Source organism: Scyliorhinus torazame, chromosome 17 (assembly GCF_047496885.1).
Source record: "Scyliorhinus torazame isolate Kashiwa2021f chromosome 17, sScyTor2.1, whole genome shotgun sequence".
Taxonomy (NCBI): Eukaryota; Metazoa; Chordata; class Chondrichthyes; order Carcharhiniformes; family Scyliorhinidae; genus Scyliorhinus; species Scyliorhinus torazame.
The window spans coordinates 43,034,054-43,322,411 of record NC_092723.1 but is presented as its reverse complement, the minus strand read 5'-3'; the positions used below and the strand labels follow the sequence as shown (position 1 = coordinate 43,322,411).

General features: G+C 45.6%; 2 protein-coding genes across 8 annotated transcripts; one reads left to right on the top strand and one right to left on the bottom strand.

Annotated features, from left to right (window-relative positions):
- Positions 1-17,995: 17,995 nt before the first annotated feature.
- smim29 (small integral membrane protein 29) lies at positions 17,996-44,572 on the top strand. Its single transcript, XM_072480381.1, has 5 exons — positions 17,996-18,088; positions 32,632-32,957; positions 35,896-35,921; positions 37,614-37,719; positions 43,755-44,572. The coding sequence occupies exons 2-5, from the start codon at positions 32,847-32,849 to the stop codon at positions 43,821-43,823; spliced, it is 312 nt and encodes a 103-aa protein (XP_072336482.1). The 5' UTR covers positions 17,996-18,088; positions 32,632-32,846; the 3' UTR covers positions 43,824-44,572.
- A 26,395-nt stretch (positions 44,573-70,967) lies between these two features.
- hmga1a (high mobility group AT-hook 1a) lies at positions 70,968-253,200 on the bottom strand. Of its 7 annotated transcripts, XM_072480379.1 has the most exons (6): positions 252,359-252,398; positions 252,098-252,206; positions 248,573-248,656; positions 205,175-205,225; positions 141,244-141,294; positions 70,968-81,795 (listed from the first exon to the last, which is right to left on the bottom strand). In XM_072480379.1, exons 1-6 carry the CDS (start codon positions 252,364-252,366, stop codon positions 81,733-81,735), a joined length of 366 nt encoding a protein of 121 aa, XP_072336480.1. In that variant the 5' UTR covers positions 252,367-252,398; the 3' UTR covers positions 70,968-81,732. The 7 variants fall into 7 exon arrangements, with proteins under 7 accessions (XP_072336480.1, XP_072336481.1, XP_072336479.1 ...); XM_072480380.1 differs by lacking the exon at positions 141,244-141,294; XM_072480378.1 differs by lacking the exons at positions 70,968-81,795; positions 141,244-141,294; positions 252,359-252,398 and adding exons at positions 178,901-179,567; positions 253,040-253,200.
- Between the last annotated feature and the right edge of the window lie 35,158 nt (positions 253,201-288,358).

Here is a 288,358-nt window from a genome sequence, read left to right as displayed (position 1 = left end):
AAATGTCTCCTCATCTCTGTCGTAAATGGTGTAACCCGAATCGTCAGTCTGAGACCACTGGTTCTGGACACACCCACCATCGGGAGCATCCTCCCTGCATCCACTCTATCTAGTCCTGTTAGAATTTTATAAGTCTCTATGAGATCCCCCCTCATTCGTCTGAACTCCAGCAAAAATAATCCTAACCCAGTTAAACTCGCCTCATAAGTCAGTCCCACCATTCCCGGAATCAACTTGGTAAACCTTCGCTGCACACCTTCGAGAGCAAGAACATCCTTCCTCAGAAAAGGAGATCAAAACTGCACACACTATTCTAGGCGTAGCCTCACCAAGGCCCTGTATAATTGCAACAACACATCCCTGCTCCTGTACTCGAAATCTCTCGCAATGAAAGCCAACATACCATTTACCTTCTTTACCGCTTGCCAATGGCATGACACCCACCCACTCGGATCAAGGAAGAATCCAACCACAAGTGAGTGATGGTAGGAGGGTACATGAAAGGGGTCGCTGAAAATAAGCATGCATGCTTACTTTCAGCGACTGATGCACAAGGACACCCAGGTCCCGCTGGATACTCCACTCTCCCAATTTATAGCCATTCAGGTAGTAATCTAGCTTCTTGATTTTGCTCTTTTCTCTTGGTTTCTGTGGCCATTAGCACCTGGTTTCCCTGGGTTTCTGTGGCTATGATTCATCTTTTATTCTCACTCCACAGTATAAATATTTCCCACTTTCTCTGTCTTTTAGATTTGACAAAGGGTCACCTGGACTCGAAACGTTAGCTCTTTTCTCTCCCTATAGATGCTGCCAGACCTGCTGAGAATTTCCAGCATTTTTTCTTTGGAGAACCACACCCCTGCCCTTATTGCCCACCCCCTCCCTCACCCTCCCACGATCCCTTTCATGTACCTCCTAACTACCATCACCCACTTGTGCTTGGATCCGACCTTGATCCGAGGCCTCGGGTGGGTGTCATGCCAGCAGTAGTCACTATATCCCCAGTGGTGATGTTGTGGAGGCATGCAAGTCAAGGCCTCCCTGTACATGGACGACGTTGCCGTCTTCTGCTCGGATCCTGCATCTGTACGCAGGCTCTTGGCCACCTGCGACCAGTTTGAACTGGCCTCGGGAGCCAAGGTAAACCGTGGCAAGAGCGAGGCCATGTTCTTTGGGAACTGGGCCGACCGGTCCTTTGTCCCGTTCACTGTGAGGTCAGATTACCTGATGGTGCTGGGGATATGGTTCGGAGCTGCTGGGGCGTGCACCAAAAGCTGGGAGGAGCGCATAGCAAACGTAAGGCAGAAACTGGGCTGGTGGGAGCAACGCTCCCTCTCCATTGCGGGCAAAACCCTGGTCATCAGGTGTGAGGTACTCTCGGTGCTACTGCACGTGGCAAAGGTCTGGCCCATAACCCGACCCTACGCCACAGCAGTCACCTGGGCCATCTTCAAATTCATCTGGAGATCCAAGATGGACCGTGTCCGAAGGGACACCATGTACAAACCTCTGGAGAAGGGAGGGCGGAACGTACCCAACGCCTCCCTCATCCTGTTGGCCACCTTTGTGTCCAGCTGCATCAAGCTGTGCGTGGACCCCCAGTATGCAAACACCAAGTGTCACTACATACTGAGGTTCTACCTGTCCCCGGTGTTACGAAGGATGGGCCTGGCCTCATTGCCGCGGAACGTTCCAAGTAGTTGGACCGTACCGTACCACCTGTCCTTCGTGGAAAGGTTTTTGAAGAAAAACACCTTTGACCACAAGGCAATGAAGCAGTGGTCAGCACGTAATGTCCTCGAGGCCCTCAGGGAAAAGGAGACCGTGGAGGACGTTGGATGGTTCCCTGAGCAGACTGCCAGAGTCATCTGGCAGAACGCCTCATCACCAGAACTTTCAAACAAGCACCAAGACCTAGCTTGGCTGGTGGTGAGAAGGGCCCTCCTTGTCAGATTCTTCATGCACACCCGAAGGCTCTGCGTCAATGCACGCTGCCCTCGGAGTGGCTGTGGGGGAAATGAGACGGTCACACACCTCCTTGTGGAATGTGCCTTTGCAAAGAAGGTCTGGAGATAGATGCAGTGGTATTTGTCAAGATTTATCCCGAACAGATCTGTGACACAGGACTCTGTGCTCTACGGACTGTTTCCAGGGGGGGACACCGAGACAAATATCAACTGCTGCTGGAAGGTCATCAACTCGGTGAAAGACGCTCTTTGGTCTGCCCGAAACTTGCTGATCTTCCAGTGCAAAGAATTGTCCTCGACCGAGTGTTGCAGACTGGCACATTCCAAGGCCCAGGACTACGTGCTGAGGGACGCACTCAAGCTTGGGGCAGCTGCCGCCAAGGCGCAATGGGGAAAGACCACTGTGTAAGGTCTTTCCAGCAAATGTACACCGAGGGGCGGGTAACAGTGTAAACCCCCCTCGGTCTGGGCCACCAACACTCCAATGTATAAAACAACCATGACAATGTAAATATTTAAGAAGGAATTGAAACGTAAAGAGTGACATGTGTATAATATTATCAAAATTGAATGGAAGAAAGTCAAGGCAATGTGTAACTCTGACGGAAATGTACAGTCAAGACAATTCGAAATGCTCTGTAATGCTTATGATAAATTTTATGAATAAAGTATATTTTTTTGAATAAAAAAAAAAGTAAGGAAGAGATGTGGTTCCTTGAAGAGCGAGACTTCCGCAAGGCCCGCTATTGGCCTTTAAGTGCCGGAGTGGCACAAAATGAGATGGGCTTTCCCAAAAGGAGGTTCTCTCTGGCTCTCCAGCTGGCGTCCGTGACCCCCATCACCATACAAGATTACATCTGATATCGCACCTATCCCTCATAGCGACCCTCAACAACTTTTGTTCATCTATCTACTCAGTACAATCCTTTCGCTCACGAGTCTCCTCTTTTCTTCCTTGGTGAAGAAGCGAAAGCAGAACACCAGGGTGAGACAGTGAACTGGAGGTGGTGATCCAGTCATTTCCATTCTGATAGTTGTCGAGGAGAAGGTGTTGGAGAGAAACTGAGTCTGGTCATGAATCAATTGTTGTACAAACCCATCTGGTTTACTAACACTCTTTAAAGAAGCAAACCTGTTGGGCGGGATTCTCCGATAATGGGGCTAAGCGTTGACACGTCGTAAACGCCGGAGCATTTTACGATGGCATCATCTAGCCACTAGGAGGAGCTATCCTGCGCCACACAGGGGCCAGCATGGCTCTGGAGCACTTCGCGCAGCTCCAGCTGCTGATACGGGTGCCAGCACGGGCGACGAGGGTCTGTGCATGCGCTCCATGGCCGGTGTTGGTCTGCACATGCGCGTGGGTTGCCGTCTCCTCGCCGGCCCCCGGGCAACATGGCGGAGCCTTACAGGGGCCCAGCGTGGAGGAACATAGGCCCTCCGGAATTAGCCTGCCAGCCGATCGGTAGCCCCTGATCGCAGGCCTGGCCACCGTGGAGACCCCCCCCCCCCAGATTCGGATCCCACCTTCCCCCCACCTCTCCCCCACCAGGACGGCCCCCGCAGCCAGAACGCCAAGGTCACGCCGGGTAGGACCACACTCGAACGACGCCTGCTGGACTCAGTGGGCATTCGGCCCGTCGAGTGCAAAGAATCACCGGGCAGGGCCGTGTTGAGCGGGCCCCGACTGGCGCCACGGTGACCGAGCTGGCGCCATTGGCGCCAATTCTCTCTTCGCTGGAGAATCGGCTGCCCGGCATCAGAGAGGCGTCGCGGAATTCGCGCCCTCCCCCCAGCGATTCTTCAACCCGGCGTGGGATCGGAGAATCCCACCGGTTATCCCTACCCTCGCACTTGATTCCAGCAACTCCAGATCTACAGATATGTGGTTGACTCTTGAATTCCCTCTGAATAAAGCACTCAGTTCAAGGGCAATGAGAGATGGGTTGACCCAGCCTGTGATGCCCACATCTCATAAATGCATTAAAAGCAATAAAACACTCACTTGGCATGATGTCACACATATGAACATAAGAACGAGGAGCAGGAGTAGGCCATATGGCCCCTCGAGCCTGCTCCGCCATTCAATGAGATCATGGCTGATCTTTTGTGGACTCAGCTCCACTTTCCGGCCCGAACACCATAACCCTTAATCCCATTATTCTTCAAAAAACTATCTATCTTTATCTTAAAAACATTTAATGATGGAGCCTCAACTGCTTTACTGGGCAAGAAATTCCATAGATTCACAACCCTTTGGGTGAAGAAGTTCCTCTTAAACTCAGTCCTAAATCTACTTCCCCTTATTTTGAGGCTATGCCCCCTAGTTCTGCTTTCATCTGCCAGTGGAAACAACCTGCCCCGCATCTATCCTATCTATTCGATTCACAATTTTATATGTTTCTATACGATCCCCCCCCGCATCCTTCTAAATTCCAACGAGTACAGTCCCAGTCTACTCAACCTCTCCTCGTAATCCAACCCTTTTAGCTCTGGGATTAACCTAGTGAATCTCCTCTGCACACCCTTCAGCGCCGGTACATCCTTTTTCAGGTAAGGAGACCAAAACTGAACACAATACTCCAGGTGTGGCCTCACTAACACCTTATACAATTGCTGCATAACCTCCCTCATCTTAAACTCCATCCCTCTAGCAATGAAGGACAAAACTCCATTTGCCTTCTTAATCACCTGTTGCACCTGTACACCAACTTTTTGCAACTCATGCACTAGCACACCCAGGTCTCTCTGCACAGCAGCATGTTTTAATATTTTATCATTTAAATAATAATCCCTTTTGCTGTTATTCCTACCAAAATGGATAACCTCACATTTGTCAACATTGTATTCCACCTGCCAGACCCTAGCCCACTCACTTAACCGATCCAAATCCCTCTGCAGACTTCCAGTATCCTCTGCACTTTTTACTTTACCACTCATCTTAGTGTCATCTGCAAACTTGGACACATTGCACTTGGTCCCCAACTCCAAATCATCTATGTAAATTGTGAACAATTGTGGGCCCAACACTGATCCCTGAGGGACACCACTAGCTACTGATTGTCAACCAGAGAAACACCCATTAATCCCACTCTTTGCTTTCTATTAATTAACCAATCCTCTATCCATGCTACTACTTTACCCTTAATGCCATGCATCTTTTTCTTATGCAGCAACCTTTTGTGTGGCACCCTGTCAAAAGCTTTCTGGAAATCCAGATGTACCACATCCATTGGCTCCCCGTTATCTACCGCATTGGTAATGTCCTCAAAAAATTCCACTAAATTAGTTAAGCACGACCTGCCCTTTATGAACCCATGCTGCATCTGCCCAATGGGACAATTTCCATCCAGATGCCTCACTATTTCTTCCTTGATGATAGATTCCAGCATCTTCCCTACTACCGAAGTTAAGCTAACTGGCCTATAATTACCCGCTTTCTGCCGACCTCCTTTTTTAAACAGTGGTGTCACGTTTGCTAATTTCCAATCTGCCGGGACCACCACAGAGTCTCGTGAATTTTGGTAAATTAGCACTGGTGCATTTGCAATTTCCCTAGCCATCTCTTTTAGCACTCTGGGATGCATTCCATCAGGGCCAGGAGACTTGTCTACCTTTAGCTTGCCCATCACTACCTCCTTAGTAATAACAATCATCTCAAGATCCTTACCTGTCATAGCCTCATTTCCATCAGTCACTGGTATGTTATTTGTGTCTTCCACTGTGAAGACCATTTCCTCATCTCCCATTATTGAACCTCCCTTCTCATCCTCTAAAGGACCAATATTTACCTTAGCCACTCTTTTTTGTTTTATATATTTGTAGAAACTTTTACTATCTGTTTTTATATTCTGAGCAAGTTTACTCTCATATTCTGTCTTACTCTTCCTTGTAGCTTTTTCAGTAGCTTTCTGTTGCCCCCTAAAGATGTTAGCAACCACTTGATGTGATGTTTCAACATGTTCAGGAAGCTGATCCTCTACGTGTCAATGCTGTGTTGTGGGTATTGCCTCCCGCAAGATGCAACTCTCTGCTCATCCCCTCAGCGCAGTGGAGAAGCAAGTGGGCAAGGATAAGGCTGGTGCTGTTGCTGCTCATTTTGCTCCTCATCTAAGGCCCAAGATCCAACTACATAAGCAGCAGCTGAGAGACAGAAAGTGTAGATCAGAGACACAAAACTCCCAAATGCTGGAAGTCCTCTCCAATCTAGCGAAAGAATGCTCTCATGGGGACAGGCGTTCAGATTCCACCATGGCAGCTGGTGGAATTTAAATTCAATTAATATAAATCTGGAATTTAAAAAAAGCTGGTCTCAATAATACTGACCAAGAAACTATTGTCAATTGTTGTAAAAACCCAATCTGGTTCAGTAATGCCCTTTAGCGAATCTGCTATCCTGACCTGGCCTGGACTACATGTGACCCCAGACTCACGGCAATATGATTGATTCTTAAATGGCCTAGCAAGCTGCTCTGTTATATCAGATCACTGCAAAGTCCAAAAGGAGTGAAACCAGATGGCCCACCCAGCACCAACCTAGGCACCAGAAAGAACAATGGCAAACCCAGCCGGTCAACTCTGCAAAGTCACCCTTACTAACATCTAGAGGCTTTGCCCAAATTGGGACAGCAATTTCACAAACACCCTGACATAGTCATACTCACGGAATCACACCTTTGCAGATAATCTGCCAGATACCATCATCCCTGTGCAGGTCCTGTCCCACTGGCAGGATAGACCCACTAGAATTGGCAGGCGGCACAATGGTATAGAATCGGGAGGGAGCTGCTCTGGGAGTCCTCAACATCAACTCTGGACCATATGAAATCTCATGACATCAGTTTAAACAAATGGACAAGGAAACCTGGTAATTACCACCTTCATCCCTCAATTGATGAATCAGTACTCCTCCATGTGGAACACCAATTGGTTAAAGCACTGAGTGTCACAAAGACAGATAATGAGCTCTGGTTGGGGAACTTCGATGTCCATTATAAAAAGTGGCTCAGTAGCACCACCATTAACCACCATTAACCGGACTGGCCGAGTCCTAAAGGAAATAATTACTGGACTTGGCCTGCGGCAGATGGTGAAGGAACTAACAAGAGGGAAAACCTACTTGACCTCATGATCACAAATCTACCTGTCGCAGACGCATCTGTCTGTGACAGTATTGGTAGAAGTGACCACTGCCATGTCCTTGTGGAGACAAAGACTGTGTTCACATTGAGGATAGCTTCCATCGTGTTGTGTGGCACTACCACCATGCTAAATGGGATAGGTTTTGTACAGATCTAGCAACTCAAAACTGGACATTCATGAGGTGCTGTAGGCCATCCACAGCAGCAGAATTGTACTCAACCACAATCCGTACCCTGATGGCCCAGCGAATTCCCCACTCTATCATCATCATCATCAAACTAGGGAGCAACACTAGTTCAATGAAGTGTGCAGGAGAGCATGCCAGGAACAGCACCAGGCATAGCTAAAAGTGAGATATCAATCTCGAGAAGCTACAGCACACGACTACTTACACATCAAACAGTGGAAACAGCAAGTGACAGACAGAGCCAAGTGATTCCACAACCAAAGGATAAGATTTAAGCTCCACATCCTACCATATTGAGTCGTGAATGGTGGTGGACAATTAAACAACTCACTGGAGGAGGCAGCTCAACAAGTATCCCCATCAACAATAATGGGGGACTCCAGCAATCAGTGCAAAAGACAAGGCTGAAGCATTTGCAGTCATCTCCAGCCAGCGGTGCTGAGTGGATGATCCATCTCGATCACAAATGCCAGTTTTCAGTCAATTCAATTAACTTCACTTGGTATCAAGAAATCACCGAAGCTACTGGATATTGCAAAGACTATGGGCCCTGACAGCATTCAGGCAATAGTACTGAAGGTTTGTGCTCCAGAGCTCGCCACACCCATTGCCAAACTGTTGCAATACAGCTACAACACTGGCATCTACCTGACAATGCTGGACATTGTCCGGGTCATAGAATCATAGAATCATAGAATTTATAGTGCAGAAGGAGGCCAAATCGAGTCTGCACCGACCCGTACAAAGAGCACCCTACTGAAGCCCACATATCTACCTTATCCCTGTAACCCAGTAACCCCCACTTAACATTTTTAGGACACTAAGGGCAATTTAGCATGGCCAATCCACCTAACCCACACATCTTTGGACTGTGGGAGGAAATCCACTGCCGGGAGGTGGGCAAGTGGTTTAAGTCCTAATGGGTGGGGTTAGAATGCACGAAGCTCATTCGGTAATCTTCCTTATTGTGGCATATTTTTATCTCCTCCTTTTTGAGGGGAATGACTCCTGGGTATAACGATGGAAAGGAATACCCCCTCAGAACTAACGACTTCTCAATTTAAAAAAAAATGTTGGTGTTAAAGAATCCTTAACTGGCTCCTGTAAAGATACAGACAGGTCTCATATCCAAGGAAATAAATGTTATAATGTGTCATTGGTGCCTCTAGTATAATTTGAGTTGGGGATGTATGTTTGGCACATGATTGAAAGGGGCACGAAAATCTTATCCCATTTTCTTTTAGCTGAATCAGCAATGGCAGTGGCTGCTTTAAAAACTTGCTCCTAGAATGTGCGGGAAGTCCATCATCCTATTAAGAGAAAAAAGATTTTGTCTTTCCTTAAAAAAGAGAAAATTGGCACAGCTTTGTTGCAAAAAAACTCATTTAGATGATAAGGCGCACCTCAGGTTGGAGAGGAACTGGGTGGGGCAGGTGACTTTTGCCTCATTCTCGACTAGTTGTCAAGATGTCGCAGTGTTAGTCAATAAAGATGTGCATTTCAAAATGGAGGACTGTGTGAAGGACAAGGGTGGTAGGTATGTGAGTGTCGTGGGACATTTATATGGGGAAATTGTCTCAATAATGAATGTATATGGTCAACCAAATCATTCCCCTGATTTTGTTACTAATGTTTTCAAGGATCTTTCTGAATTGGCACCTGCTAATTCCTTTATCAGTGGAGACTTTAACTGTCATCTTAACCCTTTGGTGGACAAACGCCCAGTGACCAGAAATCCCCTCACTAACCAGGCAAGGGCGTTAGCAATGGGCTGAGAGGAGGAAGAGGGGTATTTGGATGTGTGGCGAACACTGCATCCTCAGGATTAAGAGTTCACTTTCTTTTCTGCTCCCCATCAATGTTATACTAGAAAAGCAATAGGTAGAATTGTAACTCCCATATGCACCTGTTTTCCTGGGATTTAGCCCTCGATTTATGTGTCTTTGCTCGGGGATTATACCGTTACCTCGTATTGTATGACTGTATTTGATCTCTTCCACTCCTTCAATTCTCTCTCTGATGTAAGCCCCTCTATTCTATGGGAAACCTGTAAGACTTATACTAGGGATTTGGTCATTTCAAACGGCCAACAAAAGGCATAAAATACTGGAGCGACAACATCAGTTGGTGGTAAAATTGGCTGAAACAGAGAGGGAGTATGGCAGGAATCCTAGCCATTCTTTGCTGAAAGAAATTAATGCATCTCCAATGGCTCTGGACTCCTTGGAGTGAATATTTCCTTAATTCTGAAGACAGGCAAGAATCCTTTCGACCAATTTCGCTCCTGAATGTAGATTTGAAATTGTTGTCTAAGGCATTGGTGCAGCACCCAGAAGGAATTCTCCCCATGATCATTCAGGACGATCACACTGGGTTCTTAAAGGGCAAAAATTCATGTGACAATGTCAGGAGATTACCAAATGTCATTCAGGTCTTTCTAAAACGGGCACTAGATGGGTTGCTGATCTCCTTGGAAACAGAGAAAACATTTGATCGGGTGGAATACAATTATTTATTTCATACACTGCAGAGGAGGAGAGTTTGTTAAGTGGATACAAGTGCTTTATAAAAGTCCACTGGTAGCAGTTAATACTTATGGTTATCGGACTGATAATATTGGTCACCAACGAGGGACTAGGCAGGGTTGCACATTATCCCTGTTATTGTTACCATACCTTTTAAGCCTCTAGTGGAGACAATTAGACAGGATCCTTCAGGTTATGGCATATAATGGAGGGAAGCAACATAAGATTATGCTATTGCGGATGATGTGTTGCTATTTGTATCTAAGCCGGACATTCCTGTTCCCACCATTATTGACGTGGTGGGTAGATTTAGCCTTTTCTCGGGTTATAAAATCAATTTTATGAAGTCTGAAGCTATGTCATGGGAAGGCTTAGCGGGAGATCGCCCCTTCTTTGCTAATTTCCCATTTAGCTGGTCCCTTTCAGGGTTTACATATTTGGGTATTGGGTTACTCCCTCCTTTAAACATTAGTATGGGACAAATCTATGCCATTTACTCGTGTCTATTAAGTGGGACCTGAAACTGTCATGGGCCCTTTCCCCCAGTGACTAAAAGCAACGGAAGACCATTGAACAATCAAAGGTTCAGAGCTCACCTTGGACAGGCAAAACGTACATGGAAAAGACAAACCAATGGACACCCTCAAGACTCAGTGTTGGCTCCAACCCTGTTTAACTTGTAAACAAGTGATCTTCAAAAGCTACCTCCCAAAAATTCATATGTGCCGATGACATCTGCCACGCAACTCAAGCCCCTGGCTTCGACACCTTGGACTGAATCTAAACTTGTCAAATCTTGAACAATACGGCAACACGTGATAACTCAAGCCAGCCCTGCAAAAATAGTGTCCAGTTTATTCTATCTTTACAATGCTAAAGCCAACAAAGAGTTTAACATCCAAATTAATGGCTACAAGTTAAAGCACCACCCAACTCCAACATATCTTGGAGTGACTTTAGATAGGACATTGGCCTTTCAGCAACATCTAAAAACAACTGCAGCCAAGATCAACTCCTGAAACAAACTTGATTGCCAAACTAGCTGGCTGAATGTAGGGTGCTACTACCACCCTCAGAACTCGCTCTCTCATAGTCAGTTTGGTCATGATCATCACACACAGAGTCGACACCCAACTATAGTATCATTACTAGCTCACTATGTTCAACACCACTCCCTTGGCTCTCTGTCCTGGCAACGTCACTCCTCCACATATCTGCTGACTTGCAACAACCCACAAAATGATACAAAAGATTCGCAATGCCCCCCACCTGTCACTTCATGCTGATCTATTCAGCCCACCCAAGGTACGACTCCCATAAAGAAGGTTGATCTGGAAAAACCCTCCCACACAGGACTTCAACACAAATTCCACCTGGACAAATGAATAGGAATCATTAGACATGACAAAGCAGTACCTGGTCTCAAACCCAACCCTACAACAACCTGGTTTTAACCGTCCAAGGAACGAGTAAGTCCACCCTTAACAGGTTCAGGACTGACCATGGCCCCTGCTTGGCCAACCTCCACAGCTGGGGCATTAGTGTCAGCCCCCTATGAGCTTGTGGGAGAAAGCAAACTGGTTCAAAGGGGGAGGTTAGGGTAGGTGAATATTAAAATGGATCAGTTAGCTTCTCATCTCAGATGCATTCGGGAATGGGTCAGCGAGGACCCCTCCTCCACTTGGCTTGATTTTTAAAAATAATTTTAAAGTACCCAATTATTTTTTTCCCAATTAAACGTAGCCAATCCACCCACCCTGCACATCTTTGGGTTGTAGGGGTGAGACCCACGCGGGCACGAGGAGAATGTGGAACTCCACATGGACAGTAACCCGGGGATGGATCGAACCCGGGTCCTCAGCGCCGTGAAGCAGCAGTACTAGCCATTGCACCACCGTGCAGCCAAAACTCCACTTGGGCTTGATATTGAAGAAGATCAGGCTGTATTCATCTTACATACCCTGTTGTTTTACAGGAGTTTCAAGGCTGGGCCTGTCAAGTGTGAAAATTCTATTATCAATGCTCTAAAAGCATGGAGGATGGAAGGGAGATCAAAATTAACTTCTGCTCTCTCACCCACTCAGGGTAACCCGGATTTCCCACCAGCTCTAATGGACAATGGATTCAATATCTGGATGGATATAGGCACTTGGAGGTTGGGCAACATGTTGAGTGGTGCCCTAGACATCTTTTGAACAGCTATGTCAACAATTTGATTCCCCTTTTTCAAATATCTGCAACTCAGTGACTTTATCCTTAATAAGACAACTATGCATCTCAACGCTGGTGGAAAAATTCCTGATATCAATGGAACCTTTGCTATTCATCAGCTAATTTAATGACACTTTATGTTCTGGAACATGTGTGAGTATATTAGAAAGCCTGTGGTCTTGGGAAAAAGACTTTGCTGTGAATATTGATGAGGAGACTGGGGCAATATGTGGAAAAATGCCAATGTAATTTGTCTGTAATAGAAAAAAATAAACTCAGTTAAAAATACTGCACAGTCTACATATCACATCAAGCTTGAGACATGGTTGGACCCATCTATATCCTTGCTGTGTCCAAGGGAGACTATATACGTTGTGTGTGGTCCTGTCAAAATTAAATTCTACTGGTCTAATAAATTCTACTGGTCTGTGTACTTAAGAACTTGAGAAAATATTTGGTTCAGACTTAGAATTTGATCCTGTGTTCCTAAATCTGGAGCTCCCAAATAGGGGAAGTATTTACGCTAATGAAAAAAGGCTATGTAACATCCTTACCTTTGCCATACGAAAGAACATCCACTTCTCCTGGAACACGGGTGGCATGGTAGCACAGTAGTTAGCACTGTTGCTTCATAGCGCCAGAATCCCAAGTTAAATTCCCAGCTTGGGTCACTGTCTGTGCGGAATATGCACATTCTCCCCGCATCTGCGTGGGTTTCGTCCGGGTGCTCCGGTTTCCTCCCATGAGTCCCGAAAGACGTGCTGTTAGATGAATTGGACATTCTGAATTCTCCCTCTGTGTACCGAACAGGCGCCGGAATGTGGCAACTCGGGGCTTTTCACAGCAACTTCATTGCCGTGTTAATGTAAGCCTACTTGTGACAATAAAGATTATTATTATTAGCGATAGACCTCCTTCAATTCACAATTGACATAAAATTATCATGGAATGTATCCCAATAGAGTTCCTAACTTTCATACTCCGTTCAAAATCGGGTGCATTCCGAAAATTATGGGATCCCCTATCTCAAATATATAGGTTCCGTAACGTCTGACCTGGTCCTGCAAGGTTTTCCATAAATTATCTAGCACCACCTTGAACTCGCTACGCGTGAAGGTGTGCACCAATTTACTGTGTTTTCATGGCTTTATTCTCTTCTCCTCCATCCTCTGGCTTTTTGTTCATTGTTATTCCTTGTATAAACGGAGGCATTGTGTTTAATGGTTAAGTTAAACCAACCGTGTTGTTGTCTTGTCTTTTTCTGTATCCATGGAGAAGCATACATGCTGCACTGTACCAATTTTGAGAGTTTGTTGCCTTATTTGTAAAAATGTAAAAACTCTATCAAAAATATATTTAAAAAAAAACATGTTACCCTTGAGTTCAACCCGGAAATCTTCTCCCTCTCCAATTCAGATCAGGCTGGTACTCTTCCTCCACTCGGTTCGCCCCCCCCCCCCCCCCCCACCCCTACCCACCCCCTCACCCTCCATTTAGCATTGCTGAAAAATGAACAGAGGCACTGTGAAAGAATGCCCGACATCCTACCCCATCTGGATATGAACAACTGGTCGGAATTGGAACGCTTCTGGAAGCATTGCTGTTGAGGTACATACTTCTTGAGTGACAATTAAGCCCGTCATCCTACCCCCACAAATTGGCAGAATGAAGATTTCAAAGCCATTAACAGTGGATTAAGAGAGAAAAATGTCACAATATTGTATCATGAAGTAGATATAGATTTAAGTGTTGTGGTGGGCTGATTCTTCTCTCGGTGTATGAGTCAGTTGACATTTCTAATGCCTACAGTACAGGTCTCTCTGGTACCCTCTACCTCACAAGACCTTGCCCTTTGTCAGAGAAAGAAATATGCAGTTGACAATATAGGCACTGAAAAGATTACTTTATTGCATCCGAATTTGAATTAAGGTTATGCCCTTCATAATCCGGAAGCAAGAGAAGGCACAGTGTTTCTTTTGTATGCAATGAGTAAAATCTGAGAGTTAAAACATTGTGTTCTTGTCTTCACTTGTTACATGAAACTGGAGGCAAGAATAGCAGTGCCATGCAGAAAAGAACCAGGTTCACCTTCGTCCTGAACAAATCAATGGGATTGAGAAAATGTTTTTCACTGTAACAGTTATCCAGAGGAACAATGACTGAGAAGGATCATTAAGTTGGTTGGTTTGTCTAACCCATTTCCAAAATAAAAAGCAGAGTGCTTTATTTGTAAGGATTTACAGTCATTCATTTTGTTTAACAGTGTATTGTTTCTGATGTCCATCACTTACAATAGAAAATAAACATATATATAAATATTGGCATTCATAAAATAAGCATATAATTTTGGAAATACACAGCAAAGCAGCCAGCATCCAATAAGCAATGTTAACATTGATGCTTTGGCTTTACCTCTGTTTGACGCGTTCAGCACTTTCTATTTTCTTTCTGCTGACCCATCTGCAGTACACTTCCAATATTTCCCTTGTTTCCCTTGTCGTGTTGTTGCTGGTGAGTGGGACTTCACCTTTATGGTGCTGTGTGCATTGTGATGATGGCTGCCATTGAGGATCCTGTCCTAGATGAGGATCATGGCTCCAGTCCCTGGTAAAAAGTAGGAGGTGAGTTTCCGATCTGTTTGAAAATTGGCTGCCATGCTTTAGTAATCTTGATCTGGAGACTGGGCCTTTCAGGTTCGAGAGAGCACAGTATCCAATCTTCGAGGCCTGGAGTCGGTTGGGCCCCCGACCTCGGTCTCTATATTATCCTGCTTTCGATGGTCATCATGAAGAGTTGGAGGTGGCCGATAATGTTGCGTCACTCCAGCCCGCTCCCACTCCCAAGCCAGTCTAGGCTGTGGATCGCTTGGATGTCAGGGTGGCAGCATGGTGAAAGCGAAGGTGCTTCATTTGTTGGTATCCTCAAGAGATCCTGAGGAGTGTTCGATGATATTGTCATGGCTTTGGCCTTTTCGAGCAACATAGATGGTGTTATTATCCTGCAATTCTTCAATAATCCTCGATGTTACTCCTTTGTGATTATGTTATCGATTATTTATTGTTGTCTTTTCTCCTGCAAGGGCATGCGAGGTGTGAGCACGAGTGCGAGTGTTGCGTGTTTTCCTGTTCTAGCAAAAGCCATATTGAGTCGATTATACAAAATGTGGCCTGTGCACAGTTTTACTCCTTTTTATTACGTGCTGTAATTCTTGTGGTTATGGGAAGTACTTTTGGACACCTCGGGCTGGATTCTCCGCCGGCGGGTTGCTCCCTTTTGCCGGCAGCCTGGGGGTTTCCCGACGGCATGGAGCTGCCCCACAATGGGAAACCCCATTGACCAGCCGGCGTAACGGGGCACCTCGCCGGCGGGGTGAGCCTGAAATGTGGCACGGCGGGACGGAGAATCCAGCCCCCTTTATCTCATTTATAATGATGATGAGTGGAGCCATGGTGGGGTGATGGGTGTTTGGTTGGTGTGGAGTTAGGTGGTCGGGTTAGTTGAGTCCTCACTGAGATTGAGGATAGCCCTCCACTTAGAGCTAACAGTATTGGGTCTTTATTTTGTTTTCTGTTATTTTGAATTTAAGAGTCCACGCTTGTATCCTTCGATGGCCCAGGCAGATTATGCAATTTGGATGGACAGGGTTTCTTCTGACCTGTTCTTGAGATTAAAGTTTTTTATAATTCTTTTTGATTTTGAGTTTTTAGAATAGGAGGAATTGAATGGCAGTGCATGCTGAGGTGGATTTGATCAATCCTTGGCTGATTTGTTGAAGAGGGAAACCTATTACCATGTCTCTACATTATTGGAATCCTTTCTTTGTGTGGTGGTAGGTTTGATAAGGAAGTTAGATGCCCTCCTCCAAGTGGTCTTATATGGAAGTTTTCTGCACGTTCTCCTAGTTGTGGTTGGGTTTACCTTGTGGAAGCAGTGTTTGTGTCTCTGTTGAGGCAGCGCTGTTCTTTCCCTTAATATCTTTTTTGATATTGTGATGGAGTGAGGTGCAGGACGGTATTCTTCGCATAGGTCAGGCATTCTTTCCTTAGGGCCACTTTTTCTTTTTCTCTTCACCTGGGTGAGAAATGTACTGTTAGAAATCCTGGTCTGGTCCAGTGGTCGAAGGGAAGTTCCCCTATTGTACCGGGGGGTGAGGGATTTGCCCCTCCCCTGCCCAAGGCGCCCAAATATTGGGTGTCCTGATGATGCTTCTTCCCTTCACAGATGGGATCCCCCCAGCTGGAGCTGGCGTAACTTTTTTATTGTAAATGTGGGTGGTGCACCGCCCTGGGTGTGGTTGGTGGGGTGCAGGATTGGCTGGGGTGTAGGTTTTGGGGTGTGCTTGGAGGCCCTGGGGGTACTGATTCCTGTGTGTCACAATGTGCTGGGCTAGGCCAGGTCCGTGCTTGGCACTCTGTTGCTCCCCAGAGCTTTGGATGTTCCTTCTCGAAGGTACTTGTTAGGGACATGCTGAGAGGCTAGGTTTTGCTTCTTCTGTGCACAGAAGCCTGGGGTTGAGCCGTGTCCTGCACTTTGGTTGATATCCTGTTACCTCCCCGCCACCCCCCCCCCCCCACCCCCCGGCCTCCCCCGCCAACCCTAATGGTCAGGATGCTTTCTTGTTTGAATGAGCAGCTTGTTCTCTTCTTCATTAATGGGCATGTGCCAAGGCAATGTGGACCCAGGGCCTGGATTCTTTGTTATCCTGTGATCCACTCCCAGTAGTTCTAGTCCTCTTACCTTTTTGTTTTTTCTCGCAAGGTGTTGATGGCACTGATCATAATCCGAACATGTTGCTGCTAGCTCGCCCTGTATAACCGGGTGCCCCGGTTTCCTCCCACAAGACCCAGTAGCACAAGTGGATAGCACTGTGGCTTCACAGCGCCAGGGTCCCAGGTTAGATTCCCCGCTGGGTCACAGTCTGTGCGGAGTCTGCACGTTCTCCCCGTGCCTGCGTGGGTTTCCCCTGGGTGCTCCGGTTTCCTCCCACAGTCCAAAGACTTGCAGGTTAGGTGGACTGGCCATGATAAATTGCCCGTAGTGACCAAAACGGATAGGCGGGGTTATTGGGTTATGCGGATAGGGTGGAAGTGAGGGTTTAAGTGGGTCAGTGCAGACTCGATGGGCCGAATGGCCTCCTTCTGCACTGTATGTCCTATGTTCTAAGACGTGCTGTTAGGTGAATTGGACATTCTGAATTCTCCCTCTGTGTACCCAAACAAGCACCCGAGTGTGGCGACTAGGGGCTTTTCACAGTGACTTCATTGTAGATATACATTGAACACCCTTTTAGAACAGGGATCCTCATATATTTTCATTGTATGTTTCCTTTTTTTAAAGAATCCATGATTGGTCCCTGCATGGGTGCAGATCGGTCTGATATCCGAGGAGAGGAGGCTGAGGTGTCATTGGTGCCTTTGGCTCTAGATTTGAGGGGGATATATATTGGTGCCCGCCCGAACATGGTGCAAAAAATGTATCTGTGGGGAGGTGTGCACCATTTTATCATGTTTTCATGGTCTCATCCTGTTTCTCCCCTATTCTCTGGTTGGGCTAATAGGGGCACCAAGTTATGTCTAAAGATTTTATCGAGCTAATTATACTGCTTTTCTCCTGTCCCTTTCTGTATTCCATGTAGTTGAGCCTTTTTGCTTGCTTGCTGTGCGGTATCATTCTTGTGGTTGCGTTATTTGTCAAAATGCAAAACCTTAATAAACATACTTTAAAAATGAATAAACCGAACCACAATCGTTTAAATACATTATCTTCCTGTTTGCGTTTATAAATCTCGCTCCTAATTCTTGGATGCTGACAACGCTGTTAATTGGACCCTTCCTGCCATTTACTGCTGCCCTCCCCCTCTTGCCCAGCACAGTCGCTGCAACTCTTCCGGGCATCTCAGGAGCACCGCCTTTGATTTGTTCCGATTGGTGCACAACTCGTCTCCCATGCCCGGTGTCTCAGTGGGTGGACTGACCTGTCAATCAGATGAGAGGCAGTGGTGCGGTGGAAGGGGTGATCTTGTTTCCGCTGTGGAGCAGGGAAGATCAGAGGTGGAGGTAAGAGAGGGTTGGGATGAGTTTGCGCTGCACTCTGCCGGGGAATGCGGGTGAAGGGGCTGTTTGACTTTGCAGAGCTCCGTGAAGCGCAGTGTCCTGGGTGTTGTTCTGTCATCCCGCCGAGGGTGCACTGACTTCCTGCTCTTGGCAGCCAGCTAACCCCCTCGGTGAAGGAGAACGCTGTTAACAGCCCTTAAATCTGTTGCATTAAAAGCAACCTGACTGCAGTCTAATTGGGGCCCCCGAGAAGCATGTAACTGAGCTGCTTACCAGGAACAACTCTCTCGCAATTAATTCGGTGATTATATGGCAGGACCTCATTTGATCAGAACCACACATAATTTTAATGGACCAAAATAGGAAGAGCACCCTGAAGTGTGCTAGACCTTCTACCAGGAAATTTAAGGCAGAAAATGGTACCTGGAAGGAATGCAGGTATCATGCCATGTTAAATTAGGTCGTCAGTAATGCTTGTAGGGCCCCTCCTTGAGATTATTGGGAGAAGCCACTTCTTTAGTGGCTTAGTTTTTCGTGATATCCATGGAGCTCTTTACAGGACTACGAAAAGTTTCATGGTTCTTTTCGAGAATGTTAATGGTAGGTAGGCGATGAAGGACTGATCCGTGATGTGTGCCTAGTAAGTAGGTTCGGAATATTTTTAAATGTAAGATTAGTGCCATAGCTATTACTCCTCTGTAAACCAGGTGATATCATGCCCACCAGTAATGTGCTCCTGACCTACGTCTTCAACTTCACATTTATATGGCCAGAGATTACGAATCTGCCTGACTGCATATAGAAGACTTTGGGATTCCCTTTCCTGACAGTCTCTTTTCAGACTCCCTTTTTCCTTCTCTTATTTGCTTTTTCACCTTTCCTTGAAACCTTCTATATTCATAGAATCATAGAATCTCCACCAGGCCGAACATTGGATCTGCACCGACCCTTGGAAAGAGTACCCTGCCCACACCCTGACCCGATCCCAGTAGCCCCACCTAATATTTTGGACACTTAAGGGGCAATTTAGCATAGCCAATCCAATAAACAATTGAAAATGCTAGAAATATAAAATGGAAGCCAGAAAATGCTGGAAATGCATAGCACATTAGATGTGAAAACTACTTTTTTAATATCCATCTCAAAGCATTCCCATTCCTATTACATAGCTCCTGAGGACTGTATGTAGTGGATTCTGGGTGAGGGCTGTGCAGGATATTAGGGGGCATGGGGGGGGGGGGGTGGATGAGGAGACATGGAGGAGCCATGGGGAATATGAGGGGGCATGGGGGAATGAGGGGACCTGAAGTATGGGAGAGGGGTGAGGGCTAGGGGGCATAAAAATGAAGTGGAGAGCTGGACCAATGTCCCAGTGAACTGAGGTGGGCCTAACCAGCCCACCTTGGCACCCACACTCCAACCTTGCCTGGGGAGTCGCACCCTGCCTGCCGATGTATCAAGACGACAAAACATGGCTGAAACGGGCAGAGGTGATGGGCTTGGGATTCCATTGCTGGGAAATGGCCCAGTTTGCATTTTCAGGGCCGAACCCAAAAATCCAGACCTTTGCATTCAAATGCTGAAAGGATGTTAAATTGCTGGACTTGCGTGGTAGATTACCACGAAATACAAAATCATTAGGTATTATCCATTCTCATGTAAGTAATTTTTAATGGTGTGATAATTACATTTTAAAATCCTCTCTGGCACTGAGAATTAGATATTAGAAGTGTTGAGAAATCCTTCCTTCAAATTTAATTAACGTTGGAGATTTGGAACAAATTAGAATTTAAGTACTTTTTAAAAGTTTATTTCTGGTTCTCTTTATTCTTTCTTAATCCCATCTATCTCCCCCCTCCCCTTTATATTTTGCTCTCCACACATGATTTGGCATTTAATTAACTTGTCTAACTTGCACTTCTGTGTTCAGACTCTGCATGTCTCAATATGGATCCTTCAATCTGATTATTGAAGGAGATGCACAGTTGCTTGCCATTTTCACAATGGTTCCATATTTCCTGTAGATGTTGCCACACTGAAACAGATTTCTGATCTTCCCAAGTTCCAGTGCCAAAGCCCAGAAAAAGCCAATGTAGGTTCAAATTAACAGCCAGTGCTGCATTTTCACTGCACCACAAATTTCGGGAGCTGGATTCTCCATCCCGCCAGTCCCGTTTTCTTGCACGCCAGCGGGATTCTCCGTTCATGCAGCCGGCCAATGGGATTTTCCATTGTGGCCACCCCACGCCCTTGGAAACCCATGGACGTGGGTGCGTTGCCGTGGAGCGGAAGATCCCGTCGACAGAGAAGTGTAAAAGTAGGGAAAGGTTGCTGCAACTGTACAAGGCATTGGTGAGACCTCAACTGAAGTACTGTGTACAGTTTTGGTCCCCTTATTTGAGGAGGAATGTAGTTTCATTAGAGGTAGTTCAGAGAGGATTCACTAGATTGATTCCAGAGATGAGGGGTTTGTCTTATGAAGAGACATTGAGTAATTTAGGCCAATACTCTCAAAGTGTCATGAATCTCTGGAATTCACCACCCCAGAGCACAGCAGATGCCAGGCCATCAGAGTAAATTTAAGGGGGAGAAAGACGGATTTTTAATTAATGGGTCGAAGGGTTATGAAGAACTGGCAGGAAAGTGGAATTGAGGCCAAGATGAGATCAGCCACGAATCGTATTGAATGGTAGAGCAGGCTCGAGGGGCCTACTCCTGCTCCTAGTTCTTATGTTCTTATGTGTGTTGCTACTGGTCACAGTCAATAGCAAACCAATCCTTGACATAAATTAGATTTTATTTTTAATCTCACTTTTCTTTTTGTAATTTTTGTTCTTAAGTTACTACATCAAGGAAGGTCATTTCTTAGGAAACCTTCCCATTGTTTGATGAAATTTGAGCAATGTTGTTTGGCAAGATTTCAGGAAGTTGTATAGCTTATTCCAGTAAACTGCTGAAAGGTATTGATGACGAAAGTAGTGATAACTATGCAGAGCATTGTGGCCATTGAAACCTTGCCAATTACAATAACTTGCCTTTATATTGCACCTTAACATAGAATTGCATCCCAAAGTGTTTCACAGAAGCACAATTTTAAAAAAACATGGATCATGAAGCAAAGAAGGTGCCAATAGCAGGGATAAACAGAAGCTTTGTCAGAGATAGTTTTTTTAAAAATATATATTTTATTAAATTTTTCAAACAAAATGTTTCTGTTTTTACAAATCAACATAAAAAATAATACAATAACTAGTAAATAACATTATTTAAATAATATAGTGAACTAACAAAGTAACAAAAAATAGTGCTCCCCACCCCCTGGGTTGCTGCTGCTGTCACTCTATCTTCCCTTAACATTCCGCGAGATAGTCAAGGAACGGTTGCCACCGCCTGGAGAACCCCTGAGCCGATCCTCTCAACGCAAATTTTATTTGTTCCAGCTTTATGAACCCTGCCATGTCATTTATCTAGGCCTCCACGCCGGTGGGTTTTGCTTCCTTCCACATGAGTAAAATCCTACACCGGGCTACTAAGGACGGAAAGGCCAGAATATCGGCCTCTTTTGCCTCCTGCACTCCCGGCTCTTCCACTACCCCAAATATCGCTAACCCCCAGCTTGACTTGACCCGGACCTTCACCACCTTTGAAATCACCCTTGCCACGCCCCCCCCAGTACTCATCCAATGCCGGACACGACCAGAACATGTGTGTGTGGTTCGCCGGGCTTCCTGAGCACCTCCCACACCTGTCCTCCATTCCGAAGAACCTGCTCAGTCTTGCTCCCGTCATATGTGCTCTGTGTAGAACCATAAATTGAATCAGGCTAAGCCTGGCACACGAAGACGAGGAATTTACCCTGCTTAGGGCATCAGCCCATAGCCCCTCCTCAATCTCCTCCCCCAGCTCTTCTTCTCATTTTCCCTTCAGCTCCTCTAACATCGCCTCCCCCTCATCTCTCATCTCCTGATATATTTTGGACACTTTGCCCTCCCCGACCCATACCCCAGAAATCACTCTATCTTGGATCCCTTGTGTCGGGAGCAGCGGAAATTCCCTCACCTGTTGCCTCGTAAACGCCCTTACTTGCATATATCTGAAGATGTTCCCCGGGGGCAACTCATATTTTTCCTCCAGCGCTCCCAGACTTGCAAACGTCCCGTCTATAAACAGGTCCCTCAGTTTCCTAATTCCTACTCGTTGCCAACACTGGAACCCCCCGTCCATCCTTCCTGGGACAAACCTGTGGTTATTCCTAATCGGGGACCACATCAAGGCATCCGTCACCCCCCTGTGTCACCTCCACTGCCCCCAGATCCTCAAGGTTGCCACCACCACTGGGTTTGTGGTATACCTTTTCGGGGAGAACGGCAGCGGCGCCGTCACCAGCGCCTTTAGGCTTGTTCCTTTACAGGACGCCATCTCCAGCCTCTTCCACGCCGCCCCCTCTCCCTCCCCCATCCACTTACAAACCATCGCCACATTGGTGGCCCAGTAGTAGTCGTTCAGGCTTGGCAGCGCCAGTCCCCCTCTATCCCTACTGCGCTGCAGGAACCCCCTCTTTACCCTCGGGGTCTTCCCTGCCCACACAAAGCTCATAATGCTTCTGTCTATTTTTTTGAAAAAGGCCTTTGTGATCAGAATGGGGAGACACTGAAACACGAAAAGAAACCTCGGGAAGACCATCATTTTAACTGCCTGCACTCTGCCCGCCAATGAGAGCGGCAACATATCCCACCTCTTGAAGTCCTCCTCCATCTGCTCCACCAGTCACGTCAGATTAAGTCTGTGTAGAGTTCCCCAGTTCCTGGCTATCTGGATCCCCAGATATCGGAAGTTCCTTTCCACTCTCCTTAACGGCAGAGTCTATTCCTCTTTCCTGGTCCCCGGGGTGTATTACAAAAATCTCGCTCTTCCCCATATTTAGCCTGTATCCCGAGAAATCTCCAAACTCCCTCAGTATCTGCATAACCTCTGGCATCCCCTCTACAGGGTCCGCAACGTATAACAGTAAGTCATCAGCGTAGAGCGACACTCGATGCTCCTCTCCCCCTCTAACCGCCCCCCTCCACTTCTTAGAGTCCCTCAACGCTATGGCCAGTGGTTCAATTGCCAACGCGAACAGTAACGGGGACAGGGGACACCCCTGTCTTGTTCCCCTGTGTAGCCGAAAATACCCTGATCTTTGCCGGTTTGTGACTACACTTGCCACTGGGGCCCCATATAAGAGTCTGACCCATCTAACAAACCCCTCCCCGAACCCAAACCTCCTCAGCACCTCCCACAAATAGTCCCACTCCACCCTATCGAATGCCTTCTCCGCATCCATCGCCGCCACTATCTCTGCCTCCCCCTCCGGTGGGGGCGTCATCATCACCCCCAGCAGCCGTTGCATGTTAACATTCAGTTGTGTCCCCTTTACAAACCCTGTCTGGTCTTCATGCGCCTGGGACGCAATCCTCTATCCTTGTCGCCAGCACTTTTAGAGATAGGTTTTAAGCACAGGGACTACGCAGCTTAAAGGCAGAGCTGCCAATGATGGTGCAAAGCAAAAATCAGGTGAATAATGGACGGGCGACCGGAGAATCCTGCCCGCCGGAGGTCAATGGACTTCTCCATTGTCTGCAGCTCTCCCATGGCGTTCTTGCGGCGGGCGAGGTGGAAGAATCCAGCCCAGAGAGTTCAGAGTGTCGGGTTGTAGGACTGGAGGAAGTTACAGACATTGAACACATAAACGGATTTAAACAAGACAATTTTAAATTTGAGGCATTGCGGACAGGGAGCCAGTGTGGGTCAACAAGGAGGGGACTCTCTGTCGCTCACTGTCACACACTGTCACTCACTTTAAGTTAAGGGCAGCAGTATTTTGAGCATCACACTTAATTAGTTAGCAGTAGAACTCGCCTTTGCATCAGGAAGTTGTGGGTTAAATCACTCGAGACTTGAGCATATTTGGGCTGTTAACTGTTGTACAGTACAGAGGGCATGCTGCACTGTGGGAGGTGCTACCTTTCAGATGAGGTGTGAAACTAATACCAGACTGTCCTTTCAAATGGACATAACATTTTGTTGATGCCATAGGAAGATGAGCAGGGAAATTGTTCTGTTGTCTTGGCTAACCTGTATCCCTCAGCCAACATCATTAAAACAGAAATAAAAACAGAAAATGCTGGAAAGACAGGTCCGGCAGCGTCTGTGGAGAGACAAAGAGTGTTAAAGGTTTGAGTCCATACAACTCTTCTTCAGAGCTTTTTGCTTTTGTCATTAAAACAGATTTATTTTTCAAGTAACTATTTGTGTGGCATGACATTGTATTTGTCATTTATCTCATTGTTTGTGGGACCTTGTTGCGGGCAAATTGGCTGCCATGTTTACTTGCATTACAATGGTGTCCAACCATTTGGGTGCCCTGAAGAAATTAAAGATGCTTTGTAAATTCAAGTTTTTTTTTTTCTGGATTGCATCCTAATACTTTTTCCATACTTTGAAGCTCTTCTGTGGTTGTTAGATCTTTGGGGGCCGTATCAGCTTTTCTTTTGATGTTGGTAAGATCTTGCCAGCTTCTTCGGTTGACATGCTTGTTATTGTGAGATTCAGTGGCAGGCCGCTGGTCAAGATAATGTTTATGTAATTAGGAGGGTCAGCTAAATTGTGAAATCTTCTGCTTTTTCGATGAAGTCTAAGCTCACTTCATTGTATTTTCCTGCGATTAAAATTATGCACCAACTGTTTTCACATACTTTTAAATATGGAAAGCACTGGACATTTAGCAAGTAACCATTTTGCATAGCATCGCATTGAATGTATTTGTGCTTTCAATGGTGCAATTCAGCACTCTTATTAATGCTCAGCATTAGGAACTTGGCAGAGCTTCTTGGTAAATACTCTTAATCAAAGTGGTCAGGTCATATGTTCTCAGTGCAGTGACTTGCCGCAGCAAAGAATGGGAGCCATACAGCTTCACATGCACTATTCCCATGTAAAGGCAAAATCTGAAGGGGATCCCGGGTCATATTGCCAGGAAACTCCCATTTGAATGCTTTTATATGGCACTGTAAGTGAACTGAGAACAAATCTTTATTGATATAAAGCAGAAAAAACACATTAATTACATTAAAATCCCTAAATAATAACTGTTATTCACAAAGGCCTCGTCTTCCCAACCTTGCCCTTCGCTTGAGGTGTGGTGATCCTTGGGTTAATCACCACCAGTCCGCTCTCCTACTCAAAGGGAAAGCAGCCTATGGTCGTCTGGGCGACTTTACCTTTATCCTAAATATCAAAATAATGCTAGATTGAAAATATTTTAAGTACACAGTGTGTTCATTGTCAAAACACAAATAGGAGCAGGAGTAGGCCATTTGGCCCTGGGAGCCTGCTCTGCTATTCAGTAAGATTGTGACTGATCTTCTGCCTCAACTTAATTTCCCTGCCCCAAACCTATATTCCTTAATTCCCGTAATACCCAAAAGTCTGTTGACCCCTGTCTTGAATATACTTCAGATTGAGCATTCACAGCTCTTGGGTAGAGAATTCCAAAGATTCATAACTCTTCGAGTGAAGAAATTCTCCTCATCTCTGGCCTAAAAGGCCAAGCGCTTATTCTGAGATTATGGCCAGGATTTTCTGGCCCTCACACCAACGGGCAACATCGCAGGCCAGGCAGGGACATCTGGAGAGCCGCTAAAGGTTTAATGGTTCTCCAAATGTTCCCATCATGCCTGCTGGTGGCTGGGCCAGAAAATCCCAGCCTGTGACCCTGTGTTCTTTTCTCCAGCCGGGCGGAAAATTTCCTCAGCATCTATCCTGACAAATCACTTAAGAATTCCACGTGTTTCAATGAGATCACCTTTCATTATTCTAATCTCCAAGGATTATAGGCCAAGTCTACTCTGGCAGTGGGGAGGCAATGGTGTGTTGGTATTGTCACTGGACTAATAATCCAGAAACCCAGGATAATGCTCTGGGGACCCGGGTTCAAACCCTGCCAGGTCAGATGGTGGAATTTGAATTCAATAAAAATCTTGAATTAAAATGTCAAATGGTGACCATGAAACAAACCATTGTTGATTGTCTGGTTCACTAGGGAAGGAAATCTGTTCTCCTCACCTGGTCTGGCCTACATGTGACTCCAGACTCTCAGCAATGTGGTTGACTCTTAAATGCCCTCGGGGATAGGTAATAAATGCTTGCCGGCCAACGATGCCCATATCCCATGAGCAAATTTTTAAAAAATAAATGAGTACCCAATTAATTTTTTTCCAATTAAGGGGCAATTTAGCGTAGCCAATCCACCCAGAGCCGGGATTGAACCTGGGACCACGGCGCCGTGAGGCAGCAATGCTAACCACTGCGCCACCGTGCTACCCCTCCATGAACAAATTTTAAAAATACTCTATCTCCTCGTAGGACAATTCCCTCTTCCAGGAACCAGTTTAGTGAATCTGCATTGCACTCCATGGAAGGGAAGTCCTGTCTTGGATAAGGAAACTTTTTTATTCTTATACTCCAATCCCTTTATAACAAAAACAAACATGCCATGTGCTTTCCTAATTGTTTGCTGTATCTGCATGTTCACTTTCTGCAATTTTGTGTACTGGTCCCTCTGAATGAAAACATTTTCCATCTCTCACTATTCACAAAACATTCTGCTTTTTTATTTTACCTACTAAAGTGGATAAATGCCCACATGATCATGTTATATGTCAACCTTCCCCACTAACACAACCTGGATGTATGTATAATCCTCTGCAGTCTTTTTCTCCTCTTCATCACTTGCTTTCCCACCTAACTTTGCATCATCAGCCAACCTGGATGCATTACACTCAGTCCCTCATCCAAGTCATTAACAAAGACTGGAAATATCTGGGGCTCAATTATTAAGCCTTACCACCTGACAATTTGAAAATGCCGTGCTTATTCCCACTCTTATTTTCTGCCAATTAAACAATCCTTAATTCATACTCGTATGAAAGTAGCAGAAGTGCTAATTTTGTGTAACAAATGCACAGCCCGCTGACTTTCCCATTATATGCCCTATTAGTTGGATCCTCAAAAATCCTAACAAATCTGTCAGTACAATCTTCAGTCCATAAATCTCTGTCGACTCTGCTTAATTCTGTTGTGATTTTCGAAGTGCCCTGCTACCGCATCCCTTGCTCTCCTCATTATTGAAAAGTTCCTATCTGATGGTGATTTCCCCCCCCCACACCTCCCCATTTGTAGAAGGTTTGTAGATGAAGACCTTCATTTTCAAGGAAGTGAAGGAGCGTCTTCATTGGAAAGTAAATTTTTCATTTAAAATCATGCAGAGGCTTATGCCCGATCTGTGATACAAATGATCCCGCATGCATTACCGAGGGCTTAAGCAGCCTAATCAGCAGTAGTTAAAGGGATCCATGGATGCTGCTCACACAGGCCCCAAAATTTAGAAAACTAATTTTATAGAGTTACACATTCACGTCTTTCTGATTGCCATCCCCTCACTATCCTGATTTACTTTTGGGCCGTGATGTTGGCCAAAATTCATAAGGCTCGTGGTTTGGGCTTGTAGTTCACTTAATTTATTCTGATAAGGCCAGAAGATGACCGCTTTTGTTTCCAGTATTTTTAAAAATCTCTTCCAATTGCCACGATAGAATTTAATCTGTCGCTCGTCAGATTATTGAGCCAGGTCACAGTAACAGCACCAGTATGCCATCATACCTGTGTTATCATTTCCACTTGCTGCCTCCTGACCATCCAGTGGTCTGGACACCAGAACGTTACTGACATCTAGGTGGTGGCTTCCATTTGGGGTCTGGATCTTTGCCTCAAATGCTCCAAGTATACAAGTGCCATGAGATTGATTGTCTCCTAAAGAAATAAGGCCAACATTCATGTAGTACTTTTCTCAACAATTGGACACATCTAAATGCTTTGCAGCCAATGAACTTTTTAAAATGAAGTCACCTGTAGGAAACCTGGCAACCAATATGCGCTCAGCAGTGTGACAATTACCAGATAATGATTTTAGAGATGTTGGAGTGAGGGATAAATATTGGCCAGAACGCCAGGGAGAATTCCCCTGCTCTTCTGCGAAATATTGAGCACGATTCTCTGGAAACATTTCTAAATGTAGTAGCGAGCAGGAATTGCTGTGAGCTTCCCCATGCTCGGCCGGCAACACTCTTCAACGTTAATTGGTCCACTTAACGAGGCCGCACGGGTTTCTCGACGCAAATGAAGGCTCGCCAGCTGATTCACCGGGACCGCACTCACAAGCCCCCCGCTAACAAGTCGAGCAGAACTAAGGCTGCACTTGCTCAGCCAATTCTAGCCAGCTCGCAATAATGGCGCCGAGGAGACCGGCCACAAGATTCGGGGATGCAGACCTGGGGAGGATGCTGGACGCTGTGGAGGTCAGGAGGGATTTCCTGTTTCCTCAAAGGTCCAGGAGAGTTGACTACAGCTCAGCTACTGCTGTCTGGGTGAGGTGGCGGCAACTGTTAGCTCGGGGGAGTGTGACCCGGAGGATTGGCCTTCAGTGCTGAAAAAAGATCAACAACCTACACCGGGCAGCACAAGTGAGACACCAATGCGCGCCCCCCCTCCCACAAGGGAGCATACACCCGCCACCCCCACCCCTCTTCCCACCACTGTGAACCACGTGTGTGGCTACTGATGCCCCCTCTGTGACTCTGCAGGAAAAGCTCTCCACAATCAGTGGGAGAGGGCCCAGACTGGCGGAGATATGCCGGACTTAAGAATCCTCACCTCCTTTTGAGGAGCATAGTCTGGAGGTGACTGCTGTGGCTGAGGACAGGGCGGTCACCCCAGCAGAGGTGAGGAACCACTGGGATCCACCTGGAGGACCTGTCAAACGTCAGTTGTTATTGCTTTACTGACTGACCCATCCATCCCACTGACAACATGTCCATTCTCCTGCAGGTCCTACAGCCAACGGCACCTGCCCACCCTGGGCGGCCCCCTCTCCAGCCTCCCAGGAAAACACCTCGGAGAGCTCAAAGGATGCAACCATTGTACGGCACAGCTGTCTTCCCCACTCTCCACCAGTGCAGGTACACACACCTTGGTGGGACATGTTAATAGTCAGGCTTCTGGGGCACAATCTGGTGAGCACCACACTGCTGATAATGTGCATCAGGTGAGACAGCAGTTTGAGGTCTGTTGGATCCCTGGACCCAGCTGGGTCCCAACCTGATGCTGAGCCTATGGTACAGAGGTACCCAGAGCTGATTGAGACGATATGGACATTCAGAGGGAGATGTCAGCGTTACTCCGGTAGATCCAGAGCCGCTTGGAGGAGTCCCAGAGACTACGGGCACTGGAGATGTCGCCGATGATGCGTGGCACCGAGGCCAACAATGTTAGAGTGGCGACCGCAGTGGAAAGCCTGGCCATGACTCTGGTACCATTGTGAAGGTGCCCAAGGTGTCGCGCAGTCGCTGATAGCCATGGCTGAGTGTCTCGGTAGAATGCCCGCCTTGCTGGGGATGTCACCCAGGCCGACCTTGATGAGGTTAAACGTGACATGTCCCACTCTCCGATGGGAATGGCCGAGGTGCTGCGGAGCTTGTCTCAGTCACTGAGGAGCATCGCCAAGGGTGCCGACACGATGATGCACACCATGAGGAACCGCCAGAGTTGGCACATGATACAGAGACAGTGGGTGTCGAACCAGCTGCCCCTCCGTCCCAAGGGGAACCCCAGCACCCTATGGGCACCAAGTAGGAGGGTGCCGAGTGTCAACCCGAAACCATCCCATGGAGTGGTGACAGTTCCCCCGAGTTCCACCCCTCTGCTGAGGTCGCGTCTCAAAGTCAGCACATGGGACAGGGTGGCACGGCTGTGCAGGCACCATCGGGAGAGTGGGGAAGAGTAAAACACATTAAACATCCTTGTGCGCAACCAGTATGATGCCTCTGTCACTTTCTTCCGCAATGTGGGCCGACCTCCGATCCCTTGACCCATCTCTCCTGGCATCCCCATCCCCGTGGCACCCACCCACCCTCCAGCCGTGGACATGTCCCTGGAGCTGTGTCCCATCCCCTGTGTGTTCGGATGTTGGCTGCTGTGTGTCTGGTGTTGCCTCCCGCAGTATTCAAGCATACGTTCCATGCATCAAGGTGTGATTGGGAGACTAGGCAATGTTCCCATATGCTGGGCAATGACTCCCACATGCTACATGGCTCGGCCACCCACGGGAATCCACTTGGGATGTGTGAAGTGCTCACTTAACCATGATTGCCAATTCCCTATTAGCAATAGCCTTCAGCCGCATGACCAGAGGCCTCGGCAGTCGATGGGGGTTATGGGTGGTCACTGGGGCAGATGGGCAGGGACAAGGGTTGCCCCCAGAACGGGTAAATGATAAAGGGGTTGGCATGGTAGTGCCGCAAGCGGTTGTCCAGTGGTTACCTCACCCACCCTCTTGTGGCAGCCCACCCCTGCGAAGGACCCCCATCCTCAGTCAAGGGTCCCCCACTCCTCACTGGGCACTGGGGTGGCAAGCCAAGCGCCCTTGGGCTCTTTGCCTGCGAGAAGAGATGGCTACTCACCTCCTCGGCTCCCTACAGAAGCCATTCCGCCAGGTACAAAAGGAATGCTAATCGGCAGCTCAATCTTGTTAGCGGGGGCTTGCGAGTGCGGTCCTGTCATGACCACTTGCTGGGAAGGCCACTGAATGATGGGAGGCCGTTGGATGTGGGGTGGCTCTCGTTAATTGTACGGAAATTGGGCTTAAGTGATGATAATTGGTTTCTTTCCTCACTACAGCGAGATCCCGATATCGCCTATGGGAACGGGCCGGTTGCATCGCAAACTGTTTGCCGCCTGGCCCGGTTCTCGTTTTTGGCCTGTCCTGCTATTCACTGGCCTCGTTTCACTGGAGCGAGAGCATAACGAGGCCGGAAGATCGCGCTCAGTGTCACAGGATCTTTTACATCTGTCTGAGTGGGCAGACGAGGCTCTAGTTGAAAGCCTCATCTGAAAACCAGCATCTTAGACAATGCAGTGCTCCCCTGGAGTGTCAGCCTTGATTTTTGTGCCCAAGCCCTGGAGTGGAATTTAAACACTAAACCTTCAGAGGTGAGAGCGCTCCCAATCAAGCCACTGCTGACACACAAATAAAGGGACCAACATTAGCACCATTTTCAGATGGTAGCTCTGATTTCTTCTGCACACTTGCCTCTCCATGTTGTATCTTCCTCGTTACTCCTGCCTAGCTGGAATTATTTAAATTATCTGACACTTTGGGGATAGGAGAGGAGGTGCTTTAGGATTCTGTCCTGCTGCATAAGGCATTGGAGAAGGATTGAAGAATTTTGACTTCTGTTTATCTTGAAAAAGAAACTCCCCTTCGGCTCCTTCCAATCCAAATCTATTTGTCTGTTTGTAGCTGTAAATCAAAAGGACTGCTCGAGCATAGTTGATCTACTTGACTGTATTGTCACCTCCTACTTTTATATTTGCTCCCGGCAAATATGTCACTGTTTTCCACCGCTATTAGTCTACAAATATAGCTCCCGCCTTTGCTCCTTCAAATCTCCAGGATATAAATTTAAGAATACCTAGTCTGCCACTGGCCAAGTCGTACATCAGCAGGTTTGGCTTGAACGCGGGGCCAACCTGGATGGCGAGGTTAACCCTCGGATAACCCTCGGGTTAATCATCCACCTTGTTTGTTATTCATCCACCTCCTCTGCACAAACACTTGAAAAATCAAGTGCAAGGAGTTTCCAAATTGCTCCATCATCAGGATTGAGACCTTGTGTGTCACCCCCACCCCACCCCCGCCACTCTTTCTCCCCCCCCCCCCCCCCCCCCCATGGTTTTAAGTCAACCTAGGGCTGATGTTTCCGGCCCTTCCCACCGGAAGGATCTTCCAGTCCTACAAATGGTGACCCCTCTCCCGGTGGCAGGTCCCCCAGCGGCAGAGGGTATGAGCCACACACAACCCCAGAGACGTCCTTTGGCATTGAAAAACACTCTGCTGGAGGGGGTGGGGAGAGGGGGGTGCTCTGCTTTCTTAAAATTCACCTCATTTTGAGGCTCCACTCCATCTCCTTTCCACTCGATCCCAAATCAGCAAACTTTTCTTCCTGGCCCTATACTAGCTGATCATCCCTCCCTCAATAGTGAGCATTTTCTATATCTATATAACTATGTTCAAAACACCACAGGACAATGTACGCACTATATAAACATACACTGTTGCTGATATTGCAAACCAGCTTGTTAAGAGTTAGAGTAACTAAATGTATTTTTATACCTCATTGTTTTTCTCCTTCCCTCCTAGTTTTATTTACTGCATCCACATTATTTGATGTTGCAGACGCTGGATCCAAATATTTGCCTGCGTTACAGGGTAGAGATTTGTACCTGGAATTTATTAATGTTTCAATTTGAATTCCCTTTGCAGCAACACAGTGGATCCTATTACTCTAGATTCTAAACGGCTGCATTACAAATTGGGTGCCACTTTCTTCCAGGTGTTTCTGGAAACTCTAATTTCTCGGCCCTTTAATCTGTTTTGTCTTTTATTTTAGACATACGGGACACAGGTGGAAAACTTCCAAGTATGGCTATAAACAGAGAAACGAAGCCTAACTAGAATGACTTAGCTGTGAGTTTTGATGCATCATCTTAGTGAAACCAAAAAGTTGCACCACTCCAGTAAGACTCCATTCTCAAAAATCTTATGAATGAACACCCATGGTTCTACTGCAGATGAACATTATTCCAGTGAAAGACACATTTGGCAATGAATAACTCTTCAACGACTGTTCCTCCTGCTGTCAAAAGTAATACAGTTGCAGGATCTGTTCTCGTGCCTTTCTTCCTTCTGACGTTAATTGGTATCGCTGTTGCCATGGTAAAGCACATTTCCTATCTGCTTATAGTTTTGGCTTTGTAAGATTTCTTTTTTAAAAATAAATTTAGAATATCCAATTCATTTTGACCAATTAAGGGACAATTTGGCGTGGCCAATCCACCTAGCCTGCACATCTTTGTGTTGTGGGGGCGAAACCCACGCAAACATGGGGAGAATGTGCAAACTCCACACGGGCAGTGACCCAGAGCCGGGATCGAACCTGGGACCTCGGCGCCATGAGGCAGCAGTGCTAAACTTTGTAAGATTTCTGAGTGTGTACCACAATGTGTGACTTAAGCCCACCCCTCCACCCTATCCCCGTAATCCCACCTAACCTTTTATGTACACTTAGGGCAATTTATCATGGCCAATCTACCTAACCTGCACACCTTTGGACTGCGGGAGGAAACCGGAGCACCCGGAGGAAACCCACGCAGACACGGGGAGAACGTGCAGACTCCGCACAGACTGTGACCCAAGCCGTGAATCGAACCTGGGACCCTGGGGCTGTGAAGAAACTGTGCTAACCACTGTGCTACCGTGCTGTTGTCACAAAGGAGGACACAAATAATGTACCAGAAATGTGAAACTCGGGGTTTAGTGAGAGAGAGGGACTGAAGGAAATCAGTATTAGTAGAGAAATGGCATTGGGGAAATTGATTATATTGAAGGCTGATAAATCCCCAGGACTTGATCATCTATATCCTGTAGTACTTAAGAAAGTGGCCCGAGAAATAATGTATGCATTGGTGGTCATCTTCGCAAACTCTATAGACTCTGGAACAATTCCTACATATTGGAGGGTAGCTAAGGTAACCACACTAACATCTTAAAATATTTAATAGCAGAGCCCTTAGAAAACAGTGGCAGGATTGGACAGAGACAGCATGGATTTATGAAATGGAAATAATGTTTGACAAATCTATTGGATTTCTTTGAGGATGTAACTAGTAGATTTGACGAGGAGCTAGTGGATGTGGTTTATTTGGACTTTCAGAAAGTTTTTGACAAGGACCCACATATTAGCACGTAAAATGAAAGTGTATTGAGATGGATAGAAAGCTAGTTGGCAGACAGGAAACAAAGATTAGGAATAAATGTTTTCTTTCTAAAAGGCGAGCAGTGACTAGTGAGGTGGAACGGTGGCACAGTGATTAACGCTGCTGCCTCACAGAGCCTGGATTCGATTCCGACCTTGGGTGACTGTGCAGAGTTTGCAAATGCTCGCCGTGTGTGGATGGGTTTCCTCTGGGTGCTCCATTTCCTCCCATAGTACAAAAGTGTGCAAGTTAGGTGGATTGACCATTCTAAATTGTCCCTTAGCGTCCAACAATGTGTAAGTTAGGTTATGGAGTTTCGGGGATAGGGTGGGGGAGTGGGACAATGTAGGGTGCTCTTTCAATGGGTTGGTGCAGACTCGATGGGTCAAACGGCCTCCTTCCGCACTGTATGAATTCTACTGGAGGGGTTAGTGCTGGACCCTAGCTATTCACAATATATATTCATGATTTAGATAAGGGAACTAAATGTAATATATTCAAATTTAGAGATGACACGAAGCTGGGTGGGACGGTGAGCTGTGAGGAGAATGCAGAGATGCTTAATTGTGATGTGGACAAGTTGAATAAGTGGGAAAATGGACTATCATGTGGATAAATGTGAAGTTTTCCACTTAGGTAGCAAAAAACAAGAAGGCGGATTATTATCTGAATGGCAATAGATGGAGAGAGTGGGGAATGTGCAAAAAGACCTGGGTGTTCTTGTTACACCAGTCGCTGGTGTAAGCATGCAGTTGCAGTAGGCGCCAAAGAAAGAAAATGCTATGTTGGCCTTCATAGCAAGAGGATTAGAGCACAGAAGCAGGGATGTCCTGCTGCAATTATAAAGGACCTTGCTGAGACCACACCTAGAATATTGTGTGCAGTTTTGGTCTCATGTGAGGAAGGATGTTCTTGCTATAGAGGGAGTGCAACAAAGGTTTACCAGGCTGATTCATGGAATTGCGGGACTGACGTAAGAGGAGAGATTGAGGTGGTTAAGATTATATTCGCTGGAGTTCATAAGAATGAGGGGGGATCTCATAGAACCCTATGAAATTCTAACCGGATAAGACCGGATAGATACAGGAGGATGTTCTCGATAGTGGGGGAGTCCAGAATCCGGGGTCAGTGAGGATACAGGTTAAGCCATTTAGGACCGAGATGAGGAGAAATGTATTCACCTAGAGAGTGGTGGCCTGTGGAATTTCTTATCTCCAAAAGCTGTTGAGGCCAAAACATTGTATGTTTTCAAGGAGTTAGATATAGCTCTTGGGGCGAAAGGAATCAAAGGATATGGGGGAGGGGGGGAAGAGAGACAGAAGTGGGAACAGATTACTGAGTTGGATGATCAGCCAAAATAATAAATGGTGGAGCAGGCTCAAAGGACTGAAAGGCCTACTTTTATTTTCTCCATAACATCCCAGACTCTTGCACAAAAGCCCTTGGATTTCAACGGATTTATCGTATTTCCTTTGCTTTTCTCTCTTAACCATAAAAGATTCTTTATATACCTCAGCGGATTATTGAGGATATTCTAGTATAATTGTTATTTGAGGATTTGAGTGTTACGGATACTTCGCTTGAAAATAAAGAGGAGTCATAAATGTGTATAAATATGAAAAATCAGAAAGTGAACCAGGCTATTGGGCCCTTCTAGTGTAGACTGTGCCTGAGTCTCCTCCCATTCCACCTGTCTCATCTCCGTCTTTTCGCTCAGTACACAGGTATATGATTAGTAAAAATGAAACAGCAGTATTTCTACTGAAGCTATACATATAGCAGACTTGCTTGTGTCTATGATTGTTTATACATTATCTTTTGTGCTCTGTTGCATATATTTGTTGGACAAATTTAGAAAAAAATATTAACCATTGTCTTTACTTTTTTTGTTTAATCAGGTGATGTATCTTCGGAAGAGACGCAGGTAATTAATAACCATCTTATGTAATTAAAAAGCTGAACTTTTCTGTTTGGTATCTCAATATAGTTTAGACCATGATTTATATGACTTCTGTATCTAGTAAATGCATGCGATTTTAAAAAAAAATATCTTGATATAGTTCAAAGGATGCAGCAGTTTATAAATTCTTCCTAAATAGGATGTTTCCAGGAAATCTGAAATCTGATATGAATGCACTAGTTAAAAACATAAGCTTGCCACCTGAAGATAAAGTTGGTCTATTTGAGACCCAAATCCATTTGCTAGTCAGTGAGCATACTGCTGAGTACCGTAATGGTGTATATCCTGTAAAGTGTAAAAGTGTATCATTTTGGGAATCGGAGTACTTTCATATGCACATCAAATTTAATTCCCAATATTCTTTTAATCAGAATTTATGGTGAATGGTATTCAGGAGGGCTGACACATGGCGAACACTCCACTCAATTGAATCAGCACCTTTGGAAGAGCAGGGGGAAATATTGTGAGGGACAAGAAGTGTGGGGAAAGAAATGCAAAATGAAAGATGCCAATGACCACGGTTTAAAGATAGGAACAGGAGTAGGCCATTTAACCCATCAATTGCAACTTAACTCCATAAACCCACCTTTGCCCCACATCCCAACATCTTTGGTTATCAAAATTCCATCAATCTCCTATTTAAAATGAGCAAAATTACCATTGACTGCCTTTTACAAAGGTGTTTCAAATTTCTACCACACATTGAATGTAAATGCATTTCCTAACTTCACTCCTGAACGATCAGGCTCTAATCTTTAGGCTGTGTCCCCTAATCCTAGACTCCTGAATCAACAGAAGTAGTTTCTTGCTGTTAAGAGAACTGCAACCGAGATGCTGCAGATCAAGTGACTTAAACAAATTACATTGAATGACCTTATGATTCAGCTGCAGACAATCCCATCCATTTGTACTGTGTTGTTCCCAGGGGGGGGGGGGGGGGGGGGGGGAATTGTTCAAGTTTGATAGTTCACTGAGAAAATTAAATAAAGCAGCTGTTGATTTTTAAGTCATAAGGAACTCATCTTTAGTTTCCTGCCAGGATATCTTTGAAAACTAAGTGATGAAGGGGAGAGGGAAAAGCTTGCAGCCTATGTTATGCTATCATAGATTATCCCATATGTAACAACGTTAATCCCATCACTGCATTTATATTGCATAATGCATTGTATTCTTTAGCAATTGGAAGAGGCAGGGAACATTGGCTGCATTTTCATTTAGTGAGGCAAGCAGATGTGTTGGCCCAATGTAATCTTTAGCCACACCAGTGTAATGCTTTCCATCTCTCCAAACATCTTCCCTTTACCTCTCCTGAGTGAATTGCATCAGGTTGAAAGACATTATGCTTCTCAGTCTCTGATAAAGCAGCCAAGTGACATTGATGTGTGAGCAGGGCGAGTTGAGCCAGCAGGTTTTATTGTCACTGAGAGGGAGGCATGTGAGAACATCCTGGGGAAAAAAATGGGTTTTTAACATTGTTATTGTATTATTAATCAATTAATACAATTGACTTTTCTTGCATTTGACTGGATAATTATAAATACGTCTCGTTGTTACTTATTGCTTTTTCGTAAGAATGCGTAACCAACAACAGCAACAGAAAAATCTCCCTGGGTTTGATTATGAATTCTTCTGTTTCTTGCCTCATCCCATTCTAAGGTTGGACAAGTTGCGACATCAGCTACTGCCTGTTTACACCTATGACCCCTCTGAGGAGGTGAATGAAGCTGAGGAAGAGCTTCTCCTGGACAGTGATGAACCACAAGTGAGTACAGAGTTGTGTGTGAGGGAAATGGGTCAGTTAATTTCTGTTCTGGCTTTATTATTTTTTTAAAAACATTGAATTTGTGTCAATGTAGTGTCGAAGAAACCATCTAAAGATTCCCTCAAAGATTCAGTAGAGAACTGAACCACGCTGACAGGGGTGTCCCAGGTTTGACTCTTACTGCGAGTAGAATAGAATCATGCAGTACAGGAGACCATTCAGTCCATCATGTAAGTGCCCAATCTTTCAAAGAGCTGCCTAATTTTCCCCAATTCCACATGGCCCTGCAAATGCCTCTTTTTAAATATATATCCAGCCATTTGGAAAGGTACAACTGAATCGATTTCCATCACTCTGTCACACTACAAAATACAGGAGATATTATAAATACATGGAAGGTGTAACATTGAAAAGGCACATTTGGTGTTTTGGGATCAGTCTGTTTTTCACTGAGACATTTTTAAACTTATAAAGCCTCACATTTATAACACGCCATATTGTTGATGAACTAGTTCACAAATTTTGAATTGTCAGTACTGTATTCAAAATACACAATCTGAGCAAATTTGCAAAGCTTTTCATTGATGTGCATTTCACAAAATACACTTACTGAAAATTGGAAGCGTCTAATCTTGTCTGTTTGCCCTTTTTCACTGGAGGAGATTGGTGATCAGGGATGAAGGGTATAGAAGAAAAGCAACGTGGTGAAAATATAGCTAAAATAAATTATATGGAAAATGATTTTTCTTTCTCACACGCACACTTTCTCTCCTCTCCCTTCATCACACCTTCCTCCCTTCCCTCCTCCCTCTAGTTTTCTCCTCATTTCCCCACGAGATAAGTAACTCATAACGTGACCAGATTGAATTGACTTCTGGGACCTGGATTTTCCCAAGGATAGCAGAAGAGGCCAAAATTCAAGTCCCGCCCCTGAGCCACCCATTTCCGCAGAAATAGGCCCAGGGCAGGATTTGTGCATGCACATTTTGTGGAGGGAACTGCCCATATAAAACAATAGCTTCTTCCACTCGAGTCTACTTTTGGTGACCAACGTGTATGAAACATGCTGGGCCCGATTTAACTGCCTCGTGCCTCGTCGCGCCTGAGTTGGTGACGCGATGAGGTAATCGAATCTCGTGAGATGCCTCTTGAAAGATTTGCGACCCTCAATGTCGCGAGATGTCGTGATCTGGATCCCATCCTCGCTGGGCGAGATCCAGGTTAGCATATTTAAGTGAGCCATGAGGCTCATTTAAAAATGTTTGCGCCGGATTCTCCCGCCGCCCGGGACCTTACGGCCTTGCCTGGGAGACCTCACCAGGGCGCTGTTCCTGATTTCTGCATATGTGGACCAGGTGTAACGACACCTGAGGTGGGTCACCCAGGCCATTAGAGACCCCTGGATGGTCAGCCACTGGGCAAGGTGATACCCTGGCAATCCTGCTGGCAGTTGGACACCATGACACTGCCACCTGGGGCACCCTGGCAATGCCACCCAGGGTGCCAAGCCAGCAGTTCCAAGGTGCCCAGGTGCCAGGTTTCCCATGATGGGGATCAGGTCCAGGGGTGCCTTGCACTTAAAGAGTTGGGGTGAAGGGGGCTCGAGAACTCCGGAAGAGATAGGTTGGGTGCAGGGAGGGTGAGTGGTCCGGAGGCTGCAGTGGAGTAGCTGAGGGGAGTCGAAAGATCGGGGCAGAATTTAAAAATTAAGCCCCAATATGCGAGTCATCCTGCAGGAAATGATGTCAGTGCAGCCTTGACGGGGCGTTCCCCGCCAAGGCCAAAAATAAACAAAGGTTAAGTGCAGTTATATAGTGGGAATGCCGAGAAAAACCCTGCTAAACGCGCCCGAAAAGTGACCCATTAAATCGTGCCTGCTGTATGCAGTTTAGACCTGATAGGAGCAGGTCTGAATTTTATGGAGTCCTTTGGAGAGAGAGGGACCAATTTGCATATGATCCTGTAACACCTTTGGGGGAGGACAGTGCCCTTCTGGGGAGGTTAGGTGCCCCTTGGGATTGTTAAACTTAGGTATGAATGTGCATAAAAAGTCCATAAAATCATTAATTGTCAAGCACATTAGAAATGTCAAAATGAAATGTAAAAGACAACTGTCAAGCTGTCGAGGCTTTTAAAACTTCTACCCTTTAAATCTTAAAAGTGTCTGGAGTGATTTTTAAGAAATACATTGCTTGCTATTTCACCCTGTCCATTGGCATAAGCCTGGAGGACGCGGTGGCGTGGCATAGTGGTTTTGTTGCTGGACTATTAACCCAGAGACCCAAGATAATGATCTGGGGACCCGAGTTCGAATCCCATCACAGTGGTGGTGGCATTTTAAAAACTCAATACAATATCTGGAATAAATATGATGATGGATTAATATAATGAAACGATTATCAATTGTAAAAACCCATCTGGTTCACGAATGTCCTTTAGGGAAGGAAATCCTTACCTGGTCTGGCTGACATGTGACTCCAGACCCACAGCAATATGGTTGACTTATAATGTCTTCTGAAATGGTCTAGCAAACCACTCAGTTGTATTGAACCACTACGAAAAAGAAACAAAAAAGGAATAAAACCAGACAAACCACCGAGCATTGGACCAGGCACTGGTAACGACAGCAGCAAACCCCAGCCATGTCAACCCTGCAAAATCCTCCTTATTAACATCTGGGGGCTTGCACCAAATTTGGGAGAGCTTTCTCACAGTCTAGTCAAGCAACAGCCTGACAGTCAAACTCACAGAATCATACCTTAAAGGCAATGTCCCAGACACCATTAGCACCATGCCATGTATGTCCTGTCTTACCAGCAGGACAGACAGCAGAGGTGGTGGCGGCACAGTGATATACAGTCAGGAGTGATTTGCCCTGGGTGTCCTCTGATGCTTCAGGTTAAACGTGGGCAATGAAACCACCTGCTGATTACCACGGGCCGGCCATGTTGAACACCACTCCTCCATGTTGGGCAGCACGGTAGCACAAGTGATTAGCACTGTGGCTTCACAGCGCCAGGGTCCCAGGTTCGATTCCCTGCTGGGTCACTGTCTGCAGAGTCAGCACGTTCTCCCCGTGTCTGCGTGAGTTTCCTCTGGGTGCTCCGGTTTCCTCCCACAGCCCAAAGACATACATGATAGTTGGATTGGCCTTAGTGACCAAAAAAGGTTAGGAGGGGTTATTGGGTTACGGGGATTGGGTGGAAGTGAGGGCTTAAGTGGGTCGGTGCAGACTCGATGGGCCGAATGGCCTCCTTCTGCACTGTATGTTCTATGTTGAACACCACTATTCGGAAGCACTATTCGGAGGGTGGCAAGGGCGCAGAATATGCTCTGGGTGGGGGACATCAGTGTCTGTCATCAAGAGTGGCTCGGTGGTACCACCCCAGACCAAGATGTCCGGGTCCTAAAGGACATAGTTGCTAGACTGGGGTTTCAGCAGATGGTGAGGGAACCAACAGGAGGGAAAAATATACTTGACATCATCCTCACCAACCTGCCTTCTGCCAATGCATATGTCCATGACAGTATCGGTAGAAGTGACCACTGCACAGTGCTTGTGTAGAGAAAAATTCCATCTTCACATTGAGGATACCCTCCTTCGTGTTGTGTGGAACTACCACTGTGCTAAATAGGATAGACTTCGAACAGATCTAGCAACTCAAGACTGGGCACCCATGAGGCACTGTGGGCCATTAGCAGCAGAAACAGAATTGTATTCAACCACAATCTGCAACCTCATGGTCCGGCATATCCCCCACTCTACCAGGACCACCAAGCCAGGGAATCACCCCTGGTTCAATGAAGAATGCAGGAGAGCATGCCAGGAGCAACTCCAGGCACACTGAAAAATGAGGTGTTAGCCTGGTGAAGCTATAACACAGGACTAGTGTGCCAAGCAGCAAGTAATAGACAGAGCTAAGCCATTCTACAACAAACGCATCAGATCTTGAGCTCTGCAGTCCTGCCACAGCCAGCCGTGAATGGTGGTGGACAATTAAACAACTCACTGGATGAGGAGGCACCACAAATATCCCCATTCTCAGTGATGAAGGAGCCCAGGACATCTGTGCATAATAATAATAATTGCCCCGGAGGTCATCAGCATCACAGATGTCAGTCTTCAGCTAATACGATTCACTCCACGTGATATCAAGAAATGGCTGAAGGTACTGGATACTGCAAAGGCTATAGGCCCTGATAGTATTCTGGCAATAGTACTGAAGACTTGTGCTCCAGAACTTGCCGCATCCCTAGCCAAGCTGTTCCAGTACAGCTACAACACTGGCATCTACCCGGCAATGTGGAAAATCTCCCAGGTGTGCCCTATACACAAGAAACAGGACAAACCCAACCCAGACAGGCACATCCAACCCAGCCAATAATTGCCCGATCAGTCTACTGTCCATCATCAAAGTGATGGAAGGAGTCATCAACAGTGCTACTTACTCAGCAATAACCTGCTCATGTACACTCAGTTTGGGTTCCGCCAGGATTACTCAGCTACTGACCTCATTGCAGCCTTGGTTCAAACTTGGCCCAAAGAGCTGAATGGCATGAGGTGAGGTGAGAGTGGCTGCCCTTGATATCAAGGCAGCATTTGACCGAGTATGGTATTAAGGAGTCCTGGCAAATCTGGAGTCATTGGGAATCAGGGGGGGAAAATTCTCTGCTGGCACAAAGGAAGATGGTTGTGGTGGTTGGAGGTCAATCATCTCCGCTCCAGGACATCACTGCAGGAATTCCTCTGGGCTGTGTCCTAGACCCAACCATCTTCAGCTGCTTCAACGATGACCTCCCTCCATCATAAGGTTAGAAGTGGGGATGTTCGCCGATGACTGCACAATGTTCAGCACCATTCGCGACATCTCAGATAATGAAGCAGTCCATGTCCAAATGCAGCAAGACCTGGACAATATCCAGGCTTGGGCTGACAAATGGCAAGTTAAATTCATGCCAAACAAATGCCGGGCAATAACCATCTCCTACAAGAGAGGATCTAACCACTGCTCCATGACATTCAACGAAATTCATCGCTGAATCTCCCACTACCAACATCCTGGGGGTTACCATTGATCAGAAACTGAACTGGACTTGCTATATTAATACTGTGGTCAAAAGCCAGGAAACCTACAGCAAGTAACTCCCCTCCTGACCACCCAAAGACTGTCCACCAACTACAAGGCACAAGTGATGAGTGTAATGGAATACTCTCAACTTGCCTGGATAAGTGCAGCTCCAACAAAGAAGCCCAGCACCATCCAGGACAAAGCAGCCAGCTTGATTGCTCCCCCTTCCACAAACATTCAAACCCTCCACCACCGACTAACAGTGGCACCCATGTGTACCATCTAACTCACCAAGGTTCCTTCGTCAGCACCTTCCAAACACACGACCACTACCATCAGAAACTGAACTGGACTAGCCATATTAATACTGTGGCTACCAGGGCAGGTCAAAAGCTTGGAAACTTCTGGTGAGTAACTCCCCTGCTGACTCCTCAACAAGAGCAGCAGATACCTGGTAACCCCACCGTCGCTCATCACCCTGACTTGGAAATATATCGCTGTTTCTTCACTTGTCGCTGGGGCAACACCCTGGAACTCCCTCCCTAACAGCACTGTGGACATACCTACACCTTAGGGGCTGCAGCAGTTCAAGAAGGCAGCCCACTACCACCTTCTGAAGGGCAACTAGGGATGGGTAATAAATGCAGGCCGAACCAGCAATGCCTACATCCCATAAATGAATTTTACAAAATGACTGGATTAGTGCTGTGTGACTTGAGTTGAGTAGATGGATGTGAGTGCCAATGGCAGAACAAAGGGTGAGCTGGCAAAATGTGCTTTTGTTTGGCATGTTGTGAGGTAAGTCCTTTGGGTTCCGAACTAAATTCAAACATCAAATGTTTCTATAAACCGACTACAAATTGCTGAAGTACTCAGCTCAAAGAAGTGGTATTTCTGTCCTAACCCACAGGTTCCAATTCTGTGTGAAAAGTGGAACTAGTGTTTTTATGCTTCTTGTTTTGACAGGTTATGCAAGGCTGGGGGACATCACAACAATATAGAAGAGCATTTTTCACAAAGGACATGAAAGCCTGATCTTTTCAGTTCCATTTTTTACTTGACGAGTTCAAAGGCACCTGGCGATTGCAGGTCCATATGTTTTCACAGAAGGATGTCTCCAAAGTACTGTTTATAAAAAATAGTGTGCAGAAGTGAAACTTGCATATCGCCAGATGGCCTTACATACAAGTGAAATATTTAATGGATGGCATGTTTGATGCAAATCAGCCTCCCCAAACAGGCGCTGGAATGTGGCGACTAGGGGCTTTACACAGTAACTTCATTTGAAGCCTACTAGTGACAAGCGATTTTCATTTTGTTTCAAATGTGGAGACCGCAGTGTATATTTCATTTGCCTTGCAGAGGGATAGCTGTGGTACGATTATGCTGTGATGTATGTAGTAGAGGCAGTATTGATCTCTGGCAAATTTGCAGTAACTGTATCAATGTACAATATCATTAAAAGAGATATATTTTTCATTTAAGATTTTTGTTTTAAACTTTAATTTGTGTATAATTATGAGAGAATTGAGTATTTTAGCCCCTAATGCTGGCTGCAGGATTTGTGGGTTATTTGGTCTGTTGGGTATTGTTTTGTTTTGAGAACCTTACTCAGATTCTGTATACCGAAAGTGATTTGACACAAAAAATTGTTTTCATGGAATGCATACATTTTTGAGTGGTCAGTACAGTGCTCGAAAATGAGCTGCCAGCTTGAGGGCATATGCGTTGAGGTTTATACTGATGTGTATTTTACGTAATAAACCACATTCTGCCTTGAACAATTATTGATTTACCGAAATTTTGAATTAAATGTACATTGGAGAGCCCTCGGGCAGCCCAGAAGCACAATTTTCTGCACTCCTCTGGTCTGTTGCACTGAAGGATGCTCTGTTATGCATCTATATAGATCGGGGCTGCTGGCTTTGTACTTCTCCCGGGTGAGATCAGATTTCCTTATGCGGGTTTTTCAGTGCTTCATTAATATCCGCTTATCAGCATCCAAAAAGGTATTCATTTTTAACATTATCAGTAATGATTGGTATCGGCCAATTTTGATGTTGTAGCTGATAATTGTATGAAGAGCTGACCGAATCGTTGACGCTTGGGTAGCCAGTTATTTTAGAAAAATATTAAATAGAGCTTAAAGTCTTTATAGCTATTTATGGTGAGCATTATTCACTGTCTTCTCTAGACTTTCCAATAAAGATTCATCATTCAAGCGATACATTTGTATCTGTAACATGAGCGATTCAGAGGAATAGTTGAACAACACTCCATCTAGACTGCAATTACATGTAAAAGCTGAACAGAAACGGCTCTTTAGCAGCTTATTTAGAAATAACACCATTAATCGTAGTGATTAGAATGATTGTGTGAGGTATTGGTAGAAAGTATTCTAAACTGGTCTTTATTAATTTAATAATGATTGTCAGTTTTGTCCCAGCACAAACATCCACATTCTTTCTCTCTTAAATACTTTAATTGTGCATGGTCATGTCAGGAGAGCAAAGAGAGAGGTTACTGTGGCATCAATTCTGAAGCTCAAACAGAATATTTTTCATTTCATCCTGTTTGCAAAGAGCTGAATTTTTCAGGCTGGGAGGCGGGAGCACAAGCAACATGGCAGATGATGGGGAAGGTATTAGGAGCTTGTGGGGGGAGCCCAAGCCCTTCCTGCTGCCATGTCATATTCCCAGCAGCAGGAAGGTTGCTGACTTGGGCGCCTGCTGTGAGACCAATTAAGCCACTTGAAAGACTTCCTGTCCACATGGCCATTTTTGCCTGTGTCACAGGAGGTTGCTGTCATATGATGGCAGCTTTCCACCAGTTTCTGGGGGGGGGGGGGGGGCCTCCTTGCTGGGCACTCCATGGTTCCACAGAGGGGCCGCCAAGCCAATGATCACTTTACAGCAAAGCCTCTGCTGGTGCTCCAAGAAACTGCACCTCTTCTGCCCAGCCATTTCACTTTGGGCCTGGCTGGCATTCCCTGACCTTACCTGGCTTTGAGAGTGCCAGACCATCAAAGCCGCTGCCTCAGCAATGGCCAATACCAGTGATAGTGCTAAGCAGCTGGCAGCTTGTAAGGGAAGGTTGCCATCCTTAATTTGCCACCACTGGCAATATGCCACCCGAGGCCCTGCCACTTGCTGAAGTGAGGTTGCATCACACTTTCAACCCCAGTGTGGGACTTGCCCGTAATATGAAGTGACAATTGAGTTGGAGTATGTGGATTTTATAACCAACCCATCAATTTTCCCCTGCTGATCAAGTTTTTGACAATGAGTGTTTATTCCCACTGTTTATTTTCACACTTGCATCTAACACCAGCAATCATCAATTCTTGAGGCTGTCAGGTAATTTTGCCCTCGTAGCTGATAATTGTATGCCTGGCCTTCCTGAGTCTCCCAGCTTGCTGGCCCATACATTACTAGTAATTCATTTTTGTCTAAATTATTTTGGAATGGACCTGGACCATAGAGATCCAACCTTGTCTGTGTGGAGTTTGCACATTCTCCCGTGTCTGCGTGGGTTTCTACTGGGTGCTTCAGTTTCCTCCCAGAGTCCAAAGATGTGCAGGTTAGGTGGATTGGCCATACTAAATTTCCCTTAGTGTCCAGGGATGTGCAGGTTAGGTTTCGGGGTTATGGGGATAGGGTGGGTGGGTGGGTGGGGTACTGGGTCCTTTCAGAGCGCCAAATGGCCTCCTGCACTGTAGAAATTTTATGATCTTTATTTGTGTCACAAATAGGCTTACATTAACCCTGCAATGATACTGTGAAAAGCCCCTAGTCGCCACATTCCAGCGCCTGTTCGGGTATATAAGAACTAGGAACAGGAGTAGGCCATCTGGCCCCTCGAGCCTGCTCCGCCATTCAATGAGATCATGGCTGATCTTTGTGGACTCGGCTTCACTCTCCGGCCCATACACCATATCCCCGAATCCCTTTATTCTTTAGAAAGGTATCTATCTTTTTCTTAAAAACATTTAAAGAAGGAGCCTCAACTGCTTCACTGGGCAAGGAATTCCAGAGATTCACAACCCTTTGGGTGAAGAAGTTCCTCCTAAACTCGGTCCTAAATCTACTTCCCCTTATTTTGAGGCTATGCCCCCTAGTTCTGCTTTCCCCGACCAGTGGAAACAACCTGCTCGCATCCATCCTATCTATTCCCTTCATAATTTTATATGTTTCAATAAGATCCCCCCGCATCCTTCTAAACTCCAATGAGTACAGTCCCAGTCTACTCAACCTCTCGTCATAATCTAATCCCCTCAACTCTGGGATCAACCTAGTGAATCTCCTCTGCACTCCTCCAGTGCCAATATGTCCTTTCTCAGGTAAGGAGACCAAAACTGAACACAATACTCCAGATGTGACCTCACCAACACCTTATACAATTGCAGCATAACCTCCCTAGTCTTGAACTCCATCCCTCTAGCAATGAAAGACAAAACTCGATTAGCCTTCTTAATCACCTGTTGCACCTGCACACCAACTTTTTGCGACTCGTGCACCAGCACACCCACGTCCCACTGCACAGCAGCATGTTTTAACATCTTACCGTTTAAATAATAATCCATTCTGCTGTTATTCCTCCCAAAATGGATAGCCTCACACTTGAATTCCATCTGCCAGACCCTAGCCCATTCACCTAACCTATCCAAATCCTTCTGCAGACTTCCGGTATCCTCTGCACTTTTTGCTTTACCACTCATCTTAGTGTCGTCTGCAAACTTTGACGCATTGCACTTGGTCCCTAACTCCAAATCATCTATGTAGATTGTGAACAACTGCGGGCCCAACACTGATCCTTGAGGGACCCCACTAGTTACAGGTTGCCAACCAGAGAAACACCCATTTATCCCCACTCTCTGCTTTCTGTTAGTTAACCAATCCTCTACCCATGCTACCACTTTACCCTCAATGCCATGCATCTTTAGTTTATGCAGCAACCTTTTGTGTGGCACCTTGTCAAAAGCTTTCTGGAAATCCAGATATACCACATCCATTGGCGCACCGTTATCTACTGCACTGGTAACGTTCTCAAAAAATTCTACCAAATTTGTCAGACACGACCTACCCTTTGTGAACCCATGCTGCGTCTGCCCAATGGGACAATTTCCCTCCAGGTGCCCCGCTAGTTCCTCCTTAATGATAGATTCCAGCATTTTCCCTACAACCGAAGTTAAGCTTACCGGCCTATAATTACCCGCTTTCTGCCGACCTTTTTTAAACCGTGGTGTCACGTTTGCTACTTTCTAATCCTCTGGGACCACCCCAGAGTCTAGTGAATTTTGATAAATTATCACTAGTGCGTTTACAATTTCCCTAGCCATCTCTTTTAACACTCTGGGATGCATCCCATCAGGGCCAGGAGACTTGTCTACCTTTAGCCCATTAGCTTGCCCAATACTGCCTCCTTAGTGATTACAATCATCTCTAGGTCCTCACCTATCATATCTTTATTTCCATCAGTCACTGGCATGTTATTTGTGTCTTCCGCTGTGAAGGCTGACCCAAAAAACCTGTTCAGCTCCTCAGCCATTTCCCCGTCTCCTATTATTAAATCTCCCTTCTCATCTTCCAAAGGACCAATATTTACCTTTGCCACTCTTTTTTGTCTTATATATTTGTAGAAGCTTTTACTATCTGCTTTTATGTTCTGACCAAGTTTACTTTCATAGTCTACCTTGCTCTTCTTTATACCTTTTTTAGTAGCTTTCTGTTGTCCCCTAAAGACTTCCCAGTCCTCTAGTCTCCCACTAATTTTTGCCACTTTGTATGTTTTTTCCTTCAATTTGATACTCTCCCTCACCTCCTTAGATATCCACGGTCGATTTTTTTCTCTTACTACCGTCTTTCTTTTTTGTCGGTATGAACCTTTCCTGAACACTGTGAAAGATCGCTCAGAGGGTTCTCCACTGTTCCTCAACTGCTTCACCATGAAGTCTTTGCTCCCAGTCTACCTTAGCTAGTTCTTCTCTCATCCCATTGTAATCACCTTTGTTTAAGCACAAAACACTAGTGTTTGACTTTACCTTGTCATCCTCCAACTGTATTTTAAATTCCACCATATTGTGGTCGCTCCTTCCAAGAGGATCCCGAACTATGAGATCATTAATCAATCCTGCCTCATTACACAGGACCAGATCTAGGACCGCTTGTTCCCTTGTAGGTTCCATTACATACTGTTCCAGGAAATTATCGCGGATACATTCTATAAACTCCTCCTACAAGGCTGCCTTTACCAACCTGGTTAAACCAATCGACATGCAGATTAAAATCTCCCATGATAACCGCTGTACCATTTCTACATGCATCCGTTATTTCTTTGCTTATTGCCTGCCCTACCATCCTGTTACTATTTGGTGGCCTATAGACTACTCCTATCAGTGACCTTTTCGCCTTACTATTCCTGATTTCCACCCAAATTGATTCAACCTTGTCCTCCATAGCACCAATATCATCCCTTACTATTGCCCAGATGCCATCCTTAAACAACAAAGCTACACCACCACCCTTGCCGTCCATTCTATCCTTTCGTATAGTCTGATACCCTTGGATATTTAACTCCCAGTCGTGACCATGTTTCAGTAATGGCCACTAAATCATAGTCATTCACGATGATTTGCGCCATCAACTCATTCACCTTATTCCGAATACTGCGAGCATTCAGGTAAAGTACACTTATGCTGTTTTTTATGTCTTTGTTATGAATCCTAACACCTTGATCAGTAACTTTTCGCAATTTATTTTTCCTCTTACCCTTTCTCCTAATTTTCCTTGTCTTTGAACCCATATCTCTACATAATAACCTGTCACGTAACCTGCTGCCTTGCTCTCCATTAACCATTATACTGTCCATAGCTTTACCCTTCCCTTCCCCCCAACTTGCTAGTTTCAAGTCCTTGTGACCAACCTATTTATCCTATTCGCTAGAACACTGGTCTCAGAATGGTTCAGGTGAAGACCGTCCCAACGGTACAGGTCCCTCCTGCCCCAGTACTGATGGCAATGCCCCATGAAATGGAATCCCTCTTTCCCGCACCACTCCTTTAGCCACGTGTTAACTTCCCTAATTTTCTCAACCCTATGCCAATTGGGACATGGCTCGGGTAGTAATCCAGAGATTATAACCCTGGAGGACCTGTTCTTTAATTTAGTCCCTAGTGTTTGATAATCCCGAAACAGGTCCTCTTTCCTAGTCTTACCTATGTTGTTAGTCCCAACGTGGACCACAACAACTGGATCCTCCCCCTCCCCCTCCAAAATCCTTTCAAGCCGATCAGAGATGTCCCTCACCCTGGCACCGGGCAGGCAACATACCATGTGGGACTCACTATCTGGCTTACAAAGGATGCCATCAATCCCCCTAATTATAGAATTCCCTACAACTAGCACTTGTCTGTTTGCTCCCCCCTCTTGAATGGCTTCCTGTACCACGGTGCAGTGGTCAGTCAACGCATCCTCCCTACAGCCCTCTTCCTCATCCACACAGGGAGCAAGTACCTCATACCTGTTGGACAAGGTCAAGGGCTGAGGCTCCTCAACTCCTAAACTCAGGATCCCCCTACCTGCCTCTTTTGCAGTCACACCACTCTGTCCCTGACTACTGACCGAATTAACAGTACTTATTCTACCGGGTGTGACTGCCTCCTGAAACAAAGCGTCCAGGTAATTTTCCCCCTCCCTGATGTGCCGCAGTGTGTGCAGCTCGGTCTCCAGCTCATCAATTCTGAGCCGAAGTTCCTCGAGCAGCCAACATTTGCTGCAGATGTGGTCTTGACGGTCTCAATGGGATCCACCAGTTCCATCATCATACAGCAACAGCACATCACCTGTCCAGCGATATTCAACTAGTTAATTAATGTAAATAATTTTTAAAAAAAATTTTAATAGAACCTCAAGGATAAACCCGAACACCAACAAAAACACAGCCCTCTCTCGCCACTCACCCAAACTCAGTCACTCACCTAAACTCAGATGCACTCTGTTCCAATCAGCAATCCATGTCTAAAGGCACCCCTGCCACACCTTTTGTACCCTGCCTGATTCCCAGTGAGCCAAAAGGCCCGCTCCAGGAACTGAAGTCTCCAACTGCCACTCGACCTGTAAACTAAGCACTTTTAAATATGCACTCACCTCTCCCAGCAACCCTGCAGCCTGTGGCCTGCTCCAGGAACTGAAGTCTCTTTTAAATATGCACTCACCTCTCCCAGCAACCCTGCAGCCTGTGGCCTGCTCCAGGAACTGAAGTCTCTTTTAAATATGCACTCACCTCTCCCAGCAACCATGCAGCCTGTGGCCTGCTCCAGGAACTGAAGTCTCTTTTAAATATGCACTCACCTCTCCCAGCAACCCTGCAGCCTGTGGCCTGCTCCAGGAACTGAAGTCTCTTTTAAATATGCACTCACCTCTCCCAGCAACCCTGCAGCCTGTGGCCTGCTCCAGGAACTGAAGTCTCTTTTAAATATGCACTCACCTCTCCCAGCAACCCTGCAGCCTGTGGCCTGCTCCAGGAACACAGTGAGAGAATTCAGAATGTCCAAATTACCTAACAGCACGTCTTTCGGGAATTTTGGGAGGAAACCGGAGCACCCATGCAGACACGGGAAGAATGTGTAGACTCCGCACAGACAGTGACCCAAGCTGGGAATCCACTCTGGCGCTGTGATTTGTCTTCTCTGAGTCGATGAACATAATCATCTGATCCGAGACTAAATCTCAATAAAGCCAGATCAGAGTGGTCTTCATTCAGATATTGAAGAACTAGGAGCAGGAATAGGCAGTTCAGCCCCTCGAGCCTGATCCGCTATTCAGTACAATCATTGCTGATCTTATCTCGGCTTTGACTCCATTTTTCCTGCCCATTCGCCATAGCCCATCAACCCATTACTAATTAAAAATCTGTCTGTCCCATCTTTAAATTTACTCAGTGTTACCAGCATCCAATGCACTCTGGGATAGTGAATTCCAAATTCACAACCCTTTGAGAGAAATAATTTCTCCTCATCTCTGTTTTACGTTTTCTCCCCTTATCCTAAAACTATGACCTCTCATTCTAGATTGCCCAACATCAGGAAGCATCCGCTCTATGCCTACTTTGTCAATTCCTTTTATCATATTATATACCTCAATTAGATCTCCTCTCATTCTTCAAAACTCAAGAGAGTATAGGCCTAAACTGCTCAAACTCTCTTCATAAGACAAACCCCTCATCTCCTTATCTGTGGAATCAATCTAGTGAACCTCCCCTAAACTGCATCCTAGCAACTGCATCCCTTCTCAAGTAAGGTGACAAAATCTGTACATAGTATTCAAGAGACCCCTCCCACCCAGGCTTTGCCTTCTTCCAGGCGCTTCCATCAGGCAGAAGATACAGAAGTCTGAAGACCCGCACATTCAGACATAGGAACAGCTTCTTCCCCACAGCTACTAGACTCCTCAACGACTCTCCTTCGGACTGATCTGTTACCTGTAAGAACACTATATACGACACCCTATGCTGCTCTTGCTCACGTATTTGCTTTGTTTGGTCCCTTGTTCCGACTGTAACCAATCACTGTTTGTCGATGTACCATTTGTCAATGTACTCAGTCGATTATTCTTTTTTTGTTTACAATGTACGTACTGTGTACATTCCCTTGGCTGCAGAAAAATACTTTTCACTGTACTTCGGTACATGTGACAATAAATCAAATCAATATCAATCAGGTGAGGTCTCACCAATACCTTGTTGCAGGAACAATATACTATATTATATTAGTTATGGTATAGAACAAAGAAAATCTGTAATATTGCCTGTAATATTCAATGTTGAAATTACTGATGGTGATAACTGTCGGTGGGGCAAGATTAGTAAATAAAAATACAAAATACAAATAGCAGATGATTTTTGCCATTCGTGTATACTTTCTCATATACATTTGAACAGTTCAGGGCATATATGAAAATAAGACATTAGAAATAAAATAATTTTTGAATTGGAACTCATCATTCGACATGCATTCAATAAAGATTTCCTGAGATCACAAAGATGTGCCATGTGTAATGTGGAATATTAATTGTTCAGTTCATTGGCTGATGTAATGCCTTGAATTGGTTTTAAAAAGGAAGGAAACAGCTAGAACTGTGATACTGTGCTTTAAAATGGCTACAGAAGTTATCTGACTTACAAATTTGCCATATTTCTAGAAGCCTTTAAACATGGGTTACCAGGGGACATGGTTAGATAGTTTGCTTGATGGACTTCACACCTGACATTGTTTGAACTCTCTGCAAAGTGCAAGGACAAGATGCCAGCAGACGTCTGACTTCAGAAACTGCCAGGAACAAAGAAGGACTAATGCAACTTGTTATGCAAGGAGGGTGTGAAGGGCCCCCCTATCTGTTTCGATTGACAATGGGAGATTGAAGCTTCTTTGATAATATGAATTGGCCTCTATTGTGTGCCCATGGCCAGAACCCCACTTGTGAAATTCGATGAGTTTAAGCTTGGTCAGTTTGTTACTGCAAAAATCGGAGCCTATAGAAGGCACCAATAACATCCAGAAAAAGACTAGAATGTAACATCGGCGGTGGGTTACATCCTGCGATCACCATCAGAGAGAACAGCGACGCGGTTCCCCGACATTCCACATTCCTTGTCAACGATGTCACGAGTTTAAAGCCCAAAAAGGGCAGGAAACTAATTGAAATAGATTTTAATGAATTTAAATATTATTAATGAGCCCCTGCATTATGATTCCCCCCTCACTAACTTGCCGACATTTTGATGTACCGTCAATTACCACGAGACGAGAATGGTGAAACAATCGAGGCTTTGTTGCACAAGATGTTGTGCCTCCTGCAGCTGGAACCAGAATGGGAGCAGCGCAGGAAAGCAGACACTTTTATATGCCGCCTGCTGGGAGGAGCCAGCAAGCGGGGATTTACTGTTGTACCTGTAATACAGGGCCAGTACCGTAATACATGCAATGTTACTAGTAGTGTTTACCACACGTTTACAGCATGTTTGACCAAATAAAAATTAGTCAAGGGATCCCTCCAGAGGTGCAGAGGTACGCTTTGCCCCTAGGGGGACAGGGTGGCACAGGCTGGCACTTTGCCAACCTGTGCTGGGGTGGGCCCTAGTGATAGCTCCATGGGAGGGGGGTTCATTTATGTTGGATGGTAGTGCAAGAGTGGGCACTGAGGGTGTTTCTGGTGGTGATACTTCTGCGATGGTGAGGGGGTTGGAATGCCGGTAATGATTCTTGCGGTGGGGGGCGGGGGGGGGGGGGGGGGGTTGTGAAGCTGCTGTCGATGATTGTCGGTGGGGGGAGCGAGAGCTCCCGATACTTCTGTGGTGGGAGCTGTTAGGTTTCAGTGCTGTTACAAACCCCTGGGTTAGTGCGCGGTCAATTCCAGGCCCACTTGACCTGGGGTCGCAACACAATTGAAATTAATAAATAAATTCTTTAGTCTTTGGCCCTTAGCTGCCCAATAACCACAGTGACCAGATTTGTAAATTTAAACAATTAAGTTTATTAATAACTAACTATAATTAAATACGCAGCAAATACAACAAGTTAACTCTGATCTAATTCCTAACTCCCCCTTCACCCCACTTAACTCGCCTCATCCTCTGCACACACAAGACAGACAAACACAGAGTGGAGAAGAGATGTGCAAAAGTAATGAAAGTAAAAAAAAAGCCTTAGTTCCAGATGGTTGTTGCTAGCACACCTTTCCACAATCTAGGTTTTCCGTTCACGATTTCTATTTCTAGTCTGCAATGATTTTCACTGTAGATTCATTAAGGTCTCTGCAGTTTCAGAAATACAGCAACTTTTCTGGAGAAAGTACAAGGAGAGAAAGAGCAGGTCCTTTCTTCTGGGCGTCCAAGTCTCCACTGCCTTTCCCCTTCTCTGAAAATCACCCCACTCAGGCAGGACTCAATCATCGCATGTTACTGGGCAGAATACGGCCCTTTGGCCAATTCATTGGCTCCGGCCCACCAACCGAATCAAGTCCTACCGATCTCTCGGGTGCCGAAAAGTCTGAGTTCTGCTGTCCGAAGGCTAGCACAGTGTTCTGTTTTGTAACTTTTTAATTCCTTTCTTCCCCTGCTCGACTTAAAGTCCATTAAGCATCCATAGATCAAAGTGATAACAGCACAAATAAAGAAAGGGAAAATAAGAGGATCAACAAGAAGGGCCCTTCTGGTTCTGATCAAGGTGTTCTTTAAAGATGGCGCCCTGATCTCTATGGAGTCGGTTGCTGGCTCTGGGCACCACGGTAGCATAGTGGTTAGCATTTCTCAGCTCCAGGGTCCCAGATTCGATTCCTGTTTGGGTCACTGTCTGTGTGGAGTCTGCACATTCTCCCCGTGTCTACATGGGTTTCCTCCACATGCTCCAGTTTCCTCCCACAGTCCAAAGACATGCAGGTTCAGTTTATTGGCTATGCTAAATTGTCCTTAGTGTCCAAAAAGGTTAGGTGGGGTCACTGGGTTATGGGATTAGTGTGGAGGTGTGGGCTTAAGTAGGGTGCTCTTTCCATGAGCTGGTGCAGACTCGATGGGTGGAATGGCCTCCTTCTGCACTAAATTCTTTAATCCAACAGGCCCCCCCCCCCCACCAGAGTGACAGCATAAGCTATTCCCCTCATTTGTTTATTTAAAGAGGCTCAAATTCTGGAGAGAACTTGTCTGTGTAACTGGAGAGTTACACGCCAGTTTTGTCTAAGCCTGACACTTTGCCAAATTCTGATAAGATTCTGACACCATCTCTGCCTCCCTGTTATTCTCAAATTCTAGACCCTCTGTTACCTTTTGAAGTACATCATAGAGATAAAGAATTTTAATCAAAAGGAACTTCAAGTGCCTAAGCATTGGAAAAAGACAGATTATACAGTTTCAAAGAGGTTATCTCCAGAAACACAATCATCTTACTTTGGCAGCAACATCACTGGAATTTCTAGATGACCAAAAGGAATATTAGAACATTTTTTTTCTCTTACAGATATTAACACTGATCAATTCCACCTCCTCCACCCTCTAACTTTTCTGTTTTGTATGTCTGTGAGTGTGTATGTTGTGAGATTTGGGATGTATTTTTAATAAATCTTATATTTTTACCTGAGTGAGTTTTAACAATAAAACAACCTCCTTACTTGTTAACTCAAGATCTCGGGCTGGCTTATTTTTTCATATAGTTTTACATACGGTCAAGTAAACACTGAACTGAAAAATTCAAACCAAGTTCGAGCCAAATTCAGGAGCGGGAAATAGAAATGTATTCACCCATCTGGACTTGGTCGCAACAAGAGTTATAAAGGTAAGAAAACTAGGTTTAGCCCAGAAGTATAAACACTGCCTGTCTGAAATGCATATGGTATCACTCTCAGAACTAGGAATGGTAGTATAAAAGGACAGCATCTGTGAGGGATGCATGAATCTCTTGATTTTACCCTGCACTATGATGTACCTGAAAGCTGAGGATTCAAATACTAAACTGTCAAGAAAACCCTGTTCATCAAGCAAGCAATACCAGTGCTTCCAGTTCCCAGCCTTACACCAACTGTTAAAAGGAAGCCCTTGAGAAACAGCTGCAGGACCTGGATGAGAAACAAAACAATGTGAGTTTAGTCTTCTTAGACAGCCCCTTTAGATCGAAGGTGACTTGCTTCCACTGCAGTTCGATGGGTTCTGAAATGGTTGATTTGTGATTTGAAGACTGACTTGCGGAAGGAGGTGTGGGTTGTAATGCCCACAACCCAAGAATGAATGAAATAAGCTAATTGTAGAAGCACGGGACTTCACAGCCAGAATGCTTCAGGTGCAGCCATCTTCAGTTATCAACCTAGAGGTGGACTAAAAGTACATTTTGCCTTAGGATGAGAAAAGGCAATTAATTATAGTACCACCCTGAACCAGCAACCAACCACATCATCAAAATAACAAGGAGGGTGTGTTTCTCCTCTTGGAGATGAGATGTTTACGAGGTGCCATTTATTGCCCAATCCCCAGTGGCAAAGTGAATTTGTCAACATCATCTAATCCTTCTGCGGTTGCGCGTCTGTTTCCACGCAAGTGAATAGGGGTTATTCTGGCGCGCCGTGCATTCTGGGTAGCCGCATCCTCCATTAGCTACATGAATAACCGATCATCCCAATTCAAATTGAGGCCGGGGAGAAGCAGGAAACGAGTGACTGATCCCGAAATAAAGAAAATAAAAAGAAACCTGAATACCTTTGGTACGGCGCAGGGCACCAAAAACCCATGTATAACGGCACAGCTACTCGACCACTTTGGTAACTGTCCGAGGGGTTTTTAATTTAAATGTTATAATTTTCTTTCCACTTTTGCAATCGATCTCGGAGTTCCTTGATATCAGTGCAAGCCTGTCTCTGACCCGCGAGCAGTGAAAGCATGCAGACAGTCACTGCCATCGCAAAGATTCACCCAGTTTGTCAGCTGCAGTGTCTGGAAGACCAACAGTTAATTCCAGGAGTTTTCCAAATAATCGGGGGGGGGGGGGGGGGGGAACGCTTGGTAGGTGAGGATTGGCTCGGTCTCATTTACAGTTCTAAAAATTTGGGGTGGGATTCTAACGCCCCCATTGCGCCCAGTGCACCTCCTGCTGTTCGCGGAGAATACGGGGAGAGTCCCTAAACGGGTTTCGTGCCGGGTTTCCAATATTTCAACGAGTCACCCTCCCCCGCCCGATCCCCCGGTGCAGGCGCAGCGTGAGGACAGCAGGAATTAGCACTGGTTTCCAAAAACGGGGCTCGGAGACAATTGGAGCACCTGGCTGGGGACAGGGCAGGGCAGTGCACCCTGGCACCCTACTACTGCCAGGGGGCATGCGGTGGGGGGGGGGGGGGGGGGAGGGGGAGGGGGGGAGATTGGGAGAGGCCCTGAAGACAGCGCATGGAGGAGAGGGCTGAAAGGAGATTGGCCTTAAAGGGGTTGGAGGCTCTGCGACCTCAGAACGGGGTATCACTCACCTGGGGAGGACCGAAGCACCAATGGTGGCAAGGATTGATTGGGGGGATGGGGGGGGGGGAGTGGAGGTTGCCCCTCCGGGGTCAAGGGTTGGGGCTGTTGCCTATATCTGCGGGAAGTCACAATGTCTGTATGTGGGGGACCTTCAACTTAACTTTGAGATTGGGGCACCTTTTAAAAATGGTGCTGTGATGTGTGAGGAGCCGAACCTGCCAGTGTCTTTAGGTCCCGACTCCAGAAAAAAATCTGTGTGGGAGAATTCAGTGAGAATTCACAGGGTTGTCCCCCAACTGAGACCACCATCAAATACCCTGAACAAAGACCCTCTAACAAAAAACGCCATCAGAGACCCCGCTCAGACTCCCAAGGGAGACCCCAACAGGGCGTCTATCAGAGCCCCCCATCGGACCCCCAAAGGAGATTCCCAATAGAGATCCCTGCCTGAAAGCTGAAGAACAGTCTAGGCAGTAGGATGGAAAATAATTGTATTTTCAGTCACCCTTTCCTAACATCTGTTGCCTCAGACAAATATGTTTAAAGCAGCAGCTGTCACAAGTGACAGAGGCTTCCTCGAAAGCCCAGTATGCTTTAAAGGGCTTGAAATCCCTTGCCAGCCTTTGAAATGCAAATCCTCTATTCAATTTCACACAGCAAAACACAGCATTAGTCAGTGATTTACTCCAGAGACAGCTGTTTGCTGGGTTGTTGATCTATCTTTCCCTTCACGCTTGAATATATCTCCATTACCATGTTTTGATGCTAACCACAATGTTTAGAAACATTTGCTATGATTGACAGCTCTTCACCACATCAAAAGCAGCAAAGTGCTTTCTGCTATGAAAGGGGTGGGCCGAGGGGGGGGAGACATTGGAGGGTGGAGTGGGGCAGGGCGCCCATGACACATGAAGGTCCCACTTAGTTACACCCTCACCGAGAAGTGTGTTATTGAAAATATGGAAAGATGTGTCATTTGAAACATGGAAGTCTGGCAATATCTGGTCTGAGAGAAACATGAGAGGATACAGAGAAAGATTCCACAAAGGGTTAACAGCAGCTGCAAAGAGCAGGATTGTAAAATGCAGATATCCTTGGTCAAGCAGGCTGAGCAAACAAGACAAACAGGATTTTGAATGAAGCCAAAAACAATGGCTCACACCTTCATTGAAAGTAACTATCTTAGTAAGCATCTGGAAAAGCATGGATGAGGTTCAGTTGAATTTGGTGGCAATTCTAAGTGTGAGATTTTGCTAATACCAGGTAAATCAAAGAAAACTGGAGACTATCAGTCTACGAGAAACATAATTCAAAGCCAAAATCAAAGTCAAAATTATGAGCCGAGGACACAATTGGTAAATAAAACTATAGAAATGACAGGAATTAAAAGTAACATCTCTTGAAGTCAAAGCATTTTTGAACATCACAAAGGAAACAATGTAATCAGATCTATGAGGTGAAGTCATATCAAAATGAATACTTAGTTGGATTAGAATGTTTAGATCAAAGATACTTTTTACAATCAAAGTGAAAAATGTTACTTTTTCATAAAGTCATAAAAACTAGATAACTGTTAGAAAAATATATAAACCCGAAGAAAGGGAACAGCAATCAGAACCAGAACTGAGAGAGAGGCAGAGAAGCAGAGTCAGATTACAGTCAGCTCGGCCATGGGAAAGAGACAGGGCAAAGCAGCCGAGCTAAAACAGCTAATACATCTAAGGAAGACTAGAATTTAAAGAAGAGGCAGAGTCAGCTCAGAGTCAGCTCAGAGATAGCCAGCAGAGCCAGCTCTCATAGCTCGGTACATGGGAAAGATAGGACATAGCAACCGAGCAGAACAGTGAATACATCGAAAGAAGATCAGACTTTAAAGAAGATTGATTGTTAAGTTGGGCCTGAAGGTCCCTTCAACCAACCAGAAGGATCCAGAAGCAAGATCTTTTTCCTTTCTGTAATGAAAGTAATTGCAGCTTTTAAAAGAAAAAATATAATAATAAAATAACTTAATTTAACCTGAAATAGTGGTTATTCCAAAGTCTACTTTACTTACTTAGCAATGCGGGACTCAGGATCGATGCCACTAAGTGGTAAGTCGATGAAATCTTCGGTGAAGGTATGGGTTATACCGGGGATAACTTGAAAATATAGTTTGACCTGAATAGCACCCACTGAAGCCTGCATCGGAGTCGGGGAGTGAGAATTCCTGTTCACCATTCGGAATATCGACCCTTTTTTTGGTATAGGGGGAATTCTAAGAATAGTGGTGAGTTTTTAAAAACAAGTGGCAGGGCATGGGGGCAGCAGTGTGAACCCACCTTATATAACAGCATCCCCAGTGACTGAGCCCTAACCGTTCACCATCTCCCGCAACCCGTCCCCCAACATTTTAGGGCCAGTGAGGAGGAATGGCCAGCACACATGCAGGGATCATCCGGCCGGACTGTGGTATGTTATCTTTAAGACAGGAGTCAGACTTTGTCAGACAATGAGGAGCAGCTGAGCTCATCTCAGAGCGAGTCGTCAAAACCCATTCTCCGTCCCGCAGACAAGACCACAGGGTCAACACTCTGTGGTGATGCGCGTAGGAATCATAGCATTTACAGTGCAGAAGGAGGCCATTTGGCCCATCGAGACATCACCAGCCCTTGGAAAGAGCACGCTACCCAAAACCACATCTCCACCCTATCCCCATAACTCAGTAACCCCACCTAACCTTTTTGGACACTAAGGGCAATTTAGCATGGCAAATCCACCTAACCTGCACATCTTTGGACTGTGGGAGGAAACCGGAGGAAACCCACGCAAACATAGTGAGAACGTGCAGACTCCGCACAGTGACCCAAGTGGGAATCGAACCTGGGACCCTGGAGCTGTGAGGCAACAGTGCTAACCACTGTGCTACTGTGCCGCCCACCCTTGGAGGGGAGAGATAGAGAATGTTAGCAAAATGAGGATTCCCATGACCATCCAATGCCACCAGGTTACAGGGTCACTGAGTTGTACTGCTGTGCCACCCTCAACATGTCCCCCATCTCCTTCCCACGGCCCTTTGAGATGATGTAGTCTGCACAGCACCACTGTCCCCATCAGTGACTGGCAGCCAGCCTGTGATGTGGGGAGCCTCTATCCTCACCACCCTGCCAACCAGCATTAGCGATAGGCTCTGTGGCCTCTATTCTGTTTCGTATAGTGTGCTCTACTGTGGATCTCTTCACTGGGTGGACCTTGTACTATTACAACAGCAGGGTGGCAACTGGTTGTATGTTGGAGACGTTTGTACTGTGCAGTCATTCATCTTCATGTTAAGAGCCTGGTTTGCGGGCAGTTCCTAGAAATGAGGGTGGTTTGTTGGGACCATAGCTGCAGTGTTGTGTAGTCTGGGTTTTACATACAGATTGTGACGGAGCTGGTCAGGCTTTCTGGCACGGGGAAGCATGGATGGGATCAGGGCCCGGTTGACAGGCAGGGCTTGGAAACACCTTGTGATCCTTAGGGTGGTCTAGCTGATAGTGTCACTGGTGAGGCTGTTACTTTGAGAGGGACCGTGTGCCAGGTGGCATTCAGCGGCAATGGTGCATGTGTCCTTTGTTTCAGGTAAGGTCTGCTAATCCTCTGCTTCCTCTGCTACGGGGCTGCATTTCTGAGGAATACACTAAGGAGTGCCAACAGCTGGTGGGCCGGCGATTGAGCATGGCCATCCCCATCCCCTTGATAATACTGCTGGGATATGAGGGTTTCCAGATGCGTGGGATGAGTGGGTTTCCACATGACCAGAAGCCCTCAGAGCACTTGCAGGATACTGTCAGCAGTCAACAGTGTGAACGGCCAGGTACCTGGAAGTTGCAGATAAGGGGTGGGTTTAAATGAATATATGCAGCAATGGGGGTCTCAGCCAGGTCACTCCGATCCCGAAGGGATAATCCGAGCCCATGTAGTTGGCACCAAGTTGCTCCCCCAAATCCCCGAGGTCCAGGCATGCACCACCCAGCAATCCGAAAAGTTCAAGATGTTAGCTTACCTCCTTACTTCCTCCCAACTGCCATGGCACACAGGCCCTGCTTGTAAATACTTGCACCAATTCACGCCCACGTAACTCCTGGCTGAAAGGCTGTAGCACCACAGGGGCTGGAGAATTGAGCTTCCAGCCGTTAGTCAAATGCCGTTAGTGTAAATGAGCAATTTAGTGGGGCAGGGCCTCTTAGAGACGGCAAGCCCGGCTACATAGAGATCGGGGCACCATCTTTAATGGGCGCCCTGATCAGCGAAAACACTGAGCGCCCTCCCAACACCCCCCCTCAACCGGGAACCTGGGTCCCTGGAGCTGTGAAGCAACTGTGCTAACCACTATGCTACCGTGCTGCCCAAAATAATAAAACCTCAGAGTTAAGGACTATGTTCTTATTTTTAATTTATTCCTCAAATAAATAAGGTTCATAAACACTGAATTTATTACAAATTTCTTAAGTATGCCCCACATTTAATAGCACTTAAACATAAACAACTAGACTTAATGGCTGGTTGAGTGGAGGATCTCAAACCAATCACATTTTCGAGCTCCTTTCACAGAATCACATAGTAGTTACATAGCAGAAGGAGGTCATTCGGCCCATCGTGTCTGCATCAGCCCTCTGAATGAACATTATGGTTTAGTGCCATTCCCCTGTTCATTCCCCATACCCTTGCGCATTGTTTCTATTCAAATAATCATCTAATGCTGTCTTGAATGCCTTGACTGAACCTGCCTCCACCATCCAGGCAGAACATTCCAGACCCGAACCACTCGCTGTGTGAAAATGTTTTTTTTTCTCACATTGCATTTGCTTTGTTTGCAAAATCTGTTGTCAGAACTCAGTCTAATCCAGATACTGATTTGGAACGGAGAATTGTTAAACATTTCTCGCCTTCCATCCCGGTGCTTACCCATACAATTCTGTTACATGATTATATAAAAGTTAAAATACAACTTCTCATAAGGAGAATTTAGTTGACTTATCCCTTTATAGCTTTTATACTTCTGTTGACTTCACAAACTATTTTCCTGCACACGTTCCCAAAGTACAGCTTTCTTACTTTACCAGCTCACCACCATGGCGTGTAAGGAAGTCATTCGGGCCATCGGCCTGTGCCTGCATTATGGCTAGTTTCACTCTTGTCAGATATAATTGTGATTTCATTAAGCCAAATTTTTAATTATAACCCAGTCTTTGATTTGATGCCATTTTGTACCTGATAATCTTCCTCCTGCAAAAACCTCCAAATTACAACTGCTTGAAAATATGGATCATCATGTAATAGCGTAGCTTTTCATTGAATTTACTGACCTTGACTGAACTGAACATTGCTTTAAAGTCAGCCTTAAGTCAACAGCGTATCAAAATTGATTTCTACTCCCCAGTTTAATAGGGTTAGGGTTAGGGTTTAAATGTGAATTTACTGCAATATGAATGTGAGTTAATGGTAGTACAGAATGCACAGACTTTAGGCCCCTGTGATTAACCCTTACCTTAGAAAAAATAATATAGTTTTATTTAAATATTGCAGGGCCCCCGAATAGCAGAAGTCTCTCATCTAAATTGCTCACAAACTTTAAAAAAAATACTACCTGTGCAGTTGTGACAAATATATATTTATATAGTTAGATCAGGAAGACATTTTTCCTATTGCAACTTGAATTAAGCATGGAAACCTTAGGATAAATATTCAAAAGTATGTATGATTGGCTAATGGTATTGATACGTCCTCTGGAAATATTTTGGGAGGGACTTTTCAGCTGCTCCCGAGGAGGATTATCAGGTACAAAATAGCATCAAATCAAAGCCCGGCAACCAGAAAATTGCACCCGAGGTTAACAGACCTTTACATGATCCCTGTCCCGTCCATGGCGATCTCGTGGTGGGTGTGACTGAAAAATCCAGCCCATTGTCTTCAGGAGGTAGGTACTTATTAGGGCTGCCTGCTCAACCTAGCCCTCGCCTGAGGTGTGGTGATCCTCAATTAAGTCACCACCAGTCAGCTCTCCCCCTCAGAGGGTAAAGCAGCCTTTGGTCATCTGGGACTATGGTGACTTTACTTACTTATTAGGGTCAGGACCCTGGACTGGTGAGCTGGGATGTTGTGGGCCCTAAATGACACTGAAAAAAACATTAACTTCATTATCACTTAATTGGCACCCCACAAAATAGTGTACAGGATATTTTAGATATAAAATGTTTGATATAAAAGTGCAAAACTGCTGATGAATCCTGGAAGTGTGATAACCAAAATGGATTTCTGCTGGAGGCTTTTATTTAATATGTCACCTGACATTTGGAAATTGTAAGAGGTTCACGGAGGCAGAAGTCCCGACACCAGAATTCCTTTTATTTACAAATCCAACAGCTGAACAACCATGACCATTCAGTCTGCTGTCTACACCGGGAGTGCAGAGGATCTGACACTCCCTGTTATATACACAAAAAGGGGTTCCCTGATTGGGCCACTAATCAGGGAACTTGTATTCTAATTGCCATTCTCAAAGGCTTGGCCTAAGTCATTACACCCCTCCCCCCCACAAAGTCTGAAGAGCCCCCATGGTCCTCGTGACTCATGGGTCCCCTGCTTCGGTTTTGCACCGGGTTCGGCTCCTCCAGTTCGGCCTCCGACGTATGGGGGGTATAACGGCTAGGCGCCCGTCTTTTCCGATGTGAGTGCCTGAGGGGCAGTTCGCCCCTTTCCTCCGGTGGCAGGGGTACAGCTGTGGCATCATCCACGGTGTCCATATCCAAGTCCGATGTTCTCACCCGATGTGTCGGAGGGGCATGAATAGTTTGTCGGGGAGGACTCTCCACTTCCTTGGTATGCTGGTCTGAGTCAGCTCCGGAGGAGGGAATGAATCTGAGGCCCACACCTGGTCCACGTGTTTCTTTATGACATGTTTTCCCACACGTATCTCATTCGTCACAGGTCCTATCCTGGCCTTGACTGTTCCTGCTACCATGTGGGGCCATTCGCATAATTTCTGACACATACATTTTCACCTGTGTTGAACTGCCTTTCTCGGCGAGTGTTGTCGTGGCCCCTGTATTGGGCCTCTTGGTGTCGCTCTATTCTGCCACCTAAATTCGGGAATAGTAGACGCAGCGGGGTTCAGAGCCGTCTGCCCATGAGTAGCTCCGCTGGTGCTATTCCCATTGTGTGTGGGGTTGTTCTGTAGTCAAATAGCCAACGCGACAGTTTGGTGTCCAATGATGCTGGGGACTGTTTCTTCAACCCGACTTTTAAAGTCTGGACGGCTCTCTCTGCCAAACCATTCGATGCCGGGTGGTATAGTGCCGTCCTTATGTGCCGAATGCCATTCAACTTCATAAATTTTGTTAAGTCCTAGCTGGTGAAAACCGAACCATTATCTGAAACTACCACCTCCGGGATACCATGAGTTGCGAATGATGTGCGGAGTATTTCAATGGTAGTTGTTGAATTTGCAGAGCTCATTTTGTAGACGTTCAGCCATTTGGAATGGGAGTCTACTATTATAAAAAACATTGAACCCATGAACGGACCCGCAAAATCGACATGAAGTCGAGACCATGGTCTACCTGGCCATTCCCATGGGTGCAGCGGGGCTGCAGGTGGCACCTTCTGCACTGTTGGCATTCTTGGCACCGACCTACCAATGCTGCTATGTCTGTGACCAGGCCTGGCCACCAGACATAACTTCTGGCCAGCATCTTCATTTTGAGACTCAAGGGTGCCCATGATGTAGTTCAGCAGTATGGCTCGACGGCCTTGACTTCAAACTATTACTCGAGCCCCCCATAGCAGGATCCTGTCCTCCACGGTGATCTGGTCTCTTCTGCTCCAGTAAGGGTGGAATTCCGCCTGGACCAGTCTTTCCATCTCCCCAGTTAGCACCATATGTTTTATTTTTGATGAAACCGGGTCCCTTTGGGTGCATAAACAAATGTTTTGTGTGGCCACTGGAAGGGTGTCCAGGAAATGTAACATCATTGCCGTTTCCTCTATTTTGGGTACTAATGGCGGGGGGCCCGGTAATAGCAGCCTACTTAGAGCATCGGTGTTTGCCACCCGGGTTCCTGGCCGATGCTCCAGTTGATACTGGTACGCCGCCAGTAGGAGGGCCCAGCGTTGGAACTGGGCCAAAGCTATAGGTGGTATTGCTTTGTCTTCTTTCAACAAACCCAGCAATGGCTTGTGGTCTGTAATTATAGTGAATTTCCGCCCGTACAAGTACTGGTGAAATGTCTTCACCATGAAGATCACAGCCCATCCTTCCTTTTCGATTTGGACTTTCGTTCTGCTGCTGCCAGCATCCTGGAAGGAAACGTTATAGGTCGTTCCTGTCCGTTTTGCCCTCTGTGTGCCAAAACTGCACCAACTGCATATGAAGACGCGTCGCAGGTGAGCACCAACTCTTTCCTGGGGTCGAAGTGTGCCAAGAAGTTCTCTGAAGAAAGCTGTTGTTTTATCTTCTTGAAAACCCTGTCTTGGCGGGCGGACCACTCTCAGGCTTTCCCCTTTATTAGTAATTGGTGTAGGGCGTCCAAGATGGAAGCTCTGTTCTGTATGAACTTTCCATAATATGTCAGCAGTCATAAAAAAGACCCTAATTCCTGGATTGTGTTGGGGGCTGGGGCATCTTTAATTGCCCTCACCAGATCCTCTAAAGGGCGTAGCCCTGATTTGTAAACCTTATACCCCAGATAGGTTACTTGAGGTGCTAGGAAAACACATTTCTCTCTCTTTAGGCACACGCCTGCTGCTGAAAACCTCCTAAGGACATCCTCCAGGTTTTGCAGGTGTTCTGCCTTTGTTTTTCCTGTAATGAGGACATCGTCCAGGTAAATGGCAACTTGTGGTAGCCCTTGCCATATATTCTCCATTGTCCTTTGGAATATCGCACAAGCTGACGATACCCGAAGGGTAATCTTGTATACTGAAAAAGGCCCTTCAGGGTGTTTATCGTTGAGAATTCAGCTGTAGATATGCGTGGCTCATATCCAGCTTTGAGAATAGAGTCCTCCAGCCAGCTTTGAATACAAATCCTCAATCCGGGGAATTGGGTATTTGTCCAGTTGTGAGTAGCAATTAATTGTTTGTTTGAAATCTCCACAAAGGCTGTCCGGCTTAAGGATAGGCACCACAGGTGCCACCCACTCTGCAAACTGGACCGGTTTTATTATTCCCTCACGCTCTAAACGTTTTATTTCCATAACGACTTTCTGCCTTAATGCGAAGAGTACCCTTGTATAATTTTGGGACAGCCTCTGGATCTGCATGCAATGTCACCTTTGCTCCCTTTATTGTTCCAAGCCCTTCTTGGAAAACCTCTGGGTATTTGCACAGGAGTTCGCTCAGGTGGTCATTTTCTAGCTGGAAAATGTTTACCCAATCCAGCTCGGTCTCTTTTAGTCAGTTTCGTTCCAATAAGCTTGGCCCCCACACCTTTCACTACCATTAAAGGCAGCCTAACCAGTTGCTCTACATAAGGCACAGTTACATGCGTTCACTCCCTGTTATATACACAGAAAGAGGATCCCTGATTGGGCCACTAATCAGGGAACTCGTATTCTAATTGGCTAATCTCAAAGGCTTGGCCTAAATCATTACAGAAATCTTGTAAGGGAGTAGGGTGTTAACTATTGGCAATTTCAGTGAGTTAAAAGCTCACTCATTGGTTTTGGCAAAGCAATTCAATAGTTGACATCGTGCCATCTTTAAACTGAGAGATTCCAGCTCTACAAACACTACTGCACGGAGATTTCGGTTCCTGTACATATATCTTTGTGAAAGAATGCTGTGCAGTTACTGCAGTGAGACCTTCACCTCCAAAACCTACATTCACATCCGTTCTAGATCATTGGGATGAAGTTCGGACAGCTAATGAGGCCTGGGCTCATAGTCTAATTTGCAATCTCACTCAGAGGCAAAAATGACAGAATGAGTGGAGATTTTATGCCTCATCATTGCCTTGCTGGTGCAGAGAGAATTTACTCAGGTGTGAGGCTGGGGTTGCTGGGTCCCGTCACCTTCCAAAGTCCATCCCAATTAAATCCAGGACAGGAAGGCCATGGACAGCCCCTCTGCCAACTGATGCTCTTGAGTGGTAATTAATGCCAAAAGGCTTAATTTTGCCGCTGTTAGTATTAACCCAGTGAGGTTGGGCCTGTTGCTGTGCAAGGCCCATGAAAAGAAAATCTTCTCGGGATTGCTTGCAGTCTCTGGGGTGTTGGGACATGTCCTTGTTCAAATTCATTCAGTGCCTGAGATTGAGGGACCCAGAAGTAGGAAGGGACACAAGAGTCAGGGCTCATCTCTGCCACCCCTCGCTGTGACAACCCTGCTGCCATCACTTAGTCCTGGCCTAGGTCTTTTCTCGAAGCTGGACCTTGGGCGGCATCATTCTGGCAGCAGCCACCGCCTCCCCGATGACGCTGCTGAGCAAAAGAGCCAGCATCTCCCAGTGCACAGAATCTCCTGCCCCCAACCCTGGGAAATGATCACACAAAAGGCCCACTGCAGACTCTTAGCTGCCTGGTTGGCTCATGATTCTGAAGTGGGCCTTCCCTAAAAGAGGTGGCAGACAAGATCACCCCATCGCCTTCATTAAAGGCCCCCGCTCCCTATCGAACCTCTCACCCCACTCCACCGCACCACCCCACGCGTAACGCCACACGAGATTCAACGCAATCTCGTGAGACGTTGCAATGTGAAACCCGTCCACAATGGGTGGGATCACTTTTTAGCAAATCTGCATATTAGAGTGAAACAGCTTTGGATTCAATCTCTTTGCCTCAGAGACCTTGGGCAAACAGGACCAGACGGGACGGCATTCATGGCGATCTGACGCCACCAGCTGCATGCCTCTCACTACAATGGGAGGAGTTCCTCACAGTTCAAAACAGGTGCTATGTGCGGTCTCGGCCCCTTATTCAACGTGAGTCGCGTTCGGAGTGCCGAGAAACACACGGCTAAACGCGCTCGCTAGGCAACTTTGTTCCCCTTTGGGAAGATCGCACCCTGTATATAATCACACCATATCTAACCTAGAAATGCTCAAGGTTTTGAATGGAGTTGGGGGCGATGGATCAGGCGTTACGGGAGAAGGCAAGAGAATGGGGATGAGAAACATAGCAGCCGTGATCGAATGGTGGAGCACAGTCGATGGGCCGAATGGCCTAATTCTGCTCCTACATTTTATTGGGGGAGGGTTGGGTGGCGGACAGGTGAAAATATCAGCCCTGGCAGTAGAGGGGTGCCCACCATCAGCACCACACTACCCACAACAGTGGCAACCTGGCTGCCTTTCCTGTTTTTGTAAAAGATGACTGAAAGTGCACCTTCCTGTGGCGGCGACCCCCCCCCCCCCCCGCCAGTTGGGTGCTCATCTAAATCTTGAAGCCCTCCAGCTTCCACGAGCCCACCATCCCTCCAGGTATCCCCACCTATATGCTGTTGCACGACCCTGGGCAAGTGTACAGTCAATTCCAGCTCCTTTCGCCCTGGAGTCACAGCACAAGTGAATTAACCAATAATTCTTATTAAAAAATCCATAAGTGTTTCGCCCTTAGCTGCCCAATAATTACAGTCACCAGGTTGGTAAGTCGAAACACAATTACTATTTATTTATAACAAGAATGATGAAATATGCAGTTAACAGAATGGATAATGACAAGCTAATCTACCATCCCTTTTAACTGTCCCACCCTCTAACCCCCCCCCCCCCCCCCATACACACACACACACACACACACACACACACAGAGGGGGCGAGGGGTAAAAATATTAAGGATGAAGGTCAAAAGATAAAAATCTTTGCTCCCAAAGGCAGTTCTCTAGCACTTTCCTCACAGCACGCCCACTGATTAAAGTCTCTCGTTTACAGCTGGGAATGGTCTTCCTTGCAGAGTCATTCATTTAGGGTCGCAACAGGTTAGAAAATACTAGCAGCAGGCTTTCTGGGGAGACATCTTATTTCTTATCAGACTGGGTCTTCAGCTTGAGGCTCAGGCCTACTTCTTTCTTGAGTCACTTTATTTCACATCAAACCTTGCTTCCAATTCGCGGTTTGACTTCATGGGCGAAATTCTCCTACCCGCCCCGCCACATTTCTGCCCCGACCGGCCGGTGGGAGTCTCCGTAACACCGGCCGGTCAATGGGGTTTCCCATTGTGGGGCAGCCCCATGCCGTCAGGAAACCCCCGGGCGCCAGCAAAACGGAGACTCCCGCCGGCGGAGAATGACGCCCCAAGTCCCTGCAGTCCCAAGGGAATGACACCCAGTCTTACTGGAGGGAGAATCAGCCCTCACAGTTACCTTTTGGAGAGGATTAGTCAGATAATGTTGGAGATAATTAATTAGAACCCTTCATCCAAGCTGCAGAATCAAAAGTGAAGCCAGGCTGGAACCTTTTGATTCCAGTGGGATCAAATCTGATCACCTCCTGTTACCGGGCAGGGCACAGCCTCTGGGGCCCATTCATCAGCCATCGGCCAAATCAATCCAACCGAGTCATCACCAACACTGGTCAATCAGCAATCACCAGTCTAATTTAGCACAGCCTTCTGGATCCTGCTGTTTGAATTAAAGGCACAGGCTGCCTTAAAGACACATGTCCATGAATCAAAAATAAAAGAAAGGGGAAATACGGGAATAAATAGGGAATAAACAGGAACAGACAGGAAGGATCCTTACAATGCCAATTAAGAGTTCATCCATGTGAGGGCAGCATGGTGGCGTAGTGGGTTAGCCCTGCTGCCTCATGGTGCTGAGGTCCCAGGTTCGATCTCGGCTCTGGGTCACTGTCCGTGTGGAGTTTGCACATTCTCCCCGTGTTTCTGTGTGTTTCGCCCCCACAACCCAAAGATGTGCAGGCTAGGTGGATTGGCCGTGCTAAATTGCTCCTTAATTGGAAAAAATGAATTGGGTACTCTAAATTTAAAAGGAGAGAAAGAGTTCATCCATGTGAAACCTTTAACTATCAGTTTCTCACCAGAGGCTCCTGTTGCTGCAGTGCAAATTCAGCCTTAAATGGCCAATGGGGTACATGTTTCACTCCACAGCACTAACATTCCTCCCCTTGAGCACAAAATTCACACGTGCAAAAAATAAATCCCCCTACTTGAATTGGGTTGGCTAATACCCAACCATGGAGCTCGAAAATTTGAGAAGCTTTGAAAAATAAAACTGACAAGCTGGAGAGCAAAAACATATTTATTTGTAACCTTCCATTCACAGCACATAATCAATCATTTTGGAGACAAACAAAAAGATTGTTCACAGACTGTATGGATATATTTTCAAAGCTCAATATATTCTTTTAAAAAGAAACATGCAACCTAAAAAGGAAAAGCTTTATGTCAAGAGCCAACTTGATGAACTGAATTGTTTTAAAATACTTTTTCTTTTCTTTCAAACACAGGAGAAACCAGCCTGTGAGATACCAAAGAGTATGTTACATGATCCATTTGAATTTGTCACAGCAATGATAATGCGGCAGGCCAGCTTGTTTAAGAGACTGACCATATTTGCTTTCGATAACTCAAATGTGCAGTCCAATAATTAGGAAAACATTGGAAAACTAAATATTTATACTTATAAACACTACTTAAAATAAGTGACAGATTTTGAGCGTTTACATTTATCTTTTGCCCTATCCTCAACTAGTACATGAGACAAAGTCCAAGCCAAAGAGAGCGTCACAATCATCACTGAAGTACTGCCATATTACTATTTTATCGATTATCGGTTTCAGAACTTGATTGTGAGGACTCTGCTTTATTAGACTTCTCTATCCATTTATCTGGTCAGAAGTGTCATTTAAAGGTTTTCAATGAAGTTACACTGAATCCTGCATCAAAAGGTTATATCCAAATGTCGAATTGTCACAAAATATTTTGTAATTGCCTGCTTCTCAGTGAAAGAAGGAAGGAAGAAGGGAAATTATGAAAGGGTGCTTACTTTAAAATCTGACTTTATAAACAGGACCATTTAATTCAAAGTGGCTTGGTACAGATTTTCACCGTACCCAGTAAAGAAGAATAGGATTTTAGCAGGGAAACAGCATGGCAAAACACTGCCCTTCAATCTTGACAATTGACATTACACTATTAACAAGAGCAGGGAACAGCTACTGAAGTGTGATTCGTTTTAAACTGCTACTTTAAAATCGCAGGCAAGAACATGCTCTTAAGAGTATTAGCAGCCTTATGGGGAGATGGTACCGTGGTGGTAATGTCACTGGACTAATGATCCAGTAAAAGCTCAGAGGACATGGGTTCAAATCCCATCATGGCAGCTGGTGGAATTTAAATTCAATCTGGAATTGAAAACTGGGCAGCAAATGCTGGCCTTGCCAGTGATGCTCATGTCCCATGAATAAACAAAGAAAACCCTTGTAAATATTGGTGAGATTTTACTGGTTTAATAGTTTATATTCACGGTAAAGTTTGGTTGTGGAATGGTCTTGTGAGCCGAGTTTCATTGACTTAAAACTAGGTTTTGCACTATATGAATCAAATGTGTTTTTTTCTCTCTGCTCTTGGTATAACAGAATTGTCTGTCCATTTCAGTCCACTTTGAAGCGGTCACATTTTCTGGCAGGACAAGCTTGCGATGACAATTTTAAAAGTAGGTATATTAAAGTTTGTCCTCTGCATGTTAAGCTAAAAAGATTTCTGGTTAATGATAACACCTTTCCTAAATAAATCATTTTTAATTGATTTAGCTACAAAACTGACTAATGTTCGCTGTCGAAGAACTATTTAAAAAGTTCAGCTTTAGCACTTATTCCTAAATAGCTCTGTGCAAAGAATACTCGAAACATTAACTCTGTTTCTTTATCCACAGATGCTGTCAGATCTGCCGAGTTTATCCAGCATTTTCTGTTTTTATATTATATATAAAGGATACTTTGCTGGCCTACTCTTGTTGCTGTGTTAATGTAATTTCTACTTTCAAGAAAAGCTATGGCATTTTCAGATCATGATCGTGAATAATATTTGTAACAAAACGAAGATGCAATACCAGAGACTCAGCAGTTGTACATACAAATAAACCTATTACATACACTTTTACAGCAGCTGTTATTAATAACAGTTAAGGGACAATTCATTTACAGTATAAAAAATTAGTCAGCCACGTTATTCAGCCAAGCACTGCGGCAGTGACTTAGACACACATAAGTCTGTTTTGGTCGACAACTTTTGGTCATCAGTTATGCTGTGATCAGTGATTGTGGCTGTAACGGAACTTCCAGAGAATCAGATGTTTCAACTGGTGTAAACATTATGGCAAATGAAACTGTGCAAATGAGGTGGAAAACACATAATCGCAACAAAGACATAAAATTCAAGGTAGCTGCTGAACCAAATTATCAAACATGTAATGCTATTAAGGATACAATTATACAATGACTGTAGAGAACATGGCAGTGAAGGACATTTTTTGTTTCCTGGGATGGGGGTAATGAAATATTTTAATTAATAAATTGCACCAAAGAGGTATTGAAGGAATGTTCATTCATGTACAATCACACCTCATACCTATCAAGTGGTGAATAATTGTCAAAGTTCAAAGTTATTCCTCAAATATGCCTGCACCGGAATTATCCCCTGGCGGGATACTCTGGTCCACCGGCAGCGCAACTATGCCTGTGGGTTTCCCGAAGGCGTGGGGTGTCCACAATGGGAAACCCCAGTGGCCGGCTGCGGGAAAGGAGAATCCCGCTGCCGGCGGGTGCGCGCTGCACAGGAAAACGCGGCTGGCGGAACAAAGAATCCCGCCCCAATGTATTATTGGTTAAAGTTTTGTGTAACACTGCTATCCATGTATTTCCAGTATGTTTTTTGTTCTTTTAAAAATGAACTGAAAAAGTGAACAACAACTGCTTATATAGATATAGCGCTTTTTAATGTAATAAAAGATCCCAAGGTGCTTCAGAAGTATTTTGAAACAAAATATGCCATTGAGCCACATAAGCAGATATTAGGACAGATGACCAAAAGCTTAATCAAAGAGGTAGGTTGAAAGGAGTATCTTAAAGGACAGAAGTGAAAGAGAGAAGTCTTGGGAGGGACGTCCAGAGCTTGGGGCTAGGTAGCTGAAGGCATGGCCTTCAGTAAGGAGTGATTCAAATTGGAACTGTTTTTAGAAACTGGAATTAGATACCTCAAGAGAGTTGAAAGGCTGGAGGAGGTTACAGAGATAGGGAGGGGCCAAGACATGGAGAACTTTGAAAACAAGATGGAGATCTTTAAAACTGAGGCAAGAACACAGGATGCTTGAAAAACTCAGCAGACCAGGCAGCAACTGTGAGGAGCGAAAGCAAGAGTTAACGGAGAGCCAGTGTAGGTCAGCGAAGATAGGAGTGATGGCTGAGCAGGATTTGGTACGGGTTTGACATGGGCAGCAAGGTTTGGATGACCTCAAGTTTACGGAGAGTAGAATGTGAGAGGCCAACCTTGACTGCATTAGATTAGTCAAATCTTGGAGATAACAAAAGCATGGATGAGGGTTTCAACTGTAGAATAGTGAGGTTGATAAGGGATAAAGTGGAAAACCTATTTATGGAGGCAGAAAACGTGACTGAGGCACCGAATGAGTACTTTACATTTGTCTATCATAAATGAGGATGAAGTTAAAATGGGAGTAAAGGAGAATAGATTAAGAGATATTAGATAGGATTAAAAAAAGAATAGAAAGGAAAGACTGACCAGGTTGGCATCACTCAAAGTTAACAAGGGAGAACCATCACCTGCTACCTGATATCAGTGGTGGGAAAACTACAAGATCATTGTCAAAGACAAAAGTTATTCCATGGAACCAAAAATAGGACAGTGGGTACTTGACCATGTAATTGGCTACTAATAGGAGGGCGAGATTAGTGGTGAGCGCATGGTTTTCTGACTGGACAGTAGTATGCAGTGGGGTCCTGTAAAGTTATTGCTTTCTTTTTTATATAAAAATAATCCGAGCTTTTATCGAGGGTATTAAAATTTCAAAGTTTGTAGATGATACAAAACTTCACACAGTAAATAGTAAGCAGGATAGCAGCAGGCCTCAGGTGGAGATAGAATCATTACAGTGCAGAAGAAGACCATTCAGCCTATTGAGTCTGCGCCGATCTGAAAGAGCGCCTACCCAGGCCCACTCCCCCCTCCCCCATAACCCCAGAATTCCACCTAACCTGCACACCTTTGGACTTTGGGAGGGAACCGGAGCACCTGGAGGAAATGCACAGATACGGGGAGAAAGCAGGAAGTCATGCTGAACCTTTATCACTGAGCTGGAATATCGTGTATAATTCTGGGCAAGATCGGAAGGATATTAAGTCCTTGGGAAATAAGTTTACTATGATAAGACTGGAGGTGAGGCACTTGCGTTATGTACAGCTTGGTGAAGCTAGGATTGCGGTTCGCATAGAACAAAGAACGGTAAGGGGAGAAATGATAGAGGAAGTCAAAATTTTTGATAGAAAAAGTAGAGAGAAAATATTTTCTCTGGTAAATGGTTGATAACTAGAGGTCACAGATTTAAAATAATTGGCAACAGGACAAAACGGGAAAGGAGGAGAAGTTATTCCCATGCAGGAGGATGTTATGATTTAGAATGCACTGCCTGAAAGGTTGATGGAATCAGATTGCATAGGAACTTTAGAAAGTTGATTAAACATTTATATCATACAACTAATTTGCGAGATTATGGGGAGAAAGTTAGGATGAGGGACTAAATTGTATAACTTTTCAAAGAGCTAGCACAGGCACAATAAACTGGAAGATTTTAGAATACACTGCGTTAAGTAAATGGCCAACACCAGGTCATATTGAAGAAAGAATTCTAATTCTGTAGTTCTAAGGATGACATAACACTAACAATTAAATTTGAGTAGTTCATGTGATTGTCTGAGCTAGAGAAAGCCTGCTTCTTTGAGGTAGCGATTGAGTATTTATTACATGGTTGCAATTTCAAAGGGGATTTAATTAATTTTGCTAGATGTTCTGTCAATAATGAATAATGAGTATAAATTAGTGACTTGTGTCACCAAAGAAGACAATCAAAACATGATTGCCACAAGTAATTCATTATGTAAAGTGCTGTGAAGTATTTTAAGGTGCTATTTAAGTGCTTTCAAGGGATAATGTGTTTGATTGACCAGAAAGTCAAAGTAAACACATTGTATAAACCATCATTTGTCAGTTTGTTTGTCCTTATTGAAATTCTAGGCCGCTCAGTTCTACAACATTTTGTACCACTTATGAAGCTCTTCAGGTAAATTTTCAAGCATCTGTTTTGGCAACAGCTTGTAATATCATGAATATTCCAGCAGATGGTGCTCCAGAGGTGTGATTTTGGTTTAAAAGTGCACACAAGTCCATAGGGGTTTGTCTAAATTTTAAACTTTATTATTGCACCAAACATCATTCAAATAAAAATCTTATTGGACCAAGAACTTTAGCAATTAAACACAATTAGGGGATTCATGTATAAATCATCTGCCACATTTTATTGATCAGTATATGTTAAAGTACCAATCTCCCACAAGAATGCCAGAGATTAGATTTAAAAATGACTGGAATGCATATTTCTGATGGGAAAACATTCAACCGATAACATTGTATAATTGTTGAGTCCTTAATTGCACACATTTATCTTGAATCTCCATTTTTCACAAGCAATGCTTCAAGTTTTTATGAATATAAAATGTTTCTATGACAATTGCCCTTTGCTTCAATCAGTAAAAATGAGTTTTCAGTAAAACTTTCTAAACTTTGTGTTAAGTCAGCAGGATCACCAAAATTTCTCTTGAGGTAGGTTTACTTAAATGTGTGATTTGCCTTAAATGTAACCACGATTTGTATTTAACTGAAGTACAATACAAATCTGTGCCATATCCCCTTTGGATAACAAGTGATTTGGGGGGGAAAAAAATCTGTGATACCCTGCAGGAACTTTCTTTCATTTTAATATAACAATTAGCACCTCACTGACATTCAAATATCCATCAACTTAGAAGATGCTCAACATCATTAAATTCCACAAATTCAAACAGTAAGTTGGTAAAATCATACAACATGTATATCGTCTCATTCACTCTCGTGTATATTACCGTGCCTTTTGGCAGAGGAGGGTGATGCACAAGAACAAATTCTAAGCAAGCATCAGAACAGATGCTATATATCTTGAAACCGAACCTACTGATTTTGACATGGTGGGCAAGAGAGAAAGATATTTTCAGAATGTTATATGCAACTAAACTATAGGCCTTTATAAAAGTGCTTGCATTTTAATTCTCCAGGCTGCACACACAAAAAATCTTCCTCCAGGGTTACAGGTTTTAAATGAAAATTCCATTCATCTAGCATGTTTTGCATGCATTTTGTATCATGGCAGTTTCAGTGGTTGTGAAGCACTAGTAATTTCCCACCACTACATTGATAGGGCTTGGGGCTGTAATTACTGCCAGAAGCACCTTTGTGGTGACTGTCATCAGAATTCAACTGTTCCCCGAGTGCCAGAATGCCAACGTGGATGTAAGGTTCACAAAACATGCCATCAGTAACAATAATCTTACACCACCAAACAACTTCCTCTTTTTACCTATCTTTCAGTCCTACCTCTGCTGTAACAAAACTCGCTGGCTCCCATTGTTGAACTGGATACAAGGCTCTCCTCATCATTCAAATGCATCACACGATTTGGCAGTGAGCTACCTGGAGCCACAATGTCCCTGTTTGATCCCTGTTCAATGTCGAGTTGGTTGGAGGAGGAACATTGGGACAAGAAAATCAGCCAGAACTTGCAATCCTTAATGCAGTCCAGTGGTCCTTGATTAGAATTACATTTGTAATATGAAACCAGTGACACTCGCTGAAGTCAAAAAGGTTGGCAACACTTAACTGACTGAGCTTACACGTGGCGTGTTCGATTGTCATTCAGAGAAGGAATTAGAGAACTACTGGCAGCTGGACAACATATCTACCACTAGTCTTCCAGACCGGAGGGGAGAACATTCAGGTTTAGGAAGAAACCCGGATGCAATAATTTAGATTTATGATTTGTTTTTCCAGAAAGTATTTTTAAAGTTTCTATTTGGGAATTCACTTTGTCATATTTGTCAAATTCCCATCCATGATGTCGCAAATCTCCAGAATTAAGGAGAACATGGGGAAATTTGCCTGACTAACGTATATGAGCATCCACCAGCCACTAACTGCCCTGGGAATGCCACAGCCCAAACACTACCATTAGTTTGTAATAAGAGGTTCCATCTTTTGTTTTAACTACACACCTGAATTTCTAGACACTTGAAATTCGAGCATTTAGGAACCTCTCTTGATGCCAGTTCTTAATACGCCTCCAGTGTCCTTCATGTTAACTACAGATGGACATCTAAAATATTTTCTTCACATTAACTCAAAATTTACATCGTAAATCCCCCTTCTTTCCCTCCCTCCTTTTACCAACTTACGGTTTGTTTTTGCAATGTGGTAAGCAGCAAATTCAGTACTGTTTTAACAATTACTTTTTCCTCTCAATCATGAATTGTGCATGTAACCTGTAGACAATAATTCAGAAATAACATTATTCACTGTAGTTGAGGAGAAGCACAAATGAATTGTATTTTCTGTACAGCAGCAACCAACCGAGAGACTATGAAACTAAGAGAGGTAGTTGTGATTAAGGAAACCAAGGAATTTCCAACTGTACAGTACTAGTACTGCAAAATTATATGAAAACTGAGTAATGAACTGACTCCTGCTGAACAACCTATTAGGCAGATTTCACTAAGGAGTAAAGAAAGTTGTACTTTGCCAATATTTTTATAATCAGCAACATGGTATGTTATGTTGCCATTTCATTTGCCTCTTTACATCTATTATCACTTAAGTAGAAATATCCCATTTGCTTGTCCTTAGACTGGATATTTAATCACTTCCAAATAGTACCAATTTGTTTCAATGCCAAACTCCTATTTAATTCAAGTGTGTTTTTTTCATTAAGAACCGAGAAAAAAACCACACCACAATTAATAGTAACAGGACTACAATCTGGTGGTCGTTTTTATTTATTGCAAAAGTTCTCAGTATTTGTTCAAACTTTATGAAAGGGCACAGAGCCCAAATTGTTCAATTCAACAGTCTGAAAATTTTGTAGAAGAGAATTTCATGGACTCAAAATTCTGATGGTTGGAAGTCACAGCAGATTATGAAAAAATACTTTATCATAGAACAACTGTTTGTTGATCAGTACTGGCTTGTATGTTAAGCGACATTTATAAGTGCACAATATTGTAAATTGTCATAATAGTAATTAATTATAAATTAAATAAACAATCATGGGACATGGAATAATCTGCTATGAAATGTTGACAAAGCATATCTAATGAAGCTATCACCAATTGTCCATAATGTTTAGTTTTTAAAAAGGACTTAAAGAAAATAAGCATTCCTTTCCTTGCTTCTGTTCTATTCTATTACAATGCTTTAAATCCGTATGCAGTGAGAATCTGTCCCTCAGCAATATGTGATGAGTGGGTTGATGTTTGCAAATATTTAAATGTATGTATTTGTTCAATGATGACCAAAGATTTGTTTCCAGTATTCGTGATGCAGAAAAATAGATGATAACAACAAATAACTTGATCCTCTTTAGGTCCAACTGTGAGTTCTGTCTATGTAATGTTTGAATAAATTGATTAAACAAGCACAACTTGGTCCTCTTTAGGTCCAACTGTGAGTTCTGTCTATGTAATGTTTGAATAAATTGATTAAACAAGCACAATTTGCCATGTCCGACCATGGATGAAGTAGAATCACATCTTGGGTGGGATTCTCCGGTCCCCCAGCCACGTGTTTTTTGGCCGTGTCTCATTCACTGACAGGGGATTCTCTACACCTGCTGCTCGTCAATGGGATTTTCCATTGAAGCCACCTCACGCCGCTGAAAAGCCCATGGGCGGGGGTGTGCTGACGGCGGGAAAAGAGAATCCCAAAGGCCAGAGAATTCCGGCTCTTATCTCTAGTCTTTGGTGTTTGTTACATTAAAGCAATATTTAGTTGGCGACAGGTATTACAAATCTATATCAGAAGGTACTTTATAAAGCACTTTATTTTCAATTAATACTTCAAGAGCTGTATTCCAGATGCAGTTATTAATGCCATTTTACCACCAGTCCCATTTTCTTCAGCATGTCATAAATTAGGAGCCTAAAACCCAGACATGCAAGAGTAGCAAAAATTGAAGTAGAACTTTTAATGCACGTTTACCCCTTTATTAAACCAGAACCCAATATCTACTACAACGTGGCTAAATTTTCAGCATCTTACAATCTTTCTACTTGAGTATTCAATGAATTTCAAGGGATTTTGCATCTGGTCCAGTATACCCAATTTGTTAAAGACAGCCTATATGATCCAGCAAAAGGGATACTTTATCTTACTTGAATAATAATAAAAAACATTAAACTGTGTTGTCAGAGTATAAATCTTTATATTACTGTAAATGGGCGAGAAGCAATGCAGCAATTATAGTCTTCCATGAGGGGGGCCAATAAACCCACTGTAGCTTTTGTGTGTTTGAATACATATTAGTTAATCAAGCTGAGGAAAATCACAAACCAACAGTCGGGCACAATGTTGTTCTGGGCCAGGCAAAAGTGTGTAATTACCATCAGAACTTGTTTATAAAACTAACATTACTTTCGACATAGGAGTTTTAGATAATGGAGAAATGGATTGGTCTCCATAAGCAAATTCTTTTATTTTGCTGGTTTTACTTGAGGCTCTCAAACTATTATTGTTTAGAGTGAAACAATTTTCTTATTGACGTTGTGCCTCATGAAGTTCTTTTGGACTAAAGATCACTACAGAGGAGGGAAAATAATATTTGCCTGCATGGCCACTGTTGACGGCACATTACTGCACTACAAGCGTGTTTAGCGACAGACCTAATCCTAATCCACTTGCTTGCAGTTCAGAGATTCTCTGGTCAAATGCCTTTCTTTGGATAGAAGAGATTTTGCTGCTTCATATTACGGAAAATCAAACATGCATTCAAATACGAAAACAATGGAATAGGGAAAGGTCCTTGCTGAAAAGAAGTTGCTCTTTTAAGTTTTGCGCTCACTTAAAGTGTATTTGCATGTCACAAAGAATGGTATATATTAACATAAAAGTTGATCGGTAATATAGTATAAAAATTACTAGCTCCAGGCTAACTTACCTACTATATAGAGCCTAGAGAAATGCCTAGTCCTCTTAAATTCAGAAAGACAATTAGTATAAAATAAGAGATCATAATCTATTTCAAAGGTTAACATAGGTTTACCTCCACTCTCCAAAGCCATGCCAAAAAACACGGCATTCTAAGCCATGTCTTAAACAAAAATAAGGTTTGTGAAAGAAAAGCAAATACACAAGTGGATAGTTTTGTGGCTGTGAATGTAGCAGCCATTTGGATTTTGTGGGCAAAGATCATTCTACAAGCTAGTATGGAATTTCAATGCAAAGCTTGGGTTGGCATTCTATTAAAATGTGGCAAGTTTGAAGAGTTGCAATTTGGAAGTACCATTGTAATAGCCACTACAATTATCTTCATGTAAGCCAAGGTCATCACCTCCAATATGTGATGAATATTTCTATGTGAACCATCAGCAACTGAACAATTGTACACTATTTTTGTGGAATAGAGATGTTGATCGGCATGGTCCTATCAGCTGGTTTAACTTGAAGATTAATGCTGAGAAGCTTGAATGAAAAACGTGTGATGTGAGTCTGAAGATTTAGACTTCACCCTTTATTGACTGTCAATTTCTTTGAAATATTTTGAACTGTACTAAAAGAAAAAAGTCCTGTAGTGTTCCAGTGCTGTTAAGACTATGATGAAAACAGTGTGAAAGGGTTTTTAGTCCAGCTATTGACAGGAGCCATCTGTTGAATGAGGTAGTGGCAGTCTTGCAGATTTATTGATCATCTTCTGAGGACTCTGGTGAAGCGTGTTCCTCTTCTTCTTGCTCCACCTTTTCCTGCAAAAATAAAAATGAGAATTGCCATCAAAGCACTTGGATAGAGAATTTGTAGAAATAAAATCCCCGTAAATCGGTTTGATTTTGGCTTCCAATGCATTTTCTCGTCGTTTGCACTACAGAATCCAGGCCAATTTACAGGACTGTGATGTAATTGTGAAATGAAAGTGAAAGAGTGCAAGACTGATCAGTAAGAAGGAAGAAAGAGAAATACAAATACGCAAGAAAATTGAATGGCGATCTCTGAATTGGAATGAGCTGGGGGGCATGGAAAGGAAAGTTAATGTTAAATGCCATAAAAGATAAGGCCAGGAAATGCCCTAGTCAGTTGGGAATACTTTGTGCTCATTTACTTAAAAAAAATACCCTAGTGCATATTTTTCAAGGTATTCTCTTTGTCTTCATGAATTGCAAACTTCCAAATTTAAAACAAAAGCTAAGTGAATAATTACATTGTACTATTACTAAACAGCAAAATCTCCATGAAGAAACAATTCAACTGTAAAACGTCACCTGAAGGATTAGGCATTCCGGGTGGGATATCAAGAAGACAACAGGAGTCAATCCTACCGCTGACAACATACATTTATCCAAATGTTCTTCTATTATACCAGACTAAGCTTGCATCACAGACGAACGTGACGGACTCTAGTCGGTTGTGGCAAGGCTTAAACAACATAATTGGCTACAAAGCAAAGCCGAGTAGAATCTCTGGCAGTAGCACATCCCTCCCTGATGAACTCAATGCATTCTATGCACGGTTCGAGCAGGAAACCATCAAACCACAGTCAACTGCCCCAGCAGCCTCAGACACATCCATACCTACCATCACAGCTTCCAAAGTCAGATCGGCCCTCTTGAAAGTGAATCCTCGGAAAGCGACTGGTCCTGACAGGGTCCCTGGTCGTGCATTCAGATCCTGCGTGGACCAACTGGCGGATGTGTTTACGGACATCTTCAACCTCTCTCTACTCCGTTCCAAGGTTCCCACCTGCTTCAAGAAGACCACCATCACACCGGTGCCAAAGAAGAGCCAGGCATTGTGCCTCAACGATTACCATCTGGTGGCCCTGAGATCGATCATTATGAAGTGTTCGAGAGGCTGGTCATGAGACACATCAACTCCATACTTCCAGAATGCCTTGATCCACTGCAATTCGCATACGGCCACAACCGGTCCACAGCAGACACCATCTCCCTGGTCCTACACTCATCCGTGGACCATCTCGACAATAAGGACACCTACGTCAGACTGTTATTCATTGACTACAGCTCATAATCCCAGCCAAGTTCATATCAAAGCTTCAAAACCTAGGACTTGGCTCCTCCCTCTGCAACTGGATCCTCGACTTCCTGACCCATAGACCACAATCAGCAAGGATAAACAACAATACCTCCTCCAAAATAGTCCTCATACTGGGGCCCTGCAAAGCTGCGTACTTAGCCCCCTACTGTTCTGCCTATGCACACACAACCATGTGGCAAAATTTGTCTCCAACTCCATCTATAGGTTTGCTATTGACACGACCACCGTAGTGGGGTGGATCTCGAACAACGACGAGTCAGAAGACAGGAGGGAGATACAGAACCTAGCGGAGTGATGCAACAACAACAATCTCTTCCTCAATGTCAGCAAAACTAAAAAGCTGGTCATCGACTTCAGGAGGCAAAGTATTGTGCACACCCCTGTCAGCATCAATGGTGCTGAGGTGGAGATGGTGGACAGCTTCTAATAATTCCTAGGTGTGCACATCACCTACAATCTGTCCTGGTCCACCCACACCAACGCTATGACCAAGAAATTACAACTGCGCTTATAGGAAACCCTCAGGAAACTAAGGGAATTTGGCATGTCCACATTGAATCTTACCAATTATTACAGATGCAACACAGAAAGCATCCTATCTGGCTGCATCACAGCCTGGTATGGCAACTGCTCAGCTCAAGACCTTAAGAAACTACAGAGAGCCGTGAACACAGCCCAGTCCATCATGTGAACCTGCCTCCCATCCACTGACTCTGTCTACACCTCATGCTGCCTTGGGGAAGTAATTAAAGACCCCTCCCACTCGACTTACTCACTTTTCCAATTTCTTCCATCGGGCAGGAGATACAAAAGTTTGAGAACACACACTACCAGATTCAAAAACAGCTTCTTCCCCACTGTTACCAGACTCCTGAATGACCCTCTTTCGGACCGACCTGATCACTTCACACATCTTCTCTACTGAGTAGTACTACACTCCTGTATGCTTCACCCGAAGACTGTGTCTATGTATTTAATTGTATATTTTATGTTTGCCCTATTATGTATTTTCTTTCCATGTACAGAATGATCTGTCTGAGTTGCATGCAGAACACCTCTTTTCACTGTACCTCTGTACACGTGACAATAAACAAATCTAATCCAATCCACCCAGGTTTATCACTCTTCCAACTTTTTCCATCTGGCAGGAGATACAAAAGTCTGAGAACATGCACAAACTGCCTCAAAAACAGCTTCTTCCCAGCTGTTACCAGACTCTTGAATGACTCTCTTATGGACTGATCTGACCTCTTCAAATATCTTCTCTACTGAGTAGTACTGCACCCAGTATGCTTCACCCGACAGCTGTGCCTATGTATTTACATTGTGTATTTATGTATGTCCTATGTTTTTTCATGTATGGAATGATCTGTCTGGACTGTACGCAGAACAATACTTTTCACTGTACCTCGGTACACGTGACAATAACGCAACTCCAAATCCAATAATAATTGATTACGAAGACGACGGGCGGAATACTCCCTTTATTGGACGGGGTGGGAACAATTGCCATATTTTCTGGGCCCCGGCCTAATTAATTATGCAACTGGGAGTTTAGCGCCATATTCCGTGAAGGGGCAGGTCTGATGCCGCAGAGTCCACCATCGTATCTGGGCGCCATATTGAAAATGTGCCCGACATCACTGACCCACTGTTGAAGAAAGAAAATGGACCTCCTGGAAATGAAGATGAATCCCCAGGAACATTTTGAGGATGGAAGATGAACACTCTCCTGAATCAGGAAGGTCCACCTGCAGATGCTTCCCCCAACTACTGCTATGCCGTTCTGGGCTTCAGGGTTGAGGGCGGCATCCATCCTATGCTCCAGAGGCAGTCCAGGCATTGCTCCTGACATCTGCACTGCCAGGTTGTTCAAACATATTCCGCATCAGCGGGAACATCACAGAGAATCAGGTGTGGGTGGAATATTCTGGTTGGGCCTTCATCTGCATCCCATTAGCAGGACACAAATTAGTTTCACGCAGGTTTCCAGTGGGTTTTCCAACCGGCCAAGGCAGGCACCACCGGGAGATCTGGCAGGAAATTCATGCTGGCGTGAAACTGATTCCTGGACCTGCCACCACATTCTTTCCCATGCCCGGCATCAAACCTACCAGCAGGGGTTTGAGAGAATTCTAACCAATATTTTGAAGAAATAACGTGGCCATTGTGTTAACTGAAGAGTCATCATGACAAATCTGGCATACATAACAAATTATGGCCACTGCCTTTGGCCCAAAGGTTCTAAGCTAGACTTGATTTGTAAACTGTTGAATAGCCTGAAGGACGTTAAACTCTGAATATCAAGAGATATGGTCCGGGATACTCCGCTGCCGCCCACTGTCGGTAGTAGAGTTCCCGATGCGGCAGAGAATCTCAATGCATGTTGGAGTTAACAACTAGGAATTAAGTGCTTAACTTCCTCTGTTCCTCAACAGAAAACATTTAACTGGTTTTTATGTGGTCATGAGCTGCCAATCAAAGCTAGATAGTTTTATAAATTGTGATTAGGTTTACAGCAGGGTACTTGAGATGCATTCAAGTATGAAGGGAAATAAAACCAATCAATCCAGACATCTGGGGCGGAATTCTCCGAGATGGAGGCAGTGTGTTCACGCCATCGTGAACGGCGTCGAGGTTCACACCGGCGCAAAACGGCCCCTATCCCGACCGATTCAGGGCCCGATAATGGGCGAGATGCGGCGCCACGTCATTTACGCGCGCCAGGCCTTGGTGCCACGTAAAAGCGGCGCCGCATACATGACGCGGCTGGCGCCGCATAACTGGTGTCACCCTCGCATGCGCGGGTTGGCCAGCGCCAACCCGCGCATGCGTGGTTGCCGTCCTCTCCGCGTCCACCCTGCAAGAAGATGGCTGACGGTTCTTGCGGGGCTGCGGAAGATGGGAGGTCCTCCTTCAGAGAGGCAGGCCTGACGATCGGTGGGTACCAATCTCGGGCCAGACCCCATTTGAGGCCCCCCCCGGTGCATGATCCGCCCCCCCCCCCCCGCAGGCCGCCCCCCCCTTAGCATTCCCGCACTGTTCCCACCGGCAGCAACCAGGTGTGGACGGCGCCGGGGGGAACCCGCCGTTTTGGGCAGGCCGCTCAGCCCATCTGGCACTGAGAATCGCGGGGGTACCGGTGAATCGCCATTTTGGCTGTCTCGGGCGATTCACTGGACCGCGCCGCGCAAAACGCGATTGTGCCGATCTGGCCGCTTTAGTGAATCGTGGGAGGGCGTCGGACCGGCGTGGCGGGAAAATTTGGCGACCCAGGCAATTTTTCAAACCGGCGCGGGAGCGGAGAATCGCCGACCCTGGCCTTCTGGAAGCTATTCCCCTGAAATTGCAGCCTACTAAAAGCTATTTCTCTTTGAAAGTGAATAGAAACCTCTCAGCTAAGAGGAAATGAGGGGGTTTAAAGCTTTCTGATGTGGTTTTGGCTTTCTAAAAAGCAGCAGTTGCTGTTTTCATACCTCTATCTGAAGCAGGAGGTGCAAGGGGCAGGTAAGTGGAAAAACTGTGATCGTTCACTGTTTCTGCCTGGACTGGACTTCCAGACAGGGGTGACTAATGAGGGGGGGGGGGTGCTTTGATATTGGTCTCCGATATGGGGCGTCGTCTCCGGTATGGGGCGTCGTTTCCGGTATGAGGGAGGTCATCTCCGGTATGGGGGGGGGCGGGTCGTCTCCGGTATGGGGGCACGTCTCCGGTATGGGGGAGGTTGTCTCCGGTATGGGGGGGGGTCGTCTCCGGTATGGGGGAGGTCGTCTCCGGTGTGGGGGAGGTCGTCTCCGGTATGGGGGGGGTCGTCTCCGGTATGGGGGGGTCGTCTCCGGTATGGGGGAGGTCATCTCCGGTGTGGGGGAGGTCGTCTCCGGTATGGGGGGTCGTCTCCGGTATGGGAGGGGTCGTCTCCGGTATGGGGGGGGTCGTCTCCGGTATGGGGGGGTCGTCTCCGGTATGGAGAGGTCGTCTTATGTATGGAGGGTCGTCTCATGTATGGAGGGTCGTCTCCGGTATGGGGGGTCGTCTCTGGTATGGGGGGGGGTCGTCTCCGGTATGGGGGTAGTGTCTGCTATTGTGGGTTGGTCTCTGGTATGGGGGGAGGTCTCAGATAGTTGGGGTGATCTCTGATAGTGGGGGGGTCTCTGATAGTGGGGGGTTTCTCTGATGGGGTGGGGATTCTCTGATAGTGGGGGGAATGTCTGATACGGGGGGAATGTCTGATACGGGGGGAATCTCTGATACGGGGGGAATCTCTGATACGGGGGGAATCTCTGATACGGGGGGAATCTCTGATATGCGGGGAATCTCTGATATGCGGGGAATCTCTGATACGGGGGAATGTCTGATACGGGGGGAATGTCTGAAACGGGGGGAATGTCTGATATGGGGGGGGGATCTCTGATACGGGGGGGGATCTCTGATACGGGGGGGGGATCTCTGATACGGGGGGGGATCTCTGATACGGGGGGGGGATCTCTGATACGGGGGGAATCTCCGATATGCGGGGAATCTCTGATATGCGGGGAGTCTCTGATATGGGGGGAATCTCTGATATGGGGGGTATCTCTGATATGGGGGGAATCTCTGATATGGGGGGAATCTCTGATATGGGGGGGGTTCTGGTGGAAGTCTTGTGTCACCATCATGCATGCGTGCTGTGTGGAGGAGGGTGACCGAGCAATTCCCTTGGTAGGGGAGGATGCCGCTACTTGTCAGCTTGGGGGGGGGGGGGGGGCAGGATTTGCATTCGGGGGGGCAGTCACTGGACCGTGGTATCGGGCCGTCCTCTTTTGAATAGCGGCCAAATAGAGGGATTGGGAACGGAATCCTTTAAGCTCCCTGCATAAATCTGCATCGCAATGGCAAGGGAATCATTCTGGGTGTTGTTCCTAGGGCCAGTATAAACCAGAAGCGATTCACTTCCGGCAGCGAACATGGGGCTGGATTCACCACCAGCGGGATACTCTGTTTCGCTGGCAGCGCACTCGCGCCCAAAGATTTCCCAACAGCGTGAGGGTGCCCACAATGGGAAACTTCAATGGCTGGCTGCCGGAACAGAGAACCCCGTTGCCACTGGGGGTGTGCCACACTAGAAAACGGGTAAGGCGGGACGGAATATCCCGCGCATAATCTCCCAAGCGGAGAATCCTGCCCATGTTTCCATTCTGATAGGAAGCTGGGATTCCCATTAACAACTTCAAAAGTTCACGTGTAAGTGGTTAACGAATGTGGAACATATCCCTCAATCTGTCTGGAAATATGATCTTACAAGAAAGCTGCCCAGATGTGGGTGAAGGGTAAGCTCTTGAGACGCAGACATGTGGTTATCATAAACAGACTTAAACGTCAAGCTGCAATACTAGAAAAAAGACCAATCTTGTAAGTAACATATCCTCTCTGTGCGGTGCTGGTGAATAGTAGGATCTGTTTTGAAGAAGGTTTTTCTGGTTTGCAAAATTGTAATAGGTCTGAAGTCTTTTCCTTTGCTCTCCCCTCCCCCTCCCACAGCCTAACTACCATATTGTGCTTAAATATGCAAATCAATGAACATGGCACCATCTCCTTTCCTGGTGGAGAATCTTCCCATTTTTTTTTTTTAAATTTAGAATACCCAATTAATTTTTTCCAATTAAGGGGCAATTTAGCGTGGCCAATGCACCTAGCCTGCACATCTTTTGGGTTGTGGGGCGAAACCCACGCAAACACGGGGAGAATGTACAAACTCCACACAGACAGTGACCCAGAGCCGGGATCGAACCTGGGACCTCGGCGCCGTGAGGCAGCAGGGCTAACCCACTGCGCCACCATGCTGCCCTCTTCCCATATTCTTAACAGGAATATTAGAACATAGGAACATGGAAACAGGATTAGGCCAAGCAATACCCTCAAGTGTTCTATCATCCAGAGAGATCGTGGCTAAAAATGCCAAGTCTTTAATCCTCATCCAACAAGTGTCCATGGATCTCAGTCTTGAATATTTCAACTGACCCAGTATGCAACCTTTCAGAGAACGAGCGCTAGATTTCCACTATTGCTTCCTGATTTCACTCCGGAATAGCCTGCCTCTAATAAATCTACTCTGAATGAAAATATTTATCCTTTTCCAACCTTGTGCTGAGCTAGCTGATTTCAATAAGGGTGGCAGCAGAGGTACAACAAATCTAGAATTATAGAATGTTGAGAGCATAAAAGCAGTCACCTGATCAGCTAAATCTGCACTCTTATTCATGTTAGCTACAGCATTTGATCCCATGCTCTTATTTACTTGCAATAGCCCTTAATATTTCCCTTTTTGATGCAACTAATTCCTCTTCAAGAGCACTTATGGACTCTGAATCACTAATTGTTTGTGGCAGAGAGTTCCACATCCTAACCACCCGCTGAGTTCAGACGTTTTTTTTCTAACCCCCCCACCCCACCCCGGCTCTTGTGCTGCGGTTTACATATCGTCACGGATCAGCTTGCATATTTTCAGTGAGTCACAGCCCATTTGGATAATTAGGCCCTGCTGATGTTGAAAATGCCTCTGGTTGGGAGCTTGCCCACTGGGGGACAGGAAATAGTGTGGCCATGCAGGATTTGAGAACTGTAGCTGCTTCCAGAGTCATTTTGGTGTGTATACGCACCCCTCCCCTCCCCCACCCCCAATTTATCATCCAAATATCAACGCGGCCTGTTATAGGGTACAGAAACCCTAAGATTGCAGCTTCAGATGGGTATAAGTGGAAGTTATCCCAAGAAAGACAGTTCTTTGCAGAACAGATAAAAATGAAAGTTGTTCAGGACAGTAGAGGGGAATGGCAGCTGTAAGCTGTAAGGAGTGTAAGCACAATCACTCATTCATGACCATAGAGTGCAAGGGCAAGTTTAACTTTCTTACCAGATCAGGCAAGCTGAGATTCAGTCACATCTGCCTAATTTACATTCTACGAAGACATGTGCACTGACCTTCCCCCTCATACTGTGTTAAAATATTTCAATTGTTTATCATCCGTGACTGAAATAGGAAGGTCCTCTTTCTTTAAAAAATCATTTACGGGATGTAGGTGTCACTGTCTAGACCAACATTTATTGACCATCCCCAGTTTCTCTTGAGAAGATGGTGGTGAGCTGCCTTCTTGAACTACTGACGTCTATGCGGTGTAGGCGTACCCACAGTACTGTTAGGGGGGGGGGAATTTCATGATTTTGACCCAGTAAAGTGGAGGAACGCCGAAATATTTCCAAGCCAGGATCGTAGAATCATAGAATTTACAGTGCAGAAGGAGGCCTTTCGGCCCATCGAGTCGGCACCAGCCCTTGGAAAGAGCACCTTACTTAAGCTCATAACTCCACCCTATCCCTGTAACCTAGTAACCCCACCTAACCTTTTTTTTGGGACTTGAAAGGCAATTTAGCATGGCCAATCCACCTAACCTGCACATCTTTGGACTGTGGGAGGAAACAGGAGGACTGAAGGAAACCCACGCAGACACGCGGAGAACGTGCAGACTTCGCACACACAGTGACCCAAGCTGGGTTTGGGTTGGGTCGGGTGTCAGGTGGTGTGGTAGGTCTCCTTCGAGGGGAATCTCCAGGTGGTGGTATTCCCAGGTATCTGCTTCCCTTCTCCTTCTAGATGGTACCGGTCGTGAGTTTGGAAGGAACCTTGGTTACTTCCTGCAGTGCATCTTATAGATGGTCCACACTCTGCTATTGTTCATTGGTGGTAGAGGGAATGATTGTTTGTGGAACGGGTAGCAATCAAGGAAGCTGCTTTGAACTGGATGGTTGAGATTCTTGAGTGTTGTTGGAGCTGCATTCATCCAGGCAAGTGAAGAGTATTCCATCACATTCTGGACTTGTGCCTTGTAAATGAAGAAGATGTTTTGGGGAGGCAGGAGGTGAGTTACTCACCACAGGATTCCTAGCCTTTGACCTGCTCTTGTAGCCACAGTATTCAAATGGCCAGTCCAGTTCAATTTCTGGTTAATGGTAACTCCCAGGCTATTGATAGTGAGGGGATCCAACGATAGTAATGCCATTGAGTGTCAAAAGGGCAATGGTTAGATCCTCTCTTCTTGGAGATGGTTATTGCCTGGCACTTGTGTGGAGCAGATGTTATTTTCACTTGTCAGCCCAAAGCTGGATATTGTCCCTGTCTTTGCTGCATGTGAACATGGACTGCTTCAGTGTTTGAGAAGTCGCAAATGCTGCTGAACATTGTTCAGTCGTTAGCGAATATCCCCACTTCTGGCTTTACGGCCAAAGAAAGGTCATTGATGGAGCAGCTGAAGATGGTTGGGCCGAGGTTGTTGGGGGGGTGGGAGGGGAGCGAGTTTAGTCTGGGAGGGGAGGTGTAAGATGGAAAGGGAGGGTGTCAGTCCATGGGGGGGGGGGGGGGGGGGGGGCGAGGGGGAAATGGGACCGGGTCGCACCAGGAGGTTGTTTTTTGGCGGAATCAGGCCTGGTGGGGGTGGTCGGGTTGGGTCTGGTCAGGGGTGATGTGGTGGGTCCCCTGGGGTTCTGTGTGTGTGAGGGCTGTCCCGTGCGAAGCCAGGCCTGGGTTTTACTAAATAGTAATGATTCTTTTCCTCTAACTCTTTCAGAATAACTATCAGCATAAAACTTGCAGAACCATCCAAAGTTGGCAATTTAAATCCTTTCTGTCAGATGGTTCTCCCAGCCCAGCACAATTGTCTAGAAGTTACCACTTATGGGCAATTGCTAGATAGACACTTACGTGGGAAATTCTTAGAGGATTCCCCAGTGCATCATTGGCGTACCCGCTAATGCGATACTGGGGAACCAGGACATTATGGGCCATCCTGTACTCGCAACTGTTTTGTGGTACATCTACCAGTTTCCACTCTTCCCTCCTGGATCCTCTCCCGGTTAAGAATCCACTCGCCTAGAATTATAGAATGCTTAAATGCAGAAGCAGGCCATTCGGCCCATTGAGTCTGCACCAACCCTTCGAAAGAACAGTCTCCCTTTGTCCACTTTCCCATGCACCCCGCCCTCTCCCTGTAACTTAACCTGCACATCGCTGGACACTAAGGGCCAGGAACATATGCTCTGCTCAGTCCTTCTAAGACATAGTGGTGTCTCACCACACTGTCCCATGCCTGACTGGGCAGAGAAAAAACATTTGCTTTTAATATGTAAAAGACTCCAGTTAGTACTTGAGCCACCTTGATGTATACAAGGGATTGATTTTCTATTACAGTTTTAGGACCTTCAGGGCAGTGGTTCCCAACCTTTTACATGTCATGGCGCACCGCTATGCTATAAAAAAAACTTTTGAGGCACACCTTCTACTTTCTCTGTCTTCTCTTATTGGGAAGTTTGTTTTTAACTTCTCCCTGTGCTCTCTCCTATTTGTCCCTACCTCTCCCTGTCTGCTTTTGCGCTCTTTTTTGAGTTATCGCTTTTTGTGTCGGTGCATGGGACCTTCTCGGCACATCAGCTGGGAACCACTGCTTTACAGGATTAGGTTTGAACTGATGTGTGTACTGCTGAAGAGTTTGAGAGTTGCTGTACTGAATTTGCGTAGAACTATGGGTAGAATTATGAATGGCACGGTGGCATAGTGGTTAGCATTGTTGCTTCACAGTGCCAGGGACCCGGATTCAATTCTGGCCTGGTGTGACTGTGTGGAGTTGCACTTCCTCCTAGTAATTGCGTAGGTTTCCTCCGGGTGCTGTGGTTTCCTCCCAAAGTTCAAAGATGTGCAGGTTAGGTGGATTGTCCATACTAAATTGCACCTTCCAAAGGTGTGCAGGTTAGGTGGGGTTATGGGGTAAGAGGAATAGGGCGGGGGAGTGGGCCTAGTTGTGGTGCTCTTTCAGTGGGTCGGTGCAGACGCAATGGGCCAAAAGCCTTCCATCCTTCTATGGGCCTGGTTACCGCCCTAAAAAGAGTCCCATTTTGGCTGGGTATAGTGGAGTCTTTCTCGGCGCGCTATCAATCTAGACTCTTGTTTTTTTGGCTTCTGCGGGGAACGCCCCACCGAGGCTGTGCTTACCTCATTTCCTGCACTGACAAACTCAGCTCGGTGGATGTTGTCGATTAACAGCAAGCTTGAATGCAAGTACCTTGGTGTACATACATAAAGACTGGGGCCAGAAAATCCCACCCATGGGCTGCATTTTAACCAAAAAAGAAAAAGACGTTTTGACTCAGATGGGTGAATAAAGCTGGTAAACATACATAAAGATTGGATAGTCCTTTGCAACTGTTTCTAGAAGTGTGTTTTATTTTAATCTGTGTTAAAGCCCCATAACTATAACTCTGCTTCTCTTCTGCTTTGTATAATGTTCTCTGTATCCTTCTCTGTATGCCACACTCCGCGTTATGTCTTTTGGATCTCACTGTTTTTCCTCATTGACGCCTCTGATTTCTATCGGCACATCATAATCTGGATTGCAGCAAAACTTCCTGAAACACTGTAGGTACTTTACTTTAATTTCCATCAACTTGCCTTTCTATAGGTTCAATGATGTAGCACATATTTTTTAAAAATCTTCCGATGCTCAATATTTAAATAGCTAAGCTAAAAAAAAGATTGGTGAGGACAAGTGTAGGTCCCTTACAGTCAGAAACAGGGGAATTTATAATGGTGAACAAAGAAATGGCTGACCAACTAAATGCATACTTTGTTTCTTCACAAAGGAGGAGAAAAGTAAGAAACCAGAAATGTTGGGGAACACAGGTTTAATGAGGGAGGAAAGAGAAATGGTATTGGGGAAATTGATGGGACTGAAGGCCTATAAGTTCCCAAGACCTGAATAATCTACATCCCAGAGTACTTCCCAGAAGGAAGTGGCCGCATTGGCAGTCAACATCCAAGATTCTAGACTCAGGAATTTTATAGACTCTAGAACAGTTCCTACAGATTGGAGGGCAGCTCATGTAACCCCGCCATTTAAAAAGGAAAGTAGAGGGAATTACAGACCAGTAAGCCTGATGTTGGTAGTGGGGAAAATTGTAGAATCCATTGTCAAAGGTTAAATAGTGCAGAGCACTTGTTAAATAGTGGCAGGATCGGACAGAGTCAGCATGGCTTTCTGAAAGGAAAATCATGCTCGAATCTACTGGAATTCTTTGAGGATGTAACTAGTAGAGTTGATGAGGGGGAGCCAGTGGATGTGGTTTATATGGATTTTCAAAAAGCCTTTGACAAAGTCCCAGTTAAGAGATTAGCATTTAAAATTAAAGTGCATGGGATTAGGGGTAATGGAGATGGATAGAAAACTGTTTGGCAGACAGGAGATGAAGAGCAGGAGTAAACAAGTATTTTTCAAATGGCAGACAGTGACTAGTGGGGTACCGCAGGCATGAATGCTAGGACCCCAATTATTCACTCTATATGTTAATGATTTAATAAGCTGGATGGGAGGGTGAGCTGTGAGGAGGATGCAGAGATCCTACAGAATGATTCGGACAGGTTGAGTGAGTGGGCAAATAAATGGCAAATGCAGTTTAATGTAGATAAATGTGAGGTTATCCACTTTGGTCGCAAAAACAGGAAGTCGGACTATTATTTGAATGGCATATATGAGGAAGGGGGATGTACAACAAGACCTGGCTGTCCTCTTGCACCAGTCATTGAAGATAAGCATGCAGGTGCAGCAGGCAATAAAGAAGGCAAATGGTATGTTGGCCTTCATAGTGAGAGGACCTGAATACAGAAGCAGGGATGTCTTTTTGCAATAATACAATACCTTGGAATATTGCAAGCAGATTTGCTCTCCTTATCTGAGGAAGGATGTTCTTGCTCTAGAGGGACATAGAACATACAATGCAGAAGGAGGCCATTCGGCCCATTGAGTATGCACCGACCCACTTAAGCCCTCACTTCTACCCTATCCCCGTAACCCAATAACCCCTCCTAACCTTTTTGGTCACCAAGGGCAATTTATCATGGCCAATCCACCTAACCTGCACTTCTTTAGACTGTGGGAGGAAACCGGAGCACCCGGAGGAAACCCACGCAAACACGGGGAGAACGTGCAGACTCTGCACAGACAGTGATCCAGTGGGGAATCAACCCTGGGACCCTGGCGCTGTGAAGCCACAGTGCTATCCACTTACGCTACCGTGCTGCCCACAAAGGGAGTATATTGAAGGTTCACTAGACTGATTCCTGGGATTATAGGACTGAGGTAAGAGGAGAGATTGAATTGGTTAGGATTGTATTCACAGGAGTTCAAAAGAATGAGGGGGAATCTCTTAGAAACCTATAAAATTCTAATAGGGCTAGACAGGGTAGATGCAGGAAGGATGTTCCCAATGGTTGAGGTGTCCAGAACCAGGGGTCACAGTCTGAGGATACGAGATAGACCGTGTCACCCAGAGAATGGTCGGCCTATGGAATTCACTCCCACATCAAGTAGTTGAGACCAAAATGTTGTTTGTTTTCAAGAAGCAGTTACATGTAGCACTTGACTCGAAGGGAATCAAAGGATATGGGGGGGGGAAGGCGGGATCAGGCTATTAAGTTGGATGATCAGCCATGATCATAATGAATGGCGGAGTAGGCTCAAAGGGTTGCAGGGCCTCCTTCCTGCTTCTATTTTCAATGTTTCAATGTAAAGAAAGGCATGAAAAGATGCGGAGACAGCAGAGATACGCCTATGTCTTAGATGAATTGCATGTGGTCTACAAATATGCTTGTCATTGCGATTTGCAACCTCCGAGCATCCACACTATGCCCCCAATATAGTTAAAGAGTTAGGCGTGTGGGATCATCAGCAGAGCTGTTGCAGCACACATACAACACTGGAACTGCAACTGTTGCTTTTTAAAATTTTGTCTGAGACCCTACTTCAGCAAAGACTATTTCCAGCATTCCCTCATGTCCAGTTCACTGCGATGATTAATTTCAGGCTTTAGTGGGACAGGAAATTACTCTTGAACCACGGTTGCTCATGTGCAAGGATTTCCAATATCAATCAATAGGTGATACAAGTTCTATCCAGACTTACAAATATACTCGGTCCATAAAGAGGTGTGGATATATAATGGGATTTAATCATTCATTGCAAAAGCAAGGAAAAAAAATACTGCTTGGATAATCTAAGCACTTTAGAATTCCAGATTTCAGTTCATGACACTTAAAACTGAAGGGAAGCCTACATGTGATCATTGGCTCCTCATAATATTTCCCATGCCAGAAAGATATATTAAGTGGATTTCTATAGTAAAACATTGCGGTGCTTGACAAGGCTGCTTGCTCCAAACTACAGCTATGTGGAAAACAGATGAGTCAGTTTGAAATGTGACTCTGAGTCAGTGTGGCCACTTCCTCCTTGGCACAATAGTTAAGAGAATCAGCTGAAGAAAATTCACTGTGTAAAAACAGGACCTATAGTAGGCCAACTCTTCAGTCTTCATTGACATACACAAGCCTAACAGAAAACTTCAGCCGGGTGCCAACTATTAATCCTTCTTCGTTCATGCCAGAAAGAATGTGAATTCCTCAGTCCCATTCCTTACCTTTCTGCATTTTGATATATTTTTCCACTATCTCACCAAAGTTAGGTTTTTATTATTATTTAACAAAATTCCTCTCTACTTTTTACCTCCGCCTGCCTGCTGAACCATTTTGATGTGAGACCACAGTGTACAAAATCCAATATAATTATTTGTTAAAATGAAGACACCACAACAAAGACCCAAAACTGAACTTTCTACATAAACGTACCCCATCACTCTGGTTTCAAACTGTGCATGACATGCACTGCAATTTAGAAGCATGTTTAGAAACACTTCAGGTATTTTATATTTTCCCCACCATCACACATATTTTGCTCTTGATGAGGGTCTGTTACAGTCAGAGTTTGTGTTATTAATCAGGTGCGGACGGAAATTTGAGAAAACATCTATCTTCTTCCGGTCTTGCCGATAGCGAATCCTGCCGCAGGTTCCCCGGTCACGTGGCGCAGATTCATGGAAAATCCCATTGACAGTGGGACAAGGCAAACCCACCGCCGGCCAACAGCGGGCCACCTCCAGCCACACTTGGTTGAGGAAAGTTCCCCCCCCCCCCCTGCCAATTGGGTCCGATTTTAAATTGCCTGTGGAGGCGGGAAAGTGATTTGAAAATTGCATTACTGGAGGGTGGCACTGGATCGCAGTGCCTCAGGAACAATATGCAATTTTCAAAGAGCCTGTAGGAAGGAGAGAACAGGAAACGAGCTGGCAACCAATTAATGGCCCCGGTTAAGGAGCCTGCCTGGAACAGAATGGGATGTTTGATCCTTTTCTCAGATGAAGCTGACTATTCCGATGCACATTAGTTTCCAGCAGTTGGGTTTTCCACAGGCAAAAAGCTTATTTGAGGCCAGGTTGAATGTTGCATATCGACTTTATGTTTTCTGGTCCAGCTCACCTGAACAAGGCAGAGGCGGCCCCCAACATAGCTGCTGGCTGCCTTTGATGCTGGCATCAGGCAAGCAGTTCCCACCTCCCAGGAGAACTCGGTGCCTAGACTCCAAGCTCACCTCCTGCCCAATCAATCCATTTACATTTAAAAATGGCATCATGCGAGCTGGACCCATATCATTATCACGCAACGGAGCATAATGACCCCGATCAACCACTTTCCCCAATACCAACCATCGGCCATGTGATATCCTGGATGAGTCAAAACAAGAGAAAGGAATGGAAAACCCAAGGTTGATTCAGGGAACAATATCTGAGATATCGCACCCCTGAAGGTGAGAAAAACTATTCCAGGAGATCATAATGACCATGAGACACTCTGCCCCTTACCTTACTTATATTTTAAATAGTCTATCAGCCACTGTTAGAAACCCATCCTGTTCCCTTTGTAAACAAGTGGCACAGTGGTTAGCACTGCTGCCTCACAGCGCCAGAAACCTGGGTTCAATTCCGACCTTACGTGGCTTTCTGTGTGAAGTTTGCACATTCTCCCTGTTTCTGCGTGGGTTTCCTCCAGGTGCTCCGGTTTCCTCCCACAGTACAAAGGTGTGCAGGTTAGGTGGATTGGCCATGCTAAATTGTCCCTCAGAGTCCAAAGGTTAGCTAGGGTTATGGGGCTGGGGGGAGGGAGTGGGCCTGGCTAAGTGCAGACTTGATGGGCCAAATGGCCTCCTTCTGCACAGTAGGTATTCTATGATTCTGTACAGATGGACATCATCGGAGCCCTATATGCATATTTCAATGGGATCTCGCCCATTTAAGTGCTACAGCCAATCAAAACAAGGTGGGAAAGATGTACGTGTGTTCCCCACTCCATTGTGACTTCCCACTGCCCAGTGTTCCCCAGGAAATCATAGAAATTCCCTATTCTCATCAGTTGCTCTTTTTAAATACTGGCACACACAGGCTCGCTTCCATTTGAGCAATCCCACACCCTAGTAAGCTGGAAAAGCTATGAGCAAGGAGCTTATGAAACAGTTTCCATTGCTTTGAGCATGCCCAGGTGAATGTCATCTGGACCAGCAGGCTGATCCATTCTTTCAAGTCAGCTCCACACTGATAGCTGGGAATCGTCTGCTGGATTGAGGACTGATACAAAGATGCCATTTAAAACTTCTGCCAAATCATGGGGTTTTGTCTTACCACATGCCTTTCTTTTAACTATGAGCGCAAGCATAGTTTTGGATAAGGATGATTTTAATATTCCCTCCTAGTATTCGTTTTTCAATCCACCCTACACAACTCCACCTGACATTCAGAGAAATACTCATATTTTACTTTGAATTTACTAATCTTCTGGTTACTGTTGCTTTATATCTGGGGGTGAACATCACGGGGGCAGTGCAGGGGGGCGGGGGTCAGCAAAGTGGCCGCAGGGCCAAACCATTCTATGCTGGCCCACCCCGCAGCCATAACGCACTGTGCGAGGGCTAAATAAGGACCGCAAGAGACTTCTGCCCCTCACTGGGGAGCAGGGCCCGCCCTTGGGTGCGGCCAGCCAATCGCTCCCGGCAGTGGTAAGAGTGCTTTAGTGGGCGCTGCAAGGGCTGCAAGAGGAGGGGAAAGAACGCCCAGGGATGCTCATCCTGAGTCTTGGGAAGGGAGGGTATGGCAGGTCAGGGAGGGGGACAAGGTGAGTGGGTGTGTGGGTGTAAGGTTGCAGGCAGTTAGGAAGAAGGTGGGGGGGGGGGGGGTAGGATAGTGCCCCCTGATAAGCAAAGGGCAACCGCTGAAAATAGTGCCTCCTCTTCCTTCCCTTCAAAGAGATTGTTTAAAAGATTGTGCTGCCCACTATCACCCGACTGCCCTCCCAAACATTTTATGGCGCGGGCAGCACATTATTGGATACAGTTGGTCAGGTAACAAGCTTAATTAACCGTGATCATCTGTTTAAATATGGCAGGCGGGCATCTGACTTCAGTGTCTGCTCACCTCCTGTATTACGGGGGTGAGCAGAATGGTTATGGGATGGTTGCCATCCTATTTTATGTGCCCCCCCTCCCCCCACTAGCCGATAAAATGCCTGGCATGGACACATTAAATGTAGCCCCTGGATACAAGACTCTGCCAGGTGAGTTTTTTTTGTGTGTGTTTTAATTAATCCACAAACTTATTGAATGGAGATTTATAAACATACATACTGCTCCTCGCTTCCCAGACCTATATTGGCCCCCGGTTCTAAAAAATCTCAAATTTCAAAGTTTCATCCCCATGTTTATGTATCTTCAGGGCCTCTTCCTTCCTCATCTCTGTAATCTTCTCCCCCAAAACTCTCTCTGCCTCCAAATTCAACCTTTGCTGCAGTGCTCCCTTCCTCATCCCCTCCACTGCAAGGCATGTCTTTGGCCATTTTGGTTCCACGCTCTGATGTTGCTTGCAAAGTCCTGTACCTCTCCACCCCCTTCTCTCCTGCTTTAATGGTCCTCACTATAACATACCTCTGCGTTGAAAGTTCAGACATCTCCCACCTTATCTCCTTCATTAACCTGATATCTGTTTATTTCTGCCTTGGTGAAGTACGAGAATTTTATTTTACTTTGAGGGTGCTATATAAATGCAAATTGTTGTCATCCTTGTAATGCAGAGAAGTGTGTCTAAAAACAAGCTTGTATTAAAAAATACTCAAAACCAATTTATTCCAGGAGTTTATGTACTTTCTGCAGATGAATTGGTGTTTCCTGCCAGTAGTGGGGAACGTGCTCATAGCAATTCGCAACATATTTGGCACACTTTCTGACTTGTTTCGATTAGAAGTAAACGGAAACAAAAATCAGCAGTAAAGTGAGCTGCTGATTCACTCCGAACCAGCTTCAAGGCACCGCTAAAGTCCAATTTCACCCCCTCCATTTTCCCATTCACAGAGTTATGCTCAGCATTGACATTTTAGAATTGTCCAACAATAACAATAACTTGTATTTACATACTGGGCGAGATCTTCCGGCTGTTCACACCGGCAGGATCTTCCCGTTCCGCCGATGGCACAAACCCACCGTAGGCGGCGTGGAGTGAATTCAATGGGAAATCCAATTGATAGCGGGTTGACCAAATGATCCCGCTGGATCCCGCCGTCGGCCAACAGTAGGTTGCCTCTCGCTGCCAAGAAACATGCAGGACAGAGAATTTTGCTCACTGCCTTTAAATGTCGTAAAATGTCCCACCACGCCTCATAGAATCATTATCAAACAACATTACTAAAGGAGGTATTGGGGCAGATGACCAAAAGCTTTAAAGAAATAGATTTCGCAGAGCATTTTAAAAGAGGGGCGAGAGAGCTAGAGGGAAGGAGGTTTAGGAATGAAATTTCAGAGTTTCGGACTTGGTAGCTAAAGGCACGGCCACCAGTGATTGAGCAATTTAAATCAGCAATAACAACAATAATTAAAACAATAATAATAACAATAACAACAACAATAATCTTTATTGGTGCTCAAGAGGCCAGAATCGCAGGAGAGCAGATATCTTGGAGGGATGGGGGAGATTAAGAAATAGGGAGGAACAAGGATATGCAAGGGAGGAACAAGGATATGCAGAGATTCGAAATAAGAATAAGAGTTTTAAAATCAAAGCATTGCTTAACTGGGAGCCAGTTGGCATGATGGGTGAATGAAAGTTTGCGCGAGTTCAACACGCGTTTTGGACAACCTCAAGTGTGTGGAGGGTAGAATGTGAGAGGCTAGCCAGGAGTGCATTGGAATAGTCAAGATATAGGTAACAAATGCACGGATCAGGGTTTCAACAGCAGATGAGCTGAACGAGACAAAGTCAGCAATGCTATAGAGATGGAAACAGGCAGTTTCAGTAATGGCACAGATATGCAGTCGAAGCACATCTCAGTTTCAAATATGGAATTAAATTTAGAGAACAGTCAGTTCAGCCATAGACAGTTATCCGGGGGAAGGGGTGGAGTTGCGAGGGAACAGAATTTGTTGTCAGGACTGAAGACAATGCTTTTGATTTTCTCAATATTTCTTTCGAAGAAATTTCTGCTCATCCAAAACTGGATGTCGCGCAAGCAAGGATGGATCCTTGAGGAACTCCAATGGTAACGGTGAAGCAGCGGGAAGGTGATTCTCTGACTATGTTTGGATAGGTCAGAATGGATTCAGGTGGCTGCAATCCCACCCAATCAGACAATGGTGGAGAGGCATTAGAGGAGGAAGGCGGAGTCAATCATGTCAAAGCTTACAGGCAGTTCTAGAAGGACAAGGAGGGATAGTCTACCTTTGTCCCAGTATAGGGCATATCATATGTTTCGTTATTGAGGCGGAAATCTGATTGGACAAACTGACAAAAATTGTTGCTTTAGGCAAGCATCCTAATATTAGGTTTTTACATATATGATTCAAGTAACAATATTAGTGCTAACCTTTGTCAAACCATATAAACAGTAAGTTATCATATCTTTGGTTATTCCACTTAGTAACAATATCTATGGACAATGCAAACCCCAAAATGCAGTGAACCATTTATTCTTACAGCGGTTGGACAATCTATTTCTACTAACCAATGGGGCTCCTGAAGGGAGACAGTGGAAGAATGGAGATAGAAACATAGAAAATAGGAGCAGGAGGAGGCCATTCGGCCCTTCGAGCCTGCTCCGCTATTCATGATGATCATAGCTGATGAGCCAACTCAATAGACGAATACCACTTTACCCCCCTATCCCTTGATCCGCTTCGTCCTAATTGCTATATATAACTGCTTCTTGAAACTATGCAATGTTTTGGCCTCAACTACTTCCTGAGTTAACGAATTCCACAGGCTGATAACAGAGCACAATAATCTATGGGCAGAGCAAAATAATCCATAGGCAGATCAAAATAATCCACAAAGACACAAGACAGGGATGGAGAATGAAGGGTAGAAATCCGTCTTGAACGATAGCACAGACTGCTTCTCTACAAATGAAAATCAACCCGGAAGGAGCGAAGAACTGGATATGAATTAGTACTGGAAATGTAGCAATAATGCTACTCAGCAAAATAATCCATTTTCATCACTCGTTGATGGAATTAACGACTGAGAGATGTGGGTTGGGAGGTATTGTGTATTTATCGTATGTCCTTTATTTTTCCATGTATGGAGCGATCTGTCTGGACTGTACGCAGAACAATACTTTTCACTGTACCTCGGTACACATGACAATAAAGCCAAATCAAATCTTAATTCTGTTACCAGACAGCGGTGAAATCCCGGTCCTTCAACCATTGGTCAAGGACATAGAGATGCCACTGATCTCCATTGACCTCATTCTCTTCTGCTGTCAGTTGTACAACCTGTGCCAGGTCAACTCCGAGTCCTCATCCTCTCTCTTGTGTCCAATGCAGCGGTGGAATAGAGCTATGAGTGACTGTAAGGGCACGTGTTCTCCTGAGGGATGCTGTGCATTTGTGAAGGTGGCTGTCAGGCAGATGAATCAGATTACAGAAGGATTAAGTTGAGAGGCAGTGGTGGATGTTTAAATGGGGGTTCTGGCAGGAACTGCATAGAAAATGAACGATGGAAGCCATTTAAAACATGTGTGAGTGTGAGGACTGATTATATGCTTGACAAAACCCCACCCTATATTCAGTTAATTGACATCAATGAAACTGACTATCGAGTGGGAGAATATAAGGGGCAGTTAATCCAATGCCACCCGAGACGAACTTCGACCCTGACATTTTCCCTAAAAGAAAGGCCTTGCGGAACGAAAGAGCCGCATACTTTAAAATTTACCCAGCACAAACTGAGTTTTAACCCCAATAAAGAGCTAACAATAAAACTTTACATCTTTGTGGCATGTTAAGAATGAGGTCCAAATGAAACAAAACACAACTGGGTCATGTTGTAACAAATGATTAGGCCAATCCATGTACCACCTCACCCTGTTAGACCTCTCTGCTTTGCACTTCTGTCTCAATTCATCTGTCTTCACTGGAGATTTACTGGTTTTGAAACACAGCTTCACTGAATATATTACCATCTAAAATCAAACACCTCTAGCTCTAGCTGTTTGGCTCTAGCTGCATTTCACTAATAAACTCCTATGTTGCCAGAAAAAAGCCCAGTCCTGAAGTCTTTAGAAAATTAGGTCAACATCCAAAAGTATCAACAAAAATAAATATGTGTCCCTGGGAGAATAAACGCACAATCTGAGTGACACATCCCCATCCCCAAATAGGTGCAGCTTTTGCTGAGGAACGTTTCTAAATTGTAAATTAGAAGAAATCGGCAAAAATTAATGGCTTTCCTTTTTTGATACCCCCAATATATTATTTGCATGTTATAATCCCGGAGTGGGATCTTTTGTGGATGAGACTAAGCCTGAGGCAGAGTATTTGTCACATTAAAACCACCAAAAACAGATTGTGCGACATACCCCACCATTTAGTGGAAATTTGGTTAAATCCACATCAGTCATTCATTCTCTAAGTCAACAAACTTTGTTAAATTGGTTAAACCATCACAGTGAACTAACGGAGTTACAGATGACTATTTTCAAAGTGATTTACTTTACTAGTAATGAGAGAGGTGTGAAATCTATTTCATCTCAAGTAAGAAATGCTCTTCTACAGGGTGAACAAATAAAAAGATGAGATGTATTTATTAATACATGGAGATGTGTAGACAGTTTGGCACAATTGGAAGTTGTTCTATAAAAGGACAGAAACAGGATCGCTGTTTGTCCAGTGTTCGAGGCTGAGTGAGAGCAGGTGGAATAAAGGCATTTTATCTATTAGGTCCATGCAATGTATTCCTTCTCCTATGTAGATTAAGGACAGTGATGGTGGTGATGGTTGGAAAGGGGGCCCGTGTTGAAAGAGGGACCAATAGGGTGAAATCAGTGTTCAGCAAGGGTAGTAAGGCAAAGATTTGGAAAACCTGACTGTCCTTTCCTCAGAGAGGAAAAAGGGAATTCACGATGTAACAATCTTATGTGAAAATATCAACATCCAAAAGATCCCAAATTCTTTCAGAATGGATCAATGGGACAGCTGTTTAGAAGTATCATTTTGTTTGCTTAGCACTAGTGAAACTGTGACTGGTGGGTGGTATAAGATTCTGGACTAATGAAAACATACTTGGCATTCTGTGGAAATTCCTGCATTAAAAAAGTCTCTATTCAAGTCAGCATTAGTTCACGTCACCTTGTAACACTGGATAAGATGTAGATCTGTTGTGACATATGTCAACTCCAAGGAAAAGTACAATTGCTATGTGTAAGAAAACAAAATTTCTTTCACAAAAGCTCTGCATAGAATGAATGTACAATTCAACAAAGAAGAGATTACAGTTGTATAACACTGTGCCCATGGAACCTTAACACAGAGCATAATAATGAGCGCAGTTTTCATTTAACAACGCTGGTGATGGCATTTGGCGACACTGTTACAAAGTGCATTCAAAGGGTTTGTGGGAGTAATTTTGGAATTGACTTCTAATGCATAGCATTTTAGTCATTTCATCCTCCTGACCCTCTTCTCAAATAATCTGCCCTCTTCTCATTTGATTGGTCGTACTGGGGCACAACTAGATGGGGAATGGGAAGCATTCTCCATGTGAGAGTCTTGACACAGCCAAGCCTAATCCTCTCCCAATATTCACCAGTGCGCTTTTCAGCAGTGAATAATAATAATCAGGGATGCGAATATAGAACATAGAACATATACAGTGCAGTACAGGCCCTTCGGCCCACGATGTTGCACTGAAACAAAAGCCATCTAACCTACACTATGCCATTATCATCCATATGTTTATCCAATAAACTTTTAAATGCCCTCAATGTTGGCGAGTTCACTACTGTAGCAGGTAGGGCATTCCACGGCCTCACTACTTGAGCAATATCTTGCTCATTCTTCCCTCCCTAAGCTGACGATCACCATTTTATCCAGTGTTATAAGTGGGCATGCCAAGAATTTTACTGTCAGGTTTTCAATTATGGCAAATACTGTGGAGCTAGTGCTCTACCTTGAAAATCAAACTGTATTAGAAGTAAGGATAAAATTGTGAATCATAGAGTGGGGGTGGGGGGGTGCGGAGAAGCTTGTTCCTTCTGGCTCCACATTAATTAAGAATAAATTTATTTCTGAATCTGATAAGCAGGGCAGCAGCAACTCCCACCACCATTTGTCAGTAACACATTTTTAGAGAGGTCATTTAACAGGGTAGGCCCCTAATTAAATTTAATATGCAAGAGGCCTAATGCCCATTTAAGATGGTTTCCTGAAGTGAGTAAAATAATGGGCTAACAATTTAGAAGGGAGCCCAATGCTTGCACAGAATGGGCACAGGCATTTCCGCTGCTAAATTTGTAAATCTTGTGTCTGTTTTGTGCCCTTAAAATGGTTTGAACACATATCTATTTCTAACCCGATATCTAGTTCTGGAACATAGCCGTATTATAGTTGGCCTATTTATATGCTGCTTAGAAAATGTCCAGTTTTTCCAATGCTGGATTTTAAATGTAAACCACAAAATGGGGCCCATTGTACACGTGTAAAACAGGACACTCATGTTTTGTGCAAATATGAAACAAGCCCAGTTAGTACCGACATAAGTTTGATCAGTCCCATTTCATGAAGTTGTTTTTTTTCGAAGTACTTATTCTGCTTTTGCGTAGACTGAAAGGTTGGTCAGCACCGTCGCTTCAAAGCCCTACAATAATTCACGTGGAATTTGTGACTTGCAAGTGAATAAATCTGGACAATGACCCTTTTAATGCAAGTCTCATCTGGATAACATAGATTTGTCTGAAGATTAGTTTGCCAAAGGAAAAAAAATGTATTAGATCTTGACTAAGAAGTGGAACGCTCAAATGTGGTTGACACCATTGTATGCATGTGAAAACTAGACCCTGAACACTAAACTAAAAAGACTGGAAGCAGTTGAATTGCAGAGTTACAACCTATGCAGAAAATTATTTAAACAAGATAAACTAAAATTAGTTAAACTAGGACAGCATGGTAGCACGAGGGCAGCACGGTAGCACAAGTGGATAGCACTGTGGCTTCACAGCGCCAGGGTCCCAGGTTCGATTCCCAGCTTGGGTCGCTGTCTGTGCAGAGTCTGCACGTTCTCTCCGTGTCTGCGTGGGTTTCCTCCGGGTGCTCCGGTTTCCTCCCACAGTCCAAAGACGTGCAGGTTAGGTGGATTGGCCATGATAAATTGCCCTTAGTGACCAAAAAAGTTAGGAGGGGTTACTGGGTTACGGGGATAGGGTGGAAGTGAGGGCTTAAGTGGGTCGGTGCAAACTCGATGGGCCGAATGGCCTCCTTCTGCACTGTATGTATGTTCTGTTCTGTTCTAAGATGAATTACTCTTGAGAGATCCTTGAATTAGCATGAAGTAAGTGAAGTGATGGACACATTATTGTGGACTGACAGGAAAATTGTTGAGGTTACTTCTGTCTGGGGAATTGCTGGGTGATAGATCAAAAGGCAGGAAAAGAAAAATTAGATAGATACCAGTTAGTATGGACTGCATTGACACCAACCTCCAGAGCAGAAAGGGAAGAGAGACATTACATGATTGTATACTGCAAACTGGACAATTAAATCATGGATGCTTTTGGTTAATATATTCTAATTATTCAACAGAAACTACCAACCAGCGATCTGGGGCCCCAGTAATCTAACTGTAAAAAGCATATTGACAAGTTTAGGGCAGGATTTACTGATCACCCCGCCGCGTGATTTACGGCGGCGGAGGCGGCCCACCAGCGGGATCTACCGACCCTGCCGCTGTCAACGGGATTTCCCGGTGACAACACCCCTCGTCGCCGAGAAACCCGAGTGCCAACGTGGGACCGGAATTGCCCACCGGCGTGAACAGCCGGTAAATCCCGCCCATAATTTGCAACAATGTCAAAGTGCAATCAAAACACAAAGCAAGACCACTGAAAACATGATTTTTCTTATTCAGAACACTACTGGTGTTTAATAGGTCAAAACACAATTGTAAAAAATATTTGACAACAGAAGCAGTGCAGGAATTAATCTTGTGCCACAGCCAGTCTCTGAGAAGGAACCATGCTGCTCGCTTGGCATTGAATTTGTATAATTCTCTAGGTACAAAACAAGACCACAATCAATTTCCTTGCCATCAAAACACAGCAGCTCAAGAGCACTAAACCACATGAAAATTAAAGTAAAACCCTAATGTCTAAAATATAATTTTATCTTTCACTCAGCCTATTCATGTTATTTCCCCTATCCTTTCCTCAGAAAGAGACACATTTAAAAATCTCTCACAAATATCTCATTATCTTCCCCTCCTACTGCTCCATTTGTACATTCCTACGAGAATTTAATTACATTTTATTTCATGATTGCAATTATAATATTTGCGACTTCTGCTGCCGATTTTCCTACATGTACCCTTCATCACACTCAACCAGGACCAACTGTCAGTTCACAGAGCTCTGCTCCTCATGCCTACTGAGTATACTGTATTATAATCTTAAAATCTTCCAATCAGCTATTACAACAATGCTAAAAGTCTCCTGCTTCTCCAGTTCATCATTGCAACAATGCAATCATATTAGGCGTCCACGGTGCACTGTTACCAAAAATACAGCAGGCCTTTAGTGCATCAAGAGACCAGTATGTTATGGGTCTAGACCAGAACACTAATTTTGGTTAAGATCCCAGACTAGAACCCAACAACTTGCATTTGGTAAAACTGTGAGGATATGTTACTGCGCCACAGAAATGATAACACTGACCAAACTTTGATTCAAACACTGAATTAAGCACATAAGCAACAAGGAAACATAGAAAATCAGAGCATGAGAGGAGGGGCCCATTCGGCCCTTCGAGCCTGCTCTGCCATTCTTTATGACCATGAGATAGCTTTACAGTTAACAGTCACAACATCTTGGGCGTCATTCTCCAACCCCCCGCCAGGTTGGAAGCAGTGCAGGAATTAATCTTGTGCCACAGCCAGTCTCTGAGAAGGAACCATGGGCTCCGGGGTCCTGGGGGGGGCGCGGGGAGATCTGGCCCCGGGGGGTGCCCCCACGATGGCCTGGCCCGCGATCGGGGCCCACCGATCCGCGGGCGGGCCTGTGCCATGGGGGCACTCTTTCCCTTCCGCCACGGTCTCCACCATGGCGGAGGCGGAAGAGACTCCCTCCACTGCGCATGCGTGGGAAGCTGTCAGCGGCCGCTGATGCTCCCGCGCATGCGCCGCCCGGGGATGTAATTTCCGCGCCAGCTGGTGGGGCACCAAAGGCCGTTTCCGCAGCTGGCGGGGCGGTAAATTCCTCTGGCGTCGGCCTAGCCCCTCAATGTTGGAGCTCGGCCCCCAAAGATGCGGAGCATTCCGCACCTTTGGGGCGGCGCGATGCCCGTCTGATTGGCGCCATTCTGGGCGCCAGTTGGCGGACATCGTGCCGTTTCGGGAGAATTTCGCCCCTTATCTTGCTTCCTGAAACCTGCCTCTACATTCCAATTAAGCAAATCCATATATTTCAAATACCGCTTTGTGTATAAACTTGATAACCATGTTTTATTTGCTTATCTTGGTGCAGAGTCCTTGGATTGAGAAAACCTTTTTAGGACTAAGCTGAAAGCCTTCTGCTCAGCTTCGAGCTCTGGAAGCATCTCCGTTTTCCAGACAGACCTGGCCCCTCCCATTAGCTATATCAGCTGCACCCAAGCACCCAGCATCATTTTGTCTCTGGTTACAAGATGTGCCTTGATTTGCTTCCCAAACCAAACTGTTAGGACATTACATTAGCTCTCTATCTGCTAACAGGTAAAATGGCTTTTAATATCTATTAAGAAAACCCCTGCAGAAATCACTGATTACTTCACTTTTAATATGCTCTAGCATGTATACTGTCTGTAAGCATTTTAATCTACTTTATTGCAAAAACACAAACTAAAATATGACAATTTCTTATATTCATCAGAAATGCAATAATTTCCCCAGGATACTATTCTAAAACTGTTATCCATCTAGAGACAATGGGCGTCATTCTCCGCCGGCGGGAGTCTCCGTTTTGCCGGCGCCCGGGGGTTTCCCGACGGCGTGGGGCTGCCCCACAATGGGAAACCCCATTGACCGGCCGGTGTTACGGAGACTCCCGCCGGCCGGTCGGGGCAGAAATGTGGCGGGGCGGGATGGAGAATTTCGCCCAATAAGTGTGACGGCGAATTTGGGCACATATGTGGCACGATTTTCCGACAATTCATTTTATAGCTGAGGTTCTATTCCGGAAGCATACTTTCATGAATTTGTATTATCTCCCCTTTATACAAAACCAACAAACTGCATCAATCCATGCCATCTTTTAGGGCAGGCATTGTCAAACTCAGGGGCGCGACCCACGGGTGGGTCACGGGTGGGTGTTGGGAGGGTCGCTGAGCCGTCCGTCGCGGTGCTCCCGATCGTGCAAATCCGCGCGCAACAGCTGCAGCAGTTGGCTTTTAATAATGCCGGCTGCGAACGGCCTTCAAAATGGTCAGGAACAGATTTTAAAAATTTGACCGCACTGCGCATGTGCATAATTTTGCGCATGCGCACCGATGATCGGGCACGCATGCGCAGTGCGGCCACATTTTTGTTATATGGTCGCAGCCTTTTTTTTCAAGTTCGGGGGACCAAAGCGACCTTTAGGGCCAAAGGGACACAAAACCATTTCCTCCATTTTTGTCAGCAACAACAAGGTAAGAGAAAATGGTGGGTCGCGCAGATCGGCCGGCGTGGGCCGCGGAGATCGGCCGGCATGGGTCGTGAAGGTCGGCTGGTGTGGGCCGTGGAGGTCGGCTGGCGTGGGCCGCGGAGGTCAGCCAGGTTGGGTCCCGAAGGCTGGCCGGTTGGTAAAAATGGGTCCCCGGAAAAAAAGTTTGAAAAACACTGTTTTAGGGGATAGTTTTTTGAAAATTATTTATACAACCATTTCAACAGTTGAAAAATACCCATGAACAAGAGTGGAAACGTTGTTTCCCCTTCTCAATTCAATGCACTGAATGCTAAGCCTTCAAAAAATGTGCAGTCTATTGGCTCAACATCATCAGCACCAGAGCACACTGGAAAAATGCCTAGGGTGCTTCAGACACATCTGTTCACCAGTGAAGTTCTACATCTGTAGGAACATTTTTCTCCCAACAGCTTATCACTGTTATGTAGCAGGAAGTTATGCAAAGGGGCCTTAAGCATTAAACATTGTGCCCATTGAATTTCTTTCGTAGTTTCAAATGAGTGTGTTATTAATCACATAACATCTGTAAGAATGGCTCCATGCCTTTTAATGATAACAACACACAGTGCAAGGTAAGGTTGAAGGACTGGGACTATAGAGTAACAGGATTACTCACCGCTTGGTTGCTTTTCCTTCCCCTGGCATTTTGTCCACAGAAAGGGCAACTGCAGGGCATCAACCAGGTGTTGCCTTCAACAGATTTCCTTCCTGGTAAAGAACTGCTTTAGCATATCCCAGAAGGGGTATCAATTGTGGCACTTTGTGTGGGAATTTAAAAAAAATTGTAACATACAGAATGGCAAGACATAAAAAATATTATGGCATATTATTCCAAATTTTAGATCATATGAATGCAGGAACAGGAGTTGCCCATTTAGCCCCTCCACCCTGTCCCATTATTCAATGAGGGTCATGACTGATTAATGACCAATCTCCATAAGTCATTGCCTTACATCCTTAGTACTCCTCGGTATCAGGCAGCTAACAATCTCCAGGTAAAGAACTGAACCACTCCAGTAAATGGCACCACAAAGTAATTGCTCACCATTGGCAACATTTTCCTTATTTTAATTTTAGCTATATTACTGGACTAGCTTCCAGAGGTCTGAACTAATGGTCTAGAAACAGGAGTTCAAATCCCACCACAACAGAGAAAAGTTTAAATTCAATGAATTAAATAAATCTGGAATGGTGACAACAAAACTCATTTGGATGACAAATGTCTATTAAGAGCCCAATTATTCTTACCCACCCTCTTTCTTCGCCAACATTGGGCAGCACGGTTGCACACGTGGCTAGCACTGTGGCATCACAGCGCCAGGGTCCCAGGTTCAATTCCCTGCTGGGTCACTGTCTGTGCGGAATCTGCACGTTCTCCCCGTGTCTGCGTGGGTTTCCACCGAGTGCTCCGGTTTCCTCCCACAGTCCAAAGACGTGCAGGTTAGGTGGATTGGCCATGCTAAATTGCCATTAAGTGTCCAAAAAGGTTAGGAGGGGTTATTGGGTTATGGAGACAGGATGGAAGTGAGGACTTAAGTGGGTCGGTGCAGACTCGATGGGCCGAATGGCCTCCTTCTGCACTGTCTGTTCTATGTATCTATGTACCTAACATAATTGTCTCACAAAGTTAAGAACTTGGGCATTTTGAAACTAGTAGAACCAATGTATTTTTGTTTTATCTTAAAATACAGTTGACACAGAAGCAGTAAATCCTCCCTCGAGATCCATTTAAAGATCAGTTTGCTGCACTGCTGTTTAATCAACTTACTTCAGTCAATCAGAGGTTGGTGTAGATTAGAGTATTGGTGTCAGTAATGTACAATAATGATTGACATTTAAACCAATAACTGCACATAAACAGTGCGTCATAAATACAAAACCACCTCTTCAACTGTCAGTGAGAAAGCCTTTTGGCTTTCATTGAGCAGTAAAGTGGTTACAGAGCAATTAAATTCTCTTTGATCTATGGGGTATATTCTGCTTCCATTAAGGTGATAGAAAGTCTCGCCAGGCTGTGCCAAAGACACATTAGATGAACAAAAGCAGCAATACGAAAAATTTAATTTAATGAAAAAGAGTAAAGCCAAAGAGAGGCTAGAATTGACATGCCAGCCTCTGGCCTCAGACTTTCTGCGGACACTGTGGTGTGGTTATGAGTTGGCTGAGGAGGTAAAAAGCAGCAGGATTGTAGCCAATCCCTCAGATCCAAGAACAATTTAATGACCTAATGAAGGTAGGATTGGTGAGTAGAATTGCAGACTCACACCCACTTAAGTTTAAAATGTCTTCCATCGCTCATTTCGATGCACTCCCTCACAGCCCCATTTATCCATCCCCCACTACCGCTCAACATAATCCTTCTGCAATGTGATGATTTGTTTGACCTGTTTGCAATCTGTTTGACCGCCACTTTCACAATGCACTGCATCACTCAGGAGAACACGGGCCCTTACAGTCACTCACGGCTCTGTTCTTTCCCCAAGTGAGAGGGAGCAGACTAGGAGCTGGCCTGCCACAGGTTGTGCAACTGACAAGAGAAGAGATCAGTGGCATCTCTACACCCCTCACCAGTGACCGAGGAACTGGGATTTCACAGCTGCCTGGTAACAGAATTAACTCCCAATCCACATCCCATACAAGACACAGTAATTAATTTTCATCAGCGAGTGGAAAGGAAGAATAAACGTTATTATTACTATTCAGAATGACGAGGAATTCTTCTGTCTTTCAGCAACTATCCTAAGGTTGCAACCAAAACTGGCACGGCTCCTCACCCGGACAGACGTTCTTCCATCTCGTGAATTGTAGCAGTAGAGATAATGGTGTGAAATGCACAAAGGTGCAATGTACATACATGCCATCCAACAAATATGAAATGGGGCAAAGGTTTTGGAAAACAGTACCATGAACTGTCAACACTTGAAAAAAAAAAAGGAACTGCATTTCCTGGGGCTGAAGAATGGAGTTCTGTTTGAGGCGTACATACCCACAGTGTTCCAGAGAGAAGTTGCTCTTTCTATCTACAGAAGAGAATCTGGAGAGGCTGACAACTATCTGGAATCTTTCGAAGATCAGTGAATTTGAGAGTGGTTCTTTGCATTGTTGAGGCCAGATGGGTCACAAGGCACAAAGGAAACCCACTTTGGTTGTGTGCATTGATTTTTCCACGGTTTTTAATCCAGTGTGTTTATGCTCATGGAATACCTGTGCAGAACATGGACTAATCTTGGATTTGGATCTCAATGAGTGTTCCACATCCAGGATCCACATCCGGTTTGTTGGGCATTCACTGAAACTACCCCTCCTACTGAAAGAGCAAAGCAAGGTTTTTCACTTTCAGCCATCATATTTGAGGTTGTCGGATTGCTTATTTAACATCCAGTAGTAGAGGAGCAGAAATTTCCTCCCATATAATATTTGGCGCCCGAGCAACTGTCTGAGATAAAACCAGACTGTTTACATGTCTGTGTCATATTTGACCCTGAGATGAGCAATGATATATTTGCACCACCATATAGGCCACCTATTTCCACCTCTGCAACATCATTTAACTTCACCCCTCTTTTCATCTGCTGCTGAAACCCTCATTCATGCTTTTTCTATCTCTGGACTTAACTATTCCATATTCGACCCAGAGGGAAGTAGGGAAACCCTACTTCCCATGTCCTTAATTGCACCAGGTCCCATTCACCAATACTGCTGTGCTAGCCTACATTAGCTGTCCCTCAAGCAATATCTACATTTTTAAATTCTTCTCTCTAGTTTTCAAATCCCTCCATGAACTCACCTTTCTTTCCCTATATCTGCAATCTCCTCCAGCCACAGGTTGGGTATTGTGTTGTGTTATGATGGCTGGAGATTAATGACAGAATCGTCAACTTTCTTTTTAAAATGAGAAAACCGCTTTATTTTGCTTAAAATAATTCCAGCCTATCTTCTGTAAACACGGGTTAACAGAAAATAACGGTAGTTACCGTGGGCAGCACGGTAGTACAGTGGTTAGCACAGTTGATTCCCAGCTCCAGGGTCTGCACGTTCTCTCAGTGTGTGCGTGAGCTTCCTCCGGGTGCTCCGGTTTCCTCCCACAGTCTAAAAATGTGCAGGTTAGATGGTTGGCTATGCTAAATTGCCCTTAGTGTCCAAAAAGGTTAGGTGGGGTTACTGGGTTACAGGGATAGGGTGGAGGCGTGGGCTTAAGTGGGGTACTCTTTCCAAGGGCTGGTACAGACTCGATGGGCCAAATGGCCTCCTTCTGCACTGTAAATTCTGTAAATACTATGATTTGTACAGTCTCCTTTTATGAAGGCACTTTTCAAAAAATGATTCTGTTGATTAAACCAGCGGAGAAAAAGATACGTTCTGTGCCAAAAGTGGGAAGCAATTCTGTCGCTAGAGCGAGCAAAAGAAATTCTGGCTCACTGCCCATTCAGTGTGAGTAAGACACCCTGTTTATTTTGTGGTGAGTTTGAGGAAATGGGAACCCTTATGACTAATGGCTGACTCTCACAGGAAACAGGAAGAAATGCTGATTGAGATCAGACTCACACCACATCGTTGACTACCAACTTAAAAATCCTTTAACCCTGATGAGCAAGAGTGAGCAGCAGATCATGAACTACGAATGCAAGCTTTCAGACAGGAACAAATATCCCTGTTCTATTGCTGAATAAAATATCCTTTTACTTCTCCGGCATAAAGCATTTTCTAAAAATGCCTAAAACGCAACCAAAAATAAAAAAATGTGGGTCTACTGTGGTATTCTGGGAGGCAGATTAGTGTGTATGTGAGACTGACTGATTTAATTAAACTTAAGACAAAGGGCCTGATCCAAACAAATGGGAACAGAGCCCCATAGCCCCGGCACTCGCAACGGCGAGAAGCACAACGCTATCCAACGTGACTCCAGTTAGACACGGGGCCTCAGTGAGGAATGCGCAGCCGAGTCTGCACTCAGTCCCGTTACCTGCACTGAGGAGCCCCTCTCGCCGAAACTCCTCAGTGCAGGGAGATTGGGACGCCATTTTTAAATGCAAGCCCCCGACATGACACCTGAACCCCCCCCCCCCCCCCCCAAAGCCCCGATTCACCTATAAGGGGCTCCTCGGGGCCACCTTGCATCCCACCTCACATGCACATGGCATTCCAGGCCAGGTCCCAGTCAGTAAAAAAATGCCAGCTAGGCACCTTGGCAGTGCCTGCCGGGCACCCTGGCAGTGCCCTGCCATTTGGCAGTGCCACCTGGGCACCTTGGTAGTTCCAGCCTAGCACCCAGTTAGAAGTCGCGAGGTGTAGTGAGCCGGGAGGTCCCGGGAGTGGAGTCTTCCGGCCACGTTGTGTCTCGGCGCGCTGACGTTCAGACGCAACACGGCCAGTAGATTGTGCCCAGAGCATCTACAGAACTGAAAACATCACAGAAGTTAGGTGTGAAAAGCAGGCACCTGAAATGAATAGGGCCAAGTTGGATATTCTACAGGTAAACACACTATGCACTGGAGCATGGCGACTCTGTGCGAGCTCTCTCCTACAGGTCCTCCTTCCTACATCTCTTATAACCGTACTAAACTTTTAAACCAGGTTTTGTTCTAAAGAATTTAGAATTTTCCACAGCGGAGTGAGGGAGAGGGAGAGAGATAATCCCTGTGACAAATCTCCCTCTACCAACAGTGGGTGCTTTGTGACAATATCACTAGAAATTTTATAGATTAACTATCTGTTGCAGAAAGGGAGAGTTTATTTGTGAGTCTAACCAAGTAGAAATCTCTTTGGGGGAAATGTTTTGCAAGACTGTGCAAATAAATCCTGTGTATGTTTAAGTTTTATTTTCTTTTGATGATAAATGTCTCAATTTACTATTTTAAATTTCCAAAAGTATTGTTACAATCTGTGACTCCTGACTTCAGCACACCTGTCTTCTTGTAGTAAAATACAAATTGAAAATTGTTGTGATAGCTCGTCTAGTTTCCCCTTGGGATATGGTTAGCATGACAATTACTACCTGCCAGATCATAACACTACTCCTGTTTGTCTTGAAGGGATTAATATCAAGGGCATAATTTCCTCATGATTTTCTTCATTGACATTTCAATATTAAGCACGAAGGAAAAAAGTTCACAAAAGCCCATATAAATAAAATCATGATCCCATACATTGAAAGAAAAGTTGTATTTTTACACAGTAATTCTCACTTTCTATATTACTTATATCCTTTACGATGGTTTGTTAATGCCTGCAATTGCTGTAAACGTAGGGTGGAAAATCTGGGGCAAAATTCTCCGGAAACGGCACGATGTCCGCCGACTGGCGCCCAAAACGGCGCATATCGGTCGGGCATCGCGCCGCCCCAAAGGTGCGGAATGCTCCGCATCTTTGGGGGCTGAGCCCCAACCTTAAGGGGCTAGGCCCACGCCGGATGAATTTCCGCCCCACCAGCTGGCGGAAAAGGCCTTTGGTGGCCCGCCAGCTGGCGCAGAAATGACATCTCCGGGAGGCGCATGCGCGGGAGCATTAGCGGCCGCTGACGGCATTCCCGCGCATGCGCATTGGAGGGAGTCTCTTCTGCCTCCGCCATGGTGGAGACCGTGGTGGAGGCAGAAGGGAAAGAGTGCCCCCACGGCACAGGCCCGCCCGCGGATCGGTGGGCCCCGATCGCGGGCCAGGCCACCGTGGGGGCACCCACCAGGACCAGATCGCCCCGCGCGCCCCCCCCCACAGGACCCCGGAGCCCGCCCGTGCCGCCTTGTCCCGCCGGTAAGGTAGGTGGTTTAATCTACGCCGGCGGGACAGGCATTTTAGCGGCAGGACTTCGGCCCATCCGGGCCAGAGAATCGCGTGGGGGGGGGGGCCGCCAACCGGCGCGGCGCGATTCCCGCCACTGCCGAATATCCGGTGCCAGAGACTTCGGCAACCAGCGGGGGTGGGATTCACGCCAGCCCCCGCCGATTCTCCGACCCGGCAGGGGGTCGGAGAATCTCGCCCCCGGTTTGCACTAACGGCAACACAGTTTTCCTCAGCAACATCAGTTGATAGAAGAGATCGTGAGATTTCAAAATCAGTACACTGGAGCTGTTGGACACCACAACAGGTAGTAAACGATTCTGTTCAATTCCACAGAGACCAGGTAACCAGATAGAATGATAAACTCATTCATGATGCTTTGCATTATCATCTTTATTCTGGACTAATCTCTGGACTCCAGTCAAACAACAATGCCCAAGTGTTTATAACGCCGTGAACATTTTTAGCATGCTTTTAACATAATGAAATGGTGCAAAACATTTTATGTAGATTAGCGTGACACGGAACCGTAATTGTACAGTGGGATGGAATGATTGACAGCGCAACTGGAAAATTAGTTTTAAGGAATTACTAGGGGGCATAGGTTTAAGGTGAGAGGGGCAAGGTTTAGAGTAGATGTACGAGGCAAGTTTTTTTACGCAGAGGGTAGTGGGTGCCTGGAACTCGCTACCGGAGGAGGTGGTGGAAGCAGGGACGATAGTGACATTTAACGAGCATCTTGACAAATACATGAATAGGATGGGAATAGAGGGATACGGACCCAGGAAGTGTAGAAGATTGTAGTTTAGTCGGGCAGCATGGTCGACATGGGCTTGGAGGGCCGAAGGGCCTGTTCCTGTGCTGTACATTTCTTTGTTCTTTGTTGTTCTTTGAAGCTTAAAACACTTGGGAGTAAAGCAGCAATGTGAAGAGGTGGACGTCCGGTGGCGGCCATGGACTGAGCGGTCGCACATTTGGTAGCTCCTGCTCAAGGTGGATTTTCTGGACCATTCACCGTTCGTAGGGTGGAAGTTTAGACAGAAAAAAGGTGCAGGAGGGATAGGAGAAAGTGAAACTCCACTGCTGTGGCTGGTGGATGGATCCATGGACTAAAAGTGGGTCGAGAAGGGAGCTGGTGGAGCAGGAGAATCTTTGTGTGCCACAGGTCAAGATGGCGGAGGGTGACACGGTAGCACAGTGATTAGCACTGTTGCTTCACAGCACCAGGGACCCTGGTTCGATTCCCATCTTGGGTCACTGTCTGTGCGGAGTCTACATGTTCTCCCAGTGTCTGCGTGGGTTTCCATATGGGTGCACCGGTTTCCTCCCTTAGTCCAAAGATTTTCAGGTTAGGTAGTTTGGTCATACCAAATTGCCCTGTAGTATCCAAAGTTTAGATGGGATTGCTGGGTTTCGGGGATAGGGTGGTCTTTCAGGCGTTGGTGTAGATTTGATGGGCCGAATGGCCTCCTTCTACACTGTAAATTCTTATGATTCTACAATAAAGGGCTTGCTCTGCCCGCCCAGTGGTCAACGGAGCAGCTGGTAGACGTCTGAATTGAGAAGTTCAGCCAGCAGAGAAGTCCATGAGAACCTAGCCGTGGTGGTAGAACCGCTGAAAGAAGGGATTGACCGTGTGGAGCAGAGGCTGGAGTCCCAGGGCCAGGCAATCCAAAATGTGGAGGAGACGGTGGGGAAGTACGAGGTGCAGCTCGCCTCATTGGTGGCCGAGATGGGAGTGATGCGGGTGACCCAAAAGCGGCTGAAGGAGAAGGAGAAGGTGGAGGATCTGGAGATCGTGGGGATGACCGAAGGCATTGAAGGAGCGGACGCCGGCACGTATGTGGCCAAAATGTTGGAAAAGTTGATGGGGGAGGGGGCCTCCGACTGGTCTCTGCAGGTCGCTAAGCGCACAGGGCGCGAATGGGGAGGCCGCAGGTTGGTGAGCCGCTGAGGGCAATGATGGTGTGGCTGGACCGTTTCCTGGACAAGGAAAAGATTTTGCAGTGGGCGAGGCAGATGAGGAGGCTTTAAGAAGGGGGCGAAGTTTGGAATGATGTACCTGGCCCGCCTCAGGATGACCTTCCAGAATCGAGAATATTATTTTGGAACGCCAGAGGAGGCGATGGAATTTTTGAGAGACAATGGACTGGCAGGAGAAGGAGGACATTGAACTTTTAGGAGATGCTTTCTTTTGATGGTTGGAGAGCTTTTCTCCTTTGAGACGTGTTGTTGTGCTTGGTGCTGGGATGTTTGGGGAGCATCAAGGGTGAGTGCATCTTTTTTATGTTTCGTGGGGGAGCGCGAGCGGGGGGGAAGAGGGGAATCAATGGTGGGTAGGAGGCTGACAGGCCTTGGATGGGGGCTGCCAGGCTAGCTGGGCGGGCTAGTTAATGGGAGCACAGGGGAGCGGTCAGGTAGTCGGTGCAGGGGAAGGGGATGGGGTTGTTCTTTTGTTTGTGGGGGGAGGGGGGCTGCTGACAAGGATGTGGTGGCGCAACAGGAAAGGGAGTGATGATGGTGGACATCCAAGGATGGGCCTTGTGGGTCGCGTGACATTGGCTGGGGGCTGGCCCAAAAAGGGATATGGTTCATCGGCAGGGGAGGGGGGGGGGGGGGGGGTGGAACCCCCCAACCAGGCTGGTCACATGGAATGTGAGGGGGCTGAATGGGCCGGTCACACAGTCATGTGTGTTCGCGCACCTGAGGAGTCTGAAGGTGGATGTGGCTTTTTTATGAGAGAAGAATTTAAAGATAGGGGATCAGTCAAGACTGAGGAAAGGATGGGTGGGGCAGGTGTTTCATTCGGGACTGGACATGAAGACGAGGGGGGTGGCGGTGCTGGTAAGCAAGCTGGAGGTGTTCGAGGTGGAGAACATTGTGACAGATTGCATGGGGGAAAAGAGGTTCATGATGATTAGTGGGTAGCTGGAGGGGATGCCGGTGGCGTTGGTAAATGTTTATGCCCCAAACCGGGATGATGTGCAGTTTATGAGGTGGTTGCTGGGGTATTTCCCGACCTGGTCTTGCACCGGTTGATCATGGAGGGTGGGGAACTTAACACGGTCATTGAACCAAGCTTGGACTACTCGAGCCAGAGATCGGGGAAGGTGGTGGAGTGGCGGAGGAGCTGAAGGGGTTTGTGGAGCACATGGGAGGGGTAGACCCGTAGAGGATTGTGTGGCTGAGGCAGCAGGAGTTTTTGTACTTTTCTCATGTGCCCCGGGTGTACTCCCGGATTGATTTCTTTGTGGTGGACAAGGCATTGCTGGCGGGGGTGGTCGATTCGGGGTATTCAATGATTTTGGTTTCAGACAATGCGCCGACTGGGTGGATTTGCGAGTGACGGGGGGGGAGGCAGCACCCGCAGTGGAGGCTAGACGTAGGGTTGTTGGCGGACGAAGAGGTGCACGAGTGGGTGAGGGCTGCCATCTGGGATATGTGGAACTCAACGATATGGGGAGGTTACGGCCGCCACAATCTGGGGGGCACTCAAGGCGGTGGTTAGGGAGGAGTTCATGTTGATTCAGGCGCACAGGGCTCAGGTGGAACGAGCAGAGATGGCAAGGTTGGTGGCTCAATGAGAGGTACTCGGATGCCACCAGAGGTAGGGTTGTTGAAGGAGAGGCAGAAGCTCCAGATAGAGTTTGGGCTGGTGTCTACAGAAAAGGCAGTAGGGCACTAGCAGAGGGCCGGGGGAAGTTGGGGGGGGGGCAATGTACGAGTACGGAGATAAGGTGAGTAGGATGCTAGCCCACCAACTTAGAACATAGAACATAGAAAAATACAGCACAGAACAGGCCCTTCGGCCCATGATGTTGTGCCGAACCTTTGTCCTAGATTAATCATAGATTAGGAAGCAGGAGTGAGATTGGAAGAGTGAAGGACGGGACGGAGTTCCAGGAGTTTTGTAGGAAATGATATGAGTTGGAGCCCCCGGCCGGAGGGTGTGGGGGGTGGATTCGGCAGTTTCTGGATGTGTTGGAGTTTCCCAAGGTGGATGAGGACCTGGTGGAGGGGCTGGGGGCACCCATTTGAGTTGATGGAGGTGATGGAGAGTATGGGGGCAATGTAGACAGGGAAGGCGGCGGGCCCAGTTGGGTTCACGGTGGAGTTTGGGAGGGATTTGGGGCCTCTGCTGGTGAGGGCACATAACGAGACCAGGGAGAGGGGGGAGCTTCCCCCTACACCATCGCAGGCATCTATTTCCCTGATACTGAAGAAAGATAAGGCTCCAGAGCAGTGCTGGTCCTATCGTCCGATATCGTTGCTAAATGTTTCTGGCGAAGGTACTGGCCTCGCGAATCGAGGACTGTGTTCTGGGGGTGGCAGGTGAGGATCAAACGGGGTTTGTGAACGGGAGGCAGTTGTCGCCAAATGTAAGGAGGTTGCTTAATGTGATTATGCAGGAGGTGGAGGTGGCATTGGATGCAGAGAAGGCTGTCGACTGGATGGAGTGGGAATATCTGTGGGAGGTGTTGGGACAGTTTGGTTTCAGGCAGGGCTTTGTGGATTGAGTCCAGTTGCTGTATAAGGCGCCGGTAGCAAGCATGCGGTCGAATCGGGTGAGCTCGGGATATTTGGGTTTGCGCTGTGGGTCAAGGCAGAGGTGCCCGCTCTCCCCGTTGCTTTTTGCCTTGGCTATAGAGCCATTGGCTATGGCGCTTAGAGCATTGAGGGAAGAGCCATTGGCAATGCTGCTTAGAGCATTGAGGGATTGGAAAGGGTTTGTGGGGGGTGGGAAAGGGATTGTGTGAGGTGGGAAAGGGATTGTGTGGGGTGGAAGGTGGGGGTCAAGCACAGGATTTTGCTGTGGGAGGGGGGGGCATCAGCAGAATTATGCGGAATTTTGGAGGACTTTGGTAATTTCTCCGGATACAAGCCGAACATGGGAAAGAGCCCGGTGTTCCCGATTGAGGTTAGAGGGGAGCTGCCATTCAAGGTGGTGGGGGCTAGTTTCAGGTACATAGACATCTAGGTGGTGCAGGGGGCACAGCTGCATAAGTTGAATTTGACTCAGCTGGTGCAGTAGATGAAGGGGGATTTTAAGAGGTGGGATGTGGTTCCATTGTCATTGGCAGGATGGGTGAAGACAGTGAAGATGACGGTGCTGAAAAGGCTCTTGTTTGTATTTCAGAACCTCCTGATATTCGTTCCGAAGTCATTTTTTAAAAAAACGTCAACGCGCTGATCTCGGGGTTTGTGTGAGCGGGGAAGACCCCGCAGGTCAAGAGGCTGTTTTGGGAACGGAGGCGAGGAGTGGGAGGGCTAGCGCTGCAGAATATAATGAATTATTACTGGATGGCTAAGAGCACTACGGTTAGGGAATGGTTAGTGAGGGTGGGGTCGGTAGGTTCTGAGAAGGAGTAGAGGATAGGTGTGGATGATGCGCGGGGAGGCCTGAAAACCATGCCCACATGTTTTGGGCATGTCCGAACTGAAGGGTTTCTGGCAGGGGTTTGCGGACATAATGTCAGAGGTGTTGGGGGTAAAGGTGGTCCCAGCCCAGAGGTAACGATATTTGCAATGTCGGAAGATCTGGGAGCCCAGGGGGCGAGAGAGGTCGATCCTTTACCTCACTGATAGCCCGCAGACAGAATTTGCTTGGATGGAGGGACTCGGAGCCACCGAAAGCGGTGAGTGACCTGGCAGGATTTCCGAGGTTGGAAAAGATTAAGTTCGGCCCACCCCATAACCCTATCTAACCTGCACATCGTTTGGACACTAAGGGGCAATATTAGCATGGCTAATCCACCTAACCGGCATATCTTTGGGTATGATTTAATTGCCATTACTGAGAAGTGGCTACAGGGTGACCAATCTTGAGAACTGAATGACCAAGGATATTCAGCATTTACGACCATGAGGCGAAAAAGAAAAGGGGGGTAGGGTAGCACTCTTAATAAGGGGCGCATTCAGTACATTGGTAAGAGAGGATCTTAGATCAAAGAATCAAAATGTAGAATCAGTTTGAGTGCAGCTAAGAATCAGCAAGGGACAGCGAACATTGGTGGGAGTTGTTCATAGGCACCAAACTGTAGCGGCAATGTTGGGCATGATACAAATCAGGAAATTGTTGATGCATGTAACATGGGTAGTGCAGCAATAGTGGACAACTTTGATTTACACATAGAAAGGGTTAACCAAATCAGCTCTAATGCTCTGGAAGAGGAATTCCTAGAGTGTGTATGAGATGGGTTTCTCGAGCAGAACATTCAAGGAGCCAACTAGGGATCGAGCTATTTTGGATTTAGGTGTTGTGTAATGAGAAAGGGCTAATTAATAATTTTGCTGTAAAGGAGCCTTTGAGAAGTAGTGCCCATATTATGATAGTTTGAATGCGATATAGTTCATTCGGAAACTAGGATCTTAAATTTGAAGAAAGGAAATAATCAAGGTATGAGTTGGCTATGGTGGGTTGGGAAAACATACTAAAAGATCTGACAGTAGACAGGCAATTGCTAGCATTTAAAGAAATTCTACGCAGTCTGCAATAGATATACTTTCCTCTAAGGCACAAACACACAAAGCTAGGAATCCTGCAGTGAGTAACTGACCTCCTGACTCCACAAAGCCCGTCAACCATCTACAAGGCACAGGGAAGGAGTGCGATGGAATACTCTCCACTTGCCTGTGCACCTCTAACAATACTCAAGAAGCTTGACACCATCCAAGACACAGCATGCCCGCTTGATTGGCACACTTCCACAAATATTCACTCCCTCCACCACCCCGACAATGCCCAGTAGCAGCAGTGTGCACCATCTACAAGATGCACTACATGAACTCACCAACACTCCTTTGATAGCACATTCCAAACCCACAGTACTACCACCTATTAGGACAAGGACATCAGACACATTGAAGCACCAACACCTGGAAGCTCCACCCCCCCCCCCCCTCCCCCACCCCCCCTGACTTGGAAATAGATCACCATTCCTTCACTGTCAAAATTCTGGACCTCCCAACAGTACTGTGGGTATATCTACACCACATGGACTGCAGCGATTCAAGGCAGCAGCTCAACACCACCTTCTCAAGGGCAATTAGGGGTGGGCAACAATTGCTGGCGTAGCAATTGTGAATGAATTTAAAAAATAATCTATTATTAAGGATGTGATAACTGGACATTTAGAAAGGGGTGATAAAATTGGGCAGAGCCAACATGGATTTATGAAAATGAAATCATGTTGGAGCTTTTCCAATGATTTGGATGTGGGGACCAATTGTAATATATCCATATTTGCTGATGACACCAAAGTGGGAGGGAATGCAGGTTGCGAGGAGTCTTGGGCAGGCTAAGTGAATGGGCTAACATGGCAGATGAAATATAACATGAATAAATGTGAAGTTATTCACTTTGGTGGAAGAAAAACAAGAAGGCAGAGTATTTCTTTGCCCATCTCTAATTGTCTTTGAGAGGCTGGGAAGTGCGGGTGTCCTATGGGACCTGGGTGCTCTTGTTCAGGAGTCACTAAAAGCCAGCATGCAGATGCAGCAAGCAATTAAGAAGGCAAGTGGCACATTGGTCTTCATCGTGAGAGGATTTGAGTATGGAGTAAGGGTGCTCTGTTGCAGTTAGAAAGAGCCCTGATGAGATCTCACCTAGCATATTGTGAAGTTTTGATCTCCTTCTCGAAGGAAGGATATATTTGCCATAGAAGGAGTGCAACGGAGGTTCACCAGATTAATCTCTGGGTTGGTGGGATTTTCTAATGAGAAGAGAATGAGGAGACTCTAGGGGCGCGATTCTCCGACCCCCGCCAGGTCGGAGAATCGCCGGGGGCTGGCGTGAATCTCGCCCCCGCAGTGTCCCGAACTCTCCGCCACCAGAGAATCGGCGGGGGGCAGGAATTGCGTTGCGCAGGTCGGCGGGCTCCCCCTGGCGATTCCCCAGCCGGCATGGATTTAACCACCTACCTTACCGGCGGGGGCAGACGGCGGGGGCGGGCTCCGGGGTCCTGGGGGGGGCGCGGGGCGATCTGGCATCGGGGGGTGCCCCCAGGGTGGCCTGGCCCGCGATCGGGGCCCACCGATCGGCGGGCAGGCCTGTGCCGTGGGAACACTCTTTTTCTTCCGCCTTCGCCATGGTCTCCACTATGGCGGAGGTGGAAGAGACCCCCTCCACTGCGCATGCGCGGGGATGCCGCGAGCGTCCGCTGACTCTCCCGCGCATGCGTCGCCCGGCGAAGTCCTTTCGCCGCCGGCTGGCGTGGCGCCAAAGGCATTTCCCGCCAGCCGGCGGAGCGGAAACCACTCCGGCGCGGGCCTAGCCCCTCAAGGTGAGGGCTTGGCCCCTAAAGGTACGGAGAATTCTGCACCTTTGGGGCGGCATGACACCGGAGTGGTTCCCGCCACTCCAGTACGCCGGATTCCCCCACCCCTCCGGGTAGGGGAGAATCCCAGCCCAGGTCCGTATTCCCTAAAGTTTCGAAGAATGAGGGGTGACCTCATTGACACATACAAAATTCTTACAGGGCATGACAGGAAGGATGTAGATAAGGGGTGGGATTCTCTGTGAATCGGCGTGATGGCCCGAACCCGGCGCCAAAATCGGCACGAATAACTCCGGCGTCGGGCCCCTGAAACGTCATGAATTGTCCGGTCCGGAATGGGCTAGTAGCGGCCTGACGCCATTCGCGACGGCGTCACTGCACAAAAGACCCCCTCAACCCCGAGACCTGGCAAAATGGCCGCCCGCCGCACAGCACCAAGTGAGACCCCCCACTGCCTGCCCCCCTTTCCGCCTTATCCCCCCTTCCCAATATCCTCCCTTCCCCCATATCCCCCTTCCCCATATCCCCCCTTCCCCATGTTCCTGCATATCCCTCTTCCCCCATATCCCTTCATCCCCCATATCCCCCCCTTCCCCCATATTCCCCCTTCCCCCATGTCCCTGCATATCGCCCTTCCCCCATGTCACTGCATATCCCTCATCCCCCATATCCCCCCTTCCCCCATATCCCCCCTTCCCCCATATCCCCCTTCCCCCATATCCCCCTTCCCCATATTCTCCCTTCCCCCATATCCCCCCATAGCCACCCTTCCCCAGATCCATCCTTCCCCCATATCCCCCTTCCCAGTATTCCCCACTATCCACCTTTCCCCATATCCCCCTTCCCCATATCCTCCTATATCCGCGCTGCCCCATATCGCCCCTCCCCATATCCCCACTTCCCCATGTCCCCCCATCCCCTGTATCCCACCTATCCCCCTTCCCCATAACCCCTTCACCTAATTCCCCATATCCCCTTCCCCCACTGCTGCACCTTTCCCCCTTCCCCCATATCCCCCTTCCCCATATCCCCCCTTACCCCATATCCCTCCTTCCCCGTAGCCCTGTTCCCCCATATCCCCCCTTCCCCAATATCCCCCTTCCACCATATTCTCACTCCCCGTATCCCTGTTCCCTCCTTCCCCCATATCCCCTTCCCCATATCCCCATCCCCATATCCACCCTATATCCCCCATATCCCCCTTCCCCCATATCCCCTTCCCCCATATCCCCTTCCCCATATCCCCTTCCCCATATCCCCCTTCCCCATATCCCCCCTTCCCCCATATCTACCCTTCCCAATATTCCCCAATATCCACGCTTCCCCATATCCCCCTCCCCCAATGTCCCCATCCCCCAATATTCCCCTCCCCCATGTCCCACCTATCCACCTTCCCCATATCCCCCCTTCCCCATACCCCCCTTTCCCATATCCCCTTCCCCTATATCCCCTTCACCCATATGCCCCAATATCCCTCCTTCCCCATATCCCCCCTTACCCCATATCCTCCCTTCCTCCTTCCCCTATATCCCCCCCATATCCCCCTTCCCCATCTCCCCCATATTCCCACTCCCCATATCCCTGTTCCCCCATATCCCCCCTTCAACCCACATCTCCCTTCCCCCATATCCTCCCTTCCCCCATATCCAGCCTATATCCCCCTTCCCCCATATCCCCCTTCCCCATGTCACCCCTTCCCCCATATCCACCCTTCGCCCATATTCCCCCATATCCATCCTTCCCCCATATCCACCCTTCCCAGTATTCCCCAATATCCACCCTCCCCCATATCCCCCTTCCCCATATCCCCCATCCCCCCATATTCTCCCTCCCCATATCCCCCTTCCCCCATATCCAGCCTATATCCCCCTTCCCCCATTTCCCCCTACGGCCCATATCCCCCCTTCCCCCATATCACCCCTTCCCCCATATCCCCCAATATCCACTCTTCCCCCATATCCACCCTTCTCAGTATTCCCCAATATCCACCCTTCCCCATATACACCTTCCCCATATCCCCCTTCCCCCATATCCCCCTCCCCATATCCCCACTTCCCCATGCCCCCTATATTCCACCTATCCCCGTATCCCACCTATCCCCCTTGCCCCATATCCCTTCACCCAATTCCCCATATCCCCCCTTCCCCCACTGCTGCCCCCCTTTCCCCCTTACCCCATATTCTCCTTCCCCCATATCCCCCTTCCCCATAGTCCTGTTCCCCCATATCCCCTTCCCCCATATCCCACCTTCCCCTTAGCCCTGTTCCCCCATATCCCCCTTCCCCATATCCACCCTATACCCCCTTCCCCCATATCCACCCTTCCCCCATATCCCCCCATATCCACCCTTCCCACATATCCACCCATCCCACATATTCCCCAATATCCACGCTTCTCCATATCCCCCCTTCCCCATATCCCCATCCCCCCTTTCCCCAATATCCCCCTTCCCCCATGTCCCACATATCCCCCCCTATCCCCTTCCCCACATATCCACCCTTCCCCCATATCCCCTGCCCCATATGCCCCCTTACCCCATATCCCCCCTTCCCCCATATCCCTCCTTCCCCCCATGTCCCCCATATCCCCCTCCCCCCATGTCCCCCCTTCCCCCATATCCCCCCATGTCCCCCCTTGCCCCATGTCCACCCATATCCCACATGTCCTCCCTTCCCCCCATGTCCCTGCATATCGCCCTTCCCCCATGCCCCCCCTTCCCCCATGTCCCTGCATATCCCTCTTCCCCCATATCCCCTCATCCCCCATATCCCCCCTTCCCCCATATCCCCCCCTTCACCCATATTCCCCCCTTCCCCCATATCCCCCCGTATGGGAAGGGGGCTGGGGACGGTGCGTGCCGGGGAGGGGGGGAGGTCCGCCTGGCCATGTGCCAGCTGGCAACAGTCGCGACCATGCAGCCCATGGTACCTGGCTGCAGGGTGGGGGGGGGTGTATGGGCAATGGTGACATGTCATCTATCCCCCTCACCCCCACCCCACCCCGTGAGGCACCAAACTGACAAGTGGCAAGTAACATCCGTACCACACAAATGACAGGCAATGACCATCTCCAACATGAGAGAATCTAACCATCGTCCCTTGACATTCAATGGCATCTTGATCGCTGAATTCCCCACTATCAACATCCTGGGGTTACCATTGATCAGAAACTAAACTGAGCTAGTCATACAAATACTGTGGCCACAAGAGTAGGTCAGAAGCTAGGAATCTTGATGACCTACTCATCTTCTGACTCCCCCAAAATGTCCATCATCTACAGGGTACAAGTCAAGAGTGTAATAGAATACTCTCCATTTGCCTTGATGAGTACAGCTCCAAACAACACTCAAGCAGCTTGATACCATCCAGGACACAGCAGCCCGCTTGATTGGTACCCCCCATCCACAAACATTCTCTCCCTCCACCACCAATGCACAGTGCCAGCAGTGTGCACCATCTGCAAGATGCATTACAGGAACTCACCCACAGCTCCTCGTGCATCACCTTCCAAACCCACAACCACCGCCATATAAAAGGACGCACGCAGGCAGACACAGACCACAGCAGGCGCCTCCAAACCCACAACCACTGCCATCTAAAAGGACACGGGCAGCAGACACAGGACCACAGCAGCGCCTGTAAGTTCCCCTCCAAGCCATTCACCATCCTGACTTGGAAATATATCGCCATTCCTTCACTGTCGCTAGATCATGATCCTGGAACTCCCAGCCAATGACAGGCCTAACAGCACTGTGGATGTTCCTGCACCATAGGGATGCACCAGTTCCAGAAGGCAGCTCACCACCGCATTCTCAAGGGCAGTAAATTCTGGCCTAACCAGCAATGCCCACATCCTGTACATTCATGAAAAATTGTTTGGGATTTCAGCAGCAGTAGAGATGAATTATGTGGGCAATGTTATGGAGATGGAAGTAAGCAGTCCTGGAAGTGGCTAGGATGTGGGATTCGAAACTTTGGCTGATGGTCATTATCTGGTTCTGCCTGATGAGCAGCTGGTGAAGGGGTGGATTTGAGAAAAGGTCTGGACTTATTGGTGCTCTCATTTATGGAGAGAGAGACTAAGGTTTCTTAAATCAGCTTAGAGACAATTGAGATCTGAAAAAAATGCAGTAAATAAGGAAAAGCTATTTCTGCTGCTTGGTGTATGAGCATCTAGAAGACAAGTGTATGACCATCAGTAAAATAATGCCGGGACAGGTTAGGAGAACACTCATGGAAAGAGAATTCATGATCATATTTAAAGAGAAGGAAATAAATATTCATAAAAATAAAATAAAACGTCAGAGGGAATAGGGCAGGAAATGGGAGCAAAATGTGCTGGAAAATTCTATAATCCCATGAGTCATTGAAGCCCTATATCTTTTCCCTGACCCAACACAAGGAATTTAAATTCCTTGATGGGAGATCCTCATAATTTTGTATGCAGTTCCATCATATAAATTACAATTGCAACATCAAACAATTGGTAAGAACAATTTCACATTTACTCATAGGACATGCAGCTAAACTGTTTCCTTTGTATTCAGAGGACTCCTGGTTGTTTCAGAGTCTGAACATGTCTTCCGAATTATGGCTCCTTATACTCTGCAGGTGTACTCATCCTGAAACTATGAAGACTACCAGCTAAGATTTAACAAAGGATGTACAACTCAGTTGCTTCCCACAAACATTCCAGACAATTTTGTGGTCATTGATTAGTTCAAAAGTGCGTGAAAACTTTACATTAGGCACCAAGACTATGTTGATTTATAAACACTAGCAGAACAAGAATTTGATATTTTTTGAATTGCGAGGAATGTTGTTTGCAAAGAGCATTCATGAATGAGGAAAGCATATTTCGTCTTTGGTCTGATTCAAAGTCTCCCCAAATTTTTCTTCTCTTCCTTCAAAAATGGATGGCGCTTCCCGCCACTCCGCCTCCCCTTTTCTGAGACAATATTTTTGCATAGCTAATGATCATGTAAATATAGCTGGTAACCCAAAATACTTCAACAGTTTTATCAGTTTAGCTACTTTGTTTCTACGTGCTAACACCTCGTTATGCTTTTGGGGGTTTGATTAGGTCCAATCGTGTCATTAGAATTCACTGGCCAGGAGATTGCTTCCACTTCACTTTGTAAGAAATGCAGGGGTTCTCCTGGAAGCAGATCGAAGGAATGTCCTGATTACTATGACCCGGTAGAGTTAGAAACAGTGGTAGTATGATTAATATACAGCTGGATTCCATTTAGCCACTTACATCTCCTCATACTCTAAACCAACAAAAATCTATCAATATCTGCCAACTACAATCTTGCAAGCTCCAATTGTCCCAGCACTCACAGCATTGTTGGGGGGGGGGGGGGCGGGGGGGGTTCCAAATGTCTTCTTCAAAGACCCTTAAGAGATTGCTATGATTTCACCCGTAGCTTGTCTCAAATTTTTTTATTTTGTCCCTTTGTTCTTGATTCCCCATCAGAGGCAATGGTTTTCCTGTATCTAAGCTATTAGATCATTTTAATATTTTACGCACCTCAAATCAGATTGGCCCTCAATGTTTTAAATTCAAGAGAATTTAAGCCACATTTAGACTACTGGTCCTCACAAGCCACATCATTATTCTGATATAATCTGCGTTTTGCATGTGCTGAGAGATTAATCTCTCCTTCCCAAGGTGATGTGGGTAAAGCTGAGTATGGTACTCCAGATGGGTCCAACCATGAACCTGCAGAACCGGAGCATTTGAAACTTAGAAAATCTGCCATAACCCCAAAAAGTCTGACAACTCAAAACACAACAAACAAAAACAGCCCTGAATAAAAACTTGTGGACAAGGTCACTCTATCGGGTAATTGAATCACTTGAATTTCGTTGTCACTTGGATTTCAGGACTCATGGGCGCGATTCTCCGACCCCCCACCGGGTCGGAGAATCGCAGGGGGCTGGCATGAATCCCACCCCCGCCGTGTCCCAAATTCTCCGCCACCAGAGATTCGGCGGGGGCAGGAATCGCGCCACGCCGGTCGCCGTCCCACCCCCGGCGATTCTCCGGCCCACGATGGGCCGAAGTCCCGCCACTGTCAACCCTCTCCCTCCGGCGTGAATTAAACCACCTTTTGAACGGCAGGACAAGGATGCGCAGGCGGGCTCCGGGGTCCTGGGGGGGGGGCGCGGGGCGATCTGGCCCCGGGGGGTGCCCCCACGGTGGCCTGGTCCACGATCGGGCCCCACCGATCCGCCGGCGGGCCTGTGCCATGATGGCACTCTTTTTCTTCCAGCTTCGCCATGGTCTTCACTATGGCAGAGGCGGAAGAGACCCCCTCCCCGGGCATGCGCGGGGATGACGTCAGCAGCCGCTGACACTCCCACGCATGCGTCACCCGGCAAAGACCTTTCAGCCCTGGCTGGTGTGGCGCCAAAGGCCTTTCCCGCCAGCCGGCGGAGCGGAAGCCACTCCGGCGCGGGCCTAGCCCCTCAAGGTGAGGGCTTGGCCCTTAAAGGTGCGGAGACTTCCGCACCTTTGGGGAGGCCCGACGCCGGAGTGGTTCCCGCCACTCCATTACACCGGAACCCCCTGCCCCGCAGTGTAGGGGAGAATCCCGCCCCATATTAGTGTTTTGGGATCACATTTCACGATTCAGTTTGTTTCTCCGTGAAATATCTTGTTCATTTATGCACATCCTAAAATATCAGCTCCCTCCATTACTCAGTTTCCGCTAAATCTTCCTCATCACTTTGGATGATCGATAATTTAAAGTTGATGGGATAAATCCTGATCAGGCAGTAAGCAGTGAGAGGTGCAAATACATAAGTCCTGGGGCGGGATTCTCCCCTACCCGACGGGGCGGGGGGTCCAGGCGTGATGGACTGGCGGGAACCACTCTGGCGTCGGGCCGCCCCAAAGGTGCGGAGGTCTCCGCACCTTTAGGGTCAAACCCTCACCTTGAGGGGCTAGGCCCGCACCGGAGTGGTATCCGCTCTACCGGCTGGCATTTTCCAGCCAGGGCCGAAAGGTCTTCGCCGAGTGACGCGGGTCCGCGCATGCGCGGGAGCGTCAGCGGCTGCGCATCCCCGCGCATGCTCAGGGGAGGGGTTCTCTTCCGCCTCTGCCATAGTGAAGACCATGGCGAAGGTGGAAGAAAAAGAGTGCCCCCACGGCACAGGCCCGCCCGCAGATCGGTGGGCCCCGATCGCGGGCCAGGCCACCCCAGGACCCCGGAGCCCGCCCGCGCCGCCTTGTCCCGCCGTTCAAAAGGTGGTTTGATTCACGCCGGCGGGACAGGCATTCCAGCAGCGGGACTTCGGCCCATCGCGGGCCGGAGAATCGGCGGGGGTGGGCTCGCAGACCGGCGCGGCACGATTCCCGCCCCCGCCGACCGGCGCGGCGCGATTCCCGCCCCTGCCGAATCTCTGGTGGCGAAGACTTCGGGACACGGCGGGGGCGGGATTCATACCAGCCCCCGGCGATTCTTCGACCCGGCGGAGAATCCCGCCCCTTGTTACCAATTTCTGACTTCTTGTGTGGCTCTTAGCTTTTCCGGACCCTGCCCGCAGTGTCCATTCAGAGGTCTGGAAAGCAGCTTGACTATGGGTTGGAAAATTTGACTGTCCATTTGAGAAGGAGTTTCTTGGCAATTACAACTATATAAAAGAAACTAAAAACAGCTTATATTCATAATGTCCCTTGAATGTACAAAAACATCTCAAGGTGACTCATAGATTCATAAAGTGAAAAAGATATTGAGTCATAAAGTTAATCACATAGATAAATATTAACCAGGATCGGGATTTGATGGATGGAATGTGGGCAACTGCATGGACAATTGTTCACAGTAGGGTAAAAGATGGGTGAGTAGAACTTGGTGCAGGATAGAATACATCAACAGAGTTTTGGATGAACTGGAACCTTTGAAGGTTGAAGATGACAGCAATGGAGTAATTGAGTCGAGAGATGGAAAAAGAATGGATGAGAGTTTCAGCAAAGGACGGGCTGAGGTAAAGGTCAAGTTATGCAATGATTCAGCAGTAAAAGTAGCAGGTACGGCGATGAAACAGGATGCTGAGGTTGCAAACTTGTGGTTGACACTGACGTGGTCAGGAAGAGTGGACGGAATTGATTGCAAGATTGTGGAGTTTGCAGCAGACACTGAAGCCATCGATCATCCCAATGCTTAGCTGCTGTAAGTCGTAAACCTTTCAACACTGGATGTCAGAAGTCTTGAGAAAGCAGAGGTGCAGGGGTGGATTTGAGAGATGTGGTGAAAAGGTCAAACTGGGTATCTGTGCATACATGCAGAGGCTGACCTCGCGTTTGCAGAAAAAGTCATCAAATGACAGCAGAATATGGGGTGGGAAGCGAAACAATTACTAGAGATGCTCGGAGTAATAAAATGTGCATGTCTGACTGAGCTGAACAACAGAAGATAGGTACTAGTAGGAGGACGGTATGGCCCACCTCCGTAACAAAATCAAAGAGGTTAAAGATGGTCACATTCACAGAGTTTGTCACACTGATGTTGTTTGGGTGGTATCGCTGTTGGGGGAAGTGTAGCGATTTAATTATTAGGAGTCGCACAGGAGGTTATGGGAGCACATATCTGGGAGGTGACAACACATTCAAGGACAAAAGGAAACATATTGGAGATGGAGAGATAGTTTAGAAGGGCACACAGGCACAGGGCTGTATTTCTGAGAGGGGAGATGGACAGCTGGAGTCAATGCCCAAGAAGGGGGAATCATAACCATTTACCTAAAAAGGGAGACAGAAAAGGGTGTGTGGGCATTGGCTGATTCATGGGAATGAGCCAAGAGGGCAGGAATTAGGTCTCATGCTTGAGGTGAACTTGGAGACAGCTGAGAGGAAAGATGGGGGTGGAAAAATCGAGAAAGAACAGGGGTAGGGAGAGAGCAAGTGTTCTTAACAAACAATGGGGAAGAGAGAAGGAGCAGATTAATTTGTATGTTGGTGACAAAAGTGTCCATGGCTTTTATTACCTCTTAAAACTGAGGGAAGTTATTCTTAACGAAGACATATGGAGGTGAATTTTCAATAGCTCGAAGCGGCTGCTCAAAGGTGCCTCCAACAGCTGATTGCCACTTGAAATGCTTACAAGCACTTATTAATGAGGTTTCACAACATTTTGGGGCTTAACCCTCCAACTGGCACACTCTCTCCTAACAGTGACCCCTGGGTCACTATCCGTGTGGAGTTTGCACATTCTCCCCATGTCTGCGTGGGTTTCACCCCAACCCAAAGATGAGCAGGTAGGTGGATTGGCCACACTAAATTGCCACTTAACTGAAAAAAAAAACAGTGACCAGCTGTTTGGGAGTAAACACAGTGCTGGCTTTGATTGCAAGCGCTACTTCAAGAGATATTCACCATTTCATGTTTGTTACAGCTGGAGGTGTGAAGAGGACCTCTGCGACATGTTGAGAGACTGTCTGTAACACTTCATCAAGACTTCACCAACCGTTCAGCAACATATGTTCTGGAACTTCTCGGAGGACCCCACCTAAAATCATCAAGTCCTCTGCTGCTTCACCTTATAGGAGACCAGGAAAAATTTGGATCTGAAGTTTTGCTTTCACGGAGTACTGACCCTTGTACTGCCATTATCACATTCTGCTATCTTATCTTTACGCAACTATCAGCACCTCCTTTAGGCTTCAATGCTACCATTAACATTCCTTTTGACTTGTGTTGCACGACACCATTGTCAAATTTCACCTCAACTCCCACCTAACCCTGACCGTTTTTGCTCCAACTGTTCCAGCCCATCTTGAACCTATTAACTTTCTCCCACTCTTTAGCTCTGAAGAAGTCATACAAACTCAAAATGTTATCTCTGATTCTCTCTCCACAGATGATACCATTATGGCACAGAAGTAGACCCTATGACCGAGCATATCTGTTCTGGATCTCCTAACGAGCATTCCCCTGCCTTTTTTCCCGTACCCTTGCACATGTTTTTATTCAAGTAATGCCCTCTTTAATGCCTCAATTGAACCTGCCTCCTCCACATTTCCAGATAGAGCATTCCAGACCTGAACCACGGGTTTTCTCTCATGCCACATTTGTTTCTTTGGCAAATCACTTTAAATCTGTGCCCTCTTGTTCTTGATCCTTTTACGAGTGGGAAAAGTTTCTCCCTCTCTACTCTGCCCAGCCTCCTCATGATTTTGAACATCTCTATCGGATCTCCTCTCAGCCTTCTTCTCCCTGAGGAGAACTTTCCAACATCTACAATCTATTGTCATAACTGAAGTTTCTCACACCTGAAACCATTTGTGGAATCGTTTTTGGCACTCACTCCAATGCACTCACATCCTCCCAAAGCAGGATGCGCAGAACTGTACACAATCAGGTCAAACTGGTGTTTTGTATAAATTCATGATAACCTCCTTTTGTACGATATGCCCCTATTAATAAAGCCCAGGATACTATATGCTGTATAACTGCTCTCTCCACCCGTCCTGCTACCTTCAATGCTCTATGCACATATACACCCAGTCCCACTGCTCCTACACCCCCTTAAGAATCTTACCTCTTATTTTATATTGTATTTCCATGTTATTCTTACCAAAATGCATCACCTCCCACTTCTCTGCATTGAACTTCATCTGCCACTTATCTGCACACTCCTATTGAAGTTCTACACTGTTCACATCACATTTTACAATACTTCCAAGTTTTATATCATCTTCAAAGTTTGAAATGTGTTTAAAACCAAGACCTAGATCATTAATATATATCAGAAGTATAGGTCCAAATGCTGACCCTTGGAGAACACCACTAAAAACCTTCCTCCATTAGCTGTCGCTCTCTGCTTCCTATTATTCAGCCAGTTTTGTATCCACTTTTCTGAACCTCCTCCATAAGGACCTTCATTGCCGCATTTGAGAACCAACGCCACTCTGCAGCATGCTGGTGTGTGCCAGCCAGATCAGGTCACAACCTTCAGTAGAAGTGAGTGTGAGGAACCTACATAGACTCCCCCGCAAACATTGCATCGAATCAGTACTTAGTGCTAAACCTGCAATTTTCTGGTTTAGCACCTTCTCGCAAATTCAAATTATGGCAATAAGGATTTGGAAAGAAAATTAGTTGCTAAATCCATAACTTATAAAGGTTTAATTTACCGGCAATACACCCATTTAGCACCTGTTTTCACATTTTTGTTAAATTGCAGTTGCATCAAAATGAAGTCTTCTCCGAGTCACTCATTAATTTATTTTATTCGTCAAATCTTAGTTTTCCTTTTCCTGTCTCTCCTTCTGTAATTGAAACGTTCAGCTGTATTAAACTGTTTCACCTTAATCACATACATTAATGGTCAAAAGGTTCCTTGACATCCTCTCGAAGAAGGGGCCACTGCATAAAGTGAGGGAGGAAGTTTACCGATGACCCTAACTCCTTGTCTTCAAAGTCAACAGGGTTCGTCATCGAGTCAGTTCAGTGCAGGTGCTTTTCCAATAGGCACTGCCCGACAATCAATATTACTGGTAGTCGGCACTCTTTCATCTTCAAGGCTTTTGCATTCCACGTTAGAGAAAAAAATCCTGAAATTCATGACAAAGAGGCTGGACCTCAACATTGAAACAGACTTGCATTTCAATTTTGAAGCCAATGCAAGATAAATCAGGTGGGATGTGAAAAACTGACACATAGCAAATCTACCATCTGCTTGTCAGCATCTGTTTTTAGATCACTGCTGGGCGAGATAGAATTTTTTTTCTACCCTCTTCTAGTTTTTTAATCTCTCCTTGGCCACGCCCCCTCCCTACCTCTATAATCTCCTCTCCTCCAACCCTCCGAAATATCTGTACTCCTCTAACTCTGGTCTCCTGAGCATCCCCAATTTTAATCGCACCACCATTGGTGGCTGTGCCTTCAGTTGCCTAAACTCTCAGCTCTGGGATATTTTTCTTACATGTCTCCTATCACCCTCACTTTACATCTCTAAGACACTCCTTCAAAGTTGCTGCTTTGATTGAAGTTTTGGTCACCTTACCTAATGCCTCCTGATGTGGATTGATGTCACATTTTGTTTTATCATGCTCCTATGAAGCATCTTGCATGTGACATTTTATTACATAACGGCTCCATTTGAATTACTGTTGTTGTGAGCTCATCTGCTTTGTGTGATGAATGTCGAAATTTCAGCTTTATTAGGCAGGATTCTCCGCCCCGCGATGCCGGCAAGGCTGACACCAGTGTTTCTAGAAGCTGTCAATCAGAGCACACAGGAGAAATGAATGAATGGCTTGCAGCTAAAGGATCCGAGGGTTTTAAACACAAGTCACTGCTTTTCACAGTCCAGGAATAGACACGTGGTGCTTTCTCTGTCTGAGCCAGCATGTACTATGCCCAGGTGAGTGTTGCAACAGTAGTTTTTTTCACTGCCCCTGTCTGGACTGCTCTCTAACATCAAGACAGGGGGCTCTTTTCTGAGGGTCTGTGGGGGAGGGGTTCCTTTAGTTAGCGGGTCTGTGAAGGGGGGTTGCTTTAGATAGCAGGTCTCGGTGGGGGGGGGGGGGGGGGGGGGGAGTCCCATTGGGAGTCTTCGGGGAGGTTCATTTATTCAGGAGGTCTTTGGAGGTCTCTGTGGGGGGTCCCATTGGATAGGGGGTCCCTTGGGGGGGGTCCCTTTGGGAGTCACCGGGAGAGGTTCATTTATTCAGGGGGTCTTTGGGGGGTCCCTTTAGTTAGGGGGTATCTGTGGAGGGGGGGTCCCTTTATTAAGGGGATCTATGTGAGGGTCCCTTTATTAAGGGGGTCTCTGTGAGGGTCCCTTTGTAAAGACTATCGGGGGCCCACTAATTAGGAAGTCTCTGTGGGGATACCCCTAATCAGGGGGCCTTAGGGTGGATCCCCCTATCCAGGGGGTCTATGGGGGGGTTTCCCTATCTAGGGGGTATCTGTGGGGGAATCTCCCTATCATGAGGGTCTCTGTGGGGGTCTCCCTATCCACGGGACAGCTGTGGGGGATATCTCCCAATCTATGCATCTGTGGGGGAGGGGGTGGCCTTCCGACCTAGGGGATCCCTGTTGGGGTGGTCTCCCTATCTAGGGATCTCTGTGAGGGTGAAGGGTCTTCCTATCTTGGGGATCAAGGGGTCTCTGTGAGGGGGGGGGGGAAGTGACCAGCCGAGGGGCCTTGTTATCGGGCCGCCACTCAAAATGGCAGCTCGATAGCGGGATTCCCTTGTATTCCTTGCCATGCATAAAATTGCACGCCGAGGAATACTGAATTGCTTCCTGATTTCAGTTCCAATTCACCTCCGACGAGAGAACACAGGGCGCGATTCTCCCAAAAGGGAACAAAGTTTCCTAGTTTGTGTGTTTAGCTGCATGTTTCCCAGCACTCGCGGTGCCCAGAAACACTTTGCTGTTCAACACGACTCGCATTGAGAAAGGGGCCCTTAACGGGGAACAAGAACGGGGAACAGGCAGCCAAGGCCGCACATAGCTCAATTTTGTATTGTGGGGAGCTCCGCTCGTCAGAACTCCCCATTTTAGCAAGAGCTAGGGGATGCCATTTTAAAATGGCATCCTGATCTCAGGGCCCCCCGAAACCAATCCCCGACTCCACCCCCCCCCCAACCACCCCCCCCCCCCCCCCCCCCCCCCCCCCCCCCCCACCCACCTCCCCACAACACCAACACCCACACCGGGAAACCTGCTTGGCACCTTCGCAGTGCTGTGCCAACACTGTCAGGGTGCCCAGGTGGCACCAGCATTGCCAGGGCAGCATGTAGCACAGTGGTTAGCACAGTTGCTTCACAGTTCCAGGGTCCCAGGTTCGATTCCCGGCTTGGGTCACCGTCTGTGCGGAGTCTGCACGTTCTCTCCATGTCTGTATGGGTTTCTTCTGGTTGCTCTGGTGCTTTGCTTTTCTCCCACAGTCCAAAGATGTGCAGGTTAGGTGGACTGGCCATGTTAAATTGTCCTGAAGTGTCCATGAAAGGTTAGGTGGGGTTACTGGATTACGGGGTCAGAGTGGAGGTGTGGGCTTAATTAGGGTGCCCTTTCCAAGGGCCGTTGCAGACTCGATGGGCCGAATGGCCTCCTTCTGCACTGTAAATTCTATGATTCTATGGCATGCAGCTGGGGGCCCCGGTCCCCTGGGAAACCCCAATGAGTCTGGCCCGGGACCGTGATATTTACTAAATACTTGGTAACAATACATTGGCCGGGATTCTCCGCTGACATGATTCTCCGTTATGCCTGCGCCCGGGGGTTTCTCGACGGCGTGGGGCTGCCCCACAATGGGAAACCCCATTGACCGGCTGACATAACGGAGAATCCCTCCGGTCGGTCGGGACAGAAATATGGCACGGCGGGGCGGAGAATCCCGCTCATTGTGTCCTCAATCATTAAATTTTGAATCAATCCTCACTTCCGTGTCTTTGAAACCCACCATGGTTCAGAGTGGAAGCAACTGATTTGGCAGCTATGTAGGCTGCATATTCATTGAAAGAAGAAAAAAAACCATCTTCATCTAATATTTAATTTCAACTGGTGGAAGTTACTATGGTAGCGATAATAACTTGGTAAAATTTGCAAAAGGCACCAAACCGAGAATGTAGATAAACTATGTCCCAGTGGCTCTTAGTTTCCATTCAGCGTTGGCATTAAAATTAATTTATTTGCAGGGAGTTTAACATCCATTAGATTTGGGTTGATGGGATTAATCTGTCCAGCTTCTGAAAACATGCACTGGTATCATGGTGCAGAATTTGCCTCTGATGAAGTCAGCCCTGCAACATCATGCTGCCTGCTAATTTGCACAATAACTGCACGCAGACCGCAATGAACATGCTGATGAGTAGCTGCATGCCTCAGCGGGGGATTAAGTTTGTGCAAGTTTAGTGTCAGTTCCGTTAACTTTGTCATCAAAACATAGCCCTCACCATCCAGTAACCACCTGGCTCAATACAAATGACAATGTGGAATGTCGCAGAATAAAGGCATCATGAATCTGCCAGGATACCAGGCATTATCTGGCATGATACACTGTTCATCGTCATACACCCGCTGGACATTGAGGGAGTGGAATCCTTTCTGGTTGTGGCTCCTCTCAGTGTTGACATGCAGCGTCCACAAAGTGTAGTCAGTGGCACCCTCTACCATGGACTGATGTATTCACCCTCATGACGTGATGTACTCATTCTGCCTGCTTCTCTCTGGCAAGAGAGAATGAAATATATTCTGCACATTTGAAATACAGAACCTCGATGATCTTCCTTATGCAACAGTGGACAATGAACTGGGAGATGTTGGAAACGTCGCAGATTGCAATGTCGATCAGCATGTAATTCTGATTGGATGCCTGCATTGCACTGGCACCCACACCTGAACCTGCATTCAGCAGCAGGAAGGACTGGCATTGCAATCTGCTTACTCTGCACACTTCCAGCAGGTCCTTCCTGCACACTGTTAACGGCATCACCAACGGCTCACTCCAGAAGTGTGAGCACGTGTCACAGACTCGTAATTGACACTGGTAGCCATAATTCCTTCATACAAAAATCAGTGCACTCAAAAAGCAAATGGTTACATTTAACATAAAAGCAACAGGTTAGTAGATATAAAAAAAAGAACAAAATAAATCAGAAGAAAGATTGGGCAATTGAATCAGTTGCTTTAAATGCATTGCTAGTTATTGCTTCCATATTTTCTTTGGGTTAAGCAAAGCAGACATGACATAACACACAAAGTTTCATATCAAAAGAAATCTGGCTTTGTACGATAGGTAGCGTCTTACAATGTGTATTTTGTTTATGCAGAATACTGGAGTGAATGGGAAATAAATGTTTTGGAGCTGCAATAGTGATTTGCAAGTCTTTGAAACAACTATATCGCTAAAGCAGGCAAAGCAAGATTTAAACTGGTGAAAAGGAGCAAAAAAGTAGCAAACACAGTTAGTGAAGCGATGTTTTTCACGGGGGAAACAAATTGCTTACCCTTTTTCTTGGTCTACCTCTGGGTTTATTTGTTCCTGACGTTTCACCTTTCTGGAATTCCATGGAAAAGATAGTTAGCATGGAATACAATGATGCTATGGCTCTGGTTTAAGAATCTGTTTATTTCTCACAAGGTCATTACACAATAACTTGTACTTACACAGCAGCATAGAATGTAGCAATAAAAAAAAAACGCCCTAGATGCTTCACAAATCATGCAGGGTAGGTGACCAAAGATGGAAATCAAGGAGGTAGGTTTGGAGGATAAATAAAATCCATAAAGCCAAAGATGACAGCAGATACAAGGAACTAGAGTGAAGATTAAAATGGATGGTGACACACATGGTACAGTAGATAAGTTTGTCTACTTCAGACAAATGATAAACGAAGATGGTAGATGTGATGCCAAAGTAGGAGGAGAGGGATAGCCAGAAATAATTTTGTGAAGATGGAGGATGTGTTAACAAGAAAAATCAAACATATAACAAGAGAAAATAAAATAAATTAATATATGTTGCATTCTAGCCACTTTCCTGTAATCCTCATAAAACTGGACAATACATAAAGATCTGTGGAAGAAAATGGAAGGCTTTGAAATATGGATGCTAAAACACATGCTAAAACTTCCACATATTGTAAGAGTCCTTCCTTGTTTATTTCCTTTGTGTCAATTCTTTTATTTTATTATTTTGGTCCGTGGACGCCTAATACGGATGTGCCTTTAAACAAAAGATTCAAAGACACAAAACGCCTGCCCACCAGGACATTGTGTTCCCAGGTTTTGTATTTTAGAGAGGAGAAGCCAACCCCTTTGGCATCGAGTTGACCTTAGGAACTAGCTTTGGAGGGAATAGGTTTGATTGGTTAACTAGAAACCGGTGGGTTGGCCAGGGACAGCATTCTGCCTGACAACAGTCAGTGATTGGTTGCTGCATGATGCTTCCTCAGAGAAATGAGCAGAAATGTTTACACCTTGGAAGTGAAAGGAACTCTCTCTCTCCTGCTTGTTGAAGTGAAAGAACTGCTCTATTGTTCTGAAAGTAGTGAGCACCTGGCACATCCTTTGCTGTAAACCTGAAATGATGCTTAGCCTGCAGAGAAAATAGACAAACTTGCCAGAGAAAATCATCTCAAGCCTAGAAGGAAGAAGTACCAAAATGAAAGCCTGAACATCAGAAAGATATTGACTAAAGTGATCCCAGTGTAAAGATCCATATCCTTTTGTTTTTATTTCTCTTTCCACCACCCTTTCCCTCTGTTGTTTGTCAGTGTGTGTATAGAGAGTGGGTCGAGTTAGGAAAGGGGGGGTTGAGAAAGGGGTAGTAGATTGTTACATTTTCGGTCTGTTTAATTATAATACTGTACATAATAAAAGGTTACTTGTGTTTTAAAGTTACAAACCTGGTGACTGTAGTTTATTAGGTTCAAACAAGGACCTCGGGTATTTTAATTTTATTGAAATCTCGGAAAATCTAATTTTAGCTGTGTTGTGATTCCGGGTCAAGTGGAGCTGGAATTGACTGTGGACTATCCCAGGGTGTTGTGACATAATTTGGGGGCTCATCCGGGATCTTTGGAACAATAGACAGCGACGATTTGGGATACAGTATACATTAAAGAGGCACCAGGTTTCTACTAGCATAATAGGGTGGCTCTGGAAGCTGCTAAAGTCTTCCTTCGGGTGAAGGACGTGTCTTTGGTTTAATTACAAGCACTTCGAAAAGACAAGTTAATTGAATTGGCAAGTGAATTAAAAGTAGAGGTGCAGGTTAAAGCTGGGAAGGCAGAGGTATGAAATAAATTAGTTGAGTATTTGGGTCTGTTAAAAACACAGGCAAGTCCACGAGCAAGTAGTCCAGGTAGTGTAGCATCCGAAGCACTTTATGGCGGGGAACCCAATCTGGGAGAATTTAGTTGCAGTTTGAGAAAGAGAGGGAATGAAAAGAAATGAAGATGTGGGGAAAAATATAAACAAAGAGCATTTGAAATGTGGAAACTTGATGTGGAAATGGAAAGCTGAGCAAGAGAAGGGAAAAGAGAAATGTTGGAGTTAAAGACAGAGATTGAGGAACGTCAAAAGGGAGGAGTAACCCTTCCCAGTCCAAATCCTAGGGGTTACATATTTAAACATGTACAGGCCCTTCCAAAATTTGAAGAAAAGGTCATAGAGACATTCTTCATGGCATTTGAGAAAATAGCAACTCAAATGGGGTGGCCAAAGGAAAAGTCGACATTATCCATGCAAAGTAAACTGATGGGGCAGGCGCAGGAGGTTTATACTTCCCTGTCAGAGGGGGTGTTGAAGGATTACACCGAGTAACAAAGACTATTCTTGGGTGCATATGAATTAGTTCCGGAGACATATAGGCATAGGTTTCAGAATTTAAGGCAACAGCCGGGACAGACTTATTTTGAATTTGAAGGATTACACAGAACAATTTTTTTTCCAATTAAGGGCAATTTAGCATTGCCAATGCACCTACTCTGCACATCTTTGGGTTGTGGGGCTGAGACCCATAGACACAGGGAGAATGTGCAAACTCCACATGACCAGTGACCCGGGCCCACGCAGTGAGACAGCCGTGCTAACTACTGCGGCACAGTGCCACCCGAAAGCAGAACAATTTTAATAGGTGGGTACATGCATTTGAAGTTAAACTACCTCTGGAGCGCTGAGAAAAATCATTCTCTTGGAAGAAGTTAAATATTCGCTACCTTCATTGATAAGAACCTATGTTGAAGACTAAAGGATTATAACTGCCAGACAAGCAGCAATAATGGCTGGTGATTATGAGCTGATCAATAAATTCAAGCTTTTGTTCCGTCACCCCCATATTTTTGAAAGGATAGTAAGTGGGAGAATGAAAGGAAGGCAGGTAGCCAAGGTAAGGAATGGATAGCTGGGAATACTCAGAGATCCCCTCCTCAGACCAGGAAGGAAGGTACTGAGGGTGGGGGTGGGACTCAAAGACCTAAGTGTTGCCATTGCAATAAAGTGGGACACGTTTGTTCAACATGTTGGGAGTTGCGAGGAAAGCCATGGGACTTGTTGGGGTTCATAAGGAGGATTCTGAAAAGGGAATAAAAGTGGATAATACTACAGGGCAGACTGTCGCTCTAGAAAGAGCTAGAAAACCTGAGGTAAACACTGTTGTGGGAGCAGGTGGCAAATGAGGCAGATGGGAAATATGCAAGGTTTTGTCTAAGGGGAAGATCACCCCACTTTCATCCAATGATGTAGCCAAACCCATAACTATTTTAAGGGACACAGCTGCTATCTAAACTCTCTAACTGGAGAGGGATTTGGTTTTCTATCCAGAGAGTTCAATGAAAGCTGAGGTGAAAGGGATAAGTGGAGATTATATCCCAGTTCCCTTGTATAAATTACAATTGGAATGTGATTTATTACCAGGTCCAGTAGTTGTCGGAGTGGTTAAGAAATTACCAGTAGACGGAGTAGATTTCTTTTGGGGGAATGATTTGGCGGGTGTGAAGGTTATAGCTTCACCCATGATTACAGAACGTCCAAGGGAAGATAAGAAGACAGAACAGTTACAGGAACAGTGTCCAGATATTTTTCCATCATGTTTGCTGACCAGGGCAATGGCTAAACAAAGTTCATCTCCAGAAATGAAAGTCACACCACGATCATATGGTAGACTAGCCAAAACAATCCTCTAAGATGGGGATACTTCGAAGGATGTTTTTGGTAGGACTTTATTAATTGATGCCCAGGAGGCAGACCCAGAGTAACATAGATTAGCACTGTCAGCTCCCACAAAAGTTGAGGCTGAGGGAGTTCCAGAGTGCTATTAAGTTAAGAAGGAATACTGATGAGGAAGTGGAGACATCCTCATAGGCCTGCAGACGAGGAATCGGTGGTTGTTCATCGGGTAGTGATACCGCCCAAATATTGTACAGAAATACTGCGGGTGGCACATGAGATACCAATGGCAGGGCATATGGGAATTCGGAAAACTCAGGTATCATTCAACAAGCATTTCTCCTGGCCAGGACTGCATAAGGATGTAGTGTAATTCTGTAGAACATGTCATAACTGTCAGGTAATAGGTCAACCACAACATGTGATCAGACAAATACCTTTGAAACACTTACTAGTGTTTGAAGAACCATTCAGTCGGGAATTGGTAGATTTTGTAGGATCATCGACTAAAGCAAAGGCAGGGCATCGGTACATTCTTACGGTCATGGATATGACCACCAAATTCCCAGTAGCATACATTTAAGAACAATTTTCAATTTAAAAAAAATAAATTTAGAGTACCCAATTCATTTTTTCCAATTAAGGGGCAATTTAGCGTGGCCAATCCACCTACCCTGCACATCTTTGGGTTGTGGGGCCGAAACCCATGCAAACACGGGGAGAATGTGCAAACTCCACACGGACAGTGACCCAGAGCCGCGATCGATCCTGGGACCTTGGTGCCGTGAGGCAACAGGGCTAACCCACTGCGCCACCATGCTGCAATTTTTAATTTTATTTATTTCACAATTTTTAATAATATTTATTGTCACAAGTAGGCTTACATTAACGCTGCAATGAAGTTACTGTGAAAATCCCCTACTGCAGCAAAGGTAGTAGTGGAAAAGTTGACGTAGGTCTTCACACGCTGTGGCCTACCTTTAGAAGTACAATCTGACCAGGGCTCTAACTTTATGTCTAAAACGTTTTAGAGCATAATTCATAGTTTAGGTATCAAGTAACTAAAGTCGCCTAAATTCCACAAACTCAGGGAGTTTTGGAGAGATATCATCAGACTCTCAACACCATTATTAATGCCTATTACCATGACTATCCAAGAGATTGGGACAAGAGATTGTTTTTTTACTATTTGCATTCAGGGATTCTCTGAACGAATCTACTGGGTTTAGCCCATTTGAATTGGTCTATGACCATGAAATACGAGGTCTGTTAAAGTTGATGAAAGAGAAGTTTCTAAAACAAAAAGACTAATCCTCAATGTTGGATTGTGTGTCCACTGGTCTGGAAAGACTCACAGGAACTAGTCAGGTAGCCCAAGAGCATTTAAAGATTTTAGGAACAAGAATGAAAATGTGGGCACGCTAACATCCTCTGGTACAACTGGCAAATAGGGTAATACTCAAAACAGTTTGCCTACTTAGAAGAGCAACAAAAAGATCTCATAAGGATAATGCAAAAGCATAAAAATATTTCTGGGGACACACCGGAGAACACTACATTAACTGAACATGATGTAGACGTAGGTGACTCCAACCAGATAAAACAGCATCCATATCGACTTACCCACAGAAACTAGCGGAAATTCAATAAATGTTGGAGAATCATTTAATTGAGCCAAGTAAGAGTGGAGTTCGCCGGTCATGTTAGTACCTAAGCCAGATGGGATGACCCAGTTCTGTATAGACTACCGGAAGGTCAAGGCAATCACCAAAATGGATTCGCATCCGATTCCCAGGTTGGAGGACGTTATCGATAGGATAGGTAGTGTCTCGTGTTGGGAGGGGTGATCAATTGGAGAGCATGGAGTGAGGCACTGCATAGGGTAAATGGGACCTCCTCATGTGCAAGGGTGAGCCTGATACAGTTTAAGGTGGCACATGACTCGGGCGAAAATGAGTGGGTTCTTTCAGGGGGTAGCAGGTGAGTGTGAGAGGTGTACGACCTATACGACTTCCTGCGATTAGAGAAGATAAAGTATGAGTTAAGGGGTTCTTCAGGGGGGTTTGAGGAAAGGTGGGGGATGTTTGTGACAGTGTTTGAGGGGCTGTTCATCGTGGGGGTGGGGAGGGTGAAGAAGGGAAAAAATCCATACAGACTGTATAGTTGATTGTTGGGAAGTATGTTTCCCGGGGTGTTTGTTCACTGTAACCTGTTTTGATACACGTTTGTAATAAAATACCTTTTGAAAATTTATTTGTTAAAGGGGTAACTGCAGGTTCCTTTAACGCCTAGGGCTAAAGAGATATCTGCCTTTGTGCCCCTTAATTGGAAAAAAAAGAATTGGGTACTTTGAAAAAAAAACTTCTATACTCCAGTCCTTTTGAATTAAATGCAAATTCCATTTGCCTTTCTTATTACATTTTGTACCTGCATACAGACTTTCTGTGATTCAAGAAGAATGACAGCCAGATCCCGCTGCCCAGACACATTTTGTATTTGCTTTCCATTTAGATAATAATTTGTCTATCTATTTTTTTGGCTAAAATGGATAACCTCACACTTATCCACAATAAATTCCATCTGCCAAAGTCTGGCCCAGTATCCTAGCCTATCTATATCTGGCTGTAAAATCTGTGGGCTGGATTCTCCGATCTTGTGGCAAGGTCCGCTGGATCCGCCTGGTCTTACGACCAGAAAGATGGCGTTGCCCCCGCACCGATCCTCCGCCCGGTGGGGGGCAAGCAGCCATGAAGCGTGAAGCCCTGGCTTTACCTGCGGATACGGCTGCAGGATGGCCTGGTCCGTGGCCGCGCATGCGCACAGCGGCGGCCGCACACAGACCCAGCCTGCCAAAAAGTGTCCCCCCCGTAACCCCCCTCACCACCCCTGGACCACCCCCAACTGTCCCCGCCGAAGTCCCTCCTGCCAGCGGAAAGAGACACCCCACCCCACCCCCGCCCCCCGACTGTGGCGGCGCTGGACACGGTCCGCAGCCGCCCCGCGAGGTCCCCGAAAGTGGAGGACACGTGGCCCACATCATCAGGGCCTCGGCCCATCGGGGGAGGGCCTCAGGTGATGTCCTGAGACCGTTCCGATGGCGTGAGGCGTATTCCTCTAGTATGCCGCTTTTGAGGGGGCGGAGCATCGCAAAAACGGTGCCGCCCCCGATTCCAGCGCAAAAGTGGATTCTCCGGCAAATTGCTCAACACTATTTTGGCGATCGGAGAATCCAGCCCTGTATCTCTTCACTGCCTGCTTTCCCACCTATTTTAGTATCAACTGCAAATTGCTATGTTACACTCTGTCCTTGCTTACAAATCATTTATATAGATTGTAAACAGTTGAGGTCTGAGGACTGAACCCTGCGACACCCCACTAGTTAAAGTTTGCCTGCCAGTGAAGGACCCATTTAACCCGATCCTCTGCTTTCTGTCAGTCAGCCAATCCTCAATCCAATCTAGTATTCTATCCCAATACCCCTGTGATCTCACCTTCTGGATCAAACCTTTATGCAGCACCTTGTCAAAAGCCTTCTGGAAGTCTAGATATACCACATCCACAGGCACCCCATTATCCACCTTGCTAGTTACATCCTCAAAGAACTCAAGCAAGTTTGTCAAGCATGATTTTCCCTTCATAAAACCATGCTGACAATGGTGGATTTAGATTTGCCATTCCAAATGTTTAGTTATCTCCTTCTTAATGACTGATTCCAGCAACTTCCCCACCACAGAGGTCAAGCTAACCGTTAGTTTCTTACTTTTTGCCTCTCTCCTTTTTTGAATAGGGGAGTTATGTTAGCGTGCTGCCAACCCACCGGGACTTTTCCAGAATCCAGGGAATTTTGAAATATCATAACCAATGCATCCACTTTCTCTGCTGCCACCTCCTTTAATACCATAGGCCATCAAGTCCTGGAGACGTATCTGCCTTTAGTTCCATTAGTTTATTCAATACCTTCTCCCTAATGTTGGTTATTGCACTAAGTTACTCTGTATTAACTGCAGTTCTTGGAAATTGTATTATTATCCTCTACCATGAAGACAGGCAAAATATTGGTTCAGTGCTCCCCATTATTACCTCACCAGTATCACCCTCTAAAGGGCCAACATTTACCTTAGCTATTCTCTCCCTCTTTATGTACTGATGGAAGCTCTTGGTATCAGTGTTTATGTTTTCTGCTAGTTTCCTTTCATAGTTCATCTTAGCTTTATTGATTCTATTTTTAGTAGCTTTTTGCTGACCTCAAGTTCTCCCAATCCTCCAGCTTTGCACTATGGTGTGCCTTTGCCTTTATGTCCTCTTTGACTTCCTTGTTTAGCTATGGAACGTTTTTCTCCCTTTTACAACTCCTCTTCCTCTCAGGAATATGCTTTAATTGAGAGGTGTTTAATATCTCCCTGAACATTCGTCATTGTTGCTCAACTGTCCCACCCTCAATTATTTCTTTTTATTAAAATATTTTTTTAATTCTCCTCCTTTTTCACATTTTCTCCCAAATTTACACCCAACAATAAACAATAATCAGTAACGAATGTCGTGTCAATCCCCATATCAATAACAACGATCCCATCCTCCCACCAAACCCCCAAACATTAGCCCGCATGTTAACATAAACAAATGACAAAAAGGAATCAGGAATCATGCATAGTCCCTATTAACACATACAGTCCTTCTCCCCCAACCCTCCCAGTTCCCAACCCCCCTAATGTTCGATGTGATCCAATTCTCAAAAGTGCACAATGAATAACGCCCACGATTTGTAGAACCCCTCCATCCTTCCCCTCAGTTCAAATTTGACCTTTTCAAGGATCAAGAATTCCAGCAGGTCCCCCACCACGCCAGGGCACAGGGTGGAGAGGTTGATCTCCACCCAAACAGTATCCGCCTTCGGGCGATCAACGAGGCGAAGGCTACAACATCTGTCTCCGCGGCTGTTTCCAGCCCCGGCTGGTCCGACACCCCGAATATGGCCTCCCGAGGGCCCGGGTCCAGTTTCACGCGCACCACTTTAGAGATTACCCGAAACAGCTCCTGCCAGTAATCCTCCAGCTTTGGACAGGACCAAAATATATGAACGTGGTTTGCGGAGCCCGCCACGCAATGTTCACACACATCTTCTATCCCCTCAAAGAGCCGGCTCATCCTCGCCCTTGTAAGGTGCGCTCTATAAACCACCTTCAACTGTATCAGCACCAACCTCGCGCACGAGGTGGAGGCGTTCACCCTCCGGAGCACCTCACACCAGAACCCCTCCTCCATACCCTCTCCCAACTCTTCCTCCCACTTTGCCTTGATCCCTTCTAGCAGCACCTTCTCCTCCTCCAAAATAGCCCCGTAAACAGCCAATGCTACCCCCTTCTCCAGTCCCCCTGTCGTCAGCACCTCTTCCAGCAATGTGGAGGCCGGCTCTACTGGGAAGCTCTGTATCTCCATTCTGGCAAAGTCTCGAACCTGCATGTATCTAAATATTTCCCCCTGCTCCAGCCTATACTTCGTTCACAGCTCCTTCAATTCCGCAAAAGGACCCCCAAGAAACAAATCTTTTAGTGTCCTAATTCCTTTCTCCTCCCATCTCCAAAAATTTTCATTCCACTTCCCTGGCTCAAATCGATGGTTCCCCCGAATCGGCATTTCCCTTGACCCTGCCCCCAATCTGAAGTGCTGTCGAAACTGCCCCCAAATTCTCAACAAAGCTATTACTACCGGACTTCCCGAGTATCTCCCCGGGGCCGTCGGGAGCGGCGCTGGCGCTAGCGCCTTCAATCACTCTCAATTATTTCTGCGTGTGCTTGAAAATGCAAGCGCAAATGGAACTCTAAAAAGTGACATCCAGATAAGAAAATGTCAGTATTTCACCATTTGATCAGAGTTGAAAAGCTACAGAGATCTCTTCGCGCGGACAAATTGGAGGGCAGCAGAAAGAGGGGTTTACCTAGGTGTAGTTGGATGATGGATGTTACAGAGCAGTTGCCGTGACGATGGTGCAAGGCAAAGAAGTGTGACATACCATGACAGCAGATCTCTTGGTAGGAGTGGCTACGAGTAGGAACAGGAATCACCAGTGCAGGACAAGTAGATGGATCGTAGTAGTTCAGGCGCTGAAGAATGGAGGATGTGAGTTAGGAAATAGGGTTGTTGGAGGATTTTTGAATTCAGAAACACCATGGAGAAATTTGTTAAGTACGGATGAGGATTCTTAAATGAATCCAGGCAGTAGAGGTTGCTGAGTGCAGAACAGATACATTAGCATGGTTTACGAAGACACGAACGTATGAATTTGGAGCAGGAGTAGGCCACTTGGCCCTTCGAGCCTGCTCTGCTATTCAATAAAAGATCATAGGCTGATCTGATTACAATCTCATCTCTCCACATTCCCACCTTTTATCCCCTTTGCTTTGCAAGATTCAACCTACCTCTGCCGTAAAAATATTCAGACTGTTTCTAGCACCTTTTGAGGATGAGAGTTCCAAAGACTCACGACCCTCCGAGAAAAGAATTCTTCTCGTTTGGACCGGCTTGCAAAAGCTGACGTTTTGGTTCATTTGGAGGTTAAACGGGGCGTGGAGCATCTGATATCAATTCGGAGGGTGTCAGAATGGTCAATTCCTGAGTCACAAAGAGGTGACTGAGAATGTCAGTGCCACTGGGGCAAAGTACAGACCAAGGAGGTAATGTTTCAATGATGAGAAAATGTGGTCTTGGATTTGGAATGGATGTGAGCTTTGAAAGTCCGGACAGAGTAGATAGGGAGAAACGTTTCCCAAATATGGAAGGCTGGAGAGTGAGGGCACATGTTTAAAGTGACTGGCAAAAGAAGCGAAATTGATATAAGAATAAACTTTTTCACGTCATGAGTGGTTAAGGTCTGGAATGCACTGCTTGAGAGTGTGGCAGAAGCAGATTCAATTGAAGTTTCCAAAAGGGAAATAAATTGTTATCTGAAAATGAAGAATGTGCAGGGCCACGGGATAAAGGCAGGAGGATGACACAAAGGGATTTGCTCATCTGAAGAGCCTGTGCAGCCATGATGGGCCAAATGGCCTGCGCTGAAACAATTTTGTGATTCTTGTAAAGCAAAGGGTCATAGTGACACTCTATCACTTCGGACACAGTAAGCACTTGAATGGGTCACTGCCTGTGCAGAGTCTGCATGTTCTCCCCGTGTCTGCGTGGGTTTCTTCCGGGTGCTCCTGTTTTCTCCCACAGTCCAAAGACGTGCAGGTTAGGTGGATTGGCCATGATAAATTGCCTTTAGTGACCAAAAAGGTTAGGAGGGGTTATTGGGGTTACGGGGATAGGGTGGAATTGAGGGCTTAAGTGGGTCGGTGCAGACCCGATGAGCCGAATGGCCTCCTTCTGCACTGTATGTTCTATGTCCTATGTTCTAGAGTAATAAATTGGGAATTGGGTGCAACGGATGGGGAGAAAGTTGGCGTCTTGAGCCAAATAAAATCATGAATCCACCTGAAGAGCTGCGCTGGGTTCACCGGAATAGATGGTAAGAAAATTTAAAAGAGGCATTTTTTTGAAGTTTCACCACGGAGGACAGGCAACAAGTAAAGATGGAGTGACCAACTAGAAAAGGCTGTGAAAAATGTTGAGATAATGAGGGATAAACCTTCACAACCACACTCATACAGGTTCTTTGTCTAGGCTCGTTTCAGTGATGGGACTGGACTAAAACCAAATTAAATGGATTCGAAAAGGCAAGATTGAGAGTGCGAGGTTAGGCTAAAACAGCGAAAGCATCCTAGAATGGAATACAACTAGTGAACACTTATTAGTCTAAATAGGCAAAATACTTTGAACACTTATAATGTCTCATAAGTCAGAAAGTTGTGCAAATGAGAACTCTAGCAAGAATTTAACAATCTGTCTGTGCTATTAGGGTTTACCTTTAAAGTTGTCAGTATCTCCAAAACTATCCACTAGCTACCAAGACAAATAACGTAGAAAGTCATAATTTGTATGTTGGTCCAACACAGTAATGCAGAAGTCTATTATCCTTTTTTGTTTTATAAATTTAGAGTACCCAATTATTTTTTTCCAATTAAGGGGCAATTTAGTGTGGCCAATCCACCTAGCTTGCACATTTTTGGGTTGTGGGGGCGAAAACCACGCAAACACGGCGAGAATGTGCAAACTCCACACGGACAGTGTCCCAGAGCCGGGATCGAACCTGGGACCTCGGCGCCATGAGGCCGAGAAACCCACTGCGCCACCGTGCTGCCCAGAAATCTATTATTCTAGTTATTTCTGTTGCAACAGGACCCCTCACCAACTCAAAATGAAAACAATAGATGTGCACCATTATGATTATCTTGATGCTGCTACAAGAGCCGAGACCCTTTGAAAATTCTGCAAGGATTTCCTAATGATTCTGTTACAAGGTCTAGTATAGATCTAAGCCACACAGACCAGAACACAGCCAGGTTCAATCTCGGCTCTGTGCGGAATTGTCTAATCTTTGCCAAGACAGTCGTTGGGCAGTACGACTGTTGTCTGTGCCTTCTTATTGGGGTTAGCGAGAGGGAAATAAGCCAGGGTTCCCACTGCAGATTGCATTCCAGCTATTCCTGTTGAAACACTTGCGTGCGTGCACACACATTTGTGGCCAAGTCCAACCTCATCTTAAGGTGAGGCTGGTCTTGGTGATGGATTCCCCAGTGGAAGAACATCCTGCTCAAACCTCAAGGGTTATTCTGCAAGTGCATGCCAAGCTGGGAGCTTTGTTCCCATTTTATTTACGCGGCTTAATATAAATTACTGGATAATTTAATTGAAAAAAGAAAAAGCTTTCAATTACCAGGAACAGAATGAAACTAAATGTGTGCTTAAACTACTTGCACTAAACACCTCCTGTATGTTTCTGTTTAAAACAAACAGCAAAGTACAATTGCATTTCACAACTGCGCAACATTCTGTGAATTATATGATGCAATTTGGTAGAGATCATCAAAAATTAACAGACAAAAGTAACACCCTGATTGTCTGAGTTATTCTGATAGAATCGTTGCTACATCAGACTTTCAAAAAGTCAAAAATAATGACGGATTTACAGTCAGAGACTGCTATAAAGATCAGACTCAAGACTAATCTGGTTCTTTAGAACAGAAAATAATTTTTTCAGATCGTCATACCCTATGTAATTTTGCATCTACCTCTCCAGGATTATTTACATTTGTATATTAATAGCATAATAGCAAAACATCATTTTCTTTTAATTCAGTGGTAAATACCAAGTCACACAGAAGAGCCAGGATGCCCCAAGTCTGTGGGGAAGCTGACCTAGCATGACAAAATCCAGCAACAGGAATTCTGGCGTGTATAACTGACCACAATAACGCCAGGAAAAACCACAAAGTATACTTTCCTTCCAAAGATTTGATGAACTCAAGCATGCAAAGAGGCATATTTTAAGTCTTAAGAGGACAGTTTAAGATTAATTTACAACAATGAAAACATACTTTAAAATAAACATATTTTTAACATTGTTTAACATGCTGTTAAATACCTGTTCTTTGAAAATAAAATTCTTAACGACGAGAGCTTGGAGCTTTGTGAATTCCACTTTTAAGGAAAAAGATTTTCTCTAAATTTCAGTACATTCTTATGCTTTGCAAAGGCAATTTTAAGCTACATTTTATCACTGGTTTCAGGTGGAGATCATCACAATGTTTTATAAATAGAATTATGGAAATTCTGAGTCAGTGATGGAAATAAGTATTTATAATAAAAATTATCAATAAAATATGATTCAATTACAATTCAACCAAAATCAAATACTATTTATAAGAATTCAACACTGCCTCCCATTCACCAAAATTTGTTCTGGTAATCAACATGACTCCACCCTTCTGATATATTTCTTCAATGGTGTGTCTGGTTGAGTCAAGGAACTGTTGAATGTTTTCTGCAACAGGAAAAAAAACATCTACAAAACATCTGCGATGCTCTTTATCAAATTAAGCAAAGTTGGGATATAACAGTTCCAAAGTCATTACACTGACCTATATATTCAGTATGATGGTGGCACGGTGGCAGTGATTAGCACTGCTGCCTCACAGCGCCAAGGACCAGGGTTTAATTCTGACCTTGGTTCTCAGTGTCTACGTGGGTTTCCTCCGAGTGTTCCGGTTTCCTCCCACAGACCTAAGATGTGCAGGTTAGGTGAATTCGCCAGGCTAAATTGCCCCTTAGTGCCCAATGGTTAGGTGGAGTTACGGGGGGGCGGGGGATTGGGCCTAGGTAGGGTGCTCTTTCGGAGGTCGGTGCAAACTCGATGGGCCAAATGGCCTCCTTCTGCACTGTAGGGATTTTATGACGTATACATTTACATCTCCTTCCACACTGGAAGCTCATTGAAAACCGTTTGACCTTTTGCATCTTGGCAATCCAAGAGAGACGGAATTATTAGAAGTTTTAAGCAACTGTTCACATAAAGCTGAGAACCCATCCCCTTGGCAGATATTGTTTAGTCACGTGAATGGCATGGTTGACCAGCCATACTTGATTTGGCGTGAGCCAGACAGAAAAAAAAAAAAAATCACCTCACCAATATTTAACAGTTCAAAAGGACAAGGCTCATTTATCAGTAATTGGAATGAAAGCAGAGATCTGTAAAATCCTTTTTCAAATTATTGGGTTACGGGGATAGGGGGGGAAGTGAGGGCTTAAGTGGGTCGGTGCAGACTCGATGGGCCGAATGGCCTCCTTCTGCACTGTATGTTCTATGTACCAAATTAGGTACAGAATATGTTTCTCTGAACTCCAAAATGCGCACTGTTGCGATTGCAATTCAGGTTTTAAAAATTCATTAATATCAAGAACTCACAAGATTGAGTCTAGTCTATCTGTTAACTGAGTATTTGAAATATTTTTCACTTCAAATAAGAAGCAGAATCGAAAAGAACATTTCTTAAGTTGTCAACTGCACTGGATAATTGGGTGTAATTCTCCCATCTTGAGACTAAATGCAACAATGAGAGGCTCATTAATTATGCACAAGGGAGTTCCCCTCGGACTCTCCTGGCAGGCAGACAGCAGATTAGTTTACCCGGCGTCAGCTGACAGGTTTGAAGGTTCCCCATGCCATATTTAAATACCAGTCCAGCACACACTCCACCACTGAGGCACAGTGGTAGCAGTGTCTACCATCTACAAGATACACTGCAGGAACTCACCAAGTGTCTCTTGACACCACCTTCCAAATCACTACCAGGACAAGGGCAATAGATGCACAGAAACACCATCACCTGCAAGTTCCCCTCCAAGCAACGCACCACCCTGACTTGGAACAATATCACTATTCTTTCACGGAGTCAAAATCCTGGACCCCCTTGCTAATAGCACAGTGGGTGTACCTAGACCACATGGACTGTAGCAGTTCAAGAAGGCAGCTCACCACCACCTTACTAATGCCAATTATGGTTAGATAAACCAATCCAAAGATGTGTAGGGCAGTTGGATTGGTCATGCTAAAGTACCCCTTGGTATCCAAAAGGTTAGCGGTTAGCTGGGGTTACTGGGATATAGTGGGGCGTGGCTTACATAGGGTGCTCTTTCCAAGGGTCACTGCAGCCTCGATGGGCCAAATGGCCTCCTTCTGCACTGTTGAGTTTCGATGATTCGATGATAACATGCTGGCCTCGCCAGCGTCACCCTCACCCATGTCCTGTGAAATTTTTTTTTTTTTTTTTAAACGACGCCGGTTCAATGGTCAACTATTGGGTCAAGAAGTGAAAAACATCCCAGCTGATCAAAGCAATAAACCTCTCTGGAGGGGAGAGAGATTACTTTGCACCCACTTAATGTAAAAAGATAACATGATCAGATTAAACCCTTTGATTCCTATGTGGACAACTCTGCAAATCAGTGAACTTACACAAGAAGCACGACCACAAGTGAATGATAACCTCTCCAACAATCGGGATCACTGGTCCAGAGCGCATTTATAATTTTACAAATTTCAGGCAGGTCCATTTTTCAAGACCCAGGTTCAGTCCATTTCTGAAAGCATAACTGTCATTAATTGGTCAACTTATTGTCGACGCTGACAAGATATTGAACCAGGAGGCTGAGCAACTTTGAGGCAATGTGGAACGTTCACAAGTGTATCACCAACAAGACTTTCGTTATTTATAGAATCAATAGCGTTGGTCTCCTCTCAGTACTCCTCTCCACCTCACTTTGCTCCTTTCAGGCACTCCTCAAAACCGACTCTATGGCTACATTTTTGGTCATCTGACATAATTTCCCCTTATGTGGTTCAGTGTCATACTTTGTTTCATAATGTTTCTGTGAAGCCTTATGTTTCATCGCGAAAGACTATATAAGTTGTTCTTGATGATGGTATTTGAATAATAGTGCTGCCTATTAGAAGTACAACAATAAAAATTATGGCACTAATAGTGTTCAGGCCTGTGAGTGCCTTTTGGGCTTTCCTGCAATTCAAAACATCTAATCCACTTGGATTGTCTAGCACACCCGCCTGTCAGAAACATATTAGTTCCCAAGATCAAAGAGATGGTAGACTTACATTGACAAACCTATTGTGAATGATTGCAGTGGCATCTTATCTTTGACTGAAACTTGGCTCACACATGCCTACAGCTTGCTTCATATTGAAGCTTCACCCACCCCTTCCCCCGTCCCCCCATACTTGCCACCACTTAACCCACCTAGACCACTGAGGTGGTGACCTTAGTTCCATCGACAAGTCACAGGGTGGAATTCTCCCACTTTGAGACGGGAATGCGGCGATAGGAGGCTCTGGCAGTGCCTGTTCCGCTGACCAGAATAGCGGGATCTCAAGCCAGATTCAGTGCTTGGAACCTCAGAACTATTCACAAGCGCGTTCCCCTCTATGACTCTCCTGGCGGGACAACAGCTAATTCGCTCACCGGCTGATAGCTGATGGGTTTGAAGGTCCCGGTGCCATATTTAAATACCAGTCCAGCACACTCATCACATCACTCTTTCAAGCCCACCTTACTTCACCAGGCTGTCCAGGATGTCAGCAAACCAGAGGGGAGAGGCTCGGAGCCTCAAGAAGAAATCTGTTCCTCAATTCAATCTCCCTCTCATCGAGCCCATCACCTGCAAGGTGGTCATGCCCAACTTGGACCTCTACCCACTGCATCTGGAGTCTTCGTGCATCCCCCTTCAGTAAAAATATGGTATCCCTTTGACCCTATGTGTGCATTCAAGAGCCCTCGTCCTCATGCGCCCACCTCCAGCCATCCTTCCACATTACCCCTCCTTGCCTTTGTTAGGCCACACTCCCCTCGCCTCACCTCATACCCTATTCCCAGTCGAACTTTGGACCAGTGGCTTCATGTGTCCTACAGCACAGAGCTGTTCAGATAGACACTGATGTGTGGCACCAGAAGGGAAGGAGACCCCTCTACTCCTCAACCCCACAGTACTGATCCGACTCATTGACACTGGAGTGTCCATGGGTCCAGCAGCATGGTGCTGTCCATGAACAGCAGCTCAGCATGGAGATGGAGGGATAAAACCAGCTGCCCCGGCGGAATGGTGAACAGCGCATTAGAAATAGCGCAGCACTCTGGCAGAAAGTTGTGACACTCACCCCAAAGTTTCTGCTGAACAGAGGACCACCTTGTGCACGGCACTCATTAACAATCTGATTTGACGCCGATGTGATTTCCCGTTCTCGTGATGCAAGATTGAAAGGCCTGATGGGATGCCAGTGGGCATCTGTTTTAATGAGCATTCCTGAGATGAAAATGAATGCAATTGGCCTTTGTGCCACCTGACAGCAGGAAGAGTGACCTACCATTAACCTGTCATTGGGAGGATTGAAACTTGATTTTAAGTTGCCAGATTTCCGACTTTTTGGCTCCTGCCAGATTCACCGTGCTCGCCGCCACCAAACCCGCCGCAGGCTGGTTGGGAGAATTCCACCCATAGTCTCTACCCCGTTACGCCACTGGCATACAACTCACCTTGTTGCACCTGTCACACCTTTCCTGAAAAATCTTTTGTTTACTTGCTTTCCAACATTTCCAACATCACGGGCAGCACGGTAGCGTTGTGGATAGCACAATTGCTTCACAGCTCCAGGGTCCCAGGGTCGATTCCGGCTTGGGTCACTGTCTGTGCGGAGTCTGCACATCCTCCCAGTGTGTGCGTGGGTTTCCTCCTGGTGCTCCGGTTTCCTCCCACAGCCCAAAGATGTGCAGGTTAGGTGGATTGGCCATGATAAATTGCCCTTAGTGTCCAAAATTGTCCTTAGTGTTGGGTGGGATTACTGGGTTATGGGGATAGGGTTGAGGTGTTGACCTTAGGTAGGGTGCTCTTGCCAAGAGCCGGTGCAGACTCGATGGGCCGAATGGCCTCCTTCTGCACTGTAAATTCTATGATAATCTATGATTTGAATTTCTGAAATTAGGTTTCCACCCTTCCACAACCTCATAATGTGACATTTTCTCTCTCTGTGATCATGGCACACAATTCTTTCTGTTTTCCCCTAATCCTTTGACATCCTACACCATTCTTCTCTGCCCTGTTCATTGAAGTTGCCATCATTGGGAACATTTCTTTACATCAAAAGTTCAACATAAAAGCCAGGACAGACAGAGTTGTCATCTCTAGTTTGTTGCCGGTGCCACGTGATAGCGAGTTAGGAATAGGGAGCGAGTGCAGTTGAACACATGGCTGCAGGAATGGTGTAGGAGGGAGGGCTTCAGGTATTTGGATAATTGGAGCGCATTCTGGGGAAGGTGGGGCCTGTACAAGCAGGACGAGTTGCATCTGAACCAAAGGAGCACCAATATCCTGGGAGGGAGGTTTTCTAGTACTCGTCGGGAGGGTTTAAACTAATTTGGCAGGGGAATGGGAACCGGATTTGTAGTCCAGCAACTAAGGTAGCCGATATTCAGGACGCCAAAGCATATAGTGAGGTAGTGGGGAAGGGAACACTGACAAAGGAGAGTACTTGCAGGCACGGAGATGGGTTGAAGTGTGTATACTTCAACGCAAGAAGCATCAGGAATAAGGTGGGTGAACTTTAGGCATGGATCGGTACTTGGGACTACGATGTGGTGGCCATCACGGAAACTTGGATAGAAGAGGGGCAGAAATGGTTGTTGGAGGTCCCTGGTTATAGATGTTTCAATAAGATTAGAGAGGGTGGTAAAAGAGGTGGGGGGGTGGCATTGTTAATTAGAGATAGTATAACAGCTGCAGAAAGGCAGTTTGAAGAGTATCTGCCTACTGAGGTAGTATGGGTTGAAGTCAGAAATAGGAAAGGAGCAGTCATCTTGTTAGGAATTTTCTATAGGCCCCCCAATAGTAGCAGAGATGTGGAGGAACAGATTGGGAAACAGATTTTGGAAAGGTGCAGAAGTCACAGGGTAGTAGTCATGGGTGACTTCAACTTCCCAAACATGGAGTGGAAACTCTTTAGATCAAATAGTTTGGATGGGGTGGTGTTTGTGCAGTGTGTCCAGGAAGCTTTTCTAACACAGTATGTAGATTGTCCGACCAGAAGGGAGGCCATATTGGATTTGGTACTTGGTAATGAACCAAGGCAAATGATAGGTTTGTTAGTGGGGGAGCATTTTGGAGATAGTGACCACAATTCTGTGACTTTCACTTTAGTAATGGAGAGGGATAGGTGCGTGCAACAGGGCAAGGTTTACAATTGGGGGAAGGGTAAATACGATGTTGTCAGACAAGAATTGAAGTGCATAAGTTGGGAACATAGGCTGTCAGGGAAGGACACAAGTGAAATGTGGAACTTGTTCAAGGAACAGGTACTACGTGTCCTTGATATGTATGTCCCTGTCAGGCAGGGAAGAGATGGTCGAGTGAGGGAACCATGGTTGACAAGAGAGGTTGAATGTCTTGTTAAGAGGAAGAAGGAGACTTATGTAAGGCTGAGGACACAAGGTTCAGACAGGGCACTGGAGGGATACAAGATAGCCAGGAGGGAACTGAAGAAAGGGATTAGGAGAGCTAAGAGAGGGCATGAACAATCTTTGGCGCGTAGGATCAAGGAAAATCCCAAGGCCTTTTACACATATGTGCGAAATATGAGAATGACTAGAGCGAGGGTAGGTCCGATCAAGGACAGTAGCGGGAGATTGTGTATTGAGTCTGAAGAGATAGGAGAGGTCTTGAACGAGTACTTTTCTTCTGTATTTACAAATGAGAGGGGCCATATTGTTGGAGAGGACAGTGTGAAACAGACTGGTAAGCTCGAGGAAATACTTGTTAGGAAGGAAGATGTGTTGGGCATTTTGAAAAACTTGAGGATAGACAAGTCCCCCGAGCCTGACGGGATATATCCAAGGATTCTATGGGAAGCAAGAGATGAAATTGCAGAGCCGTTAGCAATGATCTTTTCGTCCTCACTGTCAACAGGGGATTGGAGAGTGGCGAATGTCGTGCCCCTGTTTAAAAAAGGGACTATGGATAACCCTGGGAATTACAGGCCAGTTGGTCTTACTTCGGTGGTAGGCAAAGTAATGGAAAGGGTACTGAAGGAGAGGATTTCTGAGCATCTGGAAAGACACTGCTTGATTAGGGATAGTTAGCACAGATTTGTGAGGGGTAGGTCTTGCCATACAAGTCTTACTGAATTCTTTGAGGAGGTGACCAAGCAGGTGGATGAAGGGAAAGCAGTGGATGTAGTGTACATGGATTTTAGTAAGGCATTTGATAAGGTTCCCCATGGTAGGCTTATGCAGAAAGTAAGGAGGCATGGGATAGTGGGAAATTTGGCCAGTTGGATAACGAACTGGCTAACCGATAGAAGTCAGAGAGTGGTGGTGGATGGTAAATATTCAGCCTGGATCCCAGTTACCAGTGGCGTACCGCAGGGATCAGTTCTGGGTCCTCTGCTGTTTGTGATTTTCATTAATGACTTGGATGAGGGAGTTGAAGGATGGGTCAGTAAATTTGCAGACGATACGAAGATTGGTGGAGTTGTGGATAGTGAGGAGGGCTGTTGTCGGCTGCAAAGAGACATAGATAGGATGCAGAGCTGGGCTGAGAAGTGGCAGATGGAGTTTAACCCTGAAAAGTGTGAGGTTGTCCATTTTGGAAGGACAGATATGAATGCGGAATACAGGGTTAACGGTAGAGTTCTTTTAATCATAGAATTTACAGTGCAGAAGGAGGCCATTCAGCCCATCGAGTCTGCACCGGCTCTTGGAAAGAGCACCCTACCCAAGTTCAACACCTCCACCCTATCCCCATAACCCAGTAACCCCACCCAACACTAAGGGCAATTTTGGACACTAAGGGCAATTTATCATGGCCAATCCACCTAACCTGCACATCTTTGGGCTGTGGGAGGAAACCGGAGCACCCGGAGGAAACCCACGCACACACGGGGAGGATGTGCAGACTCCGCACAGACAGTGACCCAAGCTGGTGGCCTCCTTCTGCACTGTAAATACTATGATAATCTATGATTATTCTAGGACAAAGGTTCGGCACAACATCGTGGGCCGAAGGGCCTGTTCTGTGCTGTATTTTTCTGTGTTCTATGTAAGAGAGAGGCAAAAATAGACATTGGATCACTGGAAAACGTGGCTGGAGAAGTAATAATAGGAAACAAAGAAATGGCAGATGAACTGAATAGTTACTTTGCATCAGTCTTCACGGTGGAAGACACCAGTGGGATGCCAGACCTCCAGGAGAACCAGGGGGCAGAGGTGAGTGCAGTGGCCATCACAAAGGAGAAGGTTCTGGGGAAACTGAAAGGTCTGAAGGTGGGTAAGTCACCTGGGCCGGATGGACTACAGCCCAGGGTCCTAAAAGAGATAGCTGAGGAAATTGTGGAGGCATTGGTGGTGATCTTTCAGGAATCACTGGAGGCAGGAAGGGTTCCCAGAGGACTGTAAAGTGGTTAATGTAACACCACTGTTCAAGAAGGGTAGGTAGGCAGAAGATGGGAAATTATAGGCCGGTTAGCCATGAGTCTGTTATTAAAGATGAGGTCGCAAAGTACTTGGAAATGCATGGCAAAATAGGACTGAGTCAGCACGGCTTTGTCAAAGGGAGGTCATGTCTGACAAATCTGTTAAGAGTTCTTTGAGGAGGTAACAAGGAAGTTAGACAAAGGAGAACCAGTGGACGTGATTTATTTAGATTTCCAGAAGGCCTTTGACAAGGTGCCGCATAGGCGACTGTTAAGTAAGTTAAGAGCCCATGGTGTTAAGGGTAAGATCCTGGCATGGATAGAGAATTGGCTGACTGGCAGAAGGCAGAGAGTGGGATTAAAGGGGTCTTTTTCAGGATGGCAGCCGGTGACTAGTGGTGTGCCTCAGGGGTCTGTGCTGGGGCCACAACTTTTCACAATATACATTAATGATCTGGAGAAGGAACGGAAGGCACTGTTGCTTAGTTTGCAAATGATACAAAGATCTGTAGAGGGACAGGTAGTATTGAGGAAGCAAGGGGGCTTCAGAAGGATTTGGACTAGCTAGGAGAGTGGGCAAAGAAGTGGCAGATGAAATACAATGTGAAAAAGTGTGAGTTTATGCACTTTGGAAGGAGGAATTTAGGCATAGACTACTCTCTAAATGGGAAAATACTTAGGAAATCAGAAGCACAGAGGGACTTGGGAGTCCTTGTTCACGATTCTCTTAAGGTGCAGGTTCAGTCGGCAGTTAAGAAGACAAATGCAATGTTAGTATTCATGTCAAGAGGGCTAGAATACAAGACCAGGGATGTACTCTGAGGCTATATAAGGCTCTGGTCAGACCCCATTTGGAGTATTGTGAGCAGTTTTGGGCCACGTATCCAAGGAAGGATGTGCTGGCCTTGGAAAGGGTCCAGAGGAGGTTCACAAGAATGATCCCTGGAATGAAGAACTTGTCGTATGAGGAACAGTTGAGAGCTCTAGGTCTGTACTTGTTGGAGTTTAGAAGGATGAGGGGGGATCTTGTCGAAACTTACAGGATGCTGCGAGGCCTGGATAGAATGGACGCGGAGAGGATGTTTCCACTTGTAGGAAAAACTAGAACCAGAGGCCACCATCTCAGACTAAAGGGACGATTCTTTAAAACAGAGATGAGGAGGAATTTCTTCAGCCAGGGTGGGGAATCTGTGGAACTCTTTGCCGCAGAAGATTGTGGAGGCCAAATCACTGAGTGTCGGGGATGCATGTGGCGCTGTGGATAGCACTGGGACTGCGGCGCTGAGGATCCGGGTTCGAATCCCGGCTCTGGGTCACTGTCCGTGTGGAGTTTGCACATTCTCCCCGTGTCTGCGTGGGTTTCACCCCCACAACCCAAAGATGTGCTGGTTAGGTGGATTAGCCACGCTAAATTGCCTCTTAATTGGAGAAAAAAAAATTGGGTACTCTAAATTAAATTTTTTAAAAATCACTGTGTCTTTAAGACAGAGATAGATAGGTTCTTGATTAATAACGAGATCAGTGGATATGGGGAGGAGGCAGAAGAATAGGGATGAGAAAATATCAGTCATGATTGAATGGCAGAGCAGACTCGATGGGCTGAGTGGCCTAACTCTGCTCCTACGTCTTATGGTCTTATCTGTGGAATCTCTTATTCTGCTCTTAACCTACATTTTTTAAATAAATTCAGTCACAGGATGACTGGCAAGGCCAGGAGTTATTACCCATCCCTAACTGCCCTGGAAAGGTGGTGTTGAGTACATTCAGCAGCTGAGTGGCTTGTTAGGCGAGTTACCAGTCAACGGCATTGTTCTGGATCTCAAGGCACATATAGGCCAGACGAAATATGGATAACTGATTATCTTCCCCAATAGGTGGGTTTTCACGACAATCTGGAAGTTTCATTGTCACCATTATTGATACCAGCTTTCCTTAATTAACGGATTCTAAATTCTCCAGCTGCCATGTTTGGCTTTGAACTTGTGTCTTTGGATCATTATTCAAGGCCCCTGGACTACTACTCCAATAACATAGTCACCAAGACTCTCTTACCTCCTGAGGGTACCCAGCACGGTAGCACAGTGGTCAGCACTGTTGCTTCGCAGCACCAGAGTTCCAGGTTCGATTCCCGGCTTGGGTCACTGTCTGTGCGGAGTCTGCGCGTTCTCCTCGTGTCTGTGTGGGTTTCCTCCGGGCACCCCAGTTTCCTCCCACACGTCCCGAAAGATGTGCTTGTTAGGTGAATTGTACATTCTGAATTCTCCCTCAGTGTAACCGAACAGACGCCGGAATGTAGCGACTAGGGGTTTTGCAATAACTTTATTGCAGTGTTAATGAGAGCCTACTTGTGAAAATAATAAAAAAAAGAAAGCTCTATTTCTTCATTATTCTTTTCAAAAATTGCACTGCTCTGCTTTGGTAGACTGCTGCCGGATATGCAGTTTTGATGAGCTGCAATTTTCTACAGCTAAACTTTGAGAAGACCAAAGCCATTGGGCAAGATTTTCAGTTGGAGTCCCTTTGTTAAATAGGGTCACAACCTGACATGGTATGGTTGTATGGGAAAGTCAAGCGACTGTGATTTTCTTTGAATTGGCCAGTCAGTGGCCAGAGGGTGCGCTTGCCATCCAATAAAGGAAGGTGGCGGAGATAGTTAAGCTTGAGAGGGACCATGAATTGGATTCAATTTGAATTGGTTTTTGGAGCAAGCAAGGAGCTGGATTAGGGGTTTGCCCCTGTCCACACTTTGAGCTCTGGCTTTGTAACTCTGAAAAAGTAATTTTTTAAAAAAAATAGGAGACCCTCCAGTTTGGAAGGAGATGCTGTGGGAACGAGAGAGACTCGCGGTTGGTGTGTTGCCTCCCAGGTGCCAGGGTGCGTGATGTCTCGGATCGTGTTTTCGGGATCCTTAAGGGGGAGGGGGAGCAGCCCCAAGTCGTGGTCCACATAGGTACCAACGACATAGGTAGGAAAAGGGATAGGGATGTAAGGCAGGAATTCAGGGAGCTAGGGTGGAAACTTCGATCTAGGACAAACAGAGTTATTATCTCTGGGTTGTTACCTGTGCCACGTGATAGCGAGATGAGGAATAGGGAGAGAGAGGAGTTGAACACGTGGCTACAGGGATGGTGCAGGAGGGAGGGTATCAGATTTCTGGATAATTGGGGCTCATTCTGGGGTTGGTGGGACCTCTACAAATGGGGTGGTCTACACCTGGACCAGAGGGGTACCAATATCCTGGGGGGGAAATTTGCTAATGCTCTTTGGGAGGGTTTAAACTAGTTCAGCAGGGGCTTGGGAACCTGAATTGTAGCTCCAGTATCCAGGAGGTTGAGAGTAGTGAGGTCATGAGTAAGGTTTCAAAGTTGCAGGAGTGTACCGGCAGGCAGGAAGGTGGCTTAAAGTGTGTCTTCTTCAATGCCAGGAGCATCCGGAATAAGGTGGGTGAACCTGCGGCATGGGTTGGTACCTGGGACTTCGATGTTGTGGCCATTTCGGAGACATGGATAGAGCAGGGACAGGAATGGTTGTTGCAGGTGCCGGGGTTTAGATATTTCAGTACGCTCAGGGAAGGTGGTAAAAGAGGGGGAGGGGTGGCATTCGAAGTCAAGGACAGTATTATGGTGGCAGAAAGGACGTTTGATGAGGACTCGTCTACTGAGGTAGTATGGGCTGAGGTTAGAAACAGGAAAGGAGAGGTCACCCTGTTAGGGGTTTTCTATAGGCCTCCGAAAAGTTCCAGAGATGTAGAGGAAAGGATTGCAAAGATGATTCTGGATAGGAGCGAAAGCAACAGGGTAGTTGTTATGGGGGACTTTAAATTTCCAAATATTGACTGGAAATGCTATAGTTCGAGTACTTTAGATGGGTCTGTTTTTGTCCAATGTGTGCAGGAGGGTTTCCTGACATAGTATGTAGATAGGCCAACGAGAGGCGAGGTCATATTGGATTTGGTACTGGGTAATGAACCAGGACAGGTGTTAGATTTGGAGGTAGGTGAGCACTTTGGTGAGAGTGACTACAATTTGATTACGTTTACTTTAGTGATGGAAAGGGATAGGTATATACCGCAGGGCAAGAGTTATATCTGGGGGAAAGGCAATTATGATGCGATGAGGCAAGACTTAGGATGCATCGGATGGAGAGGAAAACTGCAGGGGATGGGTAAAATGGAAATGTGGAGCTTGTTCAAGGAACAGCTACTGCATGTCCTTGATAAGTATGTACCTGTCAGGCAGGGAGGAAGTGGTCGAGCAAGGGAACCGTGGTTTACTAAAGCAGCCAAAACACTTGTCAAGAGGAAGAAGGAGGCTTATGTAAAGATGAGACATGAAGGTTCAGTTAGGGCGCTCGAGAGTTTCAAGTGAACTAGGAAGGACCTAAAGAGAGAGCTAATAAGAGGTAGGAGGGGACATGAGAAGTCTTTGGCAGGTAGGATCAAGGATAACCCTAAAGCTTTCTATAGATATGTCAGGAATAAACAAATGACTAGGGTAAGAGTAAGGCCAGTCAAGGACAGTAGTGGGAAGTTGTGCTTGGAGTCCGAGGACATAGGAGAGGTGCTAAATGAATATTTTTCGTCAGTATTCACACAGGAAAAAGAGAATGTTGTCGAGGAGAATACTGAGATTCAGGCTACTAGACTAGAAGGGCTAGAGGTTCATAAGGACGTGGTGTTAGCAATGCTGGAAAATGTGAAAATAGATAAGTCCCCAGGGCCGGATGGGTTTTATCCTAGGATTCTCTGGGAAGCTAGGGAGGAGATTGCTGAGCCTTGGGCTTTGATCTTTAAGTCATCTTTGTCTACAGGAATAGTGCCAGAAGACTGGAGGTTAGCAAATGTTGTCCCCTTGTTCAAGAAGGAGAGTAGAGACAACCCCGGTAACTATAGACCAGTGAGCCTTACTTCTGTGGTGGGCAAAATCTTGGAAAGGTTTATAAGAGATAGGATGTTTAATCATCTGGAAAGGAATAATTTGATTAGAGATAGTCAACACGGTTTTGTGAACGGTAGGTTGTGCCTCACAAACCTTATTGAGTTCTTTGAGAAGGTGACCAAACAGATGGATGAGGGTAAAGTAGTTGATGTGGTGTGTATGGATTTCAGTAAAGCATTTAATAAAGTTCCCCACGGTAGGCTACTACAGAAAATACGGAGGCATGGGATTCAGGGTGATTTAGCAGTTTGGATCAAACATTGGCTAGCTGGAAGAAGACAAAGGGTGGTGGTTGATGGGAGATGGTGTTGTGGACAGTGCGGAAGGATATTACAAGTTACAGAGGGACATAGATAAGCTGCAGCGCTGGGCTGAGAGGTGGCAAATTGAGCTTAATGCAGAAAAGTGTGAGGTGATTCATTTTGGAAGGAATAACAGGAAGACACAGTACTGGGCTAATGGTAAGATTCTTGGCAGTGTGGATGAGCAGAGAGATCTCGGTGTCCATGTACATAGATCCCTGAAAGTTGCCACCCAGGTTGAGAGGGTTGTTAAGAAGGCGTATGGTGTGTTAGCGTTTATTGGTAGAGGGGGATTGAGTTTCGGAGTCATGAGGTCATGTTGCAGCTGTACAAAACTGTGGTGCAGCCGCATTTGGAGTATTACGTACAATCCTGGTTGGCGCATTATAGGAAGGATGTGGAAGCATTGGAAAGGGTGCAGAGGAGATTTACCTGAATGTTGCCTGGTATGGAGGGAAGATCTTATGAGGAAAGGCTGAGGGACTTGAAGCTGTTTTCATTAGAGAGAAGAAGGTTAAGAGGTGACTTAATTGAGGCATACAAGATGATCAGAGGATTGGATAGGGTGGACAGTGAGAGCCTTTTTCCTCAGATGGTGATGTCTAGCACGAGGGGACATAGCTTTAAATTGAGGGGAGATAGATATAGGACAGATGTCAGAGGTAGGTTCTTTACTCAGAGAGTAGTAATGGTGTGGAATGCCCTGCCTGCAACAGTAGTGGACTCGCCAACACTAAGGGCATTCAAATGGTCATTGGATAGACATATGGACGATAAGGGAATAGTGTAGATGGGCTTTAGAGTGGTTTCACAGGTCGGCGCAACATCGAGGGCCGAAGGGCCTGTACTGCGCTATAATGTTCTATGTTCTATTAAACCTGCAATTCCGGCGAGAGAGAGAGCGAGAGAGAAATGATGAATGCATGAACTAATTTTTAGGTGCCTCCCTCTGCACATCCTGAAATGTTTAACTTAAAACAATCTCAGCAGCCAGGCCACTGATCCCTTCCCCAGGGCAATCTGATGTCAGGTAGACAGGAAGAGCCTCAAGGTCTGCCTGGTGCACGGGTGCCTCAGTCTGCCACTGGAAGGCTGCCTCCAGGCAAATTCCCAGTGCCTCAGAGGACCTGCATACTAACTGCAAAATTATATCTGGCCTCTGATAATAAGCACAAAGAGATCATTTACCCTGCTTAAATGGCTACCCTCCGCTTGCGGGCGAACATCCTGCCCAGCATCTTTGAATCCCACCACTAACTTCAGTGTCACTTTGTCAAATCTATCCCAAGATGCTATATTTGTTCAAATAGTTATTGAAGCAGGAAACATCTTCACTTTTCACTAACGCAAAAATCAATTAATGTAGACTGGAGTTGTTTAAAATGTCTTACTTAAATGTTTCAATAAAAGATGCCACTGAACTCCCGAGAGTCTGATAAGCAAAGGCATTGCCGGATGCAGTACTAAAACATATAGAATATCCTAGGTTCTACTAGGTATATGCTAACGAGCTGATATCATCTGCGCAACAATTATCATTGACTTTAATACCCGTGCCAGGAGCACAAAGATAATCAGCAAGGTTATCCACTATAGGTTGCTATTGAAAATGCTGGTCTACAACGTCGGGGCTTAACCACATTTTGATGCTTACCCACAGTTACATTGCCTGCCAAAACTCATTGTCTGGATCGGCACAGTGGTAAAGGGCAAATTGCTAGCACACTCAAAGCCAGGGATACTAATATCCCCTGGAGCTTGAGCTCAGCCCAGACTGATGAGATAAAAGTCTCCTCTTGCCGCCATCTACAAGGACCCCAAACTTAACAGTTTGGTAAGCCAACCTTGTTCAAAGAGGAACCCATAATTTAATCCCGTAATTCAATACCAACTGAAAATAGGCAAATACCTTCTAGCGAGATGAGTAATTAAAAAAAAAAAATCACAAGAATGATTACTCCTCGGAGGTCGAGATTAGATTCTTGGGTTGGCTTTGCTCAATATCAAATCAGTATCACATCTGATTAGGAACAAGTTTTTCACTAATGTAACATCTCATAAATACAGCAGAATGCACAAATGCCAGCAGACATATATCATACAATGCAACTGTTCAGAGACCAGAGCAAAACAATTACTGCGCCTTGGATACACATACAGGTCGGGCTTTTACCGGGCATAAAATGGAAACTTATTAAATTCTATTTCTTCAAATTTAATGCTGTGGTTCAATAGCAGAGGACATAAAACGGAATTAAAGCATAAACGAACATGGATTAAAATGGAGTCTGCATATGTTAAGGAGTTCAAATTAAATAAAGCAGACATAAATAAATTAAACCATGACAAATAAAAATTATGAAAAGAAATAGAAGATACAAAAGTGTTTAAAAATGTTTTTAAATGTCCTGTAATAAACACTTAAAGATGTAAGAATCAGTAAATTTTACCACACTGAAAAAATCCATTTGGCCCATTAGACCCATACTCAGTCTCTGAAAGAGAAATGTGTTTAATCCTAGTCAGCTGCTTGGTATCCATGCCTTTTAAATGTACAAGACCGGTGTGTACTGATATTAGCTCACAGTCCAGGCTGAGTGAAATTCAGAACCAAGGTCAGTTTGATCATTCCAACCTCGAACCAGTTGGGGCAAACAAAGCTTTGTAATGCAGTCACTGAAAGGAGGTCAAGTTTTCTTTAATTCGCCTTGTGTGTGGTACAAAAATCAACGTGAAATGGTTAACAATATTTGTCTAATTGAAAGCCACAGGCATGAAAACCCACCCACAAGGCAGCTTTTTGTGGTTAATCAGTTTGGATCACTAGTGGTATTAAGATAACAAAATAGTCATTACAACGATATATCCTGTGTGAAAGAAATAAATTATCAGACAACGCAGTCCATCGTTTTTGATGTTCATCTCTGGTTTTATTAGTTTTTTCAAAATAAATTTAGAGTATCCAATTCATTTTTTCCAATTCCACCTACCTTGCACATCTTTTGGGTTGTGGGGGTGAAACCCACGCAAACACAGGGAGAATGTGCAAACTCCACACGGACAGTGGCCCAGAGCCGGGATCGAACCTGGGACCTCGGAGCCGTGAGTGCTACCACTGCGCCACCGTGCTGCCCTTGGTCTTATTAGTTACTGTGCTATTTCATTATACTTTTTATTGTAGTCATTTAAAATTCATTAATAAAATTAATGCTTACTGGTACCCATCTTTACTTTTCAGAAGACTTCACAAGATGATCATTTAATCTTTGAAGCAGCCCAGTTTTTAACATACAGAGTCTAACATTTCAAATGTTGCTCACCCATCAAATTGATGTCAGTTAATAGTTTCCCCACAATTTCCTTTCATAAATTAGAATTCTAATCTAGTAAATAGGCCTTCACGCAGCTCAAAAAAAAGTTTCCATGTCAGGATCATTAGTAGCGGAATCCTTACATTTCTTAGTTAATTGGTTCAGAATGTCTAGACTATTTTAAGGGTCACACTCACTCAATGATGAGTCGTTTCCTTAACAGAAGACTTGCAACAGATCAACAGTTCCATGCAGAATTTAAAGGTTTAGCCATTGTGGAGCCTGGAAGAAGGAGAAGGTGGAGAAGGAGGCCAATCGGCCCATCGAGTCTGCACCGGCCCTTGGAAAGAGCACCCTACTTAAGCCCACACCTCCACCCTATCCCCGTAACCCAGTTTGGACACTATGGGGCAACTTAGCATGGCCAATCCACCTAACCTGCACTTCTTTTGGGACTTGTGGAAGGAAACTGGAGCGCCTGGAGGAAACCCACGCAGACACAAGGAGAACGTGCAGACGCCGCACAGACAGTGACCCAAGCTGGGAATCGAACTCGGGTCCCTGGCACTGTGAAGCAACAGTGCTAACCACTGTGCTACTGTGCCGCCTTCAAAACAGTCACAGCAAGAATAACTCCACAAACCAGATGCAATTCTACTTACAAAAAAAACAAGCTCTATGATCACTGCTAATGAGTAGGTAATAAATAGCAAGAGCACTCCATCTATAATCGCATCAATAAAAAACGTGCATCAATGAAGAGAAATAAGACAGCTGAAAACAAGGTGAAAAGAGCACTCAAAGAGTTTGGAGTTTAATTAAAAAATGGTCATTATGTTCTGAACAACATTTGTAATTGTCATTCTTAGATCTGTTTCTGTACTGAGCATGTGTTAAAAGGGCGATAAGTGAGACAATATGAGATTTGATTCTGGGAGATTCCAAATTAAAATTTAAAAGCAAACAACTCTATTATATTGTTTAGATAGTTTGAGGGACCATGGGGAACTGTATAGTTTATAAAATGACTTGTGGTTCTCTGGTTCCAGTAAAGTTGAGCACCATTGATACATGGAGGAATCTTTGCATCAGGCTGCATTTCCTCACAACACACTCGGGAAGATGCAAAGAACAGGTGGACTCATCAGACCTATCACCAAACCAGAGGATGTTAGGAACCACAAGTGAGAAGATCAAACCTCAGAGAGACAGCATAGAAAATAGGTGGAGTCGGCCATTCGGCCCTTTGAGCCTGCACCACCATTCAATATGATCCACTCCCATTTTATCTTAATACCCTTTGATCCCTTTAGCGCAAGGGCCATGTCCAGCTCCTTCGTGGAATATGTCAAATGAACTGACCCCAACAGTTTTCTGTAGTACAGAATTCCACAAGTTCACAACTCTCTGAGAGAAGAAGTTCTTTCTCATCTCAGTCCTGAATGGCTTACCCCTTATTCTTAGGCTGTGACCCTAGTTCTGGACGTCCCCAACATCAGGAACATTCTTCCCATATCTAGCCTGTCCAGTCCCAATCGGATTTTATATGTTTTTATGCGATCCACTCTCATTCTTCTAAACTCCAGTGATTACAAGCCCTGTCGATCCAGTCTTTCTTCATCCCTACTCCTATACTCAAATCCTCTCGCTATGAAGGCCAGCATGCCATTAGCTTTCCTTACCACTGCTGCACCTGCATGCCAACGGTCAGCGACTGTTCCACCATGACACCCAGGTCTTGTTGCACTTCCCCTTTTCCTAAACTGCCACCATTCAGATAATAATTTGCCTCCCTGTTTTTGAGGTTATCCACCAAAGTAGATAACCTCACAATTACCCACATTATATTGCATTTGCCAGGTATTTGCCCACTCAGCCAGCCTGTCCAAGTCACCCTGCAGTCTCTTTACATCCTCCTCACAGCACAAACTGCTACCCAGCTTAGTGTCGTCTGCAAATTTGGAGATAGTTCATGCAATTCCTTCGTCCAAATCATTAATGTATATTGTGAACAACTGGGGTCCCAGCACTGAACCCTGAGCTACCCCACTAGTCATTGCCTGCCACTCTGAAAAGGACCTGTTTATTGCTACTCTCTGTTTCCTGTCTGCCAACCAGTTCTCTATTACCCCCAATACCATGAGCTTTAATTTTGTTCACTAACCTCTTGTTTGGGACCTTGTCAAAAGTCTTTTGAAAGTCCAGATACACAACATCCACTGTCCACTCTATTGGTCACATCTTCAAAAAATCCAGAAGATTTGTCAAGCATGATTTCCCTTTAGTGAATTCATGCTGACTTGGATTGATCATGTCCCTGCTTTCCAAATGCTCAGTTATTTCATCCTTAATAATCAAATCCAGCATCTTGCGCACCATCGATATCAGGCTAACCGGTTTATTATTCCCCGTTTTCTCACCCCCTCCTTTTTAAAAAAGTTGGGTTACATTAGCTTCCTTCCAATCTATTGGAACTCTTCCAGAGTTTATAGAATGCTGGAAAATGATCACCAATGCATCCACTATTTCTAGGGCCACTTCCTTAAGTACTCTAGGATCATCAGGCCCTGGGGACTTATTGGGTTTTGATCCCATCAATTTCCCCAATACAATTTCCCCCACTAATAAGGATTTCCTTCAGTTCTTTCTTCATGCTAGACCGTCTGTTCCCTGGTATTTCCGGAAGGTTATTTGTGTCCTCTTTAATGAAGGCAGATCCAAAGTATTTGTTCAACTGGTCTGCCATCTCTTTGTTGCATGCAGCTTATGCTACCACAGGAACATCAGGTTGAAACTACTACCTTTGCTAGAACTCACTTTTTAACCAGTATACTTGCACCAGACATGGAAAAGCAATAAGCTTGGAGTCTATGCACAAGGGTAAGAAAAAAAAACATATTTATATTGCACTTCTACTGCTGGGCTACTAACCCACCCCTTATTTCTCACCTTAATGCCGCCGCCTTAATGATATAATCTAAAAACACGTCAAGTTCCACATGTATATCAAAGATACCCAGTTCTACCTCATTGCCACCTCTCTGGATTCCTCTGGTCTTACGGATTTCTCATGCTGCTTTCTGATAGCTAATGCTGGATGAGCAGAAATTTCCTCCAACAAAATATTGCAAAGTCTAAAGCCATTATCAGTCCCCGTCACCAACTCCATCCCTCCTTGCCAATGTCCGAGGCTGAGCCAAACCATTCACAATGTTAGCATCCTATAGGACTCCAAAGTGAGCTTCCAATCCCAGATCCACACCATCACCAAGACAGCATACTCCCACCACTGTAACACTGACCAGCTCCACCACTGCCTTAACTCATCTGGCACTGAAACCCTCATCCAGTACCCTTGATCCCTTTGGGCTGGAAAATTCCAATGTTGTCCTTGAAAGCCTCCCATCTTGTATCTGCCCTAAAGGGGAGTTGGACTAAGCGTCTGCTGCACAGAGCCTAACTGGTCCCCAGTCATGCTCGCCCATTACCAGTGCCCGCCGACCGGAATCAGCTCTGATCTGGCAATGCTTTTATTTTGATTTTTACACCCTTCGTCTGGATTGGAGATCTTTTGTTGGGGTGATCTTTTGTTGGGGTGATGAAGGAAGAATGAAAACGGAGTGTTGAATTTTCACAAGAATTTGGTATGACTCGGGTGCTCTTTAAAAATGACAGGCTGGTCCCGATTCCATGGTTCCCGACCCAGTTCTTGATTAGTCGGATTTTCGGGAGTGCCTTTAAAAGGTGTGGCTGGTTAATCGCACCCAAAACTTCCAACCTGGCTGGCTCCATTAGGGAATAGGCACGTCCTTGTCCTCTGTAATTTTCAGGGGGTCTGCTGGTTTTTTTAAATAGTCGTTGTTCACAGTCCCTCAAGAGGATTTGTGAACTCTTGTCTGCATGAAGAGACCTTTTAAAAGGCCAGTTTAAAAGATCCTTAGCATGCCACCTTCATGCCAAGGCAAAGGCCCTCCCCACACCTCATGGCCACTCTTTTCCCCTAGCTATGCCACTCCATTCACCCCTCTCCCAAGTTCACTCATGCAGTAATGAGGCTCGATGAGCACAGAATTCCATTACTCTTGATGAAACACCTGAGCTCCAGAGACACCATTGCTTGATTGACAGCTCAGGATCTCTAGTCTCTGCTGTCAATGTCACAATGATTATTTGCACCAGATTAAGTGGTTTCAAGGGCTTGCGGTTTCTGTTATTGATACTTTAAAGAATCTGGATGATTGATGTTTTTATTGCCCTGTAGTGAAATGGCATTTCTTTCATGCACATAATGGCAATTTACTTTTACACAATAAAATGCATGAATGAATTACTTATTTTAAAAAGTTTTTTTTATTTATATTTTATTTTTTCATTTTTTACACACTGCATTGTCACTATAGGATTCATTGGTTCTGTCCGGTGTATAGTGGGTCAATGGATATGAAAATGCCATAGCTTGGCATGGGGATATAGCTTGGCATGGGGCATGAGAGGATACGGGGGTTGGGAGAAGGGGATTAGCACAAGTTTGCAATGTGAGGAGGCATGATTGGTTGGGGCCAGATGGCCTTTGTCCCAGTTAAAATAAAAATACAAAGTCCCACAGCACCAGGATGGGCTTCTTAAATGGTCTGCCTCTGCACCCTGTGATGCGACCATCAATTCACTCAAGGACTCGTGTCGGAGTAAAACAGTGGTTTTAATTAACTATCAACTTTGCCTGCCTGCGACAGTCCCACAGGCCAGCTACTCTTATACTCCTCCAAAGGGGCAGAGCCATGGGCTGAGCCCGTACATGCTCCAACATCTCCCCCTGTGGGTGAAGCCATACAATGGCCCACAGATAAAACCCACAGGGTTAATAACATAGAACATAACTGGTGAATTAACTGTATTTACAAACATAGAACATAACTGGTGAATTAACTGTATTTACATTCACCACACCCTGCAACTCCTGTGGCTGCCTCCCAAGGTCTCTGGGATCTCTCCCAGGTCGACTGGCTCAACTTCAGCCCACACTTGCACTCTGACAATGAACATCCCAATGCAGGTAGGCCCAGCCGGCAATTACCAGGCTGCTTGCCTTGATTCAGAAAATCCAGCCTTGAGCGTACCACTCTCTCCCGCCCCGCCATAACAGCTGGTAGAATCAGGCATTCACTGCCCAATTAGTCCACCAAGGAGGCAGCCAGTTAAACGTCCAAGGGCAGTGGGAGGAGGGGAGGGTCTCTTGTTTAACTGAGAGTCCAGGACGGGACGTCATGCGGCAGAGGGGTTATACATGAACAGGAAGTCGGTCACGGTTCCAAATTTAAAGCCCCATGTTCTCTGATTCTGACTTTATTTTTAATTGAAGGCTCAAAAAAGCTGTAAAAATTTTTTAAAACATACCGATGTTGCCACCTTCAGCAGCAGAATCTGCTGCTACATTCAGCCATGGTCCCTGTAGCAGGCCTTTCCTTCTGACTTGTGCAGCCTCTTCATAGCTGCTGTAAAACACGTCCAACACCCGAAAAATGAAGCAGGCAAAAAAATTGCAGACAATTGGGTCGTTAACAAGCTTGTTAATTAGTAGTTTCAAAACAGTGGGTGGGCTTCAGATTGCCACACCTGCCCATCTTGTATAATTTCAGAGACTGCATGATGACATCCCATTGCCAACCTGAAGGCACGTCACCATGCCTTATTTCACTTACGTGGGGGAGCAGCAGCCTTCCGGACTTGAGGCAATAAAATCCAGCCCCCTGTTTCCAAGTCTCTCAAAGCTCGCTATGTGACTCCCATCTAACCTGACAACTCTCCAACAAACTCCTGTGTTTCACCAGTTCTGGCTTCTTGTGCATCTCTGGTTTTAAATTTCTACCTTTAGCAACATAGCCCTCAGCTGCCTTGGCTCTGGAATTCCTTCCCCAAATTCTCGGTCTTTCTCCTCATTCCTTTAAGATGCTCCTTAAAACCTACCTCTTTGAGCAGGCTTTCGACCATCTATCTTAATAACTCCTTATGTGATCCAATATCAAGTGTTGGTGAACAGCCTCCTGTGATGTACCGTGGGATGCTTAATTAGGTTAAAGATGCTAGACAAATGAAATTGTTGCTATCATGTCCTCAGGCATCCAAAAAGCACTTTACAACACTGTGTTGAAATTGGTAGAAATAAACAGTCATGTTCGAGTACAGTAGACATAGTGTTTGGTTATAAGTATAACTCAATGGTATTAATGTTAGTAAAGGACCAGAAATATAGTAATGGACTCGGACTAGAATAATGGACTCGGACTATAGTGGCATTATATGCTTTGTGCAGAAGAAGTCAGTGTGTATATGTAAAATAAGTTTCTATATTTGTTACAACAACTTGTTTCCATTCATAATCTAATATTCTATTTAACATGGCACATCCTTCAAGTCAAGTAACACAGGGATCACATTGTTAGAGTACATTTTAAATATAATGTGCATATTCATAATCTCTCACAGATTTACCAGTTTGTAAAGCTGTATGAAAAAAATGTTCGGTCGCAAGTGTGTCTTATTTCACTTCCATGTCATTTTCAAACTGTTCCTATCATAACCTTGAAATTATAGGAATACAAGTCCACCCTATTTCAAACCATTCACAGTGGATATGTAAGAGCCAAGAACTGATTGAACTGCAACCAAAACACGGAACAGCAGCAAAGGTAGCAAAACCATGATTGATTCAAATGGGAAGTAAAGAATAAGGATAGGTAGTATTTCATGAGAGAGCGTGACACCCTCAGGATCATTCAGGCTTAGAACACTGGGGGCTTCTGCCAAACGTCTGCTTTGATAAGCAGACCAAAGATAGCATCCATAACATACTCTTTGAAAGCATTTCTAGAGTTATACAGACAAGATCTATATGCTACTTAGGGAAAGTGTAGGCTGTGTTTGTGGAAGGAAGTAGAATATTCAGCCCAACATAGTGTTGAACTCAACCTTAGAGAGGATGTGCCACTGACAGCTTTATTAATTGGGGTTAGGTCAGGTTTTGAGGTATGCAAACCTTGCTATGGAAGCGACAGAGCCAACTGTACCTTGCTAGACTGACACAGCCTTGTGTAGATGCCCAATCTGTCTTCACTTCATTCATCTCCCTTGCCCATATCAGCAGGGGACAGTCCTGAATATGTGTCTGGAGAACACACAGGACTCACTACTCAGTAAATTACAGCACAACACCGGACAGGCAGGGAACAGTGAAAGGGCCGTTGTCCCTTAATAGATTCCAATCTATCGGTTCTACAAATTTACAATGCCTCTTTCCAAAGAGAGCCACATAGTTCAGGCAATTTACTGTTACACAGTCACACACCTTTGATTGGTAGAGTCATTAAATAGGTTCTATTCAGAATTACTCTGAGGTTAGATAGGTTCCATAAAGAGTTATTCTGAGATTAAATCGGTTCTACACAGTTATTCTCAACAATTTTGGTCACCAAATAAGTGCAGAAATACCAGTGCTTTGCAGAATTTGGAGGAGAAAGAGGCAGACAGAATAAGAATCAAAGACACAGTTTGTAAGTTTATAAAGTTTTTATTTCCTTGTCTCAGAACTAATTAAATAGATTTTCCATGAATCAAGAGTACGAGGACGACTTTTGCACAGTCAACAATCACAACAAGTTCTCACAATGGAGACAGAGGGGGAATAATATAAATACCAAACAAATAACCTGCAAGAAGTAAAATCAAGTTGGCCTGCTAGTTTTAAAAAAAGTTAGCGGGTGGCAGTTACAGGCCATGTGCCTTTAAGCAACTCCAGAAAGATACGGTCTGTCCATGATGCCAGCTTGCAACAATACCTCCCAGACTTCGGTCCCAGTGCCCGATTCAGGTTTCTTGGATAACCTGACGGATATCCAATAAGGCCGTGTTAACAGTATCCTCTAGGGCTTTAATGGCCCTTTGTATCCCCTCCAATTCCCTCATCACACCTCCCTGGAGATCTTGAAGCTGCCTTTCTATCCTACTGATGCCGTGTATTGGGAGAACACTTTCTGCCTTTTGGATTGCCATTGGGACATCTTCAGCAGCACAATTTCCTGTTAGTCTCCTTCTTCGTCTAGGAAGCGTCTCCAGATCAGAGGAATTGGAGTGGAGGGTGCTACAGGGGTCGATACAATGATTCAGTTTGTTCCCCAATGGCCTCAAGGTAAAGAACTGCAATTTCTTAGGGGGCATCTATTCAAAGAAAGAAAATTAACCCAATGTATCACAGATAAACAGAACTAATGTCATAGCGGACACACTTTTTAAGGTTTGATTTGCCAAACATTTGGACAGCATTTGCAATCACATGAATACAAGTAAACCATTTGCTAACTGTATTAACAGATTGTCAAGAATGTGTGTTATAACAGATTGAAACCTACCAAGGCGCTTGTGTCGTTCTTGGGAAAGGGGTGTCATGCTGGGTCTCAGGGTGTTGCTGCTGGTCTGACTGGAAGCCAATGCTGTATCCTACCCGCCACCCATTTGAAAACCTTCAGCCTGAGGCATGAGCAATTAGTTATTCCAGTTCTGCAAACTATTTTTCAATATTTGGGGTGGGGAAGGGACATGGAAAAGAGTCTCACATCTGTCTCATATTAGGTGTTGCCCTGTCCTCCAACGACAAGTGATATCTTTGATTATTTTCATCACGCAGGACTGTACTTTTGTTATTGGAAGTTGCATTTACATTACTGTGAGAATTTTGGTAAGGGAAGAGTTTCCTCAACTCAGGATTTTTAGTTCTATCCTCGACATGAAAGACAGAGCTTGCCCCAACAGAGATGCTCTCTGTTCAAAGTGCTGCCTTATCTGCAAAATAAATTCTCCCTGCCATAGAACAAACAGATCATATACTTGAATGGAATGCCGATTGCCTTACTCTTGAAGAACCAGTGGTTCAGTTGCAAAACAACAAAATAGTCCTAATTACAAATAATTTCTAAAGCAACAAAATTACACCAAATTTGAAAATGTATATAGACTAAAGGTGCATAAACACGTCTTCTTGTTTTACAGAAAGGATTTTAGAACTGCAAGGTATTAGCAGACATATTTACATAGCCTTATATATTGTTGTGTTATCTATAAATAGCTACAAAATACTTAGCTAGGAACTAATGTGTTATGTGCAACTGTTCCGGGGGGCACATTTCACAGCTGTACAGAGACGCACGTGAAGTGGAACAGAAGCAGTTCAATCTGGTCCTCCTTTGTATCAGACAGCATGGCAAAATTAAACATAAAGGAATTTTGATCTTTCCAAGCTTATAAATGTGATTATTAACAACATCTGGGAATAATAAGACAGCAGGAACAATAGCATGGTGGCAGCAAGTGTCTGTGAGCAAATCTAAAGCATTCGAAATTAATTTAGTGCTGATTTGGAACACTAACCCTGTTGAGTTCATGGTATTTCAAGTGTTTCCTCACGAGCAGCATTGTAGTGAAGCAAGGCACTTTAAAAGACCGATCACGGGACGTCATTGGATCGGCTGTTTGTATGGGCAAATGGTCAGTGTAACATAACAGCCTGTAGTGTTAACAACTTCTAATAAGCGCTTCATTTGTTTGAACCTTTTGAGGTTTGCAGACCTAATTTTAAAACCACCACATAACGAGGTAGGCAAACAGCGTTGGTAAGCACCCAAAAAGAAAAATAAATAATTAAAATCGCACTACTCGAAAGTTGGCGGCAGAGGAACCAAACAATGGTTGCAGCCACCAGAGGAAACTTACCCTGCGAAAAGACATTTCAATTTGGGGGCGTTGCAAAACCAAAGAAAAAAGCTCCGGTTTGTCTTGTTTTCGAGAGAAAAGAAACAAGGTAGTGTTAAAAATTCATGGCACATCATGCACACGCAAGTCATTCCACAGTGAAAAATGATAGTGGGTTTTGACTGCATGGGACTGTTTGATGAGAAAACAGAGCGATGAAGTTCATATACAGAGAATAGACTATTTTGCTCAAATAAACAAAATAGCAGCAGATATAAAAGTACTTACTTTCCTGAGCATAATGGGGGGGGGGGGGCGGGAAATGTTTAACCTCCTGAGGTGTCTGGTACAGCTGGAAAAGCCAGACACAAATACATACAAAGAAATAGTGGCGATATTGCAGGACATTAACCGAATACAGACACAGACTCTGCATAGATGTGCAAAAACCGAGTACTCTGTAGCCGATTGATGGTGCAAGGACATCATAAGAGCGGCACAGTGGCAGCGGTTAGCATTCCTGCCTCACGGTGCCAGGGACCAGAGTTCAATTCCGGCCTTGGGTGACTGTCTGTGTGGCGTTTGCACGTTTTCAACTTGACTGAGTGGGTTTCCACCGGGTGTTCCAGTTTCCTCCCAAAGTCCAACGTTTTGTAGGTAGGTGGATTGACTAAACAGGAGTCCTTGAACCCATTAGCGTGAGTGATTGGACCAGGGCAATCATACCAGAGATGAAAAAAGGCGGATCGTAACACATTTGTGGCGATTTTAAAGCCGCTATTAATTCTATACCGTTTGCAGAACTTTTTTCTCTGTCCTCGGTTAATGACCTATTCGCTGGGTTGGCTAGAGGCCAACACCTCAGTAAAAGTGACCTTAGTCAAGCATATCTTCAAACAAACGTGGATCCAGATTCATTCTTGATAATCGGGACACACAGAGGGTTATTTTGATATAAAAGACTACCATTTGGCATCACTTCCTCACCAGCGTTATTCCAAAGAGCAACGGATCAAATTTTAAGCAAATTAGATGGAATCCAGTGTTACTTAGATAACATTTTGGTTACTGGAAAGAATGTGGAAGATCATTTCCACAACCTAGATATACTCCAGAGATCAGAAGATTATAGATCAAGAATTTGAAAAGAAAAATGTGAATTTTTCCAATCTTCAATCGAATATCGGGGACATGTCATCGATGTCAAGGACTCCGTCAGTCACCTTTGAAGGTCTAAGCCGTTACCGAGACACCCGCACCACAGAATGTGAAACAACTTCCATCTTTTTTAGGATTACCAAATTATTATGGAAGGTTTGTCCTCAATCTGGCTACTGTTCTAAAACCCTTACACAACTTACGATGTCAAAATAAAAAGTCGACATGGGTGGATCAATGTGAGAGAGCATTTGCGCAAGCCACAGAGGCACTACTCAAGTCAGAGGTCCTGTCACATTTTGATCCAAATTTACCCCTGCAACTGGCATGTGACGCATCGCCGTATGGGGTTGGGGTGGTGGTTTCCCACATAATTCCCACAGGTGAAGAGAAGTCGATAGTCTTCGTGTCCAGCACCTTGACTACAACCAAAATCAATTGTACGCAGATAGACAAAGAAGTCTGAGGAATCATTACTTGGCATAAAACTGTTCTACCAATGGCGACAGGGTAGCACAGTGGTTAGCACTGCTGTCTCACAGCGCCAGGGACCCGGGTACAATTCCGGCCTCGGGTGACTGTGTGGAGTTTGCACATTCTCCCAGTGTCTGCATGGGTTTCCTCCAGGTGCTCCGGTTTCCTCCCACAGTCCAAGGATGTGCAGGTTAGGTGGATTGGCTATGATAAATTGCCCCTTAGTGTCCAAAAGATTAGGTGGGGTTATAGGGATAGGGCGGGAGATTGCGCCTAGGTATGGTGCTCTTTTAGAGGGTCGGTGCAAACCCGATGGGCCGAATGACCTCCTTCTGCATGGTAGGGATTCTATGATCTTCTTTGAATTGCTGTAAGGGAGTAAATGTACTTTATTGATGGGCCATCATCCATTAACAATGATTCTTGGACCTCACACTGGTATTCCATCACTGGCAGCGAGGCAGGATGCAAAGGTGGGCATTGCTCTCATCAGCACACACATACACAGTCGAGTATCATCAGTCAAGCCTTAATGGAAACGCAGATGGGCTTTCCTGACTACCGTTACCAAATAGTTTGTCGGTAAGCAGTTCATGTGGAAACACGAGGCAAGACTTCAGGAGCAAACCCTGAGTTAATGCCATAATCTACTTGAAGACTTGAATTATCGGTACAGGCAGGTGGTCTCCTCTTGCGAATGAGAGTCATCAATCCACCACTATTAAAAAGTTTCTATTAAATCAATTACACAAAGGCTATTATGGTATTATGAGGATGAAGGAGATAGCTAGAGGCAGTGGTGGCCGGGGCTAGATGCAGAAATTGAGGAGAAGGCAGAAATTGAGGAGAAGGCAGGAATGTGTTCACCTTGTGCAAAAGTATGAAACCTGCTGGCATTAGCCCCATTACACCCGTGGGAATGGCCATAAGAGGTCTGGCAATGGGTACATGTTGATTATGCCGGACCGCTTGAAGGGCATATGTTTCTCAATCTAATTGATGCTCATTCGAAATGGCCTGGAGTTACCATCATGAAGACAACGTCAGTGGAGAAAGCAATTGAGAAATTGGGTGAAATCTTCAGCAGATTACGTTACCCTGAAAAACTAGCGAGCGATAATGTGCTGCAGTTCTTTTTGCAAGAGTTTGAAGGAGAACAGAATTCAACATATCCTTTCCTTATCATTCTGCCACAAATGGGCTGGTAGGACATTTGATACAGACAATGAGATATTCATAGAAGGTAACTAGTGAACAAGGTTCATTGTCTAAATGCTTGAGCCAATTTCTGCTCATGTACAGGAATGCTGCGCACTCAACAACCCAAGTTCTTCCGGCACAGCTAATGGTTAGATGTCAACTATGCACAGCATTTGATTTACTAAAACCACCCAAGACAAAATAAATTGTCAAGAAAAAGCACCAGGATCAGGTCACATGGTGGGAGAACAAGGCAAAACATTGTGCTTTTCACCAGGGTGAAGAAATTCTGGTAAGTAACTGTACCACAAGGGAAAAGTAGTTACCCGCCACCATTTTGGCGCAGACAGGACTGCTCTGCTACACCGTACAAACCCAAGGCGATATAATATGGAGGTGACTTGCGGATCAACTTGGCGACAAGAACCAATCTGCCAGAGACAGAACCGACAGAGTCCAAATCAAGCGGTGCCAAGAGACGACCTGGACCTTCCCAAGAAGCTTACACTAATCAAACCAATTGGGGAAAGTAGTACGTCAGTGGAGAACTATACACTGAGCAACCTCAGAACACGACCTCGACTCTAGTTAAGATGGCCACGGACGACGCCCAAACCAAATTAAAGGCACTAGAGGTTGCAGCAAGCACGAAAAGGCAGATGCCGGCGGCTCGCCAACAACCACACAAAACGCGGCCTCTGGAACGTCTGACGTACTGACTACTATTGTTAATTGATTGTTAATGTTTATTGTGTCAGGAACCTTTAATTTAAAGGAGGACTCATGATATTTCCATATATTCGAAGTATTTCCAGTGTTTCCTCATTAGCAGCTTTGCCGTGGAACAAGGGCATTTCAAGAGACCAATCACATGATGTCATCCTCATTGGCCGTTTGCGCGGGCAAACGGGAGGTGTAACATAGCAGCCTGTAGTGTTAACATCTTTTAATAAAGATGTTTGTTTGTTTGAACTTCTGAGGCCTGCAGATTTAATCTTAAAACCATCGCAGACCAACCAGAAGAGAAACTTAGTGAATCATGCGAAAACTAAAAACAAAATGCTGCCCGGCACAGCAATGAATGTACAGCTGCAGCCCATGAGTGACCGTGGAAGGTTTGGGATCTCATGAAAGTGCAGTGATTCTTTGATTTGGAGAGGCCCGAGTACATTGCATGGTGCGTACCTGGACACTTCTCTATGTTAGCATACATTGAGGGACAGTCCATGCTCTCCTTTGTGCTACACTTTGTTGCTGCAACCCCTGGGTTTCCTTGGTGAAGCTGCTGGGTGTAGTATTTCTGTAGAGAGTAAGAGATTACAAATCTCTGGCCACACAGTATCAGTCCATCTTGTATGGTTAACTCCTCTCTCATGGTGAAAAAGGTGCAGAGCTAATGGGGACATTCTTTTGGCGTTGCAGGCCCATCCTTCATTGATGATGTCATGGAGTTGTCTGCAAGTGTGGTCCACTTGTAGTGGAACTTTGAGTGAATCAGTTTCACGGGATGGCAGCACTTGAATCATATCAATGTCCTCCTTACGATCAGCATGCTCAGTGGTGGGTAGATAAACCCTGGAAATGGCATCAGCGAGGTTACAGTTCTTTACCCCGCTTGTAGATCACAGTGAGGCAGTAGTGTTAGATCTGGAGCATCGTCCTCTGCAGATGTGGTGATGCAGCATGGAGGGAATTTTTAAGGGTGGTGATGAGTGGCTGGTGATCAGTTTTGAAGTTGAAATGGCCGTAAATGACATCATGAAATTTGTGACATGCAAATACTCGGGCAAGGACTTACTTCTAGACCTGGGCATAATTAGTTTCAGTGTCAGTGAGAGCATGTGATGCAAAAGCCACTGGTCTGCCATTGTGGATGTACACTGCTCCGAGTCAGTGCTGCGACACATCTGCTGATAAGCATACAGGCGCTTGGATATCAAAGTTTAACCAAAAGTGTGGATTGGTATTCAGTAGTTTACGAAAACGTACTAGAAATGATGAGAGGGTCAGCTGTATCCTTCTTTGGGCAAGAGATATCGGAATACATTTACTGAACAGCCGGGAGCTTACTGAAGAGGACAGCAAAAATCTGGACAAACTCATTGGAGAATTCAACATCCGCCTACAGTCAAAGTCGAATCATCACATCTATCAGTCTGAATTTCAAGGCACCAGGCAGAAATTAGGTGAGCCTATTGAGAACTTTGTAACCAGTTTTAAAAGCGCAGCAAAAAAAATGTCTGTTTACGGATACAGATGAAAGGCTGATAGATCAGATCAACTAATTTGGGATTCTACACACTCTGAAATACAGAAAGTGCTAATTGGGCTGAACGAGCTGTAGACACTGCCAAAATACACATAGCCATAAGCAGACAGATGAAGTCACTGACTACCCTAAGGCTAGCCTTCAGTAAAGCCAAAAAAGGTGGCAAGGTTGATGCAGAAACAAAAGAATGTGCAACAAACTGAGGGGAAGCTGTGCAGGAGATAATAATAATCTTTATTGTCACAAATAGGCTTACATTAATACTGCAATGAAGTTACTGTGAAAAGCCCCTAGTCGCCACATTCTGGCGCCTGTTCGGGTACACAGAGGGAGAATTCAGAATGTCCAAATTACCTAATAGCAAGTCTTTCGGGACTTGTGGGAGGAAACCGGAGCACCCGGAGGAAACCCACGCAGATATAGGGAGAACGTGCAGACTCTACACAGATAGTTACTCAAGCTGGGAATCGAACCTGGGACCCTGGAGCCGTGAGGAGCATATTAATTCACAGACGGCAGGGAATGTCCAGTATACGGATTGATCTGCAAAGCTTGTGCAAAATCCAATCATTGGGCAAAGATATATAGAACAAAGAGAAAGTGAGGTAGATGAGGCACCAGAGCAACAGAGTGAATGGACAGGAAAAGAAACCAAAAGGTCCATAACCTGGTAGATGATGGTGAACGAGAGAAATGATAGACATAGGGACCATACAACAGCATGAAATGGTTGGATTCAACAGTTCCCAGAGAAAATAAATTGATACAACCATTCAGATCAGCAAGAAGGCAAGAAGAAAGCCCGCAATGTTCGTCTGAAGGTGAAGATTGACAACAGAGCACAGACTTACATCATATTGCTCAGACTACACCAGAAGATCTTTCCTAAAAATTTGGAAGAAAATTAGTTATCCAAAGAAAGGTGTTCTGAAATCAAAAATGTCATGCTAACAGTTTAAGGAGAAACTGTGATTCGACAACTCGGAACAACCCAAAAAAGGAGAGGCAAAGATGTTATATGTCACTAAAACAGATGGTCCTGCTACTCTGGGTTTGAGCAGTTGTGAAGGGCTGAAGATAATTTCAGTAAAAGATTGGTGCACATGTACCTAGAATGTTTCAGTGAGACTATCGGATGCTTTGAAGATTGAGAATCATATTATTATTGACCCAATGCTGAAACTATTGAACCATCATTCCCTCGTGCAAAGTACCAATAAAACTAAAAGGAAAGCTTGAAAGAGAACCCCAAGAGATGGAAGAAAAGGTCACGGAGCCTGCAGATTGGGTAAATTCCATTGTGGTGAGAGAGAAGCCAAATGGACAGCTAGGAATTTGCTTTGATCCCAAAGATCTTAGTCAAGTCATTTCAACACTGGAAGAGACACCAGCACTGGCAGGGGCATAGGTATTCAGCAAGCTCGATCACAGAAATGGTTACTGAAACATGGCCCCCGGAAGTCTTACACATCAGTTCATACCTATTTACAGATAATGCAACAATACAGAACAGTAACTAACTAAACTTAAAGTTGATTGAATGGGGATCGGTGGTTAACTGTTACAACATCCATTTTACACAGCAAATGTCTACAAACATTTTATGAGAGAGGCATTTACAAAGAGTTTGAAGACTCCAGTCACTAGGTTAAGAAAGGCTGCTATGAAGCTTTAGTGAAACATGAAACTCCTTCAATGGTAATTAAATGAACCCATTAGCCAAATGAGGTTTTATTTTATCAGCAGGGCTAAGAATTGTAATACTCGACTATTTTAATGAGCGAGCATAACAGAGAAACTCCTTCATGAAACTTTTAAACATAGTACTGCACAAACTGACTTAAAAAAAGACTGTACATTATCTGTCAAGTGTTAATTTCTGAAAATGTCTGGTGGAGCTCAGGGAATGAGGATCAAGTGTTGTCAGACATTTGTACATTTCTGGCCATCAAAACCTTAGTCAATATTTTTGTAAGCTGCATATTTGCTGTTAGCTTTTGCGTGGTGTAACTACAGCAAGGCTGAATTCTCTAACCAGAAATCATAAATATACAACAAAATCCAGTCCATTTCATACGGTGAAGCTGATTATCAGGTATTCAGAATTTTTTAATGCATTTTTTTAAAGAAAGGAGTCATGTAAACATGTCCATATTCAGTTGCTCCCAATGACTTGATGGATAAATGCACAGTCCTATTGTGTTGTTGAGACATACACTCTGCAAAAGGTCCCAAGGTCCCAGTTTTAATCCACAAATTACTTCAGCTCAGTTAAGACAGTAAGGGGACAACTACAATTGGCCTCAATGCCCTTATGCTGGAAGAGGAGAAAATATCTATTGGGGGTTCCCCATTTCGATCGCTAACCAGTCACACTGATGGAACATGAGCATGGGTGAATGTCAGTCAAGGACATGATCAGACTCAGTTGCAATGTCTCCCCAAGGCCAACACTCTTGTGGTATGGGCAGCAACATGAAGATGTCCAATTAGGCATGGTACCAGAGAATCTCTTCAAGGAACAAGTACCCCAGTGTAACTCCATACCTCAAGTATGGCAGGAGAGAAAGAAAGAAAGAAAAAAGCTCCATATTGTAAAAAGGAGGCTCACTGGGACAATGCTGCATCATCCAGTCCATCTCAGTATGTGGGAAACATGAAGACTCGAATGCTCGGTTCAGATACCACTATTTTTTTTATTGCTGATTTAACAGTTAGCATATGCTCTGGCTTCAAAGCTGCATTTCCTCAGAATTTCTGCCAACGTTATTATACTTCACAATCATTTGAACGATATTACGACTGTCAAGCACAAATGTGGCACAGTCACTAACACACTGAGTCTGAGAACTACCAGCCGAAAAGAGATTAAAGAGTGCCCGCAGCTCCTCAAGCTGTCGGTTCATGTTGAGAGACTGAGCAAAGGCAAGATGCATCTTATGGCATGGATATGAGAAAACGCAAATCAACTCATCACTTCCATGTGTTTTCTCCAGCTAATTATATATATATATGTATATATATATAGATTATACAGTGGGACCAGGAAAGGCCTGGAAACAAATAGCCTCCAAGTGTAGAGCAAAAATGTATAGTTTCAGCAATCAAAAATGGGGAAACAGGACAACTTCAAAATAAAAAAGTAATGAAACTTAGTTGTAGTTTAGGATTGCTCCATCTACCAGTTTCCTATCAAAATTCAAGCAAATGGATAGACCAGATTACAGTGCGGAGTATGCGTTTTGAAAAATATTAGTGAAGAGGATCTATTTATTTAATGAATGCAAAGTCCCTGAGCCAAGCAGCTACTTCTGGTGCTGCTGCGTTGAGAGCGGATAGGCCCCCATTGAATCTGTGGATTGGACATTCTTCTATGATGTGGTGTGCAGTTTGCTGTCTTCCACAGACACATAGGAGGTTGGCACTAATACCCCACCTATGGAGGTTGACCAAGCAGGGACCATGGCCAGTCCTGAACCGGTTAAGGATGGCCCACTCTTTCCTGGAAGATTGAAATCAGGTAGTTGTAGGGTTGGGTTTGAGACCAGGTACTGCTTTGTCATTTCCAATAATTCCCATTCATTTGTGGAATTTGTGTTGAAGTCCTGTGTGGGAGGGTTTTTTCCAGATCAACCTTCTTTATGGGAGTTGTACCTTGGGTGGGCTGAATAGATCAGCATGAAGTGGAAGGTGGGGGGCATTTGTATCATTTTTGGCAGAATGGTGACACAGTGGTTAGCACTGCTGCCTCACAGCTCCAGGGACTCGGGTTCAATTCCGGCCTCAGGTGACTGTGTGCAGTTTGCACTTTCTCCCGTGTCTGCGTGGTTTTCCTCCGCATGCTCCGCGGAGTTTCCTCCCACAGTACAAAAGGTGTGCAGGTTAAGTGGATTGGCCACACTAAATTGCCCCTTAATGTCCACGTACTGGGTTATGGGAAAAGGGTGGAAGTATAGGCTTAGGTAGGGTGCTCTTTCAAGGGACAGTGTAGACTCGATGGGCCAAATGGCCTCCTTCTGCACTGTAAATTCTATGATTTTGTGGGTTGCAAGTGACATAGAGGAGGAATGTCTGCCAGGAGAGGGAGCCAAGGGTGGTGATACACATTATAGCATTCAGTGGGGTGTTAACTTTGTGTGTGTGTGTGTGTGTGTGTGTGTGTGTGTGTGTTTGTGATGATCTAGACCAAACAAGGTGCAGTATTCTGCTACTAAGTATGAGAGTACAACTGCTGAGGTTCGGAGAGTGATGGTAGCAGCACCCACGTTCAGCCAGGAAGTTTGACAATCAAGTTGTTTCTGGGCTTTACCTTGGCTCCAGTTGTTTTTAGATGTTCCTGGAAGTTCAGTGTCCTATCTAAGGTCATTCTAAGGTATGTTGGAGTTGGGTGGTGCTTTAACTTGCAGTCATTCCTTTGGATGCTCACTGAGTGCTGAGGTTTGCACGGAGTGCTGTATTTTGTGCTTTTTGAGTGCTATAGTAAGAGTTTGGTGACCGAGGGAGTGCTGTATTTTGTGCTTTTTGAGTGCTATAGTAAGAGTTTGGTGACCGAGGGAGTTAGGTGAGGAGGGAGTAAGGTGCTCCTTTCATTTTGTTTCCGACATTTCCGCAAAGAGTGCGAAGAGAGCCAGGAATTTACAGAAAGTGTAGCTGACTGGGAGCAGAGTCGGAGGGCGGAGGTCTAGTTAGTCCACAGGGCAGCTATATTCCGTCAGGTAAGAAGGGATGGAGGCTAGGCCAGTTGCATGCTCCTCCTGTAGGATGTGGGTGGTGAGGGATACCACCGGTGTCCCCGCTGACTATACCTGCGGGAAGTGCACCCAACTTCAGCTCCTCAAAGACCGTATTAGGGAACTGGAGCTGAAGCTGGATGAACTTCGGATCATCCGGGAGGCAGAGGGGTTGATTGAGAAGAGTTACAAGGAGGTAACCACACCCGAGGTACAGGACAAGAATAGCTGGGTTACAGTCAGGGGGAGAAAAACAAACAGGCAGACAGTGCAGGGATCCCTCGTGGCCGTTCCCCTTCAAAACAAGTATACCGTTTTGGATGCTGTTGGGGGGGGGATGACCTACCGGGGGAAGGCCCTAGCGGCCAGGTCTCTGGCACTGAGTCTGGCTCTGGGGCTCAGAAGGGAAGGGGGGAGAATAGAAAAGCAATAGTTGTAGGAGATTCAATGGTTAGGGGACTAGATAGGAGATTCTGTGGTCGCGAGCGAGACTCCCGGAAGGTATGTTGCCTCCCGGGTGCCAGGGCCAGGGATGTCTCGGATTGTGTCTTCAGGATCCTTAAGGGGGAGGGGGAGCAGCCAGAAGTTGTGGTGCACATTGGTACCAACGACATAGGTAGGAAAAAGGGTGTGGAGGTAATAAACAAGTTTAGGGAGTTAGGCTGGAAGTTAAAAGCCAGGACAGACAGAGTTGTCATCTCTGGTTTGTTGCCGGTGCCACGTGATAGCGAGGCTAGGAATAGGGAGAGAGTGCAGCTGAACACGTGGCTGCAGGAATGGTGTAGGAGGGAGGGCTTCAGGTATTTGGATAATTGGAGCGCATTCTGGGGAAGGTGGGACCTGTACAAGCAGGACGGGTTGCATCTGAACCAGAGGGGCACCAATATCCTGGGAGGGAGGTTTTCTAGTACTCTTCGGGAGGGTTTAAACTAATTTGGCAGCGGAATGGGAACCGGATTTGTAGTCCAGCAACTAAGGTAGCCGATATTCAGGACGCCAAAGCATGTAGTGAGGCAGTGGGGAAGGGAACACTGACAAAGGAGAGTACTTGCAGGCACGGAGATGGGTTGAAGTGTGTATACTTCAACGCAAGACGCATCAGGAATAAGGTGGGTGAACTTAAGGTATGGATCGGTACTTGGGACTACGATGTGGTGGCCATCACGGAAACTTGGATAGAAGAGGGGCAGAAATGGTTGTTGGAGGTCCCTGGTTATAGATGTTTCAATAAGATTAGGGTGGGTGGTAAAAGAGGTGGGGGGGTGGCATTATTAATTAGAGATAGTATAACAGCTGCAGAAAGGCAGTTCGAGGAGTATCACCCTATTGAGGTAGTATGGGTTGAAGTCAGAAATAGGAAAGGAGCAGTCACCTTGTTAGGAGTTTTCTATAGGCCCCCCAATAGTAGCAGAGATGTGGAGGAACAGATTGGGAAACAGATTTTGGAAAGGTGCAGAAGTCATAGGGTAGTAGTCATGGGCGACTTTAACTTCCCAAATATTGAGTGGAAACTCTTTAGATCAAATAGTTTGGATGGGGTGGTGTTTGTGCAGTGTGTCCAGGAAGCTTCTCTAACACAGTATGTAGATTGTCCGACCAGAGGAGGGGCAATATTGGATTTAGTACTGGGTAATGAACCAGGGCAAGTGATAGATTTGTTAGTGGGGGAGCATTTTGGAGATAGTGACCACAATTCTGTGACTTTCACTTTAGTAATGGAGAGGGATAGGTACGTGCAACAGGGCAAGGTTTACAATTGGGGGAAGGGTAAATACGATGTTGTCAGACAAGAATTCAAGTGCATAAGTTGGGAACATAGGCTGGCAGGGAAGGACACAAGTGAAATGTGGAACTTGTTCAAGGAACAGGTGCTACGTGTCCTTGATATGTATGTCCCTGTCAGGCAGGGAAGAGATGGTCGAGTGAGGGAACCATGGTTGACAAGAGAGGTTGAATGTCTTGTTAAGAGGAAAAAGGAGACTTATGTAAGGCTGAGGAAACAAGGTTAAGACAGAGCATTGGAGGGATACAAGATAGCCAGGAGGGAACTGAAGAAAGGGATTCGGAGAGCTAAGAGAGGGCATGAACAATCTTTGGCGGGTAGGATCAAGGAAAACCCCAAGGCCCTTTACACATATGTGAGAAATATGAGAATGACTAGAGCAAGGGTAGGTCCGATCAAGGACAGTAGCGGGAGATTGTGTATTGAGTCTGAAGAGATAGGAGAGGTCTTGAACGAGTACTTTTCTTCTGTATTTACAAATGAGAGGGGCGATATTGTTGGAGAGGACAGTGTGAAACAGATTGGTAAGCTCGAGGAAATACTTGTTAGGAAGGAAGATGTATTGGGCATTTTGAAAAACTTGAGGATAGACAAGTCCCCCGGGCCTGACGGCATATATCCAAGGATTCTATGGGAAGCAAGAGATGAAATTGCAGAGCCGTTGGCAATGATCTTTTCGTCCTCACTATCAACAGGGGCGGTACCAGGGGATTGGGGAGTGGCGAATGTCGTGCCCCAGTTCAAAAAAGGGACTAGGGATAACCCTGGGAATTACAGGCCAGTTAGTCTTACTTCGGTGGTAGGCAAAGTAATGGAAAGGGTACTGAAGGATAGGATTTCTGAGCATCTGGAAAGACACTGCTTGATTAGGGATAGTCAGCACGGATTTGTGAGGGGTAGGTCTTGCCTTACAAGTCTTATTGAATTCTTTGAGGAGGTGACCAAGCATGTGGATGAAGGTAAAGCAGTGGATGTAGTGTACGTGGATTTTAGTAAGGCATTTGATAAGGTTCCCCATGGTAGGCTTATGCAGAAAGTAAGGAGGCATGGGATAGTGGGAAATTTGGCCAGTTAGATAACGAACTGGCTAACCGATAGAAGTCAGAGAGTGGTGGTGGATGGTAAATATTCAGCCTGGATCCCAGTTACCAGTGGTGTACCGCAGGGATCAGTTCTGGGTCCTCTGCTGTTTGTGATTTTCATTAATGACTTGGATGAGGGAGTTGAAGGGTGGGTCAGTAAATTTGCAGACGATACGAAGATTGGTGGAGTTGTGGATAGTGAGGAGGGCTGTTGTCGGCTGCAAAGAGACATAGATAGGATGCAGAGCTGGGCTGAGAAGTGGCAGATGGAGTTTAACCCTGAAAAGTGTGAGGTTGTCCATTTTGGAAGGACAAACATGAATGCGGAATACAGGGTTAACGGTAGAGTTCTTGGCAATGTGGAGGAGCAGAGAGATCTTGGGGTCTATGTTCATACATCTTTGAAAGTTGCCACTCAAGTGGATAGAGCTGTGAAGCAGGCCTATGGTGTGCTCGCGTTCATTAACAGAGGGATTGAATTTAAGAGCCGTGAGGTGATGATGCAGCTGTACAAAACTTTGGTAAGGCCACATTTGGAGTACTGTGTACAGTTCTGGTCGCCTCATTTTAGGAAGGATGTGGAAGCTTTGGAAAAGGTGCAAAGAAGATTTAGCAAAGAAGATTTAGCAGGATGTTGCCTGGAATGGAGAGTAGGTCTTACGAGGAAAGGTTGAGGGTGCTAGGCCTTTTCTCATTAGAGCGGAGAAGGATGAGCGGCGACTTGATAGAGGTTTATAAGATGATCAGGGGAATAGAGTAGACAGTCAGAGACTTTTTCTCCGGGTGGAACAAACCATTACAAGGGGACATAAATTTAAGGTGAAAGGTGGAAGAGATAGGAGGGATATCAGAGGTAGGTTCGTTACCCAGAGAGTAGTGGGGGCATGGAATGCACTGCCTGTGGAAGTAGTTGAGTCGGAAACATTAGGGACCTTCAAGCAGCTATTGGATAGGTACATGGATTACGGTAAAATGATATAGTGTAGATTTATTTGTTCTTAAGGGCAGCACGGTAGCATTGTGGATAGCACAATGCTTCACAGCTCCAGGGTCCCAGGTTCGATTCCGGCTTGGGTCACTGTCTGTGCGGAGTCTGCACGTCCTCCCCGTGTCTGCGTGGGTTTCCTCCGGGTGCTCCGGTTTCCTCCCACAGTCCAAAGATGTGCAGGTTAGGTGAATTGGCCAATGATAAATTGCCCTTAATGTCCAAAATTGCCCTTGGTGTTGGGTGGAGGTGTTGAGTTTGGGTAGGGTGCTCTTTCCAGGAGCTGGTGCAGACTCAAAGGGCCGAATGGCCTCCTTCTGCACTGTAAATTCTATGATAATCTATGATTAATCTAGGACAAAGGTTCGGCACAACATCGTGGGCCGAAGGGCCTGTTCTGTGCTGCATTTTCTATGTTCTATGTTCTATGTTAAGCTCTTTATTGACTTTTGCTTGTAAAGATGGATTAAGATGGATTTTTGCAGGGCTTGGCTTGAGTTGTCATGTGTTGCTGTATTGTTCAAGCTTTGGCTCAAGTCCTCGTTTGTTCAAGTCCTCGTTTAGGGTTCGGTCCAAGGTGTTGAAGTCAGCGGCTTGAGGTGCGCGACAGATGTCGTCGAGTTGTATGAATTTTGGGGAGGTAGTTTTTGGAAGCTCATTTGTGTACAAATGAGGACACAAATCAGATACCAGAAATGTTGGGGAACATAGGGTTTAGTGAGAGGGAGGAACTAAAGGAGATCAATATTAGTAGAGAAATGGTATTGGGGCAACTGATGGGATTCAAGGCCGGTAAATCCCCAGGGCTTGATAATCTACAAATCAAAGTACTTAAGGAAGTGGCTCAAGAAATAGTGGATGCATTGGTGGTCATCTTCTAGGATTCTATTGACTCTGGAACAGTTTCTGAAGATTGGAGGGTAACTAATGTAACTCCACTATTGCAAAAGGGAGGTAGAGAGAAAACAGGAAATTATAGACCAGTAAGCTACATGTTGGTAGTGGGGAAAATTCTAGAATCCATTTTCAAAGATTTTATAGCTGAGAACTTAGAAAACAGTGGCAGGATTGGACAGAGTCAGCATGGATTCATGAAGGGGAAATCATGCTTGACTAATCTACTGGAATCCTTTGAGGATGTAACTAATAAATTGATGAGGGGGAGTCAGTGGACGTGGTTTATTTGGACTTTCGGAAGGCTTTTGTCAAGGTATGCATAAGAAATTAGCATGTAAAATTAAAGCGCATGGGATTTGGGGTAGTGTATTGAGATAGATAGAAAACTGGTTGGCAGACAGGAAATAAAGAGTCAGAATTAATGCATCTTTTTCAAATTGGCAGGCATGACTAGTGGGGTACGGCAGGGATCGGTGTTAGGACCCCCAACTATTCACAATATATATTAATGATTTAGACGAGGGAACAAAATGTAATATCTCCAAATTTGCAGATGACACCAAGTTGGGTGGGAGGGTGAGCTGTGAGGAGGATGCAGAGATGCTACAGCAGGATTTGGATAGGCTGAATGAGTGAGCAAATGAATGGTAGATGCAGTATAATTTGAATAAGTGTGAGGTTATCCACTTGGTAGCAAAAATGAGAAGGCAGACTATTATCTGAATGGCCATAAATTACGAGAGGGGAATGTGCAATGAGACCTGGGTGTCCTCGTACACCAGTCACTGAAGATAAGCATGTAGATAGAGCAGGCAGTAAAGTCGGCAAATGGTAAGCTGCCCTTCATCGCAAGATGATTCAAGTAAAGGAGAAGGAATGTCTTGCTGTAATTATACAGGGCCTTGGTGAGGCCATACCTGGAATATTGTTTGAGTTTTGGTCTCCTTATCCGAGGAAAGGTGTTCTTGCTCTAGAGGGAGAGCAGCAAAGGTTTACCAGAATGATTCCTAGGATGGCGGGACTGACGTTTGAAGAAAGATTGAATCGGTTAGGATTGAATTCTCTGGAGTTCAGAAGACTGAGGGGGGATCTCATAGAAACCTCTTAAAATTCTAACAGGACTACCAGGTAGATGCAGGAAGAAAGTTCCAATTGGTGGGCGTGTCCAGAACCAGGGGTCACAGTCTGAGCTTACGGGGTACACCATTTAGGTCAGAGATGAGGAGAAAGTTCTTCATCCAGAGAATGACGAACCTGTGGAATTAGTTACCACAGGAAATAGTTGAGGCCAAAACATTGGATGTTTTCAAGACATAGCACTTTGGATATGGGAAGTAAGCGGGATTAGGCTATTGAGTTGGATCATCAGTCATGATCATAATGAATGGCGGAGCAAGCTTGAAGGGCCGAATGGCCTCCTCCTGTTCCTATTTTGTATGTTTCTATGTACAGAGTTGGAGCCGGTACAGAGCCTTGGGAAAGTCCATTGGTTTCCATGTACTTTTTGCCTGTCCAAGATAACCTTTGATTGTTCAACAGTGTTGCAATGCTATTAGTCACCTGGGAAGATGGGGGGGCGGAAACATGACAGCCTCAAGAGGAGGCCAGTGTCGTAGATTGCTGTGAGGTTGAGAAACACAGTACCTGTGTTCAGGTTTTTCTGAATTCCTTTTTCAATGTAGGTGGTAAGGGGTAAGGTCCGCTTCCTGTTCCCCTATGCTGCCTTGCAGAAACCAACCCGGTCAATGCTAAGGACTTCTTCTGCATTTGGGGATATGGCAAAAAGGGTGAGGCGTTCTAGGATTTCATATGGGACCTTTTCTGGGTTTTGGTACGGCGATGACTTTTGCCGTCAGCCATTTCTTCGAAATGGTGTTGTGATTGATGACCGTCATGTCAACTATTCTCTGAAGGCCATTCAAAGATCCAGAGTTGCAGATCAGCAAGTCCACAACCTGCATAGGGCTTCTTGTTTTTGGGGTTTGATCCTTTTCAGATTTCATTTTAGTCATTCTCCACTGCAACTAAGCCCAGGATTTGAGAAAGTAGTCAAATACTGGTTGATTGCTGTTGCCGTTGTGGCTCATAAGAATCCATTTTCTTCTGTGGAATTAGTTTAGCTAAGGGACAAAATGGTTTTATTGATGGAAGGAAGCAAACCTATGTGCAAGAGCAAAAATGAAACAACTGACCCGCAAAATCAGGAAGGAGATGATAAAACTCCAACACTGGATTAATAAACTGCTAAGAAATTATGCATCACTTTTCTGAAATCTTCATGGCGTGCACAATACAGATCTCAGAAATTATAACCAACCGGAGCAGGTATAGAGAGATAGGTGTGACCAGGGAACGCATTTTATTTCCTTTTTACAAGTAGGTTTGTGCAGCTCCATGGGAACACAGTCCACTTAGCTGTACAAAAATGAACTCAAATTCTAACTCTTCCAGCACTGCAGGTGAGTTTCCTGATCCAGATGCTGATTGACTGCAGAATCCATCACAAACATCCTCTTTCAATATCCCTTTCCTTAGTTTGAAAGCAGGGGTAACAAAAGGTTGACCTGGGGCTAGGCAACGGCTCAGCGAGCTTTTCTCGTCAGGGACGTTATGGGTTAGGTCCATAGCATAGGATGGATCATCGGAGTCCCAGTCAGTTTATGGAAGTGGTGGGGCAGTTTGCCTCAGTAGGATGGATTGCCACACTTTTGTGTTTATTCAGTGGCTTTTGCTGGCGCGCATTTGTGGACGAGAAGTCCAAAGCTCATGTAAATAATGATCTCTTGGACAATTTGGCGAAGAGGAAGGGAAGAGCACTGTCAAGAAAAGAAAATAGAACGGACAGATCTAGCTGCACGTATGATGCACCAATGTTAACCTTCACATCCGGGATTGGTGACTGACTGGAATCCAGCTTTTTAAAAAAATTTGTAATTAGACATGGGAGGGGAAAAAAAACAACTTGCACGATCAAAATTGATAATAGAAGCAAGCGGAAGGAAAATACAAGGAAACTGAAATAATTTAACTTCATTTTCTTAAAAGGGAGAAAATGTTAGGGAAGGGAGGATAGGTTAAAAAATAAAAATCTGAGGAGAAAATTGGAAATGGAGGTAATAGGGCAACAGGTTAAACAGAATTAGCGTTAAAAAAAAATGTATTCAAAATTATAATTTACTCCATACAATCGGTATCATAACAGTAAAAGTGAAACCTGATGTCCAAATAGATAGGCGTGGACTAGTAGGCAAACTTCAGAGTGTAAAAGGTTGGTATAACTTCATGCCCTTCCCTACTTCTGATATGTAAATGCATATCACAAAGAGTGGCAAAATGCAGCATTTTCACAGACTTGAAAATCTAGTCAATTTAACCTACAAATCATGGCCGGGATTCTCCCCTACCCGGCGGGGCGGGGGAATCCGGCGTAATGGAATGGAATGGAATTCTCCGCACTTTTAGGGACCAAGCCCTCACCTTGAGGGGCTAGGCCCGCGCCGGAGTGAATTCCGCCCCGCCGGCTGGCGGGAAAGGCCTTTGGTGCCACACAAGCCGGCGCCGAAAGGACTTCACCGGGCGACGCATGCGCGGGAGCGTCAGCAGCCGCTCACGGCAACCCCGTGCATGTGCAGGGAAGGGGGTCTCCATAGTGAAGACCATGGCAAAGGCGGAAGAAAAAGAGTGCCCCCATGGCACAGGCCCGCCCGCCGATCGGTGAGCCCCGATCGCGGGCCAGGCCACCGTGGGGGCACCCCCCGGGGCCAGATCGCCCCACGCTCCCCCCCAGGACCCTCCGGAGCCTGCCCCCGCCGTCTGCTCCCGCCGGTAAGGTAGGTGGTTCAATCCACGCCGGCTGGTGAGGGTTGATAGCGGCGGGACTTCGGCCCATCATGGGCCGGAGAATCGGCAGGGGGAGCCAGCCGACCGGCGCGGCGCGATTCCCGCCGAATTTCTGGTGGACGAGAATTCGGGACACGGCGGGGGCGGGATTCACGCCAGCTCTCGACAATTCTCTGACCCGGTGGGGGTCGGAGAATCGCGCCCCATATTTCTGAAGATCCTCGCACCAACTATAGATGAGCTTTGTCATAATATGCACTCATGTTCATAATGAGATACAGACAGGCAGTGATGGACACACACAGGAACCAATCACCACACAGAATACAGAACACCCAATCACCAGGCAGGACACTACAGGGTACATTACCAGTATAAAACACACGAGGCAGGAAGGCTCGGCCTCTTCGTACTGGTGATAGCTGTAGCAACAGTCAGGGTGCAATGTACAGTCAGCACCTACTACACATGGCACAGAGCAAGTCTGGGCAAGCCAGACCAAGGTTAGCAAGCTTAATCAATAGAGTGTCGACCCACAGCGAACTGTGTACATTACTCGGCAAGTTCAATAAAGCAGTGTTGAACCATCTACAGCGTTGGAAGCCTGTTTTCAAGTAATACTGCATCGAGTTGCAGTCCGTGTTAATCCAACATATATAACACATCATGGTACCAGGAAACTATTAACTCTAACGGACCTACCTCGAGTAAATCTGAAATACCAGAACGCAAGTAGCAAACAGCCAGCGGTATGGAAAAGATCCAGGCCCCTCAGCAGCTCCGGCAACCTCGGCGCCAACTGGAGGGTCTTCAGACAGAAGTTCCTCCTATACCTCGCGGCATCCGACCTTGAGGAAGCATCAGATGCCAGGAAAATCACGCTGCTCCTGTCGACAGCGGGGGATCACGCCATCCAGATCTTTAACTCGCTCATGTTTGCCCAAGGAGAAGATAAAGCAAAGTTCCAGACCATTCTGCAAAGATTCGACAGCCACTGGGAAGTCGAGCTAAATGGGAACTTTGAACGGTACATCTTCCAACAGAGGCTTCAGGGTAAGGATGAACCTTTTCACTCCTTTTGGACCCATCTCCGCATCTTAGCACAGTCATGTAACTATGACTCGACTGCTGATTCCATGATCCGGGATCAGATCGTTTTTGGGGTCCATTCTGACTCCCTGCAGGAGCAGCTCCTTAAAATCAAACGTATGACCCTCCCGATCGCCATCGAAACGTGCGTTGTCCGTGAACATGCCAGAAATCGCTATTCCCGCATCAAGGTGGCAGAAACGGCAAAACTAGCCTCCCATGAGGCAGAAAGTGTACAGGCCATCGCTAGGCTGCAGGGCCTGAGCATTGAGGAGAGTGGCCGTTTCGCAGGTTTCAGTGGCCGTTTCGCGGGCTTTCCATAGGGCCCCGCGCAGGCACACCGCGACTGGGAGGACAATGCGGCCAAAAACCCCACTGCGCATGTGCGAACGTCGGCCGGCCGCACTGTGCAGGCGCGAAGGCGCACGGAACGCACTGACGTCAGCATCATGATGTGCCAAAATTGTGGCTCCGCCCATTTAAAGCGGCAATGCCCAGCCATGATGTCTACAATGTGGAAAGCCTAGGCATTATGCGGCCTTATGCAGGTCCGCTCCACTGGTCAAAAGTCAGCGATCCCAGCTGCAACGCAGACCTGTCCACTGCATACAGCAAGGCATGCAGGATTCCGATCCCGAAAGCCCAACGGACCCAAATGATGACTGCCTCGAGTCTCCATATCAGGTGGGCATTATCACCACACGTGAGAATGTCACCTCCACTCATGCAAAGCGCATCTCAATCCTAAGTGTGGGTTCTGGTGACGAATGACGGCTGTCGTTAAAGTGAATCAGTGCAGAATCCAATTCAAACTGGACACTGGTGCGTCTGCAAACCTCATATCCCGGGCAGACCTCGACAACATCCGAGACCAACCCAAAATTCTTCCACCAGCCTGCCAGCTCCTTGATTACAATGGCAATGCCATAGCTGCTAGTGGATCGTGTCATCTAGTTGTATCCCACAAAGCAATCACGGCTACGTTAAGATTCGAGATTAAAAGGTCTGACAAGGCATCCCTGCTCGGTGTCCATGCATGTAAACTCCTTAATCTGGTACAGCGAATCCATGCCATGTCCTCTGCACCTCCGACTGCCTCATCATGTGAATCTACAGGCTGACATAGACGACATCCTCACGCAATATCCCGATGTGTTCGATGGGATGGGCACGCTCCCGTATCGCTACAAAATACTACTCAAGCCGGATGCCACCCCAGTCATTCATGCACCACGCCGGGTGCTTTCTCCTCTAAAGAATCGTTTAAAAGCGCAGTGGCAAGAACTCCAAAGCCAGGGCCTCATTTCAAGGGTCACGGAACCAACAGACTAGGTCAGCTCCATGGTCTGTGTGAAGAAGCCCTCAGGCAAAATACGAATCTGTATCGATCCCCAAGATCTCAATCGCAACATCACGAGGGAGCACTACCCGATCCCGAAGCAGGAAGAACTAACCTCTGAGACGGCAAACGCCAAATTCTTTACCAAGCTGGACGCCTCTCGTGATTTCTGGCAGATACAACTGAACGACTCCAGCAGGAATCTCTGCACGTCTAACACTCCGTTAGGCAAATACTGTTACAACCGCATGCCTTTTGGTATCATTTCAGCCTCCGAAGTCTTTCACCGCATAATGGAGGAAATGATGGAGGGCATCGCGGGTGTGCGAGTCTATGTGGATGACGTGATAATCTGGTCCACAACCCCCGAGGAGCACATAGATCGGCTCAAACATGTCTTTAAAAGGGTCCACGAGAATGGCCTCAAGCTAAACAGGATCAAATGCTCATTTGGTCTGTCATCAATCAAATTTCTGGGTGATCAAATATCCCAGCAGGGTGTGCAACCTGATTCCGATTAAGTAATGGCAATCAATGCCATGAAGATCCCAGAAGACAAAAAGGCGGTACTACGCTTCCTGGGGATGGTGAATTTTCTGGGAAAATTAATTCCTAACATGGCATCCCACACCACAGCCCTCTGGCATCTAGTAAAAAAGACCACAGTATTCCAGTGGACACCAACACATCAAGCGGAGTGGATGGAGCTCAAGGCAAAGCTCACCACGGCCCCAGTCCTGGCGTTCTTTGACCCGACCAAGGAAACAAAAATATCCACGGACGCAAGCCAGGACGGCATTGGTGCGGTGCTCCTCCAGAAAGATGACTCCTCGTCCTCGGCTCCAGTGGCATACGCATCCAGGACCATGACTCCGACCGAGCAAAGGTACGCACAGATTGAAAAGGAGTGCCTGGGTCTCCTAACAGAAATCGTTAAATTCCACGATTACGTATACGGTCTGCCAAAGTTCACGATGGAAACAGACCACAGACCCTTAGTCCACATCATCCAGTAGGATTTAAATGACATGACGCCCCGTCTACAGCGCATTCTTCTGCGACTCCGCCGATATGATTTTGACCTCGTCTACACACCGGGCAAGGAGCTGATAATCGCAGACGCCTATCCAGATCCATCACCACGCCCTGCGAACATGTAGACTTCAGTCGCCAAATTGAGGCATAGGTGCAGATGTGTGCCAGCAACCTCACAGCCACTGATGAACGTGTCGTCCAGATACGAGCAGAAACTGCCAAAGACCCTCTGCTGCAAAGGGTAATGCACCACCTCGCAAATGGGTGGCGCAAGGGGCAATGCCCCCAGTTTTTTAATGGCAAGGCTGATTTGACGGTTGTTGAAGGGATCATTCTGAAACTGGATCGAATTGTTATGCCCCACAGCATGCAGGCCATGGTGCTCAAGCAGATCCAGGAGGGTCACCTGGGAGTCAAGAAATGCCGACGCAGAGCTCGACAGACAGTTTACTGGCCTGGGATCAGCCAGGACATCTCCAACATGGTCCTCAATTGCACCACATGCCAGAGATTCCAACCATCTCAGCCCATGGAGACGCTCCAACAACATGAGCTCGTGACCTATCCGTGGTCCAAGGTGGGAAATAAACCTCTTTCACGCAAATGGGCGTGACTATGTACTTCTGATCGATTACTTTTCGAACTACCCAAAAGTGGTGAAGCTGTCGGACCTCACGTCAAAATCAGTCATCAAGGCCTGCAAGGAGACGTTTGCCAGGCACGGTATACCACTCATAGTGATGAGCGACAACAATTCATGTTTCCACAGCCAAGAGTGGTCCAACTTTGCACAATCCTACCACTTCAAACATGTCACATCCAGTCCCCATTACCCGCAGTCAAACGGGAAGGTGGAAAAAGGGGTCCACATTGTCAAGCAGCTGCTCTGCAAGGTTGCAGACTCTGCATCGGATTTTAACCTTGCACTGTTGGCAAACAGGGCAGCCCCTCGACTGGTCTGTCTCCGGCTCAACTACCCATGAATCACAACCTGCAGACAACTGTTCCAGCCAGAAGATGTTGTTTGCATCAAGCTGCTGAGGGTGGTTGGTCAGCCCCAGCTGTTGTTGTACGACAGGCTGCCCCCAGGTCTTTCGTTGTTTGCATGGCTGATGGCTCCATTCTTAGGCACAACAGAAGGGCACTGCGCAAAGTTGCATGCCCATCACCACCTGACCACACCCCTCCATATGTCGAGATGCCGTCTCCGGACATTTCAAACCATGAGCCCGCCAATCTGGCAGCAATCCCGCCTGTCGAGACGTCAGCGCACCCCCCCCCCCCTCCACCTCTGAGGCGGTCGACATGAATCCGTCACCCACCACAAAGACTGGATTTATAGACTTTAACTGTGTAAATTTTGTTCGCCTTGTTCTGTATATGCACGATAGACACCTCCCATGTATATATGTTCACTCACTCACCATTTTGCACATAGTCACACATGTAAATACAAGCACACAGCCACAAATTTATTTTAAAAGGGGAGATGTCATAATATGCACTCATGTTCATAATGAGATACAGACAGGCACTGATGGACACATACAGGAACCAATCACCACACAGAATACAGAACAACCAATCACCAGGCAGGACACTACAGGGTACATTACCAGTATAAAACCCACGAGGCAGGAAGGCTCGGCGTCTTCATACTGGTGATAGCTGTAGCAACAGTCAGGGTGCAATGTACAGTCAGCACCTACTACACATGGCACAGAGCAAGTCTGGGCAAGCCAGACCAAGGTTAGCAAGCTTAGATCAATAGAGTGTCGACCCACAGCGAACTGTGTACATTACTCGGCAAGTTCAATAAAGCAGTGTTGAACCATCTACAGCGTTGGAAGCCTGTTTTCAAGTGATACTGCATCGAGTTGCAGTCCGTGTTAATCCAACAAATATAACACATCAACCTTGTTATATTAAGCATCACAGATTTACATTTTTATACAATTAGCATTGGGTTAACTGCAGTAATACTCATGGGGGTTTCACTAGTGAGGTTGTATCATGTCACCAAGAAAGACAGGTAGAACTTGAAATCACTATGCCCTTGAATGCGTAATTTTGCTGATTGGAATGCTGCTGCCAATTTCCATGAAGTAACAATCATCAATGTTAACATTTGGATGTCCAATGTATAGTGTTGTTCAACCCAGCACCATTTGTAACATTAGAAACAAACATGTAACCTACCAGTTTCTTGGGTCTACCTCTGGGCTTTGTTCCTCCTGCAGCTCCAGATTTCTAGAAAAGAAACAAGGTATGTGAAAAAAAGGACAAATTTAGAGAGAATGTGCAAATTTCTTTACAAACACATTCTACAAGTACTCTTGTGCACATCCACCCAAGAGCCATCTTCAAGTAGCAAATTAAGTGACATGGGTAATGGGGAAAATATTGTTAAAGGGGACTTAGGTGATGCGCAAACATATTCATCAGCAGTGTATTCTGCTGCTTTTCTCTCATCCTTTTAAGAAACCTTGCAAGGATAATGAAAAGGCCCCTCAGGGAGGGCAAGGGAACCTGCCACCCCTGCCACTTCAGGGGCTACTCAGGATCTCTATCCCAAACTACATGATTGATTTTAAAAGGAGGGTAGGAATAGTGCAAAGGAACCCCAAAAGAGATGGCAATCCCTGGACATATGCAACACCAGGGCCTCATATGAATCAATATTCTACAGAGAACAAAACCCAGCCAGGCCTTTTTTGGTGGGCTTCTAATCTGACCCAAGAGCCCCCTCACAACAAGCCTGGGCATTCAGGGAAGCTGTCACTGCTCCCCACTTACTGTCTTCTAGTGGGGGTCCAGTTCTCCTGCTCAAAACAGGTCAAGATTAGGACACAGAGAGAACACAGTGAGACCAGAGGGAGGAAGTGCCTGGCGTCATTTTAAACTGACCCGCTGCCCGATTTCTGGCCTTAATCTCATCAAGATTAATACAAATGGGCAAGTAATGTTGCCTTGGCAGAGTTGCCCACACACAGTACTGCAGAGCACAGAAGCGTGCCATTCAGCCCATCATGTCTGTGGTAGCTCCTTGAAGGGCTATCCAATCAGTACCCTGATCTTTTCATTACAGCTCTACAAATTCCTCTATTTTCTAGTATATATCAAGATCCCTTTTGAAAGTTGTTATTGAATCTGCTTGCACTAATCTTTTAGGTAGTGCATTCCAGATGATAACAAGCCTCCTCAAAATTATTTCTCTTCATTTCCCCTCTGGGGTTTTTATTATCCTAAAATATCCTACATTTCTTCCCATCGGCTACTGATCCTTTGTTCAATAGAAACAGTTTATATCAAAATCATTCATCATTTTTAATATCTCCAATTAGTCACTCCTTAACCTGTTCCAAGGGGAGAACTCCCAATTTCTCTGGTCACTCCACCAAACTGAAATGCCGCATCCATGCTCCCAGTCTAGTAATTCTCCCCTCCACCCTTTCCAAGCCTCGACACTCTTCCTGAAGTACAGCAGCCAGACAAGAATTGAGGCTTAATCTGCAATTCAGGAATGTTTGCCATAACAGCTTTGCTTTTGCATGCTATGCCTCTATATGTAGCAAAGGATCATATAAGCTTTTTGAAAACCTTCACTGATTGTTCAGCCACCCTCAAAGGTCCTATTTCTGTACCCCTTTAAAATTGGCCCATTTAATTTATATGGGACCCGATCTAACCAAATGGGATCAGAGTCCCATAGCTCGCAGCACCGAGAAACTCACTAACGCCCATCTGGTTAGATACGGAGCCTTAGTAGTGATTGCGCGCCTGAGGCCACACTCAACCCAGTTTTCTGCACTGAGAAACATGCTTGCCAGAGCTCCTTAGTGCAGCGAGAGATAAGGACACATTTAAAAATGGCATCCTGATCTCTCCAGCTCCCGACATAATCCCCGAACCCCCCCCCCCCCCCCCCCCGCCCCCCCCAACGCAGTGCACCCCACTGGCCCAATCACCACCATGTGAAAAATGCCAGCTTGGCACCTTGGCAGTGCCAGGCTGGTACTGAGGTGGCAGTGCCAGATTGATACAGAGGTGGCAGGGCCATGGTTCCAGGCTGCCTGGATGGCACCAGCAGTACCAGGGTGCCACCCTGCCCAGAGGACACGTACACAGCGGCCTCCAATCCCCTGGGAGACCCCCGACGTGTGTCGTTCCGTCTGGTCCCCATTTGTGGAGACCAGCACTGAATGGCGCTCGCCCTCGGTCTCCAAGGCGAAGAAGATACCTCAGAGAACTGCATATCAGAGTGAGACTGGCTGTCTTGCTCTAACATGCAGATTTGGCAAAACGTGATCCCGCCCACAATGGACAGCCCTCACATCGCGATGTCCCACGAGATCACGTTAGATCTCCCGAGGCGTAGTGAGAGGAGTAGATCCCGGGAGCAGGGTCTCCCGTCATTTGCCGGCCATGTTGCCCCGCGGCGCCTTGCGTTTCAGGCGCAGCATAGCCAGTAGATCGCACCTATTGCCTCTCTCCATTTTTCATTCCAAAACCCTTCATAATCACTTCATAACCCTCTGCATTAAATTACAAAGCCTTGTGACATCTGTAAACTCCCAAGTTCAGGTCATTAATGGTTCTAATACAGACCATTATAAACTATGTACTTCCCTGTGATAAACAACCCTTCTTGGCTTCTCTCATCTCGAGAAGAAAGAAGAGTCCGCTCACTGGGTTAAATAGCCTACCCCTTTTCCTATATGCCCCAAGACTGCATTGTAGAGCTATGCACAGCAAACATTTCATAGCAACAGATGCATGCAATCAAAAAGTGGCAAATTTTCACAAACCATTTAATATTGTAGTGGCCTTTCAACAATTAAATTCTGCGAGATATATAAAATTTTAAATCAAGAAAACCCCAGTTTCCAAAGCACAAACAACAATATTCCACTTTACAGAAAGTTTGAAGATGCTACACAAAGATGACTTGTAGAAAATAAAAAGATTGATTGTTATTCTGGGCATTGCTTTCAGTTTCTATTATAACAAATGCATAAATACAATACACAATGGATAAAAAGATTGTGCTCAAGAGTGAAGGAAAACATTACTATGCAAAACAACTATATTCACGAGCAAAGAGCTTTCAACCAGCAACTTCACTTAACAAACTCGTCACATTGAAACCTATTCAAATCCATCCCTTCCCTAGGCTTGGACATAAGTCAGCAAGGTCACAGATTCCACTGTGGCTTGTGGTTTGTGAAGGGAGGAAAGTTCCTTTACTGACTGCCTTGATAAAGAATGGACAAAGAAGTTAACCACACATATTGGTCAGAGAGTTGGAATGTAACACACTGCCAAATCTTAAACCAGAGGTGTCAGGCAAATGGCCACGAAATTCCATGTGATATGCATCAGTTGGCACGATCTTTAACAAAACAAAAACAAACCAAGCACTTTAAGATAATAAAGTTCCAATGCAAATAGTTCACATTTAGCAACCTCCATTCATAAATGTGATTTTGAAAAAATATCAACTGGCTATGAAAATAAATGATCATGCAAAGGGTTTCAAAAGTTTTATGACATAGATGAGCAACCTCCATTCAGAAAGATGACTTTTATTCAAAATATAAACTGGCCATTGAAATAAATTCTTCTGCAAAGGATTTCAAAAGACATACGACATAGACGAGTTTCTGCTGCATAAAAAGAGCAATCGCAGAAATGTATGCATGCAATCTAAACAGCTCAGGGTTTGGTGCACACAAATGAAGCAAGCAAATTAAAGAATGTTAACACAAGTGTTTTTGTTCATTACTTTTCACAATAAAATTCTATTACTGCATAGTTGAATTTGTTAATTCGGGTTAACAATCAGATTTGGAGGGATTGCGATAGCCACTTAAACAGGACAGATAAATGCATCCCAGTGAAAGCAGGTCCATCGGTAGTGTACCTGACAATGAGACAAAATCAACTGCAAAAAAATTGCATTCCTGCTCTAAGCAGAAATCACAAATTTGGCACAGAGTTCTGAAACAGGATGTTTCTCGTTAGTCACCACTCTGAGACAAGGGGCTGGATTCTCCGTTTGGAAAACAAAGGGCGCGATTCTCCACTCCCACGCCGGTTGGGAGAATCGCCTGGGCCTCCAAAATTTCCGGGGACGCCGGTCCGATGCCCTCCCGCGATTCTCCCAAGCGGCGGGAACGGCCTGGTCGAGTTTCACGGGCCGCAGGCCGGAGAATCGCCGGAGACACCCAAAATGGCGATTCTCCGGCACCCCCGCGATTCTGAGCCCGGATGGGCCGAGCGGCCAGGCCAAAACGGCGGGTTCCCCCCTGGTCGCTGCAGTCGTGGGCGGTGCGTGAATGCTGGGGGGGGCAGCCTGTGGGGGGGCGAGGGGGGATCCTGCACCGGGCTTCACCTGGAATGTGGGGTGGCCCTCGATCGGTACCCACCAATCGTCGGGCCGTCCTCTCTGAAGGAGGATCTCCTTCCTCCGCGGCCCCGCAAGATCCGTCCCCCATCTTCTTGGGGGCGGACTTAGAGAAGACGGCAACCACGCATGCGCGGGTTGGCGCCGGCCAACCCGCGCATGCGCGGATGACGCCCGTTATGCGGCGCCGGCCGCGTCATCTATGCGGCGCCGCTTTTATGCGGGCGACAATTCCTGGCGCGTGTAGATGACGCGGCCCCGATACTGGCCCATTGTCAGGGCCAGAATTGGTCGGGACCGGGGCCGTTCCGCGCCGTCGTGAACCTCGACGGCGTTCACGACGGCGTGGCCACTTCGGCGTGGGAGTGGAGAATCCCGCCCAAAGTGTTCCCGCCGGAACTGAATAGCTTGCGATTCCTGTTTCCATTGGGGACGCTATTCATTCTGCGGTTCAGAACGAACCAGCACTCTGCCGGCATGAATTGGAAGCAATTCCTGACCCAGCGGGTAGTAACCAAACACCAAACACTCATTGCATCTACAAAGATAGCTCAGAGAAGACCTGACATCGCTATTTCCCACCCACCGCCCCCCCAAATATCAGGAGTCTGGTGTAGATCCACTGCTCGATGCCAATGGAGGGGAGGAGGGACACCCTCTTCCCCAGGGTGGGCCACAGACTCAAGCCCGCCATCCTGAACAGCATCTGGGAGGTGATGGCAGAGACAGTCAATGCTGCCCGCCTCACCAGGAGGAGACAGCTCATGATCCTGAGGTGTGGGGATCACTGGTAAGGCTTCTGCCCAGAGAGGGTCAGTGTGCAAGAGAGCGTTCCAAAGGCCACGGTGCAGGTGTCCTTTGGTTAGGGTGAGCTCTGCTAATTCCCCGCTTCCTGTGCCATGGGGTTGCACTTCTGAGTTCTAACACCTGGTGGGTCAGTCATTGAGCATGGCCACCCCGTGATGATACTGCTGGGGTATGAGGATTTCCAGAGGGTGAGCCTGGGTGGGCACCCACATCACCAGAGACTCTTTTTTTTTTAATTTCAGAGTGTCCAATTTTTTTTTCCAATTGAGGGGCAATTTAGCGTGGCCAATCCACCTAACCTGCACATCTTTCGGTTGTGGGGGTGAAACCCACGCACACACGGGAGAATGTGCAAACCAGAGAATCTGGAGCACTCAGCAGTGAGAACAGCCAGGAGCCTATCAGTAGCACCAGACGGGTACATTTAAATTACATACTGCAGCAATGGCAGTCTGAGCCAGGCCACCCCGACCCCGAGGGGGGCACTCCCAGTCCATGAACCTGGCAGTACGTCATTCTCTGATACTCCCCCTGGCCCAGGCAACCATCCCCCAGCAATGTTGGAGAGATTGTTTTTTAGTCTCTCGCTCTCCCTCAACAGCCATGGCACCCAATCCATGCTTGTAAATACTTGCACCAATTCTAGCCCTCATGACTTCTGCCAAAGAACGGTGGAGTATCGCTTACGGGTGGAGCATGAAGTGTCCAACCCGCTGTGATTTAAATACATGCAAGTGGTGGTTTTGCATGGACCCACCGGAACGGGGTGTAATCTTCGATAACACCGGCAGCGGGGACTACAGCACGGTGTTGGAATCAGCGGCAGGCGCAAATCACGATTTTTCTATTGTGCGCTATTCTCCACCCAATCGTAATTCTCACTGGCGGTGGCAAGAAGTCCAACAGGTTTGTTTCGATGTCACTAGCTTTCGGAGCGCTGCTCCTTCCTCACCTGAGGAAGGAGCAGCGCTCCAAAAGCTAGTGACATCGAAACAAACCTCTTTAACCTGGTGTTGTAAGACTTCGTACTGTGCTCACCCCAGTCCAACGCCGGCATCTCCACATCGTGGCAAGAAGAGGAGACTTCAGACCACAAATTTTCCAGTGTAAATACAGTGCAGAATTAATATTATGGATTCCAGTTTAGATATCAGGACTGCACGGTAGCACAGTGGTTAGCACTGTTGCTTCACAGCACAAGGCTCCCAGGTTCTATTCCCGACTTGGGCCACTATCTGTGCGGAGTCTGCACGTTCTCCCCGTTTCCGCAAGGGTTTCCTCCGGGTGCTCCTGTTTCCTCCCGAAAGACGTGCTGTTAGGTAATTTGGACACTCTGAATTCTCCCTCTGTGTAACCGAACAGGCGCCGGAATGTGGCAACTAGGGGCTTTTCACAGTAACGTCATTGCAGTGTTAATGGCAGCCTACTTGTGACAATAAAGATTATTATTATTAAATTAATTGGCTCTACAAAAATGTTGCGGACCGCAGTTGGCCTAGGTTCAGATCGTTCTCCCTATCCCACCCAGACTGGTCTGTGGCCAGAACCAGATGGAATTTATCAAGCCCGAATGGGAAAGCCATATCAAGATCATTGTTTGGCATCCGCCGCTTGCCCTTCTTGTCATGTGAGAGTACCATTAAGAAATGGGTGTTTATAAATCGGTATGTATATAAATATCTGTAGTGAGAGTACCTTTAAGAAATGGGGGTTCACTACTGCAGTAATTGTCAGAGAGTGGGTGGAGCTGGGCTGTCTGTCAGCTTTTCACTTTTGTTTTAGGCTGTTTGCTGCAGGGTGTGTTTTAGTTTCGTTTTCAGTGTTGGAGCTGAAGCCAGACCAAGCAGGTGTACTGCTGTTCTCTCTGCCATCAAAAGACTATCTCTTGATCATTTGGTGAATTCAGAATTATAAATGTTCTCAGTAGTGAATGTAAACCTAATGTGCTTCTGGCAAAAGGTGTTTTAAGTCTTATGGATGTTAAAAAGGAAAGCTTAAAGGTTTACTTAGTGTTGTAGTCTTTTGGGGTTGTATTTGAATTAATGGTTGCTAAGATGTTCACTGTATGTTTTAAAAAGGTTAACTTGAGTTCATAGAATAAACATTGTTTTGCTTTAAAAAATACTTTTCCATTCCTGCTGTACCACACCTGTAGAGTGGGCCGCGACCTCCCCATACCACAATCTATTAAAAGTTGTGGGTCAGGTGAACTCCATGATACACTTTGGGGTTCTAGAAATCCTGGCCCATAACAAATTGGAAGTTCGAGGGGGATAAAAGTATTTCTATTGGATTGGCTTAGTGAACTTAAAGACAGTGAGGGGTGAGCATATTGTGGTTGCTTTTCGGGTGTGGTATTCTAGTTTAAGTGGGGAGTGTGTTGTGGACAATGGCTCTTTCAGAGGCTCTGAAGTTTTGGGTGGAGACAGTCACATGCAGTACCTTACGGACAGAGACTGAAACCAGACTGTTAGATTTGGCAAAAACATTGCAGTTAACATTACCTGACAAAATGCGAAAAGATGAGGTAATTCTGGCGGTGGCTAAGCATTTAAAGTTGCCTGAGATACAGTTTGACTCATTGGAAATAGCAAACATTCAGTTGCAAATTAAACAAATGGAACATGAGAAAGAATTAAAGCAGCTTGAATACAAAAGAGAGAGAGAGAGAGGAAAAAGAGAGAGAAGAAAGGAAAACAGAAAGAATAGTCCTAGCAGAACAAAAAGAAAGAAAAAGGGAGATACAGATCAGAGAAAAAGATAAAGAGAGAGAGTTTGAACTTCAGAAAATGACCAATAAACATGACAGTCAGTTAAAATTGGCAGACGTAAAGGGAAACGTACAGTTGATGGATAGTGATGAGGATAGTGAGAAACAGCATCATAGTCGAAGGCTTGGTGGGGATCTATTTAAATATGTCCAAGCATTGCCAAGGTTTGATGAGAAGGAAGTAGAAGCCTTTTTCATTTCATTTCATTTGAGAAGGTAGCTAAACAAATGAAATGGCTACAGGACATGTTTACTGATTCAAACAAAGCTGGTAGGTAGGGCGATTGAAGTGTTTGCATCACTACCGGAGGAGGTATCTGAGTCGTATGAGGAGGTGAAAAAAAATCCATCTTAGGTGCATATCAACTAGTGCCTGAAGCCCACAGACAAAGGTTTAGAAATTTAAGGAAAGAATTTTGTCAAACATACATGGAGTTTGAAAGGTTCAAACAGAGTAATTTTGATAGGTGGATAAGGGCGTTGAAAGTAGACCAAACGTATGAAGCTCTCAGAGAAATTATACTTTGAGGAGTTTAAAAATTCAATTCCTGCTGCAGTGAGAATTCATGTGGAAGAGCAGAGGGTTAAAACTGTGAGATTAGGAGCAGAAATGGCAGATGATTATGAATTAATTCATAAATCAAAGCTTGGTTTCCAACATTAGTTTCAGCCAGTGAGGGATAGAAACTGGGGACATGAGAAATACTCAAGTGGTAAAGGTAAAGGTGATCTGATGGGAGATAATAAGGAGAGTTTACCTCAGACTAAAAAAGAAATCCAGGAGGGTGGAAGAGACTTGAAAAGTTTCAAATGTTTTCACTGTAATAAACTAGGCCATGTAAAGTCACAGTGTTGGTGGTTGAAGAAAAGCACTGGGAAGGCTGATGTGGTAAAACAGGATAAGACAGTGTGGTTTGTTAAAGTGATAAAGGAAAGCCCAAGTGAAACAAAGGAGGTGCAAAAGATTGTACAGCCTGACCAAGAGGTGCTTGATAAGAAGGTGCCAGATCTCTTTAAAGAATTTACTTGTGTGGGTAAAGTTTACTCGTGTATCAGGAGGAGTAGGTAAAGAAGTCACAATTTTAAGAGATACGGGAGCTAGTCAATCTTTAATGGTAAGAGGTGTGGCGTTATGTAGTTTGGAAAGAATGTTGCCAGAAAAGGTGGTAATATGTGGAATTCAGGGTGAGAGGAGTAGTGTTCAATTATATAAGGTAAGGTTGGAAAGTCCAGTGAAGAGTGGTGAAGTGGTAGTAGGAGTAAAAGAGAAACAATCTTGTCCAGGAATACAGTTTTTCTTGTGTAATGATATAGCTGGATCGCAGGTGGGAGTGATGCCTACTGTGGTTGGTAAGCCAGTGGAAAATCAGACTACTGAAGTGTTGAAGGATGAATATTCTGGGATTTTTCCGGATTGTGTAGTAACAAGGTCGCAAAGTCACAGGTTAAGACAAGAGGAGAAATCAAAGCGTGAAGATGAAGTTGAAGTGCAATTATCAGAAACGATTTTTGATCAGATGGTTGAAAAAGAACAGGTGGAGGATGAGGCAGATATTTTTAGTTCAGAAAAATTGGCGGATTAACAACAGAAAGACGTAGAAATAAAACGGATGAATCAGAAAGCATACACGGAAGAGGAATCTGAGTGTATACCAGAGTGTTATTACTGTAAAAGTGATGTCTTGATGAAAAAATGGAGACCTTTACATATGCAGGCGGATGAAAAGTGGGCAGAAGTTCATCAAGTAATATTGCTGGTAGGGTATAGAAAGGAGGTGGTGCGAGTTGCACATGAAGTACCAGTGGGAGGTATTTGGGAATAAGGAAAACTCAAGCCAAAATCCAGAAACATTTTTATTGGCCTGGACTACATAAAGATGGAGTTAAATTTTGTCAATCATGTCACACATGTCAAGTGATAGGGAAACCTCAAGCAGTGATAAAACCAACGCCTTTAATACCCATTCCAGCATTTGAGGAACCTTTTACAAGGGTTCTAATTGATTGAGTTGGACCGCTTCGTAAAACAAAAAGTGAGAATCAACATCTTTTGACTATAATGGATGTGTCTACTAGGTTTCCAGAGGCCATTCCAGTCTGTAATATTACAGCTAAAAAGATTGTGGAAGAGTTACTTAAATTCTTTACTAGATATGGACTACCCACAGAAATACAATCGGATCAAGGATCAAATTTTACCTCAAGGTTATTCAAAGAAGTTATGGATAGCTTAGGAATAAAACAATTTAAATCAACTGCGTACCATCCAGAATCGCAGGGAGCGTTAGAAAGGTGGCACCAGACATTAAAGACAATGTTGAGGGCTTATTGTCACGATTATCCGGAGGATTGGGATAAAGGAATTCCATTTGTACTGTTTGCAATTAGGGATGCATCTAATGAGTCAACCAAATTTAGTCCTTTTGAACTAATATTTGGTCATGAGGTAAGCGGACCACTTAAATTGATTATGGAAAAATTGGTGAGTGAGAAATCGGAAATTACATTATTGGATTAAGTGTCAAATTTTAGGGAACGATTAAATAGAGCAGGTAAATTGGCTGGACAACATTTAAAAGTTGCACAAAATGTGATGAAACGGGTAGCGGACAAGAAATCCAGAGTTCGTAGTTTTGCCATTGGAGATAAAGTTTTAGTGTTGTTACCAGTGGTAGGTGAACCTTTAAAAGCTAGGTTTTGTGGACCTTATCAGATTGTAAGGAAATTAAGTGAGGTGAATTATGTGGTAAAAACACCAGATAGAAGGAAGATGCACCCCGAGTGTGTCATGTGAATATGTTTAAAAGCTACTTTGAAAGGGAAGGAGAGAAAAAGGAGGAGGTTTTAATGATTCTAACTCAAAATGATGAACCAAATCCAGATGACTGTGAATTTGACATACCTCCATTTAAATTGGATAACGAGGATGTTCTTAAAAATTGGGATAAATTGTTGAGTTACCTTCCAGAGGAAAAACAACTGACCTGAAAAAGTTATTGATATCACATGGGCAAGTTTGTGGAGATAAATTGGGAAGTACTAAAATGGCTATACATGATGCAGATGTGGAAAATGCTGTTCCAATCAAACAACATGCATAGAGACTTAACCCTTTAAAACTGGCACAGGTTAACAAAGAGATTGAGAGTATGCTTAAAAATAGCATAATTGAAGTGGGTGGCAGCCAATGGAGCTCACCCATAGTGATGGTACCAAAACCAGATGGTACCCAACGGTTGTGGTGGACTATAGAAAAGTTAATGCAGTTACAAGAACGGACTCTTATCCTCTCCCACGTTTGGAGGATTGCATTGAGAAAGTGGGACAATCAGCTTTTATTTCCAAACTGGATTTAATTAAAGGTTACTGGCACGTATCTGTATCCGAAAGGGCAAAGGTGATTTCAGCTTTTGTGACTCCAGATGGTATATACCAAATTCAACGTTACGCCATTTGGCATGAAAAACGCCACAGCCACATTTCAACAGTTAACTAACAAAGTAATTTCGGAATTACCCAATTGTGCGATATACATCGACGATGGGCAGCACGGTAGCATAGCGGTTAGCACAATTGCTTCACAGCTCCAGGATCCCAGGTTCGATTCCCGGCTTGGGTCACTGTCTGTGCGGAGTCTGCACGTTCTCCCAGTGTGTGCGTGGGTTTCCTCCGGGTGCTCCGGTTTCCTCCCACAGTCCAAAGATGTGCAGGTTAGATTAGGATTGGTCATGCTAAATTGTCTAGTGTCCAAAATTGCCCTTAGTGTTGGGTGGGGTTACTGGGTAATGGGGATAGGGTGGAGGTGTGGGTTTGGGTAGGGTGCTCTTTCCAAGAGCCAGTGCAGACTCGATAGGTCGAATGGCCTCCTTCAGCACTGTAAATTCTATATGACGACCTGGTCATTTTCAGCCAGACCTGAAACATCTGATGGAGTTATTCGATCGACTTCAGGAGGCGGGTTTGGTGATAAACCTAGCCAAAAGTAAATTTGGAAAAGCCCAAGTCACTTTCCTTGGCCATACAATCGGACAGGGTCGAATGGTCACACGGGATGTGAAACCAACAGTTATTGAGGAGTTTTCAATACCCTCAAGACAAAGGAAATTAATGTGATTTCTTGGCATGAGTGGATTTGATCGAACATTTGTGCAAAAGTTTTGTAGCGTGGTTGCTCCACTGACAGACTTGCTGAAGAAACGTCAAAAATTTCAGTGGACAGGAGACTTTCATTTGACTGCCTGAAAGCTGTGATAACCGATGCTCCTGTGTTGGAGAATTACAAGGGACTCTGTGATCAGATTGAACTAAAGTATCTGACTTTAAAGAGAAATGCCAAGGCATAGAGAAATGGACAAATCGTGCAGAGACCTTCTTGTTCAAAGAGACTGTCAATCGAGAAGGATTTCAGTTGGAGTAAGAAAAAAAATAAAATGGACTGTATTATTATACCTTTTTGTGTGTGTTGTTTTTTTAAACAAAAAAGTATATTTACTGTGTGCATTTCTTAAAGGATAGTGAAAAGGTGAAAAATGAAACCATCTTGAAGTTGATGGGGTTTTTTTCTTGTGGGGGGGGTGTCATGTGAGAGTACCTTTAAGAAATGGGTGTTTATAAATGGGTATGTATATAAATATCTGTAGTGAGAGTACCTTTAAGAAATGGGGGTTCACTAGTGCAGTGATGTCAGAGAGTGGGTGGAGCTGGGCTGTCTGTCAGCATTTAACTTTTGTTTTAGGCTGTTTGCTGCAGGGTGTGTTTTAGTTTCGTTTTCAGTGTTGGAGCGGAAGCCAGACCAAGCAGGTGTACTGCTGTTCTCTCTGCCATCAAAATACTATCTCTTGATCATTTGGTGAATTCAGAATTATAAATGTTCTCAGTAGTGAATGTAAACCTAATGTGCTTCTGGCAAAAGGTGTTTTAAGTCTTATGGATGTTAAAAAGGAAAGCGTAAAGGTTTACTTAGTGTTGTAGTCTTTGGGGGTTGTATTTGAATTGATGGTTGCTAAGATGTTCACTGAATGTTTTAAAAAGGTTAACTTGAGTTCATAGAATAAACATTGTTTTGCTTTAAAAAATACTTTTCAATTTCTGCTGTACCACACCTGTAGAGTGGGCCGTGTGCTCCGCATAGCACAATCTAATAAACGTTTTGGATCAGGTGAACTCCATGATACACTTTGGGGTTCTCTAAATCCTGGCCCATAACAAATCTACTCAAATGAGTGTGTCCGAGGTTGGCATGGATTGGAACACAACAGTGGCTGCACTGCTGACGTGCCACCCGCTGTCGATACAAGACAAAATTTCTGTTTACCCCTCCTCATACACCCACCAGCCCTGCACATGTACCCCCTCACCCTGATGATTGCACTCTTCAGTATGAATGATGACCCAACCTATCTTGCATTATCATAAAAATCCATCTACGATGCGGCAAGTTTATTCTAGGTCAAGTGATTTACACTTTAAGATGACAAAAGTAGCGTGTCTGCAGTCAGTTTAAAGTAGTGGTGTTTTGTTTTTATTTATTCACAGGATCTGGGTGTTACTGGCTAGGCCAGCATTTATTATCCATCCCCAATTGGCCTTGAGAAGGCAGTGGTGAGCTGCTATCTTGAACTTCTGCAGGCTATGTGCTATAGGTACACCCACACAGTGCTGTTAATGAGGGAATTCCAGGATTTGACCCAGTGACAGTGAAGGAAGAGTGATATAGTTCCAAATCAGGGTGGTGTGGGGCTTGGAGGGGAACTTGCATGTGATGGTGCTACTATACATCTGCTGCCCTTGTCCTTCTATGTGGTAAGAGGTCCCGGGTTTGGAAGGTGTTTTTGAAGGAGCCTTGGTCAGCTCCTGCAGTGCATTTTGTCGATGGTACACACACACAGCTACCACTATGCATCACTCGTCACATCACCCGTGGAGGGAGTGAATGTTTTAAGATGATGGATGGGGTGCTTATCAAGTAGGCTGCTTAGTTCTGGGTGGCATCAAGCTTCTGGAGTGTTGTCGGTGCTACATTCATCCAGGCAAGTGAAGAGTATTCCATCACACTCCTGACTTGTGTCTTGTAGATGGTTTTGCCACTTAATCAGCCCAGGCCTTTCTGTATATGGGTCTGGCTGCTTCAGTACTTAAGGGATTGCGAGCAGTACTGAACATTGTGCAATCATCCACAAATATCACCAATTCTGACCTTATGATAGAAGAAAGGTCATTGAATGAACCGCTGAAGATGGTTGGGTTGGAGGACACCACTCTGAGGAACTCCTGCAGTAATTTCCTGGGACTGAAATGATTGACGTCCAACAACCACAAGCACCTTCCTTTGTGCGAAGTAGGACTCCAATCACTGGAGAATTTTCCCCTGATTCCTACTGACTCCATTTTTGCTAGGGCTGCTTGATGCCACACTCGATTAAATGCACTCTTGATGTCAAGGGTAGTCACTGACATCTTCACCTCTGGAGTTCAGCTCTTTGGCACATGTTTGAAGCAAGGCTGAAAGAGGTCAAGTGCTGAGTGGCCCTGGCAGAATCCAAATGCAGCATCAGTGAGCACGTTATTGCTAAGTGCCACTTGATAACACTAGCGACAACACCTTCTATCACTTCACTGACGATCGAGTGTTTACTGATAAGGAAGTCATTGGCTGGATTGGATTTGTCCTGCTTTTTGTGCTCAGGGCATACCTGGGTAATTTTCCACATTGTCTGGGAGATGTCAGTGTTGTAGCTGTTATGGAACAGCTTGGCTAGCAGCACAACTGTTCTGGAGCACAAGACTTCAGTATTATTGCCGTCAGAAAGCATAACAGTTGCAGTATCCGGTGCCTTCAGCCGTTTTGTGGAATCATGTGGAGTGAATCAAACTGGCTGGAGAATGTGATGCTAGGGACTCAGGAGTAAGTTGAGATGGATCATCCACTTGGCACTTCTAGCTGAAGACCATTGCAAATGCCTCAGCCTCATCTTTTGCACTTGTGTGCTGGGCTCTCCCATCATTAAGGATAGGGATATTTGTGGAGCCTCATTCTCCAGTTAGTTGCTAGTTGTCCACTACCATTCATGATTGGATGTGTCAGGACGGCAGAGCTTTGATCCTGGCCCCGGGTCACTGTCCGTGTGGAGTTTGCACATTCTCCCAGTGTCTGCGTGGGTCTCACTCCCACAACCCAAAGATGTGCAGGGTAGGTGGATTGACCATGCTAAATTGCCCCTTAATTGGAATTTTCTTTTTTAAAAGATATATAATTTTTTTTAAAAAGGACAACATAGCTTAGATCTGATCCGTTGGTTGTGGGATCGCTTAGCTCTATCTATCGCATGCTGCTTTCGCTGTTTTGAACACAAGTATTCCTGTGTTGTAGCTTCATCAGGTTTACATTTATATGCCTGGTGTTGTTCCTGGCATGCCCTCCTGCACTTCTTATTGAACCAGGTTTGATCCCCTGACTTGGTAGAGTGGGGGACATGCCGGGCCATGAGATTACAGATTGGGGTAGAGTACAATTCTGCTGCTGATTGGAATGATATGCATAAATAATACTGTATGTTAATATGTTAGACCTCGAACCAGCAAAAAAAAAATCTACTAATCGACGAAGAGCATCAACAGAACAAATCTCAACGCTCAACTGGTCACTGAAGAAAAAGTTGGATTGCTTGAAAACACCACAAAGTCTTTGTGTAACTGGTAACGTAGATGCAAATTGACACACTTTTAAACAGCAGTTTACCTTGTACTTAGCGGCTCTAGGTTTACAGGCACAGCCTGGTGAACAAAAATAGCATTGCTGCTCACTGTAGCAGGTCCATAGGCAATTAAAATCTTTATCACGTTTGTATTTGAGCGAGAGGAAGATAGTGAGAACTTTTGATGCCATTGTTAAAAAGTTCGATGAGCATTGTACTCCGAAGAAGAACAAAACTTTTGAAAGGTATATTTTTAGAATGTGCATGCAGCAGACAAGCGAGTCGTTCGCCAGTTTTCTCACAGATCTAAAATTAAAGGCTCAGACTTGTAATTTCCCACATTAAAATCATCAATGATCAAATCGTATTTGGCATAATAAACAGTAAAGTGCATGAACGTCTTTTGAGGGAGAATAAGCTCCAGCTCGCAGATGCAATGAAATTTTGCCACACCAGCGAGTTTCAACATTTTAAACATGAGAAGTTTAGGCATGAAAAATAGAAGTTGTGACGCCCAAAAGTAAAACATGGTCTCAACAGCGGCGACCATTTAAAGCGATTGCCAGATGCCACCATTTTCTGTAAGCGGTGTGGAAATAGGACATTTACAGAGGCAGTGTCCCGCCTTTGGTAAAATTTGTGCAAAGTGTAAAATCAAAGACCACATGGCCAAGCAAAATGGAATGTAATCAACAAACATAAAAAGTAGTAATAATGAAGTATGTACTGTAAATAACAATACTTGGAGTTTCTTTACTCATAAATCAAACGTTTATAAATGTCAAACTCGACACAGGAGCGAGAGCGAATTTCATCGGTCTCACGTACAATGAAGCAATGAGAATCAAGCCCAAGATTTTGAACAGACCAGTATTTTTACAAGATTACAATGGTCAAAGGATTCATTCTTTAGGCATGTGTGAGCTTGAAGTTCAAGTCAAAGATAGAATCCATAAAGTGAAATTTTCAGCTGTAGCCACAGATCGTGAATCATTACTAGGTGTGGAAGTTTCTGAAACACTTCAGTTAGTTGTTAACAGTTTACAGTTCTTTTTTTATATAATGTTTATTAGTGTCACAAGTAGGCTTACATTAACACTGCAATGAAGTTACTGTGAAAATCTCCTAGTCGCCACATTCCGGCACCTGTTCAGGTACACCGAGGGAGAATTCAGAATGTTCAAATTTCCTGACAAGCAAGTCTCTCGTGACTTGTGAGGGGAAACCGGGGCAGACACGGGGTGAACATGCAGACTCCGCACAGACAGTGACCCAATCCGGGATCGAACCCAGGTCCCTGGCACTGTGAAGCGACAGTGCTAACCACTGTGCTACTGTGCTGCCCAGTTCTTTAGCAGTAGTATTAGTATTGTTTTCTAACCACCTTATTGTAATTTAATAAATCTTAACTAGTCACGAACTAGATGTACTTTGGTTCACTGACTCAATCATTGCAACGCACTGGAACGTAACAGCGATGACCCACAGCACCCCATCAATGTCCAGTTTGGAGTTACTAAATCGGTTTGAAATTTCAAGTAGTCTGAATGCATCTAGCATCATAGCTGAATTAGAAAGATTTAGATAAGGCAAACAATTTACCATACAGATCAGCTCAAAAATCAGACTTTCAGATTTCCAGGATTCATGATGGCAAATTGTGGTGCTGGAGCAATAATGCTGAATGTGGCATTTTTCATGAAGGCAGTTCTGTCTCTTCACCAAGTAACATAACGTGGCATGTGGCGTTAGTGTCCGATGTAATTTTTTGAAAAAAACATACTAATTGATTTTGTGCATAATTCAGAATCTAAATCACTGTTTTTGGTATTTACTGAGGTCACACTGCAGTCTATGCAATACTTCAAAATTTGCTGCATCTGTAAGAATTTCATGATTCTCCTACTTGCCCCATTGCAAAATTTGCTGGAGGAGCTGGAAATGTTCAACACTAAGACACAAGCTTGAAGACTAATGCTGAAGTTAGATCCCCAGGCACAGAGCAAAGAGGCAGGCAAGTTCAAGGCAAACATCTTCAGGCATTTTTTGAAAACTGAATTATTATCGCATGCAGAAAAACTCCCTCAAAACTGTGTAATCCTAATTGGATTGTTATGCTGCTAATTGGTCTTTCAAGACGTATATACCAAAAGAAAATGGCAGCCAAAGTCTGGAGTGATTGGTTTAATGATAGTTGGGTCCTTATTCCTAACAAATAACGGCATTAAGTTACATGCTGGACAACAATACCCAAGCTAACCTGTATACTGACATCAAAATGAGACATAATAATGTTGTGGGCAGCACGGTGGCACAGTGGTTAGCACTGCTGCCTCACGGCGCCAAGGTCCCAGGTTCGATCCCGGCTCTGGGTCACTGTCCATGTGAGAGTTTGCACATTCTCCCCATGTTTGCGTGGGTTTCGCCCCCACAACCTAAAGATGTGCAGGTTGGGTGGATTGGCCACGCTAAATTGCCCCTTAATTGGAAAAAATGAATTGGGTACACTAAATTTTTAAAAAATAATAATGTTATTGTGTCACATGTACCAAGTGAGAATAGGCATTTAGATTTGAATATATTTCTGCAGGATTGCTAGGGTAAAGCGATGAAAAGGAGACTGATGCGTATGGATTCTCCACTGGATTGGTGCAGGTGCTTTAGTTATAGGCATGTTTCATACAACTCTGCCAAACAGAATTAAAGTCACCTCACAGGTTACTGGTAAACTCCAAGGAATACAAATACAACTACTGCATGCGTTTGTAGAATCCCTGTGTTTTGACCCTGGCGCTTTGGGGAAAAGCCTCTGTTTTCTTGTTGAAATGTCTCTTTAATTCCAAAGCGAAGCTGTGTTCTGAAAGGACTGTAATTGGACCTTCTTGCAAGCATTTTAGTTCCGAGAACTGCCCATTTGATCGGATGGTGCTATGGGGAAGAAAGCTATAAAGCAAAGAGTAAACAGAAAGCTAATTGAATTACAGCTGAAGTCAGAACTTTCAGTTCAGAATTAATCCTGGTAAAGAAGCAAGTAGATATCTCCAAGAATATGGTAGGGAGTGTGTTACTATGTGTGTTATACAGGTGGAAAGGACAGAGAGCTGAATACAGGGAGAGTAGGATTGTGGATTAACCACAATTGTGGACAAGACCACAACTGCTGCTGGTTCAGTTTTGCCAGAGCCAACCAAAAAGGTGCAACAAGGGAATCTTTGGGGGTTCTGTGCCATCAAGATTTTTGTGAGCCTACCTATGGAGGGTCCACAGGAGGTGTGCTGTTGGGTGTTGAATGTATCTGGTAACTTCGGATGGAATATGGCTGCCAGTGAAAGTGACTTGAGGGTTAAGTGCAGTCAGTGGGAAGTGAGAAATACTATGTACCAGAGGCCAAGTTGGAAAGACTGTGATTGACTGGGCAGGCAGGGCCCACAGGGTAGACTTGCCACTTAAATGCCCGATTGGCACTTAATGCAGCAGGCTTTGCCGAGAGAGCAGAGACAACATGGGCTCTTACCAGCTGTCCAGCCAGTGGATGAAAACCCCATTGCCACCAGATTCTGCCCATTCTGTGGAATTTTCTAATTCTGCCCATTTCTATGATTTTATGTTGTCAGTAGAATCAGTTAATTTACAGAGGTTTGCAAATAATCACAGATAAAACAACAGTAACTGTCTGTTCAACATTTCTTTCCACAGATCAACTCTATTGGGATCTTTCCATTTAACTGCAAAATACACCAGAGTGGTTTATTGCATTTCCACAAGCTGGCGGCACAAGAAGTGGAAAAGAAAACCCACACTGTATATATCATATTGACCGTTACAGATTATGAGCTCATACAACAGATGGAAATTATAATATCATTGCCCATAGGTTGGGAAGATCAATTAAATTAAAATTATAGCTTTATTTCAAGTGTAGAAAAACATCTTGCATGGCCCGGTGCTGAGGACCTGGGTTCGATCCCGGCCCCAGGTCACAGTCTGTACGGAGTTTGCACATTCTTCCCATGTCTGTGTGGGTCTCACCCCAACAACCCAAAGATGTGCATGTTAGGTAGATTGGCCACGCTAAATTGCCCCTTAATTGGAAAGAAACATTTGGGTACTCGAAATTAATTGAAAAAAAAAGCTTAAAAAAACCTACAAAAAAAAGCTACGGCCAGGATTTCACGGCCCCACCAGCGGCGGATGCAACAGGGCCATTTAAATAGCCCTTTACTTTGGCGGGACCATAATATCCCGCCAGGCAGTAGGGGCCGTAACATCCTCTCCCAAGACGTGTGTAGCATTCTAGCCCGAGACATGATATGCTTTCTACTGGACCATTTCTTACTGAAGTCAGTAAGGACAGCACGGTAGCACAGTGGGTAGCACTGTTGCTTTACAGCGCCAGGGTCCCATGTTCGATTCCTGGCTTGGGTCACTGACTGTGTGGAGTTTGCACGTTCTCCCCGTGTCTGCGTGAGTTTCCTCCGGCTGCTCCGGTTTCCTCCCACATGTCCTGAAAAACGTGCTGTTAGGTGAATTGGATATTCTGAATTCTCCCTCTGTGTACCCCAGTAGGTGCCGGAATGTGGCAGCTAGGTGCTTTTCACAGTATTAATGTAAGCCTACTTGTGACAATAAAGATTATGTCACAATTAATTATTATTTAAAGATAATAAAGTATCAATTATATTAGGACCAATTTTGTTCTTGTTTATTGAACATTGCAAGGTAGTGTCATAATATACACCAGTTTATCATGGTGCAGACACACACACTGATGGACACACAGCAAGACCAATCAACACACACAACACCACAGCCAATCACCAGTTAGAGCACACTCACTATAAAGACAGATGGCATCAGCTTTCCCGCTCATTCGGGATGCAGCCTCTCAGAAGGACAGAGCTTACAGCACAGATCTTCACCATGTGCTGAGTGCATAGACTGGTTAGGATAGGCATAGGTCTTTAGTTTAATCTAACATCGTGTTAACCCACAGTGAAGTATGTTCAACAGTTTCTAGCTTGATAAAATAGTGTTGCACTATTTTCAGTGTTGGTAGCCTGTGTGTGTTCCACGGATCCAGAGCACCCAACACATCATGGTACCAGTAGTTGAGGGATGTTAAAACTTCTGAGACATACCTGCAAGTGATCTGCCTTTCACCAGCAGACAGCCATCCTGCAAAATGGACAGCGTCCGCACGCCACCGCGGCTCCGCATCACCGGTAACCTAGGGCCAACTGGAAGATAACCAAACAACGCTTCCAGCTCTACCTTGAAGCCACAGACCGGGAAGCTGCCTCAGACACCAGGAAGATCGCTCTCTTCCTATTCACGGCCGGGGACTATGCCATCCACATTTTCAATTCTCTCACCTTTGCTGATGGTGAAGATAAATCAAAATTCAAGACGGTCCTCCTTAAGTTTGACAGTCACTGCGACATCGAGGTGAATGAAAGCTTCAAGCGCTATGTATTCCAACAGCGTTCGCAGGGTAAGGATGAACCTTTCCATTCCTTTCTCACCCACCTCGGCTCCTTGCGCAGTCCTGTAATTACAGGTCTACGTCCGACTCCATTATACGCGACCAGATCGTTTTCGGTGTTCAGTCGGACCCCCTACGCCAGCAGCTCCTCAAGGTAAAGCAGCGCACCCTAGCGATTGCCATCGAGACCTCGTGCTACATGAACACGCCACTAGTCGGTATTCCCACATCCAAGTGGCTGAAACGGGGCGGCAAGGTCCCCACGAGGCAGAATGGGTCCAAGCAATCGAGCAACTCCAGGGCCTCAGCCTGGATGAGGGCGGCCATTATGCGCGCTTTTCGCGGACTCCCGCGCTTGTGCGCACCGAACGAGGGGACGTCGACGAACGTACTTCACAGGCGCGCACCACGTACGACCGCACCGCGCATGCGCGTTGGCGCAGCGAATGTACTGATGCAACAACGTGCGGCAACTGTGGCTCCACCCACTTAAAGTGGCAATATCCTGCCAAATCCCGACGATGCCTGCAATGTGGCAAACTTGGCCACTATGCTGCTTTATGCAGATCAGCTCAGCCTGCCAACTCTCGTCGCTCCAGCCAGCCTCGCAGGAATGTCCGGGCCATTCAACCCACGGTCACCTAGCCCGATTCGGACCTGCTACCCGATATTGACACCAAGGACCCGAAGGCGCCTTTCCAGTCGGTATCATTACAAAAAACAGGGTGCCCACGGAGCAAAGAATCCAGCCTCTATCGGTATACAGCATCGATCCGGACGATGAGTGGTGTGCCATCCTTACGGTCAACCGGTCCCAAATACGATTCCGCCTGGACACCGGTGCCTCCGCCAATCTCATTGCGCGGTCTGACCTCCAAAGCCTTTGTGTCAAACCAGCCATCCTCCTGCCAGCTATTAGATTATAATGGCAATGCCATTGCTGCCAGTGGCTCATGCCAACTTGAAGTGACGCACAGGTCACGCAAAGCCATCCTTCCTTTTGAAATCGTGGGCTCCTCGAAAGCCTCCCTGCTTGGCGCTCAGGCATGCAAGCTGTTGAAGCTAATTGAGAGAGTTCACTCTCTCTCTCCTGCTGACGCGTCTGCCTTTCAGGACACCGACTTCAGGGTGCAGCTCGACGCCATTATCAACCAGCACCACGACATCTTCGAATCTTTATTAAAACCGAATGCCACGCCTGTGGTGCACGCACCTCGCAGGGTCCCAGCACCCCTTAAGGACTGCCTCAAGCAGCAGCTGCAGGACCTTCAGAACCAAGGAGTGATTTCCAAAGTCACGGAACCGACCGACTGGGTCAGTTCCATGGTATGTGTAAAAAAGCCATCCAACGAATTGAGAATTTGCACTGATCTCAAGGATCTAAATCGCAATGAAAGAGAGCACTACGAGAGAGCACTATCCAACTCCCCAGCGCGAAGAGCTCACATGTGAGATGGCTCGCGCCAAGCTCTTTACCAAACTCGACGCCTCAAAAGGATTCTGGCAAACACAGCTCGATAAATCTAGCAGGAAACGTTTAACACCCGCTTTGGAAGCTATTGTTACAACAGGATGCTATTTGGGATCATCTCTGCATCAGAAGTGTTCCATAGGATTATGGAACAAATGATGGAAGGTATTGAAAGTGTTTGCGTCTATGTCGATGGCATAATCATTTGGTCCACCACCCCGCAGGAGCATGTTAGTCGCCTCCAGCGCGTATTCAGACGTGTACATGAGCATGACCTCCGCCTCAACAGGGCCAAATGCTCTTTTGGTCTGACGGAACTCAAGTTCCTCGGGGACCACATCTCCCAGCTGGGTGTGCAGCCGGATGGGGACAAGGTAGCTGCCATCACAGTTATGAAAACACCAGAGGACAAGAAGGCGGTCCTCCGATTTCTGGGCATGGTCAATATTTTAGGGAAATTCATCCCTAACCTCGCCTCTCATACCACGGCTCTCAGGAACCTGGTCAGGAAGACGACAGACTTCCAATGGCTCCCTGCCCATGAGCGCGAATGGAGGGAACTCAAGGCACAACTGACCACGGCCCTGGGTCTTAACCTTCTTTGATCCAGCAAAGGAGGCCAAAATTTCGACCGATGCCAGTCAATCCGGCATTGGGGCAGTGCTTCTTCAACGTGATGAGGCCTCATCATGGGCCCCCGTTGCATATGCGTCACGTGCGATGACCCCCACGGAGCAGCACTACGCACAGATAGAAAAGGATTGCCTGGGCCTTCTGACCGGTGATGTTAAATTTCACGATTATGTCTACGGACTTCCTCAAATCACCGTCGAGACCGACCATCGCCCGCTGGTCAGTATAATACAGAAAGACTTGAACGACATGACGCCTCGCCTCCAGCGTATTCTTCTCAAGCGATACGACTTACATAGAATTTAACAGAATTTACAGTGCAGAAGGAGGCCATTCGGCCCATCGAGACTGCACTGGCTCTTGGAAAGAGCACCCTACCCAAGGTCAACACCTCCACCCGATCCCCATAACCTATTAACCCCACCCAACACGAAGGGCAATTTTGAACACCAAGGGCAATTTATCATGGCCAATCCACCTAACCTGCACATCTTGGACTGTGTGTGGAAACCAGAGCACCCGGAGGAAACCCACGCACACACGGGGAGGATGTGCAAACTCCGCACAGACAGTGACCCAAGCCGGAATCGAACCTGGGACCCTGGAGCTGTGAAGCAATTGTGCTATCCACAATGCTACCGTGTTGCCCTTCCAGCTGGTATACACCCCAGGCAAGGACCTCAATCATTGCTGACGCTCTCTCCAGGGCAGTCAACACTCCATGTGACCCAGCGGGATTTGTCTGCCAGGTTTACACCCATGTGGACTCCAATCTACCTGCCTCGGATGAACGCCTCGTCCAAATTTGCCGCGAGACGGCGGCTGACCCCTTGCTATAGCGTGTCATGTGCCACCTAACGGACGGGTGGCTCAAGGCCAATGCCCTCAGTTCTATAATGTCAGAGATGATCTGGCGGTAGTAGACGGGGTTCTTCTAAAACTGGACCGCATTGTCATCCCGCGTAGCATGCTCCAGCTTGTCCTGGAACAACTACAAGAGGGCCACCTTGGTGTGGAAAAGTGCCGCCGATGAGCCCGAGAGGCAGTGTACTGGCCCGGCATTAATGAGGACATAGCCAACACAAGTGCTCAACTGCCCCACTTGTCAGCACTTCCAGCCGGCCCAACCACATGAGACCCTGCAGGCCCATGAGTTGGTCACGTCACCATGGACCAAGGTGGGCATCGACCTGTTCCACGCGCTGGGTACAGACTATGTCCTAATCGTGGACTACTTTTTGAATTACTCAGAGGTGATACGGTTGCAGGACCTCACCTCGTCTGCAGTCATTCGTGCATGCAAAGAAACCTTTGCTCGACACGGCATCCCGCTCACGGTTATATCGGACAATGGCCAAGAATGGTCCAACTTTGCCAGGCGGTACAATTTTGCCCAAGTGACGTCCAGTCCCCTGTACCCCCAATCCAATGGCAAAGCAGAGAAGGGAGTACATATCGTCAAACGGCTCCTATGCAAGGCTGCCGATGCTGGGTCTGATTCCTACCTTGCCTTGCTGGCCTATCGCTCCGCCCCACTGTCCACTGGCCTGTCGCCAGCCCAATTACTCATGAGTCGCACCCTGAGGACAACGGTGCCGTCCATCCATGTCCCAGACCTCGACCACGTTCCGGTCCTTCGCCGGATGCAGCTGTCTCATGCACAGCACAAGGCGGCTCATGACTCCCATGCAGCTGATCTCCCTGCTCTGGCTCCAGATGACAACGTCCGCATCCATCTTCCGGATGGTGGCTGGTCTGCAACCGCTGTGGTTCTTCGGCAGGTGGCCCCCGCTTGTTCCTGGTTAGTCTACCGGATGGCTCTATTCTGCGCCGCAATCGACGTGCCCTTCGTCTCGTTCCACGCTCGCCATGTGATCCTCCAGTGTCGCCTCGCCCTCCTGCTGACACTGCCACGGACGATGCAGAGCTCCCTGTCACTCTGCCTCCCCCTGACTTTGACGCAGTCCTGCCCGCTCCTGAACCGACGGCTCTCGACCCACCCTTGAAGCAGTCAACCAGAATTCATCGCCCACCTCAGAGACTAAATTTATGAACTTTTTCGAATTTATGGACTCTCTGAATTGTTTCGTTGCTTTGTTTGATCGTTTCCCTGGTTTGTATATAATGTTGATAGTAAAGACACTGATGTGTCTGCATACTGCTTCTCTGCACCAGGCACCTTCCCATAAATAGCTTAATTCTCATGTACATAGTCCTGTAAATAGGTCATCTCATCCCACACGTAATTAGGAACATTATCACCACACATTATTTATTACCACAAACATACATTTTTCTATAAAAGGGGATGTCATAATATACACCAGTATATCATGGTGCAGACACACACTGATGGACACACAGCAAGACCAATCAACACACACAACACCGCAGCCAATCACCAGTTAGAGCACACTCACTATAAAGACAGAGAGCATCAGGTTTCCCACTCATTCGGGATGCAGCCTCTCAGAAGGACAGAGCTTACAGCACAGATCTTCACCATGTGCTGAGTGCATAGACTGGTTAGGACAGGCATAGGTCTTTAGTTTAATCTAACATCGTGTTAACCCACAGCGAAAGTATGTTCAACAGTTTCTAGCTTAATAAAATAGTGTTGTACAATTTTAAGTGTTGGTAGCCTGTGTGTGTTCCACGGATCCAGAGCACCCAACACATCAGGTAGTAATTAGGAATGATGGATGCAGAATGTATCAGGTTTTCTCATCACGAAAGGGACTTCTGAACCAGTATGAATTGCACAAAATGTTGAGATAAATGGCAAAAATCATATAAAGTACTGTTACAGCAGTGACTGCTGTTAAAAAGTTGGTTCATTTAAACTGATGTGTCTGCAAACTCCACTATTCAAGATGGATCATATTGCACTCACATTATCAGATATGTGAGCTGCAATGGGCTAATTGCAAACAAATGGAAGTTGTTTAAGACAATTGCAGCATTTCCTGGGAAACATTCAATGACTCACTGTTCCAGTTGTGAGTGTGTGGTGTTTGAAATGTATTTAACTGCACTATATAAACACAGCCATATATTATTGATTAGAATTCCTCTATTAGATTGGCAGAAACTGCTGTGAGAAGGTTCTCAAACAACCATGGTCAGTTTATGAGCGTTAAACATGAATCTCTTGAGTTCTTTCTGAATCTCAGAAGACAAGACTTCCCTCCACCTAGTTTCAGTCCTGGACACTCAGGTCAAATATCTATGTGGCACAGCCTAAAATGTCACCTTAATTTTGACAGCATTACAAGCCTCCATCCCCCATCCTTGATCTCTCAGCCTATCACGGCAAGTAAACAATGAGCAGCTTGTAGTTTTGTATTGCAGGCTGGAGGCCAATGTGAAATGGATGGGCAGTGCCCCAATTCATTCAGTTGGAAAGATTAAGACGGTTAGCAAGTGTAATGAAAGAAATCAGACTCTTCAAAAAAAAACTTTATGAAGCCTCTATGGGCAGAATTTCACACTTGGCGTGGACGATCGTTGGGCAGAACCAGAAGTTGCCGTGCATCCCAGTCCCACCCAACTTTCAACAAATTTTCAACAAACCGCCCCCCCACCCCACATTAAGAAGAAAGAAACAAGAACATAACAAGCAGAAATTATACATTGGATTTCCCCCATATACAATATCCCCCCATATAACATTTAAAAACACAAATAGGGAAAAACCCAACTCCCACATCTGTCCTCCACCTCAAAGAACCTACTCAACCTTGCCCCTGTCATATGCGCTCGTGAGTAACTTTGAACTGTATTAGGCTGAGCCTGGCGCAAGAGGAGGAAGAATTAACCCTACTCAGGGCATCAGCCCACAGACCCTCATCTATCTCATCCCCAAGCTCCTCCTCCCACTTGCCCTTTAACTCCTCCACCGAGGCCTCCTCCTCTTCCTTCAGCTCCTGGTAAATCGCCGAAACCTTGTCTTCTCCAACCCATACACCTGAAATCACCCTGTCCTGAATCCCATGTGCCAAAAGCAGCGGGAACTCCCTCACCTGCCGCCTCACAAATGCCCTCACTTGCATGTACCTGAAAGTGTTTCCCGGGGGTAGCCCAAATTTCTCCTCCAACGCTCCCAGGCTCGCAAACGTCCCATCGATGGACAGGTCCCCCATTCTTCTAATCCCTGCCCGATGCCAGCTCCGAAACCCCCCATCAACCCTTCCCGGGACGAACCGATGGTTCTCCCGAATCGGGGACCAAACCAAGGCTCCCACCTCGCCCCTGTGTCGCCTCCACTGCCCCCGAACTTCAGCGTCGCCGCCACCACTGGACTCGTGGTGTACCTTGTCGGTGAGAGCGGCAGCGGTACCGTCACCAGTGCCCTCAGGCTCGTGCCCACACAGGACGCCATCTCTAGCCTCTTCCACGCCGCCCCCTCTCCCTCCATTACCCACTTACGGATCATCGCCACATTGGCTGCCCAATAATAGCCACACAAATTCGGCCGCGCCAGCCCCCCCCTGTCCATGCTACCCTCCAGAAACACCTTCTTCACCCTCAGGGTCTTATTCGCCCACACAAATCCCATGATGCTCCTGCTTACCCGTTTGAAAAAGGCCTTGGGGATCAAAATGGGAAGGCACTGGAATACAAAGAGAAACCTCGGAAGGACCGCCATTTTGACCGACTGCACCCTACCCGCTAGTGAGAGTGGCAGCATATCCCATCTTTTAAAATCCTCCTCCATCTGCTCCACAACAGTGTCAAATTGAGCTTGTGCAGGGCCCCCCAACTCCTAGCTACTTGGATCCCCAGGTACCGAAAGCTCCTTTCCACCCTCTTCAGCGGTAGCTTGTCTATCCCCCTTCCCTGGTCCCCTGAATGCACCACAAAGAGCTCACTCTTCCCTACATTGAGTTTATACCCCGAAAAGTCCCCAAACTCCCTAAGGATCCGCATGACCTCCGCCATCCCCTCCACTGGATCCGCAACATACAACAATAGGTCATCGGCATACAATGACACCCGGTGTTCCTCTCCCTCCCGAACCAATCCCCTCCATTTCCTGGACTCCCTCAGTGCCATGGCCAGCGGCCCAATTGCCAGTGCAAACAACAAGGGGGATAAGGGGCACCCGTCTCGTCCCCCGGTACAGCTGAAAGTACTCCGACCTCCGCCGGTTCGTAGTCACACTCGCCACCGGGGCTCTATATAGCAGTCTGACCCAACTGATGAACCCCTCCCCGAACCAAACCTCCGCAACACTTCCCAAAGATACTCCCACTCCACCCGATCAAAGGCCTTCTCCGCGTCCATTGCTGCCACAACCTCTGCTGCCCCCTCCACCGAGGGCATCATAATCACATTGAGGAGCCTGCGCACATTTGTATTTAGCTGCCTACCCTTCACAAATCATGTCTGGTCCTCATGAATTACCCCCGGGACACAGTCCTCAATTCTCATAGCCAGCACTTTCGCCAGCAACTTAGCGTCGACATTGAGGAGCGAGATCGGTCTATACGACCCACATTGCAATGGATCCTTGTCCCGCTTCAAGACCAAAGAAATCAGCGCCCTGGACATTGTTGGGGGCAAGGTTTCCCCCCCCCCCCTAATTAAAAGTCCTCACTAGCAACGGGCCCAGCAGGTCCACGTATTTCCTGTAAAATGCAACCGGGAACCCATCTGGCCCCAGGGCTTTCCCCACCTGCATGCTCCTCAATCCTTGAACCAGCTCCTACAGCCCAATCGGCACCCCCAAACCAGCCACCTCCTCCTCCTCTTCCACCCTCGGGAACCTCAGCTGATCTAGGAATCGTTGCATCCCCTCCTCCCCCGCTGGGGGCTCAGACCTGTACAGATCCCCATAGAAGTCCCTAAACACCTATTTTATTCTCACCGCACTCCACACCGTATTCCCCCCTCTATCCTTAACTCCACCAATCTCCCACCGTATTCACCCCTCTATCCTTAACTCCACCAATCTCCCTCGCTGCCTCCCTCTTACGAAGCTGATGTGCCAGCATCCGACTCGCCTTCTCCCCATACTCAAACGCCGCCCCCCGCGCTTTAGCACAGGGCTAAATCGTTGGCTTTGAAAGCAGACCGAGGCAGGCCAGCAGCACGGTTCAATTCCCGTAACAGTCTCCCCGAACAGGCGCCAGAATGTGGCGACTAGGGGCTTTTCACAGTAACTTGATTTGAAGCCTACTTGTGACAATAAGCGATTTTCATTTCATTTCCTCCACTGTGCCTCTGCTTTCCCCGTGGTCATCAGGTCGAGTTCTGTCTGGAGGTTCCGTCGCTCCCTAAGTAGCCCCTCCTCGGGGGCCTCTGCATAACTCCTGTCCACCCTTAAAATCTCCCCCACCAACCCCTCCCGCTCCCTGTGGGCCCTAATGAAGATTAGCTCTCCCCTGACCACCGCCTCCCAGACTACCCCAACCTGCACCTCCCCGTTGTCGTTGGCCTCCAAGTATCTTTCAATACACCCCCGCACCCACCCGCACACCCCCTCATCCACCAACAGTCCCACATCGAGGCGCCACAGCGGGCGCTAGTCCCTCTCCTCCCCCAACTCCAGCTCCACCCAATGCGGGGCATGGTCCGAGATGGCTATGGCCGAATATTCCGTTCCCTCCACTTTCAGGATTAGCGCCCTACTCAAAATTTAAAAATCTATCCGGGAGTAGGCTCTATGGACGTGGGAATAGAAGGAAAATTCCCTGGCCAGCAGCCTGGCAAACCTCCATGGATCCACGCCCCCCATCTGGTCCATAAACCCCCTGAGCACCTTGGCCGAAGCTGGCCTCTTACCCGTCCTGGTCCTAGAACGGTCCAGTGCTGGGTCCAGCACCGTGTTGAAGTCCCCCCCTATTATCAAGCATCCTACCTCCAGATCCGGAATCAGACCCAGCATGCGTTTCATCCTAATTCGGGGCATATACGTTCACCAGTACCACCCGCACCCCCTGCAACCTACCACTCACCATCACATATCGACCTCCATTATCGGCTACAATATTCAGTGCCTCGAACGACACCCACTTCCCCACCAGTATTGCAACCCCTCTGTTCTTCGCATCCAGCCCTGAATGAAAGACCTGCCCTACCCATCCCTTTCTCAGCCTAACCTGATCTGCCACCTTCAGACGTGTCTCCTGGAGCATAACCACGTCCGCCTTCAGTCCATTTAGGTGCGCGAACACCCGGGCCCTCTTGACCGGCCCGTTCAGGCCCCTCACATTCCAAGTTATCAGCCGGATCGGGGGGTCTACTCGCCTCGCCTGCCCCCCTGCCCCCCGGCTAGCCATGTCCTTTTCTAGGCCAGCCACGTGCCCGCGCCTCCCGCACCCTCCAGTCCCCAGGTGGTGGACTCCCACCCCGACTACCTCTCCTACTTCCAGCTCCCCTTTGGACAATGCAGCAGCAACCCAGATTCCCCCCCCTCCCCCCGCTAGATCCTCATCTAGCCATTTTGCTCCCCCCATGACACTCCCGTAAGTCAGCTGACTCCTGCTGACCCCGGCCTCTCCCGCCATTCCATCAACCCCCCCCAGTGTGAGAATCCCCCCACCCCTTAGCAGTCAGTGTGCGCTCCTCTCCAGCACCGCCCTTCCTCCCCGGCCCCGCACCCATCCTTCCCTGACGCGGGAAGAAGCCCGCGCTTTCCTGAGCCGGCCCCGCCCTCTCTGGCGCAGCTCCTTTTTGCGGCCTTACCCCCAACTCCCCATTCCCGGGCCTCCACCCCCGCTCTTCCTCCGCGGGGCCCTGCCCCTCCAACACCGACGCCCACACTCTCCCACAGCCCCCACATCAAATCCATTCACCCATCCCCACCCAGCACCAAAACAAAAAGAACATTCCCCAAACGCAGTAAACACAGTAAACATCCCCCCACGACAAACCCTCAGTTTGAGTCCAGCTTTTCAGTCTGGATACAGTTCCATGCCTCATCAGGTGTTTCAAAATAGTGGTGCCGATCTTGGAACGTGACCCACAATCGCGCTGGCTGCAGCAGCCCGAACTTCACCCCCTTCCAATGGAGCACCGCCTTAGCCCGGTTAAAACCAGCCCTCTTCTTAGTCACCTCCGCACTCCAGTCCTAGTAAATTCGGATCTCCGTGTTCTCCCACCTGCTGCTCCGCTCTTTTTTGGTCCCATCTCAGGACACACTCTCTGTCCATAAAGCGGTGGAACCTCACCACTACATCCCTTGGTGGTTTGTTGGCTTTGGGTCTCCTTGCCAGGACCCGGTGAGCCCCATCCAGCTCCAGGGGCCTCGGGAAAGCCCCCGCGCCGATCAGCGAATTGAGCATCGTGCTCATATATGCCCAGGCATTTGGCCCCTCCACTCCTTCAGGGAGACCCAGAATCCGAAGATTCTTCCTCCTCGACCTATTCTCCAGGTCCTCAAATTTTTCCGCCCACATCTTGTGCAGCACCTTGTGCGTCTCCACCTTCACCGCCAGGCCCAAGATCTCGTCCTCCGATGCTTTTTGCCGCACCTCCCGGATCGCCGACCCTTGGGCCCCCTGGGTCTCCACAAGCTTCTCAATCGCCGCCCTCATTGGCGCCAGCATTGCTGTCCTCTGCTCCGCAAAGCAGCGTTTAAGAAACTCCTGCTGCTCCTGCGACCACTGCGCCCACGCTGCTCGGTCTCCAGCCGCTGCCATCTTGCTTTTCCTCCCTTGCACTTTCCGCTGTAACAGGATCACTTTTTTTAACCGCTCCACTCCTGGCCCAATCCATATAAGTGTCGGGGGTACCTTGCTGTCACCTTCCCACACTGGAAGCCGTTGAACAATTGCCATTGGGGCCCCTCTGAAGAGCCCAAAAGTCCGTTCCTGGCAGGAGCTGCCGAATATGCGACCTACCTAGGCATAGCAGCAACCGGAAGTCCGGCATCGTGCCTTATGGCAGCCCGCCGCGAGCTTTAAAAGCGATGTCTACAGGGCACAAATGAATCCGTGGCTGCAAAATGGCTACTGCAGGAATCAACAGCAGGCGGAAGGGGAGCTCCGGCGGCCAGGACGCACCCAGTTTCCCTGACTACCTCAGTGCCTTGGTGCAGGCTGTAACAGAAAGGAGTGACATCCTGATGCCTAGGGATGGAAGGCGGGGATGGCCCCACCTCACCGAGAAGGCCTGGACCGAATTAGCCGCAGAGGTCAATGGGCATGATCTTGTCTGGGGGAAAGGTTCAATGACCTTTTGCATTTGGCATGGGTGACCGAGTGAGAATTGTGCACAATGGGGCAAATCCTTGGTTTTGAACAAGTGCGTGGGTTTCAGCAAGTCTTGGAACACGCGTGGCGGTGTGTCTCAAGATTAGAGAGATGAATCAACAGCCTCTGGTCCAACAAAGGATCAGGTATCCAAAAGGGTGGTAAATGTTCTCAACCCTCTCGGGGGTGTTTTGAGTGGACAGGGCAGCATGATATGGTGTTGGCGTTGGTGTGAAAGGTTTCTGCAGTCAATGAAACTCTGCACTTACTTGCAGGAGAAACAAAGTCAGAACAATCATGAGTGATTTGCCACTAGTGGTGAGGTGCCAAACCTGGCAATCCTCACCAGCCATGAGCTGGGCGCACTGGAGCTCAAGAACGAGTAAGGAGGCAGATTATCAGGTCATGGAGAGGCTGGCGTCTCAGAGGAGGGAAAAAGTCCAGTGGGCTGAAGCCTGACAGAATGAAGCTGAAAGTGATGAATGAGCGTTTTGTCCTTCAGAACGACTTCCGTTATGCGCCGATCACTGAGACACCTCAATGCGACTGAGACCAATCACAATAGCCAGTGTTACGGACGCCAGACCAGATCCCAACAGTGACCAAGATACTGGACGAGAACTGCAAGGATTTTTTGTATTTTTAAGATGAGAAAGATCGATTCGCTCCAGGAAAGATTGCATGAGAAAATGGTTATTTTTACAAACAAAACTGTATTATAACATAAACAATTTTAACTTTTAAACTTTGAACCTAAAAGAATAGCTTACATACATCTCTTAACCCTAACACACATTTTCCATTGAACAGCACGTATAATGAACATACAGCTTTCAACTACACTTATACTGGCAGACAAAAATTATACTTGCATTTACAGAACATATTCCTGCTGTTCGTGAATCTCCTTCAGACTCTTTCCGAAAGCCTGGCTGTGTTGCAGCTTTTCATGACCTCCCTTGATTAGTCTCCAAATGCTTCTGCTTCCAGCTGTTCGAACAGGATCCTGTTATCTTCAAACTCTGTCCAGCCCCGCAATGATGGTTCAGTCCAGATGTATCCGGGTTTGAACTCATCATAGCCATCTGGACTTTTTGATTACTCACTCCTGTTTACACAACAGAACACGGCCATGCTAAGAATGTGCAACTAACCTCCAATTTCCAAACAAAAGGGGCCATCGGACTCTGTAACGGGCTAATGGCTGGTCATACCAGAGTGTCCCGGACGATAATGGATCGGAGTGAATCACCCCAGCTGAACAGGGATATCCTGTGTATTCCCATTGATGAATTTAGGTCTGAATGGAACAATGCACATCCAGCCAGTTGTGGACGTATACCTTGGACTCAGTGCGAGCAGTTTTGCCCTCAGGCTGTAAACCCTTGAATAACCCACTACATCGTCGATCCTAACATCTCCCCGTAATCACAACAGCATGTGCTGAGAATTTAATCTGTGTGATACAAGTCATGTATCTTACCCTTTGCTTTCATCCCTAAAATGAGCTGCCCATCAGAGCCAGCCAAGAAGCCGACGACCTTCTTTGACACCCAAGACATCAGGGGGTGCACTTGTGGCATAACATCTCTCAGCACCAGTGGCCGTAACGGAGTCAGTTGGATTATTAGGACACAACAGTGAGGGAACATCATGCTAACTGAGGCAGATGTTGGAGGCAGGGAATGCCCAGTTCACTGGCCGTCAGAGATGTGCTGGTGACAGATGAGTCTCTGGAGTTGTCCATAAAGCGGAAAATGCTGGATGTCCAGCGGTATATGTGGGAAGATCTCGCAGAGAGTTTGCATGCCATGGCATTTTTCAAGGAGGAGACCTTATGGAGCATGAGCGCTGCGGAGACCCTGAGCTCCAAGCACACAGCCTCATCTGTTGAGAAATCAGCGTCTCTCATGCAGAGGCAGCTCCAGGATTGCAATGACACATGACGGGGGGTTGCGCTCAGACCTGCAAGCCCTCACATCGGCACTAACCTCAGGAGGTCCATGCCTGTGTGGGAGAAGGGAAGTGAGGATTCACCTCAGATTGAAAGATTAGGTGGCGGTCCTCTCTGTGGACTCTTCTCATGGAGCCCGAGACGAGGGCACCAGCTCCTCCGTCTTTCTGCCTGTCGCCGCTCCGTCTCCCAGGTCCGCAGCAACTGAGGATTACTAAGCAGTGCTGCTGAGTGAACCTCCCAAGCGGTGCCTGCTCAGGCCCTGCTGACCAGAAAACGACTACCAAGGTCATCTGTACCAACGGGCAACAAGATCATCAACCTGCCTCAAATGCCACTGGCAGTGAAGGGGGCCACCTAGAAGTAATACCCGCAAACGAAAGCTCAAGACACACTAGTCACAAACAGGAGTCCACATTGTGTGCTATTGTTTTCTTTTCATTTAAAGAACTATGTTCAGGATCCAAATGGGTTACTTTGATTTATTTCATGTTAATTTTCTCACCATAAGTAATTTATTGCACCAAAACTAGAAATGTTCTGTGTGCTTCATTGGGGTCAGCCTCAAAATTGCCTATTGGGAGATGTCTGGGGTGTCAAACTTTATTAAGAAGGGAATGGGCTCAGGAATAGATGAGTGTTACATGTTTGGGATGATCGTAGTGTACATTGGTGATGCAGGGCATGCCAACCCATTTGAAGAACCACTGAATCAGGATGTCCCTGGTTTCCTGACCCCCCCTGAAGATTCCTGATTGCACCCTCACCGTCCTCACTCTCTGGCTGCCCGCCATCAGCATCGGAGTCTTCCTCGTTGTGCGCCTCGGAGGCAGGTATTGCAGCATTGGCATCCTTATATTCACAAGTTCCCCGCTGGAGATAGCGAGGTTGTGAAGAGAACAGAAGACAATTACTATGAGCAACACTCGCTCAGGCAGATACTGCAGGGCACCGCTGGTCGGTCAAGGCATCTGAACCTTATCCTCAGCAGCCCAATGGCCTTCTCCACCACCGCCCTTGTGGATACATGGCAGTGGTTGTATCCTTTCTCAGCGTCTTGTCCTCAGGTGACTGGCAGGCGTCCTCAGCCACCTTTTCAATGGGTAACCCTCATCACCAATCAACCACCCATCAAGGCGAACTGGAGCAGCAAACAGCCAATGTGCAGCTAACTGAGAGACTCCGCAAGGATCACCCACCGCCCTGGGAACGATCCCAAGGCATAAAGGTTTAGTGCCACAGTGGCCTTCAGAGCACAGGCATTGGGTGTCCATCCACAATTGGAAACTTAAAAATCACACAGGAAACATTAGATTCTGATCAACTGGGATTTTAGTAGATTAATTTTGTTACTTTTCAAATTGTACCAATGGACTAATGAATTGAAAAAGGGAAATGAAATGTAAAGTAATTGCCAAGTACATTATACTCTGGCGATTTGTATATGCCCTTTGAAGTCAGGGATGTCAAAAGAACAGAAATTCTGCTTTTGAGATACAATATTGGATTAATTATTGATGGAACAAGTGTGTGATCTCCTGATGTTGGTTCTTCCATTGCCTCAATAAAAAAAATCCCAACTTCAGATTACAAATCTTCTGGTACCAATGGAATTCAGTACTGCCTTTACCTGTACCAGGCATGCTGCCTTGACACAAGTTTGGCAAGGAATGCCATTCTGTACAATGGGTCTCAATGCTCCAGTTTCGGAGTTCAAATTTCCAAACTTCTTTCACAACACCTTTACAGCTGGCAGAGAGAGAGAGACCTCCATGACAGCGGTTAGAGCTGGATGCAAATACAGGTTCTAAAAACGAAAGGAATCATATAATAACCTACTGCATCATCCAGTCTGAAGTTTAATCTTCTCCTATTGTTTGTGCACAGGCAGTCTTAAGCAAAAGGTACCGAGAATGAATTACTCTTGATACTTAGCAATTCCTTCTCTCTCCACCCATTCCATACCGAATAAATACTATAGTTTGTGGTTTCCCTCTTGCCTGCACATGTGCATATAGGATTTTACCTCCATGTACATATCACATAGACATCTGTAATTGTCTAAAGTTCAACTGACTAGGGGAGAATTACTTTTTTGCATTGTGGCTTTACAGCAGAGGAACTCATGCTTAGCCATGAAAGAAATTATAAATTTTCTTATGGCATGCTCTTGTTTTACAAGCCAAGAATATAGTAGCAAACCAGCAAAGTTATAGTGCACATTATTTAAACCAGTCTCAGTTCCACACTGCATTCCAGGGAACTCCTGCAGTTAGAATATGACCTTTGAAAGGAACCTTTCGCCACTTATCAAATCGGACTCTGTGTAGCATTTATGACAGCTACAGTTTTAATTGTTCTCATTTTCTGTCACCTGCAAATGTAAGATACGATTTGTATTTCACAACTTGACTTTTTTCTTATTTTTCTCCCACCATTCCCCACACTACAGTAAATGTAGAAGTTAAATATATTCATATTAAATTATACCATCCATCTAGTGCTGTCTGGAGTATGTGTGTGCAGAGGTGGTGCAATGTGCCAGCATGTTCATGCATGATATTGGACAAGACAAGACATGGATTCACACACACAAGTTCCAGATCTTTGCCAGACTATCATGAAAAATATCAGGCTTTTTCACAGAATAAGATAGAAAGATAATCATAAAGCACTGCCTCAAATTTCAGTTCAACAAGTTGAAATACAATCGATTAGAAATGGGGCATATTTTGTGAGAAGAGTATGGTGATTTTAACAGCAATCACCGTTATAACAGGGGTACAACAGACAATAACATCAGGTCTCTTCACACATGCAGTTCAAAACACAAATCTGAAGTTGCTATCATAGATACCCATATTCCTCCACAGAACAAACTGCTGCACTCTACACTGATAGACTCAGCATTAAAATGAATGCAACCCAATAGGTATTGACATTAGGACTTAAACATTTGGGAGTAAGTGAGTTTTAAATGGGCATGATAAATACTGCTGAAAAACCTCTTTAGCCCTGAAAAAAAAACATCTTTTTACAAATTGTGAATCTCATTCCTGCAGGAAAAGAAATTAGTGCTGGATACTGCCTAATTTATTTTCACTTTTTTTTGCCTCTTTTATGTCTGGAATCCTACCTATATTTCCCAATCTTTATTTCACTTAAATCTAACATACATGTCCTGTTTTATACTTCCTGGTCTAGACAGCATGTCTCAGTGAGGATTGACTAAATCGGTTTCTTACCCACTCACAGTGGGCGGCATGGTAGCACAGTGGTTATCATTGTTGCTTCACAGCGCCAGGGTCCCAGGTTCTATTCACGGCTTGGGTCACTGTCTGTGCGGAGTCTGCACATTCTTCCGGTGTCTGCGTGGGTTTCCTCCGGGTGTTCCGGTTTCCTCCCACAAGTCCTGAAAGATATGCTGTTCGGTAATTTGGACATTCTGAATTTTCCCTCAGTGTACCCGAACAGGCGCCAGAATGTGGCGACTAGGGGCTTTCCACAGTAACTTTGTTGCAGTGTTAATGTAAGCCTACTTGTGACAATAAAGATTATTGTTATTACTACATATTTCCTGTAGAGAGTGCTGCTCTGAAAAAAGATGCCAGATCAGTACAAGGCTACACTATATACATTGCTACACTATAAACATTAAGTCCACAAAATCTTTGTGGGCAGCTGTCAGCGAAATGGATGGCAAGCACCGTTCTTTCACCACTCAGTGCCAAACCTGGGCCATCATATCCAGTTTTTACATTTAACGGAGATTTGGAATGAGAAATGCTGAAATAACACAGCAAATGCATCAAAATCGGAAAAGATAAAGACTAACATTTTGGGGTCTAGCCCCTTCATTTTGACCACTACCCTGAAATCACTCGATCAATCTTTCCCCACACACACTGATGCAAAGAACTATTTTTTCGCCAATTTGGAATGGAATCTTTCATATCCAAAAAGTATCTGTTGACATATAAACTAGATGATAAATGTTCGAAATTAAATGTCAATATGAACACTTTGAAATATCCTTCAAAGCATTTCAAAAATGAATAAGTTACAAAGATTCTAAACAATACTCAATCTCCTTTGCCTCCTCATTTCAGACAATTTCTAAATAAATATCCATTCATCCTTACTCTGCAAGAAGCCGATATTCCAATTACTAATGCCACCCTGCTGCCCCTGCCGTTCTCTACATTTCCATATCTTATACATTTACAAAATATTAGTATTTTATAAATTAATCAGTTACAAACTATTGCTGATTTTTACCTTTTCTTACCAGCCATTTTCAGTAACAGATGATGGATGTTAAACTGAGAGTTGGATGAGAGACATTTTCCACAGCAGATATTTGTTCTTGATACTGATACAAAAGTTCCAACTGCCCGAGCTGCTCTCCATCACGACACAGAAACCTCTGCTTTTAACGGTATATTAATAAGCATCACTGTTTTTGGAGTACAGTTCATTAAAATACACAGAGGGCTATCCGAAATATCAAACCACTGGTCAACTCTATTTGTTTTGCTAACAATAGGGTGATCAGTTTATGAACAATCTTTTAAATATCCATCCATGGGACATGGACCAGCATTTGTTGCCCATCCCTTATTGCCCTTGAACTGGGTGGTTTGCTACGCCATTTCAGAGGGCATTTTAAGAGTCAACCACATCACTCCTCAATGAGTATTACCATCTCAGAACTATAAATGCATATTCTATCCATTGCCACATGATCCCTCATCATTTCCAGAGTGAGACTAGTTTTTTTTCTATCCAACATTTCCTGGGTAACTATTCAGGTTTGTTTTACAGAAGTGTCCAAAATCTCCAACTCTAGCTCAGAGTCAGAGACATTTGCTGAGGTCCCAGGGAACAGGGGAAATTGTCCGTCAGAAGTTGAAACTTCCTGGACAATTCCCAAATAGGTCAAGACTTCCACAGTGTCCTGATATCCATCTCCCATCACACCTCCAGTTTTCAATGATACAGAGTCCAAAAGGTTTGGTCAAATCTAATGTTAGGTGTGATTCCACGATTGGCCAACATTTGTAGAACAATCCATGATGTGCTTGGAATTACAATAGCAACCAATTAACATAAACAAACAAATAGCAGAAAGGAATCAGGAATCACCCATAGTCACCATTAACACATAACAGTACCCCTCCCCCCCCCCAACCCTCCCCGCCCTATATGTTCGATGTAATCCAGTTCTTGAAAGGGCACAGGGTAGAGAGGATGATCTCCATCCCAACAGGATCTGCCTTCGGGCGATCAACGGGGCGAAGGCTACAACATCTGCCTCCACACCGTTTCCAACCCCGGCTGGTCCGACACTCCGAATATGGCCTCCCGAGGACCCGGGTCCAGTTTCACGTGCACCACTTTAGAGATTACCCTAAAAACCTCCTTCCAGTAATCCTGCAGCTTTGGACAAGACCAAAACATATGAACATGGTTTGCAAGGCCCCCCTGCAACAGTCACACACATCTTCTACCCCCTCAAAGAGCCGGCTCATCCTCATCCTTGTGAGGTGTGCTCTACATACCACCTTCAGCTGTATCAGCCCCAACCTCGCACACAAGATGGAGGCGTTCACTCTCCGGAGCACCTCACACCAGAACCCCTCCTCCATATCCTCTCCCAATTCTTCCTCCCACTTTGCCTTGATCCTTTCCACCGGTGCCTTCTCCTCTTCCAAACTAGCCCCGTAAACCGCCGATACTACCCCCTTCTCCACCTGTCGTCAGCACCTCCTCCAGCCATGTGGAGGCCGGCTCTACCGGGAGGTTCTGTATCTCCTTCCTGGCAAAATCTCGAACCTGCATGTATCAAAACATTTCCCCTGCTCCAGCCCATACTTCACTCCCAGCTCCTTCAATCCTGCAAACCGACCCCTAAGAAACAAATCTTTTAGTGTCCTAATGCTTTCTCCTCCCATCATTGAAAATTTCCATCCCACTTCCCCGGCTCAAATCCATGGTTCCCCTGAGTCGGCATTTCCCTTGACCCTGTCCCCAACTCGATCTGCCTACAAATTCTCAACAAAGCTATTACTGAATATTTCACCAGGGCCGTCGGGAGTGGCGCTGTTGTTAGCGCCTTCAATCCCGACCCCCTACACAAACTCTCCTCCATTCTGATCCACTGAGTCAACTCCTCTGACCCAATTCCGTACCTTCTCCACGTTCGCCGTCCAGTAATAATACATCAGGTTCAGAAGACCCAAACTCCCTACCTGCCTTCCTCTCTGTTGGAGCACCTTTCTAACTCTGGCCACCTTCCCTCCCCATATGAACGAGGTAATCATTCCTTCAATCTCTCTAAAAAAAATGCCGTTGACAGGAAAATCTGCACGCATTGGAAAATAAACAGAAATTGCGGCAACACGTTCATTTTAACCGCCTGTACCCGACGTGACACAGGGAGACCATCCCACCTTGCCAGAGCTTTCACCCTCCCCACCAAACTAGAAATGTTGTACTTATGGAGCTGCCCCCCCCCTCCCCCACACACAATCCCGAGCACCCCCAGCTATCTAAAGTGAGTCCCTGCCCTACAGAATGGCAGCCCCCCCACACCTGCCCCCATCCCCGGCCGAGACACTCACTCGTCTAGATTTAATTTGTACCCCGAGAAAGACCCAAACACCCGAAGCAACTCCAATATTCCCCCTATTGATACACTTGGTTCCGACACGTATAACAAGTTGTTGGCATATAAGGACAGCCTATGCTCTACCCCCCTCCCCGCATTATCCCTTTCCATACCCCCGAACTTCTTAACACGATGGCCAATGGCTCAATCGCGAGTGCAAACAGCAGGGAGGGGACATAGGACATCCCTGCCTAGTCCCATGGTGAAGAGAAAAGTATCCCGAGCTGATGTTATTTGTGCGGACACTCGCCCTCGGCTCCTTCTCCAGTAGCTTTAGAAATTTGACATTCTTATATCTGTCCTGACAAGTGCAAGATGAAAAGCTTCAATAGCGTATCACTTTATTTCAGCAATATTCAAGTTCTGTACCACCAAGCAACTATTTGTACATCGCGACCTGTTTCATTGAGTTACTGTTGATATCAGGGTTGTTATTAGGATTTCAGCAAAGGAAAATTTTCATGATGAGCATGCTTAGCCTACTAAATAAACACTTAGCAGTACAGCAATGAGTTTTGTCTTTTGTCCTGGTTGCGAGTAATCCGACGTAAACAGCATGAGGCGGAAGTACTGCCGATGATGTGTGGTGATGAATTAAAAAGATTACACGATCAAAGAAAATCATGATGTTAAAGCATTACTAAAAGCAGGCTGACTACAATTTTTTCTCCAAATGATATTGGTACCAATATATGAACTAGCCTACAACTGGTGTCAAGTGAACACAATTTCAGCCCAGCTTCAGAAGGAAATATACTCACTCATGAGGAAGAAACTCAAATGCCACCCTGGGAAGGTAGGGGCATATTGAGATTGGGTTATACTGAGACTACATCTTCTGCACATCTACTATACATTAGATCTAGCTATTTCACATGATGTTCTATATACGCACACTGCATAAGAGCAGCAAAACCTGCCACTGATGTCCATAAATGCATTAACAAGACACAAAGTGACATTTCTTTACAAAATTCAGTAATATGATTTTTTGCAACAAACACACACTTGCACTCAGGTACATTGATGGTACAGACATCAAATAACATACCTCACGTCTCTGGAGCCTTCAAATCATAACCAGCCTGTTGTTATAACAAAATAGGAAATAGGCACTGGAATCAGCTAAACTGCCCTACTGAACTTCAGTTTCCAACCTTATCCCCATATTCCTCCGTTCTCCTCCTGCCCTGAATATACAGTGGTCCAATAATTCACATTCTTCTGAAAGGGGAAATCTCTCCTGATCTCAGTCCTAAATGGTCAATCCTTATCCTGAGATTTAACCAAAAGTTAAAGCTCTTGAAAATCAACAAATAAATTCCTTTTTGTTCATTAATAAATTATCTTAAAATTGCCCATTACAGGACCAAATACCTATGTAACTTTAGCAAGAATTCCTTAATCTTTTGTCTTTACTCATTCATGGGATATGGATGCTGCAGGCTGGGCCATCCCTAATTGCTCTTGAACGGAGTGGTTTGCTAGGCTATTTCAGAAAGCATTTAAGAGTCAACAACATTGCTATGGATCTGGAGTCATATGTAGGCCAGACAAGGTAAAGAAGGGCAGATTTCCTTCCAGAACCAGATGGGTTTTTACAGCAATCCACAATGGTTTCATGGTCATCACTGCACGTTTAATTCCAGATTTTTATTGAATTCAAATTTCACCATCTGCCATACTGGGATTCGAACCCAGGACCCAAGAGAATTATCCTGGCCTCTGGATTACTAATACAGCGACAATACCACTTCACCACCGCCTCCCTTATATTTTAACAATAAAGGCTGACATTCCATTTGCCTTCCTATTTGCTTGTGTACCTGCATGTCAACTTTGTGATTTGTGTTCACCCAAACCCTCTGTGTACCAGTATTTTCTAGTCTCATCTAATAAAAAAAATTCTGCTTTTCCATTCTTCCTACCAAAATGGATAATTTTGCATATTCCCACATTATACTCCAGGTGTCAACTTATTTCCCAATCATTTAGTCCAGCCTAAAAACAGGAATACTCCGCATGTCTGGCAATATCTCCAATTCTGAAGAGTTACATTCATGTTAATTCCTCTCTCCCTAGACGCTACCAGACCTGCTGAGAATTTCCAGCATTTTCTGTTTTTATTTCAGGCTTCTAGCATCTGCAGTATTTTGTTTTTATTTAACAAGCTATTATCCCTTTTCATTCTCTTGCACCCTCATCACATCTTACTTTTCCTCCTCCCTTTGTATTTTAGTAATTTTGCATGCAATACATTTGATTCCTCCAACAAGTAATTGATTCAGTCGAGGCCCAAGCACTTTCTAACATCCCCAAAACAAGTAATTTGTTCCCACTCTCCATTGTGAAAATTGCTTGCGTGAAATGGGTTGCCAATGGTGAATGATTTGATCAAATCATTCAAAGGTCAAGCAAAGGTAAACAAAATAAAGTGTAACAAATTAATGATGCGTTGATAGGGTATAAAGGGTATACAATATTTAAAAATTATATGGACTACATGTACTTACTCTGCCAGATTTAGGAGAAACTTTGTTTTTGCTTCCTTTTGGTCTTCCTCGTGGTCGTTTTGGAGTAGGAGCTCCAGTTGGTTCCTATTAAATTTGAGGGAATAAAAAGATTAATAGCACGACTATGGTAGACAAACCACGAGCTACGTGTCTATACCTGTAGGTTTTGCTCACTGTCCCGTACTAGTAAGGGGAGAGGGAACGAACAAGATTTTATTTGGTTCATCCAGTGTTATGCTTTGTTGCAAGATTGCTCTGCCATCTGCACAAGACAGTCATTGCATTTTATTATTTTTAAATCTTTCAAAGATTAGTTGCTGAAGGAACATCAGCCTGTTGTCAGCTCTTCTCACCAATGTAACACCAACAATTTCAGCTGTCACGACATTCATTTTGATGCAACAAAATGAGTCTCTTAAAATTGATAGTTTTGAATGATCAACAAACCCCACTATTTTTGCTGTTGCTCTTTTAAACATTATCAAACTAGAAGGCTTTCTGAATCATAAACCTGATAAAATGTTAATAGTACTGAAACATAGAAAATTAATGGGCATGTGATAAAAGTAAAACAACATTTTACTAGATTTGAAAATGTACCTATGGTTGGTGATATTATTGTCCTCTCATTAGAGACCAATAACATATTTAGTTTTTAAGAATCCCAAACCCCAAGGATTTACTGAAAGAATGAAGCCACAACGTTAATTCTTTAAATCGAAAGAATTTTACGATACCAAAAATCAAAGAGCAAGAATCCTGATGCCCATATTCTGTTTCAAATAGTCAGTAATGTGAAATATATTTATAAGTATAGTGAACCCTTTTCCCTATTTATCATCCCCCAGGCAACTTGGTCACATGACTGTTTACTGGAAGCCAGTTGCTCTTTTTTTAAAACCAGGAAAGCAATATAGTTCTTAAAAGGGACCATCAACCGAAGATATTTTTATCCCTAAAAGATGAGCCATTACAATATTATAATATTAAGAACTTCTATGGATTGTATCCTCTAACAAACTCTCGCTATAATTGGAAAAGAGAAAAGTACACTGAAAACTTACTGCTGCAGGTAACAATGTGTTTATTACACCATAAATAAACCCACCCCAGAAACATACATTTCAGAACTGGTTACCCTAGAAAATTAGCCTGCCTGAAACTATCCCAATATACAAGCATTTCTATGAAAAGGTACAGAACCAGTTTATAAAATTTCCTCTAAGACATCTGAATGCATTATTTAAATAAAGCACAGGCACAACATGATGCCATGGTTTTCACAACAGCAGACAAACAACCAAATGACTACATGAACATACTCTGGCAGCCAATATTCAGACTTTCAATAGGGTGATCTAAGACTCTCAACAGGTTGATCTAAGAATTTGCAAGATTCATCAAGCTGGGACCTCACCACGCAGTGACATTTTTATTTTAATTGGCACCTATCCCCATTTTGAAACAATCACCGCACCATAGATCTGATTGAGAAACCTTCACATCTATTCATAAAAACTATGATTCACACTCATTAATGGAAGATTTATTTAAAACCCCACTTTCATGTTAAAACTAGAAGAGAGGAGATTTACAAGTATGTTGCCAGGACTGGAATGTTGCACCTATGAGGAAAGATTGGATGGGCTGGGGCTGTTCTCCATGGAATAGATTAAGCCGAGGGGAGATTTGATTGAGATGAAGGTGCAATAGAAGGGCCTAGTTACCTTAGCGGAGAGGTCAGTGACTGGTGGGCATAGATTTTAAGTGATTGGTAGAAGGATTAGAGGGGAGATGAGGAAATACTTTTCCATCCGGAGGGATGGCAGGGGTGGTATGGAACTCACTGCTTTAAAATGTGGTTGAAATGATGCAAAAAAACAACAACCCTCACCTCACTTAAAAAACTAATATGGATAAGCACCCCAAGTGCCGTAACCTGCAACTGCCATGGGCCAAATGTTGGAAAGTAGGATTATGCTGGGTGGCTCAATTCTTTTCATCCGGTTCTCAGCCTTTTGGCTAAGATCAAGTGTAGGCTCCAGCCCGAGATCAGGCGTAATAGGTGTTATTGTCAGCTTGGATCCAGTTTCTTTGGGGGGACCACTCACTCATTGGATCCAATGTGAATTTGAACTGGTTTTTGGAGCAAGCGAGGAGACGAATTAGGGCTTGCCGCCATCCCCCCCTGCGGCATTGGTTTTGATAATAATCTTTATTGTCACAAGTAGGCTTACATTAACACTGCAATGAAGTTACTGTGAAAAGCCTCTAGTCGCCACATTCCGGAACCTGTTTGGGTACACGGAGGGAGAATTCAGAATGTCCAAATTACCTAATAGCACGTCTTTTGGGACTTGTGGGTGGAAACCGGAGCACCCGGAGGAACCCCGAGCACAATCCATTTTTTTTTTTTTTTTAAAGTGCAGCCAATGCCGCCGCAGGCACCAAGAGCCAAGTAGGCCTTTTCCTGTGCCACAAACTTCCTATGATCCTTATGAACTAAAGAAAGGAGTGATTATTTCACGAGGTAGAAATTTTAAGGTTAGGTTTTATTCTAGTCGGTGGGAAAGACATGGGTGGTGGGGGGGGGGGGGGGGTTGAGAAGTCAATTAAGAAAATATCAAGACCCTCTTCTTGCCATCCTGACAGCCAACTGGTGTTGGTTGGGGGGGGGGGGGGGGGTGAGAGGGGGAAGACCTGTTTGGGCTGCAACCATGAGCAACGCACTGACGTCACGGAGGCCGAACGTCGCCTCGCATTGGACAGGCTGTCCGGTTGATTGATAGCCGGTTTAGCCAATCGCAGCCGGGCAATCCCCGTCAGGCGGCCAATCGGGGCAGGGGTTGGGGCCGGGACTACCGGTTCACGATGGTTTAAAGGTCTCACGTTGCGCTGGTGCTGAAAGCAACATTGTAACAAAGGGTGAAAGCGAAGGAAAGGGGGGGTGAAAAAAAAAAAAAACCACACAGGGCGCTTTGAAACCACCCGGAGGCAACCCCACCCCACCCCACCCCACATCCCTGTTATAGAGATTTTAAAAAATATATACACCTCCGAAGGTATTGCAATTTTTTTTTAAACCAAGGAGGGATAAAATGTTCCACCGGCTCAGTCACAGCCCAAGCCGGATGGTGCTCCGCAATTCGGCGCGATTGGGACGCCGATACATTATTCAAAAGACGGCCTCACTGTATGGTGTATCTGTTAACACGCAAAATCTACCAAAGCCAACAACAAATAGGACGACCGCATAGGCGAGAGAGAGAAAAACCAAACAAACTTGCATTAAAATCCCCAAACGTGTCCCTGGGTCGGTAAGAGATTTTAACAAATATGCGGTTAAAATGCAAAGCGGTAGTTGTTAACTTTGAACAGCGGGTGACTGTGTTTTACGCGGGTGCACACACTTGTCTGGTTAAATTGGGGTGGGTTTTTTTTTTGGGGGGGGGGGGGGGGGGGCAGTGCGCGATGTCCCGCGATGTCCCGCTCTCAGGACTCAAATGTAAATTACACATGTCATACTTGGGGTTGCTTCCTGGGTCTGCCGCGTCCTCTCTTTGGCGTGACATCCTTCTGCTTTGCCGCTAAAGGCTGGCTGGGCTTTGCACCTGTGTCACTCATCCTTATTTTCCTGCAAAACAAAAATAAAATAAGTAGAAACAAAACAGGTGAACAGGAAAATAATGGGTAACCCATGCATTAGCAAGAAAACCGGGCAGGTGAAGTGGATTCAACAGCCTCGCTGCAGCAAATAAAAGAGCTGAAACTTCCCCACAGTCATACATCAGCATGCAATCGGTGCACCGCAACAAGCTCTGCACGATTATACTTAAATGGCAAAACACTCACAAGGATGCAACGTCAGTGTGGAATAGAAAAGCCTTTTCGCTCCCTGGTCGAAATGAAACTAAACGCTGGTACAAATGCAGAGTCTACATATACAAACACACATTAAGGCCTGTTCCTGTGCTCGATTCCTACCCTGAATGATGATCACACTGCCTCTAATAACGGCGGCTGGAAGGAAACGGAGAATGCAAAAGGAACACACACTTGGCTCAGATCCAAAGGCGGGCGATACGATAAACGCTAATGGTATATTTTATAAAATATATATATATATTTAAATAAAAATCCTAAACAATATCAAAGCATCTGCCACAGACTGGACCGAGTTACATAGCAGCAAAGCAAGTTCTGATTGGATCCCATCCAGCAGGTTATTATACAGAATCCTCCTAAGAGATGATCTACCCACTCAAATATGCACGCTTACTATTAATATTTTCAACAGGGAATCTTTTTTAGGCAAATTGTCACTATTTAAAATATGTTGCAATGCTTCTGTTACGCATGTCGATGTTCATAGGTTTATATTTTGCAGCATCACATGCTCTGGGACTGGACTCGGATTGTCACCTCCCACCAACCGGCGAGCCCTTGATCTCAGCAGCAGTAACACACCATCGCCCGCTTCCCAATGCTCGCTGCCTTCCTCAGGTCGAACAAGCAGCATTAACGTCAGCCTGCATTTTGGAGCAGTTTGGTCCACACGCTTTCTCCTTCGAGGCATGTGCGAGAACTGCACCGAGAAATTCGCAGAAGAATGTCTTCACTTGGCCAAAATCAGAGCCACTTTAAACCTCTTAAGTCGGTGACAACCTTTACTTTCACTGCAGCTGCCCTTTGGTGGTGCTCGGGAACATGTTTATACATTTGAGCAGAGTTTAGCATTCAGATTAAATCTATGAAAAGGATTCATCAATCAGGCTTTGGTGACCTTCATGTCACATCATTTAAAAACAAATGTTTCTTTCCTTTGCATTTTAAGTATTTTTTCAAACTAAATGGGTGGTAGTTGCCCTGGTCACCAGCCTCTCCCTTTGACTTTTGCACAAGAGGATCTAGGTTCATTGCTCCTCTTGATTTTCGACATTCCTTCTGCGGAGAGTTTTAACTGGCTTCACTGAGATTGGGATCTTATATGGGAGGTCACTGGTGTGTGCATAAAAACTATTATTTAAGGTGTCCTTTCTGCTCTGAAGATGGTAATAATGTAACGTAGGTTGAATCCACTACAATCTTTGCAAGAATTCTCTTTTGGATAACCTGAAAATATAATTTTCAAATGCAGGCACGGAATAAATATTGAATTCCTTAAATATGTCAAAATACTCTTGAAAAGAATGAGTCGAATAACATTTGAAATCACCGTTTCAAGCAGAAGACTTATTGGCGGGGATTTTCCCTTGCAAACCAAATATTCTCGGCAGTAGTTATCTCTTTGCATATCTTAGTCATATTTCAAAATAAACTCAATGTGGCGATTTAAATCAAACAAAACAAAAAATAATCTTATTTTGACTTCTATTTAGAGCTATGCTCAAAATATTACCTTTCACATGCTGACAGATGTGTATTTCTAACTTTAAAAAATTTGACAGTCCCAGTTTTTATTTCTCTCAGTTTTCGATTTTGACCACATATTTCATCAAAGTATTGTTACTCACTCGAAGTTTAATTTTTGAACACTAAACTCCATTTTTTTTAATTAGATATTGATTTTAACTGAAAGTGCAGTTCCACATGTTCACATTGTGCCTTGCTCTGCTTGGTCTGGTAAAAATTAAACGAGTTTGAACACAGAGCAGTTTAATGCATTGCAGAAGCCAAAGTTGAAAAGTGATTACAATATAATGCTGTCTTCTCACTTTGGTAACCAACTTTACTGATAATGGGCCATGGCACTGTTGCTTCACAGCTCCAGGGTCTCAGGTTCGATTTCTGGCTTGGGTCACTGTCTGTGTGGAGCCTGCACGTTTTCCTTATGTCTGCATGGGTTTCCTCCGGGTGCTCCAGTTTCCTCCCATAAGTCCTGAAAGACAGGCTGTTAGGTGAATTGGATATTCCAAATTCTCCCTCTGTGTACCCGAACAGGCGCCGGAATGTGGCGACTAAGGGCTTTTCACAGTCACTTCATTGCTGTGTTAATGTAAGCCTACTTGTGACAATAAAGATTTGTATTATTATGAATGGCAGAGCAAATCCGATCGGCCGAATGGCCTAATTCGGCCCCAATTTCTTATGGTCTTATTTTCTGTGGCAAGGCATCTGATGTTAATTTGACTTTCCTCTGCTTATTTTTATTAAATTTTGTGCAGCAAGTTGCAGAAAGGACATGTTGGTAACACTACAGCGAGGAAAATCGAGCAACTGGGACCTGAGTGAACTGGAGCAGCAACTGTGAATCTCCTTAAACAATCAGCTGAATGAATGTGAAATTAGCAGGCAAACAATGCCGCAGGAAGTGTAATTAGTGGGCGAACTCATTGTCAGATTAGTTACAGGAAGAGAAATAAACAGAGGGATCGAAAGCTTGGATTAATAGAGAGAGAAAAAAAGCCAGAAAGGAAAGGAAAAATTAATTTAAATTTGACTTTATTAAAATGAAATAGTGAGACTGCAAATTTTCAATAGTTAATGTTTAGTGTCAGTGAGGTTCAGTGGCAGTCGTTACTAATTGCCACATTGTTAAAAGGGTACTTAAACTTGTCATGGCATGATTGTAGTGAGTTTAGTCCATACCTACAAATACAGCAACATCACGGCACTCAGTGCATTTTCACAGTGAGGCAAACAGCAAAATACTATAATTGCTCATTGGTAGCACTGCAGCCTCCCGGCGCCACGATCCCAGGTTCGATCATTGACTCTTACCAACTTTTACAGATGCACCATAGAAAGCATCCTATCGGGCTGCATCACAGCCTGGTATGGCAACTGCTCGGCCCAGGGCCGCAAGAAACTTCAGAGAGTCGTGAACACCGCCCAGTCCATCACACAAACCTGCCTCCCATCCATTCAGCACCTCCCGCTCCATCTACACCTCCATCTACACCTCCCGCTGCCTGGGGAAAGCGGGCAGTATAATCAAAGATCCCTCCCACCCGGCTTACTCACTCTTCCAACTTCTTCCATTGGACAGGAGATACAGAAGTCTGAGAACACGCACGAACAGACTCAAAAACAGCTTCTTCCCCACTGTTACCAGACTCCTAAATGACCCTCTTATGGACTGACTTCATTAACACTACACCCTGTATGCTTCATCCGATGCCAGTGCTTATGTAGTTACATTGTATATGTTGTGTTGCCCTATTATGTATTTTCTTTTATTCCCTTTTCTTCTCATGTACTTAATGATCTGTTGAGCTGCTCACAGAAAAATACTTTTCACTGTACCTCGGTACACGTGACAATAAACAAATCCAATCCAATCCCGCCTCTGGGTCACTGTCCGTGTGGAGTTTGCACATTCTCCCCGTGTTTGCGTGGGCTTCGCCCCCACAACCCAAAAGATGTGCAGGTTAGGTGGATTGGCCACGCTAAATTGCCCCTTAATTGGAAAAAATTAATTGGGTCCTCTAAATTTATATTAAACAAAATACCATTATCATGAAACTATTGGTAGGGCAGCATAACATGGACATTTTCAGTACCGATTCGTCACAATGACAATTTTAAACGTGTTTTGAATTCCTTTGTGTGGACTACTTTTGCAGGACACAGAGTCCGGGGGGAGGGGGGGGGGGGGGGATTAGATGTTATGCATGCAAAACAGAATATTTTCCTCTGTCGGAAAATATTATATTTTATTGTTCAATTTTTAATTTATTTTCTTGCTAGTGTCCTCGTGTTAAGATAACCTCTGGTTTAAAACAACTTGCACATGGTTAAATGTTTCAGAGAGGTTCACTGTTGCAGGAATGCTGCTGTCCATGGTATTTTTTTGGGTATTAATGCAACCTTTTCCAGCAGGAATGTTCAAGTTACAAAGAAATAATTAAAAAGTAACTTCCTCTGGTAATTCACACACTTTGGCTGTGCTCCAGTTAGCCAGATTCAGTTGCGAATGGTTGGTGTGAAATATTGCTATGGTTAAAAAAATTTGCTTCATTAATTTTTATTTCAAATAGCACAGTAACTCTGGATTATATAATACACTTCATGCGAACTGTTTTGTCATTTTTCTGTTTAAAATTGACTTCCTAACCTACACCCTTGTTTATACAGGAAATGCGGTCAAATAACTGAGTCATGCCTGTACTTGGTAAAGACTCCATGCTAAATTGGAAACATAAGAATTTGGACTTTTGAAATAATGAAAGATATTTGTTCGTTAAAGATAATCTGGTACGTCCTGTGGCAAAACTATTACCTCAGGTTTGTTCATTTTTCAGATAATTCTATGATTTTCTTTTTGAAGCTTGCAGTCACATACAATACGACGTTACAGGCACATTGAGAGAGCAGGAAGCTGGTTCACAGCACTAAATGGTTATGTCAACAAGTAACTATGAAAAAGGCTTGCAAACCACAGCAGACAGCTGAGCATATGTAAACAATTAGAAGTGAAGTGGCTGTCAGGAATCTTTATCGATCTTTATTTTAGGCTGAGTGGCGATCATATGTTTTCTATATTATTTAGATAAAGGAAATCATAGAATCCCTACAGTGCAAAAGGAGGCCATTTGGCCCATCAGCTTTTCACCGACCCTCTGAAAGAGCATCCCCCCAAGGCCCCACCCTATTCCTAACTAACCTTTATGGACATTAAGGGGCAATTTAGCATGGCCACTACACCTAAGCTGCACATCCTTGGACTGGAGGAGGAAACCGGAGAAACCCATGCAGGCACGAGGAGAACATGCAAACTACACACAGTCACCCAAGGCCTGAATTGAACCTGGGTCCCTGGTGCTGTGAGGCAGCTGTGCTAACCACTGTGCCACCGTGCTGCCCATAAATTAAAGATACAATTTAATGCTAGAAGTTCAGTGGAGTATTCCTTTTGTTTTACTTCTAAGTTATAGTAAAATAAATAAGTTAATTTTATAAATTATTAGTGGTTGAATATTTTTGATGTTTGGGAATAAAAAATGACAGCTCACAAGTTAGCAAAACAGGCTGCATTTAATTTATGAAGAGGTTGGTACATGTCTACCTTGATATGTCACATTTACTTCTTTTCCACAATAGACAATGCACAAAGTACTTTCCACTCCCCATAAGGTTCATCTCCAAGATAAACTGAGACAAAAATAAGTAGGCAAGGCAACCAATTACCAATCTCTGCCAATGGTATTCTTGATCTAGCCGCTCAGAGTGCATAAACATTGTCCAAATTGACTCTCCCTCTGTTTCAAAATCTTTCCCAGTGGCAAAATGGCTAATTTCCATCTTTCCACTCACATCTGTCATGGTAGGTAAGATAAGAATGTCCTGTGTAGGGAATTCATGATTGAAAACTGTATGCTGTCGACCATGTTATATTGCAATGAGTACATTTAATTGCCGTGTTTGACAGTTGCTTGTACATGATTTTTTCTTTACTTTCTTAAGTCCCCACACGTGCTCATGCCCATAAATTCCGAGATTTTGGTGATGCACATCCACATGTGGCAGCTTAGTAGTGCACATGTTGATTTTCACTCTGATATTTCCCTCACTGTGAGTCTTTTATATTGCTTTTACATAGGCAACATGTTTAAACCAGTCATTCTATTTGGGCGAATAAGTTCAGATCCACGTCCTGCTATTCTATGCAGGTTCGCAGATGACACTAAGATGAGTGGTAGAGCCAAGTGTTCAGAGGACACTGAAAGCCTGCAGAGCAATATAGATACTTTAAGTGAGTCGTTACTAATTGCCACATTGTTAAGTCTGGCAGATGGAGTACAATGTGAGGTCATCCATTTTGGTAGGAAATACAGCAAAATGGACTATTATTTAAATGGTAAAAAATTACAGCACCTGCTGTGCAGAAGGACCTGGATGTCCTTGTGCATGATTTGGAAAAAGTTGGTTTGCAGGTGCAGCAAGTAATTAAGAAGGCAAATGGAATGTTGTCCTTCATTGCTAGAGGAATGGAGTTTAAAAGCATGGAAGTTATGTTGCATCCATATAGGGTGCTGGTGAGGTATTGTGTACTGTTTTGGTCTCCTTACATGAGAAAGGATGTACTTGCACTGGAGGGCGTGCAGAGGAGATTCACTAGGTTGATTCCAGAGTTTAGAGAATTAGCTTATGAGGAGAGACTAAGTAGACTGGGACTATACTCATTGGAATTTAGAAGAATGAGGGGCGATCTTATAGAAACATAAAATTATGAAGGGAATAGATAGGATAGAAGCAGGGAGGTTGTTTCCACCAGCGAATCAAACTAGAACTAGGGGGCATAGTCGCAAAATAAGGGGGAGCAGATTTAGGACTGAGCTGAGGAGGAACTTCTCCACCCAAAGGGCCGTGAATCTGTGGAATTCCCTGCCCAGTGAAGAAGTTGAGGCTACCTCATTCAATATTTTAAGGCTAAGGTTGATAGATTTTTGAAATGTAAAGGAATAAAAGGTTATAGTGAGCGGGTGGGTAAGTGGAGCTGAGTCCACAAAAAGATCGGCCATGATCTTATTGAATGGCAGAGCAGGCTCGAGGGGCCAGATGGCCTATTCTTGCTCCTAGTTCTTATGTCAAGTTGTGCAGACTTTAACTAAAAGTAACAAGTGTTACTTGAAGTTGAATCCCATGCAATAAAAGGAAAAATGGCAGCCTTGATACAAAATCAGCTGAGTGACAGGAAAAAAGAGGAATGGCGAATGTTCATTTTTCGGACTAGAGAAAGGATAAAGTGTGGTTCCCCAGGAGTAGGCACTAGAACCACTGCTTTTCTCGGTATATGTTAATCAATTAGATTTGGGTTGTAGCCACCTGGGATGGCCACTTCCCGATTACAAAATGGACACTTTGCAAAGATTGCAGGGAAAATGGACAATACTGAGAAAGCAAGCAGGTGCAGGGTTTGTCTGTTGATTGGGGCCGCAGCTCCCAGACAAGACCAAAACTGCAAAACCATTACCATACTAATGAGCCATCCCCGGGGACAAAAGAGTAACATTTAAGTAAACGATACCAAGGCAGACACCCCGGCGCCAGAGGAGACCAGAACAAAGCAGGCCAACGGCCACCTAGGACACGCCCAGCCATCAGGGCACCCACCCCCTTATTGGAGGAAATCGATAGGAACGATTGGGAAACGGTCCAATTAATTGGGGCCAAGTTCAAGACCCGCCCAAAAGCGCACAAAGCCCCCTTTGGGTATAAGAAGGATCCCCCAAGAGAGAATCGCTCTCTTGGCTCCGGCTCTCACCAAGGAGAGACCTGCCACAGCTGCATTAGAACAAGTAAGTCCAAGGTCAACGCACGCTACCAGGCAGACGCTCTTAGCTGTTATTCCATACCAGTTTAACCCCAGCAGCCTCAGAACCGAACAACGGCCATTGTTCCTCTGACCGAGTGGGTGCCTGAAGCTAAGTATAGGCTTTAGCAGTAGTGATAGTTTAGTCTGTAGAGTTTTGTGCGTGAGTATATTTGACTGTGTGTAAATAAATGAGCATTGAGTTTGAACTTACTAACTGGTGTATCGAGTCTTTGATCAGTATTTGGTTTTGAACCTTGTAGCGGTATCGAGAGATACCTGGCGACTCTAGAGCAAAACAAAATTAGAATTAAGGAAGACGACCATATTGGCCGCCATCTTCAGAGCCAAATTAAGAGAAACACAATTAGCAACAGGGTGTACAGGGTCAAGATTTGCAAATGACACAAAATTTGTTAAGTATTGTGAATTGTAGGGATTTCAAAAGAACTCAGGCTGGTGTAATGGGCAGACATGTGAAATTGAATGCAGAGAAGTATAAAGTGATACATGTTAGTAGGAAGAGTGAGGAAGGGCAATCTAAATTAAAAGCTCCAATTCTAAAGGAGGTGCAACCTTGTGTCCAATTTAGGATGCCACAACATGAAAGCACTAGAATGGTTCCACAGATGAGGGATTTCACTTGCATGGATAAGTTGGAGAAGTGGTGTTGTTCCCCTTCGGCAAGAGAAGGTTGGGTAGAAATTTAATAGAAGTGTTCAAAGTCATGAAGGACCAAGATGGAGTACTAGGGTAGAGAGAAATTGTTCTCATTTGTGGACATGTTCAGAACTAGAAGACAATGACGTAAAGTGGTTTGCAAAAGAAACAACGGCAAAATGAGGGAAACCCTTATTACGCAGCAAGTGGTTAAGATCTGGAATGCACTGACTGAGCGTGTGGTGGGGCCCGATTCAATCATGGCTTTCAACGGGGAATTGGAGAAACACCTGAAAAGACAACAATTTGCAACATGGGGGAATAGGATTAGCTAAGTTGCTGTTGCAAAGAATTGGCACAGGCCCAGCAATCTGAATGACCTCCTGTGCTGTAACCATTCTGTGAATCTATGGTTCCGTGATCTAATTTATTACTAATTTTTTGTAGATTAATTTGAAACTATCCAGTTTGTTTTGCATATAAATTGAAATGAAAATCGCTTATAGGCTTCAAATGAAGTTACTGTGAAAAGCCCCTAGTCGCCACATTCCGGTGCCTGTTTGGGGAGGCTGGTACGGGAATTGAACCGTGCTGCTGGCCTGCCTGGTCTGCTTTCAAAGCCAGCGATTTAGCCCTGTGCTAAACAGCCCCAGTAGGTGCTGATTAGATGCAGATAGTGCAGAATCATGATCTATTAACATTTAACTTGCAGTGATGTACATCTGTCAATAGCTCTTAGATTGAATTTCTATTTTAAATTAGATTGATGTGTGGAATATATATGCAAAATGATGACCAAATGAATTATTAGAACTTCACAACTTTAAAATAATAAGTTAGCTTGATTGATAGGATCTCATTTTGAATCATTAAAAGTATGCAATTTTTAAATAATGACTCATTTGCACACGAATATCATACATAATCTGGGGTGAACTTACATCATGCATGTTCCCAGAGTTGGATATATATTGGAGTATCAATTTGAGAATTAACTCAGGTTTTGTCCACATTCCTCCAAAGAAAACATTCTGGAGTCAATTTGGAGGGCATCCAGAACTGGGTGGGGGTTTCATAGAATCCCACCCTATTCATATGATTTATCTATTTTCTAAATGCCATGATAAATTTTGGTTTAATGGCAGCCCCACTCTATCACTTGAACATATCGTCCAGGCTGATATTCCAATGGAGTTCTAATGAGGTGGTGCACTGTCAGAGATTCAATGAATCCATGCAAAATGATGTTTTGAATGATGTTAAAATCTTGCCTCCGATCTTTTGGATGCGATGCTGAACTGAAGTTCTGTCTGTCCTTTGAATGAGATAGAAAATATTCTAAAGCAGCATTTGAATATGAGAACTCTCCTTGGGTCTTTGACAATATTTGTCACCCAACAAATATTGTTGAAAATAAATTATGTCGTCACCTATATGCTTTTTAAATTTCTGGGCCCATGTGTGCAAATTTGCTGTTGCATTTCCCAACATTACTATCTTTTCAAATTGATTTTCGAGTCAGAATTGGATGATTCAAATCTAAATTATTGAGAAGAAAGTTTCCCATTCAATTGAGAGGTAAATGAAATACTTTTAAACCTGTAGAGATTTTTAAGCATGTGCTTGATCATGCAGAGTGAAAAATCAATGGGATTCACCAGACTGCAGGAATGAAATTATATTGATATGTAATATTTCATAAATGAATTGGACATGAATGAGATACATGTCAATTAAAAGCTCATCAAAATTGCAAGACCTGTAGAATCCAAAATATTACATCCCTCAAAGTTAGATGAAGTTAGGTTTTACCGGGATTAAAATGCACCAACAGAGCATGCTGTTATCAGCTTTCCATGTTGCTATTCACTTCAAATTACTTTTTGTCTGTTTTTCCAGTGAATCCACATTCATTTTTTGGTCGATGATGTTTTCACATCTTCACTGTCCATTCCCATGTTTGCAGAATGCATAAATGCAAATTTATAATATATGCAAAGATTGCTATTTTTAACATGTAGGGAAAATAAAGCTCATATCATTGCAATTCAAATGCATGTTTAATCATGGGAACTTAGGCTACACTGTGCCATTGGAGCTAGTAGCAGAAAAAAAGAATCACACTGTATCACAGCACAATCTTCTGCTTTCTATAGTATGCAGTCATATCCTAGAGATAAAAGTATTTGCAGTTTTCTTGAAATTGTAAATATAATCAATACTTTTGGAGAATTGGGTTGTATTCACAAACAAAGAGTATATTTGTTTTATATTTCTGTTTATTACATGGCAGTTAATCAAAAATTTATCTCTGATGATACCATCACATTTAATCAAAATTGGGAAATGGAGATTAATTTCATTGGCAGAATAAAATAAATAATTAAAATAGAATTGATGCCATTTATTAAAATTCATTTATGGGATGTGGACGTCGTTGGTTAGACCAGCATTTGTTGCCCATCCCTAGTTGCCCTTCAGAAGGTGGTGGTGAGTTGCCTTCTTGAACCGCTGCAGTCCTACAGGTGTAGGCTGCTAGGGAGGGGGTTCCAGGATTTTGCCCCAGCGGCAGTAAAAGAACGGTGATATATTTCCAAGTCAGTGTGGTGAGTGACTTTGAGCAGAACCTCCAGGTGGTGGGGTTCACAGGTATCAGCTGCTCTTGTCCTAGATGGTTCTGGGTTTGGAAGATGCTGTCTAAGGAACCTTGGTGAGTTACTGCTGTCCCCAGGAGTCGGTATTAGGACACTTGCTTTTCCTGGTATTGTTATAGGCCAGGGTTTAGAGAACCCCAAAGTGTATCATGGAGTTCACCTGACCCACAACTTTTAATAGATTGTGGTATGGGGAGCACACGGCCCACTCTACAGGTGTGGTACAGCAGAAATGGAAAAGTATTTTTTAAAGCAAAACAATGTTTATTCTATGAACTCAAGTTAACCTTTTTAAAACATACAGTGAACATCTTAGCAACCATTAATTCAAATACAATTCCCAAAGAATACAACACTAAGTAATCCTTAATAACTTTCCAAACAACATGCAGAAGACAAAAGAAACACCTTTTAACAGAAGCACATCAGGTTTACATTCACTACTGAGAACATTTATAATTCTGAATTCACCAAATGATCAAGACAGTCTTTTCATGGCAGAGAGAACAGCAGTACACCTGCTTTGTCTGGCTTCAGCTCCAACACTGAAAACGAAACCATAAAATCACAGACGCACCCAAGCTTTTCTCAAAGTGAAACTAAAAAGCAGTGCCAGAGCTCAGCTCCACCCATACCCTGACATCACTGCAGTAACATAAGCAGACAGGCATTTCTTAAAGTGACATTCTCATGACAGTATATATTCGTGACCTAGATCTTGATGTGCAAGGAACAATTTCAAAGCTTGCGGATGGTATAAACTTTGGAAGTATTTTAAATTGTCGAGAGGACAGTGTAGAAATTCAAAAGGACATAGACAAGTTGCTGAAGTGGGCAGATGGGTGGCAGTATAAGTTCAAGACGGAGAAGTGTGATTTGATCCATTTTGGTAGGAAGAACATGGAGAGACAATATAAAATAAGGGGGACGATTCTCAAAGGGGTGCAGGAGCAGAGGGACCTGGGTGTACAGATACACAGATCATTGAGGGTAGCAGGACGGGTAGAGAGAGCAGTTAATAAAGCATATAGTGTTGTGAGCTTAATTAATAAGGGTCCAGAGTACAAGAGCAAAGGGTTAAACTGAAATTATATAAGACACTAATTAGAGCTCAGCTGAAGTTTTGTGTACCATTCTGGATGCCACATTATAGGAAGGATGTGAATGCATTGGAGAGGGTGCAAAAGAGGTTTTCCAGACTGGCTCCAGGGATGAGAAACTTATGACGATAGATTAGAAAGGTTGGCACTGTTCTCCTTGGAGAGGAGAAGGCTAAGAGGAGATTTGACAGAGGTGTTCTATTGCCTTTTTTACCTGCTTTATGGCACTCAATGAGGTTGCCCTTCTTTCTTTAGATATCGATATTATATTGCTCAGAGTCGGCAGGTATCAAATGATACCACCACAAGGTTCAACCGGATATCGATCAAAGAGCCAAACACCAGTTAGTTAGTTCAAGATCAATGGTACTTTATTTACACACAAGATTAATCATGCAACATAAACACTACTAGTTAAACTATATCTATCAACTATGACAACCTGTACTTAACTTCAAGCACCCGGCTTAGGTCAGAGGAACAGTGGCCTTTGTTCGAATCTGGACCTACTGGGTCTGGAGAAGTAACTGCTGCTCAGCTGGGCTCATCCATCTGGTAGCGAGCGTTGAACTTGGACTTGCTTCTGGTGGTGCTGCAATTGAAGATGGACGTTGCCGGAGTGCCAGGTCCAAAAGAGACATGGCAGTGTCTCTCTTTATCCTTGGGGAGTTTTGCGCTCTTTTGGGCAGTCCTTAGGTTTGGACCCAATTAATTGGGCAGTTCTCGATCACTGCCTTCAATCTGAGCCAATAAAGGGGCGGGTGCCTTGATGGCTGGGTGTCCTAAGAGGTCATTGACCCTGTTGTTGATGCTTCCTGAGTAAAGGGAGTGGCGCCGAAATGTCTGGACTTGTATCGGTTACCTGAGTATCAATCCTTTGTCTTACGGAGATGGGCCATTAAAATGCTAATCGGTTGGGGGTTTCGATGCTGTCTGGATTCTTTGCTCACAAATATACATTCAGGCTCTGTGCCTGCCTGAATCTTACATTGTCCATATTTCCCATTTAGATTTGTGAACGTCCATGTTTCTTGTTGTAAGTGGCGATCCCGGGTGGCTATAGGCCGTCCTCTTGATCCTAAACGCGAAGCGTGATGGATCACACTACTGAATCTCCTTCTGTTCTCTGGTATGCCGGGTACCCTCAATCAAAGACAGGTTCTATCCTGCTCTGTCCTATGGATCGGAACATTTACCTAAGTTTTTTCTAAATACAACACACATCTATAAAAGTTCTAAGGGGGCCCTATAACATTCAATCATACATTTCAGTTTCTTTACACAAAAAGGGGAACCTCTAACTGTCCTTACATAAACTACACTTATGCTGCTATCTAATAACCAAAGGAACGCATATTCCAGTACAAAATAAACAATAGCAGCATCACATTTCTACTTAACATTTATGTCAATTTACAGAGAAAATAATTTTATTAAAACCGTGAAATTTATTAGGGAGAAAAAGGTTTAAAAAGAGTGTGGGGTCTGTTGAAGTCCGAGAAAAGGGGCTCTGAGTGTGTATATTGGAGGGCGGGTGGCTCCCCTTCGCCATTTCCAAAGTCTGAGTGTCTGGATGACACTGCAAAATATCGCTATAATCAATAGGGCTTCTACCGTGTACGCAAGTGAATACCACTTTATGATATTATCGCACCATGTGGGGGTATCAGTGGCTGTGTCTATGTGTGGTGTAGTGTCCGGGCTAGGGGTATCGTGTTGGGTGGTCATGTTTAGCGCCTGTGTGGTGAGGGGTATAGGGGCTGATAACGCGCGCAACTGTAGTGATCCAACGACGATCATGATGCAGGTCATCAGGTCAGTCTTCATTTTGTCTTTGTCTTCCTCTGTGTCCTGGTATATTCGTATCTTCCTGGGGGTACAAGCATAATATCCGTTATTATCTTGTTGTTTAATATCTTGTTTGTCTGTCTGTTTCTCCTAAACATCAATTTCCCGTTTAGAATCGTCACCATATGTGACTCCCTCATTTTTTTTTTTTAAACCAACCATTTGGGAGACAAGACATCCAAAAAAGAAATTCTGTCACAGTGTGAGCACTCTCACAGCCTGTGTTTGATGGGCTGAGTGAGTGGACAATTTATCCGTCCAGTGCAAATTCGTTTCAACCAAGTGTTTTAACATGTAAATAGCAGGTGGGGGTTAGCAAGCGAAGGGTCGCCAGAAAGGAAACACAAATTGTGGCAAAGTGCATTCTTTAAACCACACTTTAAAAAAACAGCAAAAGAGTTTCGAAAAGAACTTTCCGAAGTGGGTGCATATGAGCCGCGGCAGGGCAAGAATGGGTGGAATACCCGGGTAGGGCGTTGATCAGTGCCGTTGCTCCACTACCCGAGCTTGGATGACCAAATACATAGGGGGTCTACCTGGGTGACCTTACAAGAACGGTAAGAATGTGAATTGCTATGGACTTCCGACAAACTTGTCCCTTCAACTACCATGTGGCGTCAAAGGAGTAGTCATAACTGTATCAAGGAATTTTGCATGAGATCGACACACAAAGTCGTACAAGAGAGAAACATTCAACATTAAAAAACAAACTAAAAAAGAAAGCGGGCATGCTCCATCAGAAAATAGAACACAGTAAATCGCATTTGGCCTGGGGTGTAACTAGCATATGGAGTCAGTGTAGTGTGACCGAAGAAGAGAGGAAGGAGGAGAGAAACAAAAATGAAGTGGCATTGCTGAGGTGTCCCTGCCATGAGAAGTGGCGGGTAAGCGCTCACAGTTTGCATGGGGCAGCTGGGACCTTGTAGCTGCTGTTGGTGGTATTCTCTTTCATATCTGAAGGCTAGTCTAGCTGGTGGTGGTGGTCTCCTGCAATCTCGGGCGAAGTGTCCTGACTGCCTACAGTTGTAACATGACCCCTGGGGCACGTAAGGTGAAGCAGGCTCTCTGGTGTATTGCTCCCTTGGGTATGGTTCCCTGGGCGGGGGTTGGGCTGTTGGTGTCGTTGCTGGTTCGGGGGGTTTTGACTGCATTCGCGGGCGTAATGTCCCACAATTATAGCATCCCTGTGCTTTATGGTGCTGTCCGTCATTTCTACCTTCATTTACCCATGCAGGGTCCTGATGTGTCCTTACTAGATTCATGTTTGCTTCTACTTTCTCCTGCTCTGCCTTTTTATGTAGGGATTGTTCCCAAGCTCGAGAGAGTCTCTTCAGGACCCACACTTCATTGTGTGCCGGGTCTGAGGGGTCGTAATTCGCATATGCCTTTTGTCCTGCCTCCATGGTGTGGGAGACTAAAATACGGGTCCATTTGGCCGTATTGTCTGCAGATAAATGGGAGTGTGTTAAATCACCGAATATTGCGGTGAAGTGGATCCAGAGGCATCCAGCAAATGCTGTTGGATGCTCTCCCTTTTTCTGTCTGCATCGGTTGAGTCCTTCTACTGGATCTCCTCTATTGTAGCCAATGGCATCTAAGATGGCTGTTTTCATGTCTTGCAGGCTACCTCCTCCTACATTTTGTAGGTCAGGAAGGGCTGAACTAACAGACGGGTCAAGGCTTATCACTATGAGTTTTACTTCTTCCTGCTCGTCCAGACCGTACATGACAGTCTGTTGCCTAACTCGTTCAAAAAAGTGGTGTGGATCTGAAATGGGGTGAAAAGTTTCTATTTTGTCGCGGGCATCTCTTAACTGGGTGATGATTAGTGGGTTGGTGTACACAAAATCGGGTTGGTCTTCTGTTGTTACTGTACGCTGCGCAGTGATGGGATTCATAGGGTTGTGTGCTGTCTGTGCAGTTGGTGGTGCGAGTGCTTTCCTTTTCGGGGCCTGGGGGGCTCTATTCTGACTTTCTGTTTCGTTCACATATCGGTGGGCCATTCCATTACGTTCCTGCCAATCGGGGCCATATTCCTGATCTAACTGTGGGCCAAAGATGTCTCTGAACCCGTTCTGAACTGAGACCAGTGATTGCAATCTTGCAATTTGCTGCCTGCACTTGGCATGATCTACCGAACTCTGCTGCTGTTGCGTTGTGGAACTGTGGAGTGCTCGTACAGCTGCCTTTAAATCCTCACATTGCTTTCTCAATTGTTCTGCTTGGTGTTCCGTTTCCTCTCTTACACAAAAAGACCGTATCGGTTTCCCGTCCCGTTTCAGAAACGTTAAAGCCTTATTTGACTTGAGACACGAGTTGAGCTGCGAAGACGGTGTGCTCCTGTGGGGATCGCGTGTGGCCGTTCCAGGTCCTGGTAGACAGCTGTTACTGGATGAGTTGCATAATGCCCACCCGGACATATCTGAAGTGAAGATTTTGGCACGGAGCTACGTGTGGTGGCCCGGCATCAATGCCGACATTACTAGCATGGTCGAGCATTGCGGCCAGTGTGAAGAACAGCGGAACTTGCCCACTTCTGCCCTTCTGCACCCCTGGAAATGGCCTGGTAGACCTTGGGGTGAGGGTACATGTCGACTTTGTGGGGCCGTTCATGGGGACCATGTTCCTTTTGGTGGTAGACGCCTGCACGAAATGGCTGGATGTGGACCAGATGAAGTCCACTGCAACTTTCACAGCCATCGAGCCGTTGCGCCAGTGTTTTTGAGTCCATGGTGTACCTGAGGTCTTAATTTTGGACAATGGTACTGCATTTACCAATACGGAATTTCAGCGGGTTAAGTACCACACATCGTCAATCAAGTTGGTGGAACACGCTATTCAGACCTTCAAGGCCAGAATGAGGAAACAGTCACCGGCTTCCTTCGATACCAAGATTTCACGTTTTTTGTTGTCGTATAGGATTGCTCCACATTCCACCACAGGAGTTGCCCCGGCGGAGCTGCTATTGGGCCATCATTTGTGGAACCAACTGAGCCTGATCTTCCCGAATTTGGCGGGGAGTATGGAGTCCAGGAAAGACCTCCAAAAAAGGAACTATGCTTCGTCAAGGGCAGAGAGATCATTTGAAATAAATGATCCGGTTTTCATAAGGAACCTTGGAAATGGACCTTGCAGGGTCTCTGGGTTTGTTGTAGCCAAGACAGGCCTGGTGTCATATGAGGTAAGGGCCCATGATAAGATCCTGCAGAAGCATTCGGATCATTTAAGAAGAAGAGAGCTTTCACCAGAGGTGGTAGCCTCTTCAACATCCAACCTACCCATGGTTAGTACAGATCAGGGGCTCATACTGGCCAAACAGGCCATCATGAGTCCAGAACCTGTGGTCACAGGGAAAGAAGGACCGTGGGTCAATGACCTACCCATACCCACAGAAGAAATTGGAGAGTCTGACCCAAGCTAGACAACTACCAAGGAAGAACCACAACCAGCGGTACTTCTCCATTCCCAATACGAACGGAGGCCCCGATAGACTGAGCTATTGAGACCAAGATCTCCAGTACCTGGAGGGAAGTTTTAGTAGATCTGAGGGGGGGGAAAGGATGTTGCAGTCAACATCGAGAGTCACGTGACCTCCCCGACCGAGGCCTTGTCAAACCTCGGAGGCCATGTGATGTCCAGCCTATCAGGGCAAAGTGCAAGCGATTCCAGCAAGCTGGGGGCCTTAAAACCTGCAGATCAGATCTAGTGTAGGAGAAGTGTTGGAGTGACTGGTATTGTAATGTTCCTTTATACTTTCTGTAAATAGTTTTTGCCTCTAAATCTGTTGCTGTTTTGCGCTGATGGTTGTCTGGGGTTCCTGTTACTACACATCCTAAAGCACAACATCAATTTCCACAAATATGATGATGACACCCAGCTTTAACTCACCGCCACCACCTCTTTCGACTGCTCCACTGTATTTAAACAGTCAAATCTACCCCTCTCCTTGTGTGTTCTGGTGTCAGATCTGGTTTTATATTGCTTCTGTGCCGTACCTTGTGCTGTTCTATTTCATTAAAGACGCTATGGCCAGTAGCTTCCTCAGAGTGACAATCTCTGGCGGATTGCCACTCTCACCAGGCTTACCTTTGCTGGGATTTCTAAGCCCCTGTCTCGCCCAACCTCCCTCACCGGAAGTTATGGGCCTATATAAATGCAAATTGCCGTTGTCGTTGGTGCAGTATTTCTGCGTTAGTGTGTGCAAATTGCTTACCAACAACCTTAATACACTTCAAAGCACAACAGTTCTGAAATCTTACAGTGCAGAAGGAGGCCAATCGGCCCATCAAGTCTTCCTACTTAAGCACCCTACTTAAGCCCACGCCTCCACCTTATCCCACTAACCCCACCTAACCTTTTTGGACACTCCGGGCAATTTAGAATGACCAATCCACCTATCCTGCATATCTTTGGACTGTGGGAGGAAACCGGAGCACCCGGAGGAAACCCACGCAGACACGGGGAGAACGTGCAGACTCTGCACCGACACTAACCCAAACCGGGAAGCGAACATGGGACCCTGGAGCTGTTAAGCAGCTACTGTGCTGCCCATTATTTCACCATTTTGTATCTCTTGAAACTATTCTTATATTGAGCAAAACAAGATCTGCCGTGGCTTCTGCACTATTAAGACAGTTTTAAAATAAAATCTAAATAGCACATTGTGACATCAAAAGGTATCGTGCACTGCATGTAACAGAATATGTTTTGAAGCCCAAACATGAGATGCTGCAGTTGTCCCACTCAGATTGATGAGGTTGATTGTGAGTTAATAAGATTATTTCCACAATGGCATTTGGAGAACTGCCTTGCCTTCTTCAAAAACCACAAGAAAAGGCCATCGTGGACCTTGGTTTAAATGTGAGTATTTTCTGACGTTTTGCTTCTAGTCGGGAGCGTTACAATGGATTGTGCATACTAGAAATGCACACGCTGTGCACGATTTTCCAACCACCAAGTTATTTGTTCACCAAGTTATATGCCACAAGGGTCCAAACGTTTGATATGTGCGACTAGCAGACAGCAAGTTGGAAAGTCACACTCTAAGCATGGTTCAAAGAATAGTGCCCGCATGCACATGCGATAACTCATACTCAATCTCCTGGTCCAGGCGTCAGAAGAATACCACCAACTGAGCTAAACTTGGATGATCTAACTAAATGTTGGTTCTTTGTAAAATATCCAAATAGGTATACTTGCAACTTTCCGAAATAACTTGGAAACTCTGATGCTGTCTGCTGAGGAAAAAAAATAGCCCGTTTCTAAATTGTGTAGTTCCGTTCAACTTCCAAAACCACTTAGAAATCCTTTTGTAGTTCTTTCCAAAGGAGATTGTCTGAGCTTTCCGACTTTGCAGCAATATTTATACTCAGTGGAGGGATCAACAAACTGGTCAAACTGATTCTCAATGATTAATTTTAAATCAACAAACATTTTTAAAATTCACTTTAAAAAAATACTTCCGAGACATTCTAATCTTTAAGCATGAATGCAAATTGTAACCACCTTAAGAATGCAAGTCTCGGATAATGTACTGATAATATTCAATCTGAGAATGAAATAAACCACAAAGGCTTCATAACAGCCTCTTGGGCCTTCCTACTTATTCGGTTAAATTAATGTAATTGGTCTTATTCTATGTTCAAATAGGCTCTGATAACAGGATTACTAACATTTTAATATGCCATAGGCATCAGTTTGTGTGGTTCTATAATGGAGGTCTGTAGCATTGTAGTCAAACATCTCTCCCGCATTTCAAAATTGCAACCCCAAGCAGCCTTATTGAGTAAAGCAGACTCCAGCATACCTCCTTTAGGAATTATTCCTACTCGGATCAAGGACAAGTCAGAGAAACATTCCTGGCACAGCTGGCTGGGCTTAGTCCATGTCTTTTAACGCACAAAATACAATAGGTAAATAATTCAGTCGCTTTGATGAGTAGTTTACTTACTCAAGTGGTCATTTTGCTGTTCAGTACATCCTGGAAGGATAAATCTATTTCTTACAGTTCCTCCAATTAAAGTTGCTAATGTCTAGTAAACAATACTGTGACAAACCACCACTCTATCACAATAAGTGATGGGTATATAGTGATGTTGCAATTTTTGAAATACACAACCAAGGTCCAAATTGGATGCGGCTCACTGTGCTGAGAAAATGATTTTCATTCTGCCTGCTTTAGGTTAATAAAATGGGTGCAATAATGTTGAATTTCGATCCTATTAGGGTGTCTTAAGTTCTCAAGGAATCACCTCCTGTTTCATGTACCACATCAACATTGTCACATTGCTTCAAGACAGCCATTAAGCATTGACATTGCTGGGAATTTGAGATGTATGCTGTGTCCAGGAACCAACCAAAAAGCAAATCTATCTTTAAAAACATCCTCAGATATCAAATAATAGTTTTCAGGTTTGTGAGAATTTGTTTTTGCCCTGAATGTTTATGACTAGTTCACACACATGCTAGGTGAGATAAATTTTTTTTTGTTTCACTCAAAGTAAAATCATGAACTTATTGAAAACAGATGTACACTTTTAATTGTTGCATGCTGACAGTCACGAGGTCTAAGAAATGTGACTTGCGCTAATATAACGCTTTTCACAACCACCGGATGTCTCAAGGCACTTTATAAATGGTGAAGTACTTTTGAAGTGTAGTCACTTCAAACTCCCCTACGCCATGGCACCTTTTACGTCCACCCGAACAGGCAGATGAAGCCTCAGTTTAACATTTCATCCAAAAGATGGCATCTCCAATGGTGTGTAGTACTCATGAAGGCCCTGTCTTCTCAACCTTGCCCCTCGCCTGAGGTATGGTAATCCTCGGGTTAAATCATCCCCAGTCAGCTCTCCCCCTCAAAGGGGAAAGTAGTCTATCGTCATCTGGAATATGGCAACTTTACCTTCAATGCTGCACTGTGGAGTCAATCTTGATTTCTGTGCTCAAGACCTGGAGTGAACCTGCATTGTTGATTAAAGAAAATATTGATACAATATTGAGGAAAGATATTAGCACAGACAATGTGGAATCTGTATGGGTTGAGTTAAGAAACACCACGAGGAAAAAAACATTTGTCGGGGTGGTGTACAGACCACTAAACTGCAGTGGTAATGTTGGAAATAGCATTAGACAGGAAATCAGAGATGCATGTATTAAAAGAACATCTGTGATTATGGCTAACTTTTATCTGCATAAAGATTGGGTGGGTCACTGGAGTGTGTTGGTTTTCTAGACCAACACATTGAGGAATCAACAAGGGAACAGGCCAACTTGGACTGGCAGTTGTGCAATCAGAAAGGGTTAGTTGGTAACCTAGTTGTGAGAGAACCCTTAGGGATGAGTTGCCATAATATGATAGAATTATTTACCATTGTGGATTGTGAGGTAGTTGATTCTAAGACTACGGTCTTAAATCTCAATAAAGGTAACTATGGTGGTATAAGGCATGAGTTGGCCATGATGGACTGGGAAACATTGGGATTGCGGGTAGTGTCTTGTGATGGACAGAAAGCTGGTTAGCAGACAGGAAGCAAAAAGTTGGAATAAATGGATCATTTTACGATTGGCAAGCAGTGACTAGTAATAATAATCTTTATTGTCACAAGTCGGCTTACATTAACACTGCAATGAAGTTACTGTGAAAAGCCCCTAGTCGCCACATTCCAGTGCCTGTTCGGGTACACAGAGGGAGAGTTCAGAACGTCCAAATTACCTAACAGCATGTCTTTCGGGACTTCTGGGAGGAAACTGGAGCACCCGGAGGAAACCCACACAGACACGGGGAGAACATGCAGACTCCGCACAGACAGTGTCCCAAGCCGGGAATCGAACCTGGGACCCTGGCGCTGTGAAGCCATTGTGCTAACCACTATGCTACAGTGCTGCACATCTGTGCTAGGACCCCAACTGTTTACATTAGATTTTATTGATTTGGGCGAGGGAACTAAATATAATATTTCCTAATTTGCAAATGATACAAAGTTGGGTGGGAGGGTGAACTGTGAGGAGGATGCAGAGATGTTTCAGCGTGATTTGAACAGGCTGAGTGAGTGGGCATATGCGTGGCAGATCAGTAAAACATGGATAAATGTGAGGTTACCCACTTTGGTAGCAAAAGTAGGAAGGCAGATCATTATTTGAATGGGTGTAAATTGAGAGAGGTGGATACTCAGCGAGACCTTGGTGTCCTCGTGCATCAGTCACTAAAAGTAAGTGCACACGTACAGCAGGCAGTTAAAAATGTTGACCTTCATAGCGAGAGAATTTGAGTATAGGAATAAAAATGTTTCCTACAATTGTATAGGGCATTGGTGAGGCCACACCTGGAGTATTGTGTGTAGTTTTAGTGTCCTTATCTGAGGAAGGATGTTCTTGCTATGGAGGGAGTGCAGCGAAGGTTTACTAGGCTGATTCTTGGGATGGCAGGACTGTCATATGAGGAAAGACTAAATCGGTTAGGATTATATTCAATAAGTTTAGAAGAGTGAGGAGGGATCTCATAGAAACATATAAAATTCTAACAGGATTAGACGGGGTAGATTCAGAAAGAATGTTCCCAATGGTGGGGGAGTCCAGAACTAGGGGTTATAGTTTGAGGATAAGGGATAAAACGTTTAGGACTGAGGTGAGGAGAATTTCTTCACCCAGAGAGTGGTGAACCTGTGGAATTCAGTACCATAAAATGTAGTTGAGGCAAAAACATTGTGTAATTTCAAGAAGGAATTTGATATAGCTCTTGGGACTAAAGGGGTCAAGGGATATGGGGGGAAGGCGGGATCAGGGTATTGAACTCGATGATCAGCCATGATCATAATAAATGGCGGAGCAGGCTCGAAGGACCGAATGGCCTCCTGCTTCTATTTTCTATATATGTTTCTGTGTAACCCAGGACCTTGTGATTCACAGTCAAGAGTGCTACTAATAGAGGCACGTACAGAAAAAAGACAAACAATGTGATATTTAAAAGTATTATTGTTCTGGGTTTAAGTCTTCTGACATTTCGGCATAATTTTTAATACAAATACTTACCTGTAGAATTACAGCTTCAGGTATGTTGCAACAGGCACAGTGAATGTTGGTTTCAAACTTGCATTTTAAATAAAGTTTCCTTCTCAGTGATGGATAATTGGTTTCTTAAAGCTTATATCAGAACAGATGAATTTCGATGTTTGAATATGGAGGCCAATACGACTTAATTTTTTTCTTCAAATGATCTTTCCAGTCGGATTAATTGTAAATCGTGCAATCTATCATATTCTAAAAATATTTTTTTCTCAGCTTGTCACTCTGTCTAATTCTCTCTGAGTGTTGCTGTGTCTAATTTAAGTCAGAACAGTGTCAATGCATAGCTTGAAAACAGAAAACACTGGAAATATTCAGCAAGTGAGGCAGCATATGTGGAGGGAGAAACAAAGTTAACTTTCCAAGTCGGTGATCATTGAAAGATCAACAATTGCGAAATTAACTGTTTTGCTCTCCCCATCGATGCTACTTGATCTGCTGAATATTGGCAGCATTTTCTGGATTCATTTCAGATTTCCAGTATCTGCAGTATTTTGTTTTTGTGCCAACATATGGTCAATCACTTGCACATGTTTCCTTTTTAAAAATGTATCAATGTAGAATACAGGGCTGCCTTCATCTGTGTCCAGGTCTGGCCTCGGTAAAATATTTTGATAATATTACTAGTGGTCAGTGATGTGTTGGGTAGGCTGGGTCGATGTGGACTGCACTTGATACAGTGTAGCGAGAGGCAGACCTCCAACACTTGATAAGATGCAACACGATTTTATTTAACATCTAAACTATTGTACATGTTCAACTGTGGGCTGACACTATGCTGACTTGATTGGAGACCTGATACTAGCCTAACCAGACTTACTAGCTACCACATGGTGTTTGCACTGGCCAGCTCACTAACTCTGACTGTCCCAGAGGCTGGGTCCTGAGAGAGTGGGAAAACTGGTGCACTCTGGCTTTATAGTGGTCGTGTCCTGTCTGGTGATTGGCTGCTCTGTTCTGTGTGCCTACTGATCATCCTGTGTGTCAATCACTGCCTGTTTGCACTCCATTGTATACATAGATGTATATTATGACATCTCCCCCCCTTTTATTTTTTTGTTCTGTATTGTGTGTGTTGAGATAATAAATATTAAGGTGCATGTGCGTGTGGGTGTGTATATGTGCGTGACTATATACAGAATGTGCTAAAATTACCTTATGTGCACAGGAAGGTGTCGCTAGTGCACATATAGGGCAGATGAAACAGTAACAACGATATTTACAGAGGTCGAAATCATAAGGTAACACAGTTGTGCAAAAATTCAGTCATTAAGTTCAATCTCTGCGTCGGGCGATGAATTGGTTGACCGCCTCAAGGGTGGATCAGGGGTCGCCTGCACTTGGATAGGCGGGACCGCCGCCAATGCGGTGGTCGCAGAGGTCGGCAGGATTGCTGGTAGATCGGTGGCCTCGTGGTAGGGCACGTCCGGAGGAAGCATTGTGTGAGGCGGGACATCATGGTTAGGTGGCGGGCGTGGAACTCTGCACAGCGCCCGTCTGTTGTGTCGTAGTGTTATGGGCGAGGCGTTTTCAGAACCCCAAAATGTATCATGGAGTTCAACCAACCTCTCCCTTTAATGTACTTGTTGCTTTTCCTAGCACACGGCTTGTTCCCTAGGTGTGGGATTACAATTATGGACACGTGGGTTTTTAAACACAAAACACTGTTTATTCCATGAACTCAACTTAACATCTTAAATAAACATTGGATATTTACAGGTCTCCATTTTCTCATCAAGACATCATTTTTACGGTAATAACACTCTGGTATACTCTCAGATTCCTCTTCCCTATATGCTTTCTGATACATCCGTTTTATTTCTACATCTTTCTGTTGTAACTCCGCCAATTTTCCTGAACTAAAAATATCTGCCTCATCCTCCTCCTGTTCTTGTTCTTTTTCAACCATCTGATCAAAAATCGTTTCTGTTAATTGCACTTCCAACTTCATCTTCAATCTTTGATTTCTCCTCTTGTCTTCACCTGTGACTTTGCAACCTTGTTACTACACAATCCGGAAAAATCCCAGGATATTCGTCCTTCGATACTTCAGTTGACTGATTTTCCACTGGCTTATCAACCACAGTAGGCACCACTCCCGCCTGCGATCCAGCAATATCATTACCCAAGATAAACTGTATTCCCGGACAAGATAGTTTATCTATTACTCCTACTACCACTTCACCACTCCTCACTGGACTTTCCCACCTTACCTTATATAATGGAACGCTACTCCTCTTACCCTGAATTCCACATATCACCACCTTTTCTGGCAACATTCTTCCCAAACTACATAATTCCTCATGTCTTACCATTAAAGATTGACTAGCCCCTGTATCTCTTAAAATTGTGACTTCTTTACCTGCTCCTCCTGATACACATGAGTAAACTTTACCGACACAAGTAAATTCTTTAAAGACATCTGGCACCTTCTTAACAATTACTTCTTGTACAGGCTGTACAATCGTTTGCACCTACTTCATTTCTCTTGGGCTTTCCTTTGCCACTCTAACAAACCCCACCGTCTTATCCTGCTTTACCACATCAGCCTTCCCAGTGCTTTTCTTCAACCACCAACACTGTGACTTTACATGGCCTAGTTTATTACAGTGAAAACATATGAAACTTTTCATTTCTTTTCCACCCTCCTGGATTTCTTTTTTAAGCTGAGGTACACTCTCTTTATTGTCTCCCATCAGATCACCTTTACCTTTACCACTTGAGTATTTCTCATGTCCCCAGTTCCTATCCCTCACCGGCTAAAACTGATGTCGGAAACCAATCTTTGATTTATGAACTAATTCATAATCATCTGCCATTTCCGCTGCTAATCTCGCAGTTTTAACCCTCTGTTCTTCCACATAAATTCTCACTACATCAGGAATTGAATTTTTAAACTCCTCCAAAAGTATAATTTCTCTGAGAGTTCATATGTTTGGTCTATTTTCAAAGGCCTTATCCACCTATCCAAATTACTCTGGATAGTAATCTCTTGATGATATGGACCCCTTTTTCGGCCTTCCCATTTGACTGCGGGTAGTGGGGGCTGGAGATTACGTGATGAAAGTTGTATAGGCGGGCAAAATCAGACCATTCCTGGCTGTAAAAACAGGGACTGTTGTCACTCATCACCGTGAGCGTAATCCCATGCCTGGCAAACGTTTCTTTGCATGCTTTAATCACCGCCTTCGACGTGAGGTCGGACAGTTTCACCACTTCAGGATAATTGGAGAAGTAGTCGACCAGGAGGACATAGTCACACCCCTTGGCATGGAAAAGGTCGACACCGTCTCTGGACCATGGGGAGGTCACTATCTCATGTTGCTGCAGAGTTTCTTTGGCTGAAATTTCTGACATGTGGGGCAGTTGAGGACCGCGTTGGCAACGTCAGTGCGTTCCGTGCGCCATCGCGCATGCGCAGTACGGTCGAACGACGTACACACCTGCGCAGTCTGGCCGTCGGTCTCGCCGTCCCCTCAGTCGTGGCGTACTGCTCAGGGGCCCTGGAAAAGCGCGTGGAATGGCCACTCTCGTCAATACTTAGGCCCTGCATTTGTGCGATGGCCTGCACCCGTTCCGCCTCGTGGGAGGTTAGCTTTGCCGTTTCTGCCGCCCTGATGTGGGAGTCCCGATTGTTAGCATGTTCGTGGAGAATGCACGTTTCGAAGACGATGGTGACGGTGAGCTGCGTAACTTTCAGGAGCTGCTGGCGAAGGGAATCGGAGTGGACCCCGAAAACGATCTGATCCCGGATCATGGAATCAATGGTCGAGTCATAGTTACATGACTGTGCGAGGATGCGGAGATGGGTCAGGAAGGATTGAAAAGGTTCATCCTTACCCTGAAGCCTCTGCTGGAAAATGTACCGTTCAAAGCTCTCATTCACCTCAATGTCGCAGTGGCTGTCGAACTTCAGTAGGACTGATTAAAATTTTGTCTTGTCTTCGCCTTCAACGAATGTAAGGGAGTTGTAGATGTGGGTGGCGTGGTCCCCGGCTGTGGAGAGGAATAGTGCGATCTTCCTGGTGTCCGATTCGGCCTCGGGGTCGGTGGCTTCTAGATAGTGTTGGAACATTTGTTTAAAGATCTTCCAATTTGCACCGAGGTTGCTGGCGATGCGGAGCTGCGGAGGAGGGCAGATGTTTTCCATGTCACCAGATGGCTGTTGGCTGGTGAACTTGATTCACTCAAGGTAGGTCCGTCTTGTCATAATATACACCAGTATATCATGGTGCAGACACACACTGATGGACACACAGTGGGACCAATCAACATACACAACACCGCAGCCAATCACCAGTGAGAGCACACGCACTATAAAGACAGAGGGCATCAGAGTTCCCGCTCATTCGAGTAGCAGCAAGCTAGGAGCACAGAGCTCACAGCCTGCAACACAGACATTCACCATGTGCTGAGTGTATCAACTGGTTAGGACAAGGCAAAGGTCTTCAGTTAAAGCTGGTATCGTATTTATCCACAGTTCAAGTATGTTTAAATAGTTAATCTTTTAATAAAACAGTGTTGCACTACTTCAAGTGTTGGTGAACTGTATGTGATCCAGAACACCCAACACATCATGATACCATGGACAGGGAGGGCGCCTCGGACACCAGAAAGACTGCTCTTCACCTCTCCACGGCCGGGGACCATGTCATCCATATTTTCAACTCTCTCACCTTTTCAGATGACGAAGACGAGACGAAGTTCAAGACTGTTCTCCTCAAATTTGACACCCACTGCAGCGTAGAGGTGAATGAAAGTTTCGAACGCTACGTGTTCCAGCAGATTTGCAGGGTAAGGACGAACCTTCCCAATCCTTTTTAACGCACCTCCGCATCCTTGCGCAATCTTGCAGCGATGGGCTCACCTCCGACTCCATGATACGCGACCAGATCGTTTTCGGTGTTCAGTCGGACCCCCTACGTCAGCAGCTCCTCAAAGTAAAGCAACTCACCCTAGCGACCGCCATCGAGACCTGTGTCCTACATGAAAATGCCACCAGTTGGTACTCCCATATACAAGCGGCTGAAATGTCACGGCAAGGACCCCATGAGGCGGAACGGGTCCAAGTGATTGAACACCTCCAGGGCCTCAGCCTGGATGAGGGCGGCCATTTCGTGGGCTTTTCACGGACTCCCGCGCTTGTACGCACCAAACGAGGGGCGGGTGACATGGAGAAACGTAATGCGCAGGTGCGCACCATGCAGGACCGCACCGCGCATGTGCGATGGTGCAGCGAACGTGCTGACGTCACGACGTGCGGCAACTGTGGCTCCGCCCATTTAAAGCGGCAATGCCCCGCAAAATCTCAACAATGCCTACGATGTGGAAGACTTGGCCACTATGCTGCCTGCTGTCGAGCAGCTCAGCCTTCCAATTCATATCGCTTCAGCCAGCCTTGCAGGAATGTTCGGGCAATTTAACCCACGGTCACCGAGTCCGATTCCGACCTCCCACACAGCAGTGACACCGAGAACCCGAAGGCGCCTTTTTGAGTCGGTGTCGTAATGAAAAACAGGCTGTCCCCCGAAGCAAAGACACCAGCCGCTGTCGGTATACAGCATTGATCCAGACGATGAGTGGTGTGCCACCCCAACCGTCAACCGGTCCCAAATACGATTCCGCCTGGACACTGGTGCCTCCGCCAATCTCATGGCGTGGTCTGCTTTCCAAAGCCTTCGTGTCAAACCAACCATTCTCCCATCAGCCTGCCAGTTATTGGACTACAATGGCAACATCATTCCTGCTACCGGCTCATGCCAACTCGAAGTGACACACAAGTCACGAAAAGCCATCCTTCCTTTCGAGATTGTGGGCTCCTCGAAGGACTCTGCTTGGCGCACAGGCGTGCAAATTGCTAAACCTCATTCAAAGAGTTCACTCTCTCTCTCCTGATGACACGTCTGCCTTCCAGGATGCTGACTTCAGGGCGCAACTCAACGCCATCATTGACCAGCACCGTGACGTCTTCGAAGGCATGGACATGCTCCCATATACTTACAAGATCATACTCAAACAGAACGCCACGCCTGTGGTGCATGCACCTCACAGAGTCCCAGCACCCCTCAAGGACCGCCTCAAGCAGCAGCTGCAGGACCTCCAAGACCAAGGAGTGATCTCCAGAGTTACGGAACCAACCGACTGGGTCAGTTCCATGGTGTACGTAAAGAAGCCTTCCGGCGAGCTCAGAATCTGCATTGATCCAAAGGATTTGAATCGCAACATAATGAGGGAGCATTACCCAATCCCCAAGCGCGAAGAGATCACATGCGAGATGGCTTGGGGCAAGCTCTTCACCAAACTTGATGCCTCGAAAGGATTCTGGCAAATTCAACTAGACAGATCCAGCAGGGAACTGTGTACCTTTAACACCCCTTTTGGCAGATATTGTTACAACAGGATGCTGTTTGGGATCATATCGGCGTCAGAAGTATTCCACAGGATCAAGGAACAAATGATGGAAGGCATTGAAGGTGTTCGCGTCTATGTTGATGACATAATCATTTGGTCCACCACCCCGCAGGAGCATACCAGTCACCTCCAGTGTGTGTTCAAACGCATATGGGAGCAGGGCCTACGCCTCAACAGAGCCAAATGCTCCTTCGGCCAGACGGAACTCAAGTTCCTAGGGGACCACATCTCCCAGTTGGGTGTGCGGCCGGATGTGGACAAGGTGGCTGCCATCACAGCCATGAAAAAGCCAGAGGACAAGAAGGCAGTCCTCCGATTTCAGGGCATGGACAACTTCCTAGGGAAGTTCATCCCTAACCTCGCCTCTCATGCCACAGCTCTCAGGAACCTGGTCAGGAAGATGACAGACTTCCAGTGGCTTCCTGCCCACGAGCGTGAATGGAGAGAACTTAACACCAAACTTACCACGGCCCCGGTATTGGCCTTTTTTTGATCCAGCGAAAGAGACAAAAATTTCAACTGATGCCAGCCAATCTGTCATTGGGGCGGTGCTCCTGCAACACGATGAGGCCTCATCATGGACCCCCGTTGCATATGCGTCACGCGCCATGACCCCCACGGAACAGCGCTACACGCAGATAGAAAAGGAGTGCCTGGGCCTGTTGACCGGTGTCGTCAAATTTCATGTGTACGGCCTTCCCCAATTCACCGTCGAGACCGACCATCGCCCGCTGGTCAATATAATACAAAAAGACTTGAACGACATGACGCCTCGCCTCCAGCGCATTCTGCTCAAACTCCGGTGATACGACTTTCAGCTCGTATACACCCCCGGCAAAGACCTGATCATAGCCGACGCTCTGTCCAGGGCAGTCAACACCCCGTGTGACCCAGCGGGATTTGTCTGCCAGGTTGACGCCCATGTGGCCTTCGTGACCTCCAACCTACCGGCCACGGATGAACGCCTCGTCCAAATTCGCCGCGAAACTGCGGCTGACCCCCTGCTACAGCGTGACATGCGCCACCTAATAGACGGGTGGCTCAAGGGCCAATGCCCGCAGTTCTACAACATCAGAGACGATCTGGCGGTAGTCGATGGTTTCCTCCTGAAGCTGGACCGCATTGTTATCCCGCACAGCATGCGCCAGCTCGTCTTGGAACAGCTACACGAGGGCCATCATGGCGTGGAGAAGTGCCACCGACGGGCCCGAGAGGCAGTGTACTGGCCTGGCATCAATGACGACATCGCCAACACAGTGCTAAACTGCCTCACCTGTCAGCGATTCCAGCCGGCCCAACCACGTGAGACCCTGCAGCCCCATGAGTTGGTCACGTCACCTTGGTCCAAGGTCAGCATCGACCTGTTCCACGCGCTGGGCAGGGACTATGTTCTGATTGTAGACTATTTTCCAAACTACCCGGAGGTGGTACGTTTGCACGACATCACATCGCCTGCAGTCATCCGTGCCTTTAAGGACACCTTTGCTCGTCACGGCATCCCACTCACTGTAATGTCGGACACTGGCCCCTGCTTCGCAAGCCAGGAATGGTCCAACTTTTCCAGGAGGTACAGCTTTGTGCATGTGACATCCAGTCCCCTGTACCCCTAATCCAATGGCAAAGCGGAGAAGGGCGTCCACATAGTCAAACGGCTCCTCTGCAAGGCTGCCGATGCAGATCCGACTTCTACCTCGCCCAGCTGGCCTATCGCTCGGCTCCACTGTCCACTGGCCTGTTGCCAGCCCAGCTGCTCATGGGTCGCACCCTGAGGACGACGGTGCCGTCCATTCACATCCCAGACCTCGACCACGTTCCGGTCCTTCAACAAATGCAACTGTCTCGTGCACAGCACAAGGCGGCTCATGACTCCCATGCAGCTGATCTCCCTGCTCTGACTCCAGATGACAACGTCCGCATCCATCTTCCGGATGGTGGCTGGTCTGCAACTGCTGTGGTTCTTCGGCAGGTAGCTCCCCGTTCGTTCCTGGTTCGTCTACCGGATGGTTCCAATCGGCGCCGTAATCGACGTGCCCTTCGTTTCGTTCCACACTGGCTACGTGATCCTCCACCAATGCCACGCCCTCCTGTTGTCCCTGACCTGGACTATGCAGAGATTCTGATTACTCTGCATCCTCCTCACTCTAATGCAGTCCAGCCCGCTCCTCAGTTGGTGGCTCCTGACCCACTCTTGAGGCGGTCAACCAGAATTTGTAGCCCACCTCAGAGACTTAATTTGTGAATTTTGCACTAATGGACTCTCTGGTCTGTTCTGTTCTTCCGTTTAATCGTTCAAGTGGTTTGTATTTAATGTTCATCTCGTTATTTGTGTGACACACTGTTTTTTTTCTGCACCAGGCACTTTCCCATGTAGATAGCTTATTTCTATGTATATAATCCTGTAAATATTTCGCACACACGTAGTCAGGAACATTCACCACACACTATTTATTGTCACGCAGGCACATTTTTTTATATAAAAGGGGGATGTCATAATATACACCAGTATATCATGGTGCAGACACACACTGGGACCAATCAACATACACAACACTGCAGCCAATCAGCAGTGAGAGCACACGCACTATAAAGACAGGGGACATCAGAGTTCCCACTCATTCGAGTAGCAGCTAGCTAGGAGCACACTGCTCACAGCCTGCAACACAGACATTCACCATGTGCTGAGTGCATCAACTGGTTAGGACAAGGCAAAGGTCTTCAGTTAAAGCTGGTATCGTATAAACCCACAGTTCAAGTATGTTTAAATAGTTAACCTTTTAATAAAATAGTGTTGCACTACTTCAAGTGTTGGTGACCTGTATGTGATCCAGAACACCCAACACATCATGTCTGTTTGCTGGTCAAAGCTGATTCACTCAAGGTAGGTCTGTCAATTTTCATCATCACTCACTGGTACTATGATGTGTTGGGTAGGCTGGGTCGATGTGGACTGCACTTGATGCAGTGTAGCGAGAGACAGACCTCCAACATTTGATAAGATGCAACACGATTGTATTTAACATCTAAACTATTATACATGTTCAACTGTCGGTTGACACTATGCTGACTTGACTGGAGACCTGATACTAGCCTAACCAGACTTACTAGCTACCACATGGTGTTTGCACTGGCCAGCTCACTAACTCTGACTGTCTCAGCGGCTGGGTCCCGAGAGAGCAGCACGGTAGCACAAGTGGATAGCACTGTAGCTTCACAGCGCCAGGGTCCCAGGTTCGATTCCCCACTGGGTCACTGTCTGTGTGGAGTCTGCACGTTCTCCCCGTGTCTGCGTGGGTTTCCTCCGGGTGCTCCGGCTTCCTCCCACAGTCCAAAGACGTGCAGGTTAGGTGGATTGGCCATGCTAAATTGCCCTTAGTGTCCCCCCAAAAAAGGTTAAGAGGGGTTATTGGGTTACGGGGATAGGGTGGAAGTGAGGGCTTAAGTGGGTCGGTGCAGATTCGATGGGCCGAATGGCCTCCTTCTGCACTGTATGTTCTACATTCTACATTCAGAGCAGGAAAACTGGTGCCCTCTGGCTTTATAGTGGTTGTGCCTGTCTGGTGATTGGCTGCTCTGTTCTGTGTGCTTACTGGTCATCCTGTGCGTCTATCACTGCCTGCCTGCACTCCATTGTATACACAGATGTATATTATGACAGTCAGTTGCTTAGTGAGAAATGTGGCCAATACATATTTCCCAAAAGCTCAGGCTTTTAGGATATAAGTAACTTCGGCATACTGACCACGAAGTGTAGAATTAGCAGATCTCAGCTGAGAAAGGGGTTGGGCTGCTACGATTGGTCTCATCAGCTTTGCATTAAAGAGAGAAAAATTCCATACTCTTGTTGGAAGAACATGTGTGTTTAAATGAGTGAGGATAAGATAGAATTCAGCTGTGATGACCCTGAAAGAACATTGACGAGGGCCAACTGTCACTGCTTTCACACCGCGCTGACCTTTGTTCTGCTATTAACACATTCTGCTACCTTACCTTTATGCCACCATTAGCACCTGATTCAGTCCTTGAAACTATCATTAGCACTTTATCTTTTGCCCAAAATATCTTAGTCCAATCTTCCCTGTTCCCCCCTATCCCCTATTTTGTTCCACCCCTCCAGGTCCGTTTATACAGTATAAAAGCCATTACATTTCTTTCACTCTTTAAGCTCTGAAGAAATGCCAGATGGATTCAAAACATTAAAACTCTGTTTCTCTCTCCACAGATGCTGCCAGACCTGCTGCACTTTTCCAGCATTTTCTGTTTTTATTTCAAATTTCCAGAATCCACCGTATTTTGCTTTTATTATTATTGACTGCATTGAGACTCTGACATGAAGAATGACCACTCTGCGAAAGTAATCCAGACAGCTTCTCGGAAGTGGTAAAGAAAGAAGGGATGGCAAGTATATAAGACCATAAGACGTAGGAGCGGAAGTAAGGCCATTCGGCCCATCGAGTCCACTCCACCATTCAATCATGGCTGATTTCAACTCCATTTACCCGCTCTCTCTCCATAGCCCTTAGCCCTTATAGTGCATTTCAGGACTACAAAGACATCCCAAAACACTTTACAACCAATGAAACACATTAAAAGTGCAATCACTGTTGTAGTGTAGCAAACCCTTGCACTAAGTCACCACAAACAGAAATGTGATAATAGGCAGATAGTCTGTGTTAATAAAATTGATTGGGAGCTAAACATTGAGCAGTACCCTCGGGAGAGCTGCCCGGTTCCTTCTTTGAAATGGTGCCACAAAATCTTTTACATCCATCAGAAAGGGTAGACAGAAATAATGTCTCACCAAAATGGAATCACCTTGAACTGTGCAGCATTCCTGCAGTACCCCACTGAGAGCGACAGCCTGCATTTTATGCACAAGTCTCTGGAGTTGGACTTGAACCCACAACCCTTCCAACGGAGAGACGAGATTGCTATCATTGAACCTCGGCTGACATCGCTCAATAAGGGCTCAATGTATTCAATAGAGAAGAAAGGGAGAACCTAAAATGAATTTTTCACAGTAGGATTATCAATAGGAATAATGAAGTAGTTGTAAGGAAGCATTCCTTACAGTAACAAAAATGGAAATGATTTGGCATTGTTTACAACCTCATGTCCCGCAGCAATTTACAGCCAATAAAGTTCAGTTACTGTTGCAAGGTAGCAAATGTGACATCTAATTTACACACAGCAAGATCCCACAAATGACAACATAGGGCAGATTGTTATGCTCTCCCTGGCAGGTTCTGAGAGGGTTAGGTGCAGGGGCGAGCGTAAAATTGCGATTCCCTCAGTGACCATGCCCATCCCGACTCATATGTAATTTCACTCTTTGGTGGGCAAGGCCAAAGGTGGGAAACCCACCATTTAATAATAATCTTCAATAATAATAATCTTTATTGTCACAAGTAGGCTTACATTAACACGGCATTGAAGTTACTGTGAAAAGCCCTACTCGCCACATTCCGGCGCCTGTTCGAATACATGGAGGGAGCATTCAGAATGTCAATCCACCTAACAGGCACGTCTTTTGGTACTTGGGGGAGGAAACTGGAGCACCCGGAGGAAACCCATGCAGATTCGGGAAAACGTGTAGACTCCGCACAGACAGTGACCCAAGCCGGGAATATAACCTGGGACTCTGGAGCTGTGACGTGACAGTGCTAACCACTGTGCTATCGTTCAGCATTTCCCCTATTAAGGCCCTTAAAGTAACCAATTTATGGTCACTGAAGGGCCGTTTCCCACCCAGCCTCAATTTTTTGGCAAGGGGGCGCGAGTCAGAGCAGGGTGGGAAGCCGAAAAAGAAACGATTCTCCATATTGAGTGGGAAGGAGGTGCCTCAATCTGAAGGCCCTTTTTCAGATTTGAGGTGCTCTGCTCTCTAGGACCTGGGAGCTCTGGCCCTTTCTCCCCTCCGCCCAATCACTCTGGCCTACCTGCAATGCCACGATCATCTCCCCAGGGCAGGCCCTATCCTCCCACCTCCAGGACTCGCCTTAAGAATGGTCCCAGAACTTAGTTGCAGGCAGAACGCTGCAGTACCTCTTCTGGTCACTGCAGCGCTATGCTCTGATGCCTGGGAGAGCTGACAGATAATCAGATTGACCAACAGCTCTCCAAGATGGGGCGGGGACTGAGGTCCCACTCACTGCTAATCAAAGCTCAATTGAGCATGAAATGGCACTGTGGGCTTCTGAGAATTGACGGGAACAGGTTTCGCTTGGCACTCGCCATCCTGAAAATTCTGCCCATGCTAATGACCAGATTTTTTTTGATGTGCTTATTAGGGGTTATCAGTGGTCAAGACACAGGAGATTTCCTTGCTCTTCTTTGAAATGATGCAATGCAGTATTTTGTGTCCACCCAGTTTTAATGTTTCATCTGAAACACAATACTTCAAACAGTGCAGCTGTCCCTTAGTCCTGCATTGAAATGTCAGCTGAGATTTTATGAGCACCTGCATTGAACCCAAACCCACAACCTCTGGACATAGTACCACTGAGCCAGAACTGACACAGTAGCTGCTCTGATAGTAACTGAATATTTATCCCATTTATCCGAATTCTTACCATTGTGTTTTAAAGTTTTAGACTTTTAGAGGAGCATGGATGTTTAAAACAACAGAGCTTTTTGTGTTGTCTCTTACATAGCTGTTCTCTCTCTGTTTCCCGCACTAGGACTTATGATGCCACGTCCGGTGAATACATCAATACAATGGAGCTTTGCTCGAGCTAATAAGAACAAATGCAAATACTTACTGTATTAGTTAAATTTCATTCCTAACTATAGACATTGC

Coding starts and splice junctions, on each gene's coding strand:
- hmga1a (XM_072480372.1), bottom strand. Junction 248,657..252,097: donor GACCCAGGAAGCAACCCCAA/GTATGACATGTG, acceptor CAAATTTAATAG/GAACCAACTGGAGCTCCTAC. Junction 179,568..205,174: donor GAGGTAGACCCAAGAAACTG/GTAGGTTACATG, acceptor TTCTTTGAATAG/ATGCCCCCTAAGAAATTGCA.
- smim29 (XM_072480381.1), top strand. CDS start 32,847: ATGAATAACTCTTCAACGACTGTTCCTCCTGCTGTCAAAAGTAATACA. Junction 35,922..37,613: donor TATCTTCGGAAGAGACGCAG/GTAATTAATAAC, acceptor TCCCATTCTAAG/GTTGGACAAGTTGCGACATC. Junction 37,720..43,754: donor TGGACAGTGATGAACCACAA/GTGAGTACAGAG, acceptor TTGTTTTGACAG/GTTATGCAAGGCTGGGGGAC.